We start from the raw sequence: 247,444 nt of genomic DNA, 5'->3' as shown, positions 1-247,444 counted from the left end.
CACTACGCTTACACATTCAACCCTTGACCCCCAATTCCAGTGTGGCGGCCATCTTGGATTGACCCTCAAGTGCCCCCAATGAACCCAAAATGAACCGGAAGTGCCCCAAATCAAACCGAAAGTGACCCCAAATAGACCGGAAGTGACCTCAGGTAAACCGGAAGTGACCCCAAATCAAACCGGAAGTGACCCCAAACGTACCGGAAGTGACCTTTTTAGACCGGAAATGACCCCTAATAAACAGGAAGTGACCTCAGACGAACCGGAAGTGACCCAAATTAAACCGGAAGTGACCCAAATAAACCGGAAGTGACCCCAAATAGACCGGAAGTGACCTCTGGTAAACCGGAAGTGACCCTAAATCAAACCGGAAGTGACCCCAAATGAACCGGAAGTGACCTTTTTAGACCGGAAGTGACCCCTAATAAACCGGAAGTGACCTCAGACGAACCGGAAGTGACCCAAATTAAACCGGAAGTGACCCAAATAAACCGGAAGTGACCCCAAATAGACCGGAAGTGACCCGAATCAAACCGGAAGTGACCTTATTTCAACACTGAGTGGCCCAAATAGCTACATTTGCGCTAACTTTTTCGTTTTTTGTCTGATTTAACCCGTTTCAACATTTTTACCCCAAAAGTGAATCTCCTGAGGCCGTTTTTTTTGTTTTGTTCCAAATTTAGAAAGATTTTGGCGCAATTGCTTTTTTTTATTTTCCCATTCATTCTCTATGGGGATTCAACATTTGCTCTAACTTCTACATTTTTTAACTGATTCAACCCGTTCCAACTTTCAACTGTACATCTTTTGCCTACCTATTCCACAACTTCCCACTTACCAAAAATTCCAAATTCGAAATTCAACCAAATTCTCCAAAATTTCGTTTTTCTACTCTAATTTCTACATTTTTCAACCGATTCAACCCATTCCAACTTTCAACTGTTCATCTTTTGCCTACCTATTCCACAACTTCCCACTTACCAAATATTCCAAACTTTCAATTTTGAAATTCACCACAAATTCTCCAAATATTCTACATTTCTCAAGTAATTCAACACGTTTCAACATCATTCGGCAGCATTCCCCGAAAAAGTTATTCATACATTTCGCCTTCACACGCAATTTCTCCAGAAATTGCAAAATTCTAGTTATTATTATTCTTCTATTTTATTCTCCACACTTTTTCGACACGTTTCATCTTCCACATAATTCATCCGATTCACTCCATTCCACTTTTCACGTATTCCAAATATTCACGCGACGAGCGCTTCCATTTTTCTCATTCCGAAAATTTACCGATTCCGCAAAATTCCCAAAATTCCGACAAATTTTTCCCCATTCATTCTTAATGGCACATTCTACATTTCACATTTACGTCGTTCCAATTTCAAATTCACATCATTCAACACATTCTAATCACATTCGGAAGGATTCTCGACATTCCCAAAATTCCCAAATTCGAAAATTTCAAGTTTTCACGTTAAAAATTCCGACAAATTTTCACAAAATTTCGTTTTTCACCTCTAACTTCTACATTTTTCAACCGATTCAACTCGTTCAAACTTTCAACTGTTCATCCTTTGCCTACCTATTCCACAACGTCCCACTTACCAAAAACTTCACATCTTTTATTTTGAAATTCAACCAAAATTCTCTAAAATTTCGTTTTTCTACTCTAATTTCTACATTTTTCAACCGATTCAACCCATTCCAACTTTCAACTGTTCATTATTTTTCTACCGATTCCACAACTTCCCACTTACCAAAAGCTTCACATCTTTTATTTTGAAATTCACACCCAATTCCCTTTCCCTTCTCATTTCTACATTTTTCAACCGATTCAACCCATTCCAACTTTCAACTGTTCATCATTTTTCGACCTATTCCACAACTTCCCATTTACCAAAAACTTCACATCTTTTATTTTGAAATTCACACCCAATTCCCTTTTCCCTTCTCATTTCTACATTTTTCAACCGATTCAACCCATTCCAACTTTCAACTGTTCATCATTTTTCTACCTATTCCACAACTTCCCACTTACCAAAAACTTCACATCTTTTATTTTGAAATTCACACCCAATTTCCTTTTCCCTTCTCATTTCTACATTTTTCAACCGATTCAACCCATTCCAACTTTCAACTGTTCATCATTTTTCTACCTATTCCACAACTTCCCACTTACCAAAAACTTCACATCTTTTATTTTGAAATTCAACCAAAATTCTCTCAAATTCCGTTTTTGTACTCTAATTTCTACATTTTTCAACCGATTCAACCCATTCCAACTTTCAACTGTTCATCATTTTTCTACCTATTCCACAACTTCCCACTTACCAAAAACTTCACATCTTTTATTTTGAAATTCACACTCAATTTCCTTTTCCCTTCTCATTTCTACATTTTTCAACCGATTCAACCCATTCCAACTTTCAACTGTTCATCATTTTTCTACCTATTCCACAACTTCCCACTTACCAAAAACTTCACATCTTTTATTTTGAAATTCACACCCAATTCACTTTTCCCTTCTCATTTCTACATTTTTCAACCGATTCAACCCATTCCAACTTTCAACTGTTCATCATTTTTCTACCTATTCCACAACTTCCCACTTACCAAAAACTTCACATCTTTTATTTTGAAATTCACACCCAATTCCCTTTTCCCTTCTCATTTCTACATTTTTCAACCGATTCAACCCATTCCAACTTTCAACTGTTCATCATTTTTCGACCTATTCCACAACTTCCCAAAACCTTCACATCTTTTATTTTGAAATTCACACCCAATTCCTTTTTCCCTTCTCATTTCTACATTTTTCAACCGATTCAACCCATTCCAACTTTCAACTGTTCATCATTTTTCGACCTATTCCACAACTTCCCACTTACCAAAAACTTCACATCTTTTATTTTGAAATTCGCCACAAATTCTCCAAATATTCTACATTTCTCAAGTAATTCAACACGTTTCAACATCGTTCGGCAGCATTCCCCGAAGAAGTTATTCATACATTTCGCCTTCACACGCAATTTCTCCAGAAATTGCAAAATTCTAGTTATTGTGTGAAGGCGAAGGCCTTCACACATATGTTATTCTACACCATTCTCTATTATTATTATTATTATTATTCTCTTTTATTCTCCACACTTTTTTGTCCACTTTCATCTTCCACATAATTCATCCGATTCACTCCATTCCACTTTCCACGTATTCCAAATATTCACGCGATGAGCGCTTCCATTTTTCTCGTTCCGAAAATTTTCCGATTCCGCAAAATTCCCAGAATTCCGACAAATTTTTCCCCATCCATTCTTAATGGCACATTCGACATTTCACAAAATTTCGTTTTTCACCTCTAACTTCTACATTTTTCAACCGATTCAACCCATTCCAACTTTCAACTGTTCATCTTTCGCCTACCTATTCCACAACTTCCCACTTACCAAAAATTCCAAATTTTCAAATTTGAAATTCAACCAAAATTCTCTCAAATTCCGTTTTTCTACTCTAATTTCTACATTTTTCAACCGATTCAACCCATTCCAACTTTCAACTGTTCATCTTTTGCCTACCTATTCCACAACTTCCCACTTACCAAAAATTCCAAATTTTCAAATTTGAAATTCAACCAAAATTCTCCAAAATTCAGTTTTTCCACTCTAATTTCTACATTTTTCAACCGATTCAACCCATTCCAACTTTCAACTGTTCATCTTTTGCCTACCTATTCCACAACTTCCCACTTACCAAAAATTCCGAACTTTCACGTTTGAAATTCAACCAAATTCTCCAAAATTTCGTTTTTCCACTCTAATTTCTACATTTTTCGACCGATTCAACCCATTCCACATTTATTCCCTTTATTCATCTTATGCTTACCACATTCACTCCCATTCACCCCCACTTCCACTATGCTTACACAATTCAACCCTTGACCCCCAATTCCAGTGTGGCGGCCATCTTGGATGACCCTGAAGTGCCACCAATGAACCCAGAATGAACCGGAAGTGCCCCAAATCAAACCGAAAGTGACCCCAAATAGACCGGAAGTGACCTCAGGTAAACCGGAAGTGACCCCAAATCAAACCGGAAGTGACCCCAAATGTACCGGAAGTGACCTTTTTAGACCGGAAATGACCCCTAATAAACCGGAAGTGACCTCAGACGAACCGGAAGTGACCCAAATTAAACCGGAAGTGACCCAAATAAACCGGAAGTGACCCCAAATAGACCGGAAGTGACCCCAAATAGACCGGAAGTGACCTCTGGTAAACCGGAAGTGACCCCAAATCAAACCGGAAGTGACCCAAAATGAACCGGAAGTTACCTTTTTAGACCGGAAATGACCCCAAATAAACCGGAAGTGACCTCAGCTAAACCGGAAGTGACCTGTTTTAAACCGGAAGTGACCCAAATAAACCGGAAGTGACCCCAATTAGACCGGAAGTGACCCCAAATAGACCGGAAGTGACCTCTGGTAAACCGGAAGTGACCCCAAATCAAACCGGAAGTGACCCAAAATGAACCGGAAGTGACCTTTTTAGACCGGAAATGACCCCAAATAAACCGGAAGTGACCTCAGCTAAACCGGAAGTGACCTCAGCTAAACCGGAAGTGACCTGTTTTAAACCGGAAGTGACCCAAATAAACCGGAAGTGACCCAAATTAGACCGGAAGTGACCTTATTTCAACACTAAGTGCCCCAAATAGCTACATTTGCGCTAACGTCTTCGTTTTTTGTCCGATTTAACCCGTTTCAACATTTTTACCCCAAAAGTGAACCTCCTGAGGCCGTTTTTTTTGGTTTTGTTCCAAATTTAGAAAGATTTTGGCGCAATGGTTTTTTTTTATTTTCCCATTCATTCTCTATGGGGATTCAACATTTGCTCTAACTTCTACATTTTTTAACTGATTCAACCCGTTCCAACTTTCAACTGTTCATCTTTTGCCTACCTATTCCACAACTTCCCACTTACCAACAATTCCAAATTTAAAATTCAACCAAATTCTCCAAAATTTCGTTTTTCTACTCTAACTTCTACATTTTTCTACCGATTCAACCCATTCCAACTTTCAACTGTTCATCTTTTGCCTACCTATTCCACAACTTCCCACTTACCAAATATTCCAAACTTTCAATTTTGAAATTCACCACAAATTCTCCAAATATTCTACATTTCTCAAGTAATTCAACACGTTTCAACATCGTTCGGCAGCATTCCCCGAAAAAGTTATTCATACATTTCGCCTTCACACGCAATTTCTCCAGAAATTGCAAAATTCTAGTTATTATTATTATTCTCTTTTATTCTCCACACTTTTTTGTCCAGTTTCATCTTCCGCATAATTCATCCGATTCACTCCATTCCACTTTTCACGTATTCCAAATATTCACGCGATGAGCGCTTCCATTTTTCTCGTTCCGAAAATTTTCCGTTTCCGCAAAATTCCCCAAATTCCGACAAATTTTTCCCCATTCATTCTCAATGGCACATTCGACATTTCACATTTACGTCGTTCCAATTTGAAATTCACATCATTCAGCACATTCTAATCACATTCGGAAGGATTCTCGACATTCCCAAAATTCCCAAATTCGAAAATTTCTCGTTTTCACGTTAAAAATTCCGACAAATTTTCACAAAATTTCGTTTTTCACCTCTAACTTCTACATTTTTCAACCGATTCAACTCGTTCCAACTTTCAACTGTTCATCTTTTGCCTACCTATTCCACAACGTCCCACTTACCAAAAACTTCACATCTTTTATTTTGAAATTCAACCAAAATTCTCTAAAATTTCGTTTTTCTACTCTAATTTCTACATTTTTCAACCGATTCAACCCATTCCAACTTTCAACTGTTCATTATTTTTCTACTGATTCCACAACTTCCCACTTACCAAAAGCTTCACATCTTTTATTTTGAAATTCACACCCAATTCCTTTTCCCTTCTCATTTCTACATTTTTCAACCGATTCAACCCATTCCAACTTTCAACTGTTCATCATTTTTCTACCTATTCCACAACTTCCCACTTACCAAAACCTTCACATCTTTTATTTTGAAATTCACACCCAATTCTCCAATATTTCCTTTTCTCCTTCTCATTTCTACATTTTTCAACCGATTCAACCCATTCCAACTTTCAACTGTTCATCATTTTTCTACCTATTCCACAACTTCCCACGTCCCAAAAACTTCACATCTTTTATTTTGAAATTCCCACCCAATTCCTTTTTCCCTTCTCATTTCTACATTTTTCAACCGATTCAACCCATTCCAACTTTCAACTGTTCATCATTTTTCTACCTATTCCACAACTTCCCACTTACCAAAAACTTCACATCTTTTATTTTGAAATTCACACCCAATTCCTTTTTCCCTTCTCATTTCTACATTTTTCAACCGATTCAACCCATTCCAAATTTATTCACTTAATTCACCTTATTCTTCCCACATTCACTCCCATTCACCCCCACTTCCACTATGCTTACACAATTCAACCCTTGACCCCCAATTCCAGTGTGGCGGCCATCTTGGATGACCCTGAAGTGCCACCAATGAACCCACAATGAACCGGAAGTGCCCCAAATCAAACCGAAAGTGACCCCAAATAGACCGGAAGTGACCTCAGGTAAACCGGAAGTGACCCCAAATCAAACCGGAAGTGACCCCAAATGTACCGGAAGTGACCTTTTTAGACCGGAAATGACCCCCTAATAAACCGGAAGTGACCTCAGACGAACCGGAAGTGACCCAAATTAAACCGGAAGTGACCCAAATAAACCGGAAGTGACCCCAAATAGACCGGAAGTGACCCCAAATAGACCGGAAGTGACCTCAGGTAAACCGGAAGTGACCCCAAATCAAACCGGAAGTGACCCCAAATGAACCTTAAGTGACCTTTTTAGACCGGAAATGACCCCAAATAAACCGGAAGTGACCTCAGCTAAACCGGAAGTGACCCCAAATCAAACCGGAAGTGACCCCAAATGTACCGGAAGTGACCTTTTAAGACCGGAAATGACCCCTGATAAACCGGAAGTGACCTCAGACGAACCGGAAGTGACCCAAATTAAACCGGAAGTGACCCAAATCAAACCGGAAGTGACCCCAAATGTACCGGAAGTGACCTTTTTAGACCGGAAATGACCCCTGATAAACCGGAAGTGACCTCAGACGAACCGGAAGTGACCCAAATAAACCGGAAGTGACCTCAGGTAAACCGGAAGTGACCCCAAATAAACCAGAAGTGACCTTTTTTAGCCGGAAATGACCCCAAATAAACCGGAAGTGACCTCCGCTAAACCGGAAGTGACCTATATTAAACCGGAAGTGAGCCAAATAAACCGGAAGTGACCCAAATAAGACCGGAAATTACCCGAATCAAACCGGAAGTGACCTTATTTCAACACTAAGTGCCCCAAATAGCAACATTTGCGCTAACTTTTTCGTTTTTTGTCCGATTTAACCCGTTTCAACATTTTTACCCCAAAAGTGAACCTCCTGAGGCCGTTTTTTTTGTTTTGTTCCAAATTTAGACAGATTTTGGCGCAATTGCTTTTTTTTATTTTCCCATTCATTCTCTATGGGGATTCAACATTTGCTCTAACTTCTACATTTTTTAACTGATTCAACCCGTTCCAACTTTCAACTGTTCATCTTTTGCCTACCTATTCCACAACTTCCCACTTACCAACAATTCCAAATTTAAAATTCAACCAAATTCTCCAAAATTTCGTTTTTCTACTCTAACTTCTACATTTTTCTACCGATTCAACCCATTCCAACTTTCAACTGTTCATCTTTTGCCTACCTATTCCACAACTTCCCACTTACAAAATATTCCAAACTTTCAATTTTGAAATTCACCACAAATTCTCCAAATATTCTACATTTCTCAAGTAATTCAACACGTTTCAACATCGTTCGGCAGCATTCCCCTAAAAAGTTATTCATACATTTCGCCTTCACACGCAATTTCTCCAGAAATTGCAAAATTCTAGTTATTATTATTATTATTCTCTACGTTTCTCCACACTTTTTTGACACGTTTCATCTTCCACATAATTCATCCGATTCACTCCATTCCACTTTTCACGTATTCCAAATATTCACGCGACGAGCGCTTGTATTTTGCTCGTTCCGAAAATTTTCCGATTCCGCAAAATTCCCAAAATTCCGACAAATTTTTCCCCATTCATTCTTAATGGCACATTCGACATTTCACATTTACGTCGTTCCAATTTGAAATTCACATCATTCAGCACATTCTAATCACATTCGGAAGGATTCTCGACATTCCCAAAATTCCCAAATTCGAAAATTTCACGTTTTCACGTTAAAAATTCCGACAAATTTTCACAAAATTTCGTTTTTCACCTCTAACTTCTACATTTTTCAACCGATTCAACTCGTTCCAACTTTCAACTGTTCATCTTTTGCCTACCTATTCCACAACGTCCCACTTACCAAAAACTTCACATCTTTTATTTTGAAATTCAACCAAAATTCTCTAAAATTTCGTTTTTCTACTCTAATTTCTACATTTTTCAACCGATTCAACCCATTCCAACTTTCAACTGTTCATTATTTTTCTACTGATTCCACAACTTCCCACTTACCAAAAGCTTCACATCTTTTATTTTGAAATTCACACCCAATTCCTTTTCCCTTCTCATTTCTACATTTTTCAACCGATTCAACCCATTCCAACTTTCAACTGTTCATCATTTTTCTACCTATTCCACAACTTCCCACTTACCAAAAACTTCACATCTTTTATTTTGAAATTCACACCCAATTCTCCAATATTTCCGTTTCTCCTTCTCATTTCTACATTTTTCAACCGATTCAACCCATTCCAACTTTCAACTGTTCATCATTTTTCTACCTATTCCACAACTTCCCACTTACCAAAAACTTCACATCTTTTATTTTGAAATTCACACCCAATTCCTTTTTCCCTTCTCATTTCTACATTTTTCAACAGATTCAACCCATTCCAAATTTATTCACTTAATTCACCTTATTCTTCCCACATTCACTCCCATTCACCCCCACTTCCACTATGCTTACACAATTCAACCCTTGACCCCCAATTCCAGTGTGGCGGCCATCTTGGATGACCCTGAAGTGCCACCAATGAACCCAGAATGAACCGGAAGTGGCCCAAATCAAACCGAAAGTGACCCCAAATAGACCGGAAGTGACCTCAGGTAAACCGGAAGTGACCCCAAATCAAACCGGAAGTGACCCCAAATGTACCGGAAGTGACCTTTTTAGACCGGAAATGACCCCTAATAAACCGGAAGTGACCTCAGACGAACCGGAAGTGACCCAAATTAAACCGAAAGTGACCCCAAATAGACCGGAAGTGACCTCAGGTAAACCGGAAGTGACCCCAAATCAAACCGGAAGTGACCCCAAACGTACCGGAAGTGACCTTTTTAGACCGGAAATGACCCCTAATAAACAGGAAGTGACCTCAGACGAACCGGAAGTGACCCAAATTAAACCGGAAGTGACCCAAATAAACCGGAAGTGACCCCAAATAGACCGGAAGTGACCCCAAATAGACCGGAAGTGACCCCAAATGAACCGGAAGTGACCTTTTTAGACCGGAAGTGACCCCAAATAAACCGGAAGTGACCTCAGCTAAACCGGAAGTGACCTGTTTTAAACCGGAAGTGACCCAAATAAACCGGAAGTGACCCAAACTAGACCGGAAATGACCCGAATCAAGCCGGAAGTGACCTTATTTCAACACTAAGTGCCCCAAATAGCTACATTTGCGCTAACGTCTTCGTTTTTTGTCCGATTTAACCCGTTTCAACATTTTTACCCCAAAAGTGAACCTCCTGAGGCCGTTTTTTTTGTTTTTTTCCAAATTTAGAAAGATTTTGGCGCAATTGCTTTTTTTTATTTTCCCATTCATTCTCTCTATGGGGATTCAACATTTGCTCTAACTTCTACATTTTTTAACTGATTCAACCCGTTCCAACTTTCAACTGTACATCTTTTGCCTACCTATTCCACAACTTCCCACTTACCAAAAATTCCAAATTCGAAATTCAACCAAATTCTCCAAAATTTCGTTTTTCTACTCTAATTTCTGCATTTTTCAACAGATTCAACCCATTTCAACTTTCAACTGTTCATATTTTGCCTACCTATTCCACAACTTCCCACTTACCAAATATTCCAAACTTCCAATTTTGAAATTCACCACAAATTCTCCAAATATTCTACATTTCTCAAGTAATTCAACACGTTTCAACATCGTTCGGCAGCATTCCCCGAAAAAGTTATTCATACATTTCGCCTTCACACGCAATTTCTCCAGAAATTGCAAAATTCTAGTTATTATTATTATTATATTTTATTCTCCTCACTTTTTTGTCCCGCTTCTTCTTTCACAAAATTCACCCGATTCACTCCATTCCACTTTTCACGTATTCCAAATATTCAGGAAAGGGTGGCTTGTATTTTTCTCATTCCGAACATTTTCCGATTCCGCAAAATTCCCCAAATTCCGACAAATTTTTCCCCATTCATTCTTAATGGCACATTCGACATTTCACGTTTACGTCGTTCCAATTTGAAATTCACATCATTCAGCACATTCTAATCACATTCGGAAGGATTCTCGACATTCCCAAAATTCCCAAATTCAAAAATTTCACGTTTTCACGTTAAAAATTCCGACAAATTTTCACAAAATTTCGTTTTTCAGCTCTAACTTCTACATTTTTCAACCGATTCAACTCGTTCCAACTTTCAACTGTTCATCTTTTGCCTACCTATTCCACAACGTCCCACTTCCCAAAAACTTCACATCTTTTATTTTGAAATTCAACCAAAATTCTCTAAAATTTCGTTTTTCCACTCTAATTTCTACATTTTTCAACCGATTCAACCCATTCCAACTTTCAACTGTTCATTACTTTTCTACCGATTCCACAACTTCCCACTTACCAAAAGCTTCACATCTTTTATTTTGAAATTCACACCCAATTCCTTTTCCCTTCTCATTTCTACATTTTTCAACCGATTCAACCCATTCTAACTTTCAACTGTTCATCATTTTTCTACCTATTCCACAACTTCCCACTAACCAAAAACTTCACATCTTTTATTTTGAAATTCACACCCAATTTCCTTTTCCCTTCTCATTTCTACATTTTTCAACCGATTCAACCCATTCCAACTTTCAACTGTTCATCATTTTTCTACCTATTCCACAACTTCCCACTTACCAAAAACTTCACATCTTTTATTTTGAAATTCAACCAAAATTCTCTCAAATTCCGTTTTTGTACTCTAATTTCTACATTTTTCAACCGATTCAACCCATTCCAACTTTCTACTGTTCATCATTTTTCTACCTATTCCACAACTTCCCAAATACTTCACATCTTTTATTTTGAAATTCACACCCAATTCCTTTTTCCCTTCTCATTTCTACATTTTTCAACCGATTCAACCCATTCCAACTTTCAACTGTTCATCATTTTTCTACCTATTCCACAACTTCCCACTTACCAAAAACTTCACATCTTTTATTTTGAAATTCACACCCAATTCCCTTTTCCCTTCTCATTTCTACATTTTTCAACCGATTCAACCCATTCCAACTTTCAACTGTTCATCATTTTTCTACCTATTCCACAACTTCCCACTTACCAAAAACTTCACATCTTTTATTTTGAAATTCACACTCAATTCCCTTTTCCCTTCTCATTTCTACATTTTTCAACCGATTCAACCCATTCCAACTTTCAACTGTTCATCATTTTTCTACCTATTCCACAACTTCCCACTTACCAAAAACTTCACATCTTTTATTTTGAAATTCACACCCAATTCCCTTTTCCCTTCTCATTTCTACATTTTTCAACCGATTCAACCCATTCCAACTTTCAACTGTTCATCATTTTTCTACCTATTCCACAACTTCCCACTTACCAAAAATTTTCACATCTTTTATTTTGAAATTCACACCCAATTCCCTTTTCCCTTCTCATTTCTACATTTTTCAACCGATTCAACCCATTCCAACTTTCAACTGTTCATCATTTTTCTACCTATTCCACAACTTCCCACTTACCAAAAACTTCACATCTTTTATTTTGAAATTCACACTCAATTCCCTTTTCCCTTCTCATTTCTACATTTTTCAACCGATTCAACCCATTCCAACTTTCAACTGTTCATCATTTTTCTACCTATTCCACAACTTCCCACTTACCAAAAACTTCACATCTTTTATTTTGAAATTCACACCCAATTCCCTTTTCCCTTCTCATTTCTACATTTTTCAACCGATTCAACCCATTCCAACTTTCAACTGTTCATCATTTTTCTACCTATTCCACAACTTCCCACTTACCAAAAACTTCACATCTTTTATTTTGAAATTCACACCCAATTCCCTTTTCCCTTCTCATTTCTACATTTTTCAACCGATTCAACCCATTCCAACTTTCAACTGTTCATCATTTTTCGACCTATTCCACAACTTCCCAAAACCTTCACATCTTTTATTTTGAAATTCACACCCAATTCCTTTTTCCCTTCTCATTTCTACATTTTTCAACCGATTCAACCCATTCCAACTTTCAACTGTTCATCATTTTTCTACCTATTCCACAACTTACCAAAAACTTCACATCTTTTATTTTGAAATTCACCACAAATTCTCCAAATATTCTACATTTCTCAAGTAATTCAACACGTTTCAACATCGTTCGGCAGCATTCCCCGAAAAAGTTATTCATACATTTCGCCTTCACACGCAATTTCTCCAGAAATTGCAAAATTCTAGTTATTATTATTATTCTATTTTATTCCCGCCACTTTTTTGTCCCGCTTCTTCTTCCACAAAATTCATCCGATTCACTCCATTCCACTTTTCACGTATTCCAAATATTCACGACATGAGCGCTTGTATTTTTCTCATTCCGAAAATTTTCCGATTCCGCAAGATTCCCAAAATTCCGACAAATTTTTCCCTATCCATTCTTAATGGCACATTCCACATTTCACAAAATTTTGTGTTTCACCTCTAACTTCTACATTTTTCAACCGATTCAACCCATTCCAACTTTCAACTGTTCATCTTTTGCCTACCTATTCCACAACTTCCCACTTACCAAAAATTCCAAATTCTCAAATTTGAAATTCAACCAAAATTCTCTCAAATTCCGTTATTCCACTCTAATTTCTACATTTTTCAACCGATTCAACCCATTCCAAATGCATTCACCTTATGCTTCCCACATTCACTCCCATTCACCCCCACTTCCACTACGCCTACACATTCAACCCTTGACCCCCAATTCCAGTGTGGCGGCCATCTTGGATTGACCCTCAAGTGCCCCCAATGAACCCAAAATGAACCGGAAGTGCCCCAGATCAAACCGAAAGTGACCCCAAATAGACCGGAAGTGACCTCAGGTAAACCGGAAGTGACCCCAAATCAAACCGGAAGTGACCCCAAACGTACCGGAAGTGACCTTTTTAGACCGGAAATGACCCCTAATAAACAGGAAGTGACCTCAGACGAACCGGAAGTGACCCAAATTAAACCGGAAGTGACCCAAATAAACCGGAAGTGACCCCAAATAGACCGGAAGTGACCTCTGGTAAACCGGAAGTGACCCTAAATCAAACCGGAAGTGACCCCAAATGAACCGGAAGTGACCTTTTTAGACCGGAAGTGACCCCTAATAAACCGGAAGTGACCTCAGACGAACCGGAAGTGACCCAAATTAAACCGGAAGTGACCCAAATAAACCAGAAGTGACCCCAAATAGACCGGAAGTGACCCGAATCAAACCGGAAGTGACCTTATTTCAACACTGAGTGGCCCAAATAGCTACATTTGCGCTAACTTTTTCGTTTTTTGTCTGATTTAACCCGTTTCAACATTTTTACCCCAAAAGTGAATCTCCTGAGGCCGTTTTTTTTGTTTTGTTCCAAATTTAGAAAGATTTTGGCGCAATTGCTTTTTTTTATTTTCCCATTCATTCTCTATGGGGATTCAACATTTGCTCTAACTTCTACATTTTTTAACTGATTCAACCCGTTCCAACTTTCAACTGTACATCTTTTGCCTACCTATTCCACAACTTCCCACTTACCAAAAATTCCAAATTCGAAATTCAACCAAATTCTCCAAAATTTCGTTTTTCTACTCTAATTTCTACATTTTTCAACCGATTCAACCCATTCCAACTTTCAACTGTTCATCTTTTGCCTACCTATTCCACAACTTCCCACTTACCAAATATTCCAAACTTTCAATTTTGAAATTCACCACAAATTCTCCAAATATTCTACATTTCTCAAGTAATTCAACACGTTTCAACATCATTCGGCAGCATTCCCCGAAAAAGTTATTCATACATTTCGCCTTCACACGCAATTTCTCCAGAAATTGCAAAATTCTAGTTCAAATATCAAGTTATTCATCCTCTGCCTCACACGTCTACATTACATTGATAGATACAGTGCTCTTCGTGATTACTGGCAGTTCTGGACAAGATGTGATGAAAGTCTTAAAATGAATTTAGTTTTTTTTTTTATTGCAGAAGCTTGGGTGTTTCTAGCCCATTTTAGGGGCTCAAGCACCCCCTAAATTAAATCTCTGTACCACTCAAATTTCAGACATTATTTTGCTTTTTAAAATAAATAAATAAATAATATCCTTCTTAAGCAACCGAGAGGGGTATGTTAACATGCAGTAGCTACTTTGTTGAATGTTTATATTTTAACAAAATTAGAAGGCATTTTTTAAACCAGAAAAAGGTTCTCACTGCAGTTTAAATCAGTGCCATTTACCAGGCACTGATCCTAAATCCCTCAGCTCAATGGAGGCACACAACTAGCGCATTAAGACTTAGCCATTTTTAATTTGATTTAGCGTACCTAAGCAGGTGTGTTTATTCTCAACTGTAGCGCAAAACATGACACTTTTGCGACGTTTGCTAGCACTCCTATGTCCTCCTCTCCTTGCCGTCGGAATGCTGCGGTCAGAGCCCCATCTGATCTATACCATGTGTAAGCCTCAATTACTGGAGCTTGACACATGGGACTTGGGCCTTGTGGCCACGTGACTGCCAAAGAGCCAATGGCGAACATCCCCTCCGGTCAAGTGTGCAGTCACAATGTTGGCGCTGTGCCTGCAGCGCTGAGGAGATGCTGTATGGTCTCTTTTGTGAAAATAAACGCAGAAAGACATGTGGGTTCCACCTTTTCCGTTTATATGGGTCGCCTATTCCAAGATTACAAGTCTGGATTATATTACACAAAGGTGCTCCAAACTAGCAGCAAGGGAAATGGAACAGAATGGTTGGCGTACCGTACCGTATGTATGAAAAAAAGCCAACTTTTTTTCCGAAGGAAGTTGTGTTTTTTTCTTTAACCACAAAACTAGAACCCAAAGGAACAATTTTTTTTCGACACTTCCTTCTAAAAAAATACACATTTTTCCTAAACCATGCATCTTTCTAACTTTTTTCCTCAATTTCTTCCTTTTCCCCCCACTTTGTATTGCACGACTATTCTTATACATTTGAACTGTTATAGTGTTCATTGAACAATCACATGTACAAACACTAACGAATTACAACATTCTCCTTTCAATTATTTCCTACTTTTCCCTTCCATTCAATGAGTCTTGGCCTTGTCCCAATACTTTTGTCCATTTGCTGTGCGATCGATAGTCTCTCGGATGGACGCTGTGACTGTGATGACCAAGGACAGTCACTAGAGGGAAGTGTCGACCTACTTTTCTTAGAAATGAGGGCCTATTGTTTTGGTAGTGGCATCAATCTACCAGTAGGGGTCGCTCTTCACATAGTGTGTATTTACCCTGCATAATTCAAAACTGTTTCAGGTCCCTTACAACGATACGATTGTTTACATATATTAGGAGCAGTACAAAAACAAAGAGATACCAGATAAGGATTTGATGATGAAACACAAAATAAGACAATCAAATTATTTACAATATGTCCCCTTTCGGTTCCTACAGTTGACAATGTATTTGTTCAGCCGCCCCACCTTGCTTGGGAATCCTCCAGCATGGAGTATCGTGTACCGCCAGATGACAGCAGCACAGCCGGTTAACTTCTGCACGTGAGCTTCGTCTTGTCAGTTGGTGGGGGGGCGGACACACCAAAAACAGGAATCATTGGAATGGCAAATGGTGCAAGAAAACATCAAGTACGTTGATTCCTTCGACCTTCTGATATTTTTTAAGGTGAGGCCGAGGACAATAGACCCTTTGTTGAGCTTGGACGTAACCCATTGGCGAGATGCATTAACCACATTAGTTATTTTTTTGTGTGAGGTCGAGAACATCCAGCTCAATGAGGCCTGGCCACCCCGTGATCGTTCCCATCCAAGAGCCGTCTTGCTTGTGATGGATGCTCTTAACGGACTCCAGCGTGAGATGAAAGGATGTTGATGACAGGAAAGATGTATGTATGAAGAAGTGGGCAAAATGAAAAGTCAAGGTTGGTTGAGTATGTGAGCTCGTCATTCATGTGAGAGGAAACCGCGGCTCTCTTCAGCCACTAATCACAGTGCACAAGCTTCAAATGTAACTCAAGGAAGGCTTTGGTTTCATACCCCAAAATCACATCAACTTAAGTCTTCATGCCACAGAGTAGAGCATTTATAATCATCAAGGGTTCTGTGTGAGAGCTTATCTAAGCAGGGAACAGCTGCCTTGCTTGGTTCTTTCTGTTTGCAGACTTGTTTGGATCTGTTGCCGTGGCTACCGTCCATCAGACCGCAGCGACCCAGTCGGCAGCAGGCAAAAAAAAAGAAAAAAAAAGATGCTATGTGGATTGTTAGATGGTCCGATAGATTGATGTTGCAATTAATACGTGCTTTGCGTTTGTTTTTCTATTTAATTTCATGTTATGTCGACACAAACTGTATTTATTTCATACAATTCGAAATTAAATTCTATTCAACATTTTTTATGTTCAAAAATGGATGGATGGTTAAAATTAAAAATAAAATGACACACTGGACAGATTTAATTGTATCGAACGAGAGTAGAATCTGTTCAAATAACTAAGATAGTAAAGAATAAAACACACTCATTATTGTCATACATTGACAAGCCTTTATTGTGGGACAAACCATCACCAATACAACATGGAGGGTGTGAGTTTACTTTTTTTTAAACAACTTCAATATTTGTGACTCTCTGTTCCACCGTGTCCAAATCCTATAACGCAAAATTAATATAGAGTGATTATATGAACAAAAGTAGAAGATTGAGATCAGACAATTTCATACTAGTTTTGTACCTTGGGGTCCAAAGAGTGCGCTGTAGCACGGCTTGTGGCAGTAGGGCTTGTTATCATGCTGAAACAAAACAGCACATGCTCAGATAGACAGCCCCATTAGCGGCTAACAATGTTAGCTTTGAATTTCTTTTGAACACTTTTGATCGTGTCAGTAACGTACCTCGGCGTGCGATCCCGACGACAGGGTCTTGCCGCACTTCTCGCACCTGAGACAGGGTCTGTGCCAGTCTTTTCCCAGAGACGACACCTTCTCCGCTGCACAACACAAGAACGTAAAGGCGGGAAGTTACCCAGTGTTTACTTTGTTTTATGAAAATATGTTAACGCATCACACAAATAAAACACAACTTGAAAGCAAAGTCACACAGAACAAACCAAGAGAATTCAGCTTGGATTCTTGATTCAATAACGAGCGATTGTTAGCAGTAATGCTAGTGGTTAGTAACAGCATCTGCAGTTAGCAATTAAGTTAGCATTTAGCAACATTCAGTGAAAAGATATGTGTTTCCAATTACCGTTTTTTCCCATGTATAATGCGCAAAATTTAACTAATTTATTGTCCTAAAATCTGGGGTGCGCATTATACATGGGTACAAAAAAAAAAAAAAATTTCAGCTTTTTCCAGCATCAACATGCCATTTTTAGGGTGCGTATTATACATGGGGGCGCATTATACATGGGAAAAAACGGTAGTTTTTTTTAATGATTAAAAAAATTATAATTCAATACAAATACCAAATAATACAGTAAAAGAATTTAGCACAATATTAGAAGCAGGTCTTGTACTGTATTACAAAATTCAAAAGCAAATCAGTGCCATGTGTTGGATGGGAAGCTGTTTGGGTGTGGCTCAAGAATCTCATAAAAAAGAAAAAAAGAGAATGTGCACTCAAAGACTCGCTTGTTATGTTGAACAAATGCCATTTTCCGTGTTTTTTGCTCTCTCCCACTGTGTCATGCAAAAATGTGGTGGGAGAGAAAGCACGATAAAAAAGTAAAAATGTTTCTTCCGCTTAATTACAAGGGGAGGAGACCTCAAATAACAGTGCACTGACCTGAAACGATTAGACTTAACACCCAATAAAACAACGGGAAGACCGTGTCGGCACGCACGTGTGGATTAAGAGTTACGTGATGCTCCTTTAATGTTTGTCACATTGTAACTAAAAGCGTGCACACACACACGCGCACCTACAAAGTTTGTGCGTGTGTGTGTTTTGGCAATGATGTTGGTAGCTAACAATAGCATTAGAACTTTGCATTAACATTAGTATTTAATGTCTTTTGGCATTTATGTGACTAATCAGTAACGTTAGCAGTAAGCAATAACCAAACATTGACGATAACGTCAGCACTCAGCTAATTTTACGCTGGTATGGCATTAACTAACATTAACAGTTACCTTATTTTGATACCTATGCAACTGTTAATTAACATTTGTGGTTGGCAATAATTTTGGCAATTAGCAATACTGTCAGCAGTTGTTGGCTATATATAGTTTCTGAATGGAATAAAAACAGGATCATTTGAAGGTTTCCCATCTTGTCCATCTTTCAGAACTGATGATACGCAACAACGCGGTACTCCTGAAACCAAATTCATCCGATTCGATGCGGAATGTTTTGACTTATTCTTGGTCTGCTCAGCTCATTAGAGCCATTCTATAACATTCTATGATAACATTCCATGAGTCACAACCGTGTCCTACTGGCGGCTTCCGCTGCTCATATTCAGTAACCTGAGTTGATTTTCTAATGGCCGTATTGTTTTGACTTTATGTATCAAGTAACCTCATGAGATGATCATCCAATACGAGCACAAAGAAGTGCTGCATAATTAATGAAAACTTCACAGGTCACACTCAAGCACTTTGATATTATTTGACACTTTACATACTTTACAACATACATTATTATATATCATTATTATTTTAATTACATTTTATAATTTGAATAAAAAATTCAAGTTTGATTTCCAATCTTGAACACATCAAAAGTCGTTTTTACACAATCTAATTGAGCTGCACACTAAAAAAAAAATTAAAATGATGTCCCCATTTGAACCCACTTCCTCTTCCGTCATGCAACAGCACACTAATTCAGTCATGCAAGCAAAACCAAAAGAATGCTGTTCTTACCAAAGTAGACCTCCTTGTTGCACTTAGGACACTTAGGCATGTTTGGACCCTTTAATGAAGATGATTAATTGCTCTGTGCTCCACCAGCGCAAAGAACTACCGTGCGTGTGCCAACCCGCCCCGCTGCCTTTATAACGCTCAACTTGCTTCTCTTTTTTTTCTGTGTGTGTGTGTGTGTGTGTATATGTAGAAGGGGAGAGGCTTTTGGTCATCCCGTTAAAGAGATAGACTACTCAAAACAGCACTTCTTTGAATTATGACTCTAACTCCTGTCAACACAAAACACATCTTAAAACATCTTTTCATATTGAAATGAATGCAAATGCTATTGATCAGGCTCTCAAATCAAGAACTGAATCCTTTGTAATCTGTTTGTGAATCAAGAAAAATAGTACGCAACAGTACTGCATTGTATTAAAATCGAAATATTAAACAGTTTGAGCATCATTATTTCATGCTTATTGGCCTTTTTATATCCTTTCTAAGAATGACCTTCTTTTATATCCTATAACTTAAATATAGTGATTTGTTTCTCAGTTAAATCATTTTTTATTTTTCTCCATCAGTAAGAAAAGAAATCATCTTGTCTCAAGTGTAACATTTAACAGTTGCAGGTGTAGTAGGTGTACCTAATAAATTGCACTACAAGCAATATGGTTTCCGTGGCAACACTTGTTGCATTATCATGAAAGAGCAAAGTCTGTGTGCTGATATGGAATCATCTACTATCTAGGACCTAGATTCTAGGTGATAGTGCATGACCTGACTGGAAGAACTCCTCAGACCAGCGGTGACATCATCATCATCGACAGCAACAGCAGCAGCATTAATCTGCCCGGCAACAGGTTCAACCTGTCACGAAAAATAAAAAAATGACACTAATAGAGTGGGTAATATCAAGTGCAAATATTTGAGATAAACAGTGAACAATGTGAGTTTGTGTGCCTATGTTGTAAAAACACACACGCCTTCTGGTGGCGAATGTTGTTACCGTGGCAACCAAACAAAAGCCACAAGGACTCAGCTTTGGTGAATTTTGCGGTGCTGTAGACCGGCAGTCGACCGGCAAACATTACACAAGTGGAAACACGAGACAGAAAAGCTCATTCGAGGATTTTGGCAAAGGGGTTATTACGGCCTACGGTTTAGGATTCTGGTTCAGGTATACAGGTTGGGTAATGCTTGGAGTAAGTTTAGGCACACTCATAATAGGACTGGGTTGGGTTTAGGGTTTGATGTCAAGGTGTGGTTTGGATGTTAGGGTCAAAGGTCAAGGTTTGTGTCGGGTTGGGTGGAAGGGTAAGGTAAAGGTTTGAGTTGGGGTCTGGGTTAAAGGTCAAGGTTTGGTAGGGGTAGGCGGTTTCAGGGTCCTAATACTCCCTAAATCGTCAGACATGGTGGTGTGCTCTTCATGCTGCACTACCCTGGCACAAACTCTGCTCTAGTCAGTCCAAAACAACAAATAAACAAAGATAGGTTGCCTATAGCAACCACCGCCTGTTTGTTAAGATGGTTGCCAATGGCAACAGGGAGTTTCTCATCAACAGGAAATCAAGGAGGAGAGCATAGATCACTTCCCATGATATAATGTCACCAGGGATCACATTGTTAACAATTATCAAACCGATGAAAGCAAAACTTAACCACTGTGAAAGAAATCTGACTGCTAGCATGCTAGCTTGCACGCCATCCATCCACCAATGTCTCCAACGCAACCTGACTGGATTTTATTTTACAAGACCTTTTCCTGGAAGTCATTATTATTATAAAGTCCAGCTTACCAAAAAAAAAAAAAAAAACTCTGGATCCAATTACAAGTACTTTTCTTCTGCTTCTTTTTTTCTTTTTGTTGTTGTACAGTAGAGAGAAGGACTTTTAACTTGCACATTAACGCACTGATGTTGTAAAAAAGAGCTGTGGGCATGCAGGAAGGAACTTATTTGAATTGTTTATTGTTTTTCTATGAACACACCAAGCAGATTGCAACTTTACAGAAGAGCATGCTTGTTTCCAGTCATTAAGAGCACATTTCACCCTAAAATCGAATTTTTACTGGCAGCTTAAATACTGCTAAGAAATCTGACTAACGCGATAGAGGAAAATTTTAAACAATATGTTCGTATATCAGATTTAGAAAGGACAAAGAAATAAGACAAGGTGGAAAAAGGGCTTGGAAAAAAAACAATTTGCAATTCTAGTAATGACACACAAATGTGATGCACAATTTGTCTTCGCGGGCCACATAAAATAATCTGGCGGGCTGTATCTGGCCCCCGGGCCTTGAGTTTGATATCTGTGTTTTACATTATTACATGGTGACAAATGACCAAACCTCATAGAACAAAAGGGTTTCTTTTAGGCGGAATATGTGACAAGGGCCTCTTAACAGTAATGCGGTGGGATTCGGGGACATGGAAGGCTGACCTCAAAGTGTGAGGATCTGTTCTGGATCCCTCCTTGTTTCAAAGTGCCAAAATGTGCACAGATGAGCTCATCTGACCAGAAACCGCAAACACAATTTCATTGGCCTGGCCTGGGCGGTGACCTTCCTTCCTTCCTTCCTTCCCGTGTGTTGCAAAGCAAGCGTGTGCCAACACGTGGGTGTCGCCAAATGCCTTCCAGAGCAATACACGCCGGGAAGCAGCTGCTAGACAGATCCACAGCACCCTTTTTCTATTCTTCTGTCACTGTTTTTCACTTTTTTGTTTTTTACCGTGACAAATTATGGTATGAAAGCAAGAGAAACTTAACTAGGTACACTTGCACAAGTTCATGGATTAGATGTGACTATGGAGTGCGAGCAACGGCGGCAGTGTAAAACCGAGACGAGGTGTTGAGTTGGAAGACGACGAGCCGCAAAATGGAATGCGATGACGCAAACAGACAACAATAGCATTTTTTTGTCCCATAGTGACTAAATGCGGCAGAAATAACGTGAGTATCGGCGACGTGAGCGTTCAGCTGCTCCTGTGATGTCACTACATTGCTCCCACCGTTCCCACGATACAGTGGGCTCCCCCGAGGACCCTCGTTTGGAAGCATATCACTTAGGAAAACATGGGTACCATGATTGTGTTATTGCTACAGGAGGCGGTTGCCGTGGAAACATCACTTTTCTCAGACACGCGGCATTCCAACCGAGCATCAAGGCTTTTTTTCCCCCCTCTCATTTTTGGAGGTCTTCAAGTTCAAACAAAGCATTCATAAAGCTTCACTTCAAAGATCGGAATGAAAAGTAGGATGAAGTTCTGCATCGTAGAAGTAGCAGGCCTACTACTGTTGTAGTCGTTGGCGTTGACATAAAAAAAGTATGAACGTTCTGTATAGTAGCAGAAGTAGTAGGAGTAGATTATATTTAAAAAAAATATTATATACTAAATATAATAAAATTAAGCCTGCATAGTAAAGTATTAGTAGCACATGAAGTTCAGTACAGTATAAAAAAACAACATGAAAAGTAATATGAATTGAAGTTCTGCTTAGTAAACAACATAAATAGTAGTATGAAGTTCCGCTAAAATTAGTAGTAGACAAAAAGTAATCTGATTTATTTTATGGAATTAGTAGTCGTGGACAGGGATGTTTGTGTCGTACTAGGAGTGGTGCGACTGGTGACACAACACTCCGCATACTGTTCATAGCTGCTCGTGCTTTTCTCACGGGAAGAATGCGAACGAGGACAAGCGACTTCATTTCTGCTTGTCAACATTGACAAGCAGCAATTAGGCGCAGGAAGTGGGTCCTTGTTTGCCTTCTACGTGTGGAACCAAGTATGTCGCCAAGACGCTTCCAACTTCACAAACACATGAACACGTGAAACTTTCAACCACTCCCTTGCACAAATGACGAGAGTAGAGTTTCTTGCACTTTGGCATCAAAAACACTCCCAAATCTCACCCGACACCTGACGGCTCCCACGACGCCACATACCGGAAGTGATGTCACAGACAGCAAGCGGCATCAAATCATTCCGATTTTCTTCTCTTCGGACACTTCATTAGGGACACCTGCCTAATCTATAACGGGATTCAAAATTCAGTAGTGGCTAAAAGAAACATCCAAAGAGGACCATCTGAATTTATTTAACGACTGCACAATAGCAAAGCAGTGCAATTGCGCCACCCTACGGCGACGTTGGTCAATTACACATGTACTCTAACATTAAATTGTTTTCTGCATGTACGGAATTAAGAATGAAAAAACGATGCATATCTTTCATCAGATGCATTACATTTTGTAAAAAAGAAACTTCTATATATATATATAATGCGAATTCTTATGAATTTTGAAGTACATACCAATTATACATATACACACATTACATTGTAAACGTGTATGAAACGACACTGCATTAGCTTTAAATGTTGAAGCAAAAACGCAGGCGCCAGACTGTGCATGTAGTGTGGCTTTATTGCATCTTGGAAACGACAGACACCACAATCTGTTAACAACAGAAACAGGTGGAGACGACCACGAATATTAATAATAATAAAACACGTGTCTGCCATACATTGAGTGCAAAGCTAAACTAACAAGAGCAACACATGGCAGTGTCTACACTAAGGAAACACTTTGTCATCCAACAGCTTGACCTCTTCTGAATGTGTGGAAATGACAGGAATACTTTTTTGGTCCCCAATGGGGGTGATTCATGGCCTCGCCTGGCTTGACCGCCCAATGGCAGGACGCAAACAGGCCGACAAGCACTCACGCTCACATTCACACTTCAGGACATTTTCAAATGTCCAAACAATGTTAACATAAGAAGATAATAACGGTGCTGTAACAGTCAACTTTAGCATGTCGTCAGGCTGTCAGAACTATTAAATATGGCATTGAGAAAAAATACACGAGTTCCATTGGCAACACAACAATCTCCTGCTTTTTCTGTCCTCGACACCACTGAAATTTTCTGTGGTTAAAAACATCTTTTTTTTCTTGAAAGGAAAGGCCATGCAAAACTTGGTCGTGAGGAACATAACTCATGTGTGCAGGATTTTTTTCAAAAACAGTTGCTTGGAACAATTGGGAAAGATGCGGAACAAGTTGTCAGGAGAAGGTGGCGATTGAGGAGGGAGGGGAGGGTAGCGGAGTTACTGCTGGGCCGGCTCATAGATGTAGCTGCCCACGCCGCCCGTGTTGACGCCTGGAGAAGGAAGAAGCACAAAGGGCCACAAGTCGGGCAAGGCTCATTTGCATAAAGGGCGCTGGAGTACACGGGTGGGCAAAGTCAGGTACAAGAGTGGTCAGGTACAAATGGTGGTCATGCTTCGACATCAGTTTGACTTCATGTTCATTCTATGAATTGATTTTTAATTCATTTAACTTACTTTAATTTATTTAATTTTAAAAGGTGTTCACCACGTCTACAAACGAGTTGGCCCTTGAGTACAAAACTTTGCCCACCCCTCCCTTGTGGAGTCTGCATGTGTGTACACATTCAGGTTACGGTGGAGCTGATGATATTCAACGGGTCAACAGCGCCTCCTAGCGGTTACCTTTGGGCCCAAAGAGCACAGCGTAGCATGGCTTGTGGCAGTAAGGCTGGCCGTCGTGCTGGAAAAATTATTTAAAAAAAACAAAATAAATAATAATAATAATAAATGTAGTGATGACTGCATACGTTTTAGCAGCATAGTATCAAAAAAGTGGCTAAATTGTAGCGTCATGTTGCCGGCGGTTACCTCGGCGTGCCCACCGGCAGACAAAGTCTTGCTGCATCTCTCGCAGCGCAGGCAGGGGCGATGCCAGTCTTTGCCCAGCGACGTCACCTTCTCGGCTGCATCACGCGACACACGCAAGGATCAAAGTTGCTTCAAGTCGCCTCATCTGGTCGTCTCATTTAAATGCATTGTCTCACTCACCGAAATACACCTTCTTGTTACATCTGGGGCACATGTTGGCTTCGCCGGAAAAAGTGGTGATACCTCCAGCTGTACGCGCACACACACAAAATTGTTTAGAAAAGAAAACATTAGCACAAAGATAACATTGGCTCGACAGTATTTTTGAGTCACTCAGGCGTTTTTTTTTTTTCTAATATTGCCAACCAAAAGCACAACTATGCTTTTACAAGCTAGACAAACAGAGAAAGTCTACGCATAATGTAATATCTGAATCACCTTTGGACGGCGGCTTGGCGGCGGACGTCTTCTTTTCCTCGGCCTGCCCAAGGGCGTCGTCTCCGCCGGTCGACGAAGCGCTGCTGGCCGGTGTGTCGTACACGTAGGAACCGGCGCCGCCAATGTTCACACCTGCAAACATTCAAAGTGATGCTGAAATGCATACCTTCATTTAGGATTAAAAAATAAATAAAAATGTAATGCACCTTTGGGTCCAAAGAGGGCAGCATAGCACGGCTTGTGGCAGTAGGGCCTTCCGTCATGCTGAGAAGACAGAATAGGATGCATGTGATGCTTGAGAATGAACTCCCATTATTGTGTGTGTGTGTGTGTGTGGGGGGGGGGGGGGGGGGGTTAAGATCTGTCACAGCAAAAACAATATTTCAAAAGGCAGACTGCATGCTTCATAGGACTGCACCCAAAAAAAACACACTAAATGTGTGACTCTTTCCAAAAAGGGACACTCTTTTCCACCTGACTGATGATGTCATCGCCGCCGGACCGCTCCACCCAACACAAAACACGTCAAGTTTCCACTTGAACCCTTGCCGGCCCGTTGCATGCTGGGAATGCGGTGGGGAGTGTGACCGAGGCCCCCGGGGAGGGAAGGGAGGGTGACCAGCAGTCCAGCGCTTAATGACTGCAGATGAGGAGGAAGTGGCAGCTCGCATTCTGACAAAACACTTTTTGTGTAATTGTCATCAAAAGCAAAAGTAGCTGGAAAATATTTCAATGTCAGTGTGGGAAGCCGACTGCTGGGAAGCGAGTGGGCTGCACTGCTGATAGATGGAGCGAGCGCACAAAAAAAGCAGTGTGTGTGTGTGTGCACGTGATGTTCTGAAAAAGCCATCAGCCGGGTAGTAAAAATCCAGAGCTTCACTTATCAAATCAAAGCGAAGGACACAGCAGTCCAGTTCACACACACGCGCACGCACACGCGAGTGACACATTCTGGAGAGGTTGAAAGCAGGAAACTGTGACAACTACGCAGCATTGAACGCAATAAGTCTTGTTAATAAACAACAATAGAGGAGGAAGGAGGAAGGAAAAAAAAACTCAAAGTCAGAGGTGGGACTGACTGACCTGTGCTTGAACTAAAAACAAAAAAAAAGTTAAAATGTGACTGTCATTTTTTTTTTTTTACCTGTACAAAAATTACATCTAATGAAGAAAGATCCAATGATGATCTAAAAATAAAAACAGACAAGAGGGCTCTCGCTTGAGTTGTGGCCAAAATGTGGTCATACTGACCTCAGCGTGGCCGCCGGCGTTGAGCAGCTTGTTGCAGCGGTCGCACTTCAGGCACAACTTGTGCCAGTCCTTGCCCAGCGACGAAACCTTCTCGGCTGCGTGGGGGGAGAGGACACACAAACAAAGACACGCAAGCGTGAGTGCGACACACACAACAACAAGGCTCTGTCTTTGTTCTTTGTCAGAAGAACGATGAACTTGTTTTGCAATGGTGTCATCAGGCCAAGCCAGAGATGACTGGGGATGCCTGTGAACCAGACAGGATGCTACGATGATGTCATCAAGGGACAGACACGCAGCTATGCGGTCCAGGTCCAGCTGGAGCGGGACCCCCTCCTTCCCAAGTCCTTTGTGTATCCCCCTGCGCCTCCCCTTCAGTTTACAGTTCACCCATCCTGCCTCAGATGACCTCACCCACACCGTCAAAACTGAAAGATAATTTCAATTTTGGAGGTTTTATTTGCGGTTAAGCGTAAATCTCAATTTACGCACGTTCCAATCAGTTGAATTTTAAAACGGCATTAATTCTTCCCGACCTATTTTTTGCTCAGTATTTTCAATTTTTTAAAAATGGCACAAAAATATGAAATAGTTCCTTGCAAGTGTTTTAATTTTGTACCCAATTTTTTTTTGTAGTTCCAGACCGACCTAATAATACTCACTCCAACAATAAGTCTGTTCGCACACAACGGTGCCCCAAGGAACCGTGCGGGGGCTGCAGAGGAAAGGCCTTCTCTTATCACGGTGGGACACAAATAACCGGATACCCAAATGGGTTTCTGACCAAAGACCCCCCACAACAAATATCCCGTCAAATTCCTGCGATGAAACTGTTTCCGTGCAAGTAACCAAAGCAAACATGGGGAAGTCAAACACAGAAGTCCAGGCAGTGCAATGCAGATGGAGCGCTAATGTTAGCCGCTAGCGTTAGCTGTTGACTGGCTCGCCCAACGTTGGGAAAAAAAACTAGATTTACAAAGTATAATTTAGACAATGGTCAGATAAATTCCACACTAATTTATTGTTATTGAGTGCCTCGTAGTTCGAAGGCGCGGGTTCGAATCTTTGGTTGAAGTTTGGCGGCTCCCAATCATCACCTTTGTGCGACTTTCACTGTTTGTGTGTCACGACGTAACGCGGAGGTGTCAAGCAACAGTACCTGCCGCTTTTTGATTAATCCCCTCGAAAATCCGAGGACGCCCATCAACATCCTGACACCTCTCTCTCTCGGTTCTAAAAATAGACCTGCCCGCCACTGGGCCTGTACTCGAGTGCACATCAGAGAATGAAAAGCGTATTGTTAAAAAAGAAGTGTTGTGATTGTGGTGAGTGGGGGAGGTGGCTCAGCGTGTGTGGCCTAGATGATGCTTTCAACCTCCCCACCCCCAGTGAAGCCGGATCAAAATCCTCATTATCTGCGGGAATGACATGTCAAGGATTCAGCTGGACGGTTGCCCTAACAACACATCAACTGGATGTGGCGGATCCCACCGACGACTTAATCGCGCTCGATTTGTTCGGACCAAACCGAGACCAGACAGACTAAAGGGCTCGTCCTTCCTCTCAAAAGTGACGACACCCCAGGGTAGCGATTGTTTTTTTCATTACGCAGCGGATATCCCAGAATGCAGCATGGCGGGAATGTCCCGACAATCTATAAATCGAGCGCGGCGTTTTCAAGCGCGGATGTTGGATGGTAATGGCTTTGACAGATGCAGGAAAGCCATGCCGAGCTACAGCGGGAATTTGGATGCCCTTTATGATTGGTCCTGTCGACTGGTCGCAGTTCAACCTGCGGTACCGCTGCAGCTCTCTCTTTCTGTGGCTCGGCCCGCAGCTGATGCAACTTTGTGACAAAATTCAGCTCCGGAGGTCGTTGGTCGCCTCGGCCAAGTCGAAGTTCCCCGGGCGGGCTTAGCGCCCCTCCCTCGGCGGATAAAAAGAGGCCGACCTTGTGAATTCTTCCGTCTGACGTAAATGGGCTGCAGTTAACTCGCATCCTGTCTGGGTTGGTCACAGAAAGCCGGCGGGCAAAACGCCAGCCCTGCCTCGGTGACGAGTTTCTCGCTTTAGCTTTGAGAGAATTGTCGCAAAAAAGTCACAAGTGAGCTTCCTCAGCTGGCAAAGTGATACTGGACCGATTTAATGAGTCAATGTCCTCAGCAAAGTAGTTTGGCCTCTGTCAGGTGAAACGTGACGCGCGGTACTTTCAGTGCTTTCACCTGCGTCTCCATGAGGGGATCGTGTTTGCACCTCCAAAAAGGCAGAGGCAGCCTGGCATTGAGCGGCGGTTACGCAATGGCAGAGCGCGGGAAGCGGCAACTCAAGAAAATGGACGTTACGTAAGCAGCGAGGAGCATTCATGCGGTCGGGCGGAAAAGCGGCCACTCTGCTGACGGCAGGATAAAAAAGGATATTGTGTGGTCAAAGTGGCATTTAGGTGTGGGGGGAAAAAAAGAAGTGCGGCTGATGGAGGGGACGCCAGGGGGAAAAAAAGCCTTGTGTGAATGGAGACGTCGCCTCTAATTAGATTCCATGAAGCACTTTTGGGACACTCGTGTTTGGCTGCCTTGTGACATGAAGCGTTGTTCCCCAAATCGGAAATTTGAGAAATTGATGCATCAAGCAAGACCTCAACAAAACTTGAACTTTTCGCCACGAGTTCCTTGTTTTTGTGTTGTTTGGCAGCTTTTAACTTCAGCCGACAGACGAGCAGAGGCGCGACATCATAACAACACCGTCTTAATGCAAGCAGATCATCTGCGTTTATTTGACCATCAATCTCAAAGTAACCAATGGAAAGTTCCACTAACATTTCCACCCCAGACTGTGGGATTGATTTTTTTTTTTTCTTTCTAAAGAGGGGAGTCAAGTGTTTTGACTTGTCGCCTGCTACGATTCGATAAATGGCGACAACAGCTGGAAGTCGCCAAGAGTAGCTTACCACCATCGACCGCCAAAGGAATTACAATCAGTCAAACGGGGCAGGAAATGGCTTTTTTCCGCCCGGCCGTTTGGAATCCACCCTGCCACCGAGTTCGGTGCGGCGGCCTCTTTGGAACTCGCTAAATCTGGAATTGAACCGCAGCATGAGTAGGCTGAACGCGGCGAGCTGCATCAGCAACATGAACAGGAATTTGTAAACCTGCGACAGAACCGACCGACCCAATGTGTCGCGAATTACATATTATTCCCGCGCCATTCCAGGACGAGTGCTGAGTCCACAGAATCTAAAATCATCTGAAAACCCCAAAGAGTTGCCACGTTAACTGTCTTCTTCCATTCCCTTGTCATGTGGGTTTTCTTTTTTCTTTTTTTTCCCCGAGAGATGACTGGAACTTAAATACCGTAGCAAACGCCTCCTCGTGACGCTAAGCTAGGCGTGCGCGCTTGTCTCCCCCATCATCTTTACGTCAACACCGCACGGGAGGCGACACACCCTGAGCAGAAATAACTCTGCTGTTACATAAAATGACCGCTCACTTCAAGCGTCTTGCGTATGCTTCCCTGGGCCCGTGTTTTGATTTTTTTTCATTTTCTTTTTTGGCGGGATGAGCAGCAGCTGTCTCACGCTACTTAGAGGCTAGAAATTAAAAGCCTGGTTTAATCTGCATGATTGAATCAACACAGCAAATCCATCATATGGCATATATGCATTTAAATATATTTTTTTTAATTACAAGATCCAGATCCTTGTTGACATCTAAGCCTGATGTGGGCATATGGTGTTTTTGCACACTTGGCAAGAGTGTCGCCCTCATTCGCTGCCAAGCTGCCGTGTGGGCCACAACAACAAATTAAAATGGCGGTAATCTATGAGTCATCAAATGATAACTGAGATGGTGATTATGTAGTTTTAATCATGTGTGATTACAGTGCTTTTACTTTCTGAATGAAAGTCAGAATGTCGGTACCGTGACATCACTAACTGAACAATGCAGACAAGTGGGACAGCTTAAAAAGGAACATACATGATGCTAACTATTCTTTTCGCTATGGAAAATCATGTGGTTTGTCTTCTTTTTGGAAAATGAACGATACAGACAAATGTAACATTTTTTATCAGTAATTCTTTTCAAATGCTACATCAATCTCTTTGGGAAATGAATGACGGAGACAAGTGCACCACTGACTGTATGAGCAGTTACAAAAGTACAGCAGAGTACACTAAATGTGAATGTTTAAACGACCACATTTGTGACGATATTTGCTTTTCCCCCCCTCCTAAAGTTGGCCTCTGACAATCATTTACATTTCCCAAGTGACTCTCTTATTATACTTAAAGGAATGTAAAACGTAAAAAATTAAATTAGTAGCAGTGTGGAGATATGCCTAACTTACTATTTTGAAGTCATAATTCGGGATATATTGCTGTTATATTAAGATGAGCTAACGTGGTTAAGGGGGAAAAATCGATATTTTGGCTAGTGGGACTACAATTGGGTCAATTTACAGCGAAAGCAGAAAAACGGGTGAAAGTACTCACCGAAGTAGACCGTCTTGTCACACTTGGGACATTTAGAAGCCATGTCTGGAGAGAAATGTGATGTTTTGTGGTTGAATGGGAGCAACGTGCGTCCTGTTGTCGGCCCACAACGAGTGTCGTCGTGACGTCCACACGAGCGCCAGAGTCTAGTCAAGCAGGCTGCCGTTGCTCATTTGCATAGCCGCGCCTTCGGTGCATTCACGTGCATCGGGAAAAGAAATACTCGGTTTACAAAGAAGGATAAGCGATACAAAAAAAAATACAAACATGTAAATAAATACTGCATTTTACAAATAATATACAAGATGTAATAATAATGAATGAATAAAATATACATGACAGATAGGCATACTTGAAGTCACTACTGGGGAATTTAATTTTGATTCATTTTATTTTGTATTCGTTTTTAATTCAAACCTATTTTAATAAAATTTTATGAATGAATATGAATATATTATCACTGCATGATTGATGAAAATGATTGTCTAATAAAAGAAAAACTCAATGCTAATAAAACTCCATCCATTCATCCATTCTCTGAAGCGCTGTTTAAAGGAATGAATAAAGGGGAAAGTGACTGAACTACCCACAAACGTCTTGGAGTGTATCAAACTCAAGGCCCCAGTGACGTGCGGTGAGGTTCATGACTGGGAAGGCACTGACGTCACCTCAGAGGAGGCAAGGCAGGAAGTTGCCTCCTCCGAGCGACTCGTCTTCGGTTTTAACTAAAAATTCAGCGATTTTGGTTCAAAATGATACAAAACTACTGAAATTAAAAGGAAAATAATAAAATTATAATAAAAACACCGCTCCGTGCGTCGTCACCTTATCGTGGTGGAGGTGTTTGCGTGCCCCTATGATCCTAGGAGCCATGTTGTCTGGGGCTTCATGCCCCTGGTAGGGTCACCCATGGCAAACGGGTCCTATGTGAGGGGCCAGACAAAGCCCGGCTCACACTAGCCCCTTATGATGAATAACATAAATGGATTTCGTTTTCCCTCGCCCGGACACGGGTCACCAGACCCCGCTCCCTCTAGAGCTAGCCCCCCCCCCCCCCTCTGGAGCCAGGCCTGGAGGCGGGGCTCAAAGGCGAGCGTCTGATGTCCGGGCCTTCGCCCATGGGGCCCGGCCGGGCATAGCCCGAAAAGGAAACGTGGGTCCCCCTTCCCATGGGCTCACCACCTGTGGGAGGGGCCAAAGGCAGGGACCTTGGCGGTCTGATCCCCGGCTGCAGAAGCTGGCTCTTGGGACATGAAATGTCACCTCTCTGTCTGGAAAGGAGCCCGAGCTGGTGTGCGAGGCAGAAAAGTTCCGACTAGACAAAGTCGGACTTGCCTCCACGCACAGTTTGGGTTTCGATACAAGCCCTCTTGAGAGGGGCTGGACTCTCTTCCACTCTGGATTTGCCCACGGTGAGAGGCGTCGAGCAGGTGTGGGTATATTTATTGCCCCCCGGCTGGGCGCATACACATTGGGGTTCACCTCGGTGAACGAGACGGTAGCCTCTCTCCACCTTCGGGTGGGGGGGACGGGTCCTGACTGTTGTTTGTGTCTATGCACCAAACGGCAGCTCAGAGTACCCACCCTTCTTGGGGTCCCTGGAGGAAGTGCTGGAGAGCGCTCCTTCTGGGGACTCCATCGTTCTACTGGGTGACTTCAATGCTCACGTGGGCAATGACAGTGAGACCTGGAAGGGCGTGATTGGGAGGGATGCACCCCCCCCCCCGATCTGAACCCGAGCGGTGTCCTATTATTGGACTTCTGTGCTCGACACGGATTTTCTATAACGAACACCATGTTCAGACATAAGGGTGTCCATTTGTGCACTTGGCACCAGGACACCCTAGGTCGCAGTTCGATGCTTTGCGAAATGAGTTTTCTCCCCAGGATGTCCGGGCTCTCCCTTAGAGATAGGGTGAGAAGCTCGGTCATCCGGGAGAGACTCAGAGTAGAGTCGCTACTCCTCCACGTTGAGAGGAGCCAGATGAGGTGGCTCGGGCATCTCATCAGGATGCCTCCTGGACGCCTCCCTGGGGAGGTGTTCCGGGCATGTCCCACAGGTAGGAGACCCCGGGGACGACCCAGGACGCGCTGGAGAGACTTTGTCTCTCAGCTGGCCTGGGAACGCCTTGGGATCCCCCGGGATGAGCTGGATGAATTGGTTGGGGAGAGGGAAGATGAGCGGAAGAAGATGGATGAATGGATAATAAAAACAATTGAGTTAGGTTTTTCCTCTTTTCATGATGGCAGGGGAGACACGGCCTCCCTTGCCTCCTCTGACCACACGTCCCTGCAAGGCCCGGGGTCCGGATCTGACCCAAAACGTAATTTATAGGATGGCTTTGAAAACACATTATGTGCATTAACGGCACACCGAAGGAAACTTCAACGGGGCCCACAGCATTGTCCGAGTTTGATACCCCTGTAGTCTGCAAGCTTGACTGCTTTTGAGCTTTGCTGAGGCACTTTGCCCTTTCGTGTAGCTATGGGCCCGGCTTCACAGAATCACAATGCTCCCTTTGAGAGCCACTGACTCGTAGGAATGCATTGAGGCAATGGAAGAGCGCCTTGGGTGGATCCCGTGCCTCCTCCGCTTCTAATAAAAACGTCAAGCGTCATACGTGGAGAACGACTGAGTCAAACGTTTCATTATCACATTCTCAGGCGGAGCGACTGAGGTCATGCACTTTCACACGTACTGTAGGTGTCGTCTGTCTGGCTGACGAAAAACAGACGCCGGTGGCGGAAGAGCCGATTTCAGTAGAGTATTGCAAGCCTGGAGTACAGTAAGCTTTGTTTCCACCCATCAGCATAATACGTATCTATCATTTTTGTAGTAGTTCAACCATTTTTCGAGATTATATCACTTTCTGGCACCCTTTTATTGGTGGGACAATACAGTAGTGTCAGGCTTGGTCGTAAATTTTTGTATAGTCTATATTTTGTTGCCTTTATTGCAAGGCAAGGACACGGCAATGTTCTTTCTCTTTGCTCCAGTAGACTCGCAACTGAACTGTATATCCTCATATACACTTGGAACATTCAATTCTGGCCCTCTGTGACTTTTGTTCTTTGCAGTTGCTAAACTAGCAGTAAAAATTCAACAGTGGTTGTAAATTGAGACACGGCAGGGTCGCATCTGGTCGAATTTCTTGAGAGGCGACAGACATATTTGCTGTGAGCATCTGTCGGAAGTCGGGCGTTGCCGGCACATGCACAGCCCGAACTAACAGGTTTGCGTTCAATATTGAAACATTCCCAAAAGGCCCGCCTCACCGGCTGCCGGATTATTTTAGAAACAGACGGCGTGCGGCGTATAGGAGGCGACGGCAGCAAGATGATAACATGCCGGCGGGCAGACTTGAGTGTTGAGTGTGATTCCAAAGGACAGATACATTATCTGGTGGATAAGACTTAAGAGCTTTGCTTTGTCTCCTGGCGTCTCTTTTTGGCTATTTCTGCATGACGGATGTAACTAGGTTAGGTTGGCCCAACACATCAGTTAGGTTTTGAGGTTAAAGTTGATGTCAGGACTTTGAGCTCAGGGGAAGGTTTGAATCAGTTCAGGGTTCGTATCTGTCACGGACTAAGTGACCTGCTGCAGTGGGATTGGATAAGCCTGCGGAGACACAACAAAGCGCCTGTTTGTGTTTTTACCAAGGAGCGGGAGGGCGAGTGACATTTTCTTTGGTGATGGCCAGTTGTGGGGGTTATACCCAGTGGGAGAGCACTTGAGATTCCACTGGAGTCCATTTTTAGGCATGTAGGTCCCAAATGTCTTCTTTCGTCACTGTGGCAGCACTAGGATTATTATTAGAGAGGAATGAGGCGGGGAAATATTTTTCATCCATCCATTTCATCCTGTTCAGTTTATATAAAAAAAGGGATCCGCAATAACGCTGCTATGCTGCCCTCTAGCGCCAGTTAAAGTGTACTGAGGTCAAAATCAAATAAAAATATTCAAGGTTTAAGGAACATCGTAAAAGTTTAATAAACAGTGCTTCATAAACCCTTTGCCAAAAATGTGGTAGAAAACAGAAACAAATAAGTTACACGGTCGCAGCCGTGATTTCTTTTTTTCCCCCCAATCAGTGTGAACCACCTAGGAAAATAGCGTAGAAAGGTTTGCAAACTAAGAACCTCACTCACATACCCTTTGTATATATATATATTAGCTAAATATATTTTTACATTTCATTTTTTCTCTTGCAAGAACAGCAGTCAAAAAAAAGTGAATATAAATTACACATATCAAACAGGAACAGTCTTGCATTTTGCTTTGTTTTTCATCATTAACACACACACACACTCGGTCGATGCATAGACTCAAGGACATCTACGATTTAACGGTTTCAAGACCTCTTCATAGGCCTTTGAGAGAAAAAAAATAATTCAGTGACTGTCGCCATAGCAACAGACCAGAAACTGGGACCCTTGAGACTAAGCGAAAACATCCACCCTCCTCACACAGTGAAATGGATGTAAAATGTGTGTGTACGTGTGTGTGTGCGTGCGCACAGCAGAGTATGCCAAGTATAAAACCACATGTAAAATGAATCTATAACAAGTAGGAGGGAATCAGCTATGCTTGAGCCCAAGAAGAGGCCTCTTGGCTGGGGTAGATCACGATGGCCTTGACCGCCGTCAACTTGCACACTAAATAGCATAGCAATGAACCAGGCAAATTTAAATACCATAATCTACATAAATATCAGTTGGGGGGGGGGGGGGGGGGAGTTCGCCTTGAGTCCCTACACCAGGAAGAGGTCTCCTGGTTGGGGTAGAATGTGGTAAAAGCCCCAGTGAAAAGTGTTTTGTGTGTATGGTGCTCAGTCTATTGCAGGCCTGCCCTTTGAATCCTTCACAGTAACCGACAGGCAGCCATCCGATTGGCTGAAATAAATTAGAAATAACAGGAAACTGAACACACTCAAGATATATCACAAAAACTATGAACAAGAGTAATAAACACAACAGGAACCACAAAGTGGCCACACAGGACAGAAGGAATTACAATACCCTGGATATGTACAGTGTTGTAATTGTTTTTTGTTTTTTTGATTGTCAAAAAAGCATGAACTCTTTCAAAATGCTAGAGTGCAACAGGGGCGCCACCTTCTTGTAAAAAGGTCAAAGGCCCTGGAAAAGCGGGAAGGGGCAAAAGCCTGGTGATCGCTGCAGGCGTGCGTGCGTATGTATGTGTATATATATATATATAAAAGTAGCGTGGCTTTTGATTGGAGGTTGTAGAGCTTAGAGAACCCGCACACGTCCCTGAAGGTGCGGCTGCATTGAAGTGCGTCACTGCCAGTCGTCATCGTCGTCGTCCTCACTGTCGGACGTGACGTCGTCCTCATCATCGCTGTCGCCGCCTGCCTGCCGCGTGCCATTCTGCTGCCGGGCGGCCATGAAAGCGGCGGCCTGGGCGGCGCGGGCGCGCTCCTCTGCCTCCTTCAGGCGCAGGGCGGCGGCCTTCTTTTCCTGCTCGGCGTGGCTCTTCATGTGAGCGCTACGGCTCTTCACCTTGTAAAACACCCTGGTGGAGAGACGGGACAGAACTCTGTTGTGGAAGTCCCACGTGATGATTTAACGGTGTTCATGTAATATTCAAGAACTGACCTGCCACATTTCTTGCAGGGGAACTCTCCCTCGGGGCCGCCGACACCCTTGTTGCCCGTTGGGGGGCTGGTCCTTGTTGGGGGGCCGATAGCATGGGGAGGCGGTAGCGGTCGATCCCTGGCCACGACGTCCTCCTGGGCCCTCATGATCAGGACGCTGGTGGTCTGCGCACAGTGGAAGATGTCATGTGAGGCTGGAAAAACAAGCTTTCCTGCAGAGTCATTGTTTATCATCGCCAAACGACGTTACACAAGTCCACTAGGGGGCAGCAAGCACAATAAACACAATAAGACGGCAATGGTAAAATGTGCGTTTTTAGTTCTTAATATATTCAGATGACACAACTGGCAATGAGACTAAAGTGGGCTCAAAAAGTCACTTAACGAAAGCAAGAAAACGGGTGGATAAGTGAGGCTTTGTTCGTCCACACTTTTCCTTTGTGCATTGTGTTCCTTTTCCCGTCCGACTCACGTTCTCGGCCGCCCCAACGGGGCCGACATCCTGCTTCCTGTCGGCTGAGCCTTCCCACAACTTGCTGTCCTCCTCCCGCCGGTGAGAGGCCTGCGGAGGCATTTACGATGAGCGGCAAATCCCTGCCACCGCTTAAAATGAAAGCAGACGTGCGATGCTGACCTTATTTGGGTTGGTCTGGCCTTCTTCGCTCGCCGCGCTGTCCGGAGGCGACGCCTCGCCGTAGACGAGTGTCCCGTTGCGGCCCACCTTGACGTGCTTTTTGTACGCGTAGTAAAACTCCACGCACTGCCCTACCGTCTTGGTGCTCACCTGCAGAACGAGACAAATCGCTGTTGGTATGCATGCAGACTGTTTTTAAAGGTCGCTACCAGATTTTATGTTGTCACACTTGCCTGCTTTTGCACCATGAAGAAATCCTTCTTGCAGGTGGCCATGCCTTTGTTGAACTGACGTCGCTCGGCCGCAGACCACTTGTCGGATCCTGATGGACACGATCAAATATTTAGCATGCACGTGGCGTGCTAGCGGCTAACCCCCCGCCTTTAAAACAGAGATGATCAACAATGGCTCTCCTGTCTCCTGCCCATGGGGGAGGGAGGCGGTAGATTAAACACACGCTGGAACAGCACTCCCTGTGGAACCCCCCCGACCAAACCCCCCCACCCCTGCTCGCCCATCACCTACGCCCTCTTGGCTCGGGCAGCTGCCAACACTCAGAGGGAATGTTTGGAAAGTCCATCACATTTGTACTTGCTGCCATTTTAAACACAACAGTGGCGCAATCTTTATCGACACAATTCAACCGTTTCATAACGCTCGTCTTTATCACCTAGAACTAATACAGCGTATGCATGCGTGATGCACTTGTTATTTCGTCCACTTGGGGTCACCATCTTTACACTATTCACGTGTACCAGCGAGGACGGCGGGCTTTAAAGCAAACCTGAGTAGTGGTAGTCGGACAACTGATGGGACTTGGGAAAGACGGGATCGCTGAGCATGAGCAGTGATAAAGCTGCCTGAAAAACAAGCAAAACATTCATTGGCTTGCAAATCGGTGCCCCAAGGCGGGGCTGCCGCAAGTGGCTCACCATGATGTCGCCGCTGCAGCGGTGCAGACAATGGTGGGCCAGCTCCTGGTTGCAGCCTCCTCCGTACAAAGCGCTGGAACATGCCAGGTGCATCAGGTCTTTCACTGACAAGGACAAAGAGACTTTAGGGGTCACCTCATCCGCACGCCTCTGTCAGTTGACTTTTCAGGCATGGGGGGGGTACCTCTTTTGTGGTAGTCAGGCTTGTCCTCCAGCTGGGTCAGCGGGGCCCAGAGCAGCTCGGCTCTGTGAGGGTCCAACTCCACCAGGGAGCGTGGCCTCAGATCCGGCACCTCTGCTTGGTACCGCGAGCCCAGATTGATCCGTCTGGTGAAATAGGGATTGTTCATATGAGTGAATGACTTTGTATTGACGGCAAATATTGCTTTGTGTTGACAAATTATGCTTCCTGTTACTGACTTCACACCTCACATATTTCAGGTCGTGGTACCTCGAGATACATGTTTAATTTGTTCTCTGACCAAGCTTGTACCTCAAAAACATGTAAACAAGAGTCACACCTCTCATGAATCATGACAAGAACATCGCGGTGACGTGGACTTTTAGCGATTTTTGAGATTTTTTTTTTTTTGCCCAAGGTGCTGTTTATCGTGTACGTGTTTATCAGACGGCTTACGATTGCCGAGGGTGACTCAGCAAAGCAGTGTTGGCTTTGCAAATTCAACACGTTTCACTGAGGACAGCTCATGATTCACCTCGGTGTTATGATCTGGATAATTGCCTGTGGAGCGTGCACTACAGTGAGGTGCGTGTGTTTCTGCGTGTGTGTGTGTGTACTTTCACTGAAAACAGGCAAACACTCACGGCTCAATGCTGACTGGAGTGGGCTCACTCACTGCGGACAGAACTGGAGGAGTCATGTCGTAGCTACCTGAACCAGCAAAAAAAAAAAAAAAGTCTTCTGATTAAGGGATCAAATTAAGGTTAGGGTTTGACTTTTATTGTTTGGTGTACCTGAGCAGAGCAGGCTGCGGGTGGCCGACTTGGGCGTGACGGACGGTGGTGCCGCTGCCGCCAGGAACGTAGAGAAGTAGAGGCCAGTGCCCTCACGCACAGGACTGAGGATAGGCGGCGGCGTGTAGGGCGGCACGGCCAGCGGGTTATCGGCCAGGCGGACTGGCGAGCGCAGGTGGCTGTGGTACGGCGTGACAGCCGAGTAGATGGCAGGCGGCGCCATGAAGGCGCCGCCCGGCTTGGGCGACGGGATGAAGAGGGGCTCAGGCCGGGGGCGCCGCTTCAGCTTTTTCACGTCATCGTCTGCTCGTGCGCCCTCGCCGTTCTGAGGAAACACCATGTTCCACCAATTCAATTTCCTTTTTTTTTTCCTATGCTAACTTATTATCCAACTCGTGCAACAACAATATAAATGTATGATTGTACTTTTTTTAAAAATTAATATTTGATTTTATTTCACCTTATTTTTTTAGTGAATTTCAATCTGTTTATGTTTAGTAACATAAACGTGTCATCTCATTAGTGTTAAGGTTTCTGGTTTTAATTGTTAGAGATATGCCTATTTTTTCCCACTTGCTGGACAATTCATAAAATAAATACCCATTTGCATTAATCTGTTTTATCTGGGACAGCGTCGACTCCCCTTTTCCAATCAAATGAAGGGGAAATGTGAGGAGCATGGCAATGGGGGGGGGGGGCAGGGGAAAGATGGATATGGGTGGGGGATGGGCGGCGAGTCTATGTGTGTGTATGCAAGGTGGGGTGGGGGTGCTATGTAAGGCCCTTTTGGCGTAATAGCTGGAATTTCCACACAGAGAGGACGCGATGGCTCTCGTCACGTTCCAACATGGGGTTATTGTTTCCAGTGTGGCATCATGAATAACTGGTGAGAGGAAGGGTTGCATTCATTTGCATCAATCATGACAACATGCGTAACTCAGATGGCTGTGGTCTTTTGTTCTGTTTTCACTGCATGGATTAGTTTGTTCCTCAAATGTCCGATGCTAAAAGTCTCACCTCTGTCTGAACGAATAAATGTATGGTGACTTAATGGAAATGACAAGGCGCCACTGGTACCTGCCCCGAGCCCTCTGTCAGCGAGCTCCTCAGCGAGCGGCGACGAGTGACGATGACGGACGGCTTGCGCTCGGCGCCGGCGCTCTCCAACGGGTTGGGGGGCCTGGACGGCGGCGGCCGGTTGGACGTCTGCGCCGCATCCTCGACGCACGGCGCCGATTCCAGTCGCCGCACCGGCACCGACACGGGGATAACGAGCGGGAGCAGGCCGTCGTCTCGCGGCCGCTTCATGCCCGGCTGGGTGGGACCCCAGGGTTTGTGCGCCTCCTGGGGAACAGGACAGAGAAACAGAAAACTAATCAAATGGGTGCGTTGGAATCGAGTAAATATTGAAATATCTGCCTCTTGCTGAAAACGTCTGTGAGCGAGTCCTTCAGTCCTTAGACACTTAGGAACAGTTTTACAACTGGAACCAAAATGTTGTGTCCTGAACCATTTTTTAATTTTTTTTATTTATGTCCGTAATGTTTGCATTTGTCAAAAACGGTTTGAAATATTTGTAACTTTTGCCGCCAGTGGTGCACAACCTAATGTGATTGGTGGTGGAAACGCCCAGGCAGCACCCCGAGGTTTTGCTGAGTGCTGCATGAAGTGAGTGCGTGAGTGTGTGTTCGTGCGCGGCGTTGGGGGGAAGTGAGCCTCTCTGCTTTGATGGATTTGGGGGGGGTGCAGGCATGCAACCAAGCACACGGTCCGTACGAGATGTCAGCAGGCAAAATGTAGGCCACGTTGCGTTCCACTGACTGAGTGTTGTTGAGCAACTTGTTGTGTAATCGCCGTGCATGACTCTGCATGATACTGGCCGGCTGGAGTCGGGTTCCTATTTGTGTTTATTGAAATGTAACACGGGCAGGTTCATTTTGTATAAGTGGGATATTTTTTTGTGGACAAGCCAACGGTTAAGATTCAGAACCTGAACAAGTCAGGCCACGTACCTTGATGTCCTGTGATGGCAGCGTCTCCATCTCTGAGGCCTTCTGTGCAAGCGTTTCCAAGTTGACTTCCTGAGACACCCTGCGCTTCCGCTGCGGCGTGCTCTGGATGACCCCTGTTGGGGCCGCCAAGATGTCGGTGTAGCCGCGTGTCCCGTTCTGGAGGTCTTGCAGCGCCGGGTCGCCTGGGAAGGGGTTGTCATCCGACGGTGCGCCTCCTTCCTTGGAGAGGCGCCGCGACCTCCGGAGGTTCTGCGTCTGGGGTAATGGATCGGGCAGAAAGGAGGGAAGCGACGGCGGGTCTGATGGGTGTGGCTCTGGGGTGATGTCCTGGATGAGAGAGTCCTGGATTTGGGGGGGAACGGCCGCCAACGACGGGTCCTGGGAGTGTGCGAACTGCGGGTGGGAGTGCACGTTGGGCGGGTAGTAGTCGAGCACATGCTGGCTTTGTTGTTGCAACTGCTGTTGCATTTGGACCTGCTGCTGCTGCTGCTGCTGAAGTTGTTGCTGGATGAGGTTCTGCTGCTGTAGCCGGGGGAACTTGGCCTGTGAGGAGTAGTTGGGCGGGTTGGGCAACCTGGCGTTGCCTTGGTAGCTTTGGTAGTAGGCGGGCAGGTGCTGCCGGGGCTGCCCGAAGGCCAGCTGAAAGGGCTGCAAGACGGAGCTCCCCACCGGGTGGGACGCGCTGTTCGGCTGGGGGTTCAGCGCTCCAGGTTTCAGGGTGTCCTGAAAGGACTGCTGCTGGTTCCAACCGAGGCCCCTTGCCTTCACGGCGTCTCGGTAGAAGTCCGGCGTCGGGTCGGGTCCAGCCGGCTGCTCGTCTCCAGCATTGTCTTTTACGAAGGCTGTCTGGTTCCCCGAGTCGGTCAAGTAGTTGGCAAAATGTTGTCCCCAGTTGGCTACGCTGGTCCAAGTGGCGGCTCTAAGTTGCGGCTGACCGGACTCCTGGTGGGCCCACTTCATAGGTACCGTCTGCTGATAGTGACCCCTGTTCTGGTCACCCTTGTCAGGGCTGAAGATAACCGAGTTGAGGTACACACGATGGCCCTCTGGATTGGACGCCGCGTCGCTCACTGCCACCGTTTTCTCGGGCTCCTCCCCATCCTGGACATAGTAGGACCCTTCGGTGCGCTGGCCGCTCTCCTTCATGACTCCGGCGGGATCAGAAAAAAACGTGATTCGTTTGCCCGTTCGTTTTGCGCCAGGTTTCTGCTGGGCCGGCACGCTCATGGTCAGCATTAAAAAGCCGGCGTCGGGAAAAACTCTTCGGTCCCACTAATTGCTCAAGTCACTTAAGTGCAAGTCTGCACTACACCGGCATCAAAATGTATTCCTCTTTCAAGGCTGATGCTTTTTTTTCCCCCTCATTCACAGGTGACACCCTGTAAGGACAAAATGAGTGAAATCAAAAACAGTTCACCACAACTGTCAAGTTTCAATAAAGTCAGCTTGTTTTCAGAACATATAGTACTGCCACAAACCCACCCAACAACTATGACTGCAATCCATTCCATTTGGGGGGAGGGGGTCACGTTTGCAATTCCCATGAAATGATGAGTCATGAACAATTTAAGCTCAGTAGAAAACATCTCAAAGCCTACTCGTAAAAAAGAGACTCAGCAGTCCCATTGCTAGAGCCTCGGACTGATTGAATTTGAAAATAATCCAATTATGGTTTTTTTGGAGGGGCTAATGAAGGAAGCGTGAATGAAAGTGAGCCAGTGCAAGTCGTGATGAACAAGCGAGCAAAACAAAGTCCAACGCTCCTGTGAGGACTTGACAAGCCTGTCATGATTTCATATCGCCATGGCAACCCTTGTCATGGACATAATTAAGATTTGGTTGTCCAGATTTTTGGGCAGACTTTGGCGATGGTGCCAGCTTGCCAAGTGTTTGTGGTATTTAACAAAAAAAAAAATTAAAAAGAAACTAAAAAGATAAGTACAACTCATTATGCATTACAGAAGAACGTTGCGGACGTCACACACAAAAAAAAAATGCACCCTCTGACAAATCAAGGAAGTGCTTGGCAATTGTCACCCTTTCCCCGACGGGCGAGGGGCTCCTTAAAATAGACGGGCTGCAGCTGTTGGGATCCTGCATGCTTGCTCGGTGGGCCGAAGGCGACCGCACGCTCCTTCCGCACTCTGCGCGTGATGTTCGGTTCCCTGGAAACCTCTGCCGTACTGACGCTGCAGGTCAACACCATCACATGTAAAACTTGAAAATGCAAACCGCGATCCTTTCAATGACAATCAATGCAAAGTGAAATCCTCCTATCTTTCCATCTGTTGTTACCATGACTCATATCCGACCCACATCCAAAACATGTCACTCGAAGTGTGCATTCTCAAAGCAGCCTCCGTGCATGCAGAGAGCCATGTTGCAATCTTGCACACATGGCTTGAGGCTGCAGAATCTTTAGATCAAGGTGGAAAGGAAATTAATTTATGGGTGAGATTTGTAGTGATGGCCCAGTTGAGGCAGCATCAGTGAACTTCTGGGCTATCGGATGATTGTTAATGTCGGACCCTGATGGGTGAAGGAAGAAGCCAAAATACGGACATGGAGAGAGCATGCAAACTCCACACAAGGCCTGATTCGAACCCAGAACTTTGGACCAGTGAGGCAGATGTGCTAGCTCGGTCTTGGGTGAGCTGAGGTGGGGTAAAACCCGGACTGCCCGCCAGGGTACATACAGACAAACGCCCATTCACACTTGAGGAAAATTAGCTCTCATAATCTTTGGAATGTGGGAGGAAGCAGGGCGAAAACATGCAAAACTCTCCACTAGAAGCCCAGATTCGAACCTCACAATTGTGACGCAGACGTGCTAACCATTTGTCTACCGTGCCAAGAATAAATAAACAAACATGCAGGGATCACCTAAAATAAACGACAGGCACCGTTAGCCGCCCTAATCCGTTGGCAGAAGACCTGACTTTGCACGCGTGGGTAGGATCTCCGCCCTACCGCCACCGCTCTACGGCATTGTGGTAACAGCAACAAAAACGGGGGGGATTATCAGGCAACGACGGGCAACCAAAACAATGCGATTGTCAACAAGGGACAACTGTCACATGTGCACAACTTGCAAGACAACAACAACAAGATGGACACCGCGCGCGCACACACTTCCAAGGCTCGTTGTACTTACGTGTTTTTGTTACGAAACTCGGGCTGCAGACGACGGTGACAGTTGTTCAGTCCGTCCGCACCGTGCAGAACCGCGGCGGCGATGACTGCTGCGGTGCTTTGCCCGAGGTTGACTCATGCTAGGCGGCTGCTGACCTCACTCCCCTGCGCCCCCCTCCTTCTCCTCCCTGCGCTTACAAGAGGCGGAGTTCGAGACGGTGGTGGCGAAACAACAATGCTAACCTGACTTAGTGCTAATATAGCTATTGCACATGATTGCGAGGACGATTGCATGAGTCGTACTCGTGCAAAAGAAAACGGTTACCAATGCTATCTTGTTGACTGGCTGTTTGTCTTGTGACAACCGTCCTAGTCCCGCCTTTTTGTTTTCCGGTGCCCTTATAAGGGCGCTTCCGGTGTGACAAAGTCACTTACCGGGCAGGCTCGCTCACAAGGCTTTACGGGAAATTCCCACACACATGCAGGACTCGCACACATACTAAACCAGGGAGAGAGGGAATGTGGTTGTGAAGCTTCACTTTTACTTCCGAATACAACCACGGTGCTATTTTGAATGAATCACTTGACAGGTTTAATTGCAAAGTTTAATTCAGCCAGAAAAGCAAAATTGGGCCTGGGGGCAACATCCGGCCTGCCCACAGTTACAGACCGGCCCTCACAGTGGCCATTAATAAAAACATACAGTGCTTTTATTTAGAAATGTATGCTTGAGGTTAACATGTCGTCTTGGCGTTCGGCAAGTTTTTCATGGGGCCCGTTTCCAAAATGAACTGCCGGTTGATAGCACGCATGAGGCGCTGACTATGGTGGCCTCTGAGTAACAATGTCACAAATTTCTTCTGCACCACTGAAAATGGTGGCATCATGAAGCGACAATAAAGTGTAGAAGAAGAGCGGAGGAATGTGGACAACAAATGTCTGCTCCGAAGCAGGCTTCACTCAGAGCCCGTCTCCATGGAAAGGCCATACTTGAAGGCTAGATTCAAAGGCCACAGATTCAGACACTCGCGTGTGGTTAAGTCGCACAGGAGGTTACACTATGTGGCCTTTAAATTTGGATTTTGGAGGGCACAGCCTACAAATTTGGACGCAGTCATGAGCCATAAAATTATGTCAGTAACAGATCTGATTATACTAATATTTTAAAAAACGGATAGATATTTGGTGGGTAAATCGAGTCTACCATAATTTAAAAGATGAAAATGCAGATCTGCTCTGATAAATTCCTCCACAAGACGTCCCGGTGTGCCAGTGTTTGTGTATCACTGCGCATGCGCATAAAGGGGTCGTTGGTCCACTCATTGACGACGAAAAGCTCTTTGTCAAAAAAAAACCCTCTCATAAACATACACTTTAAAACACACACAAAACACGCAGTACTTACGCTTGGTCTGTTTGTTCTCCAACGACTTTGCCCACCACCACTCCACGATATCTTCCAGCAGCAAAAATGGAACCTGCCATAACAAATCTCTCCACAAGGCGTCACTCACTTCACCGGTAAAGCAACTGAGCGGCGATGTACGAGGTGATAAAAGTCACACATCGTAGCAACTCGATAGCTATTAAAACCAAGCACACAATGTAGTGTTTTGATTGGAAATGTTGGTTAAACGATGAAATACAGCAAACATCGATACTCGACAGACTTGCCGATGCTGGCCGAGCCGCTATTTGTGAGGGACGACGCTTGCGTGCAAAGACAAACAAATTACAAGATAGTTATTACCCTGCTACACGTTGATCCGCATATTCGTCGCCTTACCCCCTACTTTCCTTTACAAAATCACAACGAAACGTTAATAATAATGTTACTATATTAATCGTATTACGATTAAAAGTATTTCACTTTTTTTCTAAACGTTTAACACCTTTAAAAAACGCCGATTAATGGAGTCACTGATTTTGCGCCAGCAAAACCGGATATGTGTGTAGAAAACTATCTCGCTTTGAACTTTGTGTAAGTATACAGCTTCAGTGTACGAGTGCACCTTTTTCGCCTTAAACTTAAAGCGTTTGTCAAGGATGCTGTTGAAGAAAGTAGTTCTCAACTCCAGACCAGGTTCGTGAAACCTGGCTTTTGTTTGTGGAGACGTCCCATTGTCTGGTGGAGTGAGTTTTTAAATTTTTATTGTTTTCGAGGGCCAAATGGGGTGCCAGGTCCTGCAAATTTCCGCCTAGAGGAGTCAACTCTTGAACCTGGTTTGGAAGAGGAGGAGGTGCTGGTTCGGACGCTTTACCTTTCCGTTGACCCTTATATGGTACTGAACACATGCGTTTATCAACTGGGAAATGTACGACTGCGTGTTTGCATTGACACCATGCTGGCCATATATAGCAAAAGCAGTCTTGCCTATTTCTAAAAACGTATTTGCGAGTGAGCACTTTCGAATTGTGACGTCACTGTGGGGCTGATTCATACAATACAGAGATGCAAGATGAACGAAGACAGCGGTGCAGAGTACCTGACCCCGTGGAAGGTATCAGAGGTCATGGATGGCGGCGGGGTTGGCGTGGTCCAGTCCAGCCGCCACGACGCTTATCGAGAGGGGGACGTGGTCACCTCCTTCACTTGGCCCTGGCAGACCCACGCTGTGGTGAAAGGAAGCATCCTACAGAAGGTTCAAAGTATAAAAACTGCTATTTATAGTAAAAAAATCAACATCCTTCCGTGATTATTCTATGATTACTGTATTCATTACAGTGTACCGCTTCTATTTGCATGACACAATCGTGTGCAATTTTACTCCCAGTTCTGATGATGATAATGATTATCATTCTTCGTTAATCCAGGTGAACCCGTCGTTGGTGGACGGCCACCTTTCTTACTTCCTGGGTGCGGTGGGCATGACGGGCCTCACGGCGCTACTGGGCATGCGAGAGAAGGGTCATGTGATCAGAGGAGCCAATCAAACGCTGGTGGTGAGCGGCGCCGCCGGTGCCTGCGGCTCCGTGGCCGGACAGATTGGCCGATTGGACGGTTGTTCCAGGTGATTATCAAAAACGTTCTTTGACGACAAAGCTGTTTTTTGTTTATAAACAGCAATGTTTGCAACAAACATGTCATCGATGTTGAAGACTATTTAGTCATCTAACGTGTCAGTCCTCAATGTTGGTAGGAAAAAAAGGTAGTTTTTTTGTTAAAATTGAAAACAATTTAATGTTGATTGCACAAATCAAGATCGACTGGGTTCAACAGGGTGGTTGGGATCTGCGGTTCCGAAGACAAGTGCAAGGCACTGGTAGAGGTTTTGGGCTTTTCGGGGGCCATCGACTACCGGCGGCAGGACGTCGCCGCGGGGTTGCGAGAAAACTGTCCCAACGGCATCGACGTCTACTTTGATAACGTCGGAGGAGACGTCAGTGATTCCGTCATCGCGCAGGTACGACCTAGCCGAGTGATGCTGTCGATAAGTTCTAAATGTAACGTCGGCCGCTCGTCCTGTCGCCTCTCAGATGAACGAGGGTGGCCACGTGATCCTGTGTGGTCAGATCTCGCAGTACAACAAGGACGTGCCGTACCCTCCCTCCCTTAGCCAGGAAACGCAGGAGAACCTGAACAGGAAGAACATCACCAGGGAAAGGTTCATGGTGCTCAATTACATGAGCCAAGCACAAGACGCCCTTGGTGAACTCGGCTGTTTGGTCACCTCCGGACAAGTTAAGGTGATTCGGAAATTATTATTACTATATTTTTCCCTGTAGTACCCTTTGGAGGATATTTTTTTAATATTTGAGAAAAAAGGTTGTATATTGTGGAGGAAAAAATATTTTTATGAAATATTTTCAAGAAAAGTCATATTGAGAAAAAGTTTATTTTGGGGGGAAAAAGGTTTAAAATTAGTTTTTTTTTCCAGGTACTAGAAACGATCGAAAACGGAATTGAAAATATGGGAGGTAAGTTTTCTGGTACTTTTATGATATTTTTGAAAATAAGAATATTAATCATGTCCTCGTTTTCCCCTCTTGCAGTTGCCTTCTGCTCAATGATGAAAGGCGGAAACGTAGGCAAGCAAGTAGTGAAGATCTCCCACTGACTTGAATGACTCTCACAGCGACATCGACTGTATTGAACATTTTTAATTCACAGCACTAGAAATCATAAAAAAAGTGGTTGCTCCCTTTTTCTGACAGAGTACTCTCATTGATATTTGCGAGCGAATACAAGTAGATGCATGTGGTCATGTCACAGACACTCAGCCGTGTGATGACGATGTCATCAGCGGGGGCCGTAAACGCCTCATTTGACACACTCGTGCTTCGAAATGACATTGTGAAATACAGGAAGTGCAAATTTACTCGGTTATATGTCAGGCTGGTCTTTTCATTAGGTACACCCGTCGTATTGAAGCAGATTCTCGGCATCCTTCTATAGACTCACTTCATTGCGGTGGTTATATAATTTGCTCCAGGATACACATTACGGTAAAATAATTAATAAACCCTTTCACCGATTCTCAGAGAAATGATGGGTAGTGAAGGGAGACCACATGATATTAGCTAGCTTAAATCCAATAAAAACGGCATCGAGGTTCATTTCACAGCTATATCACATTCTTTTTTTTTTTTCACTATTTAAAGCCACCACGCGTTGATTTTCCTCAAATGTTATTTTTGTTCAGAGTGATTGTGGAATATAAAATGTCCTGAAACACTACATGGGAATTGATTGTGTCCAACACTCACGTTCCTGAGAATTCCAACAGCTCAGTGTTGATATGACAGCAAACCGTCGGAAGAACCGCATACGCCGAGCGCCATTGAACACAACGGTGGCGTAAGTGGGTCTGTCCGCTGCGGGCTGTACTACTTAAAAAAACATAATGCGACGGGCAAACAAAGATTACTGGGTAGACTATGAGCATTTCTGTCTGGCACGTTTTCAAGAACATTAAAAATAATTTACGCAAAAGTAAAAAGCACGATTTTTGTAAACAGTGATGACAGTGTTGTTTTGGGTGAACACGGTGACAACATCCAACATGCGCATTTCTTTAAAAATATCAGAAAATGTGTAGTAAACCGGAAGTATTTTTTTACTTTCAAGCCTATTTACTTTTTTAATTAACCTACTGTAGAATTTTTGCGTAACACTGAATAATCTGTTTTTACTGAAGGCAATCTTCATTCAAAAGGACATAATCATAACATTATTTATAATCCTAAAAACAATTTAAACCCATCAGTGAACTTAACATGCGCTTTTGTAAAAATGTCAGGAAATCAAGTTTCCAATGTTTTTTTCTCTCTCCAACAGGCGATTTAGTTTTAAATAACGTTTTTTGTAAAACTTGCAACATTTTGGCATCTACATATTGTCGCAATTTTTATGGCTGACACAAAGTGAATGCTGTTGCTGTTATTTGAAGTCCTTTGGCAGTGGCGATAACAAGGCAACACTTTGAACAACAAAGTGCATGAGTAAAGAAATCAGAGCAGCTCAAGGGTGACATTTTCCCCCCCGTCCCCACTCCTGTGTACACCGGGGCGACTCAAGGTTTTATGGTCCAGTTTCCGAGGATCCCCTCAATTTGCCTTAGGCTAATTACATAAGAAGTTGCTTATTTTTGAGGGGGGGGGGTGATCAAGAATAGTGAAGATACATTTGTTTCAATAATTTGGGGGATTCAAATTAAAACACTTAAAAACACTCCCAGGGTTCAGAGACCCGAGTTTGACACCCACCAGTGCACACTACGGCAGAGAAACAAGCTCATTGGTGCTTTACACTTGAAAACATGCACAATGCGGTAAATGGTGAGGAGGTGAACGGCGAACACACCGAGAGCGGACATTTACTGTCAGGAGGCCGGCGATACACTCTTGCCGTTGCCGCCGGCGGCCACCAAGCTCCAGGCGGGCACGGGGCAGGTCCAAGCGCGGTAGACAAGCACCAGGCCCAGTCCCAGCGCCCAGGTGCGCACGGGCGACAGCAGAAAGGCCAAGAGGCCGTACGTCTCCAGCAGGAAGTAGCACGAATGGGCCTGCCAGGCCAGCAGCAACAGCATGAGCAGGTGCACCGCCAGGCACCGCCAGCGGCAGCCTGGGCGCAGCAGCAGCGAGCGGAAGGTGTTGCCACGGCAACGTTGATGGAGGGTCCAGCACAGGTACAGGGTGAGCGGCATGTTGAAGAACAACAGCTGCGGAGAAGAGCAGGAAGTTGTAGTTTAGTTATTTTTATTCATTAATCTGAATTTTCTATTTTGCTCGACATTTCAGTTTTTAGAGATATAAAATGCATGATTTTGTTGTAAAATTGTATCATCATTTGCACATCTGCTCACCTGAATGACACCAACCACGTAAGTAAGGCTGCCCTCCAGGAAGTGTCCGTTGATGAACACCCCGAAGGAAAAGCAGGCACCACTATGGCCGTCGATCAGCTCACCGACGAACCACGGGCCTGAGAGTGGAAAGCTCAGTTTGATTTTTTTTTTTTTTTTTTACTACTCTTATATTGAACCCCATGCGCATTGCGGTGGGACCGGGTCGACTCACCTAAAGCCGTGCACAGGTTGAAGAGCAGCAGGGAGTAGAAGAAGGAGTCCACCTTACTGAGCAGCCGTAGTGACACGCAAGCTCGTGAGGACCACCCTGCTAACAGCGGATGTTCAATCAAACTAATGTAGCGCACTTGATGATACGGCTGGAGGCTGGCGGGGTCTCACCTCGACCGGGCGGGAAGTGGCGCACAAATCTGAAGGACAGTAGCAAGGCCACGTTGACCAGCACGGTGATCACAAAGATCGCCCGGCCCACCACGTAATGATCCGTGAGCAGGATGAAGGACTGCCCAAAACTAAAACTCGGAGTCATGCCATCACTGGTCAGCGAGAACTGCTGCTCCCGTGCACTCTGGCGGCCCATCGAGTCCTGAATAAATTGTTTATTTGTAGCTCATCATTTTTATGTATCTTCCAGCATCGATTATTATTAAAACTTTGTCGCCATTTCCTGTTCTATGGTTGTCATCACACTTTTCCTCTTGTCAGCAGCTATACACTGGTGTGCTAAATCCTCGTAACGTCCCCTATGCTGACGCCACGTGCAATGTGGACTGACCTCCACCTCAACTCGGACGGTGTGCAGCCCGGTGATGTATCGCGACGGGTCCCAGGGCAGCACATAGAGGGGGCCACCGGCAGGATGGCATTCGCCCAACGCCTCGTTATCCACGCTGACACGCACCAGCGTGATGGCGGCCTCAGAGAAGGCGAGGATCCTGTTAAAGCGTTACGGTATACCATAAAAGAGGAAAGGTACTAATAATGTCATTTATGATTTAAAAAGTATATATACTCATATTACATTATGTGATGAAAACAAATGATTGAAATAGTTATTTTTTTAATATGAGAAATAAAATATGTATTTAGAAAAATATTCAAATGCAATGAAATAAAACCCTTTTTTTTTTTTATTACTTATGAAAGGATGAGGCAGAAGAGCCTACCTGATGTGCGTGGATCTCCGTATACGGTCCAAAGGTTCCCGGACGGGGTGCAGGTACTGCGCGTCCTTGGGGTTGGTGATGACAACAGCTGGCCACTTTTCAAACCTCAGGTCGGAGAAACTCAGCAGGTCGTGGTCAAAGGCCAGAACCCTGTACCTGCATGGAAGCAACACTTCTCACTTCAGCCGCATCAGGGCCTTGCGGTCTCCTCACATTTTGATGACCGTTGATGGTCCATCTCAATGGGGAACCGAGACGTACCTGCGGTTGTCCATCCAATCACCCAGCTCCAGTTCCAAGGTGCCGTGTGGATGCCGACTGTGCAGGACAGGCATCAGGCCACCCAGCGTGTGAAGGTGGCCGCACAGGTAGGCCACGGCTGACCTAAAGCAAGCAACAAGCCAAGATGGTGAACTTGTTGAAGAGGAGGCCTTTGGAAATGTGCGCTCACCTCATGAGCTCCCGCACGCCTGGAGACGGCGATACAATGGTGGAGGTGGTGTAGTGGCCGAACCAGACCGACTGGTTGCTTTTGAGACTCTCAGCTCTGAACGCGTCCAGCATGTCCATCTGAGTCTGCACCACAACAACAATTGTTTTTTTTTCACTCATAAGTAAATCAAAATAAAAAAACATTTGATGGAATGATTGACCAACTTCGTGCGGACCGGTGCGACCCACCCGATTGAGGATCCCGAAGAAATTGTACGGCCTCTTGGGTCCGGGCGTCAGAGTGGCATCGGCGCATACGAAGGAGTAGTTTCCGAAGGGCGTGGTGTGCACGTAGTGGAAGGAGCCCACCTTCTGATTGGCCGAGTATTTTCTAAAGAGCACACAGAAGCGCCGCTGATGTTTGTTTAACACGCTCAGCGTATTTCTTCCAGTGGTGTGAAATGATGCTCGTACCAACCGGTAATAGTTGTTGACACTGTCCAGCGACATGATGTTGAAGGCATCTGTAGTACACAAACATTGACTTTAGAATTTTAAAGAAAGAAATTGCATTTATGTTTTATATAGAAGAATATCGACAAATAATAATTGTACATGACAAAAATGCTTAAAAAATGAGAACGTAAGTACACAAAAATTACATGTGAATAAAAATATTTGACATCATGTTTTTTCCCAAAAATATGATATGACATGATTACGCAGCCATGCTATAGAGCTAACGATTTTTTTTTTTCTGTCCATCGGCTTTTTGGTCCTGACACCAAAATCACAGCACTGTTCAAATAAACAACAGAGTCCTTGATGGATAATGTGTAATTTTCCTCTAAGGAATTGAACAAGACTAACATGGCCTCTGAAGCAAAAACGCTTGACCTCGACAAACGAGACAAGCTCAGATTACAACTCTAATTGCGCTATAAAAGGAAAGGATGACCCTTCCTCATTTGTGCGCGGGGATCTGGTTTCACTTCCAAGGAGCGCTTATCCAACACAAGCGGAAGACAAGAGGAGGAGCTCAAGCACTTCCTGTCTTGGGGCTAAAAACACAAGCTCTACCACATTCATGTGTCCTAACCAAGTGTTTGGAAATTTTATAAGGAGGCAAACAGTAGTTTGCCTTATTTATTTATTTATTTTTAATGAACCAATTTTGTGGGGGTGGTGCTGTCTAATGCAAAATGAGTCACTTCTCACCCGCCCCTAGCCTCCACTTCAGGGGCAACAACGAGAGTGGATTTTGTTACCGTGACGACTGTGCGACAGAGCTGGTGGGCGTCCATGTAGTCAGTTTCATTGTCCTAGTACAGAGTTGTTCATAAACAGAGGCTCGGTGGCCCGAAGCCACTATGTGACTGCATTCTTAAGTTGACCTTTGCTTTTTGCCGTGTGTTTTGTTTTTCAGTGATTTCTTGTTTTGCTTGCGTTTGTATCTTACGTTTTGTTGCTTCCATTTTGGAAGCACTTGGAGATTATTTTTAGGAAGTGCAACAAATAATAGCGTTACGGTGAGGGTCATGTGTTACCGTGATTTCCCCGGATGTCAATCCACCGCGTGCGCTTCATCACGCCGGACCTTTTGAGGATGTTGTGGTAGGCCTGCCATTCCACTTCATGCTGGAGGGAGCCCACCTTGCTCTCCGTCTTGGCATCCGTAAGGTCCCCTTGGAGAAACAGAAGATTTCAGTGGTAGGAATCCATCCATTTCAATTGATGCTGGTTTTTTTTTTTTTTAAATTACCTGTCGCGAGCACTAATGATGGCTTGATCACCTCAATGGTGTTGGTGCAAAACTTCTCAAAGTCGGGAATCCGTCTCGGGTCGTGGAAGCGGCTGATGTGGATGTCGGACACCTGGAAGAGCAGATGTGACATTTGTAAAACTGAGTTTGGATATAGAATTAGGAACAAGGCCATGTTACTGATGTTTATTAACTATAGAAAAATAAATACGTACGTACATACATACGTACGTACGTACACGCACACACGCGCACACGCGCGCACACACACACACACACACACACACACACACACACACACACACACACACACACACACACACACACACACACACACACACACATATACATACATACATACATACATACATACATACATACATACATACGTTTAAAAAACGAAAAGAACCCCACCTGTACAAACCAGAATATGTTATCCAGCTGGTCGCCGGGAAACGGCGGGGAACTTCCCCGGTCCTTTCCGTCCTGGCCCCGGACGCTCCGTTTTGGGTGCCAAGCCGTGTCGTAGCTGTCCAGCACCCAGGATGTGAGGCAGGCCACGGCCAGTCCGATGAGAACCAAGGTGCTGAACAGCTTCAGCATCCTCCAGCCGTGGCGAAACTGCGGGGAGAGGACTAGCTGCCGTCGTCGTCGTCCGCCCCGCACGGGACAAAAACCTCTGGCTACCGTCTTGTCACTCCTAACCTAAAGACGCCAATGTGAAAGAAATTAACACATGATGGTGGGCGAAGTGGCTAGGGGGCGGTGGGGGCTCAGAGCGTTCATGTGGGCGCCATCCTCCACGCGATAGAAGCATCGAGGCACCGGTTCCTGTCGCCAGCTGGCCCGGAGTGACTGCCGTCGTATGGGGAAGGAGGAAGTCGTTTAACTCGAGTTAGCTTAACTGTAGTTAACTCGTTTGGTTAGCCGCCTGTCAGCTAACACCAACAGGGCACGGACCCGGCTGGAAGTAATGACGTCATCGTCACGTAGTTAACATGCAAACAGCAGATTGATGACTTTTTCAAAATTATTAAGACCCACTTGTATTATTTTATTGTTATTTTTTCAAACAGAGTAATACAGTACTCTTTGAAATAAATAAATATTCAAAACTAAAATTGATATGACAGTGAAAGGCTTTGATTTTTCAATGTTCAACCATTTTGAAAAACCCATCATGAAAATCAATATTGCGAAAGAATATGTTCTATCACAGCAACGTATTCTTTTTTTGTATAATCGTAGATCCAGTAATCTTTAATTATATTACATGGTACAGGAGGCTGACATATCTCGCCTCTATCTTTCTGCTACGGATCACCAAACGGGACAAACATAGCGAATTGGAAAATTATAGAGCAATGACTATAGCATATAGTCAAATACAAATAAGAATGCACTTACATTGTTTCTTATGGGAGCACAATAAGTTGTTTGTGATGACATTTTGCTTGCACCTCAGCTAAAGAAATTGTTGATAGCCTTAATGTGGTATCTCAGATGCACTGTTGTGCATTTGCATCAAAGGTCACTTCATTCTATTAGTTCACCAGTAGATGTCACTAGATAATACACAATGCCCCTTTAAAAACGAATTCATATTTAAAATCTTTAAATGTAAATATCAGTAAATTTTCTACAGCTTGTAAAATCGAAGACTTGCCAACCACACAGGAAGGCTGAAGCCAGAATCGAACCCACAACCTCCGCAGTGAGAATGATGTGCTAACCAGTGCTCAGCCGTGCCGTGTTAAATTTAAAATCATTTTCTTTTGAGATGAATTCGTGTGGGTTTATCAGCGGGTTTTGGAATTCTTAGACGGTTAGAATGCGTGCGTATGCGTATACTATTCGCTACCATCGGTCGGTGTGATGACGACGCGCGCGAACGCGCTTTTCGCTCCCGTGCGCGTGTTCGGCTGGCTTGTTGCGAGGGCTTGAAGCCTCGGGGGCGCGCACGTAGGAAGTCCCGTCGATTCACGTCACGTCGAGTCACGTCACGGGTCCGCATCGACCGACACAAGAGATGCTGAGGTGACAACCCCGGAGCAAGAGAAACCGATTTCAAAGGCTTTCCGCACTCATTTTCCGTCTCCACGCCACGATGGGATCCAGTTCCGCGTCGTTCCGAGCCTCCTCCGTGGATGTAGCGGCCCTTCACTAACCACACCCGGGCTGCTCGTTTTCGGATCAAGGCGAGGTAAAGACCTTCGCTTTGCATTCCCGCGCCACGCCATTTTCCCCCAGCCTTGCTGTTTGTGTTGCCACGCTTGATAGCGTTCGTCTCCATGCCAGCGTTCGAGTTAGTCTGCTGCTTTGGCAACGTTTTCCCCACGCAACCGTTGCTGTGTCCACGGCCACTGCGGCGTCTGTGCATCCCCCCCACTTCCCTCGACCCCACTCACAAAACACGACACGCCGCTCGCTTTGCATCGTGGCTGTGTTCATGTGAACGCGTAGTACGGCCACGCGTAGTACGGCCACGCGTGATTTGGACGCAGGCGGGTCCACTTGACGCCACGGCCTCGTACTGCGTGGGTCAGCTGAGCTGCATGCATGCACGATGCTGGCTGGATGGTGGGTGTGGGGAGGAGGTCGACTCACGCTGGCTCCACACCAACATGTGCAGCAGAAATTGGATTTATATTTGATTTTACGTGACAATATATTTATTTATTGCTCAAGTCGTTTTTGGCTATACATTTGCATCAAAATTAGTTTTTCCCCGCATGTATTTTAATAGTAAAATTCCATCTACTGCTACTCATTTGCATGAAAATATTTTACTAATTTCCACTGTATATTTAGTTTGAAAATACATACATACTCCGTTAACCATTTCTAGGAAACTATTTTCGTGACACTCTGCTTTACATACTAAAAAGTAAATTTCAGTTATGTTTTATGAAAGCGCTTTGAATGAATTTGAAATGCTAAGAAGTTACACATACACGATCAGGGCACTTCATTCGGTACCCCTAATCGCACAATGTAATAAAATAAAGCTGCGAATGAAATACAAATTTAATATCTGACTGCGTGTTTATGATTGTAGCTGTAGTTTGCGCTGCATCGCACCGAGAGCCACTGTGGCACTGGACGGTGGTCGCCATGGAAACGGTACGAGGATGGTGGGGGTCACGGTCATGTGTGATTCATGGCGGTCTTGGAGGATGGTGTCGCTTTTACAGTCTGCTGCTTTTTGGCCGTTCTGATGGAGAAGTGAATCCATCTGACGCTCACAGAGTTGATGTCTGACGAAATGTTGGTGTCATTTCATCCACAATGCACTCAGTTCTTTGTTCAACTTGTTTACGAGGGAGCACAGTCATGTGTCCAAAGATGACAATCCATCATCGCGATGTCCCCTGCACGTTCTGATGCGAGGTCGAGGCCGAGGTCACGTTTCACGGCCGCCGTGTGCTATTGCCACTCCAAAAACTCGATGGATGGCTTCCTTGATGTTCCATCTCATGACTCTGATTTAGTTTGTGTGAAGGCCTCTTACGTAACGCCACGTGTCGAGCGATGAATGAAATGTTTGTGCGAGTGCTGTGTGGAAGGAAGGATCTCTTACTACATCGTTAAAAGTGACACTAATCCGTCTGTCATCAAATTCTGAGAAAGCAACGCGAAGTCAACAACAACATGGCTCGCTTCGAAGGCAGCTGCTAAGATGCGGGCAGGTCTGGCTCTTAAGCCAATGGCTTACGAGTGATGTCTGTCAGCTGCTGTCAGCTGTTCTTTCTTGAGCGCACATTTGAGCTCAGGGGCCACATTTGAGTTTTAAAAGTGACAGCTGGGCCATATCTTTTGCAGATGTTGAATTTAAGAGGTGCAGAACTGTTTAGTTCAGTCACACTCGTGCTTTTACTTCAGTTTATAATTAACGTAAAGGATTAACTACTTTTTCATTACAGTAAAAATATTATTTATTATGATTTTATCGTTTTGTTTTTTAGTATGGCTGTGTGTTGAGTTGTCATTTTTCATCCACAGGGCCGTTTTACAGGTTCCAGATGCTCGGCCCCGTCTGAGACTCACTTAAGAGCGGCGGGGTGGGGGGTGCCAGGGGCAACGTAACGGTCCGGGTCTTCAGGCGGCATGAGCGGGGGAGCGGAGCAAGCCGACATTCTCAGCGTGCTCTCCCTGGTGAAGGAGCGATGGAAAGTGGTGAGTGATGACGACGTTTTGGTCAGAAGTCACATTTGTGCGAGTCATAAAGTTTTGAGCATATGCCCAGTTAGAGTGACCAAAATCAAGCGAGTGGTGTGGAGTCCCCGCTTATTTTCAAGCAAGTTGGTTTGTCACAACATACTTGATATATTCAAGAACAAACTGATAATTTAATTCATAGTCAAGAATTTTGTCAATTTCAGCCAAGCATGTCAAAGTAACATTGTCGACTTAAGTCTGACTGGAGTCTGGCGACTTGAGTCACAACGGGCATTTCCGGGGTCGCAAGTAGCACTGCGGCAGCGTGAGGTCTAAAAATAGCCTCGCCGTTGCTATTTCTGGCAATCGTTGAGCTATAAAAGCGGCAAGAGGGGGGCGCGTTGGTCCCAGGGAGCAAAAACGAGCGAGAGCGACTCCTTGAGCGCCGGCCGCGTTAGCTCCTCGCTGTGTCTTTGCTTCCTATCCGCTTAGGAGCTCACTTACGTAAGAATGCTGCAGTTAATCCTCGCATGGAGGACAGCGAAGGGCACGCGGCGGCTTAGGGAAATGAAAGCGCCGCTCAGTGCTGAGAGGTGAGAGTGTAAAGGTTGCAGAGGCAGGGTGCCAATCAGATGAAAAAAGGAAAAAAAAGTAACAGCGGCCTACCAGCACCCGCAATACAAGAGAACACCCCAAAACACACAAAATAGCCTCCACGGGGTCCATACACAGGTGTAACGGCAGTCCAGTTCAACGGCGCCCAATGGACCGTGGTCGTGAATCGGTGAAAAACATCACAAAGCAGGCAAACATGTGAGCAGCGTCCTGGGCACCCAGTCGGGTGCACGTGCAGATGGTCACCACGGGGCTAGCATGGCGAAAGTCGTTGGATCCGACGAGCACGAGGGAGCGGACTCCCACAGGGGTTGCGGCTGCAAGGCTAAGGCGAGGGACCCGGTCATCACTGGCCGGATAAGCAGGAAGCCGTCGTAGAGATACGCCGGCCTCGACCGCTGATCCCGGTCCCAGGAAGAAAAAAAAAATATATATATCCGATCCGAAGAGATACCGAGGTGCGGTAGAAGGCACCAGCATCGCTGAATGGACAAAAGACAGAAAGCAAAAGGAGAAAAGAAGGAAATAAAGAGGAAAAGAGAGAACACTGCTGGGAGGCAGCCACGGCGCCATACCAAAAAGAAAAAAAAAAAAAGAAAATCCATCCATTCGTTTTCTGTACCGCTTAGTCCCCACGGGGGTTGCGGGTGTGCTAGAGCCAACCCAGCCGTCATCGGGCAGTAGGCGGGGGACACCCTGAACCGGTTGCCGGCCAATCGCAGGGCACACAGAGACAAACAACCATTCGCACTCGCACTCACACCTTGGGACAATTTGGAGTGTTTTTGGGATGTGGGAGGAAACCGGAGTGCCCGGAGAAAACCCACGCGGGGCCGGGGAGAACATGCAAACTCCACACAGGGAGGGACGGAGGTGGAATCAAACCCGCACCCTCCGTACTGTGAGGCGGACGTGCTACCCAGTGCACCACCGAGCCGCCTAAACAGGGAATTATTGTATTCTTAATTTTTTTTGCCCGCTCTCTCGGCATCCAGGTGAAGAAGATCGGGGGCGGTGGTTTTGGGGAGATCTACGAGGCGCTGGACCTGCTGACCCGGGTCAGCGTGGCGCTCAAGGTGGAGTCAGCTCAGCAGCCCAAGCAGGTCCTCAAGATGGAGGTGGCCGTGCTGAAGAAGCTGCAGGGTGAGTCCTCCAATGCGTCCGGAGTCATTTTTCAACCTATTGATCGTCCTGACCGCTCTGACCTGCTGACGCCAGTCACCCGAGATGATCTCTGGGATTCTTGCCAGAGGGCTTTCAAAAAGAGCCCTGCTTGAAGAGAGACAAAAAATCTTGCCGTCTTGCATTGAGGCAGCCATTTTAAGATCATTTCCAGGAGTCACCAGGCATGTCGAACACACGTAGACTCACAAAATAGTTTGAAAACGCCAAATTTCAAGAGACCAAAAGTCTGTCATTATAGTCTGGAGCGGGCATCTTGGATTTAGAAAAAAACCCAAAAACGTTTTCACAGAAAATAAAATGTGGCCAGCTGGACAATCATGAGTATGCGAGTCACTTAAGCTAGCGTACATGTTTCAGGTGGCACAACAGACACCTTTCCTCTTCTTTGTCTTTTACATCACCCGCCCTTTATGTCCCTCCTCATCCGAGAGGAAAAAAAATCAATAGACCGGGATCGTGTTAGCCATCTAATGGCCGATGCCTCGGGACGTCGTGCTTGCGTTGCCTCCCCCGAGGGAATCCGAACGTAACCGGAGATGAAACCCGTCCAAAACTGCAGACCCGCACAGCTGTTAAGAGAAAACATCGAAGCAAGGCTGCCATTTTGGTTCCGTGGCCATTTTGATTTAAAAACGGCCATTAGGATTTTATTTCAAAAAATCATTTAGCATCCAACAGACATGTTTAACATGAGGAGAGCCAACAAAAAAAATTGGGTCAGTGCCGACGAATCAAACGACCAACCGGTCAATAAGCATGACGTCGCGTGTGTTTTGTTCCTCGCAGGGAAGGATCACGTGTGTCGCTTTGTAGGATGCGGCCGCAACGACCGCTTCAACTACGTGGTGATGGAGCTTCAGGTTGGTTGCCTTTGTCTTGCCTTGTGCTTTGCTAAAATGAAAAGATCGAAAGGTTATTTTGAAAATGCTTCTGCTTCTATGGAATATGAGAGAGACAAGCTAATCATCTACTTGTCCTGGCAGGGTCGTAATCTGGCTGACCTGAGGAGGAGCATGAGCCGGGGGACGTTCAGCATCAGCACCACGCTGCGTCTGGGTCGGCAAATCCTAGAGGCCATCGAGAGCATCCACTCAGTGGGATTCCTGCATCGTGATATCAAACCAGTAAGCTTTTTTTATTCACAAGACGTCTATTAAAGGAAGAAAATGAATAAATACCGAAATAATTAACTATGTTTAGGGAAAAAATGCTAATGGCGGTCGGGATTACAGACCCGAGTGGGCCATGATGTAGAATTTGTTCATATTTTTGCTGATGTATTTTTTTTCTTCAGTCCAACTTCGCCATGGGTCGCTTCCCCAGCACCTGCCGCACATGCTACATGCTGGACTTTGGCTTAGCCCGCCAGTTCACCAACTCGTGCCAAGAGGTCCGACCGGTAAGTGAATAACACGGCATGGAATCATTTTTCATGTGTACCAACGCCTCCTGTGTCTTTGCTCATCAGCCCCGCCCAGTGGCAGGATTCCGGGGAACCGTGCGCTACGCATCCGTCAACGCACACAAAAATAAGGTAATCATGTTATGTTGCAAAATAGTTTTTTTTTTTTTTAGCCATTTAATCTTTTTATTGTAAATCATTTTAAAAACATTTGGTGCTGTGACGTGTTTGACACCTCAACCGCGGTGTACTTGTGCAGGAGATGGGTCGCCATGATGACCTGTGGTCCCTCTTTTACATGCTGGTGGAGTTCCTTGTCGGCCAGTTGCCGTGGAGGAAGATCAAGGACAAAGTAAGGCAAAAGCAATCTCAGGCGTCACCGATCTTGTAAGCGCAAATGTTTGACTAGCGTGCACTTGTATTAACTCAGGAGCACGTGGGCAAATTAAAGGACACGTACGATCACCATCTGATGCTTAAACACTTGCCGGCGGAATTCGGTGTCTTCTTGGAACACATCTCCAGCCTGGACTACTTCACCAAGCCTGACTACCAGGTTTAAATTTTTAGCCCTCAGAGGAAGAAGTTTCGACAACCCCGGTGGAGGCTGACGCATTTTTTGAACATGTGTTTCTCAGCTGTTGATGTCAGTGTTCGACAACAGCATGAAGACGTACAACGTGGTGGAAAACGACCCGTACGACTGGGAGAGGGCGGCCACGGACGGCAGCCTGGTGATCAGCTCCAGCGCCACCACGCCGCAGCATCATACGCGCCTCACGCCCGCTCACATGGGGTGCGTGTCCTATCACTAGATATTACTAGACCAAGAAATTGAGCGTTTCTGGAAATCACTTTCCGTGTTTCCTTTTCCCACTTCAGCATGGCCAACGCCTCGGTGATTCCAGGCGACTTGCTGCGCGAGAACACCGAGGAGGTCCTGCAGGACGAGCAACTCAGCGACGCCGACAACAACATGGCGGCACCTGAACGTGTGGCAGGTTCTCCGGGTCACCCACCGCGAGCGCAGGAAGCTGATGTGTGGGAGGAGCTTGACCGTAACCGTAACCGGATACGCACGGCCTTATGGAAGGTGAATGGCAAACCTCATCATTATTGGTATACAAACCTGATATCGGTTCAGAACCTTAAACCCGATGCTCGTGTGCATTTCCATCCAGGCTGCCGCTGAAGAGGAGCAAGGCAACCCCCAGGGCAACCAAAGCCCATTCGGAGCACTCAGCCTGGGGTCGCCCGTCAAGATGATGTCGGAGGAGCGCGAGGGGCCTCTGGTCAGGAAGCTGCGCAACATCCACAGCTTTGAGCTGGAAAGGAGACTTGGACTCGAGTCCAAACCCAATCCAGAACGCTTCCTCGAGGCCTGGTACGTTCTCAGGGACTCTCTGGAACCAGGCTTTAAAGCCCCAACTCTGGTTTGAAGCCTTATTTTGAATGCCTCAGGCAAATTTCACGCCCTATTGCTGACTTGACACCCTAATTACGAACCCCTACTGCACTGTATTAACCGACTCTTGTCTTTACGTTGTTAAATGTTTGCTTACTGCTTCTTTGGTGTCATTTTAGTCCCACAAAGCAGACGCCCAGTACTGCCCAGCAGCAACAAGAACAACAAGTGGACGAGGAGGGAGCCGAGGGGGCTCCAATCATCCCAGTCAATCAGGCTCTAACGCCTCCTAATGGAGAGCGTCGCGAGCGGATTTGGCACTATGACGAAGAGTTCGTTTCTGGCGGTGGTGTCGGGGGGTCTCCCAAAGCGCCGTCCCCTGCTTCTCCGGAGCACGGCGACGGGGCGGCCAGCAGCGGGGGCTTCGTGGCCCTCAACCTCAGCTCGGGCCGGCAGGACGTAGACTCGCGGGACTGGGTCCTAGTGGAGCGGCCCGAAACCAAGGCCAGTTCAAGCCCATCGGAAGAGGAGGAAGAAGAGCAGGAGGCGGAGGTCCTGCAGGAACCCGGGTGGGACCGGGGCCTGCCAAGCACCGGCTCCGGAAAAGCAAAGCCGGACAGTTTGACTTCGTCCAAGGGAAGCGCCAAAGCTGACAAGTTGGAACTCAGCGTGGGGCCCGCCGAGGCCTTGCCCCCTGTGACCCCCACCAGCCCTGCCGAAGTGCTGACCGAGGGGGTCCTCACCCAGGTAAGACCTCGGCCATAGCGACTGCGCTCTGCATTTAGTTTTTTCATGACACCGTTCAAAGGCTGCTGAGTCGGCGTTCTCGCTGTCAATGCTCATTTCTGGCAACTCTGCTGTGGTGACAAACGATACAATTTAGAATCAGTGTTTCCCAACCTTTTATTAATTAAGACAAGGCACATATCGGAAGGTTTGCTTTTCGCCACATGGCTCGGTCTCCTGTGAATAACAGGTGTTTAAAATGATAAAATAATAATCTTCTGGTTAAGGAAGTGAAATTCAATCCTTTTGTTAATTGTTAAGGCCCTGAGGTTGGGAATCACTTTTTTTATGGGATGACCATGACATGAAATCCACACTTTGAATAATCGGCTTAGAGCACGAAGGACTTTTGGCTTTTTTTTTTTTTTTTTGCAGATCATGCTTGATTTGAACTTTTCTTTGCGAGTGACACAACTCATGCAAGTCTTGCTCGCTTATAAAATGGCAAGAATTAGCAATGGGCATTTAACGACATTTAAAAAAAACCCTCAATTGACGTTGGAATCTCTTTCTTTTGACTAAATTGCTTCAAATTCATCCGTAATTATAATTGTGCCCATTCCTAATCACAATTTCCAAAATTGCCGGGTCAACTCCATCCCTCCATCCGTGTCGGTAGTTTCCAGTCAGTGTGAAAGGGGCTCCAACCTCCTCCCTTGTTTCACCGCCCCTCCTCTTTCTTAGCACCCCACCTCTCTTCCGTCCCTGCCCGAGGAAGCGGCCGCCCGGACCTTCGTCCCCGTCCCTCTGCGCTCCCCCAGCCCTCACACCCTCCTCAGCACCCTGTCGGACCCTCTCCACCAGCGCCACCCGCTGGTCATGAGGCGCAGCCAGTCGGCCGACCAACACCGGGACCGCCCGCCGTCTTCCTCTTTCGTTCCGCTTCCACTCAGACCCTCACCCAGTCGCAGGAAACTGCCCGCCATCCCGGCCGGCGCCGCCAACGCCAACTTCCCCTCTGTCATACGTATAACCAGGGCCCAGCTGCAGCAGGTGAACCCCCCCCCCCCCCCCCCTTCATAGCGGAACCTCAAACGTCCAGTGCAAAAAACAAACTAAAGTAAAAAGTCAGTGACTTTGGAGGTTCCACTTCCATTCAGCTTCCATGCCGAAACATTTTTCCTTTTATCATTTATTTATTTTCTTTCAGCTGCTTGTTCTGGCCCTCCCCATCCCCGTCCCATGGCTTGGTTGGACTATGCCAAAACGCTCGTGCATTGACAGCATGCCTCTAACATGTACTTGCTCCTAGTGATCTGAGCACAAGTTGTGTGTTTGCGTGTGCGCGCCGTGTTTGGAATCATATTGTGAATGCGAGTGTAGCATGCGTGCGTGCGCGTTTGGAATGTCGACTCATGACCACAGGTCGCATGGTCTCTTTTGTTTCAGATGGTCTTTGTGCTCTCCATCTTCCTCTTCCTCTCTCTCTCCCTGTATTTGTTCCTCACCCTCTCTTCACTGAAGCCCCCTGCCAAGTTGCGTGAAACCAAACCTTTGCTGTCCGCCCGTCCCTGGTTTAGCGCTCACGAGCTTGACTGACACCATGCCCCATAGCACGTGTTGTGTGTCTGATAATGGTAGCTATGGTAACTGCATGCTGTCGTTGACCAACTAGTCTCCATCGATCACTACCCGCACAGATACAGAGTAAACCCAGTCTATTCGCGGGGGATGGGGACCGAGCCCTGCCGCGAATAGCCAAAAACTTACAGTCCTTGACGCCCCGCTCAGAAGGTTTACAAATGGCTTTAGATGGCACAGGATGGTGGCAAGCCACTACCTTTTGGGGACGTGTATCGTAAAACTCACTCCCATCTCTACTAGAGCACCGCCACCAAGATGGCGCCAAAGCACTACTTATCTACGAGACGGAGCATAATGTATAGATACAGTAATTCCCTTTCTAAAAGCCTTTATGAATCCAAATTGTCAAAATAGCACAAACTATGACAGTAAAACGCTTAAATATGATTTCAGACTTGTTTTGCAACATCAGCGTGACAAATAAATGGCTTGCATAAGATTTGGTTTCAAAACTTGTTACAGTGTTCAAGCCCAAACCATGTCTAATACAAAGCTGTTGTTAGGTGCCTCGAAGCTCTGTTGGACAAGCTTCATTTCGTGAGGGCGTTGCATTAGCTAATAATAAAAAGTGTTTTGCCGCCATCTGTGACTTTCAGAAATGTTTGTGGAGGCGTCAACTACTCCGCTATTCGCGCCAGGGCTCGGTCACTATCCCACGCGAATAGCAGACTCCAAGCGACTCCAAATTGCTCCTCCTGCATCAGGCTACTTGCTGGAGCGCCACAGCGTCACATGTTGTCGTCTTCCAGCAACAAGCCTTTCTCCAGCAATTAATCACGTGGGGGTTTAACGCCTTATTAACTCGAAATGTCTTGTCCTTTTTGTCTCCTTCCCCCCTCCAGTTGACGGCTCAGCGTCCGTCCGGGCTGTCCTCTGCGTCGGGATCCGACAGCGCCCATACACCGGAGAGATGCAGCGAAGCCAAAGCAGAGCCTATGAGTGAATCTCCGGGGACGCCTACAGACCCGCCTCTGGTCAACGGGGACGCCCCGAGTCCGGTGCCGAGCCGCCGAAGCAACTCCCCCCGCTCGCCTCTTAGCCCCTCCTTCCCCAGGGGACACCACTTACAGACCCCTCCTGGCTCTGAGAAAGACAACCTAGCACCGGAAAATGTGGGCAGCCAAGTTTCCAACTCCGCACCTCGCCACCGGCAGAGTCGTATTCCCGTGCTGGAACCACCGCCCCCGGGTTCGGCCAAAGAAAAGCTCCTGCAGAAGAAAGCCAACAACCCGGTCCCGCTGCCATCACCCTCCGCCTCGCCGTCCCTCTCCGACCGCCGCGCTCCGGCCGCCGTGGCTTCCCTCGCCAGGGACCCGCTGTCGTCTGCCTCGGATCGCTCCCAGGAGGAGGACTCTCTCATGGGCTCGCGCTCGGACCGGCACGGGGATGCCTCCCTGTCTTCGTCCTCCAGCCCCCTATCCCGTCGGAGCAGGATCCCTCGGCCTGTCCACTTGGCCTCGTCCGCCGAGCAGCTGGGCGCCCAGTTCCTGCCCCGCCCGCCTCCTGGCAAGCCGCCGTGCCGCAACACTGTGGAGGGCAGGTACTTGAACGCGTCTTTGTCATTTTCCATGAGAATGAATTAACCTTTCGATTTTTTTTGCGGGTCCGCCCACGTGCTTTGACACAGGGATTTGTCGTTTTCTTGTGCGTCCGCATATTTGTTGCACTTAAGATGACCTTTGTTTTGCTTTAGGATCCGGCGCTACCGCATCCGAGCGGGCAGCACCAGCGACTCCGACCTCCTGAGCTGCCTGGCTCAGCTGATGCACGGCGCCCGCGGCTCCTCGGCAGCCCACCACCGCCCGTTGGCCCCATACGCCGGCTCTCGGGCGACGGGCGTCAGCAGCCTGACCAGCTCGCCGCACCACGTCCGCAGCTCCAGCGCCTCGCCCCGCAGCTCGTCCTCGCTGCAGCGCTCCGTCAGCTCCTCGCCCTCACGCCACGAGCCCCGCGGCAGCTTGGCAGGAGGCTGCCTGGGCCGCAGCCGCTCGCCGCCCAGCTTCTCCGGGTCGCCCCCGCCGCGCCGCCTCTACCACCACCATCACCACCAGGAGACATGCTGCAGCCGGCAGGCCCGCACCGCCGCCTTCCACCTGTCCAGGGGGAAAGGCTGCAGTCGGGAAGGCAAGTGTTCCAGCAAGCTGGCCAGATAGTTGCCCCGAAGGTGGACGAAGAACAGTTTTCGGTATTCCTCCTTTTTCCGAACCTCATCGCGCCCCCCTCTTCCGTTAACGTTTTCTAATATTCATGTTATATTGTTGGATAACAAAATAGTGCAGCTGCAATTTTATTTCCTGTCCCAGTTGGTACTGTAGCACAGTGTTTCCCAACCTTTATTGAGCCAACACACGTTTCACATTAAAAGAAAAAGCACACCGCCAAAAAAAATACTACATAACTAACAGGAGTGATTATAATTTCAATCTCATTTTACTACTATCCTTAAAAAACGATTGGGGATTTTAATAATCGATTTTCATTTTCATATCGATTAAGTGGAACTGGATAATTTCCCTCGGCACATTAGCGGTTGGGAATCACTGCAGCGTAACATACCATGTAAGTCGCTTCCCCATTTTTTTTTCATCTCGTATTCACAATGCAGCCAGTATATCGTCCCTTTTTCAGCACTAACTCGTATTAATGCACTCGGTTTGCATCCTAAGACTGTTTGGGCTTTTCGCTCAAGCCGTGCCGCAGTGTACAGTTGTGTTCATGGAGATTTTTCCTTTCATGCTTGGCATCGCTTAAGCAAGCCCGCCCCTCTCCTGTTTTTGCGCGTGTGCTTCAATTGAAAGACAACGCTACGAAGATACAATCAGTCATGTTGAGTGCGTGGAAACGCGCAAACCTTCCTGTGCCTACTGTAGTCCTGTCGACGCAGCCTCTTCAAGCCAGGATTTATCCACCTTTTTTGTGTGTGTGCCAATATTCCAAGTATTAACAGAATTTGAAAGCTGGCATTTTTGCATGACGCTGTATTCAGACGTGCGTCTCAGCTGACCTTTTAACCCTGCCGGTGTGTCGAGCCGCCAATATTCCGTCTTTAGAGGGAGTACAGGAAACCTTCGTAGCACCACGCAAACGCTGGAACTATTTGCGTCGCTCTTTTGGACAAGCCAAGTATGTGTTTAATGCTCCAATTTTGTTTTTTTTTGCGACAGAGTTTTGTACAAACTGCAAAAGGCTTGACTACAATTTTACAGCTTCAGCGGTGGTCTCAGAAGCCCCTTTGACACCAACGCAGCGTCTTCCGCTTTCAGTAGTAGTAACATTTTCCACACCATACCGACCGTACCATAAGTACTCGAGTGAGGATAAAAATGGAATGACTTGTTTGTGCACGTGAGCAAAAGGTAACCACTGTTTAATTCCAGCTCTAAAGCTTCTTCTCCGCTTGTACGATAAACGGCTTCCTGTCCCTCGGCACACTAATGCATTCCTGCATGCTGAATCCACTTCTAAGACAAAATAAGCTGCATCTTTTTACCTCACTGTGACTAATAAGTTGAAAAGCTTATCACGCAAACTTCATTATGATGAGCAGTTCATTTGGTGGCAACTTGAGCACACCTTGAAATGATGGCAAATTTACATATTAGTCCGGTGATACTATGAGTACTAAAATAAATTAATTTATATTTCCGCTGCACTGTACCAGGTCGGAAAACCGCCATGATAATGAGTAAAATTATCATTATGAAAAATCCAATAACCAATCATGATTAAAAATAACGTATTTGGTCCAATAATGATCACAAAAATAAAGGCTAAGCTCCATGCTAAGCTAATGTTAGCGTATGTGCAAATGTGTGTTTGTTTCAAATTGTACATCCGACAAATCTGATCAACCATTCCGTTTGGAACCCCGACTAACCGAGTTTTACAAATAGAATCTTGTTTTAACGTGTGGGAAAACACCAAAACATAGTAGAACCAAGTAGGTACCGTGCAACGGAAAAGGGGCAATTTTTCTGCACTGACTTTGAATGATTGTGATTTTTTTTTGAGCGCACCCAATAATGTTTTCAACCTCTTGACTTTATTCAAATAGGCTGCGCAAACGGATTTCGTTGCCAAATATTTTGATACATGTGCAACAAACGTGTGTAGAGCTCCTTGTAGGCGATCCAATGTTCGCTGCTTTTTCGCCCAACGGTGTTCTATCGACGAATTGGCGATTGGTCCCGCCGCCTTAATGCCTCTTCTCTGGCCATTTTGAAACGCAAAAAGATCCCTTTTCGCATTGTGAAATGAGCCCAAACATATTTTAAGCAGGCTTCAGGGGAAGTGAGGTTGAAACAACAATAAAACAACTACTTCGAAAAGATAATCACGGGTTTTTTGTTTTTGTTATAACCGTTCAAAAGTGGCGTGCAGTTGTAGCGTTAGCGCATTTTTGTTGTTCTTAGAAAGGGGTTGTTGTACTTTTACGATAAAACTTGACGTTTTATTTATTTACGGTAAGGTTACAACGGTAACTTGCTGATTATGGCCGTCTGTTATTTAAACTGATATTTATTTTTATTTATAATTTTATTAATGATTGATTTTTGTATGTGTTCGTTTTTAATCCATAAAAGGTCTCCATGGGAAAGAATGTATCCAGTTTTTTTTTTTTTGCATTGTATATAGTTGTAATATTTATGTTGATGATATCATTTGTATCATATCAATGCCTTGTACAGTGATTTTTTTTCTTTTTATTCTGTTAGTTCTTTTAAAATTATTTTGTATTTTATTTTTATAAACTGGTTATAAATAAAATACTCATTCCGCATGCATATTCAGACAGTTGCGGTGTTGTGTTGCTGTCTTTCTCGTTCAACAAGTGCATCAAATAAATACTTACTGTTATACAATTTAGTATACATTAAAAAATAAAGTGTTCTAAGTGCAATATTTTCATTTTTTATCAAATCAATCAACCAAGGAGATTGTTCGGAGGTTAAAATTCATAATGTACCTAATATATACAATAAATGATTTATATAACTTAATTTTAGATGCGTCAAGACCATTAAACCCAAAAAGAAATGAGTTGCAAGGAAAGTTAATTTTAGCAAAGTTTGGGACTGGCTGAAGAATATTCAGGTGGTTCGGAAATACTCTCGAACCCCTTCGGTGACTCGCTCAGCTCGGATTCAATGCAGTGCTCTCCGTCTAATTGGTTGACTTGAGCATATTGCAGACTGTTAACAAAAAAATTAGCTCGACAGCGACTAAAGTGTCATTCTGAATTAACGCTGCTGAGAAAAAGAAATCTTAAAAATGTCTGCATTCTTTTTGTTGTATTGATGTTGTAATTTGGATGGTTAATGCTGCTAAACCATACTGTGTATGTCGTGCAAAATAAAGTCCGAATTTATTTTGCTCCTTTGGTCCAAACATATCGAACCACACATTTGGATTGATTTTCTTGGTTCAACTATTTAAAATTAGTTAAAAATAATAATAATAATTAAGTAATCCTTTTGGTTATTCACCACCAGATGTCACCATTACATACTGCCGAAGTCAGGTTAAAAAAAAAGAAAAAATCCGCATTAATCTGCTGAATGCTATGATAGCTTTCTGTTTGCACCTTATCTGGAACATGTTGACGATAATAAATTTGAAATGAGTTAATTGCAAAATATCAATACATTTTGCAGTTTTAACATATTAATTATCTTGTCTTTGTGGTATAGTTAATAGAATGCAGGTTGAAAGGAAATAGAAAATCATTGCATTTGGTTTTTATTTCATTGGAATTAGAGTTTGTAAAAACAAAACGGAACAAGAGTACATAGTAAGTAACTGGACATATGCCATTTCCTGGAAGAGAAAAAAGTGTTCTAGCTAACCGTGGAACGTCTGTTCTGAACTGTTCTGAATGGAGTGCAGCATGTCCGTAACCAGGTCCTCTAGTCCGAACACTGGCACCCAGCCCCAATCCCTCCGGGCGTTTGAGTCATCAACCCGCATCGGCCAGCTGTCTGCTACAAAGACATAGCCATGATGAGAATATATTGTCACTTTTCAGTCTTTCATCTTGGATGTGCTTATACTGTAAAATAGATCGTAGTCATACCAATTGTCTGACGGACAGCATCTGGATTGTACGTGACCTTCAGTTGAGGGACATGCTTGCGTATTTCCCGGGCCACCTCCTCTGGAGTGAAGCTTATGGCAGCAATGTTATAGGTACGGAGGGAGAGCTGACACTCGGGGGTCTGCATAAACTCAACAGTGGCACGGTGGCAGTCAGAGATGTGCATCATAGGAAGACGGGTGTTGGGGCGCAAGTAGCACTCATGGTGACCCTTTCTGAGGGCATCATGGAAGATTTGAACTGCGTAGTCTATGAATAAAGATGGAAAATACTGAGTCTAAAATATCCATCAAGACTGGATTATACTGTGTATGTTAGACATTTTCCAATGGTGGTAAAGTATTACCTGTTGTGCCTCCCCCAGGAAGCGTGTTGAATGATATCACTCCCGGGTAACGTAAGCAGCGGAAGTCCAGGCCATATTTATGATGAAGATACTAAAATAAATTTATAGAGGTGTTACTCTGTGTGAGTCTTGTCTTTTCTATATACTGCAGTGGTGGAGGCATTTATGAGAACAAATTTTTATTGTATTACAGGGAAAGGCATTGTTGGATTATTTGGCCAGATGAATTTTATGATAATATTATGTTCAGTGGTTATCAACCATGCATGAATATCTCAGGAGGTCCATAAAACAAAAAAAGTGCAAATCCACAAAATGTTTTGCTATTTGCTATCCAACAAAAAATAATGATACTTAATTGACATAAATATTATACACATTATAATTACTATAATCTGGTCACAAATTTTGCAAGAAAAACCTTTAACACCAGGCTCTCCAAAAACGTTACTCTAAGCTTTGGTTGATTGTGACACATAACAATCAGTCATAGTAAATGTGCTGAGTTGATTTTGATAGATTATTATGAATGAAGGTTTAGTAGAAAAATCAAAATGGAGACTACTTTTTGAGCAAATATTATGTACGATGTTCAAAACTGATCTACCTCTCCCATGAGTTCACCGTGAACTTTGGACACGCCATAGATGGTTTGTGGTCTTTGGACACAGAGGTCAGGCACCGGATCACGAGGAGAGGAAGGACCAAATGCTCCAATGGTGCTCGGCATAAAAATGCGCAGGCTGTTCTCCAAAGCCAAGTCCAGCACATTATGTAGACCTTAATTAGAAACAGATTGTAGTACCTGTATAATAATAATTAGCATAATAAATGTATCATGTGTAATGGTGTGTGTTTAAACAAACCTGTGATGTTGATTTTACGAGCTAAAGCCACATTAGCTTCCCCAACAGCGCTCAACAGAGCACTGTAGTGGACAAGCCAGTTGATGCGGTTATTCACAATGACTTCTCTCAGATGTTTGTAGTCCAACACATCAGCATATACAAATGGCCCTGATGGAGAAAGAGGGGAGTTTAGTTCTTGCTTCATATTATGATTGGATGTTAACTAATTAGGATCAAAATAAATTGAGTAATGCAGAACTTACCACTATTAAAAACATGAGGCAGGGGCTTCTTTATGTCTGAGAGAATTACATTCTCTGTTCCATATTCTTTCCTGATCAACAATTAAAGCACCGTTTCATCAATTTTTCATACATATTTTTTTCATGGTGAATTAATTTCTGAAATGTCTCACCTGAGCATTTGGGCAAGCCCCACACCTAACTGTCCAAGTCCACCTGCATACAAAGGCAAACTTACTATTTACATTATAGAAATCCTTTTTTTTCCATGTGGGTTCCCAAATTGAATCCCGAGACAATACATGAGAGCATGTTTATCATTATTATTATTATTATTATTATTATTATTATTATTATTATTATTATTATTATTATTATTATTATTATTATTATTATTATTATTATTATTATTATTATTCATTCTACACACATCTACACTGCTGACTCTTATGTGAGTGTAAATAGTATCCTACAGCAGGAACACAGTAAACACAGCACATGCATGCGTACATAATTATTTGAACCATTATAACAATATTTATTCAATTATCACGAGTTAAAAGAAAATGCACAAGCATTCATTCCCACAATTTCTAACAACCTTACCCGTGATGAGCACTCGTGGGTTTTCCTGATCAGTTGGTGGATTGGAAGTTTCTTTGCTGTTCCACCTGCTCATGTGTCCATGTATGCAGCTGAAGCTACAATGGGACAAAGTCTGCATCCTTAGACCACCACGACAAAACAGATCCAGCCTGGCCATCACACCAAATTGTCCAGTAGTAGTCTTGACAAAATTTGGTCAAATTCAACCCCTAGCATGCTGCAGAGTCGGGAACGTGTAGGCCTTGTTTGAAAAGAATACTCTTTTGATACATTTGAATCATCACACCAACCGATCTAAAACATTTGCCTTAAAAAAAAAAAAATCCCAGATGAAGATGATGATTCAATGCAAGCGATGCAAAGATTAGTCCATTGGACGAGTTTACTCAATTCTCCATGTCAGTTGTAGAAAATCATGGAGGCTTTGTGGTTCTTGTTTACATGTTACAGTCTCGTGCACTTATGCCCCCCCCCCCCACCTATGGATAATCCTGACATGCTGTGCAAAGGGGTTTGCATTGTGAAGAGCATTTAGCTGAGCTTAACAAGACTGGTGGGTATGTCCACAATTCAGCCTTTGACTGATAACGTACTGTGTATTCAACAGCATGGGAGTTGTTTGCAAAGGTAGGAAACTATACAATTGATAAGAATAGTAAACATGTAGTACAACAGTATATTTGTGTGCCTCATGCCATCTAAAATTGCTCATTTTGATTTTACAAGGTTAAGAACTGGCACGTTTTGTGTTTTTTGAGTGCATAGTGGTTTTCATTGTTATTTTAAAATGACTAAGATATTATAACATTGAATCCAAGATCCACAATTCGTTCTTAAACTATCCTTTACAAAACCCATTTGGCTATACACTAGGGGTGTCAATTTCATTTTTTTTCGCGGGCCGCATTGTAGGCATAGTTTCTTTCGGAGGGCCATTATGACTGTTAACCCAAATAGATGTATGAGCACCTCATATTATATACAGTAAAAGCTACAAAAAAACCTGACAAATAACTTGTTTTCAAATCAGACAGGTAAAAACTGGTCAAATATTTAAAAAAAGATATTCTTAAAAGTGAAGACAATTTGCAATTCTAGTAATGACACGAATTTGATGCACAATTTCTCTTCGCGGGCCACATAAAATGATGTGGTGGGCCGTATTTGGCCCCCGGGCCTTGAGTTTGACACCTGTGCTTTACACATTTAAACATTGTACAATACAATGTACCTTACCGAGGTGAAACTCTAAAATGTACAAATTCCGTACCCCTGACACTTGTCCTAACCAGCTTAAAAACATACCTGTACATTTTAGAGCTAGAAAATAGTATAAAACTTTTTAGCCCCATCTCAGTGTGGATAGAAATTGTGATATTGACGCAAACTGTCCTCAAATTTGGATAGTGAAGTAACAGCACTTATGAACTCACATGAATTAGTAAATCTCAAGCTTTGGTTTCATTGTATAAAAAAAATCACTTAATATATTTGAAACCAATTAGAAAATACAATACAGTCAGTGGAAAAGAGTAACAATGTAAAATTCCTACTGGAAGACAATTAAATCATGCTTTTCCTAATCAATTCTTCATTGACAAATGATCATCAGATGAGTGGCAACTTCTCCCACTCAATAACCATGTTCCTTATTTCCTCCTGGACCAATTCCAGGTGACGAGTCTGTTGCGTCCACCTCAGAAAATAGCCTGTAAAAAGACACACCCTGAAAACTTGACACAGAAAATTAGAATGGACTGTAGAATAAAATTTTTATCGATATTTTTAGCTGGATTTACTGGCGAGAAGGGGAGCTGTAGAGGCACTAAAATATTTCCCAATCTTTACAGTATTTTTCCCCAGATTTCAACATCAACACATTGAATCTTTATGAGTTTTTTTTTTTAAGAATTTCAGGGGTTTGTGAGACATCCTTGGCACCCCAACGAAAAAAATCCTCGCTCCGCCATATCTTTCTTGTCAAAGTTAAATGGAAAAATATTTTGCATTTTACTATCAACAGATGATCTGAATGCTACCTCTCCAATTTCATCACAGAAATGAATAAATCTTGAATCCACATGTTAACAAAGCTCACCCCTCCATAGCTGTAAAGATTGTGGGTGGACTGAGGGCCAAATGGCCAGTTCATTGGGCTCATATAGTGGGTTGGTGTACTGCTCGCTTTCCCGTGGCTTCAGCAGGGCCCGAAACAAACAATGAGTCTTGTCCTTCACTTGGAGAGCACAGCTAGGAAGGAAGGAAGGCCAATGTCAGGTTCTGCATATTAGTGAAAAATATTGAAGCCTGACCGACCGTTCCATCTCGCTGTTACAGAGGAAGGTGCCATAGTCCGAGGCATAGGCTTCGGTAGCCAGCCTGAGGAGCAGTGCCTCCGAGAAGCCGAGCGCAAGGGGGAACTGGCACCATAACTGCCACACACAGTCCAGCAGCAACAAGAACATTGGACATTCCTGCTGGAGACGAGCGTGAGAGAAGGCTGAGTGGGAACATTGCTGCTGGAATGGATGTCCAGCCTGTAGGATAGACATAAAAAAACATTACAAAGAGAAACAATCAAATTTTAGAACACATTAGGTCTGATCAACTCCACAGTAAAATTAAATGGCTTTACGACCATTTAAAAAGTGAATTTTAACTTCACACACCTGTACAAACTCCCTCTCTAAAAGTCTCAGAAAGCCTTCCAGTGAACGACAACTTGGGTCCATAATGAGTTGTGCCAAAGTGCTAATAAGTAACGTGGCATCTGTCCCTTCAGAGCCGTGAACGAGAACTGAGTGACCATCTCTGGATAAAACAAAGAGAAACCATGCATGTACAAATGATAATAACAATACAAGTAATTATTTACCATAAATTGTTCTTACCTCTCCACACATTCTGCCAGCAGGCCAGCAGTTGACAAAGCAGTTTGGATATGAGACATCCATTTGGAATTTTCTAGCTTACTGAGCCAGCGATCCATATTTGGGGACTTGTCACCATAGGCGTCCACCAGCTTGATTAGACTCTCCTGGAGGGTTTTACCCCTGTATAAAAATAATTATTATCTACTGCTGCATCGGAATTTTCAAACTTTTTACTCTGAGTATCAACGCTTTTGAGAACTGATACAGTAGAATAAGTGTTGTACTATGTCGACCCATGTGCTGATATTCCGGATGTTGTGGACAATTTCTAGTATCCATAACTAAAAAAAAAAAATTTACATTGAGATAGATGGATGTAAAGTGATCTCAAAGTGATCTCCCTAGCCAACTTTACATGATAGTATGTTTGTAGTGCATCAAATCAAATTCTCCTTCCGCTATGTCAAAAATCATTTGCCGCTTTGATTGGAATCGAATCAACTAGACTGTGTTCACACTCACAATGGCGCAATACTCCCTTTTTTTAACTGTGTCAATTTGGGAGCACATAGTGTTATGTCCACACACCTTTCCATGTGTCTGTGTAGTCTCTTCCAGTTGCTGTAGAATGATTTGGACTCAAACCCGCCACCCATCATCCTTGCCTGCTGTGCTTGCTGTGCTGATCGTGTGTCGATAATATAACCTTTGTCTGAGTCCCTGATCACAGTCTGCAAGAGGAGCTCATCTTCCATGCAACGCTTCCTGTTGGCCCCCGTCAGCGGCTGACCGCTGCGCAAAATTACCTGAAAATAGGCTTTGTTTGCTTTTCAAAACAATAAGGCTACTGTGAATAAAGGTTGGAGGGACCATGGCCTCACCATGCCATTCTTCCTATGGTAGTAGCAGAGGACAGGGAAGCGTCCGCCCTGTCTGAATTTGGCAACCTTTTTCAGTGCATCATCATTGATGGCCTTGGGGACAATGACAGCTGGAGGATAAGAGGGGCATACTGAGTAGTCTTGGTTCACAGTGCTCAGTCTCCACCTTTCATGCTGCAAAGAAAGAAGGCGCCATCAAAGCATGACAAGGCAAATAAATGACTGAAAACCATCTGTCCATCCATCCGTCCGTCCAACTAAACCGTCCGTCCATCCATCCATCCATCCATCCATCCATCCATCCATCCATCCATCCATCCATCCATCCATCCATCCATCCATCCATCCATCCATCCATCCATCCATCCATCCATCCATCCATCCATCCATCCATCCATCCAGAACATCCATCCATCCATCCAGAACATCCAGAACATCCATCCATCCAGAACATCCATCCATCCAGAACATCCATCCATCCATCCAGAACATCCATCCAGAACATTTCTCAGCATTCACAAAAGAGTTCTGAGGGAAGCCCCTCACATATCAAGGCGTTTCTCTATTGTTTCTCCCTCTATTTTCTAAACTCCTTATCTTCATTAGTGTCAGTCACACGTAAATTGGAACTTATCCCAACTGACTTTTAAGTGAGATGCAAGTCTCTTTACTGTTCTTCAGATAAGCGCCTCATGAAAGAGGAAATTCTCCGCATAGCTAACTTAAACGTTGGTGCCGAGGCTAATCACTGTCACAAATGTTATATTGCTGCTGCAAAATAAAGTTGTAAACTTTGGAATAGGGGATGTCCTAATTCTTGACCCCCACTACCTTCTGTTTCCCTGGCATTTTCCTGTCATGTGATTGTTGGCTCATTGTTAGGAAAATGGTGCCAGGAGACATAATGTGCTGTATTTACAATCTTACAAGTTCCTCCATTTCAGTGTAATGCCTTTCAGGGGTAGAGAGGCCCCAATGGTCCTGGAGGCTGGCATTGGAGGGTCGGTAAAAGAAAGGATACATCTCTGCCACACAATTCAAACTGGACAGCGTCTGGAGAAAACAACAATTAATGCTGTGAATGTGTAAAAGAAACTTCCAGCTTTTGGTTACCTATTACCAATGATTTCATGCACCTCAATCGATTGCGCAATGTTAAGACATTGCTCCATGCCTGGGATGTCAAGCTGGAGCACCCGCAGATCTTTACACTTGATGATGATGGTCCCGGAGGATTCTGTAGTTCTACATACAAACGCAGAGCAAAATAGCCTCTGTGACTGCTTCCCCCTTTAGATGTGTCATGTTTTGACTCTAGCTGTGCAGAAAATTAGACTTGCACAACTTACAAGGGGCTTCCGCTTGCTGTAAAAAAAAGCTTTATAGCTGCAGCAGACAAGTAGTAGCTGTTAGTAATAGCAAGCCACACACGCGACAGCGAGGAAGAGCTTTAGATATTTCCTGTGGTCTGTATAGGTGCAACAAACTGCTGACACATTGCAACACAAGTGAGCCTCCAACCTGTTGCTGCTGCCGGCATTAGGAAAGAGGCCGAAGTAGTTCAAAAGGTTTTCCACACTGCATTTGAGGAATTAAGGTGTTAGATATTGGACAACCCATGTGTAAATTAGAGAATGATTCGATCAGAGCTAGAAATATGCTGTTTGATCGTCTCAATGTTAAGAAGGAAAAAGGTTATTAGAATATGATGCTTCTTTGCTCACCTTTTCTCAACAGCATCAATGTTTCTGAGGAGCAACAGAACTTGCCGACAGCTTTTCTCCTCCCTGTCCGAGAAGAGCAAGTGGTGGCCGGTGATGCACAAGGTGCCCTTGCTGGGAGGGTGCAGAGGCTGCTGGAGCACAACATCTTCTACATTGGCGGTCTTAATGTGCTCAGAAAACTCCATTCAACTCAAATCAAATACCAGCAAACTTTGAGGGCATATAAAGTAGCTCGACTTGAAATCACTTCCCTGCCTGCACTAAAATGAAAGAAAACTACAGTGCACTACTACAGCTCCTCCTCTTGTTCCTCCTCCTTCTTCTCCTCCCCTTGTCACGATAAGAACATAAATAGAAGTGGTTCTCCCATCTCCTCTTTGAGCATAGGCCCGAACATGCATGCATATTCCTAACATTGTTGCAAGCTGTTGCACGATTGAGGAAGCAAGAATTATGAGTGCATTTCCACTTTGTTTCTCAGTTTCTTTCTTCCTTAATCTTACAGCTGTGTAGATAATTTGCAGATAAAAAGCACATAAAAAAACTTCTTAAAAAAGCTACATGGAAATGTGGCTAGTTGTTATGCATTGTCGTATTGTCGTTCAACAATGCCTCAGTTCTTATTTTTAAACTGTCACTAAAAGGAGACGTTTAAGGAAATATTTAAACGCGCGTGCACGCACATACATGCGCGCGCAGGTTTGACTCTCAAAATACACTTGCAATACGCATAACAACCCGCTAGATGGCGACAAAGTGCGACATTTAATTGAAAGAGTAAAGGAACGTACTTATATCCCCTTGCTAATAAAAGAAAAACAAACAATGGCCTTTAAAATAACTTAAAATTGTATCAACATTTTCCAAATAAAAATCAGATTTTATTTATTTTTGTGATCCGACAAAATTGTCCCTAAAAACAAGCTAATGAAAATGGCACTGTCAACAAATATGGTATCATCACTGAATGGAAAATTCTGAAGTCATAATTCTACTGGGACAATATTGTCGATTGTGGCTTTTTCATTACACGTACAGAAAACAACAACAGGCCAAATCCGTGCTACTAAAAATATAAAAATATGAATGGATAAAAAAAAATATCAAACTATTCAGAGAAGTCACGACATAAACACAACATAACATATGTGATAGGAGCTGAAACTTCAAGTTGTGAAGTTGTGTACTTTTCTTGTGAGTGAATCAACGAGATGCCAAAATACCTGTTGAGACATGCTAAAGACTCAACCTGGCCATTTAGATTTTTCTTTCTTTCTTTCTTTCTTTCTTTCTTTCTTTCTTTCTTTCTTTCTTTCTTTCTTTCTTTCTTTCTTTCTTTCTTTCTTTCTTTCTTTCTTTCTTTCTTTCTTTCTTTCTTTCTTTCTTTCTTTCTTTCTTTCTTTCTTTCTTTCTTTCTTTCTTTCTTTCTTTCTTTCTTTCTTTCTTTCTTTCTTTCTTTCTTTCTTTCTTTCTTTCTAGCAAATTTGTCTACGTATGTAATACATAATATTTTATTTTTATTTTATCTATTTTTATTTTAATATTTTCGTGCTCATTATGGAAACTGGTTGCGAAGAGTTTGAGTTACCATGGGCGGTCACTGCCTCTTCGCTCTTGCTCTTAAAAGGAAGTGCAGACCTGTTGCGCGTCTAGAGCCAAGTGTCCAGAAACGATTCCAGTAATATCCCCCTAAAGCTGTTCGCATGGATTCCAAACACTCTGCGGACGAGGCAGACACGGAAAGTCTGGATCGCTTGAAGGCGCTTACCGAAAAGCTCAAGTTAGAGACTCGCAGACCGTCCTATCTGGAGTGGCAGGAGAGGCTGCAGAGCGGACCGTGGAGAGACAAGAATCAGGACCCCGACCAAGCCAATTCAACGCACAGCACTTCAGACGTGGTCGTACAAAACATCTGTGGCTTTGACACTATTGATGACGCTTTGGACTTTCTCAGAAAAGAGTTGGTAAGTGACACAGAAGATTTTTTTTTTTAACTTTTGTATAACCTGCATCCATTGACCACAACATTAGGTACACCTGCCCATTTTTAGATTCGTTACAAGAGTACATGGGCCGCATTGGCCGCATTGGCTTTTCAAAATGGACAGGTGGGTCAGCTAGGTTGTTGGAAAGCATAAAAATAAAATAGTTCTTTTAATAAAGAAAATGGAAAGAGTAAAAATAAAATAGTTTCTTCTTTTAATAAAGAAAATACAGCTGTCCTTTTAGATTGTTTTTATTTCTTTAATCATCATCACATAGCCATCCGTTTTTTTTTAGATATTTTCATATTTTGTCTTTAAAGTCGATCAATAAACGCTTGTGCAGTATGAATTTTACCATATATTGTAATTCACCTAACCCTTAATTCATAAATATTACTCAATATACATATTACTATTATATAATATATAATATTCTTTATTATTTTATCATTATCATCATTATTATCATTATTATTATTCATTTATTTTTATTGTAATCCCTGAGCCATAATTTGTCCTAAAAGAGATTCATAATTTGAAGCAGCTCTCAAAATGTTTACCTACACAAATGCAAATTACTATCACAATATAAGAAGAATTACTTGAAAAATGCTATAAGTCTCAAACATTGTTAGTCAATGTAAGCATTATTGTCTGTTATCTTTGACTCAGTAATTTGCATTTGTACCTGGTTAGTGAGTATGTAAAATAAATTGTGCAAAAGTAAACAAGGATGTCATCAAACCCATTTCCTGTCCTTGTTACTGCAGATCACATGATCTGTATATGTCTGCCACGTTGAGGGTTCAGATCGAAAAGAGTCTCTATTCAAACACTCAATAATCACTACAACAAAACAATGAGAAAACCATCCATTACCTTAACCCCATCTTTTTTTACATTTATTTAAAGGCTTAATGCCGGACTTAATTCATGTTATTCACAAAAGACCGTTGTCTGTCTGCCTAAATCGATTATTCTTTCTCACATCACCTCGCCATCCTTAAGAGGGAGATGCAAGACCAGGACAACCATCTGGCCCGTCAGCTGATCCGTCTTCGTGGGGAGATCAACAAGCTGAAAGTGGAGCAGGTGTGCGAGCGCCACAAAGAAATGCTGGACAATGCGACATACGAGCTGGAGGAGTGCGGTGAGGAGTCCGATCTGTTGTGTGACATCCCCATGAAGGCCACTTTTGCTTTGTCCACCCCACTGAAACATCTGGGTCTCACCAAGATGAACATCAACTCCAGACGTTTCTCACTGTGTTAAAGCTTCATCCCTTCCTCCTGATGAGTATTAGGTTCGAATTGACTTTCACCTAACAATAAGTCCTATTTACTTTTTGGGAGCTCCGAAGTGTCAATAAAAGGAAGCTATTTACTTTGTGCTTAGCAGTGTGTCATTGGGATGAGCAAGACTATCAACATTTTATTAGGTACATCGACACAATCTAAAGAAATAAAATGATCCCTTTTCAAAAATGATAATGATTAGTTTTGTTTGGCACTTTTCTGTACAATCATTTTGATTAGCAATGGCTTGTTCAAACCTAATTCGATTTCATAATGAAAAGGGTCTTATTTTTGGTTTTCTAAAATTTTATCATAGGTTTCTGGGGAAAAAAAATCAAAATGAATTTTTAACTAAAATCGTTCTCAATTGTAGAATAATATAAATTTGTTTCACTTAATAAATGTGTGGTTTTAAAAAAAACACATTTATGAATGTGTATTTTTTTAAAGTACAAAACTAACATGATTTTATGAATGAGGGGCACGCTTTTAATACTTTTATGAACACATGGGCATTTTAGTCGTGTGGTCTAACACTGGCACTTTGAGATTGTTTCTTCATAACCCTAAATATCTCGATGATTTCCTCACAGAAATACTGTTTTACATTATAATGTGCAAAAATGAGCAAACTTGCCCTATTACCTTACATTCAAATGACTTGCCTGACTATATAATACAATATAGATAACATTGTAATGTAATTTACTGTATCTATAAAATGTATAATTGTCATTGCAACTTAACATTAAAAGAAACCTCTGCTACCTCTGCCACCTACCTCTTTTGAATATTTAAAATGTGGGCTATGACAATACCTGAATATTAAAAAAAAAAAACAGTAGATAATTCGAAACATTGGCACAGAATTGATAAGAGAAACATTTGAATATGGCCAGGTCCAGAAAGTAAAATCCCTGCCACGGTTGAGCTAAGCCGCAAGTGGTGCTTCTTCTCAACCAGCAAGTGAACAAGCTCGTTTCCACAACATCAAGGCCAATGAGATAGTTTGATGTTCAAAATGATTGAGTCACATCATAATAAAAGCAAGCAAGAAAAAAAAAAATCAAGTGAGTCATGTGGTTAGCATGTCTGCATCACAGTCAGAATGTGCTCAGACCTTTCTGTGTGGAGTTTTTCTGTTTTCCCCCATTCCCAAAACTTGCACAACAGGTTAATTGAGCCCTCTACATTGGTGTGAATGTGTGTATTGCTGTATGTGGAAGCTGTTGAAAGCTGATCTGCTCTATATTTTTACCAATTTTTCACTTTTTGTCCCATCTCATGTGTCACCCTTATATGAAGGCTCCCCAAGGAGAAAGAGGAGCCCCATACATATTGTTGGACACAATTAGTCGAACAAGACATTAACATGGTGGTTAGCTCAAAATCGGGAGGTTCAAATTTCAGCACTTTAGAGTTTGCACGTTTCTTTTTCTCACCTGCCATATACCTTGCAGGTTGACCGCTAATGGTCCATAAGTGTGAATGTGAGTGGGTGGCAAATAGTCTGCAGTCACACAATCACACAAGTAACTAAATATACCTTGTCAGAGCTTCAGGGTGAAAAATAACACAACAGGACCAGCACAAGGAACAGATGACCTCACCTCCACTTTGAGAATGAATATATGGAAAATGCATTGCTGAACAATGTTGTACCTTGAGACCTTATTTGTCAGTGAGTGCTTTTACACTAAAGTGCTGCCGACTTATATTTCTCTTGCCACTCTGATATGCCCTGCAGATAGTTTCCCTTGACCTTTTCCCCAGATCTCTCCATTGTTATTCTCAGAGCAGAGGTTGACACTTGAATGGAAATAAAGCACATGTCACAGATAAACCTATCAGTATACTTCATTTAATCAGGAGGCACATTTAAACCTGCAATGTGGTAAGGCTGCTTGAAAGGATTTCAGAGAAAGTATCACACGGCACCTGCTTCGTAAACGTGGGTGGAAAAAGTGGGTGGAAAAAGTCGGAAAACATCATGACTGTCGCTTTTTGAATATGAGAAAGTTCACATCATAACAAAAAGTGAGAGATAGCTGTTGTTCTTTCACATTGTGTGCCAGATTCCGGAGGTTTCTGTTTCGTCTCATATACTCAATGGACACTTCATTAGGTACACTTGCACAGTCATCCCATCCAGTTCAAACGACATTAAAAATATTTTTTTAAATAAATATTAAATGTGTGTGTGTGTGTGCGTGTTTGTTTTCTATATATAGATAAATTGTGAAATTAAGTTGTAGCTGTGTCAAAATGCTAAAAAAAAGAAAGAAAAAGCCACTAGCGTGCAAAGTTCAAGTAGTCCTTAAAGCATCCGCGCATGCACGTGCACGTGAACACTTCCTGCCAGTATGCTGTTCTGCTGCAGCTTCTCACCACAAAATGGAGGTGTGGGGCACAGCAGCAGACTCGGTGGAACAGTACAACATGAGAAAAACTTTTCTTTCTTTTCAGTTAGTAATTAATATTTTATCAAGGGACGTTATACAATAAAAATAAAGAAATAAACAAACATGGATACATCTCTCCTTATTTGTTACCACACTGTATGTTTTTTTTATGATTCATGATGACCTTTACTGAAGCAAAGTGACCAAGGACATGAATTATTTTAATATATTCTGTTTGTATGGATATCACCAAATATGCTTGTTGACTATGAAATTCATAGAATTGAAAAACAAATGAAATTGAAAGTAAAAAGAACAAAAAAAAAACAGGATACAGTTATAGGGGTTGTTGCAAATTTAGGATCTGGATGAAAAAAAAAAAAACTGACGCATTGGTAGTACTTTCCAGTTCCTTGGGAAAAGTGCTAACATGGAGCACACCCAACATCTGTTGAACGACTGCAGAGCAACCAATATCCGCTCAACGACAGGAAGCCCTCTTGCCACTCTGCTCCGATTCTTCACAGCGTGTGTGTGTGTGTGTATATTTGTATGTATGTGTTTGTACAGACACACAGAAGCACTGTCAGATATATCAAACCAGACAGACAGATGATAAAATTGTCACAGCCACACACTAGTGGTGAAAAGTGATTGCTAAATATTTTCAATTACCGATGGCGGAACCTGAACTTTGATGTGCGTGAAGACACATTTCCTATACAAAGGTGAGTATCATACTTGTAGATATACATGTAGACAACTAAGAGTGGTAAAGGCGGATCAACAAGCAAAAGTTATACTCTCATTGAAAATCTTCGACAGGATTATAGTTTTAGTTTTGTCTACATGTTCTTCTGGTTTCATTATACATTTTATGAATCATACTAAAGTTTGAATCCGAGAATATTAATACCTTTTGCTTAATTCCAATTTTGCTTTCACGGCAGACAGACAGTTCTCAGAATTTAGTTGTAGTATTCATAGAAGTATTTCTTTCAGTTTTATGAAAAGAAACCAATTCTTCTTTGGTCAGTCAAATTTAACATACAACTGCACATCACACATTATATTATTATAATAATGAGAATAAACTGGGTTTATTTGGGAAGACCTTCAGCAAGAGATCATAAGACGAGGAGCCCTAAATAGAAAATGTTGAATTTGCCACCGAGAATAGAAAAATGCTCTCCACTGAGAGATAGTAGAGGGGGGGGGGGGTCTTGTGATTTATTCCTTGGGGTCCTAGTCCATGAATATTTCCCATGGCTGAGACTTTGGATAGGGACAAATGTTGCAGTCAGCTCACTGACCCGATTCTGGTCCAATGGGGACCAAGTGATCTTGAAACAACACAATGTGGCACCACATGCACTATATACATGCTGGTTTTTGTCAAAGGAAGTCTCAGTAGAAGTTTCTAGAGCTTGTAATTAGAACAGTAGGATTATTTAACAAACAAAGTCCTTACAAAGCTTCAGTTTTCAAACATAAAACATGCTGTAAGGCAGTTCTGGACTTCTTAACATAATTGTTGCACTTGAACAAATCCGATTGATGTATTCATTTAAGTACACTTGTTATTTCACCAGCCCCCCAAAAATGATCTATTAATTTAAATAATCTAATTAATTTGCAGAAAAGATGGGATGTAACTGCAGCTCCGACTACTCAGATGCTGACTGGACTGAGAACTTGGATGAAATTTGTGAACACTGTAACTGTCCAGTCCAGCCACAATCATGCATACCAGTAAGTTCACTTCTGTGATTTATTTCTCAGTCCAGCAGGATGTGCGTGCATACAAAAAATATGTATCAGTGATTTAATAGTTGAATGGAAAAAAATGGATCGAGACAATTGCACTTACATTACGAACCTGATTTGCCTGAATTGTGCTCAGTGCTGTCAATAATGCGTTGCTAACGGCCGTTTAGTATTCCATTAATGTTCATGATTATTGCATATCATGTATTTCTTGTCCTCTGTTACCAGTATACAGAAGAACTAACTCCCTATCTATCACCGGGTTCGCCACCTTTGTCTCCTCTACCTGGTAACAATAAACACTAGATAGCATTTTTTCTTTTCTTTTTCTTCTTCAAGATGAAAGCATTACATTAATTGTTTTTTTTTTAATGTTAAGATTAAAATGTATTTCCTATATGCACACTTTTGAATTGTCATTGTTGGCTATGTAAACTCAAAGCTTCTCTTCAGACATTCAGGAGCTTCCATTTGTAAAAGCTGATGTCACAATTACGGGAAATGTTTTGCAGAGAACATTGCAGTGGCTTGCTACAGCCATGAACCCACCCATGATGGTGACTTGGGCTTTGAAAAGGGAGAGAAACTCAAGATACTTAACAAGTGAGTTCTGAACATGTAACAGCTTGTTTTTTTTCCAATATTTTATTACCACAACTGTGTTGTAAGTAGTTTTAACGGTTGCCCTATTATGACTTCTTTGACTAAAATAACTCCAAAAGTAAATGAATATAAATAAATACACACACGTTGGTACCGTATTGGAAAGTAATGATAAATGATGGTATTCATACAAAACAAACAAACAAATATATCATTTGTATTCATTGTTTGTATATTTTTACTCAATAAATTGTCATTTCTTGACTATTAGGAATGATCCAGAGTGGTATTTGGCAGAGTCTCTTACCACAGGACAGAGGGGCTTCATCCCACACAACTTCATTGCAATGAGCAACGAGGAGACCGAACCGTACGTCACACGGGTGTTTTACCCCAAAGCTGTGTGTGAAGCTTGTTGTATGTTGCAGGTGGTTCTTCAAGAACATTTCCAGAAACGATTCCATGAGGCTCCTGCTTGCACCCGGGAACTCGAAGGGCTCCTTCTTAATACGTGAGAGTGAGACAAGCCCAGGTGACGGATTCACATAAGCTTCACCTTGTTGTTTAAATAAATCATTTCACACCACGTCTGTTTGAAACAGATGTAATTAGAAGGATGTACACAAAGCCAGTGTCCACAAAAAGCTGGTGAGAGGTTGTGCTTGGGCTAAGGTAAAAACTGATTCAGGTTTAGTGAAGATCTGGGTCAAGGGCTTACTTTTTTTTTTTTCGTCGTTCGAGTCACTGTTGCATCAAATCATCCAAACCCCCAGAATGATAATGGGCTAGTCTAATCTATATCAGGGGTATTAAATGATCAATTCAGTTGGGCTAAACTTTCAAATCAAGAAATGTTGCTGGGCCATACACCATACAGGTTTTATTTTGCCACTACTCCTGTTTTTAGCACCGCTAGCCATGTTTCAAAACAACACTGTCAGCAATGTGGATAGACTACAAGAGTATTGCATTAATTGTAGGAATTTTTGAAATCGTGTGGACTAAATACCCTTAGCATCTCGTGAACACAATTCCTTTGACTTTACCTTGTGGGGATTGAGGATCCGGATAGCCTAATGCAGTGTTCGTCCCAAACAAAAATAACTCAATAAGTGGGTCGTGATTTAATGGGCATGGGGGAAGATGTGAGAGGAACGTTGTCTGTTTTTGAGAGTTTTGTAGATTTTATCATCTTGCAAGATCAGGTTCTTGATCAGTGGAAACATTTTGCTGCAGAGATGCACTTGGGTTGGGCTTCAGAGATTCCAGATCAACCGCAGACCAAATTATTTCCATTCTCAAAACTGGTGATGCTATTTGTTGTGGCAGACATTATTTTGGTTGAACTCTTTACAAATTTGCGGGGGGGGGGGGGGGGGGTACACAGCAATGAATGGCCTTTATAGCATATCAATTTCCCAGAATGCCTTCTGAAAGGAATGTTGCACGTGTGGTTCAAACAGAAGATGTTTACATCTTATTTGTTTCAGGGTCATACTCCTTGTCAATCCGGGACGTCGATCAAAATACGGGTGAAGGAGTGAAGAACTACAGGATCCGCAATTTGGACAACGGTGGCTTCTACATCACCTCTAAGATATCTTTTAATTCACTGAAGGAGCTTGTCCAGCATTATATGCGTACGTGTATTCAGTACACCCCAAAAAGTCAAACTCATTGCAGTGATGTCTTCAACTGACCCACTTTCTGTGGTTCAGGTGATTCGGATGGTTTGTGTACCAAGTTGGTGAAGCCATGCCAGTCAAGAGCTCCTCAGAAACCATGGTGGCAAGATAAATGGGAGATCCCCCGGGAGTCCCTGAAACCGGTGAATAAACTCGGTTCGGGCCAGTTTGGAGACGTCTGGATGGGTGAGAGAAGAAAACCCTGTGTTTTTTGTTCGGATGAGATTTATCACTTGATAGGAAAGACCACATAGTTGCCAGCACTCAAAATTTCTCAGTGTGTATTGCCCAGTACAGTCTTTAATGTGCGCTACTTTGTGCTCTTCGACCTGCCGAATAATGCGAGGAATTAACCTTGTCATGAAGCATAACTCGGAGTCCATTAATCTAGCTTTCCACGGAACTGCTGCATCGAAGGAATTCTATTTCAACAATAGGAGCTTGACCGTCCACTGTGCAAGTTCATTCAGAGGCCAAATAGCTTTGCTTAAATTGCTATTACAGTATTTAGACAATATGAGTCACAGCCATGGTTTCATTAATTGGAGGGCTGTTTCCTCCATTTTTAAATGCCTTCATACCAGCTCTGATTAATTATCGCGACAGTGAGTGAGAAAACATGACCTTTGCTTCAACTTGGCCATATTTCTGCCACTTTTTATTCTACGGAACTATGATGACGCTCACACTGATTGTTTTAAATTGAATGACGTTTTTTTTTCATCTTGGGAAATATTGTATTTTCCGAACTATAAGGTGCACCTAAAAACCTAGAATTTTCTCAAAAGCCTTATAGCCTAGTGCGCCTTATATACGGACCAAATTCCTAAATTTAAACTGGCCCGAAGCATTGTGTCATGAAATCAATCATAAGTGGCCCGCTGAAGACTATGAATCATGAATCAAAAAGACTTTGGATCATTATTTTGTGATTATAAAGTAATTTGTTGCGTCTGAAGGTGAAATAAAAAATCATAAAATGGATTTGTATTAAAAATCTGACATGATGCATTAATGGTGCACCTTATAGTCCGGTGCGCCTTACATAAGGACAAAGTTTTAAAATGGGCCATTCATTGAAGGTGCGCCTTATAGTCCGGTGCGCCTTATCGTCCGGAAAATACGGTAACTGAGATATCTTTTTTCAGGTTACTACAACAACGACCAGAAGGTTGCCATAAAGAGTCTGAAAATTGGCACAATGTCGACAGAAGCCTTCCTGGAAGAAGCCAATGTAATGAAGAACCTGCAGCATCCTCGCCTTGTGCGCCTCTTTGCCGTGGTTAGCCAGGAGCCCATCTATATTATCACAGAGTACATGGACAACGGTACGTATGAGAGTTACTTTTGAATGAAGCATCAAAAACAAAACTGAATGTAGCCCATGAGTATTTCACAGTGAATGACTAACATTATCTAAAAGTTCTTACCCATGGACAAATGAAGAAAGTGTTGTGTCATTCACGTTCATGATCAAACATGTCGATTCAGTTTCGGTCTCTAGTGGAACGAAAGCTAGAATTGCGCTCTCTTGAGTCATATATTTTCACATATTCCAGTAAAGCTGGGAATTTCTAAGACGTCTTCATCATCAAACCATAACTGCTTACCTTGTTTCTAAAAAGTGAGATGGCTGGGGCAATTCCTCTACGAAAGGAAGTACAGTCAGCAGTCTGAAACAATCTAAATAAGAATAGAACTCAGTAGAAGGCAAACCTCTCGCAAGGGAAAATAACTTTGTTTGGCCTCAAAACAACTGTTGCAATTAAAATGGAAAATGAATGTTTACTATACATCTTTTTGGATCTTCACCAAAATGAAATGAGTCATCATCCAAACCTGCTACCAAACACACTATCTGTGTTTTCATCCTTTATGGAGGTAATAAAGGAGCTAGTGAGATTCTCCCTAACAGACAATAGTCTTCTGCTATGCTGAAGAACTCTGATGGGCTATTTGCAGTTTATCATGCGCTCATCTCCCTAAGCGTTCATAGGAAACTTTCACTGCTCAAGGGCTGATTTGTGGGAAGATCTTCAAGCTGAAGAGGGTGTTTAACTCTTTAGAGACCCTCAACGACATCTGGGCCCTCTCCAGAATCAATGCATCTGCAAACACAGTCATGTACACTCCCATACTAGCAGAACCCAATCACGGTTGTAAACAAATAGCCTTTCCACAAGCGAAAGATCAATAAACAAATGAAAGTTATAAATAGAAGCAGGCAATTGCATAATTTCAAATCTTCCAAGTTTTTGCCACACGATTAAATAATACCAAAATGAGTTGATGTCTTTCCCTAAACATCACGACAGGCTTGAATGGCGTTCCTTTGTGAAAGTCTTCAATGACTTGTCTGTAAAACCACTAGCAGTGACTCTACATGAGACTCTCTCTTTGTCTGAAGTCCACGTGTCGACAGGAAACAATTGCTGCGTCTGTTGTCAAGAGAAAGAATGGCTCCGAGTTCCTTTTCTTTACTAAGGACAACAACAAAGATGGAAAATAACAGGCGTGTTCCCTGAGGCTTCTGTTTGACCTTGACAAAGCGGACTCATGTGGTTGTTTAACATCAAACGCAATCAGAACACAGGGCACCAAAGCCTCTTCTTTCCTGCCACAGACATTCTTTTTCTTTTTTTATTAACTGCTTCCTTTTTCGTTGACGTGGCTGGCTGACATGCAAAGGTATTGTTATTTTCTAATCCACCCCCCCCAAAAGAATCTCGGGAAGTGCAGTTGACTGTCGACTTAGCATCAAATTGACTAATGCTCTTTGTGTTTCCTTCCACTGTTGTTTTCCCTGATCTGGACTGCTATTTTGGTCCAAGTCTCTTGAGGGAGAATATTTTGGGGGCTACAATACATTGTATAAAACACGGTATTCTGATTAATGTTGAATTCATGAAATAATAAAAATTAATCAATCTCTCGTAATCTCAGGGCGTCGCCATATTACGAAACTGATGTTTAAGGACACTCGGAGTGACTTTATGAAATCTATATTGTTGACAGGTAGCTTGCTGGAATACCTAAAAACAACCAAGGGGAGTAAACTGCCCATTAAAACTCTGATAGACATGTCATCCCAGGTAAGACAGTCTTCCATTTTGTTCATGTCTGTCTCTCTGAGATGTGGTCTCATTTCATGTTACTTATTTGGTTTATCCTTTCTTTATCCTTTACCATGAACCTCACAGACAAAAAGTCAGAATGGACATTAAATGAAATGACTGATTCATATGATAATACAATGAGTGCAAAGGAGAGCATAGAGGTGTAATGCCAATGATGAAACTCTAAAAGAATAAACAGACGTTCTTAAACATCATGTTTCTGACAAGACCTCAAGGCCAGTGACACCTATGGGAGACATTCTTTGGAGCTCGGAAATGTGCGATTCAGAGCAAGCAAACAAAAATGCTTACAATCCCACCATTGTTGGGACTGTGGCTCAAATATGGGCACACGAATTAGCCTATAGCATTATGTGTCAATGATTCATGGTGTAACACAAATGATCACGAAATGCAAATAATTTATTTAATTTCCCTAATTTGAAGATTTAAGTCTTGTTTTATTTTTTTTAAACTCATATTAAACATAAAAAAACATTGCCTTGAAAATAAACAATATAACTCATAAATAACAATAGGAATAAAAATAAAGAAAAGAAATCAGGAATAAACATTAAGAATAATATGCAGATCCATGGTGGCAGTTTTTACTTTCTTTTTCCATTGTAGCAGTTGTACTTTCTTTTCATCCGTCGTCTGAGCTTTAATGACACACTTAAGCTATGCCACAGTTTATTGATATTGATAATCAATTAGGAAATGTTTCCACGAACACCCTGCAATGTGCTCACATAACCCTAGTTTGGAAACACTGGCTAAATTGATATTTTGGACCGTGAACTAGGGCAGGATAAAGTAGAGATGGCATTAAGCAGGCCCTTTTGTGTATCTGGGTGGAGGACATAGTAAAAGATGATAGATGCTGTCAAAGATGGATGAAGAAAGTGTTACCTTCCTGACCTGTGAAAATATATCTTCATCTGACTGCCAACCAGTTCAGGGCGTAGTCTGCTTTTCACACAATGTCAACTGAGATAGCCTTTACTTCCCCACCACCCTTAACAGAAAAAGCAGCTCAAAAAAAATAAATGTGTCCAAATTACACACAGGACAAACACTTGAGCACAAATACAAGCACTTTATATTGGATATTTATTCTATTAGATTGCTGATACAATCACTGAGTGATTGTCAAAATGTGTAAGTTTTTACTACAAATTGTAATCAGATTGTACAATTTGTGATATTATCGAGTGAGCGCGCCATGTTTGGGAATGACATGCACTTGATGTGTTTTTCAAATATTGAAACAGCAAATATCTGAATTAACAATGTTTATACTCTGGCAAAGAGAGTGCCACTCCCAACTACTGGAGTGGATGTGTAATTACACTTTATTTTAGTACGGCCAGAAAAATTATAAGCACAGAATAGCCTGGCTGATGGTGTGCTGCTCCCTGCAGGTAGCAGACGGGATGGCTTACATTGAGCAGAAGAATTACATCCATAGGGATCTACGAGCTGCTAACATCCTGGTGTCCTATGAGCTCATCTGTAAAGTAGCAGACTTTGGACTTGCCAGACTCATTGAGGACAGTGAATACACAGCGAGGGAGGGTAAGAAGACCAATTGCTTTCTTCCCTTTTAGCCTCTACCAATGCAGACAATCACCAGATATAATGTGATCATTTCTTTATTATTCTACTATTGTTTACTTCCCTTTATAATAACAGGAGCAAAGTTTCCCATCAAGTGGACCGCCCCAGAAGCAATAAATTATGGAAAATTTACCATCAAGTCTGATGTGTGGTCCTTTGGGATCCTCCTAACAGAAGTAGTCACATACGGACGCGTGCCATACCCTGGTAACCATTTGTTAGCTTTTTCTTTGCAATATTCCCACAACTTCCTTTACAATAAGCACACTGGTGGTTGACTGTTCTATTAATGTTTAGGTATGTCCAACCCTGAGGTAATGCAGAACCTGGAGCAGGGCTACAGGATGCCGAAGCCAGAAAAGTGTTCAGAAGGACTTTATAATATTATGTGTCTCTGTTGGAGGGAGAACCCAGAAACTAGACCAACTTTTGAGTACCTGAAGAGTGTTTTGGAGGACTTCTTTATTGCCACAGAGCGTCAGTACGAGGAGTAGCCTTGATTGCGCACAGTCACATTCCCACTGTATGGTCTAAGTTGTCTGCCTCCTGTAATACTTCCACTATATGTCTTTCATCACAGTTCTTAACATGTTACTGTTGTTTTCCTCGCGAGGTGCATTCCAATAATTGTCTTTTTTGTACAATAAATCATTGAATGATTTGAGTTGTTTAACTAGCATTTCATCTGCAATAGGGGTAATATGGGTTAATTTACCGAATGACTCTTGGTAGCATCACACAAGCTCACAATACCAGAATCCACAAAACAGTAATGTGGTTTTAGTCTTTAAGAGTGAATGCATATCATTATAGTACTGTAGCAACTTTGGACAGTATGGAACATTTTATTTCAAATTGAATCCGAACAAGTCTTGAATTTAACTTGCATTAAGCAGTAGGAACAGTCTTATTATATGTTGTCTCATTCTGTGTTTATTGAACTTTCCAATGATATCAGCCTTCTGAAAATAGGATAAAGATAAAGAAAGTTATGAAAGGTTGGAACACTGATTCAACAAAAAAAGGTCACATCTAAAAGTCCCAGAAATTGGTGCATTTTCACCAGTTTTAATTAGTCAAAACTTATCAATTATACTTACATATATGACTGAAATCAACTTTAAAATATCAGTAGTGTACTGATGATCCTATTCAAATTAATCTTTCTTTCCATCTTACAAATATTGATTAATCTTTAAACCTTGCTGGTTCAAAATTTACAATTGAAGAATATCAACGGTGACCTTGCATCTTCAGATTTTCTCAGCAGTTTACATTAGGGGTGACTTTCTTGGTGCAAAAAGCAACGGCTGAGAAGAATATGTGAAAGAGTGGAGAATTGGCGCCCCCTGTCGGGGGCATTAGCATTAACATCCTATCCCTTTCAAAGCTTTTTCAAGTCGTCGGTCCTCCTCTTGTCGCCGTAGCCTCCCGCGGGTCAGCAGTTAAAGCGAACCAAAAAAGGACTAAAATGGCGCTTAGTCAAGGAACAAAGAAAAAAGTTTGCTACTACTACGACGGTAAGTTTCATTGTTTCCGAGTGCACGGAGTAGCGCACTCACACATTCACGTGACGGCATTTTATCGCCATCAAATGTTTGATTAATTTTCTCACTTGCTAATCGCGCACACCAGCTAGGCAGCTAGCATAAAGCTCGAGCTGCTTTCATTGTCCTACTCCGGCGCACGAGATAACGTTTACCACTCGTGTTATTTTGGCGTTTGTAATTAACATACCATAAAGTGCAATATTGGAGTATATCGAGCACAATTAACCTATTCTGTTAGGGTTCATTTGTTGCTTGAGCTAACAATGGCGATTCGAGCGCTTCATCAAAGCATAGTTAGCATCGGTGTAGCTCATTGAACGGGAAGCTAGCGGAAAGTGGAACCTGTTTCAGTGAGGTTACTTGCACTTGCAATAAATGCTACTCTCTGGGTGGGTTCCCTGATTCATATAGTCATTTAAGTTTGAGCGATTTTTTTAAATAACTGGACGTATGCAGCAGCTATGCAGAGTTCCCTCGGTGTACCGATGCTTTGCACATGCTTAGCACAGGAATGCACAGCGAGCAGATTCAAGTTTGAGCTTCCTCCGACTAATTTTCTCTGCGCTTGCTCTCATTTCAGGTGATGTTGGAAATTATTACTATGGCCAGGGACACCCCATGAAACCCCACCGCATCCGCATGACTCATAACTTGCTGCTCAACTATGGGCTCTACAGAAAGATGGAGATATATGTACGTTTGAACGATTTTATTTGGCGGGGGGAGTCATAGCAATCTTTCTTCCTCAACATTTAAAGTTTGATTTAATTTTTATGTTTTCTTCTTTTTATCTGTGTTATATGAAACTATATCAGATTTATTGTACAGAAATGTATACGCTGAAAGCCTGACTTGCAGCCTTTTAAGCGTTCACCACAACAATAAAATTCTAACTATAAGTCATAAATCAGATTACAATATTATCAATATTGAAAAATAAACCACACCGACACATCGCGATGAGGTAGAGTGCCCCCCTCCCCCCCCAAAATGCAGCCTTTGTGATTTATAAATTGCACTATGCTACATTGTGATGTCAATTTGTTCAGCCCGAGTAGGTTTTAAATACAATAACTGTTGATGGCTTTTTGGGCTTGAGTATCATGTTCCTCTTGTTTTGCAGCGTCCACACAAAGCCAGTGGCGAGGAGATGACCAAGTATCACAGCGATGATTACATCAAATTCCTGCGCTCCATCCGTCCAGACAACATGTCAGAGTACAGCAAGCAAATGCAGCGGTGTAAGGGATCATTCTGTCTCTGCAGCATTCTGTTCTTTTAGGCTGATATGAAAAATATCTCATTGTTTATCATTTCTTCACACCTCCAGTCAACGTAGGCGAAGATTGTCCAGTGTTTGATGGTTTATTTGAGTTCTGCCAGCTCTCAGGAGGCGGCTCCGTTGGTAAGATCATACTGGACAGCCTTACATCTGTTGTTACATCTTTGTGGAAATCAAGCTTCTAATTCTCCTACTCTTTCTCCGTTCAGCCGGTGCCGTCAAGTTAAACAAACAGCAGACAGACATAGCGATCAACTGGGCAGGTGGCCTGCATCACGCCAAGAAGTCTGAGGCCTCAGGGTTTTGCTACGTCAATGATATTGTCCTCGCCATACTGGAATTACTGAAGTGAGCACACAGAATTGGCATCGAGCCATGGGCGGTTGGTTGAATAGTGGCTTTTGAAATAAATGGGGAAGTGATTGTAACACGGGATAGGCTATAAGAATAGATTTTCAATTGTTTTAAAGCATTGGTACAAACAAAGATAATTGTAGAGTAATTCAATATGTTATTAACATGGGAAAATATTTTTCATTCGTTTCATTTTTATTCAATGATACAGGTAGTATAATCCAATTTGAAATAACACTGAACTACTAAAAATGAACTCCCCAGAAACAACGGATATGCCTTAAAATGTAATTTGGAAGTTATGCGCTCACATATGACGTAACGGCATTGCTACTTGAAAATGTGCCAGACCAAAAAGTGGCACAATTGATTGCTGCTTTGGTCCGACTGACTGCACGGCTCATTAATAGCAGTTTAATAGTTACTGTTTTTTTCTGTTAATTTTTAATCTTCCCAGTTAATCACTCGGGTGGTACTTGTTCAAGCAATTCAAAGGGTTTGTTTTATTGCCCTGTTTTTGATGACATGCCTTGCATATTGGCTTCCTCCTCCACATCGCACTGGCGATATGGCTGGAAAAGCGATGGGTAGGAACTTCTCTTGTCAGTCTTGCTTCATCTTCGGAAAATTACGCCAAAGCATGGCTGCCCAATAGCACATTCAGTCAAAATTGTGATTGCTTTCTTTTTACATATTGGTTTGGCGGCTGTCCAGGGTGAACTCTTGTAGTCTGATAAAAACCATGTATGTAAAAGAGACCCTTCAAAGAATCCTACAATACTGCTTTTGTGCTTTAGGTACCACCAGAGAGTTCTGTATATAGACATTGACATCCATCATGGAGATGGTGTGGAAGAGGCATTCTACACCACAGACCGTGTCATGACTGTGTCATTCCACAAGTATGGAGAGTACTTCCCCGGCACTGGAGACCTGAGAGTACGTATTCTAAAGCAACACTGTCAAAATGACCAAATACTGTGGTGACACTTGATCGGTCCTCTGCAGGATATTGGTGCCGGGAAGGGCAAATATTACGCTGTGAATTACCCTCTGAGAGATGGGATTGACGACGAGTCTTATGAAGCCATATTCAAGCCTGTGAGTAGCTGAAACAGTCCTGTTTAGTTGAAAGAAGCATTTTCAAGTGAATGCTCTTGCCTTGTGTAGATCATGGCCAAGGTGATGGAGATGTACCAGCCCAGTGCTGTGGTTCTGCAGTGCGGCGCAGACTCTTTGTCAGGCGACAGACTCGGCTGCTTCAACCTCACCATTAAAGGTTAGCAAGACTTGGTTGCTTAGGTGACAAGAAAAGCCATTTTCTCTAACAGCCACACAATGCTTCCGCAGGACATGCCAAGTGTGTGGAGTACATGAAAAGCTTCAACCTGCCTCTCCTCATGCTGGGAGGAGGCGGCTACACCATCCGAAATGTCGCACGCTGTTGGACCTATGAAACCGCTGTCGCACTTGATACGTCAATCCCTAACGGTACATCATATTTGGCATGAGATTATCTGGTGCAAATCAAACACAGGACTGTTGATTGTAATTCACAAATGAATGAATTTAAATTTGTTGCTGTGGATATAAATATCTGTTAATGGCTTTTTAGAAAATAAGTATTGCCAAATGTCTCAATTTCTGTCCATTGGGAAGATTAGCAGGTAAAAACAATTTGGCTGCCACCAACATTTCATATCTGTTTTAATGACTATTTTTCCATTTTAACCCTCCCAGAACTCCCATACAATGACTACTTTGAGTACTTTGGACCAGACTTCAAACTGCACATCAGCCCCTCCAACATGACCAACCAGAACACCAGCGATTACCTAGAGAAGATTAAGTAAGTCAGCAATGTATTGTGACCGGCAAAGCCATATACTCTGGTGACTCAAAAGTTGTGAAATACTGCTTAAACATTACACGAATGTTTTGGGCGTAACATGAAGATTAGTCTTGCAAGTTCCCTGTTAGACTCTGTGAAGGCAAAAGGTCAAATTTGTATTATTTTATATAAACCTTTGACTTGTGTCTTGCAGGCAGCGTTTATTTGAGAACCTGCGCATGCTGCCCCATGCTCCTGGGGTACAGATGCAGGCCATCCCAGAAGACGCCGTACAGGAGGATAGTGGCGACGAGGAAGAAGAGGATCCCAGCAAACGCATCTCCAGTACGAATCTGCATTCATTAGTATTTACCAAAACCAGATGATAAGTGAAGAACATGAACCCATTGATAATGTTGCACGTGCTTGTCTGTGTTCAGTCCGCGCTCATGACAAGAGGATAGCGTGTGAGGAGGAGTTCTCTGACTCTGAGGACGAAGGTGAAGGAGGTCGCAGAAACACAGCCAACTTCAAGAAGGCCAAGCGAGCCAAGACCGAAGGGGAGAAAGAGAGTGAAGAAAAGGAGAAGAAAGGTGAGGAGGAAACAAAAGGTATTTATACTCATTTTTGTTGTTGTTTCTATCCTTCTTTCACCCTGCTGGCCAGTGCTGTGCATCGAGGCTTCACTTTGTCAGCCTTCTGCTTGAACTAATCAAAACTAATTATGGTAAACTTTGTAATGACTTGCTTGCCACCCTTTTACACCACAACTACTGTTTGATGAGATGTGAACTGTTAATATGTGATATTTTTATCCATACAATATTGTATCGAGGAAAAAAGACAGGTAGTCTATAGTCACATTTATATCCAGTGCATTCAAAATGCCAAATGTGCCAAGTTGAGACACAGTGATTTACCGTAATTTTTTTCGTAGTTTGGGTGGGGAGGGCGACTTATACTCAGGAGCGACTTGTATGTTTTTTTTCCACAAATTTTTACTTGATCATTAACACATTTCTTACTTACAAGTATAGTTGACCACTTCACATGCTTTGATATCTTTATCTTGAACATATTCAAAACATGAAAAATGGAGAGAAAAAAATCAAATAAAGTAATTAACACTTTAAAGCGCCATATCCTCTGGACATGTCCTGTCACCAGGATGACAAAAAGGATGAAAAATTTGATCGATGGATTTAATGGTTTGGAGTAACACAAATGGTTTGATAATATAGTTGTTTATGTTTTATGTGATAGTTATTTAAAATATAGTTTATATATTGTATGGGCCTGTGGAATAATTTGAACTGCGGCGCAGCACACGGCATTGTTGTCAAAGGACGATCGATGGCTTTAATGAATTGGGAGTGACACAGATGGTTTTATAAACGTGTGATTTATGTAATAGTTTTTTTAAATAACTGAATGTTACGTCAGGCCCGTTCTCAGCTCCTCGTTTGTCACGTTAGCATACCGTATCGTTTAGCCTGTTGTTGCTCGTTCATGTCTGTTCGTGGTGTTGGATTTTATAGAATAAATTGCCCCCCAAAATGCGACTTATACTCCAGAGCGACTTGTATATGGGGGTTTTTTCCCACTTCTTTGGGCATTTTATGGCTGGTGCGACTCATACTCCGGTGCGACTTATAGTCCGAAAATTACGGTAGTAATAATGTTTTATATTGCTAAATGAGTGAAATGCAAATGCCTGTATTGTGTGTGTTCCCATACGTTTGTACTTTGTAGATCCTCATAGATATGAGGACGTAAAGGTGGATTAAATCGTAAACATGCTTCTTTTCACATGTTTAAAAAAAAAAAATCACTGCTGGCATGAACATGCGTGCTGTTTAGTAGGGTTGGAAGAGTGATGGCCTTTTAATCCCTCCCCTCTTCACAGAAGTCAAAGATGAAGAAAAGGCACCAGAGGAGGAGAAAATGGACACATCAAAGTGAGGAAACGCTTGTTTACTATATTAATTCCAGGAAGTAGTTTTAATCATGTCACGTACTGCTCCTTTAGGCCAAAAGAGGAGTCGAAGACACCTTAAGATCCTCCCCAACCAATGATGCCAGAGCTGGGAAGAAAAGATCATAAAGGAACACGTTTTTTTTTTTTCTGTGTATAAACACACACTTTGTGGGTGGGAGGGGTTTGCTTCTGTGGAATACGTTATGACCTGGGACAAAAAAAAGTATTTGTTTTTCCCTCCTCTCCCTTCTATCCCTCTTTGGACACTTTTCCAATATTACTATGACGTGAAAGCAGAAAAAAATTTGTAAGCTTATCTTCCAAACCTTTTATGCACCAACATTTGGATTTCTTGTCAGACAACTGTTCAAAATAACTCGTTAGTTATGGATTTTTATCTCGTGAATTTAACTTATTTAAATCGTAGATACTTTGACCCTATACCCCTTTTGGGAGTTTTTTTTTTTATGTCTTTAAGTCCCAAGTATGTTGTGTGCCTTTGAGAGTATAGTTATTGCATGTTTGTATAATAGAGCCTTTTCTATAATAATTCTGTCTCAGTAGTCTTTCCTGCTAAAATTGCAGTAAGTGTGTGTACCTGTGATTTTTTTTTTTTTTTTTAATTCTAAATTTGAGACTTTCATAAATATTTTGTTTGTGTCCTATCATTTGAAACTGCAAACTACTGGCTGTTTTGGAATGGGAAAATAGAAGTAGTAGTTAAATTATATAGTTATATAGTAGAAAAGTTAAATTGATGCTATTTGTACTTTAAATGAGAACAGTGTTCCATATGGCTAATTAAAATATAATACTTTAACAAATTGAATTAGATGAATAAAAGACATAGCATTTTTAAAAAATATATTAGAAATTAAATGAAAAAGCTGACCAGCTGGTATTAACATTTTTAATACACACTGTGATCATCACATAAAATGGCAGTTTCAACAAGTAAAAAAAGCTTATGTAGAAAAAAATATTCAAGACAAATGTCTTTACCACTCCAAATGTTACTTAGGTATAAGCAGTTCCAACCCCTTATTTGATTCATTGTGCTCAGAGCCAGTGGCTCTGCTCTACTACAGCACTGCTGTCCAGCAGCTCATCCTGTTCCATGGCCTCTGTATCAAGTTCGGGCGGCACCTCAGAGGGAGGCGACTGGGCAATTGCGGCAGCCCTTTGGATGCGGACCTAAAACCAAACAATTGTAAATCACTTAGGACAAGGTGAAATGAAAAACACAAGTTTTGAGATGAATTACCCTCTTTGCTATGGTGGGCTTCCGCCTACATGGACAGAGGTACAGGAAGGACGTACAAGCAGCAAAGCAGCGGAAGGAGAACACCATTTCCACCACAGACGTGAGGATAAGTGGCACCCACAAAATGATTGTGGTGCTCTTAGTGAGAAAAACAAGATGGTTAAGAATTTTGAAGCAGACACTGTCAACTTCTAATGTTTATGTCCTCACATAGATGCGGGTGGGGTCAAAGGGGCATTCATAGGTGATACTGGAAGAATCTACACCATGTTTGAGGAGAGTACAGTGTGTCATCAGGCTTTGTCCTTTTTGTACAATGGCGGTGATCACAGAAGCAATCAAGCCCAAAGTGGAGGCAATTGCCAAGAGCCCTGCGATGAAGCTGAACACCAGCAGGACCCACTTCTGCAGAGATATCACAGAATATAGTTGGCTTCAAAATTATTTGTTTTTGTATTTCAAGACAGGCACGACTGATTAATTTATTTTAATTTGCAGTTGCTATTTGTTATATCAAACAATATTTTCAGACATTGACCAGCAATGGAGGTGCTTTGGAGGTGCTGTTAGTTATGTATGTACTTCTTTAAACACAGTCATTCATTAGAGAAAAAGTTATGACAGAAGCATGCAAACGTAAGGCAAATATTTCTCACCAAAATCCTGCTTTTCTTGTTTTTAGACAAAACAATCGCAATTATTCCACCAATAATTCCCTGAAGAGCATAAGACGCATGAGCAACATTACGATTGTATTTTCATAAAAGTGGACATTTTTATCTTGTCTCATAACCATCTTTTAATGTAAACTAAAACACAAATATTTGACATCTGAAAGGAAAATGACTGGAATGGCTCTCTGTTGCAATACTCTTGAACTCTTGCTTACATTGATGATACTCATGCATTTATAAATTCAAAATAATTTTCTCAATTTTAACTTCTCTTCTATGTACTGTATTTTTCTTTTACCATTAAGCCTGCCACAATGGCAATGACATTAGCGATGGCGTACACCAAGATGCGGGCCTCGGTGTGCACACTGATGTGCCTAAGCACCGCACCGTGCACCAGGGCCCCGAGCAGAAAGTTGACATGGCCCACCAGCACCAGTGCCAAGCCCATCTTCATCAGGGTCTTGTTGTCTTTGAGGTTGGCACAGCACACCCCTACACAAACACAAACGGTAACTTTCAACCTTGATGCTGTCAGCAATAAGACTGCTCAACAAATGTGCCAAGTGTTATGTTGTTACCCACAAACATAATTTCTTCACAACTGAGCATTTTGGTTGGCTGCAAACATCTTTTCTGCTGCAGTACCATTCACTTGCAATTTGACACTTGAAATAGGAGCCAAACTAGTTCAATTAATTGTTAACTATTGAAAACTAGTTGCAGAACTTTTCAGTGGCGTTCTTTCATGTTGCTCATGTGCGGCTGGCTACCCTCTTTTTTAGGATACCTCTTTAGATTAAGCTTGTTTAATCAGTCAAGAGGTCCTCAAAAACAATGAGATTTGCATCTTTTTATTTGCGCACACTCCACTCCACTCTGTAAACAAAGCAAACAAAGGTTTGGGTGGGGTGTTGTAATGTATACTATCTTCCCCTGAGGTTACTTGCTGGACCAACTCTGTGTTTTGGGTCATAATATTAGTAGTTTGCTTCCTTTCACACATGCACATAAAGTGATGATGGAAAAACTTCAGCCATATTTTGAAAATATGTTTGCAAACTGTTAAGATCCAACACAAGAGATGAATCCAACATTTCAATTCAAGTTGTGACATTGTCAAAAAGGTTTAGAACTGCTCTACACTAGGCAGATTTATTGCCATCATCTCCCAGTATGATGTGGTGCAGTTGACCAAGGAATTTTAATATGGACAAACTGCCATTCACACAATTTAATCTTCAATGAATTTAATAAGCTTAGAATGACAACTCCAATGTACTAAATGCAATGTACTGTGAGCAGATGTCACTATAAACACAGATCCCTTATAAACAATGATTTTTATACATTTGTATTTAATCTTGCTATAATTCGATTTGGGGGGCGTTATTCCATTCAAGGAGTGAACATTTCCACTTTGGCTTTTGAATGATACAACACTAAATAAAATTCTGTACTGTTTGGTATACAAATGTTACGCCTGTTGAACTGGACCTAAGCGCCTTCTAAACGTCGGGGGGGGGGGAAAAGACCACGCCTTAACCCGAAAGCACGCAAGTGTCATTTCAAGTAAAAAAAACACGCAAGAACGAGTCGGAGGAAACATACCGCAGTTCACCATGACTGACGTCCTCTTCTATAAAAGTACGTTAAGAATGAACAGCCGCTATCATTTCTGATAGCATTTATTGGAAAAGTCGCATTGCCATGAGCGACTTCTTTTCCGCAACTGACGCTCACCTGCGATTCCTCCAACTTCCTACCTGAGCATAAGCCCCGCCTCTCCACACTACTTTTTTTTTTTTTTTTTTTAACATTATTGCTTCACCAACTTTGCCATAAAATGTCTTAATTTAAATATTCACTAAGCAGATAGGCTGTTTTAAAAAGGGGACATTTAATTGCGCTTTTGCTGTTATGTTAGAAACGGGACCGCGCTTTGAAAACGAGTACGCGCGTTCTGAAGAAGGCAAGCTATTTGTAGAGCCAAGTTATTTTTTCACTAAACTAAAGTACACCGTGGCGTATTCAATGTACGACGTAAAGCACACTCACACTGGTCACCGTTTGTCGACGTTCGTGTCCCTTTACGTATGAGTGTCGTCGTTATTATTAGAGATTATTAGTACTACTAATAATACAATATTTAAGATTTATCTTCGTTATTATTAGAGATACGTAATAATCTCTAATAACGAAGATAAATTATTGTAGATTAAATATTGTATTAGTAGTAGTACTAATAATAATATATTTAATCAATAGGTTTATTGTTTTTCTATAATAAATGGAAAAAGTGACTGCAAAAAGAATCATGCCACTGGTTAACTGATCAACGTGTCCCTATACGTAGATTTAAAAATGTGCGCTTTTCTAGCATAGATTTTTTGTGTTTTCATTTTTTGTTTCTAAATTTGACCTTCAAACGATGTGCAATTTGGATTTGACCATCCCTTGTGATTTATTATAGCTGACATTTCAGAAAAACAATCAATCTGTTGCTTAACCTTACATTTAAGTCTTAAATATGTATTATTATTATTATTATTATTATTATTATTACTATTATTATTACTATTATTATTATAATATTTAAGATTTAGATGTAAGGTTAAGCAACGTGTTTATTGTTTTTCTGAAATGTCACAGCTATAATAAATAGAAAAAGTGACTGGAAAAACAATAATCTAGAAACTTGCATTTACTGATTAAATTTTAAGATTTAGATGTAAGGTTAAGCAACGTGTTTATTGTTTTTCTGAAATGTCACAGCTATAATAAATAGAAAAAGTGACTGGAAAAACAATAATCTAGAAACTTGCATTTACTGATTAAATTTAAAAAATAAGCTGCCCAGTGCTAGATCCAAAATGCATACTTACATTATCTATAATATAATATAGGATATATGAAATATAGATTCTATATTTTATACAGCTAATATCGTTTTTTTTATTATGAAAATGTAGTCACTGATTAAATATTTCGTACGTCATTTGTGATGTCTAATTGATGTTATAAAAACTGACGTTGTCTTTCGTACGATGACTTATTGCATGCTGTAATGATTTATGTTGTCATGCGTGAGTCTCTGTATTGATTAATTGCGAGAAAAACATGCAGGCAATGCACAGCTTTAATTCGCCGAAGTGCCTTCTTACAATAAGTCGACGTGCAGGCGTCACCTGCGTGCAAGCCCATACGTACCCGCTTGTGTCATCTCTGTGACAGAGCCAAGTGGGTCCTTGTGGTAGCTCTACTCGGGGTAGTGGAGTCACAGCAGCTTTGTCAGGGTTGAACAAATAATTAGAGATACAGCAAGACTAGAAGAATACAACGTTCCGAAGTCCCTGACGTCGTTGCATATATTTTTTTTGCATTTGCAATGAGGGAAATCGTTCACATCCAGGCGGGTCAGTGTGGCAACCAGATTGGTGCGAAGGTAAAAAATATTTTTAACTGACTAAAATTAACCAGGGTTAGTTTATAGATAAAATAATAATAAAAAAATGTTTTTCTTTATGTTTTTTTTTCATTTTTATATTTTATCGGTCAGCAGCATCCACCACCCACACCCCATTGACATGACTAACTGGTTCTAAGTTTTTTTTTTTTTTGCTAAATATCTTATTTTCATTTTAGCATAAAATATTTACAGAAGTTGCAATTTTTTTATGAATTTTCTTTTTGTTAAATCCCTTTTACAACAGTTTGTACTAATTTCACACAAATTTTCATTTGTTTAAAATTTGTTAACATGTATGACAACAAAATATATTAACAGTGCAGACCCTTTTATTTTTCCATTTTCACTTAATGGATTTTCTTTAGCGCAATTCAGGATTATTAGTGCCATGGAACCTAAGTGAAGCACTTGGCTTCTGTCCTACACGTTCACTATATGTAGTTTCAATATCAAAATTTGTTTTTTGCAGTTCTGGGAAGTGATCAGTGATGAGCATGGCGTTGACCCGACAGGGACGTATCATGGAGACAGCGACCTGCAGCTCGACAGGATAAATGTTTATTATAATGAGGCAACAGGTACGTATGAGTAACACATTCAGACAAGAATTTTCTCTATCATGAGGTTATTTTTTCCCATGTAGGAGGCAAATACGTGCCACGAGCCGTTCTTGTGGACTTAGAACCAGGCACCATGGACTCTGTTAGATCCGGACCCTTTGGACAGATATTCAGACCTGACAATTTTGTGTTTGGTGAGTGATTTCAAATGAGCTGTCTTGCATCACTAGACACGCAGCTAACTCTCTATGCTCAATGCTTGGTAGGATTGTGTGGGTCTGGAGTTGGAGCCTGCCCTTGAGTCCTCAAGAGGATAAGCAGTAGCTAAGGAAAATGGATGAATCCATGTTAAATTGAGTCACTCCTTCCTCTGTAGGTCAGAGCGGTGCTGGTAACAACTGGGCAAAAGGTCACTACACTGAAGGAGCAGAGGTGGTCGACTCGGTCCTGGATGTAGTACGCAAAGAGTCCGAGAACTGTGACTGCCTGCAAGGCTACCAGCTTACACACGCGCTCGGTGGTGGAACTGGATCGGGCATGGGAACCCTGCTCATCAGCAAAATTCGTGAAGAGTACCCCGATAGGATCATGAATACGTTTAGCGTGGTGCCCTCCCCCAAGGTAAGCCGCCCCTGTTGTACAAATTCTGTTTCAGCTAACGATGCTAAACACGTTTTTTTGCCGTCAGGTGTCGGACACGGTGGTCGAGCCTTACAACGCTACTCTCTCCATCCATCAACTTGTTGAGAACACAGATGAAACCTACTGCATTGACAATGAGGCTCTCTATGACATCTGCTTCCGCACACTCAAACTGACCACGCCCACTTATGGAGACCTGAACCACCTTGTGTCCTCTACCATGAGCGGAGTCACTACCTGCCTGCGCTTCCCGGGCCAGCTCAACGCCGACCTCCGTAAACTGGCTGTCAACATGGTACCTTTCCCCCGATTACATTTCTTCATGCCCGGCTTTGCACCCCTGACCAGCAGAGGGAGCCAACAGTACCGAGCACTCACGGTCCCCGAGCTCACCCAGCAAGCGTTTGATGCCAAAAATATGATGGCGGCGTGCGATCCACGTCAAGGCCGCTACCTCACAGTTGCCACCGTGTTCCGGGGGCGAATGTCCATGAAGGAAGTCGACGAGCAGATGCTCAATGTCCAGAACAAGAACAGTAGCTACTTTGTCGAATGGATCCCCAATAACGTCAAAACCGCCGTCTGTGACATCCCGCCCCGTGGCCTCAAAATGTCCGTCACCTTCATCGGCAACACCACAGCCATTCAGGAGATGTTCAAGCGTATCTCTGAGCAGTTCACAGCCATGCTGCGCCGTAAAGCCTTTCTGCACTGGTACACGGGTGAAGGTATGGATGAGATGGAGTTCACCGAAGCGGAGGGCAACATGAATGATTTGGTGTCCGAGTACCAGCAGTACCAAGATGCTACAGCTGAGGATGAAGGTGAAGGTGAAGAGGAGCCTGAAGAGGATTAAAACTTGAAGAAAGCTATCAGTTCATGAAGAAACCAGCTTTGACTGGACTCCAGTATGACAAGGCACATTTTGTAAATCTTTGAATAAAAAAAGTAACTCTTCTTGTATTCCTGACTCCACATGGAAAGTGGCAAGGCCAATTTTAGAAAACGAGCCATGCAGTTTAATATTTCTAATTATTTCAAAGCATTCTAATTACCAACATGAATGAATACCAAAAAACTGAATTACATATTACAATTGAATGCACCACGACAGCTTCATTAGTTTGACAGGTAGCAGCTGTCATCTCACCACCGAGACTATTAGTTGAACATGAGTTCACGGCGTTCTAGAGTGGTTGATCCACTTTGAGATCAGCAATGCGTGTGCTGGAGCTACTTTTGTTTGTATTTTTAAGTCACCTTTCGCTGGTTCATTTGACAGAAGCTGTCTTTTTACAGAATATTTTTCCTTTCCCGTATCAATTGAGCGATGATTTCAATAGCATCTTCAACCCCCGGAGAGCACGAGTTGATTTTGGCACGTTTGCAGATCTCTCTTCGATCACGAAAGCCGTCCAGGTTTATTGTGATGAAAGCGAACTCATTCTACTTGTGAATAAGAGATTGGGTGAAGTCATCCTCAACCGAGATGAGATCCAGTTGGGTGATGGCTGCTACAGCAACAGTGAGCTAGCAAGCCAACTGATCTTCACGTACCGATATGGTCAATGTGGAACAATACATGAAGTGAGTGGACCAAAGTCTGATTAAATGAATTAGTTGGAATGAGCTGAATCAATATTGTTCAACAGATGGAGAAGGGCTTGGATGTGTTCTCCAACTTTCTTCATTTCAGTCCTAGGAAAGTCTTTAATTCGAGGCTCACACCTTCAACTGTGCACATTTCTTGTATTCCAAATAGGTGAGTGGGATTTTTTTTTTTTGTTTAATTTGAATTTTTGCCATACGTATGATATTGCAGAGTTGCATTGGGCATGTTGGAGGCAAAAAAAAAGTCATTATTATGAGTTAACTTACAGGCAATAAATGTCTTCCAGGTCAAACGAGCCAAACTTACCATATCAAACATTTCTTGATAAAAGCAGACAATTCAGCATACAAGCAATGGATTGTAAGTATGGTACAAATTGGCAAGGTGGAGGTTGAACGCTTCAGCACGTTGTGTGTGTTCTGTAGCCTCATGGACAAGTGCGGCAGAATCTAACATCTATATACGAGGCCAAATCATCAATATTCAGCTGTCTGCTAAACTCCGCCCTCATCAGCAGCTCTTCATCCGGTCCTGCTTTATTTCTTCATCTCCCGAGTCTCGCATTAAACCCTGGAGTGCAATCATAATGAATAAAGGGTGAGTAGCCATTTTAAAGGTTTAATTATTTGCACATATGAATAGTTGGTGTTGAATTGCTGCTCTTGTTCTTTGCCAGGTGCACAGTCCCATCCAGTTCTTCATATACACTTGTAAAATTTCTGGACTCTGACTATTCACAAGTGAAATTTGCTTTGAATTCTACTTCTTTAATTTCAGAGGTGAGTTGCACTGAAACATTTTATATTGTTTAGTTTAATGACCGTGGAAGTTTTTTGCCCCCATCCCTCTTGAAGATGTATATCCACTGTAGTGTGCTCATCTCAGACATTGGGATAACAAGTGGCTCTAAATCCTGCAACTTTGACTTGGTCAATTCAAGGTATTTGCTAGATTTTTCTATCTCAGTACAGTCTGTAATGACTCTGTACATAATAATGCTTTTTCTTCTCTCACATCTGATTTTTTTTTTTTTCCATTGTTTCAGGTGGGAGGAGCTAAGTGGCAATGTGGAGGTATGCCGTTGCTGTAACTCAAAGTGTGAAGGCCTTTCTGTCAAGCACCTTTCTCAAGGTCTGTTTATCGAATAACAAAAAAAAAAACTCAATCAGTATCAAAAGTCACCCTAAGTCAAAGTTTCCTCTACTGTACAGACGCTAAGGCGGTCGTCAGCACTGGTCCAATAATTCTAGTGCAAAGACCAGCACCCTCTATCCAAAAATCAGACTTAAACTTGATGCAGTCAGATGCTGCCCCACCAGAGGAAGAGAGCATTTCAGTCTCAAGTGAATTCCAGTGGCCCTCTTCACCAGGCGCCATTGTGGTTGTGAAGCAAGACCCGGTCTCCAGCCTGACGCTCTTGCTACCAGGCCGGAATGAACAAAGTGATCCTGCAAGAGATGGTACATTAATTGACCTTCAGATTCCCACCATGGAACTAGAGACTAAGCTAAATGACACCAAAGGTCAAATTGCAAACGTGGCCCGGGGCAAGCCTCTGCGCATGGAGGTCCGAGATGAACTGTGGCATGACTACAAAGCTACAAAACGTCAAGAGCGGCCAAACGATGCACAGCCAATTCTCCGCTCCAAAATTCAGTTGTCAAAAAAAGCTGATGGCTCCCAAACTCTAAGTTATGAAGAAGCGGTGGTAGAACAAGACAAAGGTTCTCTTGGAACATTTGGAATGGATGAACCGCCGTGTAAACGGAAGGGAGCACGCAGGAGACTACGTTCAATTTTTCTGGATTTGTTGAGGTAACTAATTTTTTAGTGTAGACCTTACCACACTACTGTGTGTCATCTAATGAGCTCAACACAAGAGTTTTTGTGAATCTTGTTGGCTGGTAAACTACCGTAATTTTCGGACTATAAATCGCACCGGAGTATAAGTCGCACCAGCCATAAAATGCCCAAAAAAGTGAAAAAAAACATATGTGTATAAATCGCCCCCCCCCCCACCCAAACTATGAAAAAAAACGTGAAAATTACGGTAAATTTAATTGTTGTTTTTCCTTTAATTCCAGGAAGATGAACAAAGTGGAGTAAACCGCAACTCTCCAGGCATAATAAAATATTAACCATTCACTTCTTGTATCTTTTATTTGATCATCTACTGTGTGTTTGGATTATTTATGCTATAAGTAATGGTTTTTTTTTTTAATGTATAATCCAAGTACTCTTTCAATGCCATTGTGGCATGTCTTTAATTGCTGGACAATATGTATTGATCTTCTTTATAAACAGTATCTAAATTAACCTTCATTTAGTGGCTGAGGCCCCATAGCAACATTACATTACAGAAGTGGAGAATTATGTTTGTTAATTTCTGTTACGAGGTTCAGATAATGGATGGATGAGAGTGATCCTAAAGATGAGCACCAGTTGGCCTGCGAGGACCACATATTGAGTCAATGAATAAATCGCAGTTTGCTTTTCTTTTTACACTTATAGTTTAAAGCAGTTTAAAACAATCGTGGAGACTAATTAGCTAAATACTTGAATGGGAGCTATGGGTTTCTTTTACATTACATGTTCTCCAAGGCAAATAAACTTTTCGTGAATAACTTGAATTTCGGTTTATAAATCTACCACATTAATTAAATCCAGTAAATATGCCGAAGACCCTCTCTATACCAAACTGTTATTGTATCACTATCACAACAGGTGGGTCGGTGGAGCACTGGCTAGCAAGTCTGCTTCACAGTTCAGAGGGTGTGGGTTTGATTCCACCTCCAACCCTCCCTGTGTGGAGTTTGCATGTTCTCCCCGTGTCTGCGTGGGTTTTCTCCGGGCACTCTGGTTTCTTCCTACATCCCAGAAACATGCTTGGTAGGCCGATGTAGCACTCCAAATTCCCCCTAGGTGTGAGTGCGAGAGCGGGGGTGGTTGTTCATCTCTGTGTGCCCTGCGATTGGCTGGCAACCAGTTCAGGGTGTCCCCCGCCTACATCCCCGTGGGGACAAAACGGTACAGAAAATGGATGGATGTCTATCACAATTGACGTTTGGCAGTGTACTTCTTGCGCCTTTAGATGGAGCTATTGAGCTGGGCCATGTGCTCAGCATCACGAGTGCATAGATGCCGTTTCGGGTGCTGCGTCGCACATCAGCCTTTTTGGGTGTGGAAAAGTGGAGTGATTGGCAAAGCCTCATCTTCTTATGCTGCTTGGATATGTTAAAAATGCGGGTTTACCGTATAAGACAATTCTCATGCGATTGATAAATTTTTGACTCCACCTCTCTCAAAACATTTTGCTGACGTTGTGCATAACAGCCTACCATGAAGTCTATTTACACTGTCATGTATTCATCATGCATTCTGATTGTTGTTGTTACTGACAACTTTTGTTTATGCAGGTTGCAAGATGCGGGGGAAAAAGGGCTTTCATTCTTGTTCTTCGAGAAAAATTGCGTCACATTTAAAGATCGGATTAGTATAGTAACAGATTATTTGATATTGTAATATTTATTGATGGAATGGGCCAAAAGGTTCCTTTAAGCTATGTGCGCTCTGAACACCACGCATGCGCAGAGGCGTGTTACCCCTCCTACCCGAAGTTTGACCCTGCAGCCATTTCTTTCACGCACTGCGCACGGTGTATAAAGTACCCACGCACCCCCTATGCAGTCTCTTTCCACGGCCACAAAACCACCGTGAGTGTCTAACTCACTGTTCTTGAAAAACTTTGAAAAATACATAAAAAATATAAAAAGAATAAAACCTTCATAAAAAGAAACGAAGCGTTTAAATTGATAAAATATACAAGTTAAAAAATAGTAAAAGAAAAAAAAGAGACCTCTGGTCCTAAAAAGAAATATCTTTTTTTTTTTAAAGTTTATCTTTTATTTTCTTTAAGCCGTTCCTTGTCCTAGGTGGTTTATTTTGGATCAAACGCTCCCCTTAGCTACATTTTCGAAAGGAAATTCTTTGACGTTTGACGCTCGAGATATGAACACATCGACCGGGAGTTATCCGATGGCTTCTCTTTACGTTGGCGACCTGCACCCTGACATCACGGAGGCGATGTTATACGAGAAATTCAGCCCAGCCGGACCGGTGCTGTCCATTCGGGTCTGCCGAGACATGATCACCCGGCGGTCCTTGGGGTACGCTTATGTCAACTTCTCCCAGCCTGCTGACGGTAAGAAAGCCGCCGTTTGCGTCACTCGCGTAACGACACGCGTGGCTTCAACAACTGTAATGTAATTTTCCCATTCACAAAACAGTCGATTGAACTGCAATACGCACGTTATTGAAACCCAGTTCTATAAGCATGCAGACAGATTTTGCATTATTGAACCCAATGATAAGGACTGACTTTACTGCTTGTTTTAAATTTGGCCACCACATTTCTTGTGTGACATATGGATGATATAGGCACTAAAGATTTCTGATTCCATATGCCGAAAATGTGATCAAGTTGATCAAAACTTGGAAAGTCATCCTTGTTCTTCTTATGTTTTTTATTATATGAATTGAGCAGTAATGTCAGTTGGTTACATTGTGTGAGTTGGAAAGTGGGGGGCAGTTCTTTGTATCAGGCTTCATTGGAACACCTGTCCCAACATATCTGGGCTCCAGTCGGAAACCCAAAAGGCGGTAGAGCGATCACTCACAATTGGCTCACTTCCAGAAGTTTTGGTCTCATTGGTTCAGAACTGTAAGATGAGCCTCTGATGAGATGACACCATTTGTTGTCAGGCGTGTACTGTGTACAAGGGGGGATGGGAGCTGTTGGGAAATTTCATGCACGTGTTTTCTGCTTCAAAGGACAAATAGCGTTGGACTTGTTGGTTTTAGTGGAAGGTAAAATAGCATTGTTGAAGATTGTTTCTTGAGATCAAAACTCACCCAAGAATTTTCACTGAATACAATGTGTGTCTGAAAAGTTGCACAACTGTCACAAAATATATATTTAAATTTTTTTTCCTTCAAACATCCTACATTTGCCCATCCTTTTTTTGCGCACTTTTATCTACCGCTGAAAGATTAAGATCCTCCGCAGCTCCATTGTGACGTCAATCTTGTAGTTATTCACATCTTCAAAGTGGGTTCCCTTGATGACCTCTTTAATTTTGGGAAAGAGGAAGAAAAATCACAGACACATCGTTTGATGATGGCGACTAGCAGGCGTGTCGTCATGATGAAGCAGACGCATGTCCATCCGTGACTATCGGCTCTTCTCGTTCACTGAATGAAACAATCGCTGCAAGATCTCATCAGACTTTGAAGAAGAAAACTCATAATTTGTAGTTTGGGTTTGAAATAATGTATTGTGAAACCATTCCTGGATTTTTACTGCCACACTTTATATGCCTCTTCCCATCAATGGTGGAGAATTCTCCACTCACACACCATGCCAGCACATACCTCCGAGGACCCCTCTCTAAATATAGAACATCTCTCCAAGCTGCAAAAAAAAAACTGTCAGCGCTTTAATAAGTTCTTAGAAATGACAAGACAAACGTGTCAAAGCCAGGCACGTTTGACAGATATCACACACACCTCTGAATATACGGTTTGTGAAGTACAATTGGGAGTCAAACTGCTGATGCCAGCAGACGCAAGGCAGCTCTGTTTTGTTTACCAGACACTTTTTTTGGAGGGGCAGCCTGGCCTCTGTGTGTTAATGTGGAGTGACCGAACAAAAGTAAACCTATATGACCACATGGACTTTGGAGCGCTGTCCTATGTTAAGAGTCACAGCGTAAGTCGAATCTCTGTGATTTCAGCTTGCCAAGCGAAAGGTGGCGCTTAATGCAAACAGATGTCGCCTTCCCACCGCCGCTTGAAGCTGATGGTGTTATCAGAGGCAGAGTGTACTCTACTGTGAGGCCAACAGCATGTGTCGAGGCAGAGAACAGGCCCATTTGTTCCCCCTGTTACCATTGCAGCTGCAGCCCCCCCCACACACACATTTTTTTCTACTGCTCATAAACTGTTTGTCAAAAGCAATGTCCACTGCAGAACTGTAACTGTGGTCTGCATCATTTCCCTCAGTATCTGTTAGCACGCCGAGCATCTCTTGAATGCAATTCAATTCAGGCAGGTTGGAACACAGGCTGGGCGAAAGGGGTTAGTTTTCGCGAGCTCTAAAGTGTTGGATCAAACCCCAAGAGTCCCGTCAGTCTCAGAGGTCCACTGGAGGTCAAGAGACACACTGTCTGGATTCTGCTTCATCTCACTTGTATGATCAGTGACAGCTGGCATCACCAAATCATCAAAATCCTTTGTGATACTCAAATTGTTATGACCTATCGTTATGGGCAATCCGTGTAAAGCAGGGGTGTAAAACTCATTTTTTTCGCGGGCCGCATTGTCGTTTTTTCAGAGGGCCATTATGACAGTCAACCCAAATAAATGTATGAGCACCTCATTATATACAGTAATAGCTACAAAACAAACTGACAAATAACTTGTTTTCAAATCAGACGACAATTTGCAATTCTAGTAATGACACACGAATTTGATGCACAATTTGTCTTCGAGGACACATAAGATGATGTGACAGGCCATATCAGGCCCCCGGGCCTTGAGTTTCACACCTGTGGTGTAAAGCAACAACAAAAATCAGTTCATTTTTTACATATTTGGTGAAATCCATGATTTGTAATTGACTTTTGTTCTTTGAACCTCGTGAGCATGATTCACTTTTTAGCACTGACATAAAATTGGTTCAGTGAATGCATGAAAATTCATATTGAACATTCTTAACAAGCTTAAGAACCACCATTTTAAACTCTTTGTACCGATAGGGTCAGGAAGCCAAACACTAACATACTGACAACAGAACCAAGCAGTGTTTCTATGTAAACAAGCACTCTTATCACGTGTGTGTTTGTGTGTGCGTGTGTGTGTGCCTGCGCACGTGTTTCCCAAACCAGCCGAACGAGCCTTGGACACGATGAACTTTGACGTGGTGAAAGGAAAGCCAATCAGAATCATGTGGTCCCAAAGAGACCCCTCCCTCAGGAAGTCTGGAGTGGGCAACGTCTTTATCAAGAACCTTGACAAGTCCATTGATAACAAAGCGCTGTATGACACCTTCTCTGCCTTTGGAAACATCCTGTCCTGCAAGGTGAAGATTTAATGTTTAAAATATACAGTACATGCAGATACAATTATAGAAAGTTGATTGTGATTAATTAAAAGGTGTGCAACAAGATGGCAGCCAATACCGGAGCGAGTACCGATACCTTGCCCATTAACATGATACCATGTACGTATATTTTCCAACTTTTTCTTCTAGGTGGTGTGTGATGAAAATGGCTCCAAGGGCTACGCCTTCGTCCACTTTGAGACCCAGGATGCTGCTGACCGTGCCATCGAGAAAATGAACGGCATGCTTTTGAATGACCGCAAGGTGTGAGTGTCTGATCATTTTCTTACGTATCGATTTCTGTCATAAACCATGAATGTATCATCAATAGCTCTTATGTGTCTGCCTGATTTGTTCCATGTGGAATTTGCAAGTTGCACCCGTGTGTTCTAAATTGACTTTTTTTTCCCAGTTGTTGATGAAATAATATGACTAATAAGCTCATCTCTTGCTTCCACCAGTGTGAAGATAAGCTGTGAATTGCTAAATAACCAACTAAAATGCTCATCTTTTCTACCAGAAACAGTTTGTTGCAGCCTTATTAGTGCACTCGCTGGTCATCCGTCTGAGTGTGTTTGTGTGTATGACCACGCTTGTGTGTTTTAGTGATGGATCGAATGCAGGAATGCAATACTGGATGGCAGAGTGGGAGAGGTCAGCATAGCAAGGTATATATGAGAACATTTGGTCCTCCTCAGCTTTCCTTTGTACTGTGAGACCCTGTTCCTCCACCTCTCTCCATCCACTTCTTCCTCATCATCATCTTCGTCATCCTCATGTTGGATCAAGATGGTACTGATGGTTTTCACTGTCAAGCATGCCAATTTATCTGCCTGCCTCTGGTGGTATTAACACAATTGAAATGTATTTTGTCCATGTTTGCTCTTGCAGCGATGAGGAACTATAGCTGTGTTTTGTGAATGGTGACTCTGGTTGAAATGGTCATTGTCGAGATTCAGCCTGGTATATCTAGGACTATAAAGTGTTGGATCCTGGTGAACTTTCCCCATATCAGTCAGGGCTGTTTTAAAAGAGCGTGTATCTGTTGCTCTTTCTCCATCTTTAGGTTTGTAGGTCGCTTCAAATCTCGCAAGGAGCGTGAGGCCGAGCTGGGTGCTAAAGCCAAGGAGTTCACAAATGTCTACATCAAGAACTTTGGTGACGATATGAATGATGAGCACCTTAAGGAGCTTTTTGACAAATATGGTAAGCAGTGTGTAAGTGGAAGTAAGCGCCTTAAAGTGGAAATCAAACCCCAATTTTATTTGTGATAATCTTTTCTGTGCAGCCCATCTAGTCAAAACACAGTGTTGGGATTAAGGTTTTATTTGTGGAATATGAATTAGATAGGCAAAAGCCATCTGTTTTTATCCATCTCAGCAGGCGGCCATTTTGCCACTCGCTGTCGACTGAAAATGACAGTTGCCAGGTTTCGGGTCAAAACAGCAATTGGTAAAATGGCTGCCCCTTGAGATAACTAAAAACAGTGCATTTTGCTGCTTAACTCATATTCCACAAGCAGAATATTAATCAGAATCCCATGTTAATTGTGTTTGAATTCTGCAGGCAAAACACTTAGCGTGAAAGTGATGACAGACCCTACTGGCAAATCCAGAGGCTTTGGATTTGTTAGTTATGAGAAGCATGAGGATGCTAACAAGGTAATTTGGCCTCATTGTGTGAAATGTATTTCTCTGATTCTAAATTCTGAAATGAATCCTTAGGCTGTGGAGGAGATGAACGGCACAGATCTCAATGGCAAGACTGTGTTTGTGGGACGAGCTCAGAAGAAAATGGAGCGACAGGCAGAGCTGAAGCGCAAGTTTGAGATGCTGAAACAGGAGAGAATCAGCCGCTATCAGGTCGGTCGGACTCACACAATAGGCGTGAGTGAGTTGAATTTACAAATGGCTCATGACTGTTATTTTTGGAATTAGGGAGTTAATCTTTACATCAAGAATCTAGATGACACCATAGATGATGAAAAACTGCGTAAGGAGTTTTCACCTTTTGGATCAATCACAAGCACAAAGGTGAGAGATTCCAAAGAGATGAGATGTGATTGTTTTTTTAGTTATAGTGAAGGTTAACCACGCTGTCACTGTCTTGTCAGGTGATGCTGGAGGAGGGTCGCTCCAAGGGCTTTGGCTTTGTTTGCTTCTCTTCTCCCGAGGAGGCCACCAAAGCGGTAACTGAGATGAACGGACGAATCGTCGGTTCCAAACCGCTCTATGTGGCTCTTGCTCAGCGCAAAGAGGAGCGTAAAGCCCATCTCACCAACCAGTACATGCAACGCATCGCTGGCATGAGAGCCATGCCGGCCAACGCCATCATTAATCAGTTCCAACCCACCAGTGGCTACTTCATGCCGACCGTGCCACAGGTACGAGCATCCAACTTGGGCAGGTTTAGAAGGCTCATGGGTCAAAAGGACACACAAATCTCATTTATATCTGAAGAAAGACAATTAGCTACTTTTCTACAAAGTACATCCAAATGGCAACACTAATATTGGACTCATCAGGAAAATGAATGGAAAACATGCTATGCTACAAAGCTATTGAAGGTTTAACATGGTGACAAAATGCAGCCATATTTTTAGCATTTTCAGGACTCTTGCATTTTCTCATTGTCTTCTACTCATCAGGCCCAGAATAGAACTACTTACTACGCACCCAATCAGATGGCCCAAATGCGACCAAATCCCCGGTGGCAACAAGGTGGTAGGGGTCAAGGTGGGCATGTAACAACATAGAGCACAGGTGTCAAACTCAAGGCCCGGGCCAGATACGGCCCACCACATCATTTTATATGGCCCGCGAAACCAAATTGTGCATCAAATTCATGTCATTACTAGAATTGCAAATTGTCTTCACTTTAAATAATATCTATTTTTTTTTACCATCCACCAGTTTTTACTCATTTGATTTGAAAAGGAGTGATTTGTCAGTTTGTTTTGTAGCTTTTACTGTATATAAGTCAAGTCATCAGACTTGACATGACTTGACTACTGTATATAATATGAGTTGCTCATACATTTATTTGGGTTGACAGTGATAATGGCCGTCCGAAAGAAGCTATGACTGCAATGCGGCCCGCGAAAAAAATGAGTTTGACACCCCTGACGTAGAGCATTAAGCACTTTAAGTCAATTTCAATCAATCTTTTTAAATGCAGTGTGAGTTTGCTTGCGCCAATCTCATTGTTGGTATTTGTGCCCCCCAGGTGGTTTCCAGGGGATGCCCAGCTCACTGCGACAACCAGGTCCGCGTTCCAACCTGAGACACATGTCTCCCAACAACACGCAGGGCCCAAGAGGTGGGTTCACAATGATCCAAATTCCTGAATCCTAACACAATACGCTTATCCAATTGGCAATGCTGGTTCCCCCAAGTTGAATCTGCTATATCAGCTTCCACGTGAAAGAAGTTTGCAAGCATTTAGTAAATCAGTTCTTCAATTCTAAATAAAAAATTGAGTACTGGAAATTTATTCTGTACTTCTTTTTGGGGTGAGGGGCAGGTTCCGGCCAAAGCCTTGGTCCTCGTCCCTCAATGGGATTACCAGGGCCTCGCACCATGCCTCCTTACAAATATGCCGCTGGTGTACGCAACCCTAATCCTCAGGTGGTGCAACCTCTTGCCTTACAGCAGGTATGATTGTCATTTTATTATCATTATATTGTGGTTATATGTCAATATGTTCTCTTTGTCTTTAATTTGACCCCTCCAGACTCAGCCAGCTGTCCATGTTCAGGGTCAGGAACCACTGACGGCTTCCATGCTGGCTTCTGCGCCACCACAGGAGCAGAAGCAGATGCTCGGTAACAATCCGTAACCTCAAAGCATCAAAGTTTACAGGTCATTACGTTGATTCTTCACTTTCATGCGGTTTTGTTGATCCGAATAGGGGAACGTCTCTTCCCACTGATTCAGGCCATGCACGCCAACCTTGCAGGAAAGATCACAGGCATGTTGCTTGAGATCGACAATTCGGAACTGCTACATATGTTGGAATCTCATGAGTCATTGCGTTCAAAGGTGCGTCATTTCCTAAATCACTTCCATATATATATATTTTTCCATCTGTAAGGTTGTGTACTACGATGGTTGTTGTTTTTCCTGATCCAGGTGGAAGAAGCTGTTGCGGTGCTGCAGGCCCACCAAGCAAAGAAAGATGCCACTCAGAAAGTAGGCGGCATGACTAATACCGGTGCTGCTACCACATCTTGAATGATTCATTCAAACTGGTATGTACAACGCATTATTAACACTGACTGTATTTAGTGTGCATCACAAAGTATTAACAAATTGTGTCACTGTGTGTTGCAGAGCAGATTGAGCTGTGGAGAAATCGCTACACTGAAACCAGACAAGTTTAGAACAATTCTGAAAAATAAAAAAAAGGGAAAAAAAAAGGAAAATTTAATTTTAAAATACACTTAAATATTTCAGGAGAAAGTGACAGGTATTTATTTTCTAAATCTAATAAACTGCACACCAAACAGTATGCAGTCATGAAGTAAGACTTCAAGAAAATTCCAAAAAAGAAAATGACCCTTGAACTTTTACTTTGCCTGTTATGTTTGATTTGGAATGGTTGGTTTCTGCATCCCATTATATTATTGTGGGTTTGTGGTATTTCCAATAAAGAAATGATGAATACTTTTAACAGTCCTGGTTTATTTGATTTTGTGGAGTGTTCTGTTTAAATGTATTGATATGGGACATAACACTACATGAATAGGGAAAATCTGCGCGTTATTGAACCCTTGAAATTAAATAACTCGCCGTGGCGACCCCTGGTGGAACAAGCGGAAAGTCACAACTACGTCTCAGCCTAAGCATTTCTCTTTATCGTCGGTGGATGGCGCTCAACAAACCGGAGTCGGGTTTAAGTTTCATCCAATAAGGCCAGGGGTTAAAGTTGAAAGGTCCCATCCAAAATGGCGGCGAGCAAGCGGGTTTTGTATGTCGGTGCGTTCTTATTTCATGACAACATTGTTTCATAACCAAATACAATTGTGAATGCTGTACAAATGTAATTGAAGAAGCATTTATGGTGCTTGTTAAACATGGCAACGGTTTTGCGCTACGATAAAAAAAATATTTAGTTTTCCGATTTGATTCTCCGCAATCAACACGTCGAAAGTGTTGTGAGCAGGGCTTTCGTTTAAAATGGGCACTCCCGTTACAAGAACAACAACAAGGTGGTGGATTTGTTTATGTAGACATTTTGCTGCGTGTTTGTTTTAGGTGGGCTGGCGGAGGAAGTGGACGAGAAAGTCTTGCATGCTGCTTTTATTCCCTTTGGAGACATCACAGATGTCCAAATACCATTAGACTACGAGACAGGTACTGTTAATGATCATTTCACTCCAATATTCTGTACAATATCTGCTTCCATCAAGAGTTATGGACAAACTATACTATGTTAATGAATCTTATGTTCATTTTTCAGAAAAGCACAGAGGTTTTGCATTTGTTGAGTTTGAACTGGCAGAGGTATGTCTGAGATTTGTCCCACTTGTCTACAAACTGTTATCTGAATGCAGTCCTGTATTACTTACGTGAATGCACATTTTGATGTCACCTGAAGCGTTTTACCGTTCACAAAGAGATGACAACTTATTTAGTTCAGTGATGTCAGACAACTCGAGTGAACACTCACGATAGGCATTGATTATGTCCTCCTTTGTTGTGTTGTGCAGGATGCTGCTGCAGCTATTGATAACATGGTGAGTGCAATGTATTGTTGCAGACACATGGAGAATAGTTCACAGTGTTATGATATTCGATTGTTCTTCCATATTTGTTTCAGAATGAATCCGAGCTTTTCGGTCGGACTATCCGTGTCAACATCGCCAAGCCAATGAGAATAAAAGAAGGATCCTCTCGACCAGGTGATAATTGACTGGATTATTTCCTACAACTGAGGTTCAGGTCACTTTGTTCTGATTTTCATTGACTTTTTTTTTTTAAGTGTGGTCGGATGACGACTGGCTGAAGAAGTTCTCAGGAAAGACTTTAGAAGAGGCTGAGGTCGAGGCTGCAGGAGAAACAGCCAAGACTGCTACTCAAGAGGTTGGATGACTTTCATTTTATTGCATGGAATTGTGCAACATAAGATTGAAAGCCTGTTGTGATGGGTATCATTTGTTACTGCAGGCAGAGCCCCCTGTTAAAAAGGGAAGAATTAATCCGCAGGTCTACATGGATATCAAGATCGGCAACAAACCTGCAGGAAGACTTCGCTTCCTCCTTCGGGCCGACGTTGTTCCCATGACAGCAGGTTGATACATTGCAATACATAGGGCTTTTTCAGTGTGAGGTATCGGCATCGATATCGATACATTGTATTGTACTCACTCATTCATATTTATCACCACCGGAGATTCTAATGCATCAAGCTACCTCTTAGTAATATGTGGTGGCAGGCTCACAAATAAGGCGCTTCGAAGCTGAAATTCCCATGTGGCTTTAAACTACCGTATTTTCCGCCCTATAAGGCGCACCTAAAAACCTAAAATTTTCTCAAAAACCAACAGTGCGCCTTATAGTCCGGTGCGCCTTATATATGGACCAAATTCCTAAATTTAAACTGGCCCAAAGCATTGTGTCATGAAATCAATCATAAGTGGCCCGCTGAAGACTATGAATCATGACTCAAAAAGACTATGGATCATTATTTTATGATTATAAAGTAATTTGTTCCGTCTGAAGTTGAAATAAAAAAGATAAAATGGAGAATGATTTGATTTGGATTAAAAATCTGACATGATGCATTAATGGTGCGCCTTATAGTCCGGTGCGCCTTATATAAGGATAAAGTTTTAAAATGGGCCATTCATTGAAGGTGCGCCTTATAGTCCGGTGCGCCTTATAGGCCGGAAAATACGGTACGTCTTTTTTAGCACATTGTTGAGTTATATAAATGATGTGTCATGAATGTTTACCGGTATGATTGATTGATTTTACAGAAAATTTCCGTTGCTTATGCACACATGAAAAGGGATTTGGCTATAAAGGGAGCAGCTTTCATCGCATCATTCCCCAGTTCATGTGCCAAGGAGGTGACTTCACCAACCACAACGGCACCGGCGGCAAATCCATTTATGGACGAAAGTTCGATGATGAAAACTTTGTCCTCAAACACACCGCTCCAGGTGAAAGTCTTACTTTACAATATGTTGTCTCGGTATTAATATACAGTTGAAGCTTCTTGGTTTGGTTTCACTGGCGCATTTGAACAAGTGGCTTAATGTTTCCTCTGGTGAACAACACAGGGCAGCTCTCCATGGCCAACTCTGGAACTAACACCAATGGCTCCCAGTTCTTCATCACCAATGACAAAACAGACTGGCTGGATGGCAAACACGTGGTGTTTGGAGAGCTGGTGGAGGGGATGGATGTACTTCGTGAAATGGAGGTGAGAGTAATGTGACAAAAGCTCACTGAAAACCAAAGAGATTTTGCATTAAAGTACTTTGTGATGCTGGCTACGAGACATTTTAGACGTCTTCTTCTGCCCACCTGCATTCCCACGAAATGTCCATCGGAATTAGTGAATAATCGGAATGGATTTTTGGAGTTCAAAACCAATTTCAATATTTGACATATTAAAATTAAGATAACTTTTAACCTGGCAATTACTTGATTAAATATTTAATTAACTATGAGTAAACATAAAAAACAGGTTTAGTGGTTCTGGATTAAAAAAAAAAAAAAAATTTACTTTAACATGGCCAGTTTTACTTTGAAAAAAAAAATGCTTATGCGTTTCAACTTCAGTGCATATGTCACTTTTATTTGCAAACAGCCCGATCACCACACCAATAGTTTGCAAATGAAATAAAAAGCTTTCAATAACCAACTATCTTAATCATCTTGAGAAGATTCTACAATGTGCGTATGCGAAACACAAATGCTGTTGGCATTACTGTTTGATGTGAAGGCAATACAAAAAACCTGAACACAAATCTAATATATTTATTTTATTGTTCTCTATATTGATAAAAAATGCCACTGTTGTTTTTTTTTTTTGTGCAGGCTCAGGGGACAAAAGATGGCAAAGCAAAGCAGAAAGTCATCATCTCAGATTGTGGAGAATGTGTGTAAATGAAAGCCAATTTAATATGCGCCTTTGTGTGTGAACAGCGCCATTCAAATCTTTTGCCATGTAAATATTTCAAACATTTTTTTAAATAAAGAAACTGCAACAGTTGGACTCAATGGTGCATTCTGATGAAAATATTCAGTGAGAATGAACTATTTAAATATGCTACATATGTAATAGTCTTGTGTGTTCAAAATTATGTGTTTTCTTAAACCTGAGTGTCAATCTTTTTGAGGTACTCAAATGATATACACGTTTGATCCCAAATTTTAAAATAATTACAAAGGTCTATTATGATACCTTTGCAGAAAATAAAGAAAAAAGTCACAAATGGGCTTCATTGGATAACCTGAAAGTGCTTGAAGATTTTGTTGTTTTCCTGGCAAGTTTTCAATATATGTCTATTATGGCATTTAAAATCAGCATACAACTGGTCAAATGTGGCCTTTTTTTAATACTCAAAACACCAACAAGGACCAAAGTTGTTTACCGTTTAAAGTCTAGAAGAAAAAAAAAGAAATTAACCAACTTTCCCCACTAGGTAGTGCAAATGCGCTGCAGTTGTCTATGACATCAGATTGTGCATTGGAATGTAGGGGGAAAAAAATCACTGTTGTAGTGATATTACTGCCACTATAATTTGTATTCCTGCTTTTTATTTGTTGATGAAGGTGGTATTAATCTTTTCTTTACTTCATACAATTACTCTTATCGCCGACGCTTACTTCATAACTTACATTCGCGAACGTCGTCGTAATGCTAAATAAATAAATAGCGTGAGGACAAGCGTAAAAAAAAAAAGGATGGATAAAAGAATCGTTGGAAGTAATCTTTTTGGGAACGAGTTGTTCAATGGCTGAGCCACACCTGGACACGCAGGTTCCATTTGCAGACATGGCAGAAGATCAGCCCCTCCCTCCTTCACACGTCCATTCTGTTGACAGCCGCTCAGATTGCCTTGACGGCGAGCTTCATCCGAGAGCGCCACTTCACTGCGCCGCACTGTAAGTAATTTACTTAAATTTGATTAAATGCTAACTAAAAGTTCATTTCCGCTTCGTTGTCGATTAAAAATCACTTTTCTGATCGTTAGTCCATCGCTGACGTTCGAAAGCAGCTAATTTGCTTTGACTTGTCTTCTCACGCAACAGCGACGACTGAACTAGGTCCGTGAACGCAACTAGACTGATTTACCATAGAAATAAATAGACGAAAGGGTTTCCACACGAGAAAGATTCAACGCTCGTGTTATTTTCAACCATTTTGTGCCTTGTTAAAAAATTGTTACAAGAGATCACAGTTTTCCAATCTTTTTCAGCAGTAGACGTCTGATTCATTGTTGGGGCATGAACATAATGTAATCCCACAATATTAACATGAACATGACTCGTGATTAAAAACACGATATATGTGAGAATGTTACTTTCTTGATAACAGAAAATATTGATGTTTTGTGACAGTGCGCCACTCACAATCGACCTGGGACCTGTTATGAAGACATAGGTGTCAAACACAAGGCCCGGGTGCCAGGTACACCCCGCCACATCATTTTATGTGGCCCGTTAAGAAAAAATGAGCATCAACTTCATGTGTCAATACTAAAATTACAAATTGTCGTCACTTTTAAAAAATAGAAATTGCTCAAATCTTTATTACTATTCATGTTTTTACTAGTTTCTGATTAAAACATTAGAGCCATCATTTAGTTGTGTAGCCTATACTGTACATAATATAAAGCAGGGGTGTCAAATAATTTTTTTTCGCGGGCGGCATTGTAGTCATAGCTTCTTTCGGAGGGCCATTATGACTGTCAACCCAAATAAATGTATAAACAACTCATATTATATACAGTAAAAGCTACAAAACAAACGAACAATTAACTCATTTTCAAATCAGATGCAGGACGCAAAAAAAATGAGTATGACACCTTGGCCTTATCCTATGCTTTTCCACTTTCATCAGCAGAAAGACAGAAGAAACTAAACGTAGTTCACCATGAACTGGGGCTTCCTTCAGGGCCTCCTCAGTGGGGTGAACAAGTACTCCACCGCCTTCGGCCGAGTGTGGCTATCCATTGTGTTCGTCTTCAGGGTGCTGGTATTCGTGGTGGCGGCCGAGAAGGTTTGGGGTGACGAACAGAAGGATTTCAAATGCAACACAGCTCAGCCGGGTTGCCACAACGTCTGTTACGACCACTTCTTTCCCGTGTCCCACGTGAGACTGTGGGCACTGCAGCTCATCTTCGTCACTTGCCCCTCGTTCCTGGTGGTGATGCACGTGGCTTACCGGGACGACCGCGAGCACAAGCATCGGCTCAAGTACGGCGAGAACTGCCGCCGCCTCTACCTGAACACGGGCAAGAAGCGCGGCGGCCTATGGTGGACTTACGTCCTGACTCTGATCTTCAAAGTCTGCGTGGACACCACCTTCGTCTACCTCCTTTACCACATCTACGAGGGCTACGACTTCCCCTCGCTCATCAAGTGCGAACAGAAGCCGTGTCCCAACAAGGTGGACTGCTTCATCGCCCGGCCCACAGAGAAAAGAATCTTCACCATCTTCATGGTGGTCACCAGCCTGGTCTGCATCGTCCTCTCTGTTATAGAAATTATCTACCTGGTGGGCAAACGCTGCCGCGAAATCTTCACCGGTGTCCATCACTCTCACCACATTATGACCACCAGCAGCAGCAATTTGATGCAGTCAAACCCTCTGACGATGTCCAAAAAGAACACACCACAAACCCCTGCCCCAGCGTACAGCGTGGCTGTATCTTGAAATCATGTTTTTATTTTTTTATAAATAAGACTTGACAAGGCAGGCGCTTTTCTTAATGTCTGTCGCCAGAAAATGATCTGCACTGACTTTTCATTGTCTAGAAATTTGAGGGTCTCATGGCAGATGCTCAGCGTTGTGTTTTTAGTACCAGTTTAACAGACAAAAAAAAGACCATTACATGAGTCAGTCCATGATTTGGAGAGTGCGGTATCACACAGACACACACACACACACACACACACAACCAACACACATGCTCACGCCTTTGTGGTCTCTGTGTAAGATTTTCCTCTCTGACTAGTGCCAAACCTCCAAATGTTTTCATTCAATTTCTGCAGTCTTTTCAAATGGCTGCACGGACCAAACTATTGGGACACTTCTTTTGATCTTGAACATTTCTCCGGCTTCACCCTGAATTCCAAAAGCATGTATTTTACATAGCTAAAGACTCTTAAGTCTATAGTTGAATATAATTGGTGTTGCAGCCTACCTCTTGCCCAAAGTTAGGCCCCAGATCTGTGTCCATTTGATTCTATTGTTTTACACTGCTTATGTAATTTATCATCACTTTGGTATGAAAGATTCCAGTTACTTTGCTTTTTTTTTTTTTACACCGCCAAGATGTATATATTTTCATTAAATAGATGTATTTTCCACTTCTTGAGGCTTATCTTGCTTTGTTTCTAGGGGAGAAAAAAACACATTATTGAGGGTTCCTTTCATGTTTCATTTGTGTACAGCATGTTGCCAGGAGCAACACTTTATTATTTAGATTGATTGGTACTATGAGGAGGGGAAAAAACGGACGAGCTTTGTGCTACGTTCGAGTCATTCCTGCTGACGTGCGAGCCCAACCCAGCGTAGGAATTCTATGCCCCTTTCTGACTGTCAATTGATTATTCTTTTTTTATTTACTTTGGCAAGTTTGTTTAGGCTGAGTGTAAAAGTAAAGGTTGAATCACAAAAATGCTCAGCCTTCACTCCACCTTCAGATCTTCATGTTCAAATACAAGCAAGCTCAGATAATTGTTTGCCTTTGTTTACCTAAAAATCTCAGCTCAGTGGAACCTAATCTTGCTGATAATCATGAGTACTAAGGAAATACTTTTCCCGGACATCTACTTCTTTCCATCCTGCTATTGTTTTTCTTTACTTCTCCAGTTCATTATCGTGTTGTGACGTTGTTGTGTGGGTTGATCTTGTCGAAACGTGTTGGAAGATGTTGAGTAAAATGGTACATTCCTCCAGGTGTGTCCCAACAGACTGACTGGACTTGTTCTTCAATCGGAGCCAAAAAGGTTTCACCCTTCCCCCTCTTCAGCTCATATAAGATCTGTGTCTATTCACTTGTAATGTATTTAGTACATACGTACTGTATGCGCAAACATCTCAAGGCACTTTGGAAATTTGGTGATCTTCTGTGAGTTTTAGCTCAGAGCTGCCAGGCCTTTTGATATTTGAAAATTCTTCATTTCGCTGACAGGACACACATTGTGTACTTAACCTGAACGCCTCTTACGGGCACAGGAAGAAGAGTGACAAGGATGGAAAAATATTTGTGTCATCAAGCTTCCTGGTGGCATTGTACCAGTTTCTGTGTTGTATCATTATGATTTCGCTGATAGATAGTATTCATTTATCTTTGAGTTTAAGGGCTTGGTTCGTGAAGCTTGACTGGACTTGAAAAGTGTTTGAAATGAATAGTGAACAAATGAAGTCATTTCTTGCCACATTAACACTCGGGTATTATGATAAACATGTCTGAAAACAAACCGCGGTGTACAAGTGTTGACACGCTTGCTAAATGAAACTGCAATTTGCCTCGATTACGCTTTACCTACAATCTTACTTGTGATTAGGAATCTACACAGACAAGACAACACTTGCTGGCTTTTGTTTGTTTAGCTATCTTTTTACAGTTCAAAAGTATTTGGACAGTGATTCAAATTTTAGATTTTCGACTTGAATCGAAGAGGTTACACAAAAATATGGAATCTTACAAACAACAACCATTTTATGAGAACTGATATCTAAATATAATGTATATTTCTTGAACAGATAAACATAGCTTCTTCAGATTGAGGATGCAGAAGTCAAAATTTAACCAAATTTTGAGGATGAAAAAAAAAACCTGTTTAATTTAAAGGTGACCTTTTTGTCGCACTTATTTTCAATCTTGTCCATCTTCATCAAGATAAGGTAAGAAGAGAATAATACATTGTAGGCCAGATGCTAATACTAAGTGTCCAGCTAATCATGCCCTTGTTAACCATTTTTTGGGTTTTTATATTGTGATGTAAATAGTGACTTAGGTTTTTTTTTTCTTTACACTTGTGTTGGGGAGGTGTTCCGGGCATGTCCCACCGAGCATGTCCGACCGGTAGGAGACCCCGGGGACGACCCAGGACGCGCTGGAGAGACTATGTCTCTCATCTGACCTGGGAACGCCTTGGGATCCCCCGGGATGAGCTAGATGAAGTGGCTGGGGAGGGGGAAGTCTGGGAGTCCCTCCTGAACCTGCTCTCCCCGCGACCCGACCCCGGATAAGCGGAAGAAGATGGATGGACTTGTGTCACAGTGTTAACAACTTAACATTCTGACTTAACTTGCACAAAACGATTTTGATGTACATTACAGTAGTTAACAATGTGTTCAAAAATGATGATGACGCACAGATTGACTCACAAAAGGAGCATCCTGTTCATGCACGCTCAGGTAAAAAAAAAAAAAACAGTGGAGGGTGGATCTGTCTCTCAAAACAAGTCAGGACAAAAGACTTGGAATCCTGGTAACACAGAGAGCAAACAACATAGGATTACAAAAACATTATACCTTCAAACGCAAGCATTCCTAACCTGAGAAGAAACAAGTAAAAGGTGATAAGGGTTAACATGTACAGTAATTTAATATTTGACGAAAAAAGTGTGAGGTGAACTGTGCTGCGTAGTGTGAAAGGAGCGTGAGACAGGCTTGAGGGAGGGAGTAACATCTGGGCTCCTTCCAGTCAGTCTGTGGTCTTTTTGGATTTTCTAACCACACCCACAGGCGCATTTCTCAAGCGTGCGCTCCTTTACCTGAACGCACTGCCACTCTTTGTGTTTCAAGGCAAAAACGACCGTCGAATAATCGACAATAATGTGCTGGCAACGCGATTGATCGATCATCTTCTTCACCGCAAATGGACTGAGACGTCTTTTGGTAAGATGAGCGCTTCCGCCTCTGGTGCGTTTGGGTCAGTTTGTAAATAAGAGTTTTGCTAATGGACAAATGGAAAAGTTGTTGAAACCTCGGAACTCAAAGTATTGTTTGCTTATACGCCTTTTTTTTTTTTACACGTTAACGCAGTTATGTGACTTGTTTTATAAACTAGAATCGATCTTATCAACAAAAGCGATCGGAGTGTCATAGGCGTCGTATTGTGAGAATTCTGAAAACATTTTTGCGACAGCATAAAAAGCTACACGACATATAACCTTAAACTTCAAATTAATATGAGTCAAATAATATGTTTCGTGTAAACGCTTAACTGATAAATCAAGTTATAAAACCCGGAAATAGAAGTTGAGTGTGGATACAGTACAAGGCTTTTCTCATGGATGACATTAATTGATGTGTAAATGTTCTCAAAAGTCTAAATGAGCCTATTATGTTATGTACATTTTTTAACCTGTGTGTAGTGTTGTTTAAAAATATATATATGGAATTTATATTATATGATATGATATGATATGATATGATATGATATGATATGATATGATATGATATGATATTATTTGTATATTTGAAAATTTGAAACTGTCCTTTGTGTTGCCTTTTGAGATCGCATTATGTTACTGAGTTCAAATGTTCACAGTCGTCTGCTTGCCCTTCAAACCAGAACCCTGTAAAGAATAAGAACTCCATAGAAGACACATCTGACCAACTAGACAATCATGGACTGGAAGACATTCCAAGCTCTTCTGAGTGGGGTGAACAAATACTCCACAGCCTTTGGACGCATCTGGCTGTCCGTGGTGTTTGTATTCAGAGTGATGGTGTATGTGGTGGCAGCTGAACGGGTGTGGGGCGACGAGCAGAAGGACTTTGATTGCAACACCAAGCAACCGGGATGCTCCAACGTCTGCTATGACCACTACTTCCCCATCTCGCATATCCGCCTGTGGGCACTGCAGCTGATCTTCATCACCTGCCCGTCCTTCATGGTGGTCATGCACGTGGCCTACCGTGATGACCGCGAGCGCAAGCACAAAGTCAAGAACGGTGAGAACGCCAAACTCTACACCAACACGGGCAAAAAACATGGCGGCCTGTGGTGGACCTACCTGCTCAGCCTCTTCTTCAAGACGGGCATCGAGATCGCCTTCCTCTACATCCTCCACCACATTTATGACAGCTTCTACCTGCCCAGGCTTGTCAAGTGCGAGGTGTTTCCTTGCCCAAACATAGTGGACTGCTACATCGGCCATCCCACTGAGAAGAAAGTGTTCACCTACTTCATGGTGGGCGCATCTGCGCTCTGCATCGTCCTCAACATCTGCGAGATCATCTACCTCATCGCCAAGAGAATCGTGCGAATTGTCAAAAAGAACACCAGGCCCAAACAAAACCCCCCTGTGCCCACCATAGAGTACACGGATGACCTTTTCAACAAGTACGTTGAGCCTTTGCCCAAAACGGACATGGAGGATAAGCCTCCATCTTTCAAATCTGCAAACAAACCAGAGTACAGATTGTCCATGCTGAAGTTTGATGACAAGATTCGGGCCTCTGCTCCAAATTTGTCTACTCCTTGCTGAGAGCCAAACCAAAAGAGACTGAAAACCCGTCAGTTGTGCTTGGGCTATGACTCACTCGCAGTCTTAAAAACACATTTCGAGCTATGGGCCATACCATAGTGCGTGTCAGCCCCTGTAAGTTGAGTCAATACAGTAAAGGCGCTCGGCCTTTAAAAGCCATCCCTTACTAATAGACTCAATTCATTGTGAATGGACACTGGTCGGACATACCTTGACATGAATTCCTCTGTGCATTTCATCCAGCTTTTCAATGTACGTAATTCTGATGTGCTGGGAACACCTGCAAGCAGAGCTCAAGTCACTTGATGGTGGTCAAGTTTCTGGAATGTGGGCACACCACTATGGCTGACAACTGTAATTGTATGTTAATGAGCTCAAAACTCGTTTTTTTACTTTTTTTGTGAGGGTTGGGCATGGTGTCTGGATTCATGAGGGTGACAAAGTGCACGTCATGTATTTCCTCATCTAAACTCTAAGCAGGCACATTCAGGACTTTCTTACAACACACACTGTTATTTGTTTGGGATTTTTAGTCAACATCGCATTCTCCAAGACCACTGTTGATTTAAATCAACCGAAAGGAATGCTGCTGTTTGTGCTGTGCTGGCTAATGCTACAACACCCTGAGGATTTTGTAGAATATGTAATTTTCATAAGTTGTTTATTTTTATACATATTAAATTTATTGAACATGACTAGTCTACGTGTATTACATATACTACATGTACATATACACAAACATTTAATTTGCAAAGTCATCTGATTGGGCAGTTGCAATTTATTTTTATTTATTTTTTCTGTGTCTAAGTGCACCCCATCATTATCATGATGAGGCATGCAGTAAGAATCTCAGCTGGCCTGTGTGACAGGTTCCTGTGAGGTGCGGCAAAAGTGCAATGACTGAACTACTTTCTGAACAAACAAAACGATTGGGGTGTTACGAAGACAAACAACAATAGTCTTTTAAAAATCAATATCCTTAAATATTAAATAAATGCCTTTAATATAGTTCTTAAATATTCCAAATGATCTAAACTTGTGTTTATGATACATCAAAAACTTACTGAAAAGCGTTTGAATGGACCAAAGTGTTTATTTCTGTCATTAAAGTTTTATATGTACAGCATTTGACAAAATAAATAACACATTACACTTTAAATTCTGCATGAAAAAATACTCACAATTACAAATTTCTTTCAAGAGTGAGTGGAAGTAATAGAAATGGAGATTTCAGGACCAACACAACCTTTCATCAACAGTGAGTTGATCAATCAAAATGTAACTAGACTGGCTCTATTTAAGGCACTGTCCAAACAATGCCGTCATACAAAGAGATTCAAATGACTGAGGTCATAGTATTTCTGACGCATCAACATCATGCAAATATCAAAGGGACATTGTCATGATGGCAGACAAAAAAAACAATATGGAGGCGCAAGGGAACAGTTTCGGTATGTGTGTGTGCTGATGAAAGCACAAAGTTAGAAATTGTCACGACTAAAAATCTTCCTACAGTTTGCAAGTTGCCTCAGCCACTTTAGAACTGGTTTTCTTATTAAGGCTTCGACAAATAAAAGCTCCTGCGTCCATCAGCTTGGCGAGGTCCACTCCCTAGGAAGAAGAGATGATTTTTGTTACAAGAAGAAAGATGGCTGCAAGTGATTGCGACATAACAATTAAGATGATGATTATCCGATAAAACATTGTCAAAAATTAAGGCTGTTCCACATAATTTGACAGTTTTAAATGAATTAAGTAACTACATGTCCTTGGCAATCAAAATTGAATATGGTAATCTTACATTTGTCATCAAAATGTCAACATTTAAAGAAATAGTTTGAGTTCACAAAACTTCACAATTGTTCAATATGCAAAGCACCTGTGACGGCATTTTTTTTGTACCATGTCCAAATCTGCTTCTAAGCAGGTGTTTTTTCTGAATTTCATATTCTAATAAAGCATTTTCAATGCTGCAAAATGGCTTTGTTCACCTAATAACAAGAAAAAGTCAAACTTAAAACTAACATAAAACTTTTTATCCCCCCGGCAATCTTTTCAAATCTCATTCAAATTTGAGATAATTTTAATTACACCAAAATTTTGGATGGCGTAAACTGACACCAATACTAACAGTTTGAATCCCAAGTCCATGAAGCATGTAGACAACATCTTCTGTGGCAACGTTTCCAGAAGCACCATGTGCATAAGGGCAACCACCTAACCCGGAAACGGAAGAGTCCACCACACTCACTCCCATCTAGAGGCAAAAGATAGTCATGACAAGCAACACCCACAAAAAACTCACATTAGGTACATCTGTGTGTCCGTGATAAAATTACGAGTATTGCCACAATATTGCAGCGAGGCATGTTATCGATTCGCTCTACTACTGTATATCGCTGATTTTTCATCAGACGTTTATAGTTTTAATAGTCTGTCACTGGAAGAAATGCGTCATTATTAGAGCATGAACGTTTGTAAGTGGGTGGACTGTATCTTCAGTGAGCCGTGAGTGTTAAAATATACAAAGTTCAAACCTTTTATGTCAGTTTTTGATTAAATTTCAACTGGGAGTAACAACAACAACCCAACAAGCCACCTATTAGGAGAACAGTGTGAGCGAGAGAAAATATTGAAACAACAAACCTGCAAAGCTACAAGGATATTTGCGAGGGCCTGCCCGTACGTGTCGTGACAGTGCACGGCCAAGGCCTTGACTGGCACGTCGCGGCTCACGGCTGCCAGCATTTCCCGCATGCTGCCTGGAGTGCCCACTCCAATTGTGTCGCCGAGGGAAATCTCATAGCAGCCCATGGAGTACAGACGCTTTGCCACCTGCAAAGACACCTGTACTGTAGGAGCCAGTAGTCTTGACTATGCTGTGTTCCCTTGTTAGATGTACATTTTGCTGCCCCACAGAGTATTGGAGTTGACGGCAGAAAAGTAAAAATGAATCTTAATATCACTACATAGTTGTAAAATCAACTTGTGGACGAGTTGACAACTGGTTCAACCTCTCGAGTGAAACTAAAAAAGAATGTTGAAGCATTGTTGCATGGAATGCACGCAGATAGTTCTAAAATTATCTTATTCTTGGGCATTTTGGGTTAGGGAATTGAAATATCTACTATTCTAACATTGTATTTGCACCCCATCATTATCATGATGACAGTATAGAAAAATGGACTTGTAGTTTAAGGCTTGTTAACAAGATACTTATTTAGCCTTAAGAGCAGTAAAATGTTAATATTTTGTCTGTAATCAATTTGATAACTTCATTATTTTTCATGTCCAAAAGGAAATTTGGAATTCGCTGTTGACTGAAAATGACAGTTGCCCATTTTCCGGGTTTGGTCATGTGACATTCGCAAGCTGAGTCGTGATTGGTTGTTCCTTGAGCACATGTGATGTCATTTTCAGTTGACAGCAAGTGGCAAATGTGTTTGAAAGGTATTGATTAACAAATACATTTTAGACAAAATAATAATTTTAACTGCTGAATGAGTACAGTATCTCCTTAAGCACTGGTTGATCAATTTAAGTGAGAACTTACACGTGCAACCTTTTCAGGAGGAACCTTGCCTTCGTATGGGCAGCCAAGAACACAAGACACATAGCTGTAGGGACGACAAAAGGATGTACAGTTATTGATTAATCAGCCAATTCTGTAAAAGTTTGTTTAAGCTACCGGTTAGCTTACCCTCTGACAGGCACGCCAGCCTCTTTAGCCGCTTTTACGACCTCGTCAAAGCGCCGTAAACTTTCATCCACTGAGCAGTTGATATTCTTTTTACTAAACATCTCAGATGCAGCACCGAATATGGCGACCTCGGAGGCGCCAGCCTTCACCTGTGATGATGTCGGAGTAGGGAAACGCCATCATAAATTCTAAATATCGCAAAGGAACAGATGGACAAGGTGTGCTCGATACCCACAGCAGCCTGGAATCCTTTGAGGTTTGGAGTGAGGACCGGGTAAGACACCCCAGGTTTCCTGCAGATCCCTTTCATCACCTCAACTTGGTCTGCCATCTGTAAGAGGGAACAGTAACACTGAAAGCAAAGTGCAAATGCTCAAGGGTAGTTTTGCAGTTTCAATGGTGCGATTTGCATGTCAGTGCAAGGCGTGACACCGTATAGCATGTGACGTTCTGTCTGACACAGACTTACTTGTGGAACCCACTTTGGCGATACAAAGCTGGTGGCTTCTACTACTGACAGCCCTGACTCTGACAACATGTCAATCAAATGGATTTTGGTCTCTGTTGGCACGATAGTCTGACAAAGAAAATGGTAAATGTGTTACACTTTTTAAAACTTGAAAAGCATTTAAAACTGAAATACATTAACATGAAGTAAACATCACCTTTTCATTTTGAAGCCCATCTCTGGGTCCCACCTCCACTATTTTCACTTTATCTGGCAGGGTGTAACCTGCTCTTACACCAGCCTACGCAAAAAAACATCACTTCAAAAAGAGTCTGGTCAAGGTCATTCTATGTAAACAGCAAGACTTTCGCCCTTCATTTATTGCAATTTCTTTAAATTTTGCACACAGTTAATATTTGCAGAAAGCCATGTTATTTTGTTGACAGGTTTGTTGTACCGTTTGTCATTGAATGGAGGAACATTTAATTGTTTATATTTGTAATTTTCTCTCTCTTTTTTTTTTTTTTTAACTTTTTGAAAAAATTTGGTGAAAATATACACATAGGGCAATATCATAAATAACAAATATTACTGTATTGGTATTTGCAGGACCATCCTAGTAGGTAAAGCGGGTAAACATAAGAAATAATTATAATTTAGCAAATTTTCACATGACTTTACCTGTTTTGGACGATAGCAACATTTACAATTTACATTTAGAATCATCTGACTACATCCGACTAAATTCAGAAATAAAATAATTTCCATTCCAAGTATGTGTCTTTATACTGCGTATACATTCAGATGTAGTTCTGAGGTTTATGTCAAAATGCCAAGTGCTACTTTCTTTTAGGGAATGTTCCTTTCTTTTCAGAGTGGGGGGAAAACAAAATGAATCTCAAACGAATCCATTTGAAGACAATCTCTGAAAAGTGCTTGACCTTAAAATCCACACACATCAAAGTGCTCTAACCTTCGCGGGGGAGCTGAACGGTAGGTACTGTTGTCCGATTGCGGCTGAGCTCAATGCACTTCTGTTTACAAGCCTCCACACGGCCGCCATGTTGGTCCGGTATCCTCCGGTCTGACTTCTTCTGCCGAAATTCTAGCTTAACCCGATTGACAGCACCTCAGCGTCCTCTAGCGGCCACAAATTGGTAGTGGATGGGGTAGTCATTTTATCGCGTGGTAAGCCAGGCCATTAATTTTATCCTATTCATTTCATCCAATTTATTTAGAACCTCCTTTCACGGCTGGAAACGTCTGTTAATAATATTATGACGTGTGTCACAAACAACACTTGTCCAATTTATGCTCGCAGCGTAATGACTTGTTAGAAGTTAATACGTTGTGTAAAGTTAAAATGTTGCTTATCTATTCGTTTTTGGCCCCTTTTGTTGCGATTACTGCTCCCTCTTCTGGTCAAAGGGGACTCGGTGGCGATCAATGTTTAAATCAGAGGCTGCAGTTCTGCACTAACAGACCGGGACAATTAAATTCGGAGGAAGAACCAATTTCCCATACCTGCGGCACTTTGTCTCCTTAAATAGACTCGTATGCTGTTTTATATAACATTCCACAGCAACAGAACTCAATTTGTGGTCCTTTGTTAGGGTTTCTTCTTCTTTCTTTTTTTTGCCTCAATGAGGTTTTTTTCCCCAGTTGGGAGGGTTTACCATCATGCCCAAATTCCGGCCCGTGTCTTAAATTAGACCAGCCCGAAGCATCGTGTCAAAATCAATATTACGCGGCTCGCTAGCACCGTCACGGGGACCTGCGCACCCCGGAGCGAGCCACAGAAAAAACGCGTACGAACGGGAACGCGCACACGAGCGAGCGCTCATGATCGGTGAGCCCGTTCTCCCCTATCCCTTCCCAGTTCACGCACACACCGTTTGGTGTCCTTTTGAAATTGGCATGATACAATCTGGCACGGTTACTGCAGTCGAAACACCAACGTTGTTATTAATACAATAATAAAACAAACATGTAATAAAAAATCCATTCAACTTTCATAAAACGTTCATTTGTATTTAATTTATTATTATTTTTATCTTCAACTATCAATTGACAATAGATTCTCCATCGCAATATCAACGTATCTTTACTTTATTATTATTTTAATCTTCCTATCTATTCTGGTGATGGAATTGACAATAGATTATCATTTGCAATATCAACCTATTTGCAGACAGCACAGGATATAGTTACATATTTACAAGTTAATTTACAACAGTATTGGTTTGAGGAATATCAGTACGAGATGTTGGCCCCTATACATTTTCATCTAACCAAATATGGCCGCCTTTGCAAAAAGTTTGGACACCCATGGTTTAAACCAAGGCAATGGCTGTCACTCATCGCTATCAATTGTGAAGAGTCTTTTCTAAATAGGTTTTATACAAATTAACTTCTTTGACGTGTCTTAATACAATCCATACAGTTAAAATGTAGTTTGTAAAGTATTAAACTGTAAGTTGTTAATTTAATTGAAAAGCTAACTGAGTTGGAACTTTTTTGATTTTAGGATGTAATTTCCAACCAAGAGAAGTCTACAAAAATATCTTTAATGTGTCCCAAAGTTTAAAAAACAAAACAACAACTTTTAATTGGCTTACTGTCATAACATATAAGGTAGCTTTTCAATGATAAAAGAAACAGAACATTTCCATATCATTCACTCTTCATTAAATACGTTTTCTCTCCTTTTTCAGGTTCAATCAGCAACCAACTTGTCTTTTTATCAGAGCTGAATGTCTTCAAAAGTAAAAAAAAACAAAACAACGTCTTTCCATTTATGCAAAAAAATTGTATATAACGCTAAGAGCTTATCATTGAAACACTACAAAAGAAACACTAAAGAGGCATGCTTTAGATACCGCATATACATAGACTCAATGAGCTTGCCACAAAAGTAAAAAGATCTTTGAAATAATTGATCAGCCAGTTATATTACAGTAAAAGAATAATACAGCGTATCATAATAAATGTATGCATACACGCATACATCAATGGATTAGCAACGTGACAAGTGGCCGGCACTTTTTACTAAAAATTACCCTTGTCTTAATATAGACGAATATCAAACAACTCAATCTTTCCGGAAAAGCTGCATCCAATTCTTGGCAAGTTGTATACTCTGGTTGAAGTGGCCATTCACACCAGATTGACATTTCTTGTCATGTTTCTAATCATATCACACTACATTCTCAGGCATGACTTTAACATGTTGCCCCACAGCCAATATTTACACATGCATGAATACGCACACACACGCGCACTTTGGTCAAATGTCACTGCAGCTCTTCGTCGCTGTCATCCACTTGTTGAATGATGAGGTCAGCCCCGGAGTCTTCGGCCAAGTCGTCGTCATCATTTGCCATCCAGGCCCTATTACTCTGCTCCTCCTCGCCGTCCACACCTAGTAAAAGCGCCGGCTCCTCATTGCTTCCTTCCAGACTGTCCATGGGCATTGTATCGCGGCCCACTTCGTGGACGCACAGCGGGCACATGCGGTAACGCCGTGTGCCCTCACACACCACTTGGCCGGAATCTTCAGTCACCGGACATTTACACCTTCTGCACACCAGCTTCCTGGCTTGATGAATCTGACAACACGTAACACAGATCACAGAGTATTGTCATTTGATTTGGTGTACTCTATTAGCTACTGTGTTAACAAACAACATACGGCATGCAATACCACTTCAGCCTTTTAGCCTTTGAGCATTCACCGATGCTAAGTAATGATACCTCTAGTACCTTTGATGTATAAAATTTGATTAATTTTGATTCATTTAAAAATTGAGACACAGATGATAATATATTCCTGAGACCCAGCCTATTCATTTGTGTCTCAACAAATGTTGAGAGCTCACACCAATCACAGCTCACCAGTTTTCTTAGTTTGAACATGTGAAATTCACAAGGTAAACAGTAATTGATTGTTACCTGAGCCCTGAGCACATGCAATGTCATTTTCAGTCAACAAATGCATTTTTTCAAAGGTATTAATTGGAGATGAAAAGGAATGAAGTTACAAAATATGAACTTTTTAATGCTGAAAATAGCTACATTAGTCAAGTATCCCTTTGAGTATCGGTGTCTGTAGCCTCCACGAGTACTCAATATTTTAAAATCAGGCCAGTATTGATCTGATATCGGTATATGGAATAGGTATGATACACGGAATTATACTTGCTCCTGGAATAGGTATGATACATGGAATTATACTTGCTCCTGACCTAACAATCTGAATGAATCATTCCCACAGATCCAAAATCTTGTTGTCGGTCCTCCTGATAAAAATGGAAGCTATGCAAAAAAAAAAAAAAAAAAAAAAAAGGACATCCTACTGGTGGTAATGGTGCAGTTTCCTGATAGATTTGCCAAAAAGCAAAATAATACTCCTGAATTGTACCGTCTCAAAGTGGCTGCGGAGATGCTCCAGGCGAGTAAATCGCTTACTGCAGGCCTGACACGGATACGGTCTCTCGCCAGTGTGACAGCGCAAATGACGCTTGAGGTCCGCCTTCCTTTTCACCGTGTGTGTACAGAAAGGGCATTTGAAGCGCATGGCGGAATTGGATTCTGTAAAGCAGAAGGAGAAGCCGTCGCAGTCAATATTTTTACCGCGTTGGTTTCGGACTCCCCAAATGTCGCTGCTTTGTGCTTACCGGTTTCGAAGTTTCCAACAACACCCACAATTTGTGGTAAATTGGCATAAAGCTCATCAGCCTTCTCTGCCTTTAGTGTGCTGGCCTCTTGGATGTCTGGGTCATCATGGTGGTTGGAGTGGGTGCTGTTGCTCGCCTTTCTCTTATTTGCACCTTTGCCACGCCGGCGCTCTGGCACTGGCAATGTATACAAAGGGTCCTGGGGGTCCTCAAAGTCCGTGTTAATGTCATTGGCAGGACTACTTGGCTCAGTCTTAAATGCTGGACCCGAAATGTCCTTCTCCAAATCTTTGCTCATGAAGCTTGACTGGGATCTGGAGCTGTCCCTGGTCCATAGTGCAGGTGGTGGACTTTCAGAACGTTGATCTCGCTGTTGCTGCTGCTGATCTGCTGTCTCCTCTCCAGTCCCACTGATGAAGCTGCAGGTCTCCGACAAGCTGTGACATCGATCGCTGTCTTCATCTTTCACGCTGATGTCCAAAGAAGATTTGATGAAATTCTTGCAGTAGTTGATGACATTGTTCATCTGCAAGTAACTGGCAGCGGACATCACTTCAATCACATTTTGACTGGAGAGGTCCAGCTGGCCCGAATAGATGAAATCCAGGATGACTGTGAAGATCTCCGGGCTAAAAGAGTCAAAGGTGGCATTAGCGGATTCCGACATCCCATCGAGTCCCTGAGTCAGCAGCATGCGGAAGTAGCCGCTGCTGGCGCACAGGACGTTGCGGTGGGCCCTGAAGAGGTGACCCTCCACCAGTACGCTGAAGTCACAAAAGAGTTCCTGACGTCTCTGCTGGTTGAGCTGCTTCAGCAGGTTGGTTTGGTGAGCCGCCGTGATGTCGGCCGTATTGAACCATCGCTGAGGCTGCCTGTAGGACACAGCAGTGTGTGGCAGTTTTAATCTTATTAGCTAAACGAGCATTGAAGCACTTCACGTATCACAGCATTTGCAGTTGACTGAGCGAAAATAGTATCGGATCATACAGTTTCGGATCTCATGACTGTCATTTTCACCTCTAGTACATGTATTATTTTGAAGGTAGTTTATTTTTTATTTTATTTGTTTTAACTTGACTCATGCAGTTACCAGATGAACAACAATTAACACATCTTCCTATGTTTCTTCTCCTAATATGACTCTTAATCGTTTGTATTCTCCAGCAGACTTCAGTCTTCGTAGGAGATTTGTTATGTAGGTTATCTTGAGTAGGCCTTCACCAGATAGCATAACCATGTCTTTTTATTTATTTATTTTTATAGATCTCTCATATTTTAAAAATGGGCTGCTTTGAGATAGCCAACCATGTGATCCGGAAAAGGAAGCAAATCAACACTTTTTTAAAGTGTCAATCAAGCCACCTACTCTTAAATAAAGGGTGAGCACCTACCTTCCTGAACCTAAACGATGCTGCATAAGAACCCCATTGCAGACGCTCCGCCTCCTCGATCAAACTCTAGACTACTATTGGTTAATCCTGCCTTCAATCAAACTTCGTCAACAACTGGGCTACACCCGACACCAGGCAGGGAGCTTCGGGTGACAAATCCCTGTAATCACCCTTAATGGAAGCGCGTAGCAAGTCTAACATCTGATGCTACAACCGCACTCGAGAACGAAGAGAGGGAATATAACATTGTGTAGCGGCACGAGCTTTAAATCCACTAAACAACAGTCATAGGCTTTTTTGGGGGACAGTAACCCATTTTCCTCATCCTCATGTCGACTACGACACACATTCATTTTTAATTACGGGATCAAGCCTAACAGGCTGCACCGCCCGAGAAAACCCACCCGCCCGCAAACCACGGTGTCCTAAATCTTTTCACGATGGAACGCAATATAAAGTATGTGCATGTATTAAATCGGAGCGATTTGAGGCTTGCGAATCTGCAGAGCGTCGTGAGAGTGCGGTAGTCCTACGAGGGTAAAGCGGGCAGCGCCGCGCCAGAGCAGCCCAGTGTCCTGGAGCGACGCCCACTTCAGGCTGCGACCAGCACACAATGGGGAAAAAAACCTCTCAACAGAACTCAGTGCTGGCTTTTGTTAGTATATAACTATTCTAGGGAAATTCGTTTACGGGTTATACGGGGGAAACGCCCGTTTTATTCAAGTGGACCCCCCTCCCCACACCCCGCCCTCGCACACTTCTTGCCGGAGGTCCGGAGCACAGCGAGCAGCGGGGAGGATTTGCCTCGCTTACCCGAATGCAGCGACTCTCTCCCGGCGCGAGCATTCGACAGGACCCGCTTACGCCCCTCGCCATGATACCCGTGATAAAAACCCATCGATACTCACTGGTGGTTGGATTCACCCGACGCCCGATAGAGGCTGTTCTCCCCCTCGTCGGTCACAATATCCATTTTTGGCTTCCCTGTTGGCTTTTCTTTGGCCTTTTTCTCGCGATCAGGGTCCACAGTCAGCCACTTCCTGCTCAGCCCTAAAGACCGAAACCCGGCGAGAGAGACTGGAGCGTTGTGCTGACGTGGGTGTTTTATTAACTGGGTGCCCGAGGGTTCAAGGAGCCATTTAAAGCTCCAGCTCCATGCTTAGGAGATGCTTTCGCATGCACAATGTGGGATTCGTGTCAAGATTAAATACTTTTAAAAGTCAAAATAACAAGTCTCCTAAAGCTGCCGTAGTGACCCGTGAAAGTCGAGGGTTGATATTCAGAGGAAGACTACACAATTCAACATTCACGTTCATTTTGGCACTCGAGGATTTTTCTTTCAGGGTCTATTAAGCAGCCTTAAATACATCCAGATGATACTAAATGTGTGAAATGACCCTCTATAAAGTTTATTTCACAAGTATTGCTTGGAGATCAGTACAGAAAGAGAAAATAGACAATTTGGAGGCAACAAACAAAATTCATAAAATGTACATACTTGCCAACTTGAAGTTGTGGATTTTTTTTTCATCCGGGTAGGGGCCTAAACCTTTTTTTTTTTCCAGCAGGTGTTCGCCTTATACTTACCATGTGAAGAACAAATATATGTACAGAGCTGTTTGACTGATTGATATTGAATAAATTACTCTTAACCATTGAGGAGTTTCATAATATGAAAGGAGTACCAGATTAAGCTAAATTAACAAGTTACTATGCAGTATTTATTGTACATCAAATTAAAGTGTGTCACACAAATTTCTCCACCAACTTTCTGAAAAATAATAATTGCAGACAATACTTTCAACAGTGCTGCCTGGTGAAGAGCACACCGGCTGGCTTTAGTATGAAAACTATCAGGGCCATCAATTATTTCAATACAAATCTTTAGCACAGCTGGGACACATCAGATTTGAAGAAAATCTGCAGGTCACCATGGTCAAAAAATAAAATACATAAGAGGAGGCATTACATCTGCTTTAAAAATATTGGCGAGGCTGTATTGTCTGTATTTTCTAACAATGTCTTAAAAGTGCCATCACTTTGCATATACAGCAATACTTGGAATTTTAAATGAATGTGTATTTAATTATACAGATAGAGTATACCCATTATATTATATTTCATTATACTTTTGTGAGGTATGGAGGGTTGATTTTAAACACCCACTTCAGTCATCACATTCTTAGGTTCCCTCTCCAATGGGCTAAACATAAAATATATATAGTATTCATAATCCCCCTTGATATTACTTGAAATATGAAGAAAGAAAAAACCCTGTGTGCTTAGTCCCTTTGATTTTGTAGAAGTTTAAAAAAAAAAAAAAAATCTCAAAAAGTTCCCTCTTTGGAATATCCGGTGGGATTCATCGACTGCCAGCGCCAAACATCCTCACCTACATGCAAACATAAATTAAAAAATCAGCTTCATACACAATACTTATGGCCTTTTTCTTTTTTTTTTTAGAAAAAGTTGTGGGAAAACATTACACATTCTTTCCAGTGCAAAGTCAGCCTTCCAGCCGAGTTCTTTCTCAGCCAGGCGAGGGTCGGCGTAACAGCATGCTGCATCGCCTTCTCGACGAGGAGCAATCTTATAAGGAATCTACAGAAAAATAAGATGGCAACTTCGATTCACTAAATAATGGCGTGTTCCTATTCTTATTTGAATCCAATTGAGAAGATGACTTTATTTTGGAGAGGAAATACTTCATCTAGGACTTACGTCTTTCCCTGATGCCTTCTTCATGGCATCCACCATCTGGAGCACCGAGTACCCGACTCCTGTTCCGAGGTTGTAAACCTGTTGACAAAAAAAAAATCAATAAATAAAAGAAAAATAATTCATTATCCGCTGTACGAGTGCATATCATACACACATACTCAACAACACCATTAACTGAATACACCATTGAATGAGAACATGCTTGTTTGACATGGTGGTGAGAGTTTTTTGTCAAACACAAAGTTTTGGTAAGACACTGATATTTAATTCCAGTAGAACTCTGCATTTTTCCTATTTTGTTACCTTGCACCCACAATTGTCCTTCAGCTTCTTCAGCGCAGCTATGTGTCCCTTTCCCAAATCAACAACATGAATATAATCTCTCACACCTTGAAAGAGAAAATACATTACACATTAGATTCAATAGTGCTGAAATATTTTTCAATAGTGATGAAATTATTTTTCTAAAGCAGGGTAGACACAAACTAATAATCGGACCAAATTTGAGCACCCCTTCTTATCAAAGTCAGGATCAGTGACTATAATCTTTAAAAAATGATCCTAACTCATTACCCGCTAGGGACTCCGCTCGCATTGTTTACAAATGCTGGAGCATCTGGTTGGGTTGACTTTTTGTCTGATACATCCACCAGTTTATGCCCTTCAGATGAAATAACAAGAACCGTTCGCCACTGAAATGGAGTTACCAGATAACAGTTAGCCTGCCTTCTTCCATTTTTTTTTTTTTTTTATACAACGTACATTTCTTCCCGTGGCGAATCGTCAATAGAGGGCACAACTACTGCCCTTCTGAGTCATATTGAAAGGGACAAAATGACATAAAGAGAAAATGAAAAATTCTAAAAAAAACATATTTGGAAAATATATGTACAGGTGCATGCTGATATAGTCAGTGTCGTGTGTGGAGTCACATTTTCTAAATGAAATAAAGGTATGTATGTAACTTGCCTTAAATTAGATTAAAAAAAAGATACCTGTTCCATCTGGTGTGTCATAGTCATTTCCAAATACAATGAGCACCTGCCTTCTCCCAACAGCAACCTATTATGAAGAGAGGGAGTAATGCAATACCATGCATCATCATTTGCAACTATAGTTAAAAAAAAACATCACAGCATTTATGTACCTGAGCAATGTATGGTAGTAAATTATTGGGGATACCCCGAGGGTCCTCTCCAATGAGGCCAGAGGAATGCGCACCGATGGGGTTGAAATACCGCAGCAATACTGAATTCCAACTCTGCTCACATAGCACACATAATAAAAGAGCCTCTTTTTCTATGCGTGCGTGAACCGCCCCCCCCCCCCCGCCGACTCAGTACCTTGTCAGCCTTGCATTGGTCCTTGATCATCTCCTCAATGAAGAACTTGGTTTTGCCATAAGGGTTGGAACAGTTTCCAACAGGGTGCTTCTCATCAATGGGCAGACGCTGAGGGTCTCCGTAAACAGTGGCCGAACTACTGAACACCAGATTGTGTACCCCGTAAGTCTGCATCACCTGCGGTTGCAAACAATTATGGCACACAGGCAGCGCTACAGAGACTTGGCAAGCATACAATTAATCAAGCTACAAAGGCAGAGTCTAATTGCTGTATTTTAAAAAGCGAGGCTAGTATAAGAGACGGCCTAAGCATAAACACTTGTACAAAATGGGATCAAGTCGTAGTGCAGATGGAGTTGGGTTATACTGACCTCAAGTAGGTTCATGGTGGCGGTAAGGTTGACCTTGAAGTAGCGTAACGGCTGCTGCACCGACTCTCCAACGGCCTTCAGGCCAGCAAAATGCATCACGGCGCTGAAAGAATGCTGTGACGCACATTAGACTTCAAAGAATCAACTCTACACATGACAATAATGAGCACTCTGCATAGGAAAATATTTTAGATACACTGGAAAAAGCTAACAAGAGGACTTTGGAATGCGTTTTATTTTTTTTATAATTAGGATATTTTAATGATTACTCTTTAATGGCAGACTACAGTAAATGAAACGCACTTTTGAGTGAGAGCCAGGGAACACCGTGGACTGATTGCCAGCCAATTGCTGGGCACATATAAATAAACATCAATTCATATTCACCCCTGTGGGCAATGCAGAGTTTTAAATGAGCCTAATAAGCATGTTTTCAACTGTTGACATGAGTTACTGGAGAAAAGATGCAAACTCAGCAAAGATTGAAACCTGAAACTCCAGAACTCTCATGTGCTAACTTTAAATCCACAGTGCAATTGTATTATCTTATTAATGTATCATTATTTTTGGTGGTCTGTATCAAATGCAGTGAAAAGATGTAGTAGCAATTAATAGTGTGTTTGTAAATTTGGGAGCAATGAGGTTTATTTGCAAAAATGTAGAATTCATGTACAAAGTACTTGAATGAATCATGTCGTATTGCAAAAATGTATTTGCAAAAATGTAGAATTCATGTACAAAGTACTTGAATGGATCATGTTGTATGGCCGTACTAACCTTTTTAAAAACTCCTTCCAGGGCAGGTTTGTCCAGAAGGTCAAGTTCATGAAACTCAATGCTGGTGTCCAGAAACTTCTGTATTCTAAGTAAACTCTCAGGCACACCTGCTTTTCCTCCATCAATAACACATATGGATTATCAGCAAATAAGACCACACCTGGCTAAAAACACACACACATACCTTTAGCAGCTTACCTTTTATAGCATTGCTGCAATCATCAACCACAATGGGTTGGTAGCCAGCTTCAATAAGCTCCACTACGCAGTGACTCCCAATGTAGCCCGCACCGCCCGTGACCAGCACCTTCTGTGCCATTCTCTGCATATCAAAGACAGCATATCAGCATCATCATTATCATCAAACGCCTGATAAGTGGCTCACAGAAACCACTTCAATTTCAAAATTGACAGTGACAAAAAAGTAGATATTTTTCAATCATCAATATACACTTTGTGAAATGTGCTCATGCGCTGCGTTTGCTTTTTCATTCTGTGCAAGTCCAGGGAGCTGATTCCCCCCAATAAATAGTTACAACCCTGCATCACAGTGACTAAGCTTCGCTTAGATCAGGGGTGTCAAACTAATTTTTTCGTGGGCCGCATTGTAGTCATAGCTTCTTTCGGAGGGCCATTATGACTGTCAACCCAAATAAATGTATGAGCACCTCATAATATATACAGTAAAAGCTACAAAACAAACTGACAAATAACGTTTTCAAATCAGACGAGTAAAAACTGGTCAAATATATAAAAAAAAAAAGATATTATTAAAAGTGAAGACAATTTGCAATTCTAGTAATGACACGAATTTGATGCACAATTTGTCTTCGCGGGCCACATAAAATGATGTGACGGGCCGTATCAGGCCCCCGGGCCTTGAGTTTGACACCTGTGCTTTAGATGGTCTGTCTTGTAATTGGATTGTGGATTATGAGTTTGTACATTCTCAAAAACAAGAATAGGGGAAAACGCAGCAGTAGGAGGCGATAGCGCCCCCTGACTTTATTAAGAGGAGGAGCCAGAAATGATGACGTCTCGGCCTCGCTGCCACGACTGTATCACGTGATTACTTCAGGAAGTGGTTGAGATTTTGCCGCGAGACGGATACCGATGTAAAACTCTCGCACTACATTCAAAATGTTGGGTTTGATAATGAATTGTGGTCAGTTCCGAGTTTGGACTGGGTTTACATTCGACACTAGAGTTTGGTCAGCGTTAATAGAGTTTGGATGAAGGGTGAGGAGGGGCCGAGAGAGAGAGGGCGGAGAATTCACTTCATTATAATATAACATAAGTCAATAAACGTTTTAAATACGCTTCTTCATACACAGTAAATCTAAGAAACGTATAGACTGAACAATTACAACCGGTCACAAATCGTTCGCGAACAAATCACTCAAAAATGACACCAGGCTGTTTTCGAGTTGAAATACTCACTTAGATTATTTTCCGGTGATCGTGAAATAAGTGTGGAGTGTAGAATTGAAGACGTATTATAGTGCCTTTCCTGCAGTAGCCTTTACTTCCTCAATGACGTGTACGAGTGAAGTACACCATTTAAATAGAATTTCCTGTGTAAGTATTTTCAAAGTAAAACTTAAAATGATTAAAAATCACAACAATATGAAATCAAGCACAAACAAACTCAAATAAGACATAAATATGTGTGACTTCATTATGTATTTGAAATATTTACTGCAGTTGATACCGTCGTGATGTACTCTGTACATACTCAATTAAAATTGTATTCTGAAAGGTTCATCTCTACGGAAACTGGCACTGACATCAGCTCGTATGTAAATTCTTCCTTATACCTCGGCACACAGAAAGGTGATTGTAAGCAAGCTTACCTGAATCTGCGATGACATGGCAGTGGACAGGAAAAGTGCCACGTATCACCCCATCACCATCATTCTTCAGATCCGTGACCTTAAGTACTGTAAATAAATAACTGTCTTTTTCAGTCATGTTTGCTTCTCAATAAAAAAATAATTTAAAAAACGGTCTGATGTTTCCAAAGTAATCCGTCATATTTACGTTTGTTTTTATACTGATATTCATTACTGTGCATTGTCCCTATTCAAATAAATAAATAAATACATAAATAAAACCAAAACAAATGTTCTATTAAATAATTAAATAATTACCTTGAATTATATTTGATGTGAAAAATGTTCGAAAAATTGAGTAATATGAGCTGGATGCCAAAAGTGAAACATGAACAATGTTTTATCTATAAATAAGACCCAACATGAAAGATATTTACAAACAAATACATTTTCATTTTATTTCAATATTTTGTAATGTGCTCTACCTCAATTTCCACGATCTCAAAACTATTTGAGGGTCAAAATCACTCGTGCCATCCCAGTCTGTCTAGGCTTTTTCAATTCTCAACTAGGACTGTCACAAACCATTATATTGCTAGTCCACTTGTCACCACTAGCTGTTGTAATTAGTTAATTAATCAAATCCTATGTAAAATGTCTTGGCTCAGTAAAGGTAAGTAAAAAGAGAGCACGCAACAGGAGGCATTGTGAAAAAAATAACATCTTGACTTTTAAATCTAAAGTTTGTTGATATTCACCTTTCTACTGCACCTTGTGACAAGATTTTGACTCTTATTACATTATGGCATATGTCTCCAAACCTAAGTCACCTTTAAAAGCATACAAGGCTTTGATTCACTGAAATGGGTGGGGGGTGGTAAAGAAGGTAATGGTTGGAACGCGCAAGGGTGTAACCATCCACAGGGTCCCCATCTGATTCTCTTCATCTCTCTCCACCAGAGTGCCAGTTAATCCTCTCCTCATCCTCCCCGACTCCCAGCAGGATGTAGCAGGCCCCCACTGAAAGGCGAGCTGCATTAACGCCAAGAACTTTCCTCTCGTGCTTGTCCGTTAGTCAAATCTGATTGGAGATTACAGGCCTGCAGCGACACCACAGCTCTCCATCTTATCTCAAATCTCCTTCAAAACACTTCTTCTTTCCATCTTTCTTAATCCCGAGTCTGCAGCATTTCAATGTCATCAACTTTCACTTGCTGCTGCCCTTCTGACCTTTTCACCGCTCCTTCCGAGACTTAATGACATAAAAGATGAATCGGAGGCGGAGAAGATACGAGGGGGGGGAGGATGCCTTCCCCTTCACAATGATGTCATGGGGGCATTTGTCCTCCTGGTGTGGAGGCTTCCCTTCCTCTGCTAATTACCTTGTACAAACTCCAATCTGATAGGGCGGATATGAGGCCCAAACACAATTATTGTGGGCTAACAAAGAGATATTGAGATTCAGGGAAGGGGAACGAGGCTACAAGTAAGATGGTATGGTCAGCCTGCACACACATTCACGCACACACACACGCACGCGCACGCGCGCGCACACACACACACACACACACACACACACACACACACACACACACACACACACACACACACACACACACACACACACACACACACACACACACACACACACACACACACACATCAATACAACCACTTGTCCTTCTCCTCCATTCCCTCAGATAGGCTAATGTTATTACTGTGGTAATTATGCTCATTAGTGCCAGCAGCTGTAGTGAGCCCACTGCTTGCTGTTCAAACCTCATCCCAACCATTTTTCACTCCCTCCTTTTGTGCTCTTCACATCTCATTTTGAAACACGCTAGATTACAATATAAATTTCTTTTCTTCCTTTTTGTCGCCTTCCAGAGTTGCTGAACTCGAGCACGAGATGGCGCTGTTCAGTCAAATAACTGCCTGATACAGTGATTTTTCGATTTCCCCATTGGGTTCCCCCTCTCAACACTCTTTTCATAAGTAATTGAACAAATAGGAAAACAATATTCTTCAGACTCTCTAAATAAAATAATTGTGGTATAAACAGTTATTGAGAACAAAATATGAACACTCCACACTCAGACATAATCCCCTCTATGCATGTTTGCAGAGAAATTACGAGAGCAACAAGGCGTTTTTTTTTTTTTTAAATTCAAACCTTGGCTCAATTGCTTTTTGTTTTATTGCCAAGGGCTGATGCAGCCACTAGGTAAGCCTGTACACGGTTAAGCCGGGCATCAGGCGCTAAATGTCATGCATAGCCTACTTTTATTAGCTGATATGGCCTGTTGTACCCTTCTCTCTTTCCTGGAAGCTATTGTTAAAGAGGTAGTTGTTAATGCGGCTGGCCAGATGGGCTTCTTCTCCCCTGCAGGTCTGACTGAGGGTGTTTACCATCCACTGGGCTGTGGATAACAGGTGAGACCACAGCAGAACTCTCAGCCAATGAGAGCAAAGCAGAAAGCGCTCTGCCTGTAAAACCTTTATTTGGCATTTAGGTGTGCATTCGTGTGCGAGTGGGTTGGATAATAACACACTGTATCAAAGCAAATGTGCTTTTACAAGTTGGTGATGTGGTTATCTTAGATTAACCTGCCACTCACTAGCATCCATCATAAATTTCCAGCTAACGTTATTTCTTTTTTCCCAAAGAAACTGAATTATGTTTCCCTGTGCCTGATGGCGAGACACGTCCGCTCATCTTTTGTCTGGCAAAATGTTTGCACGCATTATCAAAGCAAACATTGAACATTACGTTCATTTTCCGGTGCAGTTCATGTAGAATTACTACAATTTGGTATCACGGCAACAGTAAAGGTAAAGCCCTGGGAATTGCAGAGAGTGGTCTTTTAAAGCTTCGAATCAATCTACCTTAATGGATGACCTGAGTCAAGCATGCATGTATGGATTAGGTTGGCTGGAGCACCTGTCCCTGTTCTGTCAACAGCAGATCAGGTTCCTTGCCACGCATTCACCTGGCCGACACAACTTCCTGTCACCGACAATGCGCTGACCTGCATGAATACACATCAACGCTGTTTTCCAAATGAATTTACTGGAGCATTACATTAAAGGTATTTGGGTGAAGCAAATTCAGAGTACCGTGATTTTTCGTGCATAATGCGCAAAATTTAACTAATTTATCGTCTTAAAATTTGGGGTGCGCATTATGGATGGGTACAACAATTTTTGAAGAAAATCTCCCTCGAAATAAAACTTGAAATCACCTTTCTTCTTGTTTGTTGTCAATCGCGCGTCGCATTCAGCCATCCTGCCCAATACACTCAGTCAGTAAAATTCATAATTGACAACACATCGTTTGATGCGATGGTGCAATCCTTGATGGTGTGTTATTGTCAAATATTGTTTGTTTTTTAATCTCCATCCCAGACCGGATATCATACGGAGGCCGCCATTACAGTATGCGCAGAACGGATGTGCAAGACACGTCAGCTATATAAAGAGCGAGACTTCAGTTCTCTAACTATTAGTTTCAATTCACAGTTTAATTAGCAGTTTCAATCAGCAAATAACAAAATGCGTATTACAGGTAATATTTTATTTCACAACACTTTGCCTTCTTCCTTTCTTCTCTGCTGTTCACTTCAAACACGCTCCATACGAACACAATGCTCTCGTATCAGACGCTTGCTCGATCACCTGCTCGTTTGCTGTCACAATGTACCCTACACAAACCCGAAACATTTCTTCGCTATCGAGTTTGCTAGCGCATGCGCAGTGATACTGACCGGCAGAATAACATCTTTTTTCTGAAATAATTTTACGGTTACGGACTTAAGAGTAAGAGTCAAAATTTGGGTGCGTATTATACATGGGTACAGGCTTTTTTCCAGCATCGACATGCCATTTTTAGGGTGCGTATTATGCATGGGGGCGTATTATACATGGAAAATTACGGTATGTTTTAAAACAAATAATATTTTTGAATTTTTTTTTAGGGAAAACCATCAGTTGTGGAGATAAAGCTTCAAACTATTATTGTCAGGTTTCCTGATTTTGGGAAAGTGAGAAACAAACGCATAGTGAGCAAGTGTGTTGTCATGGTGAAGCAGCCATGAGAAGTCCTGTCACAACTCTAGCTTTTTCTCACACGCTGAACGAAGTAAATTCCGCCGGATCTGGGTTTGAAATAGGCTTTTTTTGAGTTATGTTTGCAGAGTGGCCCAGTAAAGCGAGTCTGACAGCTAGAATCTACGAGCACTGGGATGTAAATATCGCCAAACATGCTCCGGTCTAATGATGACATTTGAAAATCATTTTGTTTACTCCCGATAAGTCATTTCCTTCATGTATCTAATCAACTCGTTTATGGGTTGCATACTTTGGAGGGAGAACAAGGACATTGGAGCATTAATGAAACATCATATTCTTAATAAGGATTACGTGAGCTGTGGGATTTTTTACACGTCAGCAAACGAAGCGATAGTATAGATTGAAAATTAAACTCTGGGACATCTAATTATTTCACGGAATTCAACCGGTTCCACCACTTACAGTATGTACACACTTGCGTTTAACCATTAACTGAAGTGCAAACAAACACAGCAGGCCCGCATGTCAGTGCAGTATTTCCCTACCACAGTTATACCTCATAACTGTAAGAAAATTGTGCAGAAATATTGAGATAATTTCATTGAATGTGCGGGCACCTCTTACAAAATACGATTGAATCCTTGACCACCATTTTATCTTTTTTTTTTATTGTAGTTATTTTAACTGGATGTTTAAAGAAAAATATAGGCCATTTTATGATAATGCAATCAAATTACGGTTAATTGTGAAAAATAACAGAAAATAGATGACACACAATTAATATACATAAGATAGATATAAATACACAAATACATTAATTCATATTTCTATACATACATATAGAGTAAATGCTACCAGTGAAAAAAAGCACTTGTTCCCTAAAGCTAATAACCGGTTTAGCACCAAGAACTGAAATAAAGCATTCGATCCTTCACATCTCTGTGGAGATAATTTGGCCCACTCTTTCTTGCAGAATTGCTTTAATTCACTAACACCGGAGGGTGTTTGAGCCTGATTGTCCGCAGTCCAGCATGAGTCCAGACTAGGCTACTTCAAAAACTTTATTTTTGCTTGTTTTAAGCCTTTCATAAATTGACCGCAGGTGTGTTTTGAATGGTTGTCCTGCTGTAGAGCCCCTTCAGCTTGAAGTCACAAACAACATTCTGGATTTTCTGGTAAAGAGCAGGATTTGTGGTTCAATCAAACACAGCAAGTTATCCAAGTCCCGAGAGTAAGCAAAGCAGCCCCAGACCATCATGCTTCCACTACCATGTTTTATTTCTGAAATGTTCAGAAATGTATCAGTCCATAAAATATCTTCCCAAAAGTCAGATGTTTTTTTTGGTTTATGACGACAGTCTGTATGATTTCCTGTCAACAGTGTTGTTGCTTTTTAGTCACTGTCATCTCCTTTATCCATGTGATAATAAAAAATGATTAGCTACCAATCATTATGCTACCCACAAAGGTTGCTGAGTGATGGATGGGTGAAGAGATAGACTCAGTCTGTTAGTTTGGGATGGGGGGGGTGTCCCAGATCTTTGACATTTTCGATCTTGTAATCCATGCAGCACCCCCATTGCCTCCATCCAGCCCCCCAGATCCAACCCACTTTCCAGCACCAGCTGCCTCTGACCCCTCATCCTAGCCTAGCCTCTGCTTGCCATGTGCTGGGAGTCAAAGGGGTCCCACCTATTGCTCACCAGAATGGAAGCCCACCATCTCGGGGGCTTGCGCACTAAATCACAATCAATCGTTGGGCAGACAGAGATGGATTGGGGCGTCCACGACCCTGTACCTTTGCGAGAGGCCCCTGCCATCCAAGGGGTGGCTGTCACTGACGAATAATAGGAGTGGATTTAAAGGGAATGAGTAGGTCAAGTCTGCTGCCCCTGAAAGGAAGTTACGTATAACAAAGCATTGGAGGGAAATGCTTTTCTCTTTAGGAACAACACAACACACAATGCGTGTGACAGACGGACGTGTGCTAGAGTTTGACACAATGGCTTCATGAAATAAGACAAGTGTAATCAATCTAAAATATCAAAGAGTGCATGCTTTTAAATACTTTTGAGTGAACAGCAAGCAGATCTTTACGAGTCCTCCAAAGAACCCCAAAGATTCAACACATTCAATCATTTTTTCTTTCATTAGATTGGATAAAAATAAAATGAATTCCTACCATGTTATTGAAGGCTCAACTGTTTTCCGAGTTTGACCATGTGATATTGGCAAGCTGAGTATTGATTGGTTGTTGAGCCATGAGCAACTGTGATCTCATTTATATTTGACAACAGGCAAAATGGATAGATAAAAATTTAATAAATAATAGATAAAATAATGATGATAATATTAATAAGAAATTATATATGTATAAAAACAGTGATTCATCTTCCACAAATGCAATATTAACCAGAATGCCGTGTCTCTTCAAAAGATTTGAACTTGCAGGGCGCAAGCTCGTGTGTTTGAATTTATTTTGGCAGGATTCCTTTCGTTCACAAGCAACAAGTCTGCCTTTGACTTGTCTTCACCATCCAATGCCACTATTGTGACTATTTTTCCTCTTTCAATCATCAGAATGGGAATATTTCCTTCTTTTGATTGCCTCCAACACAATGACTCCAAAAGTCTCCACAATGCCGCAACATGACGACAGTGATTGGTGAGCGATCTTGTATATTCACCGCCGGGGGCTCAAGAAGGATCATTCACATGTAGATGTTTCCTTGTGAAAGTACCTCTACTATACAATTTCCATTTAGATAAGGTGTATACACAAATAAAGAAAGGACATAGGGTTCTTCATTTGATTAACTAATCACAGTCTTTGTAATTCCTCTCGGAGACCTTGAAGGGCAAACGGCGGGCTGCACACCTTGATTAGCCAGCGTGTGCGTGATTGCTGCTACTACGTTGCAAATCAATTCAAGTTACTCAACTCCATGCACTGCACTACACACATCGGTGGCGATTAAACAGGCAATTAAAAGGGAAAGAGCGAGAGAGCATTTTTGCCCGTTTAATCCCTTTCCCCGCATTGTGTGCGTGGATGCCGGCCACAATGGACTCCCTGATCAGCAATAACAGAATAGAGCAACAATTGGGGTGGGAGGTGATTCAGGTCTTTAAGGCTCCCCGGAGAGGGCATTTGTGATTAGCTCAGATTTAAAGGTGTATTCTATTCTTATTGCCTCTTGCCAGGCCAGGGAATTCATCATCTGATGCTAACAGCAAAAACAAAACACGTGCACACGATCATAATAGAGCAAATTTGCCGTCCAGTTATTATCCTGTAGAAGACTTCAATTTGTCCCTACACCCCCCAAAGAAATAAATAAACACTCCTCGGCCTTACAAGTAATTTAACCCCGTGCCCACTCCTCCTTATGTAGTTGTGCCTTGTGCGCATCATCTAAAGACCGCATTGAAACGCAACACAGACCCTCTCCATGACTGATCTCTTTTGATAGAGCTCATTATGCAAACTGCTCCCAACTCCTGCCGCATAATTAGTGCTTAATTAATTTGAGTGAAATCTTTCATCTGTCTGTGTCCGGCCGGCTCCTTCCTTCCATTTACAACATGATATTAATTTTCAGGGGGTGGGGGTGGAGCCTATTTGATGAAAAGGCTGATATAATTAATCAAGTACTGTATCTTTTCCTTTCATTTTTGAAGGAATAGCAGTAAGTGTGATGAGCAGAGTCTGATTAACCCTATTATTCTCCCCTAATTAGGGTGATCATTTAATAAGCAAGGAAACAGCACAATTATACAAAAAAGCAAATTAGGCTGTCTAATGAGAAGTGTTCACTTTCTGGAAGGGTCTTGTTTGGGAAATTGTAAATCCTATAAACAAAGATCAAATAAACTTGTCGTGGATTTGTGTAATGCTAAGAGTACTGAGCTTCAGAGACGATTGTCCCTCGGCATTTCACTCTTTCTGCAGCTTCATTGTATCAAAGCAAAACCAGGTTAATAACTGCAGATCTATGGTAAAAAAATAATATACCTTTCCACTGATAGAAACATTTTAATCCTTCTGGCAGGAGGTAAACAGCCACTTGTGAATAATTTGTGAAAATGCATTTGATTTTTTGTTAACAGCAAGTCTACCATCTCACTGGCAATTTTTGATGTCCCTCAACAGGTTATAATAATAATAATAATAATAATAATAATAATAATAATAATAATAATAATAATAATAATAATAATAATAATAATAATAATAATAATAATAATAATAATAATAATAATAATAATAATAATAATGTAGTTCCTTTTCCGACTTTAACATAAATACTGTTGTAAAAGAACGTTTTGGCTGACTGTGATAACGTTAGCAAATTCAGCACCATGGACAGCACCCAGACCGTGTCACTTATCCAATTTGAACCAGTAGTATAAAGAAATTGTGACCGCGGTGAAATAAACAAGTGGCACAGGCATGCAAATTGTATCAAATTGAAAGAAAAGACAGCTGGTGTGGAAGTGAAAACCAGCTAAGTGAGAGGTACAACCCACCAGTGAGCCAGAAGTCCATCTTACATGATACAGCTGCCGTCTAAACTTTCATCAAGATAATGGTGGTCTCATATTTGCAATCTATGAGCATTGGCCCTTGTATCATTTCGGTTCTGCTGAAGTTATTATCAGTATCATGACCATCTTCACAGAGCCTTTTTAGTCGTCATGTGCAAAATGTAGGTCAAATACCTGCCTCAGCACTCTCTTGATAGCGTGCCTCTTCTTTGTATCTGCGTGTACATGAGCATGGTTGTATGTGTGTGCACAAGTGTCTACATGTATGGACCTCAATTTACTGCTCTTCACCCCCATAGTGCAGCTGCGCCTCTGAAAACTCTTGTGGAGTAATTGAATGAGCTGGCCCGGGGGTGGGGGGAGGGTGGGGGTGCTTTCTGTGGCAGCAAATGCGAAGCCTGCTGGCCTTATTATCTGTAATATGGCCTCCGAGCACCCTGCGCCTTCTCGTCTGCTCATGAATACAGAAATGAATGTGATGGACGTCAGAGGTGAATGCAAAAGCGTGTGTGTGTGTGGGGGGGGGGGGGGGCAAACGGCCGGAGCGGTTTTAATCAGCTCCCAGATAGAACAATCACTTTATCCACCTCGGAAGCTCAGAGGTGAATTAGTGTTTAACATTCCATGGCATGCTTTCTGGCAGGGGACCCCGCCCCAAACAACCAATGGACTGTGAAGATTATCGAGAGACACTCCGCTGTTTTTGATGAGGAAATTAGTTAAACGTGCCCCTGGGACTCCAGCAACTGATATACAGGAAGACTTTTTTTTTTTTTTTTTTTTTGCTAAACAATAGCGTCTCTGGAAGAGAAGCAAATGTGACATTTAGATGCATTAGCTGTCCCTTTAAAGCTCATGCTCATACTGTGTCTGTCCATGGCAAAATCATCTTCAGCAACACTTAGCTTTATTTGCTATGGATGTGAACGCAATCCCTCAGCACACATGCTGTGTCTGCTGATAAGTGTCATGTTAATCGTCGGCTTCACCGACCGAACATTAGGTACTGAATAGCTATATTACACAACGGATTATTATTGGGCCCTGTGATATGAAGTGGTGTAGTTGAAACATTGTTTCTCATTTGTGCTCGTAGAGAAAAACGTGATTATACATGTGACAATTATGGCTTTTATCACGCCAATACTAATAAATTAGGTACGATTATAAACCAAAGGAGTTTGATGACAGCAGACTTTTGGATATGGCCCGCTCATGACATTGCGCGGATGAACTTAATGTGGGAAAATGAAAAGTATATTAACGACCAGGAATATCAACATCATTTTAAAAACAACACTAGTCTGCATTATATGCTTTCATATTTTTTGAATATTTTATAGTGGAGTAAGTGAACCTCTTAAATGGCAAACCAATTAAAGGAAGACACATGAACCATCTACAGCAATTACAAGGCGTCTCAAAAAATCCCACTGTAAACTACATCCGGCATAACAACAGACCAAAGAGAATTTTCTCAAACTGGATTTCAAGCAAGCTTGTGGTGAGTGAGAATACTTGGTGACCTAAAATTTCACATTTTACGAATAGAAACAACAGAACATGAGACAGAGCTCACAAATATTTCCACTGTGAATAACTAAGAACATTCTTGACAGGGGGTGCTCATTAAAGAATAAAAGACAGATACTGAAATATTTTAGCGTCATCTTATTTTGAAGAGCCAGCCTGTGAGCACAATGTTGACTCCAAACAAGACATTTAGAAATAGACACGCAATAAAGAGGTGGCAAACTTTTATCGCCTTGCTTTATTCTCGCCAACAAGCCACTAAAGCAATCATGTGCATTACTTTTTGCCACTTTTGTTCTCTTGTTGACACCTGCTCATACGCTCTCAGCCCGAGGACAGAAGCTGAGAGTGAGGCTGTGCCGTGTCCGCAGCCAGCCTTATTAAATCTGGCTCCCCTCGCTGGCTCTCTCCATGGAAAGGAGCAGCAAGAACAAGACCTCAGCTAATCCATTACAGTAATTGATTGACAATGCATTGAAGACGGCCATGTAGGGAGCACCAATTAGAGCCCTGTCCTATTGCACTTTCAATTTGGCTTGCCGATCATTCATTTGGAGGCATCTGCGGTCGAAATAAGACCCATCAAATGTGAAATAATCCCCCTAAAAATGCTACGCTGTCAATGTTTGACAAACTGTGGGGAAATTAGATTCAAGCAGCCACAACATTATGCCCAATTGAATCAAAAGCTGCATTAAACACTATTACATTAACGATATTTTGATTACTTTGGTGGTGTAAGACTTCTCTATACAATACTTAGAAATTGGAATCATGTGACCTCCTCATGAAGCCAAATAAGGGCATTTTTAAAATGCATACTCCTTCAAGGGGAAATAGAAGAGTCACTGTAGTGGTGATCCCACCCGAGTCCAGCGCAAGCAGCATACGTTCCCTTTACACTCAATTATCATGTAAATATGAGTGTGAATGGCATTCTGTCTCCATATGCCATGTGAATGAGTGGCGACCATTCCAGTCTGTCTTGCCGGAAGTCATAACCAGATAAAATACATTTTCAGCAAGGAGTTTTTCGCCATGTATTGATGAATAATATCGATGAATAATATATACGTATGAATATATTAAAAAATATTTCATGACAAACTACTACACAGAATTGAACCATCATTGGCAGATCTGTACTTTTCTTACTTTGTGGGGTCTGCAAACGTGGTCCCTTTACTCCCAGACACAGACATCTACTCCTTTTGTCAAAAAGAGCTCATTACTTAATTTTTTTTTCCAACCTCAGCAGATCATTCAATAAAATTAGGCTTTCCCTCCATAAAAGACTCCCGCATTAGCTGGATTTTACTTCCTGTCTTATCAAACTCCGGCTAAGCCCAAAATTAATATACAATCAGTTACAACTGAAAGGTATTACCATCTATTCATCTTTAGTCATCTGTAACAATGTTCAAGCAGTCTTTACTCCAACAGCACCTGACGCAATTTAGAGGCCATCGTTACTGAAGGCTTCACAAATATTTACCCGCTTTACCATCTGAAACGCATATCTACCATCTCAGTAATTAAAGTGAACGCAGGGTGTGGAAACAAAAACTGGGGGATGACAACAGGCTCGAGGAGGCCTTCTGGTTGCAGCTGTATGCTAATTAGGCGCCTATGCTTCCCGTACAAGCCCGGGCAGCACGCGCCGCCAAACAAACGCCGCACATGCGCATTAGCACACAGCCGAGGCCGAGACAGCGGCCCACGCGTAGGTTTACGGGGAAATTAGCATGGCAGAAAGAGGAACTCCTTAAAATACCATCAAAGTCTCAACTAACCGAGCAATCCTATATTATCAGATATAATATGATATAAGCTGATCGAAGGGTCCATGACTGGCAGTTATAGAGTGGAAGTGAAAAAAGTTGCAAACATATAAAACAAAATAAATAAATCATTATATTAAAACATACTATAGTTGTGTTTTGGAATTGGGAAATAAATGAAATAAAAAATAAAAAAAATGAAATGGTATACATTTGAAAACGAAGTTAACTAAAAACAGCTATGTGCGCCTACAGGCAGGTGACACACACGCATACACGCACAGACACACGCACGCACTTGAGCGCACACACGCGCGCACGCACAAACACGCACGCACGCACGCACCCACTCACTCACGCACAGCGCGCACGCGCGCGCGCACACACCCTGGAGCGCGCATGCACGCACACACACAGACATGGGCCCATTGAGAGGAAGGCGCACAGGCCCGAGGCTGAGCTCCGATTGTGTAATTATTTGACTTGGTCATACTGCAGCTTTATGCAAATGAGAGGAACAATGTACGACGATGGAGATTAATTCCTCCCTCGTTTGCTGACTGAAAGGGGAAAAGAATGCTCACTCGGCCAAGTGGCGCACCGCAGCTTACATTGAGCTTTGTTGGGGGGATAAAACTAAGCAGAAATACGCGGACTTAACCTTAATACACATTTAATAGGCTTCGTTGAATTCGTTGTCATATTTTTTGACATTATTTACTTCTAAACAACAATCCCATAAAGCTGCATATGCAATCACGTTTTGGATTCTTTTTAATATACATTTGGGAAACATGTTTCATCTTTTCCTTTGTTACTTGTGGGGCTGATGAGTTCACACAGCACGCGTCACATTGTGGACCAAATTGTTGAGTGTACAACGTGCCTTTCCAAACGATAACAAAAAAGGTGGGGGGAAATAGGCAAGGCTATTTAAAGATGGGCAGACGTGTCTATTGTGCGCAAAGACCAGAGGGTCTTCTTATTACTTATGTATGCAGCGAGATGTCTGATTTATAGCTGGGGTTAAACTACCGAGAAAGACACGTGCCCTAAAAAAAAAAGAAAGACCCCCACCGACCCCACCTTTCTTCTTGTAGTATTGATAAAAGAAAAGCCCATAAAAGTAGTTTGCAGGGCATAAAAAAATGTGGTGCGTAAAAGTGACTGCATGAAACAAGCAAGAATGTGTTTTTGGATAGTCTCAACCTATTTTGATTCTGTGTTGGAGATTTCCTTCAGCAACTCCCCCCCCCCCAAAAGAGAGCCACAAAAGCCAGGGCGCGTGTGCATGTATAGGGAGCCACCAGAGCGTAAAAAGAGGAGGGCGCCGGCGTGTGCCTCCGTCTGGGAGGGGCCAGGCACGCACATTAATGCAATAAACCGCCAGTGCATCTGCTAAGCTATCTGCACACCCTCCAACGAAATCCACCAAAAGCAAGGCTCGGGGCTCGGGACCCTCCCACACCACTCCACTGGGATCACACAGACATCTGATTGGCCGGGGATGCGGCAACCGGGGGGGCGAGAACAATAGCATCATTCCGCCATAAAAAGAGTGAAGCTATGCCTTCGAGACGAAAACATTTCAGCAACAGAAGGGGCCATACAGCGGGGAAATAAAGTCCCTGCACAGTCGTCAGTCAGGTGTTGCCGTATTTCGAAGCGCCCTGGATACTCGACACTGCATCCGCATCCTCCAAGTGCCTTCCCGCCGCTCCCCGCAGCCAACATGCCCAAAGGATTCCTGGTAAAAAGAAACAAGAAGTGTGCACATGTTTCCTACAGGACTCGGCCGGACGAGAATGACCTCCAGGATCCCTGCACCCACCTCACCCGAGCTGCCTTCCCGACCCACATCCAGCCATGCCTGCCGCCGATGTGCGCGGCGCCCAGCCCGGACCGCCCCGCGGCATCCCCGGATCTCGCGGCAGCCGACGCACCGGTGCCAAAAACGGAGAAGCCGGCCCAGTTCGGCAATCCCGAGACGGTGTGCCAAGCCCTGTACAGCCCGACCCGGCCCATCAGCAAGGACCACGACAGGGCTTATTTCGAACGTAGTTTCAATCTGGGCTCGCCCATTTCTGCTGAGTCATTCCCAACACCTGCTTCACTCTCCGGCCTGGACCACCTCCTGTACGCCCCGGTCGACTTGAAAATCGGCACCAGCAACAGCAGCCGAAGCGGTACGACCAGCATCATCAGCAGCACCACCAGCAGCACCGGCGGCGGCGGCGCGCTGCCGGCACCAAGCAACCGCGTGGCCGGCACCAAGAGACCGGCAGCTGACGGCACGGAGCGCAAATCAAAAGGCGCTCCAAAAAAACCCAAAGCCATCCGTAAGCTCAACTTCGAAGATGAGATGACCACCTCCCCCGTGCTGGGGCTCAAAATCAAAGAGGGTCCGGTGGAGGTGAAGGCCAGGACACATGCGCCGGGAACCAGCAAGCCTTTAGGGGAGTTCGTGTGTCAGCTCTGCAAGGAAGCCTATGCGGACCCCTTTTCCCTGGCCCAGCACAAATGCTCCCGCATCGTCCGGGTCGAGTACCGATGCCCAGAGTGCGATAAGATGTTCAGCTGCCCCGCCAACCTGGCTTCGCACCGCCGCTGGCACAAACCCAGAACCAGCGGCGCCTCAACGGTCCCGCCCCCATCGACGCAGGGCACCAAGCCCCAAATGGCCAAACTGTCACCCGCGGATGTCAAATCAGCCTCCGAAGAAGCCAAAGACGCGAGCGACAGAGACACCCCGAGTCCGAGTCTGTCCGAGTCCGGCTCCGACGACGGCTCGTACGACTGCCACTTCTGCGGGAAGAGGTTCAAGCGCCAAGCATACCTAAGAAAACACATCATGGGACACCAGGTCGTGCAGAAGAAAGTTCTAGAAGAGAACAGGTTCCCGGCGGAGCAGGTGCCGCAACCTTCATCCTCCCCCGCCTCCTTGTCCCCAGAGGACGCCTCGAACCAAAGTCCCCTCAATCTGAGCCCCGCGGACCGCCTGCTGTGTCCCGTGTGCGGGGAGAGCTTCAACAGCAGAGCGGGCCAGGAGAGACACCTGCGCCTCATGCACTCGTCCCAAACGTACCCGTGCAAGTACTGCCCCGCCACCCTGTACAGCTCGCCGGGACTGACCAGGCACATAAACAAGTGCCACCCGTCGGAGAACCGTCAGGTAATCCTGCTCCAAATGCCCGTGCGGCCTGCCTGCTAAACGCAGAACTTGTGCCTTTAGACGCGGAGGAAGAAGAGAACCAACAACTAAAGGAAAGTTTAAGGGGGTTCGAAAAAAAAAAAAATTAAATAAATTGTGAGTTCCAAGTGGTGTCTTTCCCCTTTCATGCCAATCAGTGATTGTTGAGCGCTTCTCTTTCGATTTAAACTATATAGGCCTATTTTGAGACGTTCTTTTCCTCAAATTAGTTTACGGAGAAGCTTAGTTTTGACTGTTAAAGGATATTTTTTTTTCTAGGACAGCACATGTACTCAATGATAGCTTCTAGACCTAAGAATTGTCCAGAAATCCGTCGAAGCCTTTCTTTCTTTTTCTTAAAAAAAAAAAAAAAGGATCACTGTAGCTTTGTTTATGGAAGACAAAATGATCAAGTTTGTCTTACTCTTAATAATGTGTGACTGAAGGATTGTCTGTTAAGTAGAACCACAAATGCCTTTAGTGTAGAACGAAATAGCCTCCATCTCATCCAAATCCTGCTGTACAACTGCCTTACGGAGTCAATATAGATTGTTTTCATTTGGAACGCTGGCACATATTTTAATGCGATTATTACTATTATTACAATTGAAGATTGTTGCAATATTTTTGTTGTCATCATATGTTTATTTATTTATTTATTCTAATGATTTTATGTAACTTATTGATGTGTTTGTTGTGATTGCCCCCCCCCTCCCCCACTCTGTGAATCGTTCTGGCAGTTTACATGTCGTTTAGCCAAATTGACTTTTTTTTTTTTCTTGTCTAATTTATGAGTTGCGACAAGTGTCGTGGGTTCGGGTTCTAATCATCGATACCCGCAACTCTTGTAAAAAGAAGGAGAAAACAAAAACACGAAGCTCTTAACTTAGATGCAATCTTTTTTAAGGATGTTATTTTTCCTAAATGTTGGCTTTTATAGCGCTTTGATTGTATGTGTATATTGTTGTTGTCTATCAAAAAGAATAAAAAATATTTTCAAAATGACAATATTGACTCAAGGTGGTTTCATTTTGACGGAATTAAGCTTATTAAATACATACAAAATAGTGCACACCCAGGTTATAACAAATGCAATATTTTAAAAGTTAGTTATTTAGGTAACCCATAATTCACCTTTTAGATAAAAGAAACAGCACAAATAAACACACACTCACGCACATACCTGTATTTGTTGCAGAAAAAAAAAGTTTGACTCCCCATTTTGGGTTTCATCAGAAATTCACTCAATAGGTCCAGACCCGACAGAGCCCCCCACCCCTTTTTTTTTTTTTAGAAATAATTTCTCTGTTGAATCAGCAGCATCTGCCTGCTTCAGTAAAGTCAAGCAGTTCACTTCTTTCTGCTTTATACAAATTTATAAGTAATCTTCAGAAGCTGTTATTATAGGCAACACTTTTGAGATGACATTTACTCCAGTTTTGATTCATACCTTTTCATTGCCTCTGGAAGTGATCTGGTGGCCTCTCAAGTAGAAACAATGCGCAGAGCTAGTGTGAAAATAGCAGTGGGCACTGGGCAAAGGTATTATCGTCAGAAGAGGCAAAGCCGACCTGCATCACAGAGTTATTTTCAAGTGAAGTTTTCTGGTCTGTCTTTCAGATTGTTTTTGATCAAATAAATGATTTTATGATTACTATTGTTTGAATTTGCACATTTCCTGCAATACATGGGCGAGGCTGAGTGAGGTGGGGTGCAGCCTCGGTCACATCAGATTGCGCAATCCCCGGCCAATCAGTCAAAGCAGAGGAAGCAGAACTTAAATCAGTGCCTGTTTCTGTCACTCATTCTCTAATATAGTTTTTGCATTCACTTATAATTCCCAATTTTCTACAAATCAGACTCATTTAATACTTGTGTTATAAAAACACTTTACATTTTATGGATTACACTTTTCAAATGACAGATAAAGTGGAGGTAAGGCATGCAGACAGGTTCTGCCTCATAAAGGTGGACCTCAAGATTTCCACAAACATAAAAAAAAAAGTTTTCATTGATTTAAAGCAACCACAATTATTATAATTCGTACACTTAAAAACAAAGAAAAATACTTTCTAACTCTTCTCTCCTTTCGTATGCAATGGAATATCCCATTTTCTTTTACTGAGTATGAAAAAAAATTAAATAGCTTCAAACATCAGGTAGACGGCCCCGCCAAATTTTCCCATTTTAATTGTCAGGCTGCCAACTGAATGATAATGGGCTTTGGGCTTTTACATTTTGTAAATGTGACTCTAATGTTAGTGGCTGACAGGTGTAACATAAAATTCTACTGACAGAGGATGGCTCAGAGGAGCCACGACATGCAGCCTTAAAATCTCCTATCAAGGAGTGAAAATGAGGTAACATTAGGCTTCTTTCTCACACTCAAGTTTTAGGGCTCAAATTACGGTCAAGTGCTTCTGGCGTCTTTATCTGGAAAAAGACGAGGCAGGGCACCCGAAGGTGCTTGGAGCTCTTGCACCTGCACCTCCCAGTGAGGCTCCATTATGCAGGCCTCCTATAAACGAGGTTGAGCAGCAGGGGAGACAGATGGGAGGAGGGTCAGGTTACCCCCACTGCTACGAGCGAGGCCTGGCTCAGAAAGCTCAGAGTAACAGCAACGCAACACGCACAATCGCTAATGGATCATATTGGAGGTTACGCAATGTCCGGAAGAAAGGACAAACGCCGCGCCGTACAATTTCAAATTGCATTTAATGAAATGTTTCAATTTTCACATCTCTAATAAAAGCTAGCAGATTTAAAAACTGTTTGATATGTTGACAAGAGATGAAATCTTCAAGCTTTTTTTTCCCTTTAAATTCCACTCTTGTTCTTATACAAAGAATATATTACAGGTATTTATTTATATTAAAGATGGTGATCTAGCCCTCAAATTTGACACCAAGTACATAAGAAACGCTAAAACCAGGGGGGGGAAAAAACATCACGTTATTTTCTTCACTTTTTATCTTGGTCCACCTGCAATGACACAGACATCATCACTATGCTACAATCTTTAGATATTTATTTCAAGTGGTTCTTAAAGGGGAGAGTAAAACAAAACCTAGACGCTAGGGATTCATACATTCATTTTCTTCCAGACATAAAAAGCACAAACATCTCACCAGCTTTAAGTAGCTGCATGTTTGTATCCATTAGCAAACAAACATAGCTGGAAATATGTGAGGAGTGGAAAAGTAAGGCATATATAAACGCACCAGATGGGGACAAGCTTGCAGCCTGGGTGGAGTCCTCAGAGGACACCTGGCTGCCATGGCAACCCAAGTAACTTGGAGAGGTGAGAGCGCCAGCCAGGCTGTTGCTTAGAGATCTCTGAGAGTTCACCTCAGGCATGCCACGTCAAACCCAAGCTCGTGGATCATGGGAACGAGGAGGGGCCACTTGATTCCATTCGCCGGTAAAGACAAGAGAGAGACGCACACGCGGCACATATAATTAAGAGGACCCGCCATTCCAAATCCATCTGCTGTTGTTTTTGTTGTGGGTCGCAGGGGAGAGAGAAAACACTCTGGTAAAGATGACGAGTTGAAGATCGTCCATGTTTTGTCTCAAACAACCTTGGGACGGCATCAGAGCGGACAGACAATCCATGTCTCACACATACGCACACACACAAACACACACTCGTCAGTGCACTGAGTTGAGCTTTGCCTACACAAAACGACAACAGCAGAAATAATTCCTCAAAAAACATTCTATTTACATCTAAGAAATTTAGAGGAAAAAATAAAATTTAAAGCAATATACTTTCAAGAACATTCAATGCTAGTTGACAAAAAAAGTGCAAAGAAAAAAAAAAAATCAATGGCTTGAATGTTGGAATGTCGATGTCACAGGACAGGGAAACAAATCGAGGAGGAAAGAGACAGCAGGAACTTATTCAATTACCGGACACGAGTCCATGTTAACAACATCACAATGCAATTACAAACGCAGTCTTTTCTCATTCCAGCAGAGTTGCATAAATCAAATCATGACGCGATCTATCTGAATCCATTTAAAAAGGAAACATTAGAGTGATTTAAAAAGAGAGGGGAAAAAAAAAAACAATCCCATAATTTTCAGTTCCACTCAAGTTAGAAAGATGTCACCGATTGTCCACTCTGGCTTTAAAAAGAGCAAGTGCAGCTGCTACTTGTGTTGCAGCAAGGGCGGCTTTCAAAGCTTGTGTTGGGGTCTCACTACACACGAGTAGCACCCTCCAACACAAATGCAAAAAAAAAAAAAAAAAGATGGGGGGGGGGGGCGACAGATAAAGGTTTTCAAAAGAAAATCAATATTTGGTAACTAAGAGTTACCATGAATGAGCTCAAGTAAAAGAAGACTCCCGTTTCCTAGAAAGATTGGTTTCTTCAAATGCATTAGAGGACACAAGAGGGGGGGGGACACAAAGTGGCTGAAACAGCTTAGGGCTAATGTTCTACTTAAAGAGGAAATGTCACAACAAAGTGAGTGATTGCCACTCAAATTAAAAATCGCATTGGCCTCCAGTTACATATTCACGTGGCATGAGCTAAAGAAACATCAACAAAAACATGATAGTTTCTTACAGTAAAAAAACAAAACAAACTATCGAGGCTGTATTTCAGCTCAACAGGACGATTTGCTTATTGCGCTAGCTGATCGGCGGAGTCTACCGGAGACTCGGCTCCTGCTGGCCTGGGGCATGGTGGGGGAAACCTGGTCAACAGGGTCTGTCGGTGTAGCGGCGGAGACTTCAGTGTTTGTGCTGCTGGAGAGGGAACCTGTAAGTGACACATTGGCAAGACAGAGAGCGTTAAAAAAAACAAACCAAAAAAGTTGATGATGGGAGATGCAGACTTAAACGATGTGATTCTTCAGCATATCTGGGAGGGCTTTTTCATGCATGCGAACGTACCCTCAGATGAAAATGCCCCCACTTGAGCCACCGTTCACAACTAAAAAATTTGTTCCCTGGTTTCAGTCATTAGGACATGAGGAGGCACAGTGGAGCCCCTAAAGTCAATCTGTTTTGGGATGCTGGTCGACGCCCACTTGGTTTAAAATTTAACTACCGTTTTTTTCCATGTATAATGCGCAAAATTTAACTAATTTATTGTCCTAAAATCTGGGGTGCGCATTATACATGGGTACAAATTTATTTATTTATTTATTTATTTTTTTTTTTTTAAATCCGGATATCATACGGAGGGCGCCATTACAGATGCGCTTTCTTCTCTGCTGTTCACTTCAAACATGCTCCATACAAACACAATGCTCTCGTATCAGACGCTTGCTCGATCACCTGCTCGTATGCTGTCACAATGTACCCTACACAAATCCGAAACATTTCTTCGCTATTGAGTATGCTAGCGCATGCGCAGTGATACTGACCGGCAGAATAACATCCGGTTGTTCCCAAAGATGATCTTTTTTCTGAACTAATTTTACGTTCACGGACTTAAGTAGGAGTCAAAATTTGGGTGCGTATTATACATGGGTACAGGCTTTTTTCCAGCATCAACATGCCATTTTTAGGTCGCGTATTATAAATGGGTCGCATTATACATGGAAAAAAGCGGTAATTTTCTCATCAGGAATAATGGACATTAAAATAATTTAATTTGTTAGTTTGTATTAGTTTCTATATCTTTGAAATTGCTTCATTTACGTTTTAGCACGAGTTTTTTTTTTTTTTTTTACATAAACTGAATTGTGGAGTGTACGATAAAAAAAAAAAGGCCACTGTATTGTTAATAACAAAGGAGACTACAAACCCCAAATGAGATTTTGACTTTGCTTCTTCACAACCACGGATATCAAAGTAATTACATTTAAAATAAACCCCAAAAGCTCATATATGAAATAATTGACAAAGATGAAAAGAGAATGTTTTTGTCAGTTTATAAATGCAAAATGTAGTTTCAGTTAATTATTATTATTTTTTCAAAGCACTCTCATTTTCATTTCATTGATTTCTATTTTTCAATTTTATTGATATTTTCTTCATTTTAATTAAAAACTGTAAAATGACCTTGGTTGTTCTGTGAAAAAAGACGTTTTTGTTAAACTGATGTTGCAATGCCGTTATTGATCTAAGTGAACTACACATTGCAGAAAACCCAAACTCAAAATTAAATGACGGATTAGTTTTGATGTTGGTTGAACTAAACTATCGCATGACGTCATAGCAACGTGACGAAGAACTTTCAAGTTGCTCAACGTGATGGGCTTTAGAGGTTCCACTGTAAACCGATTTTAAAGGTTCATGCTGTTTCACATGCTGAGGAAAACATAGCTTGTGAAAGAAGCTTTTTTAGGTTGTCAAGATGCTTGAGTGATAAAAAAGGAAGAAAAGGTTACAGCTAGAAATATATATTATAATATATATATATAATATATATATATATATAAACTTCTTCAATGCTTGTGGAAAAAATAAAAAAAGCAGACATCAAGGTCTTGTGGTTTGTGTGCCATTTTTGTCCCCAAAAGCTGAACATCAAGAATTATGGGAAAGGCAGGGAGGTGGGCAAAACATGTTAGCGAGGACAATCAAATGTCAGCCCCAACCTGACTTCCTTGCTCAACCTGCAGCCCCCTGCCCGTCTTTGCCCCATGACGCGACTTTAAACAACTCCTCGGCTTTGTTGGGAAAGCATCTGGTTGCCTATTTTCTTTCCCTGTCCTTTTATTTGCTGCCATTTTTTTTTTTTTTTGCACAGCATCTCGAGTTGCAGCGGCTAAAAGGAACGGCAGATGGCTGGAGTAACAGACACTCAGCAGCACAGTGGACACCAGCAGCATCCAGGATAAAACAGTGTGTGTGTGAGGGGAGGTGTGTAGACTAGTGGTGGGGGTGGGGGGTGTCCAAACATTCTCAAATTTACATATGAATATGAAAATAACGGGACGGGTTCGATTAAACGCGGGGGCCGACCTCACAGGCAGTTCATATCCTGCATTCCTGTATTCTTCGACACTAATTCCTACAGTAAACATTCATTACGTGCTAAAATCAAATCTACCACAAAGGCAAACGATAGACAGGAAGAAGTCTCATTAGTTTGTGATTGCAGTGGAGTTCACCCACTCAAGCTTCCCTATCCATTAAGTGGCCCATTAAAACCTACTGCTCCAACCACCAGCAGCATCTCTCACAACATGCTGCGGTCGCTTGTGCGGCCTTATTAAGTAAGAATGAATTTCCATGTCAAAAAAGTTCCTGTTGTTGTCATTTAGACTCAACATTTCTACAGCCGGTTTGTTTCAGGTGGAAATGCGAAAAGAAAAAAAAAAGGGGCTTGCTGGTGTCCCAATGGTCCCCTCTATGGCAGTTCAAACAAGGCTTCACATGACAAAGACGTCTTCCAGTGTGGCAGGTGTTGGTCTCAGAGTCTGCCTCGGGCAAACAGGCACACTCCAACAGGAGGAAATTCAGGGGGAGGGGAGGTGGGTTGAAAAGAAAAGAAAAGAGAAGAGTGTTTGCAGAGAAAAGAGATAAAGGATGCTCGGCATGCAGAAGCAAGGGCCAGAAGTGTAGCCGTATTGTTCATGCTGCTACTTAGTCAGGTGCTAATTGTCGCCACCGCTCTCAATTACCAGGCCGGCTTCGACAGGAGGACACCCAGCGAACAAACAGCTTGTTTTTTGCCGTCCCCTTCCCTTTGTCAGTATGATCAGTAAATAAAGATTGGTTAGTCGTGGATGGGGGGAGAAAAAAGAAGGGGGTGGGCGGGGCTTGAGTTACAACAGCCAGGATGCATGAACGAGCCAAGGGTAGGGTGTCGTTCTGACCCGGGTGCTTACCTTTCCGTCATATACAGTATTTGGACCTTTAAGATTAATTTAATCTAAAAAAGGAAAAAAAGTAGAGCGTCACGTGAGACAGCAGTGGACAGACACACAACACAGAGCTGCTGAAAAGATGGTTGGACGGCATGTGTGGTATCCAATTAGTTGTCGCTGGAAGGTTTGAGTCTCACTCGAGATTAACCGAGTACCTTTGAATCCACCGGTGATATTTTTAAACCAGTGGGTCTGCTGTCCACCGGCTAAAGCGATTTGTGAGGCATGTCCAAAGTATAAACAGTGGCAAGTTCACATAGTAAAAACACACTTAGGAGCCATGAAACAATATCTCAAGATGGTCGTTGACTTGTGACGGCATCTCAGGCCACGGCTTTGCACTCACTTGAATAAAAACAACAAAAACACAATTACAAGGTGCACAATGGATGGAATGTTGATGGACAAACTCATGCAAGAAGACCAAGCTGGCACAAGAGTGAAGACGGAGCCTCCACGATAAAACACAGAAGGGGCATTAGCACATAGCATGCAGCATATGCATGTTCAGTGGAACCCTGCTCAGGGTTATAAGCTAAATCATGCGGCCCCCCCGGGTATCTATTATTGGCTGTGAGGCATTGGGGTGACCGAAATGGACACACAGATGTCGGTGGGCTGTGGTTGGGCGTCATGCCGAGTGTGGAGGAGGCAAAGCAAGAGTCTTACAGTCCAGTTTGGCCCAAGGGTATTCCATGTCCCAAACCATTCCCGGCCAACGCCTGCACGCTGTCATGAGGCATGGATGACATGTTAGTGGCAGCAATGGGAAGCAGAACAGCACGGAGGGAACAGCTAACAGACAGACACATCCCCCCGCAAACACACAGGCACACTTGCAACAGGACAAAGACAACAAAATTGGAATATTTGACAGGCCGAAAAAACATGAGCAAAGTGCAGCAATCCCTCGTTTATCGAGGATAATTGGTTCCAAAAACCACCCGCGATAGGTGAAATCCGCAAAGTACGGTCACCAACAAGAAGTACTGGGCAGGCTGACAAGTTAGCGGAAAGATGCTAATTCGCGATCGTGCTAACTACTAACACACGAAAACGGACTTCTAAAGGAATATAAATGAACATTTGGAGCAATACTACATTGTCCTAAAGGTTAGCCACGTTTCCTCAATTTAGAAGCTTTATTATTTATTTTGCTATTTTTTTAATTTGGAAAAAAAATCCGCAATGTAGTGAACACGCGATAAACAAAACGCGAAGTAGTGAGGGATCACTGCAATATTACTTACTTTTAGATTTCAGTTCTGAAGGCCAAACAACCTGACTTATATTTTATTGCAGAAAAGTAACTCTTTAGTTGGTAATATAGTGTTTTGCGACCTTAATTTTGACATTTTTGAATTCTGATTTATGTATAATATAATTAGCCCAAGTGCGTACTTCAATATTTCTCAAATATCTGTTCAAATCCATAGCTTCTGTCTCTCAATCTGATTTATAACGGTTAAGAAAAAGGCGATTTACATATTTAAAAAAAAACAAACAAACAAAAAAACTGTCTATGGCGTGCTATTGTATAGTACGTTCCCCCCCAGAATGTGCATCAAGACCCAACGGAGGAGAGAAGTGCAATCCTGCATTGATTTCTGTGCAGCTGTGTATCGATCCGTGCTGGTACAAGTAGGAAGAACAAGATAAGGCACGCTTTGTATTCTATTCATCATGAAGTGATAAGAGTCCTGTGCTGACATCCGCGAGCTGCTGTTTGCCGGATGGATCCCTTAAGTGTTGGTGAATGATCTCATGGCGACACACACACACACACGCACGCACCATCACCGAGAGCCATTTAACAGGGCTGCTTATATTCATGGGAAAGACATTGCACAAAGTGGCTTGAGGAGCATGTCTTTGAAGCCAGCGGCTGTTGTTTGATATTCAATAGTAAAGGTGGAAGAAGAGCAAAGATGGGGACGGTGAGTGCAAGCAGGTGCGTCCCGCCTGCCGCGAAACGATTTGGGCGAGAGGTAAAATATAAAGACGAGACGAAAGGAAGATGAATGGCACTAATGGGGAAAACAAGTGGGCAAAACAAGGAGACTGAATGAAAAGAAGTGCATTATGGGGGATTTCTCACCTGTCCCGCTCGTTGGGTAGCCGGGGGAGGGAGAGAACACCTGCGAGGCAAAATCTTCAAATGTCATGACCTCTCTGTGATTCTGGACAATGGCTTCCAGGTAGAGAGCCCTCTCCTCATAGCTGGTTAACTATTGTTAAGGAAGATACAAAAGATACAGTACAAAGCAAGAGCAGTACTAATTGAAGTCTATTCTTAAATTTAACTAAAAAAAACATCTCATATTTGGTAACACATTGCAATTTTTTCTGAAAATAATATGCACTTGTTCAACATTCATTCCTAATTACAGAAAGCAGAGGTTGTCAAAGTTATTACACCAAGTGCCACCTGACTCAACCTCCATCCAAACCTGAACATACCACCTCTTTTTTTCTCTCTAAATATACAATCTTGGAATTTCCTAGGGCAGGGCTGTCAAACTAAATTTTTTGGCGGGCCGCATTGTAGTCATAGCTTCTTTTTCGGAGGGCCATTATGACTGTCAACCCAAATAAATGTATGAGCACCTCATTATATACAGTAATAGCTACAAAACAAACTGACAAATAACTCGTTTTCAAATCAGATGAGTAAAAACTGGTCAAATATTTAATAAAAAAAGATATTATTAAAAGTGAAGACAATTTGCAATTCTGGTAATGACACGAATTTGATTCGCGGGCCACATAAAATTATGTGGCGGGCCGTATCTGGCCCCCGGGCCTTGAGTTTGATACCTGTGCTTGTGAGGAAAGGTTGAAATAAATAAATAAATAAATAAATAAATAAATAAATAAATAAATAAATAAATAAATAAATAAATAAATAAATAAATAAATATGTGGGAAGCTAAGTTAAGTTTTGTACACACATCGTGTTTTTCAGTTTCTTTATCAGGTGCTCTAAAAAGCACTTGGAACATGTAAGCATGTTACTGTGTCTCGTCACCGTGGGATGGAGGAAACGGAATTTCGGTTTCTTTGTGTGTCTTGACATATGAAGGGATTGACAATAAAGCTGACTTTGACTTTTGACTTTGATGTTCAAAATGTTAACATTTGCTTTCAAAGGCTACTTTCCAACAATACATTTTATCCATTTTCTATAGAAGTTCCAAGTGGGTCACAACTTGGTGACAAAAGAGAAATGCAAGCCCCAGTGTGACAACAGATGAGAACCAAAGCACAAAACCATTTTCCCTCCTCCTCACTAATAGAACTCCGGCAGCAGACTACTACCCTCTCTGATATGCCGCTCGCCACTTCGGTGTCATCAGGGGGAAAATTGAAGCCATTTGAAATTCAGAGTGACAAGCAGCGACTGGAGCCTGGGCAAGTCAGTAAGCAGGATGGATGGCCGGATTTCAAATGACGGGAACAGTCCAAATAAATAAATGGGGCCGTGAAATAGCTGCGGGTGAGGGTGGAAAACAGTCCGACAGCCATTATCATGTCATTATTAAAGATGAAGTGTGCCAAATCTGTTGTGGAATGGAAGCTGGGACAGGGCAAAATATGCTAAAAGAAAACTGCTGGAGTAAAAATGTCTGTTTGATGGCATGATGACAGCAAGCAGTATTCAACAATGACTGATTATTGTCAACACAGTCTGTTTACCACTATGTATCCTCTATTGACAGTATATTAAGGACCAAACAGAAACTGTTCAACCCCCCATCCCACCAGGAGAGCACAGCATGGGGTGTTGCTGGGCTCCAGCAAAAGCCAAAGATGAACCAGGTTGAACTGAGATAGGTTGGACAGGATAGAGAAGCTCCGGTCTGGGTTGGTTAGATAGGACAAGACAGTGACTGGGCAGGAGGCCTGCGGTGGGCACATGCCGCCACAGCGGGGGCCAAGGCAGCCATGACCAATGGCTTTGAGGAAACCATGGCAAAGTGGGCTTGACGGGCAGCTGAGCCGGGACACTAACGGCTGAGATGGCCAAGCTGCTCACAAGGACGGACAAGGGGGGCAGAGAGACAAAGGCCAGTGTGAAAGAGGAAGTTGGGATCAACATGGTGTCAGTATGGTGGCATATTCCATCTAGGATGAAAATCTTGATGAGAAAATATTTATACCTCAAAAAGTATAATGATGTCCAAAATGGTGTACCAGTACTCTTTTAGTGCGATTTTATGGTTTGAATTTCAATGTTTTTTTTTTTTTCTTTCTTTCTTTCTGCCCCTTGATTGGCTGGCAACCAGTCCAGAGTCCAAAGTCGGCTGGCATAGACTCCAGATCACCCACGACCCCAATGAGAACAAGCGAAAATGGAAAATGAATAATTTTGCATAGAATCAACAAGTATCTGCTTTGGAGGCGTGAACAACACAATGTCTCAGCATTAAAAAACAACAACAACAAAAACACTCGTTCCCTCCTGCAGTTAGAACTTGATGCACTGCATTTTTTTTCTGTCACAAGTTGGACAAAGACTGGACATCCCAGGCACCGCTGCCATGGTAACCTGGGTCACAACTCTGCATGGTGGGTCATTTAGAGGGTTTCACAGATGACAAAAAGAGAGAAATTACGCTTGTAAAAGTGTGCACAATGCGTCCATTTCCGTGATAAGTGGAAGACAAACATGTCAAGGAAGGAGTAAATGAAAAAAAAATGAGAGAAGTTGAGAGTGAAGCCAACAAATGACGGGGAAGAAAGATGTGGAGAAAGAAGGAGAACCTCCGTACATAGTGGGTCAACAGAGCCATATGGCCGTCCATTATCAGAGATGCAGATGACTGCAGGCCTGTTATTGAGATTCCGAAAGCAAATATTGACTCCAGCTGGAGCAGGCACTCTTCTGACTCTGACACATGCCTCTTTACCGATGCCCTCCATGTGAGTTAGACAAATGGTTGGTTGAGAAAATTTGACAATTAAATTAGGACAATCAAAAAAAACTGCAGAAGATGGTATGGGAGAGAAGCATAGTGGGGAGAGTTAGAGTAAAAAAAAGTGTTTTCCAAAAGAGTCATCCTCAGTTCACTTAAGTAAATGGACAATGCTATCAGTGGGTAAAAAAATTGCAGCAAAGAAATCAGAGCTGATGCGCAGCGAGGGGTAATCTTGCCTTCTTTTGCTCCGTCTATCTCTCCCTCATTCTGTCGCATGCTGCTGCCTCTTTCCGTTTATCTCTAATTACTAAGCCGGGGTACAGTTTGTTCCCCTGCTTATGAGCAGCCGCTGCTGCCTCCATGCAGTAAGTAGGGCCAATCAATCATGGGACACATCCATATAGAGATTATATTCATGTCAAGGACACAAATTCCATAGTTAGTAATCATTTCTTTCAAAGGGGGGGGGGATAAACCCCCACAATTGCTGTGTAAATAAAATACACCATTTTGAAAAAACATCGAGGTGTAATTTTGTAAGCAAGTAAAATATGTACCTCGATACGATCCTATTGATATGATTACATAATGTAATACAATACAATATGGCCTTACTACTACTTAATGTTGAACACATCCATAAAGTAGAAGTGTGGATACATCTGCAATTTATCGAAGGAAAGAAATCATTAACTTTCTGCATTTAGGTGATTCCTTCGCATGTGAGTTGCTGGGTCTACTGCGCCCCCTAGCATCAGGGAGGAGGAATTGCTACTCAGAACTAGAATCTCGATAGGGTAACGTTTTTATTAATATTGGTATCAATATTTTGAGCACACCCCTTCTTGCAATATTTGAATATATTTACATTCATTTTGATTCATTTTGGTTAAAGAATAATAGAAATACATAAAAACCAAAATAGGCTAATACGAACAGAGAAACGTATTGGACAATGTTGAAATAAATATTGTCAAATACCATATTCATCAGTCAAATATGAATACATTACCAAAGTGTATGATCCAGAGTCGATCACACGGCAAGAACAGAGATGGTTGGTTAACCAAATATTATTTCTTTAATATTCATCCACTTGGGGGTAATGGTCTTGGGTGGGCAAGCATAACCTTTCTCCCTTCGTAGTGAGACCGAAAGCGATAAGGGAAGGGATTTATGGCTGAAATGAATGATTAAATGTAAAGGTCACTTATGCACTAACACACATTATAAAGCTTAGATGCACAAAGACAGTGTTGGGGCCTGAGAGATAGACAGATCGGTAGGCCCATACGGGTCAACATGCGTGCACATACATATGCATTTGAGTATGTGCATGTGCATGCGTGCTGCCCAGATGGTAGGAAGGCAGTTCTTAGGGGGAAAGCAGGGGTCAAGCATTTTTGTGGATCAAAGCCAAGGTCAGGGCAAATGCAGTGGCCCATGTTCAAGGTGAATGAAGGCCTCAGATGGCTCTTCATTAGCAGGCTGCTCTGTTTCTACTGGACCCCATCGGCCAAACAGCACCAAGCTTCATCACTGGCTCCCTCTTTCTCCCCTCCTGTCCACGGGGACATGTCCTGAAAACGACTGTCCACTGGGATCCATTTTGTGCCTAGTCCAACCCACCCAATGCGGCGGCCTTTTCTACACATGCTCACACACAGCCGTTGGTGCATAAGTAGCCACACACACTCCTAATTCCCCCGCCCAACAGCCAATGCTGACCTCTGATCTGTTGACTCCCAAGAGAGCATCTTGACCGTCCACCCTGAGTCTTTGTATTCCTAAGTCACCCTGCTGACAGAAGGCTTCTCGCCATTGCTGGACAGCCTTTAAACAGACATAACTGGTTCATTTCACTCCCGTCAAAAAGTATTGGGACAGTGGGTCCAACTCTACGTGAAAATGTAAATGCCCCAGACAATAAAAACTGCCACCGTTGGCAGCAATAACCAATATCAAGCATTGGCGTAACTGGTGATGAGTCTTTAAATTGCAGTGGAGGAATTCTGACACTACTTTGCAGAACCGTTTTAACCAAACTTAACTTATTGCACACAAAACGGACTTTTCAAAACATATTCTCTGGATTTCAGCCTCTCAAATGAAAACACATCTGTGATTATTTTCCATTGTGTGAGAATCGCACTTCACTTGACCGCATTTTTTTTTTTTTATTCAGCAAATGTCTATCGCTCTTCTGTTTTTGTGACTCATTTGCAGCGCATTTTTGTTTTATTCAGCAAATGTCTATCGCTCTTCTGTTTTTGTGACTCATTTGAAGTGCGGTGACTGTTCATGATGCATTTAAGGACAGCTTGGAATACTACAAATGGAATCACGTTTTTAATGGCTGTCAATGTGTGTGTGTGTGTGTGTGTGTGTGTGTGTGTGTGTGTGTGTGTGTGTGTGTGTGGGGGTGGGTAGGGGTGTAAGAATTTGAGGGGGGGGGGGTAGGTCTTGCAGTATTCACCCTCAGCTCCGCCTCTGACAGAGACGAGCCTTTGTGTTCTTTTTTTTTTTTTTTTTTAACAGCATTTGTTTTTGCAACGGTTTCTAGAGAGGAGAATAATAGGGGTGTAAATCGCGGGTTTTGTCACGATCCGATATCATATCGATACAAAGAACCGCAATACGATATTTGCCGATATCTTAAAGCCTGCTGTGATTCATTCACGATACATCGCGATATGGTGCTCTACGATCGATATTTTTTTGTTTTTAAATAAAAAATATAGAACAATATCCTGATTTATAACAATTCATACGCAAAATCAACAAGGTACTGCAAACTCTTTATTTAGGAAATTACAAGAGTATTGTAGTATACAAAGTGCTTATTTTAACACTGAACTTTAATGTCGTGTTTTTTCTTTAAATATAAATATAGAGATTTGAATGACTTGAAGCCTAAAGGGGAGCAAATTTCCTCGTCTTTTTGGACACTAGCCATAGCACCAGCTCAGGAGCCGCATACTAGTTGTTGACTCCCCTTTCACGTGCCTGCTCTGCTCACAACACAACACGCCGCTCACTGCTCCCGGAAAGAGGAAGCAAGCAACAATGAACTGGATTTCAAAATAAAGTCGCGTCTAATGTCCGAGGTCAAACACGGCGATATAAACCGATGTTTACGTTTAGCATCGATGCCAATAAATCGTAGAGCATTATATCGATGAATTGATGTGTATCGATGAATCGTTACACCCCTAGAAAATAATGTACTCCAATGCGCTCTTTACATTTAAATAAAAAACATTGATTATATAAAAATGTTTGGTTGTTCATTTGTGGAATGACTATCTACAATATTTTTTATTTTTGGCAAAATACCTGATCATTTGATAATATTTTCAATAGGATATCCAAAGATCGAAATCTTTGATAGCTTCAGCCCTTGTACTGTATTTTTATTGTTCCATCGTTTCGTTGATCAACATGTGTTTGTAATGTCACATTAGACAGGCAGATGGACAATCGAAAAGTGATGTTTTGGTTATAATAATAATGATATAAATTTCCTTTCCAAGTCATCATCAATAGAGATTGAGAACACTGAACACCCAAAAGACTGTCTACAATAAATGGTGGCAAATCACTCCTACACTGCTCGGTCCAGCACACCACAACGAAGGTTAATCCTGTTTGTCAAAGCGCTTGCAGTAAAAGGAGCTCTTGTGGTGAAGAGACACAGTTTAGAAATGAGGTGGAGTGTGCCTCTCGATCCTTGACCCCCCCCCCCCTCCTCAGCCCCACATCTGCCCATTAACCTGGGCCAATCAGCTTGACCTTGAAGAGAAGAGGAACTCACGAGTAGCTCGCAGTACCATTGACTTTAGCAGTCAAATAATTGGCCTCCCAAGAGGAAGTGGTTGGGGTGCTCGGGAGTGATGGGCTGCCAGATGAAAAGCAAGGCAAACCCACAAACATGGTATTTATCTCGTTGTTGAAAAGCATGGTGCACCCTACCCCATTTTAGCGTTCATGTTTTTTTTTTACTTAATGATTAAATGAGTACTAAGGAAGGTATGAAATCCGGGTAAAATTTCACAAAGGGCAGAAAAATTACACATATAAATAAATAGACTGGAAAATAGTTTGGTGGAGTGCAATAAGTAAAAATGATATATAAGAAAAGAAAACACTAGGGACCAGGTAAGAAAAGGGGCAAAGCTGAGCAGGTGTTGATTGGAGGGAGGCCAGGTGGTGAGCGGCGGCGCTACCTGTTGTCACAGCGAGGACTGAAGGTGTGAAGCTCATCTCAGTAAAGGCCCTTCGAGGTGTCATGTGATTACGGGCAGAACGGGGAGGAACACAGAGAAATTTGGACGCAGAAACAATGGGAGAGAGAGAAAAAAAAAAAGGATGCAGGTATAGTAATGGCAGCGTTGGGAGGAAACAACAGATTGAGATGGATAACTGACAGCCTGGATGGTAGAAATGCCCAAAGGAAGGGAGGTTGATTTTTGAATAGCCCACCTCAAACCTTGGTGTCTGATTAAACAGCTTTTGCTCTAGCCGAATCTCCGGTTCCTCGTGTTCCAAACCCATTATGATTAGCAAAGGTGTTTACGGCCCATTTTCTGGATGTACATTTTTAGACAAATGGGCTTTCTGGGAGTTTTGACCAAGTTGCCTAATTAAGAGAAGGTCAAGGAAACTGGACCCAAAGGAGTCGTGTCAAATCGCGAACCTGAGTTAATTACACCTCTTGAGGGGTGAGCTTCACCGAGCAAGAGCTTCTAAGCTCCAACCTTCACACCTCTGTACCGTCCATCTGGCATTCAGACAGCGAGATGGGGAGTTATGGCTGTGACATCACTCCTAACCTGTGACATCATCACTGCCCATCAGTTATTTCACAAAGCCTTGCCACAGCTGCAGACAAACACGGATGTCTGCAAACTGGCACGGACGGGTTATTTACGAGCCGGCTTGAGGAAGCGGTCACGGCTTTTCTCAAACACACCAAGTCTCTGACAATCCACCATTCCACTGGGAACACTAAATATCGATTTCTGCACCGCAACAAATCATAAAAGTGACAACAAAGCTATGTGTTGACCCTTGATGGCTGACTGTTGGAGTTGACAAAAAGACTTACACCTCTGATAAAAAGGTAAGAACAAGCATCAATATTTGTTGAAGACAGTTTGATTGAGCACATGACAGCCATCAAAGCTTACTGACCGCGTGTATTTCCATGAACTGCGTCTGTAATCCATCTCCTTTTCAAAGGACCCGTCTCCATTGATGAGTATTAACACAACAGCCTTAGATGTGCTATACAATGGATGACCATGATTAATCAAAGACAGAGCCATTATAGTCCAACAGCCACACAGGCCTCCAACGTGCTTTAACAGAAAGTCATAATAAGATGAGCGACAAAAGACAGGGATGAAGATGAACAGATACAGTTCTGCGACTGGCTGGGTGAGAGTTCTCTATGAAGGTGTCCTTTGTCACTGATGATGACCAGAGGGACTCAAAAGACTGGATACATTATTAGGTCAGAACAAAGATTGCCATCGTAGCTATCAGAGGTGAATATACAACATTTTCTTTTGAAATCGGTCCAAGGCTCTGCAGCATCTATCTGATCTCAATTTGGACTTTTAATAAAATGCCAAAGACCAAACAGTGGAGAGCAAGCTGGTCCTTGACCTTGACTTGAAATATTCTTGATTACTTAGAAGTATTTCCCCTGCGTTTTCCTCCAATGTCATAGCGGGCTGGAAAGAAAGTTTCAGACTCACCTAACCTCTGTGCTATATAGTTCAGAAAGTTAAATGGGCAATTAAAGGCTGCATCAAAGTGCTCTTCGGAAAGGCACAAAAGATTTCAAATCATTGTAATCTATTTCTGGTAGCTATTTGGCTGCTTGCTGCAACGTGTGGTACATGTAGTATGCAGGCTCCCTCTAGAGGTACGCAAAATAACTTTTAAAAAATATACATGATATTAAACATTTTCAAAAGATTAAATACAATCAGACATTCTAATGTTGAAAATTTCAACAGGGTGACAACAAAGAGAAGTGAGATACTAATTAAGTGGGAACTTATAAAGTTTGCAAATGCTTCAGGGTTGCCAGTGTGTAGATTATGGCTTTAGGCTGCTTTAGAGCGCCTTGTTGTTAGCCATGAGTGTGTGCCCAAGTCTGACATTACAGCCATCTTTTTTTTTCCCAATAGTTTGAAAGGATTTTTATTTTTAGTTTTTTTACAGGATTGAAAATTATTCGTGATATTTTTTTATTTTGCTCTCCTGAGGGTGAAGATATTTGTCAACTGTGGGCATATGAAGCTCTTTGAGGTACTTATAAATATCTAAATACATTTGATTTAACGTTAGTAATCCTTTTTTCGTAAATTCGACTGACTTTACATGACTGTAGACAACCGACATCCCAATAAGGATCTGCTCCAAACTGCAGTGCAACAAAAAAAAGTTCCTTAATTTGAGATTTTACAATGCCTTGATAATTCATTTGACACTTTTGACAAAACACTTCAATTCCACAGGCAGTGTAAAAATCGAAGGCCATGCCAAATAGCTGATTTAACCCGGCATAGCCAGTGTTCAGATAAACATTGATCAAATATTCTGACAAAAAAGAACTGTGGCTTCTGAAATTTTAATGAGGCTTGTGGCATGTGCAAGTGCGTAACTATCGCGCATTAACAGCAGACATATCAATCTGCCTTCCAGTCAATACACACTGCAAATTTTGTTCCTTTATTGCCGCTTACTATGAAAGGTTCATCGGGCCAATTAGGCTCTTCAACAAAATGCCGAACATTTAGTGGGAATGCTAATGATGAGTGCTAGGTTACATATGATCACAGCTGTGAATGCACATTGAATGACTATTTTTTGGGGCAGTGCTTTAAATATTAAATATTTCAGTAAAATCTATTATTTAGAAAAAGAAATAAGTAAATTACACTGATTTAAAACCAAACTTGTGGCAGTTCAATAAAAAAATATAAAGTTAATAATATTTTGAAGATTTCCTTATACCCATGACTATCATCATGACACAATTAGATGATTTTAATTCTCCAATTTTTGAATGATTGTCTGGCGACCAATCCAGGGCGTACTGTAATTTTCGGACTATAAATCGCGTTTTCTTTCATAGTTTGGGTGGGGGGGCGACTTATACTCAGGAGCGACTTATATATGTTTTTTTTCACAAATGTTTACTTGATCATTAACACATCACTTACTTACAAGTATAGTTACTTGTTATTCTTAGTATAGTTGATCACTTCACATGCTTTGATATCTTTATCTTGAGCATATTCAAAACATAAAAAATAGAGAGAAAAAAATCAAATAAAGTAATTAACACTTTAAAGCGCCATATCCTCTGGACATGTCCTCTGTCACCAGGATGACATAAAGGACGAGAAATTTGATCGATGGATTTAATGATTTGGAGTGAGATAAATGGTTTGATAATATTGTTGTTTATGTGATAGTTATTTAAAATCTAGTTTATATATCGTTGTATGGGCCTGTGGAATAATTTGAACTGCGGCGCGGCACACGGCATTGTTGACAAAGGACGATCGATGGATTTAATGAATTGGAGTGACACAGATGGTTTTATAAACGTGTTATTTATGTAATAGTTTTTTTTAAATAACTGAATGTTACGTCAGGCCCGTTCTCAGCTCCTCGTTTTTGTGTTTGTCACGTTAGCATACCGTATTGTTTAGCCTGTTGTTGCTCGTTCATGTCTGTTCTTGGTGTTGTTTTTTGTCGAATAAATTGTCCCCCAAAATGCGACTTATACTCCGGAGCGATTTATATATGTTTTTTTTCACTTTTCTGGGCATTTTATGGCTGGTGCGACTTATACTCCGGAGCGATTTATAGTCCGAAAATTACGGTACTCTGCCTCTTGCCCCCAAGGCAGTGTAAAATAAAAGAATATAAAGTTAATAATACTTTGAAGATTTCCTTATGTCCATGACTATCATCATAACACAATTAGATGATTTTAATTCTCCAATTTTTGAATGATTGTCTGGCGACCAATCCAGGGCGTACTCTGCCTCTTGCCCCAAATCAATCAGGATTAACACCGGTTCGCAGGATGAAAAAACAGCTCACAAAACAGCTACAACTGCTCGTTTGTCAGTTGTATCTCCATGTAGACCACTTTGAGGTGGTTTTGTTTTTCAAGACATCACGAAACTTGTTTCACATCCCAGCATTTTACACAGCGGGAGACCGCGTTCATTAATGAGTCCTCCGTTTTCTCATCCACTTGTTTTTCACTGTACAACTCCACCCGAAAAATCTCTAGCTGGAAGCGCCGCAATGTTGTCACCGCATGCTGCTCAGAATCGAACGTTTTTCAATTCGGGTGCACCTGCCGCACCCGACCCATGCGCCGCGAGCCTCCATGTGCTGCGTAACGTCAGCACACACACAATGAACGATTGGGACGACGGCGCACGGCGCTGTGCTAAGTGCAGTGTCAAAAGGCCTTAGGAGAAATCTCCACACAAAACCTTGGGCAAGACAAGAAAATAGAGTTCTGTGTTGGCAACAGCTTTTCCTAATCCTAGCCCCTAGGCTATATTGCGCAGTCAAGCAGGCTATTACATGGCAACAATTAGTGGGGGGGGTTGGAGCCCAACACCTGGTCGTCTCCTATTCTGGCCCTTCAATGGCAGCTGACTGTACAGTCTCACAGCCAGGTGGCCCTCCTTCAATGACATTAGCTAGTCACTCCAGGGTTAATCAGGAGCCTGCTATCATCCAGTGGGCACACATACAGCTCTATTCAAAATAGGGCTTTTATTAGGATGAGGGATGATGTAGACCATGTTGTTGTAAAAAAACTACAACAACAACAACAACAACAACAACAACAAAACCCCCCCAGCTCAGCTGACGAGAGCCCGGGGGACTCAAAATGATCTCGGGGGGAGGGGTCTGGGTCTCTTGAAATTGTGGAATAAGTTGGGTGCACCGCCTTGATTGGCTTAAGCGAAGATTGCAGCACGTCAACTGTGCATCCTGCGGATTACAATGGACCTTTTCATGGGTTGACAAAAACAGATGGAGGAGCGGGAAGTGCTATACATCCACACAGACGGGTGATGATGCAGGGGGAGGGAGAGTGGGTCTTGTCAAAGTCGGCACATACAAAAACAAGTGGGTGTAGCTTGAGCGTCCATGCTATATCAACCCGCACAAAGGTCAATTCCAAAGATCCTCGTTTGGAGATCCGAGGATAAATAACACTCATTTGAATAAGAAAAAGCGATAGATTTGTCTCCAAATCAGCCAGTCTCGTCAATAGTAATTAGAGGCTATCCATAACTAATGAAGAGGTGTACACGGTATTAGCCAAAAGCAATGATTGTGTATCAAAACATACAATGATGAATAAATACGTACTATATGAAGCAGAAAGTGGTGGTTGAACAATGAATAAATGCAGCCGGGATTAAATGAACATATCTTGCATGCTCGCATCAATTTCAAGATATCATAACCTCGCTGAGTGTTGTTTTGTTTGCTTCTCCAAGCCACAAAATGCTCTCATTGGGAGGCATCGAGCCTGCTGCGGTGATCAAGTGAGCAAGTTTCGGTCAATACGTCTCAGCGCTGCTCCCACTTGAAAATGAAATAGCCTATGTGAGTATTAACACATCAAAAGCCCATTTCTGGATGAAGAGGTTGAAAATGCACAGCAATGCATCTTTAAATGTTTTGTTTTGGTTATTTCTTTGTCTGCCATATTTTGTCAGCCAATGCAGAAAATTCCATTTTGTGAAGAGATGCAAATGCTGCAAGGCACGAGGACACTCTGGATAAGAGAACAATTGCCTGAGGCCAGCTAGGGAGCAGACATCGCCTTTGAAGCTTTTAAACAGGCATCAATGTGCAACTTATAAATAATCATCTAATTCCTCCTTTAAAAAACAACCAATTAAGTCTGATATTAAAAGCACCGCAGCCTCAGTTGAACCGAATATCAATCTCATCACCTGACAAAATGGACAAAGGAGCCCAATAATGTCACAAGGTGACCTACTCTGGAGTTCCAAAATCCCAAGGCCACACCAGACACCAAAAGATTCCAGCGCAGAGTGATGAGTGACATTTCAGTGACATTTCCCAGCAGCATTAGACGTGACGCTGTCTTAAGACAGTGTCAGAAATATCTATGGACATCCTTGAATGTGACACCAACGTTGGGGGGGATGCGGGCTTTTTCAGGGTTCGGCCTCAGCTCGGTGGCTGGTGATGAGGAGGCCGGACCCTGCGAGATTGAATGGTAATCACTGGAGCACAGATAATGGATGATTGAAAGCTCTTTCTACGCCGCTGTTGGATTTCAATATCAGAGAGGCCCTAGAATTGGGATTCTTATCATGGGCGGTGCGTCAAACAAAGGGGAGCCGAGTGTGAAATATGGGGTCCAACTCAGGCACACGACCACGGCGATTAGCACAAGGATAAAAAAGGCAGCCCAAACAAAAGGGGCAGCTTTAGCAGGACAAAAGGCTGTCCGCTGCCTTGTAACAAGAGACACCGAAGGGAAAAGGGACATAAAAGGGCGCGAGCGTGTACTTTGGTGGTAAAATAGGGACGAGACAAGAGTTTGTCGAGATGGCTGGAAGTGTGGATGAATAGCGTCAGAGCCAAACATTTCAAAAGTCTTCCAGACTCCCTGCTTCTGAAGAGGAATAAAGGACCAGCAGGAATGAAATGCAATACAGCCCAAACTCAAAGCCATTCATACCCATCCAAATAAACACATACACACACAAATGCTGAGGCGCGTACACACACACACAAGCCTACACGTAAACACAAACCCCTACACTGGCACAAGGGCTCGTCTCTTCTGAATCCATCACACACAAAAACGACAAGATGATTCGCTTTTATCCTTGAATTCCGAGTGCTACTGCTTGCCAGCAAAGCTCATTAACCCTCCCCTTCAAGAACCTCAGACAAAAGAGAGGAAAACAAAACGTAACTAATCAATGAGAACGCACCCACTAAGGATTGTGTGTGTGTGTGTGACTGGCAGTGTGAGTGGAGGGGTGGGGGGAATAACCTGAGAGGGTTAACAGCTTTTGCTTTAGTGTAGCGGTGGCTGCTATGGGGCGGAGAAAGAAAGTTCATTAATTAAACAGGGCTAGGGGGAACAGATGGAATGGCTAGCTGGATGCTAATCACTTCAAGCGGACAGACATGTTCTAGCATCCATGCTCCGAGTACCATAACATTTCGAGTACAGTATGGGGTCAGTCTATACATGCCAATGATATATTAATCTCTGTAGTTTGTAGAGTCCATTTTAAGATGAGGATATATGGTTTACTTTAAGGACAACATTTCTAAACGCAAAAATGTGCTGGACATGTAGTGGACAGCAGTGGTCCCCAACCTTTTTTGCGCCACGGACCGGTTACATGTCAAAAATATTTTCGCGGACCGGCATTTATATAAATAAATAATACATTTATATAAATAAATAAATAATACATTTATAATAAATATATAAATACGATGAAATAAAATGATACGACTGACATAAAAACAAGTACAAATGACAAAAATAAAACTCACCAGTACGTTGATTTAGTGGGAGCACTGAGTTTGTTTCTCAGATACGGGCCGGTCCCATCTAGACGTAATCGGGGACAATGACACCCGAAGTGATTAAGGTATGTATTTTATTGCAGGATGCTTGGTCTCCATGTGTTGAAGCAGTTTTGAATGCTTCATTGCCTGGTTAGTTAGCCTGTCGCCACATATTAGCTTTCCGGGCTCGACTGGGGAAACATGTCACGTGACCGGGACGAGTGTCTTGACCTGAATTAATTGATCGTCGATAATTTTATTTTATTTTTTTCTGTGCGGCTTGGCGGCCCGGTACCAAGTGACCCACCAGTCCGCGGCCCGGTGGTTGGGGACCACTGGTGTACAGGATATAATAATTTGTCGCCCAATAAGTTACTAGTTTAAAAAGTTGTTATGACAATGATGTCTTTAAAAAATACGTTATGACAATGATGTCATTATCGCAATATAAAGCATCCAACGCAAGCTGAAGCAACTCCATTGTGCAGGAATAAGTAGGCTAGACTTTGAAGTAATTGTTCTTTAAATACAAAAAATATAAATATGTTGGTAATGGCCAGTCAAAGATATTTTGGGAGAACTTGCTTGTATGTACAAGATGGACAACCAAGTCATGACGGCATGTCTCCTTGAAAGAAAAAAAAAAGTTATATGTGATCTGAGTGGTGCCCTGCGCTTCATCTTATGATGGCACAGAGAAATGGATTCCACATAAAACTGGCAACATGCTCATTGTCACTTTACAGCGGACAAACAGACAGATGTCAGACATGAATGGATAACAGACGGCCACAGGAGGGGGGGGGGGCGGGCACAAGGAGGAGGTTCAAGTTTAAGAATACACAGAGCATCATTATTTGGGAGTGCATTTGTTCTACAGTATTAATTGCAGAATAAAAAAATAACGGCAACTGTAAATGCATTGCAAGTGCAAGGTGGCTTCCATATACATCAGGCAAGCAAAGCCACAATGTTTACAACAGTTTGACACCAGCCGTGAATGTGCGGTAACACAAACAGGACTCTGTGTCCCTGCTGTTGGTCTGGCTCCATGCCTGCGTTACCTGTCTTTAATAGGGGGTGGGGGGCCCATGGACCTCAAGATGAGCTGGGCTTGGCCCCTGGGGCTTTCAGGGTGTAGGACCTATGCGATGGATGCGTGTGTGTAGGAGGGGGGGGTGTTTAGGAAAAAAAAATGAGTAATGCTATGAGTCATTCTGCATTAGCAGCAGGGGAGAGAGACAGACAGAGGAAGGAGTGGATCCAGGGGGCGTGGGGAGAGAATACTTTTGCATGTTGTATGACGCTAGACGCCATATGCCATCCGAGCTGGGCTGCCTCCTGAGTCAGAGCTCTTGGTTTGACAGACACCCCCGCCCTCTACCTCCCGTCTCCTCCCCATCTCTTTACATTACCAAAGCTTGCCCAATTTTGACTCCCTAAAACCCTCTTCCTTCTCGGCCTACCTAGGCTGCAGCAATGGTCTAAGCCATTGGCTGTGCATGGATGCGTTGTGTATTTGTGCAAGTGTTTCGGGAAGAGGGCGGGTTGGTCGGGTGGTACTCGGTGATCTGAACACATCGGACATTGTCATGAGTCCCGGCAGGAACAGCTGGTCAGCTGGAGAGAGGGGCGAGAGGGGGGAAGGGATAAGGAGGGGGGTGCGGGGGGGTGAAAAACTGAGAGGCAGTGCGCTACACTGATAATGGGATTAGGTTAAAACATTCAGTGGGGGAAAAGCCCCCCCTCCCACCCGCACCCACACAAACACACTTCTCAGTAGCTCCCCAAATGCAGCATAAACTTTCAAACACTATCAATGCTAAGATAAGAACAAACAGTATGTGCTCTGAATTTCATCATTCGAATGAGACCGTTGTTTTCCGTCTCGATTGGGACTATTTAAGACATTTCAGGTTGTCTGCCCCCCGCTTTTGAATAAACAGGAAGTGCACTTGTTATACACACATCAATTGAGAACATTGAGTAGGCCTGGCGTATAATGGACTCACACTTGGCATCTGACTGCGTACTCCTCAGCAATATAAATTGTCTTGTATTATCCATGAGACTGCATACAGTTATGGCACAACAGCTGGCAAATTAGACCGATCAACGGTGCTTAATAATTCATGTGAGACAACACTAACATGACAGATCCTATTCATGACACCCTATCAGGCATACAAGCCACTTTCATCCGTGCTAGGTGAGGAATCCTGGCAGTAAACAAAAGAAAAAAACTTGTCGTAGTCATGCATGCATCAGAAAGGGACAAAGAGTTTTCTCGGGAGGAGTGTGAGAATATGTCACCGTCAATGACGTTGATTGTAATAATTGTAATGACGTTGGGGGTCGGGGGGCTGCACAGTAAGGTCATATTGTCATGACACATCTACTGATATAATTTACATCTTTTCGGGGCATTATGTGCTCATGTGGGGCCTGTGAAAGATCATGGCAGACTTCTGGTTTCAACTGAAAAGACCCAACCTGGCCCTAATCTTACAACCACACACACAAACTCACAACAAGAGAGACACACCAAAAAGCCTGCCTCGCATGACTGGCGAAGGGCAGAAACAGATTATGGCTATTGATCGCTGCCTGGAGATGGTTCTGTGCCTGTGTGTCACATCAGAGAATGAGGGGGGGGGACAGTGTGCAAAAACTATTGATTGTGTCCAATAGCGAGGCTACGTCTCTGAATCAAGGACGGTTGGCTCTGTACTCTCTCACCTATTAGAAACTTGGCGTCACCTTCAACACACACATACATTTTTACCCTTAATAATATCACACTGAGTGATGGAGAGTGCTTGTCAAAGAGAGAAATGAATCTGAGCTGCTGCATGAAGACATGATTCTCCAGCGACAGTATGTTGCAGTTAAGGTGATGCAATCAAACGTGCCACCTCTTTCAAGATAATACTTTCAAACAAATGTTTCACGCCCCTCCTTGAAAGTCACTTATACTCGATTGCTGATGTGGTCTAATAAAAGCAAACATCTTGCGGTCATAAGCATTCAAAAAGCGAGGGACGAACGGGACGAGACGGACATCACGCACCAACGAACCCAAAAGCCAGACCAGCTGCATTTTCCATCATCCATCTAAATAATAGATGATACATTACGAGTTGTCTGCGAGAGACTTGTTATATGATGTCTGCGATTGCATCCTGAGAGACAACAATGATGGAAGTTAAAACAGACATTGGACACCGGACAAAAAACTAGTTGAAATTCCACATATCTCAAAGAAAATAGATGACTGAAGACGTGATGAGGAGAAATTGAGTGCAGTGTGTAGGGGGAGGGAGGCAGGGGGAATGAGTATTTGAAAACCCTCACATGGCCAATCTGTGTCTGTATTTTCGGAAAAATGTTGCCGGTGGTCATTTTCTATATCAAATCCTATTAGACTGAAAGATCCTGGGAGTGTTGCAGCAGACTGTTGGAGTCCTCTCCAGCCTTGATACTGTGCAGAAGAGGGGGGCCACAGCGTCATACTGGCCTTTTATCAAGACACACGGGGGTCATATAGCTTCTCTTTGAAGAAATATTCAACTAATTACCTTGGAGAGTGGCCTCACAGCCAGAGAGCAGACTGTGGAGTGTTAAAGCATTGTGTCGGGGTAAACTAAGGATGAGGATTTCGCCGGAAAAGGCTTGGACTATTGTTCGAACGGGAAAAGATAAAAGAGAAGCATTTCCAAAGAAGATAGAAAAATGCACACTAGGGCAGGAAAGAGCCAAAAGCCGGTAAACTGAAACTGCAAACGAAAGGCTTATGAAAAAGAAAGAAAGAAAAAAAAGTGCACCGAACACTAAAGGTTTTGACGTCACCAAACCAAAACAGTCATTCATTACGTCCCTTTCTCCTCAGACAAACAGCAGAAGGACAAGCAGATACTGGCAGTGCGCTCGGCGTGCCTGGCACGTTCGTTGGGCACGTCTCTTGGACAGCGCCATGCCTGGCAGCCTATCGGCGCCACAACTCCAGAGGCTTATCGTCGCTCATAGATCACGACGTCGTGCTATCTGCTTCTCTGCTAAGGAATGCCAGGTAAGACTTTTGCGGCCGCGGAAAGGCCTCTGTCCTGTCCCGGCACTCCCCCCGAGGCTTACGAAGGAAAGCAGATTGCAGTTGGCTCCTCCTCCTGGCGCTGCTGAGAGACACACAGGGCTAATTCTCTTGGCGTCGGGTAACAGACATCTGTCACTCAAGACGCCCCCGGGGATACAAAGACACGGCCTGATAGAAATATGGTGGGGACCAACCGACGTGCAACAGCAGATACATACTTACACATCCGACTGCAAAGCCGCACATGATCTACAATGAAAAATTCACTCCACAATATTAAAATATTACATTCTACCCCTTTTACCCCAAACGACACGGCGGGAGGTTTCTATAGCAACCGCCAGAGGGGCTGCGGTGAGCCAGTGCTGTACATGCTGTCGGAGAAGGAGCAGGGTGTTATGAGAGATCAGGTTTCCCCCTCCAGGGGCCATCCCGAGCCTTTTACACCCCACCCCCCCACCACTTCCAATCTCCCGTCCCAATCCAGTGCTGCTGGCATTCACATGCTAATTTGTCTCCATTGGTGATTACATTGCCTTGAAACCAACTGACAACTACAGCTGGAGTCAGGCTCTTAACGGCACACTGTCAGGATGGAAGGATGAGAGTGAGCTGGCTCGTGCGTGTGTGAGAGAACATTTGTTGATGTGGCCCTACTTGTGCTCCATAAAATGGTAGTAATAGATGATGACACATCATCTGTGCGACAAACAGGTCCATACAATCTTACATGCTGCTCAAGGCTGTGCAACGGTCCCCGGCTTAATAGCTGTATGCAAATCAACCAGCCAATAAAGATCCATGTCGGCACTCAGCTGTGTACATTGGCTGACGTGACAAGCGAACCACATGTCTCGGTAAATTTGCTCAAATGGGACGCGGGTGTCATTGAACATATAATCTCTTTGGTGTTATATATAAATCAAGCAGCCATAAATTTTTTTTCTTTTTTTTAAAGAAATCACCAAAATCTACTTTGACAGGTTTGAAAAACCTAAACAGGCTTTGATATTGATTAAAATAAATTATGCCTGACGTTATAATTTAATCTGACGCAACCATCCCTTTTTTGTGATGATGGAAAAACAAATCGGAAGGACTGAGAAAAAAAAAAAAAAAGGATACAAACTCTGGTAGAGAGTCAGCCGGGATTTGACAGCTCTGCTGGCATTGATGCAAGTGGCCCGCACTAAGCTTGGCAGCAGCTTCCCATTGATGATGGCGCCATTGAATAGAGGCCCAAAGAAGGGAACCTGAGGAAAATAGCAACATGAGGTATTTTAACAGGCAACGTTAATTTAATCAATCCTCTGACAGTGTGGCTTCAAAAATAAGGCTGATTAAAAATCTTATACTCTGACCGTTTTTCCATCTGTTTTAGGCGAGAGGCTTCAACACTTAAGTGCATGTTACCTAACTACGCATGACAGCCGCACATATTGAATGAGAATCAACGTATGGTAAATGAAATTAAAATGACAATCAATACCTAACAATGCCCCCATATTGAGCTAAATAACAAATACAAAGCGACAATAAGCATTTTAGCCGCCGCGCGCGAGTGTGTGGGCACACGCGTCTGTTCCTGCGCGCCCTTAATCATTGAGGCCCAATGGTCATTGACCTGGAAGTTGACGGGAATGTCAAAGTCCCTTCTAAAGGTCCTGCTGTCTTCAACTTGGTGATTTAAGGAGTACAATAGCAAGTCAAATTATATAACAAAGGGATTTAAATATGATTAACTCATTTGCCACACAACTGTGTACTGTGACAGCTGATATTTTACAATAACAGTCATCTGTTGTAATTGAGTTCCCCTTGTAATATCATAATAAAAACAGCATCCTTGAATTTTAAAGCATTTAACTATTATTTTACAGTAAAATCATGCAATCAAAAATGTTGTTAGCACACAACAAGGTCTGTAATATCACAACAAGATAGTAAAAAAATGAACATTTTCTGCACTATTTGACAGAATTATTAGAATGGGAATGAATTATAATATTGCTTGATCGAGGTCCCATGAGCTCTACGTAGAAAAGTGACTTTGGCACTCAACAGGAAGTGTACACAAGAAATGTCAAAAACAAAAAGATACACTTCTAATTTTGCAATTTTCAGCAGTAAAAAGTAAATATTATGTCTATAATGAATTTGATAACTTAATTATTTTCCATTTACAATCATGGCCTTTAAAAGTGCATTTTGCCACTGTGGACTGAAAATGTCACGTGACATTCATAAGCTGAGCCGTGATTGGTCGAGCCCAAATAACTGTTTGTAGATTTATTCAGATGTATTATTTCCATGTGACCAACGTGCGTATTACAGCACAGTTAAACTGTTTCTCACCTGTGGTTTTTTCATGATTTGGATGAAATACATGCGGTTCTCCATTGGGTAAATGACAATCAGCACGTCTCCAAAGTCAGTTGGAATGATGCCCCGCCGATAATCCCTGGTGTGCTCCGACCACACTATGTGCACCTCGTCATTTCCGAGGTGACGAAGCTGCCAAACACACAAAATCAGACTAATCAAGAGACTGGCAACTGCATGTGAATGTCCTCCCACAGTGACAAGAACACACACAAAATAAAATGGAGGATTAGGGCAAGCTGCTAGTTTATCCAATCAATATTAGTGGCCATCATAGAGGACACAAATGTAGTGGTGAGAGTAGTCTGTATTTTATATTTATTTGTTTTGATGCTACATCAGATTGTATTCAAGCATTTTATATATCTGTGGATACTATGTTTTTTTTTTATGCTGAAAGCATTTTTATTATACTCGAGAAAATACATAATGCAGCAGGTGCAACAAGTATGTTTATCGTTAAACTACAAACTTTGAAAACAATAAATTAAAACAGTAGTCTGGGCTCAGGTTTCACCCTTTTATGGTGTTTCCAACATGTATTCAAAATGAAAAGCAAAAATGCACAAAATTGAGCCTTTTAAACCCAATAATTCAAATCCAATTAAGTTCCCCATCAGAGATTAAATTGCCTCCCATTTCCACTCTATTCACAAAAATAAATGAAAGCAGGCAGGACAAGAGTGTACACTTAAAGAACAGGAAATTGACTGACGCTGCTTTGAAATAGGCAAACAGCTTCATCCAAAGTTGAATCAACACAGCTACCTTATATTTTCCAACAAGTCTAGATAGTCCAGTAACTCTTGTGTTTATGGGGTATCACAGACGCCGAAAATTAACACACTGTTTGCTTGAAAACATCTGCCAATGTACCGTGGGCCTAATGAGCCATTCGCAAACATGCCCTCGCCACCAAAAATGCAATTAGCGCATTCTATTATAAGCCCTTAATTATGCTAATTCCATGGTCTTAAACAAACGCACGGCATGCTGATTACTGTTCACCGGTTCAGTCGGGCTATCCAACGAGTGGCAGGTACAAACCAGGTCAGTCACTGGGACAATTTCACCGAAATGTTGAATATGTATTTGGTGCTATCAATTAACACTGGGATGTTAATTTGGGTTAAGATATTAGCGTTGGGATGAGATGAATCACAAGTTTAATGAGGATGCTTAAGATCCAAACATCTGGCTCTAGCATCTTCTTTGTTAATAACGTCCTAATAATGTGTGACTTATTCTTTTGTTTTTTTAAAGAAAAAAAAAAGGAATGTCAAGGCTAAGGCTGCTATCCAATTAGCTGTCTTTGACCTCGCACCCAGTTGATGGGCCTCAACACGATGGAAACAGCAGACGGGAGGACCTCAGAAGACTCGAGGCTACTCATGAAAACAGCTTTGGTGGCCTATTTAACCTGCGGTGCCTTAGGGAGAGTGAAAAGAGCTTTGGCTATCTCCGTCTTCTTCACACATACACACACTTGTTCACTGTCTGACCCCAACTCTGCAAGTAGCTTCTATAACCACATTACGGAGGCCAGCTGCTACCGCTGCAGCCTGCACTGTGCAACAACCCACAATTGGATTGAGGAATTTGTTCTTTCCCCCTTTTTTTCTGTTTGATTTGGCTATTTTCTTTGACCTCCCTCATCCTTTTCTACCCGCAGACGAATACAAAATGTAGCTCTACGGACACAGGCAGTTGAAGTGGAAGACAGCTGGACAAAAGTGTTATTCGTAAATTTACATGGAAAACATTCCACTCAGCCAGCTCTGAAGCCCATTTCTTATTTCAATTCTTCACTTCCTACTGCCCCCACACTCTTTGGAAGCATTTGAGTGTGCACCAAGCCAACCATTGTCTTTCCAGCGTGTGGCTGGTGTGGCCATTTGGGTAAGATGAGTTGAAACAATTACAGCATTACCTTTTGCAAAATGAATATTGAGATATTGCCATTTCCCTATTTTGTCCTAAACTAGATCGTCATTATTTTTTGCAGTCCAAAGGCACAGGTTCCAGTATGGGTGAGGAATTTGTAGGTGGTTATTGATGACACATGGTCGCTGGAGGACTGGAGTTAGATATCGGGGCGGCCTGATTAATTTCCCTTCTCAGCATGGCACCGTATGAGAAGATTGGCAGCATAGGCAGGGGCCTTTGCCGCTCATTTCTTCGCGCTAACTGTTCCTTGCGTACGACAGCCTTGAATCTTACGGCAGAACCCAATTGATCGCTCCTGTGGAGGCAGCAGGAATTGGATAAAAGGGTCCTGCCGGCATCCGTCCGGCGCCTGCTCTAGCAGGGAGAGATAATGGCTGAATCCAGGCCCTGGTCACAGCACACAAGGAGGAGGGGGGCAGGGAATAGCAGAATTGTAGTCATTACCACAGCGGCAAATGCACCCCTATTCAACTTGTGAGCCCGCCAATCTCTCCTCGTCATGTCTGCTTGCCGGGGTCACTAATCAATGGTCACACTCTGGAGTCACACCTCCCGATCACAGCTTAACACCAAGCACAGAGATATCTATTTTTTGTTCTGAAGAACCTTTGGGGTTTATCATTTTTTTAAGTCAATATATGGATAAACAGTACCTACTGTGTACAATTTAATTGCTCATATACCAGTATATATATTTTAAATGTACAGTAATCCCTCGTTTATCACGGATAATTGGTTCCAAAAACCACCCGCGATAATTAAATCCGCGAAGTAAGGTCACCAACAAGAAGTACTGGGCAGGCTAACGAGTTAGCGGAAAGATGCTAATTCGCAATCGCGCTAATTCGCGATCGTACTAACACGCGAAAACGGACTTCTAAAGGAATGTAAACGAACATTTGGAGCAATACTACATTGTACTGAAGGTTAGACACATTTCCTCAATTTAGAAGTTTTACTTTGACTTTTAAATTGTTTTTTTAATTTTGAAAAAAAAATCCGCGATGTAGTGAAGCCGCATAAACGAAACCCGATGTAGCGAGGGATCACTGTATTTCGATGTAATTTTAAAACAAAATTTTCTGTCTCAACTTACAAACAACTCGACTTACCAACAGCGTTCGGAAACGCATTGTGTTTGTAATTTGAGGACCTGAATTTCAACGTGCAATTACGACTGACGGTCATCATTGTAGACGCGACCCACCTTTTTGGTGAGGCAGTCATCAGAATCAGATGGCATACGCGTAGAAACATGGAAGATGGCTTCTACAGTGGAGTTAGCATAGTAGGGAGCTGTAAGCCCTGTGCTGCCATTCCTCTGGAGGCCGCCCATAAAGCCGCAATGTGTGGCCAGATCCACCTGAGGAATATATTTAACATATATATCATGTTGCATAACCACAGTATTCCACGACTTTGAGTGTTAAGACACTTATGAAGCACCTCCCATCCGAGCCCAGAAACAAAGTCTTCATAAGCTTGGCTGCCGGCACCGTTTGACATGATGGAGCACTTGTCCTCTTGACCTTCGCCAATGTAGAACACAGCGATCTTGTGGGTCTCCCGACTTAAGAACAACAAATAAAGTAGTTATCATTCATTTATTGTTCACAAATGATTCATGACACCAAATAACTTGTTCACTTTACTTTGCAGTTAATGGGAGGGGCTGGTGCAAATTGGAAAATAATAGTTTGGGGGGAAAAAATAGATGCCAACATAATTTTATCACAGCACTCATGGAGCCAAATGTATACAGTTATAGCAGCAGTTTCACTGACAAATGTGGTTTTCTGAAGAGGTAAGGAGGGAAAGTCAATTACAGACGACAAATAAATTACCATTGTCGGGAATCCAAGTTCTTTAGTTCTCTTAAGAGTTTGGAGTTCTTCTTCAGCAAATGAAAACTTTTCCTGGTTGGCAAAAAAATAAATAAAATAGTTGAAGCATGTTAACTCATTATAATTAATGATATTACCGTAATTTTCGGACTATAAGTCGCACCGGAGTATAAGTCGCACCAGCCATAAAATGCCCAAAAAAGTGAAAAAAAAACCCCCATATATATGTATATAAGTCGCTCCTGAGTATAAGTCGCCCCCCCACCCAAACTATGAAAAAAAACACGACTTATAGTCCGGAAACTACGGTAATTAAAAGTGTTGAAATGGGTCTGGATTTAGCAGAAAACTACCTTCCCAAATTTAATTTCAAAAATGTAATGATTTGACTGTAAATATGTTCTTTTATTTAAAAAAAAAAAAAATAAAAAATCAGATTCAGGTCCTTTTGCTCCACTTTTGGTATACAAGAGAGCACCTTGCAACCTCCCGCTTTTACGGATTAATGCAAGAGGCCACAGGTGCACACAGCAATCTCCCACAAGCTGTGTGCATGTTACGCTGTCACTATTAAGAGGTGCAAGTTTTTAATTTGGGGGTGGAACTATAAAGATGCGGCAGTGCAAGGTAGACCGTTGTGTAAACAGCTGGGCACATTTACCCTGTGGAGGGAAGATTAAAGCACTCTGGTGCTTTCTAAAAATTGCTCTCTTAAGAGTCACAAGCTAACAGCTGAATTATTTGCAGGATATTAGGACGATGTCATAAATGCAAATATGATATGGGTAGCCTAATACTTCAATCAAATGGTTTTATTTCTAAGATGTTATAGAGAAAACTGATTAGTCACTTATCACGTTCTACGTTCATGTTAAAGAATAATTGTCACATAGCATACCGTCGCTCCCAGGAGTTCATGCCAAGGTCATTGAGCAGTAGCCGACAGTAATAAAAAGGTGCCTTGGGCTCCTGGTGGGATGATTCCCTCTGACAGGAAGCCTGGAAGCTCACATCAGCATCCCACCTTCTGACTTGCTCCTCCTCCTGCCGAGTCTGACGAAGAATTGCACTGAGGATGGCACTTTCTTGTTCATGATTCATCCCCAAGGGTGAGGAGGCCGGCTGATTTAACTGGACTTGCGATTTGGGGAGGCATTCCGGGCTGCTCAGGCTGAGCTCCTCTAAAAGTTTATTGAGATAATCTAATTCTTCCACGTCGCAGGAGTCGGGGTGGGAATCAGAGACAGAGAAATGATACTTGGACGGTCCTCTTGTTGGAGAACTGGACAAAGGTTTGCTATGTGCTGCGGCAGCGGTGGGTCCCGGCGTGTGATCGACTGACTTAAAAACGCCGATATCCTCGGAGTCTTCCTGGTTGGTTGAGAACAGGATTGTCCCATCCCACGAATATTTCCCTGAAATGTCGCGGACAATGATGCGCACCTGTGAGGACGGGTGGGGGGTTTGCCCCACAGTGGGGGCCTCTGCGGGGATCTGCAGGTAGGACACTAGTGTGGTATCGTTGAAAACAAAGAGCTGAAGATTGGGACTTTTGAAGACCTCGGAGGACAGCTCGGAAGACTCCACAAACGGATTGTCGTGATTTTCGCTCACGAGGCTATGCAGGAGGGCCGGGCCTCCTTTTAATGGATGATGGCCCAAATGATTCACCAGGTGAGTCATGACCATCCGTGCTGTCAGGGGAATCAGCTCCATGCTCCGACGCCGCTTTTCTGGCAAAGGAATAAGGGCGATATGATAAATAAACCTGAAATAATCATACCTATGGGTGAATACCTATCATTTATCATAAATGCAGTGCAGACATGCTACTTACTATCTCATTCATCTCTTAACACACAGCAACATCTCAATTACGATTACAAGTAAAAGTACTTTATTCGATGCTCACAATAGCTTAGCTAGCACGACTCTAAGTAGGTAGCATCTAATCATACGAGACAACTGTGAAAAGCCCATTGAGTCTCCTTATAATGGACAAGTGTTTAGACTGTCCGCACGCTAATGAGAATCTCCATCTTCACAGGCTACTGAATGGGAGCCTACTCGATGAATTGCATTTGTGTAAATGCATGGGCTTTTTACGCTCAAGTGAAAAGCATGCTGGGCTTCATTATGCGCTGATGTAGGGGAAAAACAAGAAGATGCACTCTTGCATTGTGACAGTGCTATCAATACCATCATCCCCCCCATCAAAGTGGAAAAAGCTCTTTAGAAAGCAGGCCAAGCTACATTAGAGATACGCTGGAGCTTTGATGTGACTTGATCAATATGAGGTGGGGGCATGAATATAACTAGGCCGGCACTCTTTGGTTTGCCCTTTTGATAGTGTTTTGTTATTTCCACTAAGACTCTGCAGCTGTGGGCCACAAAGAAAAGGTGAGCTGTAAATTCTGAGGCCGACACATATTCTCACATTGTTTCAGTGCAAATATTGCATGGATTTGGGCTCAAAGGGACTTTTCAGAAGTTGAGGACATGAGAGCGAGGCGGGGGGGAGAATACATTGCCTAATGGAATCACAAGGTCACCACAATAGGAAAAATTTGACATTTTTAGCTAAACCCTGTAATGGGTCTTCTTGAGGATGAGCACTAATGGGAATGTTGCATTCCCTGATAGTTGCATTTCCTCTTTTATATTTTTAATAGGATATTGACATTTAATAGAGCAGCTCCAAATGGATGGGCTACTAGAATTAATTCTTTCAGAGAACTCCTTTTAAGATATTTGGAATGCACTGACGAGGCTGCGAATAAAATGCTTAAAGTCTAAGGCTACAATTTGATTTGTTTTAGATAGTAGTAATTAGATAATCACCATATTGCCACCCATTTAACTAGAGAGCTCCACTAAGGCTGAACTGACCAAAAGTGGGGAAAAAGAAAAATCACACGTAGTGCCTTTTTGATATGAAACATGATTATGAAAAGGGGCAGTTCCATTGATACTATTGAGATGGCAAAAATAATTTTCTATACAAACACCTTTATCCAGGTCCAAAATTTAAACCAAAGATTATTATTACAATTGTGGGCCTCTGTATTTGCTTTTCCAATGTGTTGCATGAAAATGAAGAGCTTTTTGAATAATGAAACTAGTGTTGGCCTTGGACTATTGCACACTATTGGATGTTTGTACATACAACATGGCCAATAGAAAACAGTAGAGATGGGGGGGAACAATCAGCGAATCTGGCCAAGTGAAATTAATACTTTAAAACCATATTTGTGACACCTGAAACCAATGTTTGGCCAGTCAGTCAGCAACAGGTAAGCAATACTCCAAAACTAAAAAGATGCCCAACCTACAAAAGCTAAGAACAGTTCAGCTTTTTTTTTTTTTTTTTTTTTTTTTTTTTTCCCCTTTTCAGTTTTCTTAAGTGAACGAGCACTAAAAAAAAAGCTTAAGCCTCATCACAGCAAAGTGTTTTCCGCTAAATTGTTGTGGCTGGTTAAAATTGTCTCGATGCTGTGTTTTCTGCATGTACTTCAGACATTAATCAGTACAGATCAATTAAAGATGTGTAATTCAGTGGCATGGTCTTTTAATTCTGCCTTCATGAATCAATTTCAAATTTTGAATACAATTTTTTTCATCTGGATCGCCGAGTTGCAACACCCTAGCTCTGCCCCCTATCGTCATGGTAACAAGTCCCTTTGGCACTGTAGAACAGTAGTGGGGCTCGTGGCTCATTTTGCATGAAACGAAAAAGAAAATAAAGAACTGCAATTTTAACCAGAATGTAAAAGTAAATTTGTTGTGAATGCCATGCGTCTTTACCCTCTGCAACGGTGAGCAAGCTGCGGAAGTCGGTAGTGGTCGTCTGGGAAGGTGGCGGCTCAAAACTCTTCACCTGTCCCAACATGAGATCATAATCAGCGGACAAGTCTGCCAGGCTGAGGAGGTAGTGGCTCTGTTGGGTGTGGAGGGTAGAGCCTGACACACAACAGTGCAGCACCTAAGGGGAAAAACAAGAAAGGGGATAACACTTGATCAGATATTGAGTGCCTGCCTGGCTGTGTATTACTCTTTCCGTCAGTGAGAGGCGCTTTGATGGCAAAATTGCATCAGCGTTGTGCAAAGACGCTGCCTGATTAGATACGATAGCGTCTGGCCAAGATGAGGTGCAGTGACAATCCTACAGGTCTGTTTCAGGTTTCATGATTTAGGGGAGTACTAAGAGGACCAAGAGTACTCAGCGAGCGCAATACTCTGGCAACCCACTTGACGCTTATAAAATCCATGAGTGAACTCTAACAGCTATAATAAAGTTGACACATCTTTTTTTGGGGTGAAGAAAATTAAACAGGAACATCCAAAGAATACTTTAATCATAAACCCGCTGAAGTATGAATAACTATAATGGAAATTTTCACAAACTCACAATTAACACATAACCAGCTGGAAGAGAAATACAATACATCCATTTACACCATGGCGATGGAAGAGAAGGGGGGGGGGGGGAGTGTTTTTATTGCTTCAAAATCCATCTCTTCTCTATTGTGAGAATGTATCGATCTACATAACAGATGGCAGAGCATCCCTTGGCAGCAGCAGATAAGGCGCGCTGGGGCAGTCGATTACAGCCATTGGACAGGTTTACGCTGTTTGATTTAATTAAGACTTCTTTTTTTGCGTGTTTAACTCCCATGACAAACACGCATCCTCCACATACCTGTAATTTGTATAATGCCATTGGATGTAAGGGGTTAGATCATATGTCTGATTTAAGTAAATGAGGGGCCCCGCTTGGTCACAGTAGAGCAACTTGGGGTAAAGCCATGTAAAGGCTAATCCCTTTCAGTGCACACATGCGCTCGCACTTGGTGGAGAGACGCATTGAGAAGGCAGGCTGGGCCCGTCATCTGAAACAGTATAGTGTGTGGTAATGTAGACAGTACATGGATGAATCTCCCAAGCAGACCTTTGAGGACACGGGGGAGGGATTGGCAGCTTGATGGTGAAAAGACCTGAACCAAACAGCTGCTACACCAAAGCCCCCAAAGAGCTTCCCTCTGTGGAGAGATGGAGAGAAAGAAAGGGGGGGGGGGGGGGGCCCACGGCTGTGCTTGACAACTAAGTGACTACACTTTGCATAGCAACAGTTCTTGGAGGGTAACAGACAAATGAGCACACTGTAGTTAAGGGGGGCAGGGGGGCACATGTACATCGCACAACAATTTGGAAGGACATTAATTTGATTTGTATACCTAGGATAGCTCCTTTAACTTACCCTAACCTTCCACTATGTTCCTGTCGTAAAATAACCATCGCTGTTGATTGTATGCCGTACACACATTTGCATATTTATCACTACAGTTCGCCCTTACACACACAGGTTCAAATTTAAATTGGTCTTCACAAAGACAGATGTAAACCTAACAAGCCCGCACAGAGGGGTGATGCAGCTGGCTGCTGAGGCAGGAACGGAGAGCAGATGGAGAAGCTTGAGCACAACAACAGTAGGCCAAAGAGGTCTAGTGCGATGTTGCTTTTGCAATGGATCTGCATTCGATTAGGCATCGCAAGCACGTTCTGTGCCAGGATGAAAACCAAGGCAGCCATTTATGTTCATGTGTAATTGCATTGATATTTGACCAGTTGATTTTAAAAGTGAAAAGAAAGAAATGCTTCTCCATTGAGATTTGTAATTAAAGCAAGGTCAATAAGGGGCAGTCCACTACCTTGACAGCAATGCATTCTGGCCAGTAATATAACAAAAGGGAGGGTCTTGTGGAATAATCAGCATGGAAATCTCCAGATTTCAGACTGGATATTGCATTATTATTGTCACACCTTATATTATTTCCAATGAAACCTAGAGGGGCCTTGTTTGTCTTCAGAGAGACAACCAATCATGCCTAATTGTCTTTGCTTTTATAGCAGCTGCAGTCGCTCACATATTAAGACATATTCCATTCAAATCAGCACGACAAGCGTTTATGGCCCGAGCTTATCAAATGGACAAAGGGTCCCGTTTGAATAATTGGACCATTTCTTATCAGTGCTGACATCTTTACAAAGATCTGCCGTTGACCGCATCTGCCCAGAGAGGAGGGAATGAATAATACGTCATTCATTCAGGCCTAAAGCTCCTCAGGGTCAGGAGGGTAAAAAAAAGAAAAAAGGATCATTAATAGGAAGGAGATAGTGGATATTCTTGTTGAAAAAAATGGTATCGGTTCACAATAAATAAATCAGCTATGCCAACTGCCTCTGCAATATCATGTCGCTGTAACGTTAAATGAGGCATAGTGTTGTCTAGTTAAAGTGACAAGTGACACTACCCACCCTGTAGATGTAGTCCAGTAGGGGGGCTTTGGGGGACGTGTTGTCCTCCAGCAAAGATGTGGTGATAGGTTCCAAAAGCAGACTCAGTGGAACAGCCATACACCAGTCCAAAAGACAAAGCAGTAGGGACACCACCAACTGAGGAAATTTGAAATATATTGAACAAATGTACACAATGACACAAAATGCAAAGAAAAAAAAAAAGAAAAAGAATAGTGTGGGGAAACATAAGCAAACAAATGTAATGAGTGAAAACATTCCTCCATAAATGCACCATTCCACCACGATAGATCAAGGACCTTCAGATCTCAGTAATTTTCTTCCCAACATGTACCTTTTTGTCTGCTTCCACTGTTGAGTGCTCAGCGCTCGGCAACAAAAAGGCTGTTGTGGCCACAAATATCTGCAAAGGGACAAAGCATGAAGGAAAAACAAGACTCATAGGTAAGGAGAAAAGAAATCAAACATTTCATATTTTCCCAACAGTACAAGAAATGTACATGTTACCGCATACAAACCCAAAACAACAGCAGATCGGTGGATGGATGTGAATGTTACCTCAATGATTTTCTTAGGTAGAGTCGGTTCCACATTTTGGAGAGGCTCCCAATGAGAGATGAGCAGCTGAAAAACGTCACAGGCCACCTGAGCCACAGCTTTGTTGCCAAACTGCACAGAAAAAGAAAACCATTATGAATAAAGGTGAGACAAATATTCTTACATGACACGTTGTTATATAACATATTTCTCAGACTATAAGTCACACTTATAGTTTGGCTGGTGCTGCGACTTTTATTTAGTTCCAAAAGGCCACAATTGGTTCTGCCACACGATTTCACGGGTTGCCGAGTCTGGTTTTCAAAATTTGAATCGCAGTTCCACCATGTGGCAAATAATAGTCAATTAAATGCGCATAAATGTTTTCACACAGGCAAAAAAACTTTTTGGGGTTATAGGTGAGCAGGATACAGTCGCCCACAACATGCCCCTAAGCCAGGAGTGTCAAAATCATTTTTGTCGCGGCCTGCATCGTAGTCAGTTTCCTTTGGAGGGCCATTATGTCCGTCAACAAACTGAAGTTTGAAACCGGAGACTAGTAAAAACTGTTTAAATATTGTGAAAAGATCAATGGTAAAAAACTTTTTTAAAAGTGAAGACAATTTGTAACTTTAGTATTGACAGATCAAGTTAATGCACAATTCGTCTTCGGGGGCCACATAAAATAATGTGGCGGGCCGTTTCTGGCCCCCGGGCCTTGAATTTGACACTGATGCCCTAAGCGATACAAACACAATGAACCTACATCTTCCTTGACTGACACTATCTTTTTATGGATTAAAAAAGCTGATACGGTACAACATATTTCATAAAGAGCCTCAGAACGTGATACAGGTTCGCGTAGTTCATATCACAAGGAGTCCTTTTGCTAAATAGCTCAATGTGCGGGGATGAGTAGCAACTGTTGCAAAATAGTTATATCACGCGTAATAATCACCTGTCACAATAAGACACTTTCGCATACACCTGTACTAACAAAAACTCATTTCTGTGCAAGCTCATGTTTTCCTACATTTTAAAAAACACGAAGGTTAAACTCATTTCCAATTGTACCCATGCTTCATTTTCTCTAGACTCAGCCAAGACGATAATTGTGAATTTTTCCTGTGATTTAAAATTCTTTATTCAGAAATAGAATCCCCCCCCCCCCCCATGTCTTCCAGCTGAATGCCTCTCAACATGTAGCAAGGGTAGATAATGCAATGAAGTACAGAAATGGCCAAACACAAAAAGAGGCCCTGAGAGTTCAGCACCTGCTTTTAGAAAAGAGACTCAGTGCCACTCTTCAGCCCCCTCCCCCCTTTACAACACACTCTACCCAGCCTACACCCGCTATTTTGGGGCTGGCGGAGTCTTGTATGTCAAGTTGTACAGGGGAGTGATTACTGCTCCATTAGAGATAGAAGGGTGGGGTGTGCGTGTGTGTGTGTGTTGGGGGGGGGGGGGGGGGGGGGCTTGAGCAGGAAGCTGGGATGTAGCTGCTCAAATTGGCCAACATCTACAGAGAGCAGTCTCAAAATGATGCCACCAAAAATGTCCCTCTGCATGAGGAAAGAAACAACCTCAACTGGCTTTCTGGATCTCTTCAATCAAAAGAAAGGGAGGACTGTTACAAAATAGCCACCAGAAAAATTAGTTGACTGATTATTTTTGACAAAGCTAATCGTTTAGCTCGGATCCAAGCGACATACCGTGTAAAATGCGTGGTCCATTCATTTACAGACAGAAGCCGTTAGTGACACAGGATAATTGGATATTTTCATTGAATTCAACTTTTAACTGATTATTGTTTGTCCCCTTTCCACAGATGAAGCATGGCTTTGTCAACAGAGGGAAGCGGTGACAATGACATTGTCACATTAAATTAACCGACTATTTATGAGGAGTGACTGAACAAAAAAATTAAGGCAGTGAAAATTTTGCCGAGACGTAATGACAAACTATAACACATTTATATAATATAATATAATATAATATAATATAATATAATATAATATAATATAATATAATATAATATAATATAATATAATATAATATAATATAATATAATATAATATAATATAATATAATTATAATATAATATAATATAATATAATATAATATAATATAATACACAAACAGGAGGGAGACTATTTGCAAATTCTCTCTATTTTCATGTCCAATACTTTTGTCCATGCAGAGTGAAAATACAGGGATGATGTGCAACACAAACTACAGCTCTGCTTTATAGATAGATAATAAATTGGCCACGGACCTTTAGTGTTACTCCCAGGACATTGATGGCATCTTTCACCTGATCATGGATGTTTGTTTGCATCAGTTCCTCACAAACCCACAAGCCTAGGCTGCACACAGCAATACACCTGGAACGCAAAAAAAATTGTTATAAAAGTAAAAACGTTTTATTGAGGAAAAATGGCTTTACACAAATATCTAGATTTCATACACGTGTATGGTAAATTAAATCCTGAATTTATTTCAGCCATGTACTGTAATTACTTACCTGGCCTCTTCACAGTGTTCTTTTGTTGCAGCCTCAAGCAGGATATTGACAAGATAATCCTGAAGTGCAAAAACATACATTATCAGATTATAGCGTGGTCCTTCCGCTCACACAGACTCCATACGTGACAATGTCCATTTTGGGATTGAAGTCCCCCACGGTTTTAAAGCCCTTACAGTAATGAAAAATACTCGAAATAATTTCTCCTTTACCCACTGAGCGATTTACCTTGATATCCTCATTTCCGATTTGAGTGTCATCAGAGCCAGCTACACTCCGCAGGACTGGAATGTGGACGTATAGGTTTGGGAAACACACTAATGAGCCAAGAATTGTTTGAGCTTCCATCCTGGGAGCCTAGCGTATGGAGAAAATATGCAAATCACACAAATGTAATACTTCGTCATGTAATTCATTCAAATTACATTTAAAAATCAATAAACACAAGTACTTAGTAAAGTTAATGTGTGGTGTATATATATATAAATAAGAAATTTACAGGTCAGTTATAAATATGTGACGATGTCATTTGACAGACTATTCTCTTTCAACCAATCAGTGGATTTGAGTGTGTCTTGATCCACCATAACATTGGTTGCAATTGTGACCCCAATAAAAGGATACCCTGAAGTAGCAAGGTATGATGTTTGGCTACAAAAATGATGCATCAAATGTTCCACTTGGTGTTGAAGAAGATGGAGGCACGCTGATGCCTTGGGTGTACCTCGGAAGAGTTACAACTGAGGACGCGGGCAGCTGCAGTGATAAAATCGCCGACCAGCATTGTGAAGCCCGGCAGGCCCAGGAAGAAAAATCTTGGCGAGCAGCAACGGATAATGGTGTTTAAAGTATCCTGGTGACAAAAAAAATACATTGTTAACTTTTATTATGATATCTGCAAGTAGCAACAACTGAATTAATTTATAGGTACAAATTGGGACATTGAGTAGAATGTAAAAATCACAGCAATGATATAAAAATCATTTTCAAACGATATTAAATTGAATACGAAAATATTCTTCCAATGATGTCAATATTGTGGTAAAACGGCTTGATTGAGTCAAGATTCATACTGGCTCGGTCAGGGATGCGTCGGCAGCTACATGGTGTCTCACCAAAGTCGCAAAAGCACCCCCTGTCATATAGACATCCAGGTTTGAACATTGAACGCTTTCACTGCAGTTTTTTTAAGTCTAGTGCTTCAAAAATGACGATTTTTGTTCAAATTTTCAAACTGATAACATTTTATTTTTTCCAATGCATTCCAAAAAAGGTGGAATAGGGACATGCTTACTAGGGCCGCAACTGTTCTCTTTTCTTTTCATTCAACTTTGCAAAACAAACTAGAAAAACAAGGGCGCAGAATTGCAATTAAAGAACCTTTGTGCATTTTAGGTGGACACACACTTTTGGTTGGAGGGTTACTAGGACAGTAAATGGGCCACAATGTCCAAGAACAGGTAAGCATTTCAAGTGTGTTGAGGACAGCAAGGCACTCGACGGGATACCAAATTTACAACAGCAAAAAAAGGTTGACGAAAACAGCCAGCGATAAAAGAGAGACAGCTGGATTGCCAGAGAGGAAAATAAGGAAACAAAAGATCACAACCATTTTGAATCGCATTTATGTACACAGACAGCAAAACCAGTAATTAAAGCTGGAGACATGGTATTTATTTTTATGAGCTACCTGCAACTCACTGGCAGTTGGATTAAGACCAAACATGCAACAGCAATATAGGACATGTTTCTATCTTGAAATAGGATTGTGGTCAAGACATCTACTACGTATGAGTATGTATCGCTCTCTCTTATCTTCTACTCACTCATGCATGTGTGTGTACAAAAGCAAGGTCCAGCCTCAAAACACCTGCCTTCTTGGCTATAAACCTGTGCAAATCCCCACAGTTCAAACATCAGCTTGTTTCTACCTGACCAACAGGGCAACTCAGCAAACACACAAAAAAAAAACAAAAAAAAATCCCCACTCTCTTGGATTGCCGTACTACCTTTCTATCTTCACCTATAACCCAGAGCTTTGACAAATACAGAATGAAAAGAACAAGAATAAACACAAAGGTAATATGCAGGAAGTGGATCCAACAAGACAGACTGCATGTAGAAAATTGGCGGGGGAGAGCTTGAGGGTCCATTTTCCCCTCATTTTGTTGGTAATTGACCTCTGAAACATAATGTGCAGTGCAGTCAGAGGTAATTAGTGAGCAACAAACTGTTGCTTGATTGCCTGAAATGAGCATTTTAAAAGGAGGACACAAATGGAGAATGCAAAGTGTTTCCTGGTAGCTAAATTTGAGGAGTGTATTGACATGGATCTGAGGCCTGTGTGGCTCGGAAGAAATGGTCCCACGTATCAACAAAGGAAGCATTAATGTATCTCTGAATGGAGCCACCTCAGACCTTTTCATTTGACCTCATTTCCAAAACAGCACACCCTGTCCACCTGCCGGCTTCTGGGGTGACAGGGTGCACTTTGCCATTACGTCACCCATAAACACAATTATTTGTCTCATGCACTAAACATGGATATTTCTGGGTTTCGTTGAATAAATAAATTGATAAAAAAAGGAATGGAATGTTCAAGTGTCAAAAAGATGTGCCTGTACCAAGTTGGGAAGCAGCTACTTTTATTACCTAACATGCTGCAGAGCGGAAAGTTGACCTCATGGATGGATTACCGCTGTCATGGCATGTCCTGTCTTTATGAGAGCAGAGTAGGACAAACTATAAGGACAATGGCCATGACCTTGTGCCTCTTGTCAGTTGAAGGGACAATCCCTTCAAGGGAACTGTCATTTTACTCTAAGCTTAACTGAATTTAATGGTGATCACTTGGACTGGGATTCTTCCCCAATCATCTCCGGAGTATTTTCCAACAGATTATCTCATCATGTGGCTTTTATCTGTGCAAAAGCTAAAAAAGACAATAGCCTATATTAAATAAATGATATCGAATGATCTAAATAAGCCAGCGTGACCTTAAGTCATTTCAGGCTGTTATTTTAAAAGCTATCTAGAACAAATGCACGGATAAGCTGACTCTTAAAAGTATATATAATTTATATGGGCATCAAAATCTACTCTTTTTTTTTTTTTTTCCTCGCTCTTTTTGGGTGGGGAAGGGTGGCTTAGCAAGGAGAGAGAGGAGGAGGGGTTGAGTAAGAGCCACTTTCTTATGTTAAGCAGGCGTGCGGCTGTCCTCTATTGTGTGGTGTGAGGACTCTTTTCTCTGGCCAATTTGAGCATGCCTCGGTGGCCAGCCTGGCACTGGCCCCCTGACGCATTATACAGAGCTGTAACAAAAGCGGGAGAATGTTGCCTTGTTCCTCAGCGTGCCCCCCTCATTGCTCCACTCTACACTACGATCCCCTGGCTGTCCTCCCGCTCCTTCACAGACAACACCCCCCCCCACCACCACGCGCACACACACACCAAGGCCAGCCCACTCTGGGCCTCCGGCCGACTTGTCAGTCTAACGGAGCGCGACAGACGTCAATCCTTAATTAATCACGAATACGCGGCAGGGGCTCAAAACATTATTGAACGATATTGAAAACATTCTAATAAGCTTGTCGCACTGCCAAGGTGCAATAGAAACCCAGCCAGAAGGGCAACTACACACGCACACACATATTTGTATCCCAAATACCCCCTATCCACACTTTTATCCCGTTCTTTGTTTGGGGGGGGGGGCGTGGCGGGGGCTTCATTCATCTCCGCTCTGCATCGTCTGGAGGGAGTGGAGCTAGGCCAGATTTAAATATGATGAAGGGTGCGACTAAAGGAAGACCGGAAGATGCCAAAACACGGCAGAATTCTTTAACACAGCTGGTGGGCAGGCAATTATTTAACATATTAAAAGAGAAGACACTGTGCAAGTATCTGCATCCTCCCTAAATTAATCTTCAGTAGACAATGTGGAAAAGGTATTACGACACCTGGCCGTTACGCTAACATGGGCTGAAATGGAATGAACAATATAGACCCACTTTGCAGGTTTAATTGGTCACACTGCAAGGGTGTGATTGTGGAAATGTGTGAGGTCAGAAACTGATGCTGGATGAAAAAAGACTAACAGTCACCATTTTTATGCTATACTCTGAATAAAAAAAATACAAATGCATCACCTTTCTGTTTTTCTCCCGTTTTTCAAGAGCTGTTCTCAAATAATTAAGACTTTTCCAATGAACACAAAAGCTCAAACAAAATATGTAATTAAGTGCTAAGATAATTTGGACATCTCACAAGATGGTGATTAGACGTGACAAAATATTGCAAAAATCTGTCTTGGTCTGCCCACAGTGAAACGCTGCTCTATTGTAGTTTTATCACACCGCATAATCTTGCAGGTTTTGAGGAAGAGTGCAGTTGGCACACGAAGCTTAAAACCTTGAGTTCAGATAATGATCAAAAAACAAGCGCCGCTTTTCCATTTATATTTTGTTCAGTGTGTACAGTACATAGAAAATGACAATTTCTGAAACATAATGATTAGTTAGTGTCAATTTGGCATTATTGGTAAATGTTTACTAATGTTTTCCAGAAACGATACAAAAAGACCTTTTGGGAGTTAATGGTGCAGTCAAGCGTGAAAATGAAATGAAACGCTGTTACAGTGGTGCTACCTGCTGGTCATACCTGATCATTGCTTGTGAAGCCTTTGTGCATGACGTAGTAGAGATGCACCAGGAAGTCAGCGTTTGGGAGGACATCCTGGTGTCTGGTCATCATCTCACAGATCAATTTATAGGCCTGCAGTTTGCCGGCTTTGTATTCCGCTGGTAGCATGGTGGCCTGTGTGGTAAGAAAACGGTATTGAGAAAAATATGCACCAGTCAAATCACTTATACTTTTCACACTTGCGTCATTTTTTTTTTTCTTGTTTGAATTCACCATAGCTGACAATTTCCAGTCTTTGTCAAATTACAAAATTGTAAATTAAAATAGACATAGGTAAATACAGTACAAGAGCTGTATCAAATAATGTGCCTTTATAAAAATTAGAATGACTACGTGTGGACAAAAATGTTGGTGACCAAAAGTCATGAACACAAATATGCCTAAAATGAACTAATCATTGTTTAAATTGTTTAAAAAGAATTATTGCGGGCCTGGACAAAATTTGATAGCCTTAATTCTTTAAAAGACGACAGCAGCATAGTTCAGTGCTTTGTTCGTCGCCATTTTGGATTTTTATCTGTCTCTTCTGGGTTACTCTTCAACAACAACAAAAAAACAAAAAAACAGGACCTGCGACTGAGCTTGAGCTTTCTGATACTAAGCAGCGCATTGTGCTCCAGAATGTCCAGAATTTTTGTCTCATTTGTTCAAGGATAAAACGGTGCTTTTTCAAAATGCACTATACAAGGGTACCAACAAGTACTATTATCGTATCGGACGGCATTCAATTGCACTGCTGGTGAATCTGTTTTGTAAACCCAAAACAGAGTGATTCATATTTTTTCCATTAGGAGTAATGTTAAATGCTGTTGTCAGAGGTTACGTGTGTTGTTGGTACCCTGAAGAGCCAGGAGGCGAGCATACGAAGGGGAGGAATGAATACAGGTTGGGGAGGAGAAGACTGGTTGTCCACACTGATACCAAGGTTATCTCGAATCTGGAAGCACAAATGTAACAGCGAGCAGTTAAAACAACCAAAGTCATTTTGGGAAGAAATGGTAGTGTGTTCTGTATTTTGAATGACATGAAAGTTTGGTTTACCTTAGCAAGTTTTTGCCACAGTTCATAAAGATGTGAAAACACTTGGGCATGAATTTTGGGGCATCTTATGTTGTTGACATCTCCAAGGATACCCAAAATTCTCCTCCATAGGACAAAGGCTGAATCAGCATGCCAGCCCGTCAGGGTCCCTCCCGCAATTATGCTGACATCATCAGTCAGACACTCGCTGCTGTCTGCATGGTTGAAAAGCAGAGCGGAAACATGAAAGTTTGGATTTGATAAATAATTTCATTTTGTCAGCAACCGGATTTGTTGCCGTGACTGTCCCAGAATGAGTCAAAATGTTTTTCAATGAGACATAGAATTTAATCAATAAGTGCTGGATAAGATTTATAGAAGCAATTTGCAATCCAGTACATTTGTCGAAATTTGCAATCGAAGGATTATCATGCCACTAGTTGATTAAATCCTTGTCCTTGTGTTCTAACAATACTTATGGAAAACATACATGGTCACATGCAACAGCCAAATTGTGGATTTGTAGGAAGACAGCGCCATTTAGTGGGCAAAAGAGCAATGACAAAGAGAGAGTGATTAGATGGCGGGAAACAGAAAATTGCTGGGTCAAGTTTAAACTGATAGAGAGATTCATAGTTGAAATCCAGTGAAGCAACAAAAGTGCAAATATATAGATTTAATAGATATACTATATAGATAAAAATGTAAAGTCAAGGTTGAGGCTAAAAAAAATCGGAGCGCATGAGTAGCAGCTATGGAGCAGTACCCAAGTGGTGTGGCATATGTAAGACAGACTGATGAATGCTGTCGTCCAGGGGGCAATCCTGCGGGCACTCGGTGTGCACCACGAGGGCTGGGGAGGCAAGGGGGTTCGGAGGATAGTGGTAGTGGTTGTGGTGTTGGGGTGAGGGTGAAGAGTGGGGAGACAGAGTACACTCAGGACCTATGAACAAGGGACAGGAATAAAAAATGGGTTTGGGGAGGGGAGAAGAATGACAAAGACAACGTCATGATGATCACAAACAAAAGTCACAACAGTGCGTACGTGTGGAAGGGTCAGGGAGGCGTCTCACTGACTGTCTTTACTTGATCATCCATTCATGCTACAAAAATACTCACCTAAATATTTATAAGGAAGGGAAAACCGGTTGTACTAGATCCACCTCCCTAACAAGTCCTAAATTCATGAATGTGGATGAGCTTGCACGGTATGTGATTTGTCACCTGCTAGAGCCTCATGGTGACTCAGCAGCAGACTCCCCCGGCTCTGCGGGTCAGAGGTCACGTCCATGTGGGCTGACTGGGTGGACTGATTGTCAGCTTCCTCGTCAAAAACCTGCCAGGTGACCTCGGCTTCATTCAAGTAGCCATTTGACGTCTCGCTGCTAATACTTTCACCTGGGAAAGGAAGGTAACGGGATGTTGTACAGAAAATAGAACATAATGAGAATTTTGTAATTAAGGTAAACGTTCGATTTATACAGGAAGGACTTGATTCTAACTTTTCTCTCTGAGCTTTGCCCTTGTGTAGTGATGGTACCCCTCAGCTATATTTTCTGTCTCAGGTGGACTGCTGCTATGGCGGATCAGGATCTACAAGCAGAAGAAAATATCAACAATTTATCATTCAGTCTGCTTCTAGACCAAATTTACAAATAGCTTTCTCACAACTGGCAGTTCATTGCCCTCTCGTCTCTCGGATGTTCCGCTATCAGAACCACAGGAAGTAGGTGAGGGCTCTCTCTTCTGGGCTGGAGAGTCGGGTGTGAGATAAATTGAGAAAAAGATTTGTATCTACTTGTGCTGTCATAGTGAAATAATTACTTTTTCACAGCACTGTACCTTGTAATGTGTCTGAAAGTTGTTGCGTAATGTCGGAGGTGCTGCTACTACGTGGGAGCGGGCTCTCTCCTCCTCCTAATTCTTCCCCACATTCTGACAGTTGACATTCCTCTACATCTGCTCAAAAGGGGCAAAAGAACACAATATAAGGCCACGATCACACGTTCAATTAATCTGTATACAAATCCAGAAATATGACAATAACGAGCAAACTTGCATGCACACATGCAGCGGTAATGGAGACACAAGTCCAAGTTTTTCCTCCACAGGAGAATTTGTGGAAAACCCTCTGCACCATGTACAGAAGACAGTTTGTGATGGGACGACAGGTGAATGATATAGGAAGGGCGGAGGCCGCAAGCACACAGATACAGCACATTCACCTCTCCAAAAGCACTTTACCTGAAAGTCTTTGAGAGCAAGCAGAGTTACCAGAAGAGATACCGGGCAAGAAAGAGCTCACAGTGTGGAGCAGCGTAGGAACGCTTTTAGCAGTGGGCAAAGCCTCGCATAGGTGAACACAGTTGCTGATGGACTGGCTTCGTTTAGCTTCCATCAGCGAAAGAGAGAACAGATTGTGAAAAACAGGAAGGAATAAAGAGAATACATTTAAAAATAGTAGAGTACAGCATGTGGGGGGGGGGGGGGACCACGATGAATATGTTTATTAAAGACCCCTTGATCATGATTGTAATACTCTAAAGTTCATGCAAAGTCATTTGGAGTTTGTATTTGAATACTGCCAATTTTTGACAATTGTCAGTGATAAGACACTTCAAGCCTAATTTCAATGTGAGCAATGAAATTGGGACAATGCTATTATCTCTTTCAATACACTTTAATTCCTCCTTTTCAGCAGGAGAAGCATTGTGTCTGCTATAGCTCGCCACTGTTTGCTCTGAATGCATATTAATGAGCATTATTTACACTTATTGAAACTATCCAAAACTGTCACGCAATTAAGTGTAGACCTTCTTTGGAGGAGTGGAGAGAAGCACTGATGGGGTCTTTGAAGTCACTGGGGGAGAAATCCAATTAGGCCCAAACAAGGGAGAAAGATTGGAAGCAGTTGTGTTTTATATACAGAATTATCGGGACATACAAACGCACACACAAAGGCACAGACACACTTTAAGGACTTTTTCCCTTCAGGCTGAAATGCTGCTCCTTGTTCACTGAGCTCGTCATTTTAGAGCATTAGGGATAATTGCGCAAAAGAAGTGGTATTGTCTCTCTTTTATCTTTCCCATTGAGATTCAGTCTAGACCAAAAATTCATACATACGAGACATGCATTTTAACGAGTCAACTTATAATTAGCCTGCCACATCACCGTCAGATAAGGGTCATTGCTGTGTCTGGACTGAGCTTGTAACAATGGGCGCCCTAAGCCAGCCTTTGACATACTGTCAAGACATGGAAATGGAGTCAGTGTGCGATGACATGTGGAGGGGGAAGGGGGACAATAGGGGCCATCTGTTGGAGCTTTCTGTTATTGGTGTTTGGCCTTTCAGTAGCACCTGGGCTGGTGTATACGTGGACCTGTCACATAGAACTCAACACGGTCAATGCATTTGAGATCATTAGAAGCAAGCTTAGGAGCATTGGCTTCTTACAGAAAGGGCAGCGGATCAAGAAAATAGAAAGAAAATCTAGTATGTCCTCAGCTTTACTTAAATGTGGATCATGTTTTATTTTACACAAACAAATTTGTAATCATAAAATGCCCCTACCAGAAGCTTTCTGTCGCACAATGTTGCGGGCCTTCTCCACACCAGGAGCACCTGAGGTGGTGGCAGAGCGAATCCTCATTGGCTCCTGAACTCCAGTCCCAGCCACTTCTCCCTGGTTCCTCCAACTTAGTGAAAAGGAACGAGCCACTGCAGCTGCTTTCTGAGAGTCCTGAATCACTCCTGTAAAAAAGGAACATTTATCCGTTTCAATATTTTTTTTGCTAATCATCAGTTTTCAATAAATGTCCTCATTGAATTCGTTTTTTTTTTTTTGCTATGTTCCTCACCACGTGCTCGCTGCCTCTTCTCCTTCTGTTCACTGAGTTTATCCAGAGGCAGGTTGGCCATGTCAAGGCCGTAAACGGTACGGGCCAGAACAGCCGTCAAGGAGTCCATGATGCTGGCCCATTCTATCACCAGCTCCTCCCAGTAAGTCAGAGAGGACAGCACTGTAAGCAGCTCATCCCACAGCTCCCGAGAGATGTACACACACAGGTTGGCACGCACCCACGCCACAATGATGGTCTGAACGCAACATAAGAACAAAGATACACTTCAAACACTAGACGCAAAATAAATGTCACAAAAGAAGTTTGTAATGTCATGAGATAACTTTGCTTTTGTTTTCCTGACCTACTAAAGAAATATATAAATATAAATAAATAAAAAAATAAAAAAATAAACAAACAAACAAACAAAAATATTAAAACATTGGAGGGCAGACATACCCGAAAAAGGATGGATGCTAAACTTTCAGCAAAACTGTCTTTTCTTTGGTTTTCTGATGGCCTCTTCATCACCGCTTCGGTAATCCTCAGTAGGACCTGCAACATCTGCTCCCTGCAGACAATGAAAAAGAATACAAGTGGAGTGAAAGAAAAAAAAAAAAAAAAAAAGAAAGAAATATGTCAAGTAGGCAACAAAATATATACTGACCAGGTCTGTGTGTCCATTGTGTGTTCCATGATCATATGTCGGTAGATGCTCAGGACACACTTGCACACCTCTACCTGATTCTCCAGGAGCTTGGGTACATCATGGCAGGGCTCAAGGAGGAACACATTTGAAGAGTTTGTCAGAAACACCTACAATTGTAGAGACGTATGAATACAGTAATCTAGTACAGCGATAGACATGATCGAAGTGATGCAAAACAAAACAGACTTGTAGTGTGGGTTGAATGCCCGCCTTGATATCCCTGTTCTTCTCCTCCGTGAGAAAACCTCGACTGATTGCGCTGCTGAAAGAATAGGTCCTTCCCCAACTTGACGATCGCTTATGGCCGTGACGCTCAAGTATCTGTTAAAAGAAACGGACAGTCAAATTCTCTACAAAGATCAAAATCCTTTCCAAAATGTATTCCAATTTTCAAAATATGTATGCCAATACCTGTGCTTGCATATTATTATTCTCTGTGCTGAGTATCTGTTCAGTGCTATCATCCACTTCATCTTCTTGTGCAGTTTTGTCTGGCTCTGTCATGAAGCCGGGCTTCTCCTGCAGTATCCACGTTCGGTACACTTTGATCACCTTCCTTGTTGCCGATGCCTCGCAGGAAGGTAACAGGAAAGCCTTAGGAAAGGAGAACACCATTTGTCACGTTGCTGCTTAATTGCGTTAGCTAGAAGGAGCTATGCAACAAACGGCCAGCAGAGGGCAACAGAATCCGTTTAATTCTAGGCTAAGGAAGAGTGCTATGAATACCTGGTGGAAGACCTCGTTGACAAAATTCACATTGTCCCTGGTAGATAGTAAGATGGCATGCACCATGTCATAGACATACTGGTGCTCCTCCTCAATGCTACATAAACTGGAATCACTGGACCGTCGATTTGACAGTGTGCTGCTGTTGGAGTGGCTCTTGTCAGGCTCTCCCGTGGGCCCGTTTGTGTCCCCATCGGAAGTCTTGTCCTTTTCTTTTTCCTGGCTGCTACCGCCTGCAGTGACAGTCTGAATACGCCATAATTGTCAGATACAGTACATAACCTGCTGTATACATACTGTCCACCTGACAAGTTTATTCTTGCCGATTTACAAATTAAATGGTCAAGTGGGATCATCTGAGAACTCTTTTCCCAATATTTACTAGTTAACAGACTACAGTGATCCCTTGTTTATTGCGGATAATTGGTTCCAAAAACCAGCCGCGATAAGTGAAATCTGCGAAGAGCGGTGACGCGAAAACGGACTTCTAAAGAAATGTAAACGAACATTTGGAGCGATACTACATTGTCCTAAAGGTTAGACACGTTTCCTCAATTTAGAAGTTTTATTTTGACTTTTAAATGATTTTTTTTAATTTGGAAAAATAATCCGCGATGTCGTGAAGCCGCGATAAACGAAACGCAAAGTAGCGAGGGATCACTGTACTTCCTGGTCTATGGAGTAATATGAACACAGTATAAAGGCACTTTAGAGTGCTTGTAAAATGACGACGACAACAATCGCAGAGCCAACATTCACAGTTGCGCAATTCCCACCTGGATGAGTTTCGGAAGGACTTCAGGGCCATTCTTTGTATTCTGCGCTGTTGCAGTGCTGCTGATATACTTCTTCTTGAGGAAAAAGGTGACCAGCCAGGTGATGAAAGCTACACGGGGAGCCAGATACTGGTCTCTAGTGCAGAAGGTGCTCTCGTTGTTCCTTGTCACTGGCACGTACAAGGGTTTTGGTCGAAGATGAGGGAGCTCTAAGAAAAAAAAAAATAGAACCCGGATTTGAATCCACAACTTCTCATGCCGCCATACAGAAGACAGTAATGACATATTCGCTAGATGTAATAAACACCGCTTTACCTAACAAAGGCTTGTAGAGATTTGTGAATTTGGTGAAGGAGGGGAATAGATGTGGAAGGTAGTACTTCTTGAACAGGCTGAAGAGAAACCTGAAGCCCGTCTCCTGGTTTTCTTTGTTTCTCCACTCTAAACTGGATGCCTGGCAGGTTTAGACCGAACAAAGACTGACAAGGTCAGACTGACAGTCATTCAGTCGGTCTTCGCTTATTGTGTGCTACATAAAAGACTAACGCTTGCAAAGAAATCATAATGCTGTCTTGGTGGAAACGGAATGATTGCATTCACACTGTACACACATAACAATTGCCATGTTTGTTTTCTCGTTATTATCACCAATTGCAAACTAGAAGAAATACCACTTGAAGAAAATGCTCCCGATGTCACCCGCACAAAATCAGATTATTGCAGTTGGGGTGTTTACACATAAATCAAGATTGAAAACGATTTTAGCAATCATCAATAATACCTTCTGGCAAAAATCTATTCACTTTGGATGAGATGTGGTCAAATGGCGACTTGTGCCATTTCCCTTGCGACAGTATCAATTACCTGGATAACCATGAACTTGAGCAGAGTTTCGAGGATGTAACAAGTCTGGTCATCTGCTACCTTCTCGCCTGCCACAGCTGGAACAAGCGGGGTGATTTCTTCAGGCACCACCTTAGCTACTCACACAGAGAAACACCATGCTCCAGTTTAAAGCAAGAAGTAGCTGGGGAAAAAAAAGTGTCCTTTTCTTGCTTACCGTCGGGTGGGTTGGAGTATGGGTTGTAAATGATGGTGTCAAGGGTGCGAGGCCCCCTGGATGAGGGCACTGCAGGGAAACCCGGCACCAGACAGGCATAGATAAGGAACTGCTCTTCAGCACAATTGTCCCTCAAGGCTTGCAGCCACAGCAGGAAGAGACGGATACCGTCACATCGGATCTATGCAAAAAAAGAAGATGCAAAAGAGGAGCCAGCGTGGACAGAGTGAGTATAAGCAAAATAAAAATGTGAGGATGGCCATAGAGCACATAAAACAGTGGAATTAGTTGTGTCAGAAACAAATACAGTGGAGCCTCGGTTTTCGAACGTCCCGCTTCTCGAACAAATCGGTATTCGAACAAAAAATTTGAGTTTTTTTTTTCTCTTCGGATGTCGGACGAAATTCGGTTGTCGAACCTCGCGAGATGAGCTGAGAGGACCCGCATGCCAAGTGACTCCGTTCGTTATTACATTCTCGTTACTCTGAGGATTGCATCAACTCTAATCATGCCTCCAAAGGAAGCAAGTGGGAGCAGTAAAGCCATCCTAAAACACAAAGACGCTCTTAAAGCATGTGACAGTGAACGCTCGGCGCGCTGCGGTTGCGCGATCGGACCAAATTATGATCCCTGCGCACTGAGGTCCACTTAAATTTTGGAAAGTACATCAGGACATTAAAACTATTTTCTAAATTTCAGCGGCGGATCTGCCACAAATTTTTCTTTGGTTGGAACGGATTTTTTTTTTTTCCATTATTTATAATGGAAAAACATGATTCGGAATTCGAACGATTCACTTCTCGAACAGCCTTCTGGAACGGATTGTGGTCGAAAAACGAGGCTCAACTGTATAACAATATCAAGCGACATCAGCGGAGGTCTTTTTTTAATTTCTTTTTTATTGTCACCTTGAAAGAATTTCCAGTGTGTAGTAGCTTTTTCAGAATAGAACCTGGAAAAAAAAAAGCAGCAAATGGTAAGCACACCTGATAATGTCAATACCTACAGACATTTATAACAAACACAAGTGGGCAGCTATGGGCGACATCTCTATCAAGGCAGATTGACCTTGATGGGGGTCTTGGGAGAATTTCAGGGATGTCACATTTTGCAGATAAAAGTGAACATTTGTTGGCAGTGACACGAAGCTGTCTCGTGCAATCAAATAAGACAAGCTTTGATTGCAAAATGACCCGCATTGAGTGTTTGAATGAGAGAGCCTTGGGGCATGCTCTCAAAATAAATGCAGACTGACATACAGGGCCAAGAATTTACCTCCGTGAAATTGTGTTCAGGATAAAGAATAAGGTTTAAGGTGACTGTCATGATTTCTTTGATTTAATGGGTCAATGATTGAACGAGTTCTAGTCTAGACAACTTTAGGGCAAGGACGATAGCAGCTGTGATGTAATATAAAACGCATTTATGAGTAATTAATTTGTCTTTGTTGTGCAAAATCAGACATCTCGGATGCTGCGGGAGCATAGTGATAAAAAATATAAATCTGAATGATATACATAGCCGCAACAAAAAACATCTGACAATTCATTTGTGGGGAAAAAAATTAGTGGCACATACCTATACTGTGAAACTGCCACCGGTTGTAAATTTTCTCCGGCAGAAATTGCAGGATTTTCTGTTGAAAACAAATGATGTGAAGTTAGCCATGAGCTAAATAAATATTTTTCAAACACTTGAACGCAACGACGATAATTCATGAAACACTCATGAAACAATCTAACCAATTAACAGTGATTCTTTAGGCACGGAACGATTTGTCAAGCAAACTCTAAGGGAAGAGCTACACAGGGCACAACGGAGCCAAATTGCTTTTAAATATTAAAGAGAGCCTCTGCAAAAACAAACCATCATTGCCTACAGTTAGAAATGCATGAACTGAGATAACTATTTATTTTAGCTACTATTACGACTATACTAATAATGGTAATCATAACGCGTACAAATAACAAAAACAATAAAAGGTGATTTAACATGGAGAACAAAGACCACAAAATACAGAGAAAATAAAAATAATGATAGTCTATGAAGAGCATTGCAGCAATCAATATGGTTGGTGGTGAGGTTATGAATATGAATGGAAGCAATATTTAAAAAAAAAAAATGATTTCATTCTCCAAAAAAAAAAAGAATGATATCAATTACCATTGCTTGATTACTGCATGTCTATATGAATGTGCGCGTAATTAACCTTGACGTACATCTTTTATTATTTTTATGTTAACATACCTTTGATTATTTTACCACTGATTGCAAGTCAAGAGATCGCTCATGGTTTGTGATTGATTTGGTTTGTCAACAACTTCCTTTTCATGTCATCCTTCATCTTTAACTTTCCCTTCTTGTCCTCTGGACTAAATCCCTTTCATTATCAGTGGCAGGCGAGATACTGAAAGACGTATAGCCGCACCTCACTATGGATCCGGTGTGGGATTATTTAGATCTATGTTGGCCTCACTTGGGATGGCAGGCATATTATCCGAGGCTGTATGTAACCCAGCAGGGTAGCATGGTTAAGCCTTCCCCAATGTGGATGTGTGTGCACACTCGCAGACACAATAACACAGCCTTTTCTCTCACGTACAGAGCATCAGAAAAGGAGAGTTGGAACGAGATGAAGAAGCTGGCGCCGAAAGACTCCCCGTGGAGCCGAAATGGTGCTTCCTACCAATGAGGAATTTAGTGGCGGATTCAAGGCGAAGGCAGACTCCTCTGTACTGAAGGTTGGCAGAGTTACTATAATCTGCAGCCATACGCCAGCATAAAAATGGGAGCATTACTGTGCTGCAACTACAGCCTTAGCACATTTACATGATCCGCGCTTAGGTTTCTAGCTGCAGGACCTGAACATGGTGCAGAATATACTTCTCTTAGAGGTGGTTCACGAGGGCTTTTTGACAAACACGGTTTCTTAGAACGACAGCTCATTCGCAATTCTTCAACATATATTGATAATACAACAAACTTTTCAATTTAGAAAAAAGTTGGAAAAAAGTATTTCTTAAAAATTACTAATATCAACACATATTAGCACAATGTTCTCTTTTATAATTATGAGTTTGGAAAAGCTTATGACGCTAAAACAAAAACAGCAGATGAAGCGCAAAAATAAAATCAGAAGTAGAGTGCATTCTCATTTCCAACCACTAGATGAAAGCATAGCCACACAATTAAACTTATGCCTATGCCTCGCTTCTCTACAGAGTTCAGTTCCGCTTGTGCCGCAGCATCTCAATGTTATCTGTATCATCATCATAATTTCCCTTTTTGTAGACAATGGAAACAAGGAGGCATTGAACAGAAAACTGAAACACAAATGTCAATAAAAGCTCGCTCAGCACGAAGATAATTCAGATATCGTTTAAAGGCTGGATATACAAGATAATCAATTAATTAATTGTATGGTATTAATTCACTAAATACCGGCAATCAGGTTAAGCAATGTTGATAGTGATCGAAAAATTATTATGCTTTTCTTTTAAAATCTTAATGATTCATTTAAATCCCCTATGAACTATGACTACAACCAGCAATCAAAAGTATGTACTAATACTCAGTGTGGAAAAAAAGTGGTACCAGTGCATCCCTAATATTTATCCATGGTTGCTAGTTTGATGTAAAAAGCTCCCAATAACAAAATGGTTGCAAACAGAATTGTGAACACTCAGTGATGCCAATTTGGTAATTTGGCTCTATAATTAACAACATTAGACTGCTCTAGCAACTATTTTGAAGAAAAAAAAAAAGCTATTCAATCCAGACAAGAGATTCAACGAGAAGATGACAAGAGTAATTCAGAATGCTGAGTCAAATCCGGATGGGTCAGGGCACAGTTATTTCCTGCACAGAAAATCAAGGGAAATGGATATGCACAAACTTCCCTGTTTTTTTTTCCCGATGTCCCACGTTTACCGTGACACAAGGATCGAGCTGCTTTTAGGCAGTCAGCAGATAAGGTCATGTACAGGCATATGGGAGTGTAAACACACGAGACTTTCTCAAGATTGGAGACTGGAGTTCCCTGACAGAGAGGCTCAGACTTGTCTTGTGACTGCAAAAACAGCTGACTGGCAAAGAGTATCACAGTATTTCTTTTGATTGTGCAATTTAGTGTCTACGTTGTTCAAATATACATATGCCTTTTGCATCGCTTTGTTTTAACTGTAACATAAAAACAAAATCAATACAACATTTACCATCATGATGATACCCTTGTTGGCTAGCCTATTAGCAGCTCCAAGTGTTGCTAACTTTAGATGTCAACCACAATGCCTGAAGCAGGGATGGTCAAGGGTCGCATCTGATTTTTGAAACCGGCTTGTTTACTTATCGATAGGCATGCAAAAAACAGGGGAAATAAAAATAATTAGATATGACCGTAAGAGGGTGAGTTCCATTTGTGAGTTCTTATCGAGAAACTTTCATGCGGGCGTGTACAGACAGTTTGATGAGTCTAATTTATTTGCTTATTTATTTTTTAGTCTTACTCTATTTTCATCTTTTGTCCTTAGGCATTCTTTTAGTCAGACTCCTGCATGCTCTTTGATTAGCGAGGCACCAAGTCATTTGTAGATAAAGTATAGCTCAAAATGTCAAATTGTTTACTTTTATAGAGATCTCTAGAAGTTAGTTAGTGGAACTAGCTAACATTAACTGTGGCACTGGAATACTGTAAACTTGTTGATTCCGAGGCTGGTCACTGTGCAGGTGACACGCCCAAGCTATGGGACATTTTTGAGTTTGTAACTTTCCGCATATTATTCTCTTCATCTTACTACACCACTTATTCAGAATGTTTCTTTTTGGGGGGGAATTAGTGTTACAAAATGTAAGCAAAAAAAAAAAAAAAAAAAGCTTTTTACCACCAGGGAGGACAACAGTAGGCTATTGATTAGATAACAGTAATTGAATGTGCCTTTCTGAAAATAAAGTTTTTGTAATAAACAGCCATCGGCCAAACCGGCATGAAGGGTTAGAGATGTTGCTTTTTATTTACTGTGGCGTGCTTCTCTGTTTTATTCTTTATGGGTTTCATTGTGGTGCATTGCTTTACCCTCATGCTATTTACACACCCGTCATGGAAAGGCAAGCCACGTAAGGATTTACAAAACCGTAGTAAGCCAAAGTTTAATCTAGCTGACAATATCAATAACTCCAAAAACAACAACAATCAGTAAGTGGAGATAAATGCCGGACTGCGTTGTCATAAACAGGTTTTCATTCATTTAAAAAAAACCTGCTGCGCAACAAGATACCCTAAAATATGCTTTTAAAGTCTTGCGCAAAAGAAATACAAGTCAATTATGAATGAATGGTATTACTTGTGGGTGTTGCACATTTAGAACAAATGCCTGCCACTCTCTAGACACCCATCACACAACGCTAGCCCCAAGAAAAGGGGTTGCATATGACAGAAAAAGAATCTCTGCATAAGTGTGAAGCAAACACAGAGGGAAGATAAATTGTGTCTATCAGATTGTAAAGGAGACGTGCAAGACGATGAGTAAGAGAATTGTTGTCTCTTGCTTAATGTGCACAATAATTCCAGCCTACAGTGGCTACTCAAAGCAGGTCTTACATTAAAGTACGTGACTCAGCACTATATGGTTCTGTTTTATCAGGGCCAACTTCCTCCATTAACAAAGTACAGAGGCTGATATCATTTTAATGCTTCCTCGCGATCCATAATATAACATTTCATCTAAAACAAAAGGTAAAGGTGTCAAACTCAAGTCCCGGGGGCCAGATACGGCCCGCCTCATCATTTTATGTGGCTCGCGAAGACAAATTGTGCCTCAAATTCGTGTGTCATTACTAGAATTGCAAATTGTCTTCACTTTTAATAAAATATGTATATTTTTAAAATATTTGACCAGTTTTTACTTGTCTGATTTGAAAACAAGTTATTTGTCAGTTTGTTTTGTAGCTTTTACTGTATATAATATGAGGTGCTCATACATTTATTTAGGTTAACAGTCATAATGGCCGTCCGAAAGAAGCTATGCCTACAATGCGGCTTGCGAAAAAAATGAGACTGACACTGTAATATGGTGTAAAGAACATGTCCTCAATTTAGCACATCATAGGATCAAATGATGTAGTGGAAGTATTGTCCTATATCAGCGTTGAATGCTAATCTTCTGCGTCCATGAAAAAAAATCACGACAGACAGGAACTAAAAGGGGACAAGTGAGGGTTAAGCTGCATTCAATATTAGTTCTGTTTTTAAGACCGCATACATATGCAGGAGGCGAGAATCAACACTTTAGTCAGAGGTCAACCTGTGAGCGCGCCTACAGTCGAGGAGATTATTTAGTTGTGGCAGAAGGAACATTGAAGGACAATTTAGGTGGTCTGCAGAATTTCAGGCTCTGGACAATTTTTTTTTTTGTATTTACAACACAACCTTATTGTTTACCCAGAAGCAAAGAGCATTCCTGAGCACGTCTTCCATGAGTATAGAGAAGACATACTACATACCGTAATTTTTGGACTATAAGTCACGTTTTTTTTCATAGTTTGGGTGGGGGGGGGGGCGACTTATACTCAGGAGCGACTTGTATACATATATGGTTTTTTTTCACTTTTTTGGGCATTTTATGGCTGGTGCGACTTATACTCCGGTGCGACTTATAGTCCGAAAATTACGGTACATACATACATACATACTATAATGATAACAATTTTATATTGTGTCACCCTGATAGTTCTCCTTTGAATAAATGTAACTGGAGAGCTAAGTATTTGTATTGGACACTGGAGCTGTCTTTGCAGTCAAATGGAAAAACAGGGTGGAGGACTTTAACCTGCATGCCCAACATGAGTGCTCCGTCAAATAGGGGGAAGGGCCACCACACACACTCAAGCTGGAAAATGATTGAGCTCAAGAACTTCCTCTCGTCTAATGCAGCCAGTCGATTTGTTTAAACCGTTTAAGGACTAAGTAACTAATATTGAGGCATCAACATATTTTAGAAATGTTTTGAAATACCGGTGAGAGAAAACAACAACTTACTTCAAAAATAAAGAGGACAGAGTCCAGCTCCTCCCTTTGAGACTTGATCCCTGAGAAAAATAAATCACATACAATAATGGAGTAAATGTGAAAATCAATAAGGGTATGTTTTTGATTACATTCTCATAATTTAGCAAAAAAAATTACAACAACATACTGGTTGGAGATGAGACAAAAATGAAGGGTTTTTTTTGGAATGGTTTGTTGAATTTCTGTGCAAATGATGCAGGTCAAGTGGAAAGTGTAAATTTGAGAAAGAAGAAGAAGAAAGAGGCTGAACCCACCTTTTTGTTTTAAGTTGCTTTCCAGTGTAATGAAATTTTCATGGAAGATAAAATAAATCTGTGAAACATTGCTCTCGAAGAATAGCTTCAGCTCACTCTTGTCAATGTTATCTGTAAAAAAAAAAAGGAGTAAATCTTAAATGCAATATAGTATGCAATAGGCAAACACGAAACTATCATCGCTGCTGTATTTAGTAGAATAAACCTCCCAAGCTGATAGCAGTGCAAAGGTTAGGACATTTTTCCAACCTCTAACTAAATACATTTCTCACAAACATTACCCTGCTAACCAAAGATAGTCTCACTGTGGGGAGTAATGACAACTTAGAAAATCTAACTGCTGCTAACTATCAAACCGTGACATGGTGGTGAATAATTTCCCATCTTATATGCAAAGCGGTATTATGCTAATGAGTGCATCTTTAATGTTGGTTTTCCGTGAACTGCCTTTGAACTGGATATGCCAGGCAAGCAGTCCTAGTGTGCACACAGGGCTTATTTGCAGAGGGGGTGAAGGTCATCTGCTGGAGTGAGCCAATGATCTATTTACACACCAGCCATCAACTTACTATATCCACATTTTATTTTATGTTAACTTAGCATACACAATCAAAGATTTTTTTTTTTAATTGACACCTTTTAGGTTTCAACCACATTTAGCGATCCCAGAAGCTGACAGTGTGAGGAATTTATACCACCTGCATTATTGATATGCTATGTCATGCTCACACCACGATATCCAAACCCTCATTAGCAATAGCTTTGTGCTTACTGACACTGCAGGTGCTCCAAGCTAATGCCAAAATGGAGATGAGGGGAGAGCAAAGGAATCCTTCCAGGGTATAATATATGTTGAAATCAGACAAGGGAGGGGACTCTTTTAAAGAATAAACTCAGAGCGGTTCCTTGAGCTCCTTAATTAATGTGTAATTTACCAAGACATGATCCCTAAAATGTCACCGCTACGATTTTTTGTTGGTTCGGTGTGAATGGTGTTCATTTCTGGCAGATTAGCAAATGTTTAAAGATAAGGGATATAAGTAAGGCAGCCTCAACCAATTGAGGGTTGGAGGCTGGAAGGGCACATTGACAAATTAAGCGAAACTAGACAAACTGGATTTTGCTGAGCTGTGGAAAACAAACAGCCATCATCCATCACAACGAATCGGTCTATTATTCATTATATTCCTCACAGAATATTGGTGGTTTGAAAATACAAACACCAGTGGCCGAATGTAAAATTAATAATAAATTATAGAAAAAAAAAAAAACAAGGGCCACCGTAGATGTTTAAGTGGAATGATCAATTGTTCTACAGTAATTGTCGATTTTAAGGTCATAAAGGCTGAAGTTCATGTTTGTCAACTTTTTAGCCCCCTCCCTCTATCAGGGGTGTCAAACTCTTTTTTTTTCGCGGGCCGCATTGTAGTCATAGCTTCTTTCGGACGGCCATTATGACTGTCAACCCAAATAAATGGATGAGCACCTCATATTATATACAGTAAAAGCTACAAAAACAAACTGACAAATAACTCGTTTTCAAATCTGACGAGTAAAAACTGGTCAAATATTTTAAAAAAAGAGATATTATTAAGAGTGAAGACAATTTGCAATTCTAGTAATGACACACGAATTTGATGCACAATTTGTCTTCGCGGGCCACATAAAATGATGTGGCAGGCCGTATCTGGCCCCCGGGCCTTGAGTTTGACACCTGTCCACTACATCATACCGTTCTGTACTGTAGTTCTCCTTTCCGCTACAAACCAAGCCAAGCAGAACTGCTCCATACAGCTGTTTCCAACACTAAGTGGAGGAATAAACTCTTAAGAGATTATATTACACCTACATTGTAAGCCAAAAAGATGATAAGAGGTTGAAGTTATTCTCAAGTCCATGTTGACTTTCACAAAAGGGCAGAGTGAGAAGTGATCTCAGCCTTCACTTGAGCCTCACAGAGGACCTTGTTGAGAGCTTCAGGCAGTATTGCGCTTATTGTTTCACCTTGTTGTGATTTCCTCTCAAGGCAAGTTGATACTGCGTCACGACACACGTTTTAAGTAAAACTTTAATGGCATAATTTAATTTGAATATTAAAGAGCAAGCTTTGAAAACATGACCCTGAGTTACAAACCAATATCTACAGACTAATGTGCACTCAGGCAACCTAAGTGCATGTTTGAATTAAGTAAATTCAAAAGATTTTTAGTCTGCTGGATTGCATACATAAGGTAACTTAATTGACACAAGCATGCTTTAAAAAGTTAACAGTGCATGTAATGTATTTACATTTTGATTTATTTTGTGCAACCACCTGACAAAATCAAATTGAGTAAATTCAAAAAAGAATTCGGTGCATGCTGATTCTGAAAGAAGGACCAGGTCTGACTCATTAAATACCAAGAACGACTTAAGTCGTCCATTATAATGAAAACATTCAGTGCTAAGGTTGAGTTACGTCAGTTGATGGTTTTAGTTTTGAGTATCTGTATTTATTTTCTTGTTTTACTATTAATAATGCATAACTTCTTTTGAAAATTATAGTTTTATTTCTTGCAGGAGTCCATCTTCCAATGTTTCTAAAATACAGTGGTAATACTATGAGATCCCGACTACAAAATTGGCTAATGTTATTCACCTTCACTCTCGACCTCTTGATCTTTTTGTGATGACAGCCGGTTCCAAGATGAGTATCGCTAACTATTTTCCTAAGATAAACATTCTCATTCTGCACAGTCAACACTGATGAGATGACAATGGCTCAGCATGCGAGTAGTTTGAGGCAACAAAGAGCCTGAGGAATAACCATTTGCCAGTCCCTGTGACTTCATATCTTGCAGTGAGAAAAGTACTGGTAGCTTTGCTGCTCTCCTGTAATTAACAACCTCAGCCAAATCCAACCAGACATGACCAGAAAATTAACATGCAGCCACTTTCGCACTCAAGTCCCACAGATCTGCTCAGTGAGAAGGAAAACAATATGGGGCCACTCTCAAAATAGCCCTTAACCCATTGCTTGCTTTCTCTAAATGGTTTGATATGGAAAGTAAACACCAAAGAAGGATATCAGTGATTGCAAAGAGAATTAATTTGACATAGCCGCGTTGGTGAAAGGATACTTTGTTCTGGTTGCGGTTAGCCGTTCTTAGTATAGATTGGGAAAAACTAACACGTCAACATCAGTACAGTGATCCCTCGCTACTTCGCGTTTTGTTTATCGCGGCTTCACTACATCGCGGATTTTTTTTGCCCAAATTAAAAAAAACATTTAAAAGTCAAAATAAAACTTCTAAATTGAGGAAACATGTGTCTAACCTTTAGGACAATGTAGTATTGCTCCAAATGTTCGTTTACATTCCTTTAAAAGTCCGTTTTTGCGTGTTAGCACGATCGGGAATTAGCATATTTTTATTTAACTCATTAGCCTGCCCAGTACTTCTTGTTGGTGACCGTACTTTGCGGATTTCACTTATTACGGGTGGTTTTTGGAACCAATTATCCGCGATAAACGAGGGATTACTGTATTATTAAAAGATTGCCTTCACAAAGTCAGGTTAGCATTTCCTAAAACCATCATATTCTAAACCTTCAGATTGACAATATTGCAATTTGCCCTCAGGTCAAGAGTCTGTGGCCATGCTGGATTTTCATTCAAAGCTCATTTCAATAACATTATTCGCTCCACTTATTTTCACTTTGGCAATGTCAACCATGCCTGCCCATCTCCATCATCCAATAACTGTAATTCTTCATTCATTCTACATCTTTCAGTGAGGCAAGTCATCCACGTCAACGCCTTTGTAACTCCCAGATTTGATTATCGCAACACACTTCTCGATTGTCTGAAAGAAAAGCTGATGTGTCAACTACAACTGTTCTAGATCTCAGCGGCCTGCATCATAATAAACACACCATAAAAAATATTGCATTGACTTCAAAATACTGCTTCTGACAATTATTATTTCTTGGACCTCTGTGACACTGAAATTGGCTGTTACACTTCCTACACGATGGCAAAATTAGAACATTTTGACATGAGAAAATACAGTGCCAGCTATATTGCCATTTAATCCTTGTACTGCCCATTACAGCATCACTCATCAGCGCTTCGTGTCCACACAGGAACCAGCAGCACTGGGAGGAAATCCTTCCTTTGCTAAAAACATGGAAGAATCAGTGATGGTTGGGTGGGACTGGTGGTAACTTGCGGCGGTGGCAACGTGCAAGCTGTATCACTCAACTGCTGGACAAACAGACTAGCTTATCTTTAACTGCACACATGGAAAGTGAGACAGTATTTTTGTTTTGACCTCCACTTTGGGTTGCAATACATGACATTGAACTCGGGACAGGTGCAGGACAATGGCAGAAAAAACAAAACTCGGTTCCAGAATTTTGTTGGAATTATAGATGTTCCTTATCTTGGCTTACAGATTTTTGTTTTTTTTAAGAAGATCCCAAAACTTTTAATTGGTGTGCCCTGGTAGAGCAAAACATTTGTGCAGAAATACAAATTATATCTCCACATACTTTTAATAGTTTCCAGAATAGAATGCACCTCTTGCCCTGATATTAATTGCATTTATTCTGCTCATAATTCCCTCTAGTCAACTTTCTCCATCTTCACATTTTCCCCAAGTACACACTGACCCACATGTGTCTGGGTTAAGGGCAAGTGTTATCGAGCCCACCATATGTTAGCAGTCTTCCTGCGTAGGTGTCCAGCTCCACTCATAACATTAAATTGAATTCAAATGATTCATGTATGATGAGTATATACAGGGCTGCATACTTAATTTTTTGAATCAGTGGTCCTTAAACTGAAATTTTAGTGGTGCAAGTACATAATTTAGGCATGTACATGAATCACACATTGACTTGCAAAGTAAATATTCACATTTGTTGTTGTTAAATATATTCCAAATATATACTATACAATATAATGCAATGCTATATAAAACAACACATCTTGATTTATTTCATGCTTCCACCCTTTGTCAAAATAAAAAGGCAGTTTTTTTTTAAATAATCTGTCATTGGTTCACTAGTAATTTTATTACTTGGTTACTTGGCATCAGTGAGAGGTCATCAAATGTGTGATGGACAATGATTCCATTTTAGATTAACAGTGAACAAAAATATTTAACAATTGAAAAACGTCAATCTATCGGCTGTATTGTGACAGGAAAACCAATTAAATACTCTTTCATCAGATGTTAGAAGGTACAAATTTAACTTTTGGTCATATACTTGCAGTATTATTTTCAAATGTTAAATGTCCAGGTGTGCAACTTGATGTTAGTTCCTGCAGGCAATAAAGATGAACTTGGTATTCTCCCTTTTAGGTTTAAACTTGAATCGTGTAATCGTGCAATTAATTGGTGGCCATTTGACATAAATGCATGTTATTAGTAAAGACAAAGGGATACATGGAAACAATGGTTGCAGCGGGCTTCTGGGAAACTGATGCCCTAATGATACACCGTTGGTTAGCATCGTCAGCCTCGTTAGCAGTCAGGGGAGCTAGCACCCACGTTGCATCACAATGGATTATTGTTACATCAAGCACAATGCACGGACGCGAGAACGGCGTGCAAAACATGCCAGAGTGCGAGTCGAGCCACTTTGGCCATGAGCGGAGCCTGTCAACGGGCTTAGTCAAGTGATCACAATGACAGCCAGCCTGCAAGCCAGCCTGCAAGCCTGCCTGAATGAAGGCAGTCGGCTGGTACCAGCGAGCTAGCCCGACTAGCCTAGCCTCGATTGGCGATGCGGCATCAAAAAAGCACGGTGTCATTTCACTCACCCAACAGAGAGCGCAGGTGCTTCAGCCGCGTCAGAACATCCTTCTTTGGGTCCAAAACTTTCTGTGTAGATTTCTTGACGTCTCCATGGCCCCGTCGAGTGAACATTCCGCTGTCAAATGCAACCTTGGAAGCCGATCACCTGTGTTGTTATCATACACCGAGGCTCCAGTGTGACTGTCACTTCCCTCACCACCACTCAATGCTTGCTCGGTAAACATTCGCCCAACCAGTGGTTCTTTTCCCCTCTTTTTTTTTTTTTTTTTTTCCCTGATAGTGTAAACACGGAAGCGCGTCTGACAGCGAGGAGTGGTCCAACGCTTCGTCGCCTAGTAATTTATAAAACCTTACATTTGAATCAATGTGTCAACAGTTTTATTTAAAACTTAAATGTTAGACAATCACTTCTATATTCTATTCAATATGTATTATATTATTATTCAATGCTATAACACTAACACTTTTCACACTTTCGCACGGTGATTTGTCCATCGATTAAACCATGTTAAGAAGCTAGAGTCAGTCAATACGCTTAAATCTATATTTTGCGAGTCGATATAATACACAAATATATGTCATATCAGCAGTTGACAACTCATGGCTCCAAAGCGCCTCCTGGTGTTTTAAAATAAAATGACACTGTCAGTGGATGAAATTCATCATCAGATCATTCTTCGCATTCTTAAGGTAAATTACGTGTACCGTATTCGCACGTTTGACTTAAATGTAATTGTTAAATAAAGTGTTAAATTAATTATTTTAAAAACAATATGTAAAAAGAACATTACTATTTATTTACTGCATATGCACATAACATCAAGATACACTACTAAATTGGGGAGGATGTTGTGCTTTCGTTTGAAAATTTAGCATGAATATTTGGGGTTTTAAACATTTAACAATCTTCACACGACATCACATTTCATCGTAAATGTGCCAAATTTAATCCACTGCAAAATTAGCTTTTATATACTATATCTAAAAAAAGTCTAACATCTTTTTAAGAGAGACTTTTACAAGGAGGTGGCAAAATATGCACAGTCATCAGAGTACAACAGAATTTGATGTGATCATACTGTATATTTCCAGAAATCTGGAGGAAACAACTCTGTATAAAAGATAACCAGTGTGAAAATATGTCCACATACGCATATGGGTAATAACCAATTAAATACACAATAGATTTCTATTTCCATAACTAGAAAAAAAAAATGCAAGAAATTGGGTTAAATGGTACTTTTCTCACTGAAATGTATCATTTGTGCCAAAGAAAAGCAGATCTTGTTGTGGAGATCAAATATTTTGAGTTACAGTTTGATTACAAAAATCGTTATAATGTTTGAATGTTAGATTCTGATCAATGATGATGCTCAAACACTTAAATTGATTGATTATTTGCATTTCAGTCATTTGAATGGTTCAAGTGTGTTCTTTAATATTACTGTAGCGTTGTCCCCTGTTTCAAATACATTACACAGTATTGACCCACATCCAAGGTTGACTCCAGGAATTTGTGTGCTAATGAAGGGGATGAGCTACATAGGACTACATCATCATCATCATCCTCATCCTCATCATCATCATCATCATCATCATCATCATCATCATCATCATCATCATCATCATCATCATAAAAATAACTGCACTAAAAATAAATTGTCGCTGATTTTTTTTTACATAAAGGCAGAACAACAGTGATCCCAATAGTGAGCCCAGGGGCACACCTTTCTTGACCGGAATGTGATAAGACGATCCAGCACTTTTCAGCAATTGTGATTTTTCAGACAAGTAGCTTGGTCAGACACACCACAGGTTACAGATCTTAATTGTTAAGTTTTCATCATCTACTGCAGGGGTGTCAAACTCATTTCTTTCGGGGGCCGTATTGTAGTCATAGCTTATTTCGGAGGGCCATTGACTGTCAACCCAACTAAATGTATGACCACCTCGTATATATACAGTAAAAACTACAAAACAAGCTACAAAACAAACTGACAAATAACTTGTGTTCAAATCAGACGAGTAGAAACTGGTCAAATATTTAAAAAAAAAGATATTAGTAAAAGTGAAGACAATTTGCAATTCTAGTAATGACACACGAATTTGATGCACAATTTGTCTTCGCGGGCCAAATAAAATAATGTGGTGGCCCGTATCTGGCCCCTGGGCCTTGAGTTTGACACCTGTGATCTACTGTATCAAGCAAATAGTTATTGATTATTCAATAATTCATCAGAAAATTATTAATTTGGGATCAAAATAAATTATAGTAATTAATGTTCTTTATTTATTTTGGGTCGGTTTGTTTAGTCAGAAAAATGAAAGATAATGCAATTAGTGGCCGAAAATAATGAACACACTTGATATTTGATAGATCAGTGAGGATCTCTCCTCACTTGATATTTGATAGATCAGTGAGGATCTCTCCTGGTCCACCAACACCGCATCACTGGCAAAGAAAGCCCAGCGCCGCCTGTACTTCCTGCGGAAACTCAGGCGAGCGAGCGCTCCTCCGGCCGTCATGACTACATTTTACCACGGCACCATTGAGAGCGTCCTCTCCAGCTGTATTGCTGTTTGGGGTGGCGGCTGCACTGACTACAACTTGAAGGCCCTGCAGCGCATAGTGAACACGGCTGGTAAGATTATTGGTGCTTCGCTCCCCTCCTTGAAGAACATTTACACCTCCCATCTCACCCGCAAGGCGACCACGATTGTGAGTGATGTGAGTCACCCCGCTCACTCTTTGTTTGAGCTTCTGCCCTCTGGGAAGAGGTACAGGAGCCTGCGCTCCCGCACCACCAGACTCTCCAACAGCTTCATACTCCAGGCTGTTAGGATCCTGAACTCGCCCCCCCCTTTCTGCGTAGCGTCCTGTACTTTACGCTATGCTTACTGTCTGCTGTACGCACACTGGCTCAGTTTTGCTCCTCTTATTTATTGGGTTATTTGTTTATTATTTATTCATCACTCATTTTATTTATTTATTATTTATTAGTTATTGTTTGTGCCTTCTTGTTTTTATTTTGTGTTGTCTGCTTGTATGTTTATCGTGTACTGTGTCTCGTCACCCTGGGAAGAAGGAAACGGAATTTCGGTCTCTTTGTGTGTCTTGACATAAGAAGGGATTGTCGTGTACTGTGTCTCGTCACCGTGGGATAGGTGAAACGTAATTTCGATTTCTTTGTGTGTCTTGGCATGAAGGAATTGACAATTAAGATGACTCTGACTCTGACTCTGACAATAAAGTGACTTTGAACTTTGAACTTTATTATATGAAACCTCAATCTGTTTAATCTCATGCTTTTTTATGTGAACCACGCTGGATAGGTTGCGCAATAACACATATATATATAACATTGACCTATTTACAGATACAAGAATCAAATGTCCTATAGCTATTTCAGAATTGATACATTATTTCTTTATTTTTATCATCACTTATGCTCAAATTTAGGCATCACTTGAATCACCAATAGAGGGCGCTCAGGTCACGTGCAACGGAAAAGGGAAAGTTAACCAAACGACTGCAGAGTCCACGATGTTAAAAATCGAAAGAAATAACTACTTAAAACAGTCAAACTGGAGGTTTCATGCGGCTGTAAATTTTGATTGTGAGAGAAAGCAACAAGTGATTTATTCAAGTGTGCATTAGAAAATATTGATCAGTGACAATATTGTTGAAGTGATTGTGTCTCTTTTTCAAGATTGCTCAAAGAAAATGAAAGAGGGAATGACAGCTGAAGCTAAGGACTAAAAAAAAAAAAAAAATAGAGTGAAATCTGCTTTTGGCCCACAGTTTGCTATGACACTCATTATCTGAAGTGGGCCATTTTGAGGAAGGAGTAATCACCGCCGTAATCATCGCTTACTCTTGGCAAACCTGCCCTGCTGTTCAAGGGCGTCTTATTGCTTATTATCTGAGATAACATGGACCATCGATAATCTTTCAACAACAACAGCGAGAGACAATACTCATCTATTGTCTTCATGCACCTGCAAGGTCATGTGAGGTCATATGATTATGAAAATTTGGTGTTCAGACAATTCAGAAGCTTTTACAAATCTCAGTTTAGTCTAGTAAGAGAGAATCTCTTTTTACAAATATACTGTATGGTGTCATGTGCCTTGTTCTAACTACCCACGCAAATCTAGGAGTTAGTAGTGTTTTAAAAATCTTGTGACCAAAGGGTGGCACTGCAGCATCACAAATGTAGACTGCTCTTCTCAATGGTCAGGCTGTCTATAATCCAAGGTTTGAAAAGCACTTGTCGCCTCTAAATTGTTCCTACAAAGAGCTTGGAAATACTTGACTTTTCTCCTTATGTGGTTATGGATTTCCCTTTTCTACAATTAAGTGCCATTAAAAGCTAATGTATCCAGTTTAACCACATTAAAGCAGTTGGGGGTGGATTGTGCCATATTTTACCCATCCATGTTTTAAAAAAAGGCAACTTGCAACTTCATTGAATTATTTAAAAAAAAAAAAACGTAACAAAAAAAAAGAACAATAACAAAATGAGCAGAATGGAAATTAAAGGGAAATTCCACATTTTAAAAGACGACCAAAAAAAGGCACAAGATCGAAAAAAATTCATGATGATTTTGATAAAGATTCTTTAATATATTTTAGCATCCATAATATACTTAGTTGCATAAAACGCCTAAAATGTAGGTATCTGGATTTTCAGTGATCTGCCGTGACACGCAAAACACGTATCTTGATGAGAGGCAATGACATTAATATTTTCTTGTCAAATGGTTACACATCTTTGGTTTGTTAAACAAACACGCACACACGCGCACACGTAGACGGTCAGTGACAATGACATTAATTGGAGTTAATAATTTTTGGAACGGATCTCTAAAGCGTAAAAGTAAATTTGCTTTATAGCTCACATGCTCTGTGATAAAGTGAAACGTTTGAAATATCATAAAATACCAAGCCTTAGTGGCAACTATTTTAATATCACAGAAATATTTTAAATACTGTTGCGTCACTTTTAATTTTACAAAAGCTATTTATCTCATTTGCCACCAGGGGTCGTCATATTGCCCTCAACTAAAACGACGGCATCATTACATTTATCTTTATTGTTTTATTCAGAACATTCTGTCCGAATTTAAACAAATGTCTAAATAAGACTAGTATTATATACAATAATTCAGTCAAATGACTAATTATGAAAATGAAGCTGTGTATTAAATGTATAGTGTATTATGTCGTATATACATCAATTGCTAAGTCTCATGCTAAGTGGATTGAGGCATATTTCCATAGAGGTTAATGAGGGGGCACTCTGAAGTAATTAAAGCAAGAGCATTATAAGGCAACTGTTTCACATAAGGTACTCACTGCAAAATATGCTATACTTAATTAAAACTCTTTTGCTGACAGCATTTTGTATCTTCCAGGTAATCTGCTGTGAAATTAATAAGGCCCGGAGAATTAAATGACGCTTTCTGGCAAAGAAAGGCGATTTTTCTTCTGCAGTATGCATGACAGGGGTTTCCATTTGGAATGTGTGATCCATATTAAGCTGAAAAATAGTTCTTCAGGTTCTCTCCCTAATCTGATTCCAATTTCACTGGCGATGCGACACTGTAGCGACAAGCCAGGGAACGTTTAATTGAAAAGCCTGTGCGTTTTAATTGGATTCTGTTAAGATGTGAAATCGCCTCCTGAATTACAGCCAGTGTGCCTTTAAAAGCTGATACCGACTGGTTTCCAGCGGTGATCAGTTAAGGGGCTGAAATAATGCCTCCATTCAACGCCGTGTCTCCGTACTGAGACATTCTTGAATTTGAACCCAAACGGTATACTCGGTGGGCGGCCTTGCATTTCAAAGCCAAAACTATCTGTTAAATGAATAAATCGATTGTTGGGGAATGCTTCGGACACAATGGCAAAGACTTAAGGATTCAAGTTGTCGCACAATTCTGTTAATCGAGCCTTTGACGTCATGGCAAACATGACCCAATCTAGCAATATTCTGGATTAAAACGCACATTTCTCCATCGCGGATACTTCAGCTGTCAGATAACCATTCCGAAGCAAGAAATCATGATATCATAGTTAAGCCGAGGGTGTTAACATCCGACTGTCACAAGTTCAGTCCCTGTGTGGGTGGCACACAGCGAGCTTCCTTCACCCCCTCGAGGTTGGTGCTCTCCCAACCTCATACATTGAGATTTGTGGATTCTCCCGTTTGAGGGCCAGTCTCACCGTAGTGTGTGAAAAAAAAAAAAACCAGCCCTGCTCTCCTCCACCTACATCTGTGACCCCCTCCGATAAGCCCGGAGTTCATCCTTTTCACTGATTAGTTTGCTGGCAGATTGAATGGCCGTGTGTGACCTTGTTGGCACTACCTGTGTGCCTGGATCAGCAGGTGGCGGCTACACTGTCCAACATGATACTGAAACCATTATTTATTCTCTGCCTGCCCAGCAAATCCAAGTTTTCCACCTCACACAGAATTTATGGAAGGTAGATGCCATCTTTAGCTAGTTTATATTCTAGAAAAATGCTGTCGCTGAAATGTAATGCTAATATTACACACATAACTTGTAAAATGTGATTTATATTCTAGCGGAGTATACTGAGGTCATTAATAAGTTGTCTGGCAAAATTCGTACTGTATAAACGGTGTGTATATGGTAGCATTGACATGTTTGTATTTGTTGTGTGTTATTTACGGTCTGGACGAAAGCTCCACCACTGTGAAATAACAAGCACAAGAGGGATTTCATGCCTTTGCCTCTCTGGAAAGAAATGTTTTTCTCAGTCAACACAATGTAGTTCCCTTCCCAACAAACTTTGTTTACCTCACCAGACTGGCAGCAGCCTATATATTTCCTGAAAAGCCAATAGAATTAAATGGCGTCATTAAGTATGGGTTCCCACGGGTATAGTGCATTCAGGTTTACTTATGTTACACCTCTGGCCTTTTTTATCGTTGTTATCAATGGCACGCTGTGCATCATTAGAAAAAGACAAACAGCCTTCTTTCTTTCTGGGGTGCAGACAGAAAATCAATGCTCAGTTTCCCATGAGCACCTAATTAGCTGGACACTTGTGCGCTGTTAAAACACAGAGCAGATCTCTTTGTCCGACGGGTCGATAGGGCGAAATGCACGAGAGACACCTTCAGAGCTGATAAAGTGTCAGAGAGCTGAGGAGTAAACACACAAGTGACACTTATGGTCTAGCACGTCTCACACCTACTATATGCTTCAGCAGACTTGATTTCAACTTTATCGGCTGAGTCGCAGGCACATTTCACACTCGGGTCAAAACAAATGTTTTTTTCTTATCTCATTATGACTTGCGATGATTTTTGATACACACTACCGAAACTATCTTTGTTGTTTTTAAAGCTAGGTATAGGTTTTATTCCATTTTGGTTCAAAAGAGTCAAGGGATTGCTTGAAAGATGGTCAGACTGATTTACTGTTCAAGGAAACCTCAAAGAAAATATATGGTCATAAATTCAAACAAAATTATAATCATTATCATGGCTGACGGTTCAGTGAGCATCTCGTGGATGAACTCCATAAATGTAAATTTAGTTCTTTTTTTGTGTGATGCCAACACATAAAAGTACTAATGATGGCAAACAGCAATAGGGTGAAGGTATCCCCCAGAAACGTAATCTGAATTTTGAAGACAGGAAGCACTCTGGCTAGTCCGTAGAACACATCGATGCAATTACATTTTATATTCACGACTATTGCTTAACGGATGCTAAATGTATCGCCAGTTAGCCACGTAGCATGTAGAATTATTTAAACTAGACATACTGATAAAGTAACCACAAAGTTCTAAATGTGTTGACATTTTGGGCAGGCAAATGTACAAGATATTATTTCCTATTAATTGCATTATAGCAATACCTTATTAAATCCAGCAATGACGAAAAATGCCAGTAGGTGACAGTATGGCAGTGCAAACATCTACAGGACTGTTACGGATCAATTCTTGTGAAAGGGTGAGTAGTTTTACTTTAGCATAGTTTCATTATATATTGTTTACGTGTGTCGGTTTGACAGTTATAAAGTTGTAAAGTTTACTATAAACCAAGATTTTCACACTTAATAAAGAGTAGATGATGTTGATAGTCGGAGCGTGGAACTAATTCAATTAAAATTTCCCATGGAGGCATTTTCTTTTCCAACTCAACCAATCACAGATCAGAATGTAAATTCTGAGGTTTCACTGTACTACTTTTATTTATTTTGGAATCTCCTGGCAGTATTTTCATAAAGATACAGAGGAATAATTGGGAATACTACATGGTGGCTTACAAAATATAAAGCTATGAATGAGAAAGAATCTTCTGTTGAAAAAAAAAAAAAAGCTCAGACTTCATTCAAACTAGAATAGGCTCATGAAACAAGTGCCGAATATAAGTATTTTGAACTTGAGTGCCAGGTGGAAGGCAGTCTTCTTAAATGGCGTCTGACTCAATTGGTCTCTCAGTGGGGAAAAAAAAAAAAAAGAAACGGGGGAGGAGGCGGAAGGAGTGTGTGGGGGGGAATTGAAAATGTCCAATCCTTTTCTGTAACCTGTCAGAGTGACACTTGCAAACTTCCACTATAGACAAGGTGGCAGTACAAACGCAGATAGATGGCGGGGAATAAAAGGGCCTTCTCATGGCAAACTTTCTGCAAATGTCAGCCTTTCAAGCTGTTGAGAAGACCCATTTCATATCTATTACAGCAGGCATTCTGTGGCCGATATTTCCGATTTCAGTTCTGCAAATCCTCTGCCAATCTTCTGCCCTTAAGAATCTCTGCCAGCCTCGGATGCATTATTCCTCCTACCTCCTCTCTCCCTCCTTTTGATGTGACAGAACAAACCGCGACCTATTAGGATTAAGGCTTTGAAAAGATCTTTGAAGCTGTTCAAGGTTTCTTTAAACTGTGGAATGACAATATAAGCTGTGCGGCAGCAGATGCCAAATGGAGTGATTGCTAGTGCTCCTCGGGGAGGTCTGCTGTCACAAAACGCATAGACATACAAACACTCACAAATGTGCATGCGCCTGTGCACGCGCGACTTGCACTCATGCCAAAACAAAACACTACAGTTGTCTTTAAATGTATCGTGCAATGTCCATTTTAAGCAACACTAAGTATTTACCTGTACATGAAAGCTTTTTTTTCCCCGAGGCAATCTTTATTGAAATGCATATTCATAAAATGTGCCTTCTGCATTAATAGTGCCTTTCTGCTGCCTTGCTCAAGGGCGTCACGCTGGTACTGCTTTTAACTACATTTGAAGTACCGTAATTTTCGGACTATAAGTCGCGTTTTTTTTCATAGTTTGGGTGGGGGGGCGACTTATACTCAGGAGCGACTTATATACATATATATGTTTTTTTTTTTCACTTTTTTGGGCATTTTATGGCTGGTGCGACTTATACTCCGGTGCGACTTATAGTCCGAAAACTACGGTAATGCTGCCATTGTTTATGCTAACTCTTGTGTGCTAAGAAAAAGACACTGGCCTGTTATAAGTTCAGGTCATTGTTCAGGTGGCCTGGACACCTCCGATGTTGCGTAAACATGAACAGTGACGTTGACTTTGTTGCGCACCAAAATGATCAACAATGGTTACAGCATTTCAGATAATGTCACATTCACTCAAGTGACTGCAGGAAATGTTGGTTGTGTTCCAACTCAGTAACAATGTCATGTCATCTTATTCAAAGCTCCAGCTACCCTGCAGCACAACATACTGAGTTGTTTTCCCTTCAGGATTTTGATTTATCTTTTCTATTTTATTAGTTTGAATCTTGAAAAGCTGATCTGCTGTTAACCACTATTACCAAGAGCGATCTGGACCTTTCGCTGCGCCATCTTGAGATGTTTACCATCTCGCTTTCCGTGACACCAATCCCACAAGAAGCTTTCACCGATTGGTCCTCGACTGGAACCTTATCACACTGCTGTTTGCTATCAAGGCAGCTGGCTTTTAGCTACACAACACACACAACACACAAAATTAAATTGGGCCTTAGGGCCAGCGTACACTGCATTTCTGAATACGACTAGGACACGAGCATCACAAATGATGGCACATATCGGACAATTTAGCATCAGGACTTCTTGCGAGATGAATGAATTGTGTGAGCCCGTATTGAGTTGTGAGGCTCCTCATTCAGTATGTTGCACTGAATAACTTTTTTCAAACCATAAAAGGGTGGAGTGTCAGTCAAGGAAGATGCAAATTGCTACAGAAAAAGGACATGGGTGAGAATAAAGACGACAAAATTGAGATCTGTTGAAAAGCTGAGCTTGCTTCAATCTATTTGAATGGAACCGGTGTGGTATGCACTTATGATGTCTGCAGGGGAATACCAATTTACACATTGGCATGCTTTGAGAACAGTTTATCTGGTAATTAATGGAGTTCAAGGTTTCGGGCTTTTCAGTGTGACGATCCTCAGACATGTTGAAGAACTTCCATTTATCGCCGTACAACCCGTTGCTATTGACAGCACCTCTGACGATACTGAAATGATAGAAAAGAGAGTAAATGAAGTATAAATGGTATTTGGAATATTGGATGCACACATTTTGCTTCAGTCAGAAAGACAGATGTGTCAAGAGTGCAAATACCATTGCTATGCATTGCTCATAATAATAAAAAAAGAATTTAGCTTTCAGTTATCTAATCACACTGAATATCGCTTATCATAGCCGCCTCGCCACCCCGAGGAAGCGAAGGACATATGAGATATCAAATATTCAAAACGGATGATTCCGTGAGAGATTTATCATGGCAAATTTCACAGGTGATCCCATTTAGATATTCGGCGCCTGTTTGGCGCCGTGTCTCGGCTTTAACGTGGCCCGGTGTGAGATGTCACAGTGAGACAGTCACAACAGATAGTCAATGTGAGGAGAAATGAAGCCACGGGGCACTCGGGGTAAAGGCTTCTCATTACGCAGTCAGAAAAGACAAGTTCTCAGGGAGCTGCCTGCCACCATAGAGCACATATTGATCTGCCATCGCATCTTATCTTTGCGACTCTCGATTAAAATGCTCAACACTGGCTCCACCTGCCAGACTGAAGACTTTTCTATATCCATAAGTGGAGGATCCTTAATCTCCACATGAAGTAGTGGAAGCCAATCACTGAAGGGACGTATGCATTTTTTTCCCTCTTTGTAGGGAATAGATTTTGAGAATATAATAATTATCAAAAAACACTATCAGTTTTTGTTGTACAGTGATCCCTCGCTACTTCGCCTTTCGTTTATCGCGGCTTCACTACATCGCGGATTTTTTTTCCAAATTAAAAAAATAATTTAAAAGTCAAAATAAAACTTCTACATTGAGGAAACGTGTCTAACCTTTAGGACAATGTAGTATTGCTCCAATGTTCATTTACATTCCTTTAGAAGTCCGTTTTCGCGTGTTAGCACGATAGTGAATTAGCATCTTTCCGCTAACTCGTTTGCCTGCCCAGTACTTCTTGTTGGTGACCGTACTTTACGGATTTCACTTATCACGGGTGGTTTTTGGAACCAATTATCCGGGATAAACAAGGGATTACTGTACATCGATGTAAACGTGTTTCCAAATTTTATCCATCTTTAAGTCCATCATCGTCTGTGAACCAGAAAGTGTCCAACTAATATATGACCAGACCAACAAAAACAGAATTTTAATAAGGAGTGAAATGTAGGTGGAAAACTAGTGCTAATCTAGTTTAACCTTTGTCAATGGGCTCGTTTGACTGCCCCTAATGCCGCTGTGTGTTTTGTCTTCTTGATTTCCCGTTTAATGTCCCATCCAAAAGAGGAGGAAAGAGCAGAAACAAAAAAGTCTGATTTTAAAGCAATGTGGATTCGATCGGTCGTGGACCGGACCTCCCCTTGCCCAACCCTCGCCTTGTCTTGAGGGGCGACATGGCACCTGTTGGGCAGCCTGGAGTAGAAAGACCAGGATGATGCTGAACAGGGCTTTGTGGGTTTCAGAGTCCAAAACAACGCTGTCAGCCAGAGCTCATTCATCTTTGATGTTCATTGATGAGGAAACTGGAGGTCCTCAACAGGGCATTGTTTCCTATAAGTGGTGCCCATTGATACCCTAAGAGCCACGTCTGTTTTTAGTTTCTGGCAGGAGGAGCTGAGTTTAAAAGGTTTAATGGTGCATCCAATTGGTCCAAACGCTGGGCTTTGCAGCCACGCTTCCACTGTTGGCCCAGGGATGTTTTCTTGTTCCTAAATAACCACTACATAACAATACATGGCTAATCCTGTGTGAATGGAATAACATTGTTGTTGTTTTTTTTTCCAAATGTGCTTTACTCTAAATGGCTTCAGTGCCATGTTCCGATTGTACCATGGCACCATTTGACTGTTGTCATGTCTGCCCCGCGGCCCTTCCTGCTCCTCTCCACCTATTTTGTCTAAAAAAATAAAACAGGATGGGCTTCATGAAGTGCATTACCCATGCTATTGTTCACCTAATCATATCCTCTCCAACAACTGCAGGGTGTGACAAGATAAGATAGGAACTATTAATGCCATATCGCATCATCTGAAATTATGAAATTATGAAATTATGCACGGATAGGGCAGGGCATCTCAGAAGGAAATGGAAATCAATCTGGAACTCTTCTATTTTATATATTGCCTTGAAAGAAAATTGTAATGTTCATCGTTATCTACCTCAAATTCTATTAGAATCGGGTTAATTTAGTGGCAAAAACTTTCAAACGTTCTCATATCCTCCTATCTGCTGTCTTTGAGTGCTCTTTGTTTGTAAGGAGTTCTAATTTAATATCATGTGAGATAACACATCTTACTGATGCAAGATCTGGAATATTACTAGCACATTTGTAAATGCTGGAACAATAATTAAATTCCAAATTGTAATGAGCTTACTTTAGAGGTAAATTAAAAGCTCTTTCATTATAGTCTATTAGTCTATTTCCTCACCTGATATCATTCCAAGTTTTTTCAGATTTAAATTTCAAGGGGCACATATATATATATATATATATATATATATATATACACACACACACACACGCACACACACGTATATACACAGACACACACACACGTACACACACACAAGCACACGCACGCACTCACACACACAACACACACACTCACACGTAAGTGTATCCCTGGCAAATTCTTCAAATTTAGTATCCTATTTCATGAATATGAATGAGTATCTCTGATGGACTGGCCCCTATTGTGACAAATCAAGGGCTCTTGCTTTGTTTCACCACCACGGCATGTCCAGGATGTACTTCCTGCCACATCTTACATTAAATGAGGATGTGTCTACAACTTTGAAAGCGGCACAACTAAAACCTCTCATAAACTTCCCTCTTGATTGTTTTCCAGCTTGATTCGCTTGGATTTTTAAATGATAGGCTCATATATGGCGCCCACGTTGTTTACGTCCCAGTGCTTCTTTAAGTGTGATGAGATATGCAAACAAAATCATATATCTATCTCCATAGCTTGCG

The 247,444-nt window shown here is 42.0% G+C and overlaps 22 protein-coding genes and 2 long non-coding RNA genes across 44 annotated transcripts; 12 read left to right on the top strand and 12 right to left on the bottom strand.

Annotated features, from left to right (window-relative positions):
* The first annotated feature begins 15,891 nt into the window (after window positions 1-15,891).
* Window positions 15,892-18,287, top strand: LOC133169448 (uncharacterized). The gene is made up of 2 exons (XR_009718414.1): window positions 15,892-16,275; window positions 16,366-18,287. It is a non-coding gene; the product is annotated as an uncharacterized LOC133169448 (long non-coding RNA).
* crip1 (cysteine-rich protein 1) lies at window positions 17,129-19,623 on the bottom strand. The gene is made up of 4 exons (XM_061301672.1): window positions 19,476-19,623; window positions 17,499-17,593; window positions 17,339-17,396; window positions 17,129-17,256 (listed from the first exon to the last, which is right to left on the bottom strand). Exons 1-4 carry the CDS (start codon window positions 19,513-19,515, stop codon window positions 17,219-17,221), a joined length of 231 nt encoding a protein of 76 aa, XP_061157656.1. The 5' UTR covers window positions 19,516-19,623; the 3' UTR covers window positions 17,129-17,218.
* Window positions 19,624-23,865: 4,242 nt separating this feature from the next.
* On the bottom strand, window positions 23,866-31,494 carry crip2 (cysteine-rich protein 2). Its single transcript, XM_061301671.1, has 8 exons — window positions 31,335-31,494; window positions 26,849-26,943; window positions 25,804-25,861; window positions 25,598-25,729; window positions 25,340-25,408; window positions 25,160-25,254; window positions 24,974-25,031; window positions 23,866-24,621 (listed from the first exon to the last, which is right to left on the bottom strand). The coding sequence occupies exons 1-8, from the start codon at window positions 31,375-31,377 to the stop codon at window positions 24,569-24,571; spliced, it is 603 nt and encodes a 200-aa protein (XP_061157655.1). The 5' UTR covers window positions 31,378-31,494; the 3' UTR covers window positions 23,866-24,568.
* Window positions 31,495-35,300: 3,806 nt separating this feature from the next.
* On the bottom strand, window positions 35,301-46,514 carry mideasb (mitotic deacetylase associated SANT domain protein b). 2 transcript variants are annotated; one of them, XM_061301661.1, is made up of 14 exons: window positions 46,043-46,514; window positions 44,660-44,825; window positions 41,506-42,884; window positions 40,571-40,837; window positions 39,494-39,818; window positions 39,344-39,410; window positions 38,703-38,845; window positions 38,519-38,622; window positions 38,371-38,446; window positions 37,820-37,908; window positions 37,587-37,736; window positions 37,425-37,514; window positions 36,954-37,117; window positions 35,301-36,870 (listed from the first exon to the last, which is right to left on the bottom strand). In XM_061301661.1, the coding sequence occupies exons 3-14, from the start codon at window positions 42,739-42,741 to the stop codon at window positions 36,636-36,638; spliced, it is 2,946 nt and encodes a 981-aa protein (XP_061157645.1). In that variant the 5' UTR covers window positions 42,742-42,884; window positions 44,660-44,825; window positions 46,043-46,514; the 3' UTR covers window positions 35,301-36,635. The 2 variants fall into 2 exon arrangements, with proteins under 2 accessions (XP_061157645.1, XP_061157646.1); XM_061301662.1 differs by lacking the exon at window positions 44,660-44,825.
* A 46-nt stretch (window positions 46,515-46,560) lies between these two features.
* On the top strand, window positions 46,561-49,315 carry ptgr2 (prostaglandin reductase 2). Of its 2 annotated transcripts, none has more exons than XM_061301669.1 (8): window positions 46,561-46,720; window positions 46,801-46,919; window positions 47,088-47,279; window positions 47,452-47,648; window positions 47,858-48,041; window positions 48,115-48,324; window positions 48,516-48,555; window positions 48,631-49,315. In XM_061301669.1, exons 1-8 carry the CDS (start codon window positions 46,684-46,686, stop codon window positions 48,693-48,695), a joined length of 1,044 nt encoding a protein of 347 aa, XP_061157653.1. In that variant the 5' UTR covers window positions 46,561-46,683; the 3' UTR covers window positions 48,696-49,315. The 2 variants fall into 2 exon arrangements, with proteins under 2 accessions (XP_061157653.1, XP_061157652.1); XM_061301668.1 differs by having other exon boundaries at window positions 47,840-48,041.
* Window positions 48,724-55,280, bottom strand: tmem62 (transmembrane protein 62). 2 transcript variants are annotated; one of them, XM_061301665.1, is made up of 13 exons: window positions 54,720-55,280; window positions 54,306-54,417; window positions 54,091-54,228; window positions 53,022-53,067; window positions 52,793-52,934; window positions 52,563-52,687; window positions 52,373-52,495; window positions 52,112-52,267; window positions 51,721-51,880; window positions 51,327-51,531; window positions 51,157-51,255; window positions 50,943-51,061; window positions 48,724-50,798 (listed from the first exon to the last, which is right to left on the bottom strand). In XM_061301665.1, exons 1-13 carry the CDS (start codon window positions 54,906-54,908, stop codon window positions 50,460-50,462), a joined length of 1,953 nt encoding a protein of 650 aa, XP_061157649.1. In that variant the 5' UTR covers window positions 54,909-55,280; the 3' UTR covers window positions 48,724-50,459. The 2 variants fall into 2 exon arrangements, with proteins under 2 accessions (XP_061157649.1, XP_061157650.1); XM_061301666.1 differs by having other exon boundaries at window positions 51,157-51,252.
* ttbk2a (tau tubulin kinase 2a) lies at window positions 54,121-70,234 on the top strand. Of its 3 annotated transcripts, none has more exons than XM_061301659.1 (16): window positions 54,121-54,253; window positions 58,308-58,481; window positions 60,074-60,221; window positions 61,050-61,123; window positions 61,247-61,387; window positions 61,558-61,662; window positions 61,732-61,797; window positions 61,925-62,017; window positions 62,096-62,221; window positions 62,304-62,461; window positions 62,548-62,758; window positions 62,847-63,049; window positions 63,250-63,817; window positions 64,541-64,849; window positions 66,283-66,980; window positions 67,134-70,234. In XM_061301659.1, the coding sequence occupies exons 2-16, from the start codon at window positions 58,413-58,415 to the stop codon at window positions 67,591-67,593; spliced, it is 3,429 nt and encodes a 1,142-aa protein (XP_061157643.1). In that variant the 5' UTR covers window positions 54,121-54,253; window positions 58,308-58,412; the 3' UTR covers window positions 67,594-70,234. The 3 variants fall into 3 exon arrangements, with proteins under 3 accessions (XP_061157643.1, XP_061157641.1, XP_061157644.1); XM_061301657.1 differs by lacking the exon at window positions 54,121-54,253 and adding an exon at window positions 56,250-56,508; XM_061301660.1 differs by lacking the exons at window positions 54,121-54,253; window positions 64,541-64,849 and adding an exon at window positions 56,250-56,508.
* A 929-nt stretch (window positions 70,235-71,163) lies between these two features.
* Window positions 71,164-73,748, bottom strand: tdh2 (L-threonine dehydrogenase 2). Its single transcript, XM_061301228.1, has 8 exons — window positions 73,577-73,748; window positions 73,144-73,186; window positions 72,992-73,062; window positions 72,747-72,896; window positions 72,488-72,660; window positions 71,881-71,971; window positions 71,514-71,783; window positions 71,164-71,421 (listed from the first exon to the last, which is right to left on the bottom strand). The coding sequence occupies exons 1-8, from the start codon at window positions 73,731-73,733 to the stop codon at window positions 71,282-71,284; spliced, it is 1,095 nt and encodes a 364-aa protein (XP_061157212.1). The 5' UTR covers window positions 73,734-73,748; the 3' UTR covers window positions 71,164-71,281.
* Window positions 73,749-75,018: 1,270 nt separating this feature from the next.
* Window positions 75,019-79,385, bottom strand: zgc:154055 (uncharacterized protein LOC556036 homolog). 3 transcript variants are annotated; one of them, XM_061301225.1, is made up of 11 exons: window positions 79,055-79,385; window positions 78,852-78,908; window positions 78,467-78,575; window positions 78,258-78,383; window positions 77,331-77,504; window positions 77,038-77,255; window positions 76,468-76,629; window positions 76,246-76,387; window positions 75,893-76,113; window positions 75,675-75,826; window positions 75,019-75,285 (listed from the first exon to the last, which is right to left on the bottom strand). In XM_061301225.1, exons 1-11 carry the CDS (start codon window positions 79,237-79,239, stop codon window positions 75,185-75,187), a joined length of 1,647 nt encoding a protein of 548 aa, XP_061157209.1. In that variant the 5' UTR covers window positions 79,240-79,385; the 3' UTR covers window positions 75,019-75,184. The 3 variants fall into 3 exon arrangements, with proteins under 3 accessions (XP_061157209.1, XP_061157211.1, XP_061157210.1); XM_061301227.1 differs by having other exon boundaries at window positions 78,451-78,575; window positions 79,055-79,195; XM_061301226.1 differs by lacking the exon at window positions 78,852-78,908 and having other exon boundaries at window positions 79,055-79,382.
* A 1,218-nt stretch (window positions 79,386-80,603) lies between these two features.
* Window positions 80,604-83,101, top strand: fam167b (family with sequence similarity 167 member B). Its single transcript, XM_061301229.1, has 2 exons — window positions 80,604-81,018; window positions 82,048-83,101. The coding sequence occupies exons 1-2, from the start codon at window positions 80,758-80,760 to the stop codon at window positions 82,309-82,311; spliced, it is 525 nt and encodes a 174-aa protein (XP_061157213.1). The 5' UTR covers window positions 80,604-80,757; the 3' UTR covers window positions 82,312-83,101.
* Window positions 83,102-85,283: 2,182 nt separating this feature from the next.
* Window positions 85,284-90,780, bottom strand: LOC133169505 (uncharacterized). The gene is made up of 3 exons (XR_009718418.1): window positions 90,402-90,780; window positions 90,222-90,291; window positions 85,284-90,090 (listed from the first exon to the last, which is right to left on the bottom strand). It is a non-coding gene; the product is annotated as an uncharacterized LOC133169505 (long non-coding RNA).
* lck (LCK proto-oncogene, Src family tyrosine kinase) lies at window positions 85,323-94,187 on the top strand. The gene is made up of 13 exons (XM_061301749.1): window positions 85,323-85,464; window positions 86,376-86,488; window positions 86,732-86,792; window positions 87,016-87,106; window positions 87,378-87,476; window positions 87,535-87,638; window positions 88,597-88,746; window positions 88,825-88,977; window positions 89,940-90,119; window positions 91,807-91,883; window positions 93,332-93,485; window positions 93,603-93,734; window positions 93,825-94,187. Exons 1-13 carry the CDS (start codon window positions 85,434-85,436, stop codon window positions 94,019-94,021), a joined length of 1,542 nt encoding a protein of 513 aa, XP_061157733.1. The 5' UTR covers window positions 85,323-85,433; the 3' UTR covers window positions 94,022-94,187.
* A 706-nt stretch (window positions 94,188-94,893) lies between these two features.
* LOC133169332 (histone deacetylase 1) lies at window positions 94,894-101,169 on the top strand. Of its 2 annotated transcripts, none has more exons than XM_061301448.1 (14): window positions 94,894-95,047; window positions 95,658-95,770; window positions 96,201-96,318; window positions 96,408-96,482; window positions 96,569-96,707; window positions 97,511-97,652; window positions 97,722-97,814; window positions 97,884-97,992; window positions 98,064-98,204; window positions 98,454-98,562; window positions 98,759-98,889; window positions 98,985-99,137; window positions 100,451-100,502; window positions 100,574-101,169. In XM_061301448.1, the coding sequence occupies exons 1-14, from the start codon at window positions 94,999-95,001 to the stop codon at window positions 100,599-100,601; spliced, it is 1,452 nt and encodes a 483-aa protein (XP_061157432.1). In that variant the 5' UTR covers window positions 94,894-94,998; the 3' UTR covers window positions 100,602-101,169. The 2 variants fall into 2 exon arrangements, with proteins under 2 accessions (XP_061157432.1, XP_061157431.1); XM_061301447.1 differs by having other exon boundaries at window positions 98,985-99,155.
* Window positions 101,170-101,418: 249 nt separating this feature from the next.
* tmem54a (transmembrane protein 54a) lies at window positions 101,419-104,236 on the bottom strand. Of its 2 annotated transcripts, XM_061301449.1 has the most exons (6): window positions 104,072-104,236; window positions 102,759-102,955; window positions 102,443-102,502; window positions 101,997-102,191; window positions 101,787-101,924; window positions 101,419-101,716 (listed from the first exon to the last, which is right to left on the bottom strand). In XM_061301449.1, the coding sequence occupies exons 1-6, from the start codon at window positions 104,082-104,084 to the stop codon at window positions 101,582-101,584; spliced, it is 738 nt and encodes a 245-aa protein (XP_061157433.1). In that variant the 5' UTR covers window positions 104,085-104,236; the 3' UTR covers window positions 101,419-101,581. The 2 variants fall into 2 exon arrangements, with proteins under 2 accessions (XP_061157433.1, XP_061157434.1); XM_061301450.1 differs by lacking the exon at window positions 102,443-102,502.
* A 1,612-nt stretch (window positions 104,237-105,848) lies between these two features.
* On the top strand, window positions 105,849-107,987 carry LOC133169686 (tubulin beta-4B chain-like). Of its 6 annotated transcripts, none has more exons than XM_061302086.1 (6): window positions 105,849-105,905; window positions 106,399-106,507; window positions 106,573-106,683; window positions 106,866-107,110; window positions 107,178-107,249; window positions 107,751-107,987. In XM_061302086.1, exons 1-6 carry the CDS (start codon window positions 105,849-105,851, stop codon window positions 107,985-107,987), a joined length of 831 nt encoding a protein of 276 aa, XP_061158070.1. The 6 variants fall into 6 exon arrangements, with proteins under 6 accessions (XP_061158070.1, XP_061158069.1, XP_061158071.1 ...); XM_061302085.1 differs by having other exon boundaries at window positions 107,178-107,281; window positions 107,756-107,987; XM_061302087.1 differs by lacking the exon at window positions 107,178-107,249 and having other exon boundaries at window positions 106,866-106,999; window positions 107,784-107,987.
* A 4,424-nt stretch (window positions 107,988-112,411) lies between these two features.
* Window positions 112,412-120,573, top strand: pabpc4 (poly(A) binding protein, cytoplasmic 4 (inducible form)). Of its 2 annotated transcripts, none has more exons than XM_061301571.1 (15): window positions 112,412-112,944; window positions 115,688-115,881; window positions 116,053-116,168; window positions 116,969-117,108; window positions 117,469-117,563; window positions 117,627-117,764; window positions 117,840-117,935; window positions 118,016-118,285; window positions 118,550-118,637; window positions 119,128-119,220; window positions 119,425-119,555; window positions 119,635-119,725; window positions 119,812-119,942; window positions 120,033-120,151; window positions 120,239-120,573. In XM_061301571.1, the coding sequence occupies exons 1-14, from the start codon at window positions 112,752-112,754 to the stop codon at window positions 120,132-120,134; spliced, it is 1,878 nt and encodes a 625-aa protein (XP_061157555.1). In that variant the 5' UTR covers window positions 112,412-112,751; the 3' UTR covers window positions 120,135-120,151; window positions 120,239-120,573. The 2 variants fall into 2 exon arrangements, with proteins under 2 accessions (XP_061157555.1, XP_061157554.1); XM_061301570.1 differs by having other exon boundaries at window positions 120,234-120,573.
* A 217-nt stretch (window positions 120,574-120,790) lies between these two features.
* Window positions 120,791-124,128, top strand: ppie (peptidylprolyl isomerase E (cyclophilin E)). The gene is made up of 10 exons (XM_061300740.1): window positions 120,791-120,878; window positions 121,158-121,256; window positions 121,363-121,406; window positions 121,613-121,639; window positions 121,723-121,804; window positions 121,885-121,985; window positions 122,070-122,193; window positions 122,882-123,067; window positions 123,188-123,330; window positions 123,951-124,128. The coding sequence occupies exons 1-10, from the start codon at window positions 120,848-120,850 to the stop codon at window positions 124,017-124,019; spliced, it is 906 nt and encodes a 301-aa protein (XP_061156724.1). The 5' UTR covers window positions 120,791-120,847; the 3' UTR covers window positions 124,020-124,128.
* Window positions 124,129-124,856: 728 nt separating this feature from the next.
* Window positions 124,857-128,062, top strand: gjb10 (gap junction protein beta 10). 2 transcript variants are annotated; one of them, XM_061300743.1, is made up of 2 exons: window positions 124,857-125,021; window positions 125,983-128,062. In XM_061300743.1, exon 2 carries the CDS (start codon window positions 126,013-126,015, stop codon window positions 126,793-126,795), a length of 783 nt encoding a protein of 260 aa, XP_061156727.1. In that variant the 5' UTR covers window positions 124,857-125,021; window positions 125,983-126,012; the 3' UTR covers window positions 126,796-128,062. The 2 variants fall into 2 exon arrangements, with proteins under 2 accessions (XP_061156727.1, XP_061156726.1); XM_061300742.1 differs by having other exon boundaries at window positions 124,861-125,021; window positions 125,980-128,062.
* Window positions 128,063-129,562: 1,500 nt separating this feature from the next.
* On the top strand, window positions 129,563-132,286 carry gjb3 (gap junction protein beta 3). Its single transcript, XM_061300741.1, has 2 exons — window positions 129,563-129,993; window positions 130,673-132,286. The coding sequence occupies exon 2, from the start codon at window positions 130,728-130,730 to the stop codon at window positions 131,589-131,591; it is 864 nt and encodes a 287-aa protein (XP_061156725.1). The 5' UTR covers window positions 129,563-129,993; window positions 130,673-130,727; the 3' UTR covers window positions 131,592-132,286.
* Window positions 132,287-132,664: 378 nt separating this feature from the next.
* On the bottom strand, window positions 132,665-136,867 carry hmgcl (3-hydroxy-3-methylglutaryl-CoA lyase). Its single transcript, XM_061300739.1, has 9 exons — window positions 136,713-136,867; window positions 135,957-136,040; window positions 135,761-135,868; window positions 135,527-135,622; window positions 135,292-135,440; window positions 135,145-135,208; window positions 134,238-134,426; window positions 133,723-133,848; window positions 132,665-133,202 (listed from the first exon to the last, which is right to left on the bottom strand). The coding sequence occupies exons 1-9, from the start codon at window positions 136,800-136,802 to the stop codon at window positions 133,101-133,103; spliced, it is 1,008 nt and encodes a 335-aa protein (XP_061156723.1). The 5' UTR covers window positions 136,803-136,867; the 3' UTR covers window positions 132,665-133,100.
* Window positions 136,868-138,290: 1,423 nt separating this feature from the next.
* On the bottom strand, window positions 138,291-142,892 carry zbtb8a (zinc finger and BTB domain containing 8A). Its single transcript, XM_061301554.1, has 4 exons — window positions 142,715-142,892; window positions 140,416-141,287; window positions 140,160-140,329; window positions 138,291-139,347 (listed from the first exon to the last, which is right to left on the bottom strand). The coding sequence occupies exons 1-4, from the start codon at window positions 142,777-142,779 to the stop codon at window positions 139,033-139,035; spliced, it is 1,422 nt and encodes a 473-aa protein (XP_061157538.1). The 5' UTR covers window positions 142,780-142,892; the 3' UTR covers window positions 138,291-139,032.
* Window positions 142,893-143,505: 613 nt separating this feature from the next.
* Window positions 143,506-148,592, bottom strand: gale (UDP-galactose-4-epimerase). Of its 2 annotated transcripts, none has more exons than XM_061301555.1 (11): window positions 148,459-148,592; window positions 147,217-147,340; window positions 147,019-147,134; window positions 146,242-146,355; window positions 145,871-146,047; window positions 145,675-145,788; window positions 145,523-145,589; window positions 144,831-144,916; window positions 144,528-144,605; window positions 144,293-144,407; window positions 143,506-144,198 (listed from the first exon to the last, which is right to left on the bottom strand). In XM_061301555.1, the coding sequence occupies exons 2-11, from the start codon at window positions 147,335-147,337 to the stop codon at window positions 144,134-144,136; spliced, it is 1,053 nt and encodes a 350-aa protein (XP_061157539.1). In that variant the 5' UTR covers window positions 147,338-147,340; window positions 148,459-148,592; the 3' UTR covers window positions 143,506-144,133. The 2 variants fall into 2 exon arrangements, with proteins under 2 accessions (XP_061157539.1, XP_061157540.1); XM_061301556.1 differs by having other exon boundaries at window positions 147,019-147,128.
* Window positions 148,593-162,249: 13,657 nt separating this feature from the next.
* insm1b (insulinoma-associated 1b) lies at window positions 162,250-164,931 on the top strand. Its single transcript, XM_061301569.1, has one exon. It carries the CDS (start codon window positions 162,513-162,515, stop codon window positions 163,989-163,991), a length of 1,479 nt encoding a protein of 492 aa, XP_061157553.1. The 5' UTR covers window positions 162,250-162,512; the 3' UTR covers window positions 163,992-164,931.
* Window positions 164,932-166,666: 1,735 nt separating this feature from the next.
* Window positions 166,667-234,213, bottom strand: ralgapa2 (Ral GTPase activating protein catalytic subunit alpha 2). 4 transcript variants are annotated; one of them, XM_061300875.1, is made up of 41 exons: window positions 233,948-234,212; window positions 228,142-228,252; window positions 227,858-227,907; window positions 222,403-222,460; window positions 221,733-221,776; window positions 220,825-221,005; window positions 220,629-220,744; window positions 220,080-220,218; window positions 219,765-219,973; window positions 218,989-219,234; window positions 218,674-218,856; window positions 218,449-218,583; window positions 218,221-218,369; window positions 218,013-218,124; window positions 217,572-217,809; window positions 217,285-217,464; window positions 215,553-215,669; window positions 215,379-215,461; window positions 215,213-215,303; window positions 214,935-215,108; window positions 214,477-214,653; window positions 213,732-213,925; window positions 213,529-213,627; window positions 212,649-212,804; window positions 208,717-208,845; window positions 208,221-208,349; window positions 207,993-208,051; window positions 207,744-207,852; window positions 205,490-205,600; window positions 205,266-205,334; window positions 204,932-205,069; window positions 202,421-202,598; window positions 199,515-200,349; window positions 198,617-198,688; window positions 198,219-198,342; window positions 197,980-198,135; window positions 194,799-194,957; window positions 193,569-193,696; window positions 173,902-174,023; window positions 171,765-171,808; window positions 168,599-168,739 (listed from the first exon to the last, which is right to left on the bottom strand). In XM_061300875.1, the coding sequence occupies exons 1-40, from the start codon at window positions 234,051-234,053 to the stop codon at window positions 171,804-171,806; spliced, it is 5,871 nt and encodes a 1,956-aa protein (XP_061156859.1). In that variant the 5' UTR covers window positions 234,054-234,212; the 3' UTR covers window positions 168,599-168,739; window positions 171,765-171,803. The 4 variants fall into 4 exon arrangements, with proteins under 4 accessions (XP_061156857.1, XP_061156859.1, XP_061156858.1 ...); XM_061300873.1 differs by lacking the exon at window positions 171,765-171,808 and having other exon boundaries at window positions 166,667-168,739; window positions 233,948-234,213; XM_061300874.1 differs by lacking the exon at window positions 168,599-168,739 and having other exon boundaries at window positions 171,792-172,532; window positions 233,948-234,213.
* Window positions 234,214-247,444: the final 13,231 nt, after the last annotated feature.

The sequence above is a fragment of the Syngnathus typhle genome, linkage group LG16 (assembly GCF_033458585.1).
Source record: "Syngnathus typhle isolate RoL2023-S1 ecotype Sweden linkage group LG16, RoL_Styp_1.0, whole genome shotgun sequence".
NCBI classification, from domain to species: domain Eukaryota; kingdom Metazoa; phylum Chordata; class Actinopteri; order Syngnathiformes; family Syngnathidae; genus Syngnathus; species Syngnathus typhle.
Note: the sequence above shows the minus strand (reverse complement) of the source record. Positions and strands in the feature narration are given on the sequence as shown.

Excerpts from the sequence above, each read along its gene's own strand:
- tmem54a (XM_061301449.1), bottom strand. Across the intron at positions 102,503-102,758 it reads CCATTGTGGCAGGCTTAATG|GGAATTATTGGTGGAATAAT; the intron begins GTAAAAGAAAAA and ends TATGCTCTTCAG. Across the intron at positions 102,192-102,442 it reads ACAAGAAAAGCAGGATTTTG|AAGTGGGTCCTGCTGGTGTT; the intron begins GTGAGAAATATT and ends ATATCTCTGCAG.
- ppie (XM_061300740.1), top strand. The coding sequence starts at position 120,848 with ATGGCGGCGAGCAAGCGGGTTTTGTATGTCG. Across the intron at positions 121,640-121,722 it reads CTGCAGCTATTGATAACATG|AATGAATCCGAGCTTTTCGG; the intron begins GTGAGTGCAATG and ends TATTTGTTTCAG. Across the intron at positions 121,805-121,884 it reads AGAAGGATCCTCTCGACCAG|TGTGGTCGGATGACGACTGG; the intron begins GTGATAATTGAC and ends TTTTTTTTTAAG.
- ptgr2 (XM_061301668.1), top strand. The coding sequence starts at position 46,684 with ATGCTGTTGAAGAAAGTAGTTCTCAACTCCAGACCAG. Across the intron at positions 46,920-47,087 it reads TTTCCGTTGACCCTTATATG|AGATGCAAGATGAACGAAGA; the intron begins GTACTGAACACA and ends CATACAATACAG. Across the intron at positions 48,042-48,114 it reads GTGATTCCGTCATCGCGCAG|ATGAACGAGGGTGGCCACGT; the intron begins GTACGACCTAGC and ends GTCGCCTCTCAG.
- insm1b (XM_061301569.1), top strand. The coding sequence starts at position 162,513 with ATGCCCAAAGGATTCCTGGTAAAAAGAAACAAGAAGTGTGCACATGTT.
- tdh2 (XM_061301228.1), bottom strand. The coding sequence starts at position 73,733 with ATGGCCAGGCTGGATCTGTTTTGTCGTGGTGGTCTAAGGATGCAGACT. Across the intron at positions 73,063-73,143 it reads GGGCTTGCCCAAATGCTCAG|GAAAGAATATGGAACAGAGA; the intron begins GTGAGACATTTC and ends ATTGTTGATCAG. Across the intron at positions 71,422-71,513 it reads TGCTGTCCGTCAGACAATTG|CAGACAGCTGGCCGATGCGG; the intron begins GTATGACTACGA and ends ATGTCTTTGTAG.
- crip2 (XM_061301671.1), bottom strand. The coding sequence starts at position 31,377 with ATGGCTTCTAAATGTCCCAAGTGTGACAAGACGGTCTACTTCG. Across the intron at positions 26,944-31,334 it reads TGACAAGACGGTCTACTTCG|CCGAGAAGGTTTCGTCGCTG; the intron begins GTGAGTACTTTC and ends CCCCCCACGCAG. Across the intron at positions 25,409-25,597 it reads CGCCAAGCCGCCGTCCAAAG|CTGGAGGTATCACCACTTTT; the intron begins GTGATTCAGATA and ends GTGCGCGTACAG.
- LOC133169686 (XM_061302082.1), top strand. The coding sequence starts at position 105,849 with ATGAGGGAAATCGTTCACATCCAGGCGGGTCAGTGTGGCAACCAGATT. Across the intron at positions 105,906-106,398 it reads GCAACCAGATTGGTGCGAAG|TTCTGGGAAGTGATCAGTGA; the intron begins GTAAAAAATATT and ends TGTTTTTTGCAG. Across the intron at positions 106,684-106,865 it reads ACCTGACAATTTTGTGTTTG|GTCAGAGCGGTGCTGGTAAC; the intron begins GTGAGTGATTTC and ends CTTCCTCTGTAG.
- hmgcl (XM_061300739.1), bottom strand. The coding sequence starts at position 136,802 with ATGGCGGCCGTGTGGAGGCTTGTAAACAGAAGTGCATTGAGCTCAGCC. Across the intron at positions 135,441-135,526 it reads TCAAAGGATTCCAGGCTGCT|GTGAAGGCTGGCGCCTCCGA; the intron begins GTGGGTATCGAG and ends ACATCATCACAG. Across the intron at positions 133,203-133,722 it reads ATGGACTTGGGATTCAAACT|GGAGTGGACCTCGCCAAGCT; the intron begins GTTAGTATTGGT and ends TCTTCTTCCTAG.
- LOC133169332 (XM_061301447.1), top strand. The coding sequence starts at position 94,999 with ATGGCGCTTAGTCAAGGAACAAAGAAAAAAGTTTGCTACTACTACGAC. Across the intron at positions 95,048-95,657 it reads AGTTTGCTACTACTACGACG|GTGATGTTGGAAATTATTAC; the intron begins GTAAGTTTCATT and ends CTCTCATTTCAG. Across the intron at positions 97,993-98,063 it reads CTTCAACCTCACCATTAAAG|GACATGCCAAGTGTGTGGAG; the intron begins GTTAGCAAGACT and ends ATGCTTCCGCAG.
- zbtb8a (XM_061301554.1), bottom strand. The coding sequence starts at position 142,779 with ATGGATATTGTGACCGACGAGGGGGAGAACAGCCTCTATCGGGCGTCG. Across the intron at positions 141,288-142,714 it reads TCGGGTGAATCCAACCACCA|GCAGCCTCAGCGATGGTTCA; the intron begins GTGAGTATCGAT and ends TGTGTCCTACAG. Across the intron at positions 140,330-140,415 it reads TGTTGGAAACTTCGAAACCG|AATCCAATTCCGCCATGCGC; the intron begins GTAAGCACAAAG and ends TCTGCTTTACAG.
- zgc:154055 (XM_061301225.1), bottom strand. The coding sequence starts at position 79,239 with ATGGAGTTTTCTGAGCACATTAAGACCGCCAATGTAGAAGATGTTGTG. Across the intron at positions 76,388-76,467 it reads CTGGCAGAATGTGTGGAGAG|AGATGGTCACTCAGTTCTCG; the intron begins GTAAGAACAATT and ends TGTTTTATCCAG. Across the intron at positions 75,827-75,892 it reads TGTAACAGCGAGATGGAACG|CTGTGCTCTCCAAGTGAAGG; the intron begins GTCGGTCAGGCT and ends CTTCCTTCCTAG.
- mideasb (XM_061301661.1), bottom strand. The coding sequence starts at position 42,741 with ATGCTGACCATGAGCGTGCCGGCCCAGCAGAAACCTGGCGCAAAACGA. Across the intron at positions 37,737-37,819 it reads TCTTCATGGTGCAAAAGCAG|GTGAGCACCAAGACGGTAGG; the intron begins GCAAGTGTGACA and ends CTCGTTCTGCAG. Across the intron at positions 36,871-36,953 it reads CCCTGCAAGAAATGTGGCAG|GGTGTTTTACAAGGTGAAGA; the intron begins GTCAGTTCTTGA and ends TCTCTCCACCAG.
- pabpc4 (XM_061301571.1), top strand. The coding sequence starts at position 112,752 with ATGAACACATCGACCGGGAGTTATCCGATGGCTTCTCTTTACGTTGGC. Across the intron at positions 116,169-116,968 it reads CTTTTGAATGACCGCAAGGT|GTTTGTAGGTCGCTTCAAAT; the intron begins GTGAGTGTCTGA and ends CTCCATCTTTAG. Across the intron at positions 119,726-119,811 it reads GGAGCAGAAGCAGATGCTCG|GGGAACGTCTCTTCCCACTG; the intron begins GTAACAATCCGT and ends TGATCCGAATAG.
- fam167b (XM_061301229.1), top strand. The coding sequence starts at position 80,758 with ATGGATTCCAAACACTCTGCGGACGAGGCAGACACGGAAAGTCTGGAT. Across the intron at positions 81,019-82,047 it reads ACTTTCTCAGAAAAGAGTTG|AGGGAGATGCAAGACCAGGA; the intron begins GTAAGTGACACA and ends GCCATCCTTAAG.
- lck (XM_061301749.1), top strand. The coding sequence starts at position 85,434 with ATGTGCGTGAAGACACATTTCCTATACAAAG. Across the intron at positions 85,465-86,375 it reads GACACATTTCCTATACAAAG|AAAAGATGGGATGTAACTGC; the intron begins GTGAGTATCATA and ends ATTAATTTGCAG. Across the intron at positions 86,793-87,015 it reads ACCTTTGTCTCCTCTACCTG|AGAACATTGCAGTGGCTTGC; the intron begins GTAACAATAAAC and ends AATGTTTTGCAG.
- gjb3 (XM_061300741.1), top strand. The coding sequence starts at position 130,728 with ATGGACTGGAAGACATTCCAAGCTCTTCTGAGTGGGGTGAACAAATAC.
- gjb10 (XM_061300743.1), top strand. The coding sequence starts at position 126,013 with ATGAACTGGGGCTTCCTTCAGGGCCTCCTCAGTGGGGTGAACAAGTAC.
- ttbk2a (XM_061301659.1), top strand. The coding sequence starts at position 58,413 with ATGAGCGGGGGAGCGGAGCAAGCCGACATTCTCAGCGTGCTCTCCCTG. Across the intron at positions 61,663-61,731 it reads CGTGCCAAGAGGTCCGACCG|CCCCGCCCAGTGGCAGGATT; the intron begins GTAAGTGAATAA and ends TTTGCTCATCAG. Across the intron at positions 62,018-62,095 it reads GGAGGAAGATCAAGGACAAA|GAGCACGTGGGCAAATTAAA; the intron begins GTAAGGCAAAAG and ends GTATTAACTCAG.
- ralgapa2 (XM_061300873.1), bottom strand. The coding sequence starts at position 234,053 with ATGTTCACTCGACGGGGCCATGGAGACGTCAAGAAATCTACACAGAAA. Across the intron at positions 215,670-217,284 it reads TGTGCGACAGAAAGCTTCTG|ATGTAGAGGAATGTCAACTG; the intron begins GTAGGGGCATTT and ends CCTTTTGAGCAG. Across the intron at positions 205,601-207,743 it reads TCCTGGGAGTAACACTAAAG|TTTGGCAACAAAGCTGTGGC; the intron begins GTCCGTGGCCAA and ends TTTTCTGTGCAG.
- tmem62 (XM_061301665.1), bottom strand. The coding sequence starts at position 54,908 with ATGCTGAAGCTGTTCAGCACCTTGGTTCTCATCGGACTGGCCGTGGCC. Across the intron at positions 54,418-54,719 it reads ACATATTCTGGTTTGTACAG|GTGTCCGACATCCACATCAG; the intron begins GTGGGGTTCTTT and ends CTGCTCTTCCAG. Across the intron at positions 52,688-52,792 it reads TCTTCGGGATCCTCAATCGG|ACTCAGATGGACATGCTGGA; the intron begins GTGGGTCGCACC and ends GTTGTGGTGCAG.
- crip1 (XM_061301672.1), bottom strand. The coding sequence starts at position 19,515 with ATGCCTAAGTGTCCTAAGTGCAACAAGGAGGTCTACTTTG. Across the intron at positions 17,397-17,498 it reads CGTCGGGATCGCACGCCGAG|CATGATAACAAGCCCTACTG; the intron begins GTACGTTACTGA and ends GTTTTGTTTCAG. Across the intron at positions 17,257-17,338 it reads CGCACTCTTTGGACCCCAAG|GATTTGGACACGGTGGAACA; the intron begins GTACAAAACTAG and ends TTTGCGTTATAG.
- gale (XM_061301555.1), bottom strand. The coding sequence starts at position 147,337 with ATGGCACAGAAGGTGCTGGTCACGGGCGGTGCGGGCTACATTGGGAGT. Across the intron at positions 146,048-146,241 it reads CCACCATGAACCTACTTGAG|GTGATGCAGACTTACGGGGT; the intron begins GTCAGTATAACC and ends TTGCAACCGCAG. Across the intron at positions 144,606-144,830 it reads AGGACAATTGTGGGTGCAAG|GTTTACAACCTCGGAACAGG; the intron begins GTAACAAAATAG and ends TTTTGTCAACAG.